This window comes from Amphiprion ocellaris, chromosome 6 (assembly GCF_022539595.1).
Source record: "Amphiprion ocellaris isolate individual 3 ecotype Okinawa chromosome 6, ASM2253959v1, whole genome shotgun sequence".
Lineage (NCBI taxonomy): Eukaryota > Metazoa > Chordata > Actinopteri > Pomacentridae > Amphiprion > Amphiprion ocellaris.
This window is the reverse complement of record NC_072771.1, coordinates 37,676,931-37,965,288: the sequence shown is the minus strand read 5'-3', so window position 1 is coordinate 37,965,288 and position 288,358 is coordinate 37,676,931. Positions and strand designations below refer to the sequence as shown.

Below are 288,358 nucleotides of genomic sequence, written 5' to 3'. Positions count from 1 at the left end.
TTTATTTATTAGATTGATTGTTTACTTGAATTTTTTAACTGTTTGTCTTTCTTGAAAAGGATTATAAGTTGTGTAAATAAAAGTTGCAGATTCCATGAACAACAATGAATTGTGTGGTACAACATATACTCTTAAAAACACTCCTGAGCTGCAGGTTTCAAGTGGAGAAACTTGTGTGCGAGACGTCTAGGTTAAATAACAGCAAATAAAGATAAAGTATAACATCAGCAGTAATAGCTTTATGGTGTTTTCCACCTGGATTCTTCCTGTCAGGCTGCTCAGACCCTCTGAAAGCACTGAAAACTGTATGCTTTCTGTCTGCTAGCAGCTGAGCGTCAACTGTGAATGTGTTATCAGATCTTACTTTTCAAATGACTAATAAGTTTTGGTGAAAATGTCATCCACACGCACAGAAAATTACACAACTGCATCTCTAGAAGCAGAAGATTTTGGTGCTAATGTTCGATTATCAGCTTCTCTCGCTGCAGTGGTAATGTTAGCGCTGGTGCTTCTCATAATTAAGACCACATTTCCCATAAACCCCTTCCCTCCTGTCTCTTCTCTCTCTTTAACAGCATCGCCTTGAGGATAAATTATGGAGAAACGCACTTAGAAGTTGTTTGTGTTTTAATGCATCAAATTCAATTCAATTCAATTCAATTTTATTTATATAGCGCCAATTACAGTCAAATTGTCTCGAGACGCTTTACAGAACCCATATGCCTGACCCCCAGAGCAAGCCAAAAGGCGACAGTGGCAAGGAAAACACCCTTCATGACACCCAATCATGACGATGATGATTGTAGATGCAGCCTCAACATTAATGTGGTTATTATTTACAGTTAAACCTCACAAAAACATCAATGTGTGCTGCATTATGTCGTCATTTTCCTTCATTATCATTAAACTAAACTAAAATGTGTCCAGCAATAGTGAAACTGTACAGAAAAAAAAAACAAAAAGTACAAAACACAAAACTGGAAAAACAACGTTATGAGTGTAGATGTGGTGAAACGTGTCTGTGTGTGTGTGTGTGTGTGTGTGTGTGTGCGTGCGTGCGTGCATGCGTGCGTGTCCAACATGAAGCTGTGGTTTTTGGAGATCCCGCCCATTAGTGTTGGTTGCCAAGGTGACGTCAGTGTTGGAGCTATAAATAACAACCACATGAATTTGATGAAGAATGTGTGTGTTTTAACAGGAATGCTGAAGCCCTGGAAAAACACACACACTCACACACGCACTCACACACACAAAATGCAACATCACACATGGGCCAGACTGTGTGTTTACACTATGAAAAAGAGAGCAAAAACCTGAGATTTCAATTTCAGCAAACTTGAAAGTAAAAGTTTAAGACGAGCAATTTCACTTTGTTTTCTCTGATTTAGAATTTGTATTTGTGTAACAAATTATTTTAAATGATCAGGTTTCTGTACTTTAAGTTGATGTGACTCAAATCTGGATCTGTAATTTGTCCCTCATGTCTGCTTTTGTTGCACTGCCAAAGTGAAAGCCAAGTTCAAGCCAACTTTTAACATGTCTATATGTTTTTTTGGATACTAGAAAATAGACTAAGGGATTTCCATGTTAAAATTGCAGTGTTCTGATGATACAAAACACAGATTCACATTTTCATACATAACAAACCTCACTAACTACCCCTGTCAACTTGCTGGGTCGGGTTTTCCACATCATTAGGCAGTTTTCTGCTGCAGGATCTGTAGGCAGGTGCAAACTTCTGCAAAAACAGCCCCATAATCGTCCCTTTCAGCCTTTCTGCTTTCACTACTTTAGTTTCAGCCACAAAGTTAAATCTCACTGCTCCAAAACAGTGACATATAGTAGTTACTGGATGTAGCTCCAGGTCTATAAACATGTAGGAAACAACAATGGGGCCTTTGTTAGGCTAGATGGCAGATTTTACATTGCTGATAGTGATGTTTGAGGGGAGAAGACTGCAGAAAACTGGCTTTTGTTGTTGCCGTGCTCTTTGGATTTCAGCACTCAACGTTAAAAGCTGCACTGCAGTTTGTCAGGATTGCACAGAAGTGTCTTATACCTGCAGTAGGTACTACTTTCTCCTTCTAAAAACAGTCCTGAGAGAAGTTCAGGTCACCTAAAAATGATCTGCAATGCCCTGCACTGGAAAACATTTTACTATTCTTCAGAATCAGTCTCCAGTATAGCTGAATTACTGATTAGAGTTGGAGGTGAGCTAGTGTGCTTGAGACTTGAGAGAAACACTGTAGTAACTGGTGCACCACGTCCCCTCTTTGACAAAGTTCCCACCATAAAAACCGGAAAGTAAACAGTCCGGCCATCATTCCACTAAATGAACAACTCAGTTTATTCCTCGGACAAACAGGAGTCATGTGACCCGGCGCTGAGGGGCGTCGCTGGCTGAGGAAAGAGGAAAAAAGTGGCATTTGAATTCATGGTGAAGATTTTACAAGGTTTTAACTCTGAATGTCAGACTGGGAGGACTGCTGAATGTTGGGGAGGCGCTTCTCTGTTTCAGGCTCTTGGTCTTGGCAGGAAGTTGGACTTTCCAGGCTTTACTACGCTGCTGACACACTGCAGAGACGACACTGCTGCCACACAGTTAGTCACAGACATGTTTGGAAGTTTAATACGGGCTTTCAAATTACTGCAGAAGTCTTTATTTACTGCCTATAGTACCTCCTGTGCTAGTAGACTGCCTACACCACAGTGGAACCAGGAGAATGTAGATAATAATAATCATGATCTTATGTGATTTTTTAACAAATAACCAACAATTTATCATACTTAAAAATATTATCTGTTGACATAGTAGCTTAGAACACCATTGTCATTCAAAATATTTCGAACCAGAGGTCGTAAATGTATTTAAACACCTTACTAAAGTGAGAAGTAAAATAATACAGTACATATAGTAGATTATATACAGTTAATGATTTCGCTGCAGTAGGTCTCGGGGTTGGACCGCTACAAAAACTCACGCAAAATCTAAAGAAAAAAGTTCAGCAGCACAAATCTAATAATCAATATTAGACTTTTCTGTAATAATAACTGTACTTTAGTGAAATGTTGAACAATTTCAACCTGTTCTGCCTTTAAAAAGCTACTTAAACATCCCCAAACCATAGACTTTCTGCTAATTTTTCTATGTATTTTAAACATAAGGCCAAACCTGGTACTTTGACTCATTGTTTCTGCTCATGTTTTATCTCAAATTTAAAAAAAAAAAATCATTTAGAACTGGAGTTGAACTCATTGTCACTCATCTATGACCTTCCAAGCAGACACGTTACTCTAAGAAACCTAAGACTGTATGATGTCTTCCGTTACTGGAACATCGTACGTGAATTTCACATTTGAAAACGGACCAATTTGATAAGATTTTGGAATCCTATCTGAATTTAGTGGAGTCAGGGATATCATCAGGGACCTTTGAAGTCCATGGGATATATCTTGCATACATTTTTATTAAAAGTAAAAAAAAAACAAAAAAAAACTGACGTTTGTTATGTTCATTGTAATCATGTCTTTACAAATTCCATAATTATTTATTATGGAAACAATCATTTATTAATAAAAAATTACTAGATTTCACTAAAACATCAACTAAATAACCATCCCAATTTAATACCAACCACCTTCTAATGAGCTAAACAATAATAAAATGAGCTGATTCAAAAATTGTTTTGGTTGTGTTCTTTTTAGCAATTTTACTCAATTTTATATATAATATTTAGAAGAATCTTTCTCTAAAATGCCATGTGGTGTTTGGTTATAGGCGGCCATGTTGATTTTAGGCCTGAAAACAGAAAAAATGTCAACTATGATACAAAAAGTCTCACAATTATATATTGAGCAGCTGTCATGCTGCAAGGTTAATAATGAATGCTTAGGATGTATGTATGTACTTATACTTTTTCTTCATAAGACTCTGAGTCGATGTGATTGTTTTTGATTGTTTTTTGTGTTACCTGATATCATTACTGTTGTTATAATGTATTTTGTCATCTGATGTCAAATTAAAACTAGTAAATGTGTGTTTGTTTCAGGTGTGTGTGTGTGTCTGTTTAAAGCTAGCTAAACCACAATTCTGATTTATTGTGATCAGTTTTTTTTTTCCAGTTAATGCAGCTTTTGTGGTTCTTTTGGTCACTTTTCACACCATCCCTGCAGAGATACAGAGGAAACGAGGAGTTGCACAAAACAGTGTGCAAAAGTCGTATGTTCGTATGTTGTATATCCCTGCAGCTATCCAAAAAAATAGATTTTTAAATCATGTTAAACATTTCTTCTTGAATCTGAATGTAAACGTACAAAGTAGTAGTAACTGCATTATCGCGCTGCATAGCCATCTGTGTATGCAGGTTTCCTACTCTATGTTTCTTTACAATGACCACTAAACTTGAAAACTAGCTAATTTTTTCAGTTTGGTTTTAGAAATCAACTTGACGATTCATGAAACTACCTTAAATTGTGTAAGCACTTGCTTTTCCCTCAAGTAAATCATATAAGGTGCAGAAAAGTCTGACTGACAGTCTGTCTGGTTGCTGAATAGTCCAAAATATAGATTTAAAATGCGATTACAAGGTACCATAAATTGGAAAATGGTTAGCTATGATGAGAAATGTAGATTTTGTAGCAAATAGAATACAACAAAACATGCAAAATCTTCAAAATCTTGTAAAATCTCATGTAACATCCAGTCTCTAGGTGGATAAAACTCGGGGTGTTAAATAGGTCAAGAGGTGCAAACAGTTTCACATTTAGCTTTAAAACCACACTGGAAAAAACAGACAAATCAGAATCAGAACACGGTGTGGTTTAAATGAAGCCACCTTCACTGGTGAAAGTCAAGGATGTCCTACTTCTCTGCCTGTTCTTTATTTTTAATCTTTTCCCACCACTAACCGACACACTGTCTTCATGGGAAAACAGGTTTAAACCAATCAGCCTCAACATTAAAAACACTCACAGGTGGAGTGAACGTTACCGATCATCTCACTACAGTCCAACGTTCTGCTGGGAAACCTTTGCTCCTGGTGTTCACTAAACGCTGTTACTTTCTCTGAGGCCGTTTGCTCTTTAAAGCGCAGCGACAAACCCCGTCATTAACGTTATTCCAGACAAACAAAGGTGAGTAACGGGATCTGAGTGCCAGAGTCACCTGTGACTGACTGAACAGGTCAGAGGTTGAACATATGAATGAGCTTCTTGTCCGATCAGTGATCTCTGGTTTCTCAGCTGAACAGTGCTTCATTATCAGAACTGACCACTTGTTTGCAGGTGAAAGAAAGAAACCTTTTCCTCTTTGTGTGTGTGCATTTATAATGTGTGTGTGCATCAAAGACTGAGGAACTCTTTTGTTTTTGTGCGGTTTAACAAAGAACGGTTCTCAAAGTGCTACTTAACTCCAAACAATAGCTGACACAGTAGTCACTTATTTAAATCACAGATACAATCTTCTGTCATGCTAAATTGGATTTTATATTGTGACACAAACATACTTTAAATCATCACATCACATCTTTGATGGGAATTTAGTTGAGTTCATAGTTAAATTAAACGTAAGAAAACTTCACATCGTCCAACATGTTTGACACCACAGTGAATGCATAGTCCTGACAGTGAAGCACGGAGGTGGAGGTGTGATGATATGTGGCTGCTTGAGTGCAAAAGTTACTGAAATAACACATGGAATTATGTAGTGATCAGATGCAAGCAAACCAATACACACTACCGTTCAAAAGTTTATAGTCACCCAGACAACTCCATGTTTTCCATGAAAACTCCCACTTTTCTCCATGTGCTAACATAACTGCACAAGGGTTTTCTAATCATCAATGAGCCTTTCAACACCATTAGCTAACACAATGTAGCATTAGAACACAGGAGTGATGGTTGCTGGAAATGTTCCTCTGTACCTCTATGGAGATATTCCATTAAAAATCAGCTGTTTCCAGCTACAATAGTCATTTACCACATTAACAATGTCTACACTGGATTTATCATTCATTTAATGCTATCTTCATTGAGAAAAATGCTTTTCTTTCAAAAATGAGGACATTTCCATGTGACCCCAAAGTTTTGAACGACAGTGTATGGACAAAAATTGACTGTACTTTAAAAAGTATGAAAACTGAGATCACTGCAACAAAATTAAGAACACCTGTGATTTCCAGTCAGCCTAACTGTGTGAACACTTTTCAGATTCAGATTCAGAAAACTTTATTTGTCCCCAGGGGGCAAATAAAAAGGCACGTAGAGCAGGCAGTGCAACAATGACGTAATAAAGAGAAGGGTAAATATAAGAATAAAAATAAAAAAGAGAGAAATAAGACAAAAAAAAACACAGCTTAGTAACATATTAGTGCAGATATGTCATACATAGTGCAAATATAAATGAAAGTAGGTGCAATATGGCAATGAGGTAGATACAAGAATATACACGGTTATATAACAAGCTGTAAACACCAGAACCTTCTCACTTTAGGACCTATGGACCGTATCTGTCAGCATGTCTGCATCATGGCTCCACATGGAAAAGAAATTTGACTGTGAAGCTCCATAATGATGAAAAAGGATACAGCAAGAGTGGCGACCAACTGTAGACCAGTGGAAACAGTTGCAGCAGTAATCAGGAGGTACAGAAGGAGTTATAATACCACTAATCAGACCTGCAGTGGTCGTCCTACTGCAATGACACACACAGTGCAGTACTTTCACAATCTAGTTCTGACAAACAATCAAGGCCAGTGCTTCAGGCTTGGCACAGGGGCTATCAGTGGAAATGAAAACAGTGGGAAGGACAGTGCTTATGGTCAATCTCTATGTATGATTTCAAGGAAAATGACTCATGCAGTGCAAAAGTATAGGATTAAACTTTCCTAAATAGCATTAAAAGTGAATATAGGGAGTACAATCTTTGGTCAGATGACTGAAGATACATTTGTACAGTCAGACGGAGTCCAACATGTTTGACACCACAGTGAATGCATAGTCCTGACAGTTTTAAGAGCTAAGCTAATTGCCTCCAGGTTCTTACTATATACTTAGTTTGCCAATGTACATAAAGAATTTTTTTCATCTCATTTCATTAAAAAACAACAAAAACCCTCAGAGAGTGCAGTACTCTGCCAAGGCAGAAATCACAGCACCATAGAATGTGTCCATTTAATATAGATGTACCCACCAACAAAATGACCTTGCTCTGAGCACAGGTGTGTGTTCTGCATGTGTACGTTATGTACGGATACCGGATCACGTGACCTAAATATGTAGCAGGTGGCAGGAATTGATGGGACTCAGAAACACCCCCACAATTTAATCAGCTGTTCCTTGGATCATTTCTGATGGATAAGTCCTGATAAGTCCTCAGTGGTGGATTTGTAGTAGGATCACAATCATGTGATCATCAGCAGGCAGCTGATGTAGTGTTCACTTGTTGTCATGGTTACAGTGACGCCATGCCTCTATCTGGCAATGATACAGAAATCTTTAACCAATCCGTGGATCCAGACTATAAGCTGCATCACTGCCAAAATCTAATCACTTGGTCCTTGTGTCATTTCTGACCTTCTCTGGAAATTTCATCCAATCTGTTTTTGTGTAATGTTGATGACAGACAGACAGACAGACAGACGCTGATCATCACATAACTCTGCCATTCCTTTGCGGAGTAAAAAGACAAATCAGCTAAATAGGAAAGTAAATAAAAGTGGCAGTCATTTCTTCCAAATCTCAAAATCTTCATTTAAAAATGTTGAGATAATGTCCAGTCATATCAGGCTGAAAAAGCATTTCATCTCTGTAGAAGCTAAAAACACGAAACACTCTATTCAGGGCTCAAATATGCAATTACATAAACTAGAAGCTGCACATTACAACATATTTGGTCCTTTAGCACATCATTAATGCTGCAGCTCTGTTCTATCTCCTCTGAAACATGCTGCAGTCATATGTATAATCATCCAAACCACCCTCTTATCAACAATAACACCTTGAACCGAAACACACACCACCCCAACAAAGAGACAGAAAAGAGCACTCAGAGGTTTTGAATTATACTGGAACTACTTTTACAAACTGGGGACAGACAGGAGCTGTTGCGTAATACTTTCCGCAGGTCGTCCAATCAGACGATGACCTACAGTAGAAGATAAGGCGGTGAGCTCAGCTGCTGCAGGTTTTCAGAGCCTTCAGTGTGTTTCCTCCATGTTTAGTCTAACAGCAAACAGAGCTGTGGATAAATGAGGCCTGTTTTCAAGGAGGAGGAGAGAAGAAACCTTTCTATCATAAAGCCTTAGTGTCCACAGAGCGTAAACAGTAAAGGTTTCTAGGGCCAATTTTAGGGGCAAACTTTTTCTATCAGAAAGTACTCGTCTTATCAAGCTTCTTGCTAATAATAGCTCCCAAGCAGATTGTGCTTTTTAAACCCCCTCACTCTCTGTGTGGAACTAGAGCTGCAATAATCAACTCATTAATCAATGAAGTGAGCATGAGAAGTTTAATCTGCAGTTATTTTGACAACCAGCTTGTCAAGTTTGACATCTTTTCCTTTTATTTAATTGTAGTAAATTAAAAATATTCTGGATTATTGTGGCAACAAAACATTTCATGATTAATTTTCACTGTTTTCTAAATGTTTTCGTAAATTCAATTAATCAAGGCAGTAATAAGAACAGCTGTTAGTTGCGGAGCGAAGAAAGACTTATTTCAACTTCACTGTTATTGCGTCAGTTCTCTTCTCTCCGTGGATTACACACAACATCCTGTATTGTTACTGAACGCTGCGCATCGACAGCCAGTACAAACAACGTCTCCACACGAATGGGAGGAAACATTTCACAGCGGCAGAGAATAAAAACTCCAGCTGTGCACCGTTGATTACTTTCAGTCCAATCAAAGGAATCTACATGCAGACCTCCCTCTTTTGTGAAAGCTGCACCTGGGACTGTTGATTTTTGCAAACACTTAAAATGGGGCGTCTGTTATTTTGTCTGATTGCCGTCCAGAAATCTGTTACAGTAACTCCACAATTGCAGGAAGTTGTACCGATAGCCAGTTCTCGCTAACTGTCCCTCACAGCAACTTCAGCAGGGAACATTTGCCATTAAAAAGGGGCTGTGAGCCAAAACAGACAAATTTAGAGCAACAACACAAACACACATTAGGGTTTAAATGACGTCACATGAAGCTGCAGTAATCTGCTTCAACTTTAAGGACAGCATTTGTGCATTTCGCGATAGATTTAACCTTTTGCTCATTAAAATCTGTAGACCTGTGAGTACGATTTTATCCCAAAGTAGTGGCAAATCCAAAAATCAGACAGGAAATCTAAACTGCGTGCTGAACAGCAGTAACGGAGTACTTGGTGCTACAAAGCATGAGGAAATTTGGAGTAAATTCAGCTAAAAATTTTCCCGTAAAATGTTTCATCTTGGATTAAAAAATGGGTATCGACCTACAAGAATGAAAAAATCCTTTATCAGATTCTTGTTCTGTAGTAATTTTATTACTCCACCAAGGAACACGGAGTGATGACTGGCGGTGGTTTGTCTGTCTGTCTGTCTGACTGTCTGTTAGCAACATTACTCAAAAATAGATTAACAGATTTGGACGAAATTTTCAGGGAAGGTCAGAAATGACACAAGGACCAAGTGAGTAGATTCTGGCAGTGATGCAGCTTATAGTCTGGATCCACAGATTTGTTAAAGATTTCTGTATCATTGCCAGATAGAGGCATGGCGTCACTGTAACCATGACAACAAGTGAACACTACATCAGCTGCCTGCTGACAATCACATGATTGTGATCCTACTACAAATCCACCTCTGAGGACTTATCAGGACTTATCCATCAGAAATGATCCAAGGAACAACTGATTAAATTGTGGGGGTGTTTCTGAGTCCCATCAATTCTCGCTACATATTTAGGTCACGTGATCTGGTATCTGTACATAACGTACACATGGAGAACACACACCTGTGCTCAGCACAAGGTCATTTTGTTGGTGGGTACATCTATATTAAATGGACACATTCTATGGTGCTGTGATTTCTGATCATCAATAACTAATAAACAAATGCTGTATTTAAAAAAAAGCCGTATTTCCAACAATGCCATATGGGGGAATGAACAGCCTTGGCGAGGTACTGTGCTCTCTGAGTGCTTTTCTAGTTTAAATATGAAATTGTGACATCTTTATTTATTTATTTACACCTTTTACTTTAAATTTAGGATGCTAAAATTTTGTTGTCTACCCATCTGTTAACTTTTTTGTATAAATCGGGTAGCCATTGGTTACATAAAACTGCAGAAAACATCCAAAAAAGTCTAGTTTTGTGACCAAAATTTAAAAAACAGCAAATTTTTTAATTTGCAAAACTTGGGCAGAAGATTTCTTGGCATTTTTAAGGTTTAAAAATGATTTGAAATCCTCAATGAATCGTCACATTACTGAGTAAATTTAAATTAACTGAAATTTTTATCTGTACTTTGTGTTATGACAAGATTCAACACCAATGCACTGAGGACAATTAGCATTTTTGTTGACAAAATGAAACCACATTTCAGCCTGGTGGCTTTTGTTTGGGAGGATGATGTTCAATAAAACACCAAACTGTCACCGCTGTGGTTACAAAGTAGGACCAGCATAAGATGAGCAATATGTTCTCCTTTAGGGATACTTTGCATTTAAATGAGGTACTGTTAATAAATGCCGTATGGTGACAGGAGAGGAAGTCGCTCTGACTCATGTGTTCGCACCTACAGTTTGTCATTTGTGTCCAAAACCTACACATCCTGCACTGCTGGAGCTTTAGTGAATGCTTAAAGCTTAATATGTGACTTATTTACCACATTATACCTGCAGACCTTTTATTTCTGGTCTTTCAAAATGCACTTCCAGCCTCAGGTTGTAATTTAGTGCAAAAACAACATTTCAACAGGTGATTTTTAGTAAAAGTCATAATAAGTGCAGAAATGAGTGTAACTTTCTGTCTGCAGAACGTCTGGATTTCACCTGGCCACACTTCAACCACAGCTCTACTGAAACCAACACCTCCATGCCCTGAGGTCTGTAATCTTTGGCATGTGGTTCAGGTCTGTACATTTGGAGCCGTTATCCAAAACCACCTGTTTTTTTTTTTTGCAGAGTGCATGCAAACTGTTGCAGACTTTCGCCGAGATAATGACGCTCTTTCATTTATCAGTTATCTGCTGGTAAATGAGTCTGAGTTGACGACATGTTAAGATCTTGAGATAGAAATAAGCCAACGATGAGTAACCCTCCACCCACCAGCCAGTGACAGCCAGCGTTCACACACTCTGCATTTGCATGAGAGGAAATAGAGAGGAGCTGGTATTTCTAATCAAAAGACTGTATAAAGTTTTGCTTTAGCCCTGTGTATCCAGAGGTTTTATCTCCAGGGATGCAGGTTTGAAACTTTAATCTAAAGTCTTTGTTATTTGCATTTCGACTCTGGGTTAAATCTACATCTTTTATGGACACTACAACCTTAACAAAATGTCAAGGTAGACTTTGTCATTGCGGATTAAAGCTTCAAATTCCTGCCTTACGTCTTTCTCTTGGTAAATTCTAGGGATCGACCAAAATGGGTTTTTTAGGGCCAACACCAATGCTGATTATTGGTAATCAAGAAAGACTACTAACTGATATTTGGAACCAGTATATGTTAACTGTGAGGTTTTAACAGCATGTGATAGTAGAGAACCTGTCCCTAATAACTAGGTTTCTTCATTAATACGGGTGACTGTAGCTGAATATGTAAAACAGAAATAGGAGTGATAGAAATTATCTCCTCTGTGGCTGAAATCGATCAGTTTGTCTCCTTCAGTTACGCCTGTTGTTCTTCTATGGAATGTAGATGTGATTCCTTGTGAACTAGTCGGGCATAATATCCTCTCAAGACTTATTGTACATCAAATCCAAAGGGGACTAGAAAAAGCAAATCAGCAGCAATAACAACAAGTGGAAGCAACTGATTTCACTTGAAAAATGTAATTTAGTGAAGTTTTTTAACAGTTCTTCTTCTCAAAGAAGAAAAAGCACGGCTGGCAGCCACAGTGCAGTCAGAATGAGGTCTCTGTTATAGTTTATTAATTTCCTTCATATCACATTTCCTTGTTCTTTGTATCTGTCTCCGTCTCACCACCAACTAGGCTGAACAAACAGAATAGCACACTGGGTTATTTGTGGGTTTTTCCTGAGCTACTGATTAACAACATTCAGCCTGTGAGTGAATGAGTGAGTTTGAGATTTAAAAAAAAAACTCTGACTCATGTTTGAAAGGAAAAGAAACTGACTCCTACAGACAACGTTCACTGTGAGAGAATCTGTCTTCCTCTTTCACAAAACTCCTCTGAAACTGAACTGATTTGTGACTGATGTTCGTACGTATAAAACAGATGCAAACTCAAATGCATCGAGCATGTTTCTGCATCGACACATCAGGCAGTGACCTTAAAAGGCCCCCTCTCCCCGATGACAGACATCAACAAAGCAATAAAGGGAAAGTGAGGTGCAGTTATGACATAAGGACACAATACAGTATCTGGGCTCGGAGCGCTGCACCAAAAGACCCAAACAATCAACCTCTGAATTATTCACCTGACCTCTCAGGCCACAGAGCCGCTCCTCCTCTCAGCTTACCCGATAAAACACTGACATTTTGATTGACCTTTTAGGCTTAATAACCTCCTCGGCGTTGCATAAAGGCTCAAACGCTCCGGCGGGTCGAACAATGACTGACTGTCGAGCTGCGACACGAGTTTTGATGCACAACTAATTAATTTGTGTGAGGCTGGAGGTAACCGATAGAGATTCAGTTCAGCAGCTGATTGACCCATCACATGCAGGTTTCTCAGATTTTACTCCCTGTTACACACATACACTACCAGCCACTTAGAAACGTCCTTATTTTTGAAAGAAAAGCAGATTTTTTCCAATGAAGATAAGATTAAATGAACGATAAATCCAGTCTAGACATAGTTAATGTGGTAAATGACTATTGTAGCTGGAAAAGGCTGATGTATCAACATTTATTGTGGGAATGCAGCACAGCATGAAAGTGAAAAGACTGTTCGGGTTATTTGAATGTGAAAGAGCAAAAAATGTTGTCCTTTAAATCTCTGTATGATCCTGATAAATAATGGTGATCTAAATATTAATCAAAATTATTATTTTGGCCACAATCATGCACCACTTTCTCGACAATTTCAACTTTATCCGATACGTTTTATGATCAAATACCTGCAAAACTAAAAGCGCAGCCTCATTTACACTTTGTGTTTATTGCTGCTTTGCAAACTGTAGCATGACGTGACACTAAACCAAGACAATGAGCATAAAAAAAAAAAAACATTATTTCCTGTTAAAACATCAGCATGTAAACATTTTACTGCCACCATGTAAGCATACCACCATTGGCATTTAGCTCAAGCACAACCTCACATAGTCTGTATCTTTTTCAGTCAACCTAAAAGGTGTAATATGCAACATTTATGCATTTAAATGGCAATAAACAGCCAGATGTAATCACATACTGTATGTCTAAGTCAAAATGCTTACTTGTATCAGAATTAATAGAACCAATGCTGATTATTGGGTTACTCTTTCAGTCAAAGCATGGATTTTTATTGAGCCAAAATACAAAAGCATAGCAGACTACAGCTGGAATCTTCAGGCTAATTCATGCATTCCACGTCCACACGTCTGACTTAAATCTTAACTTTTATCTAAGTGCACTACGGTCCACATGGATCAACCCAAAACTAGTGACCTCTCAGACTCTCTGCACTGTAAGCGTCCATGTGCACTAAGAAAACAAAAACCACATGCACAACCACTGTCTGCTCTGTAAGTCTGCAACGGTCATGTGAAGCCATAAATGGGCTTTTATGATGACAGTGTTATGTTTTACTAGTAAAAATAATCATTAATGAGCCTGATTATGGAAATAAAGACACCTATTGTGTTTAAAGATTCTCTAAAGTGTCTCTCAATAGATCCTTGTGCAGAACAAAGGACAATGAACACCGACAAACTGCCAACGGCTTAATGAGTTACTCAACCTCAGCTTCTCACTATGGTCCAGTTCACACCTGGAATCAGCAGGCTTCTTGAATGATTCAACCATGAATGAGCAGCTCTACATACACAGATCAGCCATAACATTATGACCACCATTGGGTGTCTAAGTCTCATCAACACAGATTCCAAAATGCAAGGTTTTCCATCAGATCACCACATAGTACCAATATGATCAGTGTTATTCACTTCAGCTGTCAGTGGTCATAATGACTGATCCGTGTACAGTCAGGTCCATAAATATGTGGACATTAACATAAATATTTTCTGCATTTCAGCTCTGTACACCTGCACATTGGATTTAAAATTAAATACTTGTAAATACCACACTTGAAATTAACTCTACCTTTATTCAGCCCCTTGTGAATGAAATAATGAGTGAATAACAAACATCTGGCCATGGAACAGCTGAGCAGCCAGTTGTCCACTTACTTTTGGAGGGCAAATATAAAGTGTGTTCTAATTCCTACACTGTTCACCCTCAAATTAAAGCTCAAAGTCTCCACTTAAAGCACATCAATTCATATCTCAGACTAGAACGTGTCTCTGCGTCTCTGCTGGTGATCAGATGTCGCTTCACTGCTCAATATGCAAATCAAGAAACACATCATTTTGCAGATAGAAGAATAAATCTGACCAACACTGTTGATCAATCAGTGTGATCATATGAGGTTCAGTCCACCTCTGACTGTGGTCTAAGCCATTGGACCATAAATGCATCCTCAAAGCATCTTGTGCAGCATATTTAACTGTAATTTTTCTAACCAATATTGCACTCGCGGTTTGATTTGTGATAGTGCCCCCCCCTTCACTTCAATATTCACTGTGTGGTAAATCTGAAACACGTGATGGAAAATCACCACATGAGATACCATCACACAAGCAGGACGACATGAATTTGTAAAACCACTGACACGACAGCTTAAACACAAGCTCAGATGTGCTACAGAGCATTCATCCTGAACTCGACAGGGTCCTTCTATTCAAAATCAACCAAATATGAAAAAGTTCCCACCTGACACTCTCAAAACCTGCTATTTTTATGCCTAACAACTGTAGCATATTGACCTTCATGCTATGCATATTTTCTTAGTTGCAGGCCTTCAAATCACCTAGTGGTGGATCAAAACTTCACACTGCTTAATCTGTGTTACTTTATCCAGCATTCTGAGCCCTCATAACTTCAGATAGAGACATGACGCTTTCAGTGCTGAAAAACACATTTGGGTTCTGTTAAATGTCGTTTTTGTTCAACATGATTTTTTTCTATTGCCAACTGTGAGCTTCAATATCATGAGGTACACTATAGTTCAAAACTTTGGTGTCACTCAGGAAATTCCATGTTTTCCATGAAAACTCCCACATTTATTCATGTGCTAACATAACTGCACAAGGGTTTTCTAATCATCAATGAGCCTTTCAACACCATTAGCTAACACAATGTAGCATTAGAACACAGGAGTGATGGTTGCTGGAAATGTTCCTCTGTACCTCTATGGAGATATTCCATTAAAAATCAGCTGTTTCCAGCTGCAATAGTCATTTACTACATTAACAATGTCTACACTGGATTTATCATTCATTTAATGTTATCTTCGTTGAAAAAAACTGCTTTTCTTTCAAAAATAGGAACATTTCTAAGTGACCCCAAACTTTTCAACGGTAGTGTTTATCATAGTTTCAATAGCAAAACTGCACCAATATAATGTCTATTACACAGAGTCATAGAAACAAGCACTGGTACCCTGGACGTTGCATCAGTTTTCTGATAATTCACCAGAGAAAACTTTTAAAAGTGCGTTTCTGGTAGACTTTCACAGGTCGGATCACCATGTGGGACATGCTGTTGGTCACAATGAGTTATACCTACATTTTGATACCAAGCTACTTTTCTAGACATGATTCTTTCTAAGTCAAAACAATTTTCCAATATCAGCATATACTGACTTTCAAAATGTAAAATTTGAAATTCAGTTCACTCAAGCACTTAAACTATATTGATTTTTGCACCATCATTTTCCTGCCTCACAGAAAAGACAAGAGTTCGATACGAAGATCAGACATCATTTCACATCTAAGGATGGAAAAGGTCAAGAGAACAAGAAGTGAACACCATCAGAGAAGCATCTGACAGACTCTCAGACAAGCAGTGAATGCTGCAAACATGTTTGATAAGAGCAATTTGTCCAAACTATGATATAAAACATGTAAACACCACTGTTGTTTCTACATTTCACAGCCACAAGCTACATTCATTAATGCAGAATTCTGAAAACCAGGTTCAATAACATTGACTGATTTGTTGTTATAAATTGTTGAAAATGTCAGATCTTCTCTCTTGGCCTGATAACGAGAATAATCATCATCCAATAATGATCATCCAGACGGCGACAATGTTGGTCACATGTGACCAAATAAATGTCAACCGCGACTGAACATTTTCATTTTTTTTGTACCAGTGCGCCTGACACTTCTTGTCTCGGGGCAACCTCCCCAGTTAGACAAAATCACCTGGTTTCTGTCTAAATCTGACATTAGAACGCCTGATACCACTTTTTTCCAAACAAACACTCACCCAAATGGCTGTTTGAGCTGCAGTACCTAAGTGAAGACTAGAGGCATCTCTGTGCACAAGAGAAAAGAAACTGACTACTACAGGCAACGTTCACTGTGAGAGAATGTGTCTTCCTCTTTCACAGACCTCCTCTAAAACTGAACTGATCTGTGATTGACGTTCGTACGGATAAAAGAGATGCAAATTTGAATGCATCGAGCGACCACGACTGAACATTTTCATTTGTTTGTACCAGACACTTTTTCCCTCTATGCAACCTGGCCAGTTAGATAAAATCACTTGGTTTCAATGTAAATCTGACATTCATCACTCTTTAAAACAAATGCTCGACCAAATGGCTGTTTGAGCTGCAGTAACTGAAGGGAGACTACAGGCTTCTCTGTGCACAACTGCCTTATAGCATCTTGTGAGGCATTTAGGGAACACTGGTAAACTGTTACGTCCACAGAGAGTCTACATATGAGGCTTTTAGGGGATATCTGTACACTTTAGCCTCAGAAAATCAACTTGGTTACACTCTTGCCCCTCTAAACTGCATGAATCTCTGCATGCACATCAGTCATTCAGTTTTTAGCTCGTAGAAAACATAGATATATGATAAAAACAGCCAACATTCTGCATTTACTGCAAAGACTTCAGCCAAAGCATGGCTAGGAACAAAGCTTTTGCTGTCAGAACATCAACATTTTGAATTGAAAAGTTAAAAAAGCAAGAAACTGGTAGCAGAAATGCTAATAAACATGAACACTTCTGATGATATACCCCCAGAACATCCACTAGTATATGAAAAAGAGCAGGTTAAAAGTACGAAACATTCACCTGCACCTTTTGTTCCTGTTTAGAATCATTTACCACGTGTGTTAAAAATGACCAATGTGTACAAAAATAGACAAAACATATTTTTAATGTATTATCCAGCAGCAAAAAGCACCGTGAAATGAAAAAGTTAGGCGTATCAGAGGAAACAACAGTAAATATCAAGCCCTGCCCTGTTGATTATTTTCTCCTTACAGTTATGAGCTGCAACTGACTGACTTTGTGGATGTTTTTTCAGGTGGAAATTTCATAAACTAGCTCTGAGCTGAAGGGGTCAGGAGGTCTCGGAAGCCTTCTTTGCATCGCCCCTGAGTTTACAGTAGGAGTTAAAGTTACAGCTGGTGTCTCATCAAACCACTTCACTGTCTGACGCCAAACAATGTGCAGCACCAATACAGGATATGAATGAGCTCTTCACCGCTTTCCGCTGGAAGAAATTACTCATCACTGACATCACTGCTGAAACAAACCCATCAGTGAGGTGCAGAAAGTGTACAAATAGTTGTGATAGTGTTGGCAGCTCTTCTGGATTTATTTGTAAGCAGCTACACAGTGATCAGACACGGAGGAAGAAATCAGAAGAAGAGTATCTCGAAGAAGCTCAACACCAAACCAAAGCAGGGAAAGCAAGTGACTGAGATGAGTGTTTTTGTTTTCGTTTTGAGAGAACAAAACAAACTTCAGCTGATGTTTTTCCTTCTTCCAAACCCACACTGACCATCTCTCCTCTCCTCGTTCATTCTTTCCGTTACTTTACTCTGTTGCACTTCTCCCCATTCAGTACTCCGCTGTCTGCTCCTTTCTCCTCCATCTCCTCTTCCGTCCTTTTTCTTCCCCAAAATCCATCTCCCACCCGTCGACCCTCCTCCCCGCTCCACCTTCACCCCTCCGAGGTCAGAACTAAAGGCGCGGCGGTGCGTCTTACCGTGCGTCCTGGCTTCGTCCGGTGCGCGTCCGTCTGCGGCTTTTCTTTTTTTGGGGGGAACAAACACGAGAGAATCTCCCGACTACGAGGAGAAACGAGGGAAAATGTTTTCCTCCAGTCTTCCCACCTCCTCCTCCTCCATTCCCCTCCCTCTCTCATGCTCTCCCCTCCTCTTATTTCCTCCTCCCTCCCGGTTTCTCTCCCCCGGAGGGGGAGTGGAGACACTCAACTCAACGTGCGTCAAAACACGGAAAGGAACTTTAACTGGCTGGTCACGTGGTTTGAAGAGTTAATTAAGAAGTTTGGCTCGACTCTGACCTCTAGTTGGCGAAGTTCAAACATGAAAACTTTTAGAAAAGCACCAGCTGATACTTATTTTCTTTTGAAAACCTCATTCTTGCAAAACGGAAAAAGGAATCTCATATTTAAGTGTTTTTTTCATTCTGATAGGACAAAACAAAGGTGGAAGAGATACTCAGATTATTTGTGAATTGAAAATGTTGGTAAAAGTATGTTTGCATTTTCAGGAAAATGCACTTAAAGTATTAACAAAATCCAAGTTGTACTATTATATATTTTTTCGCCGCATAAATATGAAAATTTCAGTTTACTGCAGGATCTGTTGTGGTGGATTATTTTCCTTTTAGGCTGATCTCTTGACTTTCTTTCACTGATTTATTGTTTAATGTGTATAAACAGTTATAAATGCTTATCACATTTACTCGGAAACCAAGCTGACACTTTCACAATGCTTACACTTCACATCTTTACAAATAAATTAAAGGTATTAAACTGATTTCAGTGGGGAATTTCACAGCATTTGAGAAGTTGGAACCAAAATTTGTGAATGAAAAATAATTTAAATGACTAATGGTTGCTGAAGAAAAGGATTTCCTGCTCACATAATATCATTTAAATGTGAAATGATTAAAAACTGTATCATCTCTAGTAATTTGAACAGTTGAGTATTTCCTCTCTTATACAAGCAAAAACAAAAACTTTAGAAACACTAGATTAAGAATACAGGCCCCAAAGTAGAAACTCAGTGCAACAAAGTTAGAGAATCGATGATGATTGAAACCAAACTGAGAACGCCTGTGATTTTCATTTTGGCCTAATTGCGTGAACATGGTTATAAAATGACCCGCTAACAGCTAAACTTTCTGAATTTGTGTCTGCATCATGGCCCTGCATGAAAATAATGTTAGACAAACCTAAAACTCTGATTGTGAGATGTTACAAAGCTGGAAAAGGATTCAGGAAGGTTACTGTCCAACTAGAAATCAGTCTGAACACAACGGCAGCACTGATCAGAAGGTATAGAATGAGTCATATAGTGCCACTAATCAAGGCTGCAGTGGCCGACCGCCTGGAAAGGACAAGGAAAGTGTGTTACTTTAACAATCTAGTGCTAAAAAAACAGATAATTGGATGCTTCAGATGTGACACAGGGGTTATGAATGGAAATCTGACTTTCCATGACACCTTTACAGTTTTCAAGAACTACATCCTTGCTTGCCGTTATTTGTAAAACTGCAAGCTTAAAGTTTGCTAAAAACATAAAAAGACGGCTGATAAAGTTCTGTTCAGCAGTTTAATTTATAGCAACACAGTAAAGATCTTCACATTTCTGTATGTGAAGTACCTGACAGCTGTCTGATAGATGTAGTCCAGTACAATAATTTCTCAAGTGTTGTATTGTAGAAGCAGACAATAGCAGGAAAATGTACTTGACCACAGTTACTCAGTTACTTCCCACTACTGTTCAGCTCTTTACCGTCTACAGCTTCTGTTTCCTTAAATCAGACATTTTTGTCAGTTTCTCACAGAAACGCCTTTTCTCTTCCTCCTTAGACTTTCACTTCCTGTTTTTGTGTCATGTCTCTGAAGTTTCCGTCTTTGTTGTTTTTTCTCACTGCTGATGTTTTCCTCCTGTTCTTAGGTTTCTGTTTTGTTTCTGTTCTGTCTCGCTGAAAGTCAAGTGAGGGCAGAGTTCTTCTCATCTTCCAGCAAAATGCAGCTGAAATGGATGTTTCTTAGTTGAAAAAAAAGGAGACTGGAGCTCCTTGATTAATTCACAGCCTTTAACTGGACAAACAGAGAAATGTTTTAACACACAATTTGTAAGGTAACTCCAGGTTTAACTCTGGGTTTTCAGGTTTCGATGGGAGTTCATGTCTTTAGGGGGGATGCGATTTGGCTGCAAGGTGCAAGCAATTTCATTGGTCTATAGGTGTTGTATAGTGATATAATCCTAAAACAAAGCCTGATAATGCACTAAATTCTTGTTGACCTTTAAAATGTATGTTTTAATGCTTGTCCTTGACTTGTACTCAGAACTGTTGCACCTCCAGATTGGCAGCTGAAAGAAAACAACTGAAACAGTCCTACGTGAGACTGAATGTGAATTTCAGTCTTTTTTTTTGGCCAGATTTCCTTCCTGTTTTGGCTGCTGTAGCTGTATTTCTGTATTAGCCTTCATTATATTTTTAATTTCCTTGTAGTGGTTCAGGATTTGAGTTTCTTTTTCTTGTGTGTGTTATCAGGCCACTCCAGATAAGATATGTAATCCCTCCAGTGAGTTCTGGGTCAACCTCAGTCTCCTCCCTGCTGGATGTGTCTGGAAAATCTCTAAAAACAGAAAGGCACCCAGGAAGCTTCTAATCAGATGCCCTAACCACCTCAGCTTTACATGTGAAGAAGCAGAGACTCTACTCCGACCTCCTCGCCTCATTATTATTATTATTTTAGCCACATGTATCTGCGATCTCATTCTTCGGTCACTATCCAGAGCTCATGACCAAAGTTGAGTTTTGGAAATGTAAATCCAGAGCTATTCCTTCCAGTTCAGCTCCATCTTCACCACAACAGTCCTGTACAACACCAACATTACTGCTGATGCTGCACCATTTTCATCTCATGATCCATATTCAGGGTTAGAGACACTTAAACTTCTTTGCTTAGGGCAACAACTCACCTCTGAACCACAGACCCTTCACAAGACAAGCATAGAACAAGGAACAAACACTGGTCACAGCTGCACCACTGGATTCCAGTAATAACAAGAAAGCACTCGGAGAGCACAGTCCTCCTCCAAGGCTGCTCAGTCGTATCATTTCCGACCGATGAAATCTTGAAAAAATTTGTGGCAGAAATCCCAGCAACATAGAATGCGTCCATTTAATATAGATGCACCCACAAACAAAATGACCTTGTACTGAGTACAGGTGTGTGTTCTGCATGTGTATGTTATGTACGGATACTGGATCACGTGACCTAAATATGTAGCAGGCGGTGGGAAATGATGGATTGAACAGTGTTTTTGAGGAAGGAGGGAAGGACTGAGACTAATTTTGTTGTGAAGAAGTCAGTAAATTGTGACAGAGGCCTTGTAAGGCAATCAGTTCTTCCGATACTTGCCACAATCGGGCAGCAGGGGCGACTGATTAGATTTTGTTTTAGATACTTTGGCAAGACCATAAAAGACAAGACATATATGGTACTCAAACTTATCCAACCTGAAAGCAGAGTGATTATATTCATAAACAGGAATCTTAAACACGTCTGTCGGCTTCACTTTACAGATTTATAGCACTCCACATCAGAGTTGTGCTGATATTCCACAACCACGGCTAAACCTACCTACCTAAAATCCTGCCTTTACACAAAAAAAGCACGGGTGCTCAGAGCATTACTGTTGATTGTGATACTTTGAATACATTTTGCTGATTATACATGCACACTTTGCACGTATAAACAGCAACAGTTAAAACACAGGATTTTTACTTTTAATTGCAGTGCCTTCTCTAGATTAATGTTAACAAAATGCTATGTTATTATTTGCATGTTTATCTCAAACAGTCTTGAATGTCAGATCATTTTGGTTGCTCTGACCTCTGCAGGTTTCAGTTTGCCGACTCTTCCAGCGCTTCACTCAGCAGTCGTGAACATTTCAGCTGCTAGATGGCAGCAGAAACAACATTTTCAGCTTCTACAATCTCTTTTCGCCTCCTGGTGTCACCGTCACACTGGGGTTTTCTCACTAGGATGAGTGAAAATACACAAAAAAAACACTTTCATACTTTGTTTTGGCTTCAGTTTCTGCTCCTATTGTGCTGCTAAATGAAATTTCACATCCTAACATTTGAGATTTTGCTGTATTTTAGTGTCTCTATAAAGCATTTTGCATGCCATGTATCTAAATATATGTAAAGATAAACTTTTTATGCTGAAAGTGTCAAGTATTCCAGTGCAGATTTTGGTTTCACGTTGACACTGATACGGAATATGAACTCGTACATGGTGACAAAGATCTTTAATGATGTGCAGCGACTAAAATTGTAACATAAAACATGTCTTCAATCACCAACGGACTTTGGATGTCTTGACTGAATGTTTATTGACATACTAGTTACCTTCCTTTGGCTTCAAAACAGGAGTAACAGTCCAGAACCTTGACATGAGAATAAGATAAAACAATATTGTGTGCAGTCGATCACAAAAAATTGCAAAGTAACGTATCCTTGGCTGTTTCACTAAAGAAGACACACGTTAGTCTTTTGAGCCAAACTAGAACCAGTTACATAAAATTATTTAGAGTGAAAAGTACATAATAATGAAATTCATTCTAAACATGTACATTATCTCTTTTATATTTCAATATTAAAATAAAGAATTAAAACAAAAGAAACACTATTCATGGTAAAGCTGCAGTAGCCTGTTAAACAGGTCATGTGACCTTAAATAATCAGTACAGGAATAAAATACAGAAAGTGCTGAGCTAAAGCTATGAAAAACATGGTAACAAAAAAATGTGGCTACGAATAAAAAATGTGAGTCCCATCGTTCAGTGTTTTATTTCTATCCTGGGAAACATTCTTATATTCCTTGTCACAAGTTAGATGTGTTTTAAATATGTAGCTGAGGCCTGGAGATAGTTAGCCTAGCTTAGCATAAAGATTTGAAGAAGCAGGGGAGAAGTCACGTTCTGCTGATACCATCATCTGTAAATCTTAGTATTAAACATGATGTATCTAAGTTTTTTAATGTGTATACAACAAAAATTATTTTAAAAAGTTTAGGTGGTGTTACACAGAATTTCATAGAGAAATGGCAGACGTATGCTCGGTCAGGAAATAATTACCTTAACATCACTACGAAACCACAAATTGATTATATTTTATTTGCATTCATACGCAATTTTTCAAAAAATATGATTCATAGTGATAAATATTGAGTTTAAGTGGAGTTATGAAGTGTATTTTGACTTTTTGAGACCAACTTCCATGCTTTATGCTATGCTAAGCTAATCACCTCCTTACTCTACTTTCATACTTTGAACACAAAGGAATCTCTGAGCATTTTTTGCTCCCGTTACATTTTTCCTTACTGTGGGCTCCTTTTTAATTGCAATATAAAGTCCATTACCTCTATGGAAACAGGACATCCATAAACCAAATGTATTTTGTAAACATGAATTATAAAAATGAGAAAAAGCTAAAATTAAAATTATTTTATGATCTACTTTACAAATATCCTGCAATCAACAACATTCTTCCAAGAGTCTACAGGTCTTATCAATACTGGAAAAATGGTGCTCTAAATAGTAATAATAAAAATATTTACTACTTGTATTGTATATGTTTTTTACAGATAGCAGACCTTTAAATCCCCCGATGGGTTTTCAGGCATAAAAACAGAAAAAAATAGGAATAAAAAGCCTTCCAAATGTCTCTCTCTTTCCTTGTTAAAGTTAGTTTGATAAATATTTTGAGGACTCGGGTGTAGATATATAAATGTATCCAGATAAATGACTTGATAATCCTCTTCACTCCTGGTTTGCTTTATAATTGGAGGTTTTAGGAGCTTAACATGTTAGTAGTGGTTGTGCTTGGATTTCCGTTAAGCAAAAGTTGTGTTTGACATCTATTTATAGTAATTTCATTAATTTCTCCCTTTTCATTCAACAAATCAGGTGTTGTGTCTCCATTCTGCCTCCTTATTGCTTCATTTTCCAAATAATTTCACATAATGAGGTCATACAGCTTATTCGCAAACACATCTCTCTCTCAGCAAGACAGTAAATAAGCATACTTCCCAAAATGTTGAACTCTTCCTTTAAAATGTCTTCCTCCCTTTGTAGCAGTTTATGAGGCACCTGATCCTCATCACGCCTGGACAGCTACAGATGAAGATTCTCCTTGCACTGATGGAACCTGGCGGTGGACTCGCTCTCCTGGCTGTTCACTAGTGGAGGGCTGAACAGAGGTGCAGTCACTGACGTGGAATTAGTGACTGAGTTGATGTGAGTGCTGGCACCCGCTGCCATCGAAGCAGTGGACGCTGGGTAAAAGTGGACGTCAACGGCGACCGTCGTCAGGCCCAGGGAGACGTGGTGGGACAGCAGCAGGGGGGGGTTTCCATGGGAGATGCTGAGGCTGTGGTGGATCGGTGCCGCACAGGGTTCGGCACTGTGAAGGGTTAAAGAGGAGTGCAGGCCTTCCTCTCGTCTGGACGGGGGAGATGGGGAAGGAGAACGGGAGGGTAGAGGTGACGGAGGAGGCAAGGCGTCCTGACACGGACTGTGGTTGTCTCCTGTGTTGCTGGTCCAGTCCTCAGCACACTGCAGCTGGATGCTGGGCTGAGACAGACTGCAGCCCTTCTCCTCCTCCAGACACGGCTCCATCTGAAATGTGTATGCTCTTCTTAATGAAAACGTAACGATTCCGTAACCAACTTTAAAAAATAAAACTACAAAATGCTGATTGTAGACCTTAAAATCTATGCAATAGAAACCAAGCCCTAAAGGTCTTTAAACCAGAGTCTGTGGACACAACCAGGACTACAGGACTGAAGGTGGAGCAAATTAGTTTTAAATAATTTGCAATTAAGCGAATTGTATAAACATATTTCATATGGTGAACCAGTTATGCAAGCAAATCACAGATTTGGGTTTGTTATGCTTGTAGCAGTTAATGTAGCTTTGAGACACAAGACTCATTGATAAATGACATGTGGGCTCAAAGGCTTTGGTAAATTCACTTCTGCCTAACTTTGCATCTGCACTGGGGTTTTGTTTGTTTTTTAAATTTTCAAACTTTTAGTCTTCATCATATCACTTGTGGCATTTTCTGAGGTTTCAGGAGTTCAGTAGATAGATAGATAGATCGATAGATAGATAGATAGATAGATACCTTAGTGTTTACGATGGGCTCTGGATGAGTCTCCACAGTGACTGAGTGGTTGTCCACAGTGTTCAGCGTTTCCTCCTGGAGATCCTCAAACGGAGGCTCCATCTGCACCATGACCACACTCGGTCCAGGAGGTCGAGCTCTGGTGTCAGATGTGTTGGGGCTCTGCTCAATCACCGCAACACAGTCATCGTCTTCGAAAGCTCTGCGCAAGATGCACCACACTCAGGTTAAAGATGAAAAAGATCAGTTGTAAGGCTCTCTCTCAATAATTTCTTTGCTCTGTGCAGCAGTGTATGTACCTGTTTTCATATGTGCGTCCTGCAGCTCGACGTTCTGCGTGTCGCACAGGGACTCCGAGGTTCCTCTGAGCTGTCCAAGACATGAAACATGGCTTTAAAGGAATAGTTTGACATTTTGATCAGTGTAGTCATTTCCTGTCTGGTACACTTATAAGAGGAGACTCATTGTTCAATATGAAGCTTAGTTTGGCAGAAAGAAAAAAGCATGTGGAACTTAAAAAACAGGATCCAAACACAGATAGAGAACTGAAACAACTGAGGTAAGCTTGAAGAAAACCTGGATATTCCAGAGTTGTTATGCCGTGAATCCTTCATGCGAGAACCACACTTAAGTCCAAAAATATCCAGGTAACAAACATGAGAAAGGTATCCAAAAAGCTAAAGCAAAGCACTAGGAATATGCAAGGAATCACAGGGAAGGTGAAGAGACAAGCTGACAAAGACAGATCAAGAAACACAAGGCTGAAAAGGCAACAAGTGGAAACAATAATGGAATCAGAGGTGAGAAATAAGACAAAGATAGAAAGTAGTATCAACCAAGAAACCATAGGAAAGATTTACTTTAAATTAAAACCCCCAAACCATAACAGAAAGAGGTAGATAGGCACCATCCAAAGTTAAAATATCAGCACTTCTAAAGCTTAAATTGTCTCTTCTTTGTTTAAACCATATAAGAATGTATGAAATAGAGAATTTTATGGCCATATTTTCAAAAAAAAAATGTCAATATAATCCTCTCCTCAGCTCTTTACATAGTCATGCTGACATCTGGTACTTGAAGGACTTCTGACCTGCTCGACTTGTCGGTGCAGGTTCATTCTTCTGGACCACCGAATAGAAAATAACAGTGATAAAGATGAAGGCCAGAGACACACCGACTCCCACCACAATGGGGATGTCATGTTTCTCCAGGACAGGCAGCCATGATGGCGACCGCTGTGTCACTCTGGAGATTACAAGATAAACAAAAGTGACTTTTTTCTGCACAAACATCGGCCAATATACTATCTTTTCATATTACCTACCTGTGATCGCTGCTGGTCATGGGCGACGGGGAGGTGTTCCTCTTCAGCCAGTCTGTCAGCTCTGTGTCATTGGCCGATTTAGAAGAATGAGTTGAATTTAGCTGATTGGACCTGTTGACCTCATGGACAACTTCAGGGTCCAACGTTGAAAGGGTAGGATCAGGAGGATGGATGGTTGATGGTGGGTTCTGTGTTGGAGAAGATTCAGATTGGGTTTGAGGAAGTTTAGAAGTTGTTGTTGAAGTCTGGGATGGCTGAGGTTTGGTTATTGAAGAAGGTGGAGGTTGTGTGGAAGGCTGGACTGGTGAGAGTTCAAGATGAAACTTTGGTAAAATGTTTCCTGTAAAGGATTGGTGAGGATGAGGGTGAAGTGTTGGTGAAGGCTGCAGATGAGTTTCCTTAGTTTGATAAATCTGCGTTGAGTTTGCCTCCTGGTTGGACTGGGAAAGGGACCTTTCTGTAAATGTGAAATGTGAAATGTGGTTCAGTTGAGTTTGGGGCAATTCAGGTTGTGAAGTGACCATGTAGGTAACTAAACCTGAGTTTCTCATCTCAGTTTGGGTCCCAGGAGTCTGTGCTGGAGTTGATGTAAATGAATCCAACTTGAGGAAGCCAAAGGATGCACCGACTGGAAGCTTTGAAGCAGACGTCTTAGTGATTTGACTCGCCAGAGACACAGCGTTGATGTTCAAGTCCTGAATTTCAGACTTTACAATCAACTGGCCGCTGACTTGATGCTGGAATTGTGATGATGTTCGTCTCAAAGATGGACTTTCAGAGAGCAGAAACTGAAGGGTTGCATCCAAAACTTCACTGGTGGCCGTCAGACTGTTTGAGATAGCAAGCGGGTCACTGGTGACTGGTAGTTTGGTGTGGAGATCAGCTGACTGGAAGTTGGGACGTGGAGGCGGTGGTAATATGGGAGGCTGCATCTGTGTGACCAGTGCAGGCTGGGTTGGATCGGCTGTTGGCTGATTCAGATGTTGCTCTGAAAGATGTTTACGAGACTCCGATGACATCTTTAGCTCAGCGACGGCTTTTCTTGAAAATATCGGAAAGGTAGTTGGACTGTTGGAGCTTGTGCCTGGAAATATTAAAATAAAAAGTTGTTTTACTTCGTATATCCACTACAATTTATTGTATTTTTCAAAGAAAAAAACATGTTTTCCTACAACTTACGTTTCATTTTCATAGCTCCAGTCATCAGTTTTATTTATTAGCATTGTGCTAAGCAAAGTAATGACTTCAACCTTAAATGCATGGGCTGTTTTGAACTATTATTGCATGCTGTTGTACCTATATACAGTTTATTAAGCTGTGTTTTGAAATCATATTTCTTGTAATCTATTCTAGATGTATCATATGCAACATCAGACATACATATAATTTTATAATATATATTACTTTTTTGGCAATCATTTATAGTTGTCAAAATGCACTCCTTAATGGAGACTGATACATTTCGTGTTTATACTGCCATATCTTGTAGTAACTTCTCATAGACATCTGCGAAACCCAAACTTATCTGCACTGAAATCACTAATAAAATTCACATTCTCGTGGTTATTGCAAGGTACCTAGATTAGCTTTCACTTTGTTTGATGCTTTTACAATAACTTTAAAAGCTAACATTGTAATATTAGCTCACCGTAGCTGAGTTACAATCTTAGCTTGCCAATGTCAGTGCTTGCTTGGTTACCTAACATATGCCTTCAGCTGTCTATTGGATCCCACAAGCATCATCTTGTAGGTTGTTACACCTTGATTCATCTACAGTTTTTAGTAATTTTGTCACAAGATCCCAGTAATTACATTGATGAGGTTATTTTTTACGTATAGAACTGATGACTGATGCTACAAAAAGAACAACAACATTATTTTAGGTACATACATGTTGTCTCCTTATGCTGTGCAGGTACATGAGGACCATGTCCTGTTCTGAGATGTTGCTCAGCCACAGAAACACTCAAACGGGAAATTGGAAGTTCCTCATTTGGATTGGTGCTCTTGAAATATTCAAAACAAAGAATGTTAGTAGTTTCAGCACAGGTTCATTTAACACTGTTAGAAATGAAGCAAGCCTCAAAAGCAGTAATGAGCAAAGAACAGGCCACATATCAGAGCAGCGATGGTACCGACAGATGATGGAAAGTCACCGCATGTAGAGCTGTTAAGAGTGCACACAACTAAAATAACTCACAGGTTCTGTCCTGAAGCTACACATGATGACCGAATGACAAATCTGCACACTGATTTGGGGACAAAACGTTTCACAACGTTGTTACTCACAGCAGACAAAACCAGTCTTGTCTGCTTGCCTCTATCAGCTGGAAGTTCTTCAGCTTAGGACAAACGACAGCATGAAAGAGAATCAGCAAGAAACAGAAACTTGTGCATGTGGGGTCAAGGAAGCATCTTGTCATAGAAGTAGCTGTGGACCAGTAATTAAAACACAAAGTGCATGTACTGCTGTACATATACATGACAGCACAACACACATACAAACACCCAGTCAGAATATAGTGTAATAATAAGAGAATATACAGTGTCTGATCAATCTCAAATCATTCTGCAGCATGAAACCTGAGATATTTCCAGCCATAAGAGGAGCAAGGAGTCCTGAAACAGATATTTTGGCCCCACAAGAGCCCTGATCTCAACATCAGTCTGGGATTACATTTAGAGACAGAAAAAACCGAGACAAAAACTATACAAGTGCATCAAGAGGGCAAAGTTAGTTAAGTCAAATAGATTTTTCACAGCTCACCGCACTTTAACTGATAAACATAACTGTCCATGGCATCCTTAATTCCCCATATAGTTTTTTGCACAGTTCTGTACATTCAGGTATGTTTTTAGTGATATAAAATTTGTTTTTCTGCCTTCATAAAGAAGAACTAGCAGTGAAACAGTGAGCAGATGTCGACATACCTGTGAGAATGAGGATCATACGTTTCTGATGCCGTCCAGCTCGGTTCACGGCTGTACAGTAATACTCTCCTGCATCAAAGTGCTGAACACTGGAAATATGTAAGGCTCCATCTTCTGCACAGGCCACAAGATAACAAGTCAAAAATCACTGAAATGTAGTTACTTCGAGATTAAAGTTTTCTCCTCTGTCAAGGAGACTACTGAAAACTAATGAAAACAAATGAAAACTGGGTGAAAAAAACCCAATGAAAACATATGCAGAATGTCTCTGATCAGACTTTGTGCTCACCATCAATACGTCTGTCCTTACTGGGACTGATGGAGGATTGTGTCTCTGCTCCACCTTTGGTCCAGGTGTAGGTGATGGGCAGAATTCCTACAGCTCTGCAGGGCAGAACTACTGAAGCTCCGATCCTGCAGCTCATCTGACCTATGAAGGTCACGATGATGGGGCTCACTGGGAGCAGAAAAGAGGAAAATTGATTAGTTTTATGCAAAAAAAAAAAAAAAAATCCCCATGATGTACCAGTGTATGTGCTAGAATTTTAATACTGTGTCAGTTTATAATAGAATACACCTTTGTGACACTTGCATGGCTGGATTACTAAAGAATAATCTCCTTACCAGTCAGGTAATTACATTAATGGCAGTTTTGTAAGAAATGTGCTGCACTACAACAGTATATTAGCTACGTCAGTTCCTCTCCCAATCTTGTGGTCCTGGTCTTGTAGAAGCACCCTGTGTCAAAAGTTGTTTGTATTATGAGGCAACCTAGCATTATTTCAAATTAGGAATACAGCAAGGTTGCCACCATCAAATATTTTTGCTATCATTGGGTCAAACGATTCAAATTGCTGTTGTTCCATGAATGATCATAGAAGACAGCTAAAGAAATATTCACTCCGCTTCTCGGTAACCATTAATTAAGGTAGCTGCAGTGAATTTATTCTGTATTTACTGACCTATCTATACTATTTATTCATTACTGTTAGCAATCATTAGCATTTCATCATTTATTGGTGTTACAACCCTACGGAAAACACCTAAGACACACAATACGCATTAAATCCTAGCTGCCCTGACTGAGAGTTTGGTTGCACATTTATACACAGGTGTTTTGATGACTAGGGTCTTGTTGGAGGAGGAGTTGTGGTTGTGGACCCATCAGATGGGTCAGGAGGTGGGGAGAACCAATGCTCAGATCTGGTCTGGAGCTCCAGGCCAATCATTACTGATGTCTGCCAGGTGTGATATGGAGCTTGGTCTTCAGCCAGCTGGAAACACAGGCTCCACAAACCATCTCCCTATACAGAGGCCGTACAAAGTCCACTACCAACCACATGACTACCAGAGGATGTAACAATTGGTTGCTTTTAGGCATTCATAGTGCCATCTGTAGATACCATCTCCCAACACCTTCTGCACTCATGAAGCCGATCATCATCATCATCACACTTCCACCTCAGTGCTTCACTATTAGGACTATGCATTCACTGTGGTAGTCCTGGTCAAGTCCACGCTAAACATGCTGGACAACATCAGAGCAAAGCAAACTTATGCTGATCCCATCGAACCAAACAATGTTCTCCCAACACTCATCGAACAACGAAGCAAGTGTTCTTCTTTTTCCTTCAACTTTACCCATACAGGTTGATTTTATACACTGTTTACACCATCTGAGTTGTCACGGAGTCTCAGCTTTTCATTTATCATCCTAGTGTCAAGGCTAAAGCACCACAAAGTTTTCCAGCTCTCTCAATGGACACAGTTATATTTGATACATTAAAATGAATAACATTGCATTGCGCTAAAGTGTAAACACATACCAGCGACTCTCAGCAGTGCAGTGCTGTGGACTTTTCCCAGTGTGTTGGAGGCCTCGCATACATACGTCCCCTCATCAAAGCTCCTGGCTGACTGGATGTGCAGAGTTGCATTTCTCAGCCTGAATGACAAAGATGTAGATGATCAGTTGTACTAAATGTTCAATAAAATCACAAGACTGTCACCTACCCCATTCTAATCTTTCCTCCAGTCTGCTTGGAGTGGCCTCTCTTCACCCAGCTGATGGAGGGTAAAGGGTGACCGGATACTTGACACTCCAGAACCACCTGAGCTCCAAGCGGCACCGTCAGCACCTGGGGCCACAGCTTCACTAACGGAGGAGCTGTAAGGAGGAGAAAACATTGTCATGACTTACTGCATTACATTAAGGAGTGACACAGTGTGTTTGGTCGGTTAATATCATACCCAGCACAGTTAGTGTCGCCTTTCTAGATGTGAGGAATCTCTGCAGGTGGATGTTTGAAGCTCTGCAGAAGAAGCTGCCGCTGTCATCCACCCGAACACTACAGACAGAAATAAAAGAAAAAACACACTTCCAGAAACCTTGAAAGCTTGAATTCTCATTGCAGGTTCATGAAACAGGACACTAATGATCCAAATGTTATATATTGTATTATTAGGATTTGGTTTTTGCAGTTAGGTAACCTCAAGTGATGCTCTAAACATACAGCATCAGCGAAGGCCTATTTAAAACCATGGAAGTTAGTTTACCGACACTTTAACCACCTGAATGCAATGCAGTTTCTGGGCATTTGTACTCCACCAAGGAACACAGCGGAGTTATGTGACAATCGGCATTGGTTTGTCTGTCTGTTAGCAACATGACCCAAAAATGAACAGCAGTACCAGATTATTAGGTGCTACAAAGCATGAGGAAATTTGGTGCAAACGCATTTTTTCATCTGAATAGCGCATCATAGTTGAATACTTTAAAGACTGCTGGAAAGTTGAAAATTTGTCAAATATTTCTGTTTCTACAGTTTCCGGCTCTGATAAATGGTGTAATTGCAGCATTTTTTTTAAAGACAACATGATTTTCAAACCACCTGGTTGAGTTTTGGGGTTGAGACAGTCAAAAATAATTTTAAGCTGTAAATGCTAAACTAATAATTCATACATGTTCCGTGTATATGTCTATGAACTACCATTTATTCATCTCATCATACTGCATGTGCATAAATCCTGTTACTACACACCTGTGGAAGAACAGGTCTCCGCTGGGCACTACAGCTACATGAGCTGAAGGTCTGAGAAGCTGGTCGTTTTTGAACCAGGACACCTCGGCTGCTGGTCGGCTGAATGGAGGTCTGCAGGTCACCGTCACATTTTCTCCTCTCTTCACTGTCAGGTTTGTGGGCTGCTGCACAAAACTCCAGTCCATCTCTGGAAAAAACAACATATCAGTCACCTAAATGCTGGTGCCTTGGGCCTTTTTTATGATTTAAACAACACTTAAACTACTGAAGAGGATGCCACAAGGGGAGAAGGCGTACATTAAGGGGTCCTCTTACTGTGAGTTAAAGAGTTTACTGCAGATGTTGGCATACAGTACCAGCTGGAAGTAGGAAGGCCGTGTAGGACTTTATGGTCTCGTTCTGGTTGGAGGCTTCACAGTGATACGAGCCCTCGTCCTCTTTGGTCACATTTCTGGAGAACAAAAGCAGAAATGGGACTTTAAAGGTGCCACATTGTACCTCTTTTTAGCGAGTTAATGTAAATATTACATGCCCAAATAATGTGTATTTAGAGTTTTGTCTCAATGAAGTGCACAGATCATTCATTCTGCCATGCCTGTGGCACCACTGATTGGACCTCTTCTAGAGAAACATCGTCCTTCTGCACGGCAGCCTCTTAGCTCATGGTGATGGAAAAGCACTGCTGACGCTGACATCTTTGTTCTAGTAGCTTCTAATTCATTGCAGATCTGCTTTTTGGTGGTTCTTGGTTGATTCTTGACCAATTCTCTCTCAGCAGCAGGTGATAGTTTGTGTTTTTTTTCCTGATTGTGGCAGTAACACAACTGTACCATGTACTGTATACTTAAAAACAATCATTTGCACAGATTATTTTAGGATCTATAGCTTCTTTGAAATGGCTAAATTCCTGACAATGATTTGCTTTTTAAGACTTTTACTGAGCTCCTAAGACTGTTGCGTTTGTGGCCGAGTCCAATGACCTATCAAATGGACCCTGTTTAAATTAGCTCAGAGGAGTCAACAGCTGTAGTCAATCTTAATGACAGTAAGAAAGTTTGATTAACACAACTTTCTATGTCACCAAAACTGATAATTTAAGATACTGTATGCATATTTTTGATCCAGCAGATTTCATATATCCAGAACACCTATGAAAGAAACAAATGTGTGATTGTTTTGTGACAAAGACGCATGTGTTTCTTGAAGGAGTCATTGGAATTTCAAGACTACCATGATATAAGTGTCTGTAAGTAGAGTATTTGAATGTGTGCACATCTGTGTACAGTCTATGCAGCCTTCGTAATGGTTAACTAATTTGAACTATTTATCAGAATGACATGAGGATTGGAAAAAGAAGGAGAAATAACTGGTCAGGATTCCCTTTTGGAACATTTACTGCAGTGTTTGTCAGATGCAGATGAGATTTTTTGGTGAACTAAAAGCTGCCATGAACTCCAAAAGTCAGTAAAGTCTCTTGCAGTTACATCTCCTAACTGTGAACAGCATTTTATATTACTTTTATAAATTGTTAGCATCATATTTTCTAAACTCCAGTTTTGTTTCCCAGCACTGTCACCTCTAGCAAATCAGTAGGTAACAACCCTGTATCTGCCTTTATGTACCAATAGAAACCAGTGAGAATCATGTGTACCTGATTCATCAGAGAAACTACACGGTACATCTTGGACTGCGAGCCACATTTGGCCAAAAACAATAAAGAATGAATATTCCTGCTGTCTGGTGCGGCGTCGGACCTGAATGTGAGCAGCTGTCCATTGTTCTGGAGGCTGAACGAGGCCGAGCAGTTCGTCAGGAGGCAGCCGTCTTTGAACCAGTGCACCATGGGAACGGGGAAGCCGCGGACCGCACAGTGCATGGAGACCTCGGTTCCCATAGCAACGGTGATATTGTCAGGGCCCTGGATGATCTGCAGCCTCCTCGGGACCCCTGCTAGACAGACAGACACCAGAGGATGCTAACACAATGCAAAACCACATGCAGCACTAACAAGCATGGATATTTTCAATTAAAGGAGCATAAAAGTACTGAAACTTTCCTGGAAAAGATGTACATTTTCACTTTACTTAATATCTGAGTCAGTTTGCACCAAGTGTAACATCTGAAGAATGATCATACTCACCGTGCACCGTTAGTTTAGCTGATTTGCTCTTCTTGCTGATGTTCAGTAAAGCATTATATGTGACGCAAACGTAAATCCCTCCATCCTCTAATGTTACGTTGGAAAGATGCAGAGTGCCTGAAGTTTTCTTCTGGTGACCTCCTCCATATTCACCCTGAACATAAAAACACAGTATAAAGCATAAAATGTCAGACACATAAGTGAAAAGTTACCCTGATTACAAACAGACTGGATGAGGAGAGTTCAGATTCAGACTCGGCTGGTTCTGCAGCCAGGCTCTCCGAGGAGAGTTCCAGGGCTCTGGATAGTAGTAGTGCAGGACAAAGCAGGCGGAGGGAAGTCCGGAGCTGAGGCAGACCTGGGCAGAGTGGCTGGTGCAGAGCCAGCTGAGTCCAATTGGCCAGGACTGTCTGATCCAGGGTGTAACGCAGAGGAGGGAGGGACTATGACAAGCAGCTACAAAAAGTGGGCACAGTGCTGCTCTGTTTCAACCTGCTTTTTAGAAGTTCCTTGAGGTTTGTGAATTATTTAAACTATTCTGCATTTGTACGCTGATCCAGCTGCTGAGACAGTTTCTTGTTCAGTCTGCAAGCTCTACGATCAGAAGTTTTCCATGTAATCTTTAAAGTAACTGAATATCTAATAAATCTCTTTCACGATTGATATTTGGCAGCAGAAATGTGTCTTTTGTTATTGCAGTTTTTTAACATGCAGAAAAATTCTATCTCCATAGTCCACCACAGAGAAATGTTGGTTGAATAAACTGACATTGCAATATTTTGGGTTTTTTTTGCAGCAAATATTGCGATACGGAGCAAATTGTTACTTCTGGAGCAGGGGTGTCAAACATACGGCAAAATGACTTTGCAAAGTGTAAAAATTCCAAAAGTGAAAATGAATCCTTACTGAGAAAATATTTAAAGACATTAAACATTGTGCAATATAATGTGAGTCAACAGTTTCAGTAGGACACAGTTTGGTTTGGGCACTGACACAACTTTTATGCATTTTTTATGTATACATTTTATACATTTACACAGCAGGGGGACAACTTAACCTTTTCCTTAATAGTTGCCACTTTAGTTTGTGTGGTGTGTCAGTTCAGGTGGTTAGGTTTACTACACAGATGTAGAAATATATGTAAATTAAAAATAATTTCTAGATCTTGACAAGTTGTAAAATACCAGGTTGTTCAGGTGCAGATACCTGTACCTAAATGTTTTGTGCCTTTGGAGATAAACTGTGATCTGTACATTGTAATGTGTAAATGATAAACTGAGACATATTATTATTGAAATTGAACTTATTTTTCTTTAAAACATTCAGGTTGTTCATAATGTTTTGTAAAACGATAGTTCATAAAATGTGAACATTTTCAGAATGTACTTTTTTGCACTAAAACAAAGGAAACAAGAAAAGCACTCAGAGAGTGCAGTACTCTGCCAAGGCTGCTCAGTATTTGTATCATTTCCTACAGATGAAATCTTTAATTAAAAATGACCTTGTGCTGAGGATAGGTGTGTGTTCTCCATGTGTACGTTATCTACTGATACCAAATCGCGTGACCTAAATATGTAGCGGGAATTGATGGGATTCAGAAACACCCCCACAATTTAATCAGTTGTTCCTTGGATCATTTCTGATGGATAAGTCCTGATAAGTCCTCAGAGGTGGATTTGTAGTAGGATCACAATCATGTGATCATCAGCAGGCAGCTGATGTAGTGTTCACTTGTTGTCATGGTTACAGTGACGCCATGCCTCTATCTGGCAATGATACAGAAATCTTAAACCAATCTGTGGATCCAGAGTAAAAGCCGCATCACTGCCAGAATCTAATGAGGTGGTCCTTGTATCATTTCTGACCTTCCCTGAAAATTTCATCCAAATCTGTTCTTCTGCTTTTGAGTAATGTTGCGGACAATCAGATGGACAGACGGACGGACGGATGGACGGACAGACAGACAGACAGACTAACAGACAGACAGACAGACAGATGTACGCCACTCAGCACAGAACTTTGCCGCGTTTCTTGGTGGAGTAAAACTTTGGAATTGCTTTTTCTAAGTTATTATGATTTCACTGGTCCGGCCCACTGGAGATCAAACTGGGCTGAATGTGGCCCCTGACCTAAAATGAATTTGACACCTCTGTTCTAGAGTGACTGGACGAGCAGCTAAAAGGTTGTAGGATGACGTGTTTGAGCAAATTTGTCTTACTTCATGCAGTGTGACTACTGCACTGTGCACATCACAGTAGTTGTTAATGATACACTGTGCAGCTCTGCTGTGAAAAACATCCCAGTGAATAACGGTGGTCTCACTAGTGTTGCAGCATTTTATTACACTCATAAATTGTTAGGATATTTTAGTTGTTGGTTGGTTTTCCCACTTGAGGCAGCAGATGTTTCCAGTGACAGTGAAGAGTCTCAGCTGCCCGATGATAACCTTAACCTTTGTTATTTCATGGATGTGTCTTGCCTGCTTGGGAGAGACGTCACTTCATAGCACCTCTCAGTTTCTCCTGGATGAAACAGGTGTTCAATGCCTTTCTAAGATGCCACACAGGTGACAGAGTTTACCTGAATCTGTCCTCCTCCTGTGACCACGTCTCCATCTTTAATCCAGGTGATGGTTGCAGGAGGTGAACTTTCTCCTGAAACACACTGAAGGAAAACTGCCTCTCCTTCTCTGACTGTCTGGTTCTGAGGACTGAAGAAAACATCCTCCAAACCTGGAGCACACAGAATACAAATCTGATGTATGTTACAAGCATACAGTTAGAAGGCAAAATACATTTTGTTGTCTTTACTTCATAAATATAGAAATCTGATGGCATTTAGCCAGCGGCGGAAGAAGAATTCAGACCATTTACTTCATTGAAAATATTGATGCCACACTGTAAGAAATATTTCAAGTAGTTAATTAAATGTAACTAAAATGCATAAAAACTGACATGCAATTGTATCTAGTATTATCAGTTTGATATTGCTAGCTGATGCATTTATGTTCCAGCAGCATTTTACTGTTGTAGTTTGTTGAGGTGAAGTGAATTTGATAAATTTTATGACTATTTTCAGAATGAATCAATCTGCTGATTATTTCCTCGAACAATCAGTTTCTAGGTGTAGCAATAAAGAAATGTCCTCATATTTACCCAAACTCACAACATTAAAGTGCATTTTTTTTGTTCAACCAAAAGTCCAAACCTCAGAATGATTATCCCAGTCTCCACCAACCAACCAGTCAAGTTACAGTTTATGTGCACGTATATCCAGTGTTACGGCCTCAGAGCCTCTGTCTGCTGCTGCTCTGCTTACAGGTCTGGCTGGGCGGAGCTGGAATCACCTAACCAGCCACACCTGGGAAGTGCAGCAGGCTATATAAGCCAGCTGGCTGAGCCTCTGCCTTCTGCTCTGCCACTGCTGAGCTCCTCTCCACACCTACAGCCAGCCATGCGGTCCTTGGTGTTATTTGGTTTTGTTTCACACTGACAACACGCACTACACATTTTCCACTACCACCACACACCCTCACACGCTACTGATCCCCACTAACACACCTCATTATTATGTTTCTTTATCAATAAATAACCTTTTGATTCACTAAAAACCCTCTGTGCTTTTCCTCCTTTGTTGCAGCATCCAGAGCCGGTCGTAACACCAGACTAATATTAGAAGACTTTGGAAGTGAGATAAACAGAGTCCAGTTCCTTGGATGTGTCCACATGTTTAGTTAATAACGCTGTTTCTGATAGAAAATACGGACGTTAATGTAAAGAAACTACAAATTCTGAATGTGGATGCTTCATATACTTCAGTTTCAAGGTGGTAATCAATGTCAATTCAGGATCAAACCAATATTGGAATATGGTCAAATTGTCCCCTTGTGTTCAAGAGTTATGATGTTAACAACGATGGACAGAAAAGTGTTTTTGAAGACTATTATGTGAAGCTGACCTTTGAGTTTTTGTTCATCTAAACTTTGCTATTTTATCTTGTCAAACATTTCTGTCATATTTGAATCCTTTAGTAACACCCAGTGTGTGTCTGCATTGACCTGTGACCCAACAAATTGTCACTGGTCCATCCCGTGCTGTAAAGTAGACAAACAAGACTAGTGTGGTAAATTTAATTAGCAAGTTTAAATATGAAGATTAAGACCCCACAGTGGCATTTAAAGTACAAATATGCATGACTAAATGTAACTTTAAATTCAGGAAACACTTGAATATGAAGGCTTTGCAGTGGCTTGGTGGGTAGCCCTGTTGCTCTGAAGCTAGAAGATCCTCGATTCACATTCCGCTCTGGGATCTTCCTGCATAGAGTTTGCATGTTCTCCCTGTGTATTTGTGGGTTTCCTCCAGGTTCTCCAGCTTCCTCCCACAGTCCAAAAACATGCTCCGGTTAATTGGTAATTCTAAATTGTCCGTAGGTGTGAATGTAATGTGATTGTTTGTCTCTATATGTAGCCCTGCGATAGACTCCAGCCCCGCGTGATCCGAATGACAATTAAGTGGTGTATATAAGAGATAGACTTCAATATCATACACTGTGATGAATTATCTGACTTGTTTAGATCAATAATTCAAATTAACATTCTTACGCTACAGAACTGTACTTGGAAAACCCACTGAACTCCAATATTCCAAATGTTGGCACAAATGCATAAAAACACTGAAAATTGTCATGTTTGAGAAGCTGAAACTGTGCAATCTGAAGCATTTTTGCATGAAAATGTAATGGTTTCTGCTTGCTGAGTATGTTTAATGAGTGGCAAAACCAGTTATTTCATTTGCAAGAATCTTAATTTTGTAAAGTAACTAAAGCTGTCAGACAAATGTAAAAAGTGAACATAGCAGAAGAATAAAGTGGCATGAAAATAAACAACATAAGTATATATAAAAATTGTATTTAAGCAAAGTACTACTGCATTTACCATAGTTTAAATGAGTTTTTAGTGCATTAATTGCTTCCCCAGTAGTCATGAAGCCTCCTGTTGGCACCATGCAGGATGCTTAGGGACAGCCAGCATCCTAATTAACTAAAGGTGAGAGATATTTGGACTGACCCAGTTGGAATGAGAAGGCCAAGCCGGACAGGATGAGCAGGCAGAGGAGGGAAGTCATCGGTGGGAGCAGACAGATGGAGACACACACTTGCATCCTACTGCAGAGCTCCCAGAGAGCTGGACCAGCGAGCAGCTCCATCCATGGTGTCAGCTGGAAAGTGGAAAAGAGCTCCACTTTATCTCACTTACATGCAGACTTCTTGTTTTCTGACTGCTCTGTAGTGTCTTAATCAGGTGACCGACCTCCTAAAAATATTCTTCAAAACACCAACAGCAGCTCTGTAGTAAAGTGGTTACATGCTGCAGGTGAATTAATCATGTGTAGGGTTAAAACTCACAGGAGGGTGGCAGTTTTTAAAGCACCTCACACTACTGAGACAATCAAAGATCATGAAATAAAAATCACTGGGTACCAGAAATATTATGTTAAAAGACTGTGGAATACTATAAAAACAGGAAAAAACAATGACAACAACAAAAAATATCTGTAAAGTAATTAGACTTTAGCTGTCATTTTATGGTCATGCAATGCAAAAGAATGAATTATTATTTGAATTCTTATTTTTTAAAATCATAAACATGTAAACTTGTCCTTTTTTCTGTGATTTTTTTAGCTATAATATAACAAAACAGGGAAAATCTGTAAATTAACATTTAAAACAAACATTTGCCATTTTTTGGCACTTAACATACACCTTATTTCTTTAAAAAAATAGCAAATATTTGTACAATTCACCATTGATGAAATTGCAATGTATTTAGGTGGACGTTATTGGCAGTTTTAACCTGTTTTTTTATAGTCAATGTGTAAAATAATCCTTGTTTCTACGATTTTATTAGATACAAAACAGGAAAAATCAAAATGACAGTTTTAAGAAAAAGTTATTCACAATTTTTTTAGTCCTTTATATACATATTTTTCTTTCAAATAACATAAATAATCCGTAAGATAACAATATTTTTTGCAGAGAAAAACGTAGCTACATTTTAGTCACTATTTTTAAAAAAAATGTATATTTAATTAATTTTATATATAAAATTATTAAAATGATATTAAATAATTATATTGCAGTTTTTTAAAGTTATTACCTGTAAGTTCAAGTGAAATCTCTTTTATAAAGCACATTTAAAACAACAGGAATTGAACCGAAGTGCTGTAAAGTTATAGCAATAGAAAATATGTAACATAATATTTTTCAAAAGCATTTTTTGCAGTGAACTCATGCAATGTTGAGTAAATTTTATCCTCTAACAGGAACAAAACAGGTATTATTCTTAAAATTAATGTTAGGTTAGGCTGATCCAGCGTTAGACACAAGAAGTTCCAGTTGTAAGTTGAAACTGTCACAAATTTGTTGCTAGAATTGCAAAACGATGTGCATGTGACATTCAAACAGGCAGTTACTATTAAAAATCAGTGACATCTGCATTCAGTGTTTCCAAAACTGCACCATTTACTCACATTTTAACTCAGCGACTGACTGGTTTTAAGTGTTTGTGCAGTGTGAAGGGAAAAAGGTTTCTTCTTACTGAACCTGCTGTTCGCAAAGACCCACTTTTGATCAGTTTCCTGCAAATGGATTCGGCAGATGAATTTAAAATCATCCCTCTCTTACCGCCCTCCCCTCACTTCATTCCTATTTTGGTGGTGAGTCTGTGGCACAGCTCAGCTTTGTCCTCTTTAGTCCCATGAATGGGCCCAACCACTTTATAGAGCTCCACTGTAGCGCTCCACTCAATGAAAGTGACATGAAAAGAGGCTGCGGAGCTTTGTACTGGGAACATCAGTTATTGGTTGCTGCGAGGACAGCGAGCGTCTGATCCTATAGGCTTTCATGATCCTCAGTGTGGCCATATAAGGGCTGGGGCTTTACTGGGTGAAGATCATGTGAAATTTAGTACACATGCAACAGATATAGTTATGATGTCAGGAGGATTATTTATGAATGAAGAGTCAAAGCTGGAAGTGCAGTGACGATGGTTTGACCTTAAGATTTTATGCTTGTTTTTAAACCAAAACTGTACTTTTAACAGAAGAACGGACATTAATTTAACATAAATTGGCAAAAGAAAATTGCAAATTAATCTTCCTGCTGTTAGAATTTTACATAAACACCTGGTGGCCCAAACCATTAAAGTGTAGCGTACTATGGAAACATAGAAAATGATTTAGTTAGATGTCACAATAACCTCATGATCTGTTTTTGTATAATATTAACAACAACTAAACTGTATTAAAATGACATCACATTACCAAGAATTATATCCCAAATAGCATCATTTCAGTAAAAATTGGAATTTTGGTGGCCCAGTGAACTGCCATTAAACTGTGGAGAAACCAACTGCAGAAACATGCACAAATACATGGAAAATGTTGAATTTTGTTACAATATTGTGACTTTTTTTTGGTCAAATTACCTAAATTTAGTAGATACATGTTTGTCATATGCCACAGCCGCTGGAGGGGATCAGCACTGATGGAGAGCAGCTGCTGGTTTGCAGCAACCCACAGTGTTCAGTGTGTGTTTGTGCTGCTGGCCACAGATAGACAACGGTGCGTGACACTTCCTGCTCGGGTCGACCCGGCCCCGCCCCTCAGAGAGAACCTGCCCGTAGTGAGTTTTTGGCCTTAGTTGGCATTGATAGTTTTTGTTGTAATTTTTGTGAATAAAATCCTGTACAATCATCCACTCTGTGCTGTTCTCACTTTGGGTTCTAAACTCCACACGCATCGTGACATCATATTTCAATAAAAATCAAATGGCATCTGTTATTGGGCTCAAATACAATCAGATGTTACAATTTCCTCATGATTTGTTGTTGCAGAATATCAACAGCCGCTAAACTTTATCGACATTGTGCCATACTACCAGGAATATTACCAAAAATAATTCTACAAAAAAAAATTTATTTTGGTCGTGAAATTAAGTGCCATCAAACTGTGGAGAAACAAACTGTGGAAACAGACCGAAATACACTGAAAATATTGAATTTTTTTGCAAAATGTAATCTTTTTTGTCAAATTATCTGTAATATATGGAGATATGTTTGTCATACTTTAATAAAAATCAAATTTTGTCTGTTATTGATGTTTAAATAAAGTCAGATGTTACAATTTCCTCATGATTTGTTCTTGCAGAATATCAACAACCTCAAAATTCTACTAAAATTGTGTCATATTACTGAGAATCAAACCCAAAATAGCATAATTTCAATAAAAATGTGAATTTTGGTGGCTTTATCCAGTGTCATCAAACTGCCTAGAAACAAAACTGTGGAAACAAACAGAAAAACATTCAAAATACTGAAGTGTTTTTTTGCAATATTTTGACTTTTTTTTTGTCAAATGATCTGCAATGTGTGGAGTTGTGTTTGTCATTAAACAAATCAATAAATGAAATGTTATCTGTTATTGCTGCTTAAATACAGTCAGATGCTACAATTTCCTCATGATTTGTTCTTGCAGAATATCAACAAACCCTAAACTATATTAAAATTGTGTCATATTACCAGGAATTATACCCACATCAGCATCATTTCATAAAAACTGAGGTTTCAATTCAAATTTTCATTTCAGAATTGTCGCCCGGTCCTGCTCGAATGCTTTTAGACAACAAAAGAATGAGGATGAGTCATTTGAGCTGATGAAAACCAGACAGAAGAAGCCCCATTAGTCATCGCTGTTGAGCTGAAGGTATGAGTGAGTCGCCCGGCGGGTCCAGCAGAGCTAGCGGCTGCTTACACTCACATAATGCTGAAAGCCTGGGGGTGTGTATTTGTTTGACTCACAACACATCATTTGCACTGTTTAGCATGTGATTAAAATGTTTTTAAGCCCACGCACTCACTTGTACGGCCATTTCTACCGTGCCTATTAACATTATATTCACCGTTTTGTTATTTGCTAACCTGGCTTTTTGACATCTCATTGTGTGATACTATCCTTAAAACTACTTCAAATGCTGTCACGGCATTCAGATAAAACCACTGCTTTGCATAACATTAGGAACTGAAATGGGCTCGAGCTGTAATTTGTTTTTAAGTGCACATAACCTGAGCAACATGATTTCATTTTGGCTTAATTAGAGAGCAGTTGAGTTGAAAAATTGAGGTTTTCTTTCACTTTTAATGTTTTAAAAGCACATTTCAGTTGTTGCTTTGTTTCTTTCAGTGACATTAAAGACATTAACAAAAGATTTTCCTCTTCATTTCTGCTTGTTATTGGTGCATTGCTGATAAAATATTAGTTTACAGTGGATTTATTTGGTTATTTATACAATTATTTGTACTTGTTAACACAATATAAGCTAGAATTGTGCATTTTAGGTGCTTTAATACTTGCACACTTTGCAAGATGATTCTTTTTCTTTGCAACTCAACAATAAATTTTCACATTTGCTCGCATGCACTCAGCTGATATGCAATAGATACACAAATTCAGCATTTGTTGTGCAACATAAAGCAATTTGTCCTCAGAAACTAGATGAAAGTGGCATTTGCATTCAATGGAGTTTAAAGGTAGCAAGTAGTAAAAATAAACACATCTCATCAACATAGATGCCATTTTCACAAGCAGGTCATTAAATGTTCTTTTATGCATCTCAGTGCTGTTTAAAGATCATTAAAAGCAGTGATACTTACTCTACATGAGTCCGAGGTTCGTCTTGTTGCTGGTTTTCAGTCAGCCCATTCGCCTGCAGTCTGTCGGCTCCACTCTCCTCTCCTGATGCATCTGCTGAACTTCCAGCTGCGAGGGAACAACGAGCAACAGCCACTCGCATGTCCTGCAACACCCTCCACCCCCACCTTCAACACAACCACACACACTCACACACACACACACGCTGCATTCTCATTCAAAATCAACCGCTTTAATGAAGCACAAAAACCTTTAATTGTGTGTCCATTATTTAGACGGCAAACAGAAGGAAAACACTGAGTAAAAATACAACGTGAAGGCAAGTGTCCACTGACTGCTAGAATTAGAATAGAGATTTTCATTGACTTCATTTCAGTTGAAGGAAAATTAATGTTTGTCCACTATTATATACCAATAACTGTTCATAAACTGTATGTGTGAAGTTGTCGATGCATTGAAGTCTGTTTAAACCTCTATATATGTACACACTACTGTTCAAAAGTTTGGGGTCACCCAGACAATTTCATGTTTTCCATGAAAACTTCCACTTTTCTCCATGTGCTAACATAACTGCACAAGGGTTTTCTAATCATCAATGAGCCTTTCAACACCATCAGCTAACACAATGTAGCATTAGAACACAGGAGTGATGGTTGCTGGAAATGTTCCTCTGTACCTCTATGGAGAAATTCCATTAAAAATCAGCTGTTTCCAGCTACAATAGTCATTTACCACATTAATAATGTCTAGACTGTTTTACTTATTAATTTAATGTTCTCTTCATTGAAAAGAAACTGCTTTTCTTTCAAAAATAAGGACATTTACAAGTGACCCTAAACAGTGGTGTATTCGGGGTCGACAGATATGTATTTTCAAGTATCAGCACAGATTGTTGGTGATCAAGGGAGCCTATAACTAATATTTAGAACTGGCAGAATTTGCAGCAAAAAATAAAATCTTGGTGTCAAAATGTAGAAGAACTCAAACTCCAACACTAAACATCTTTGAAGTACCTTTACTTTTTATTTATGTTATGTTTATGTTAATCAAAATGTTTGTGTTGATAGATGATTACCTATCGATCAAATAGTGCTGTAGGCACTACAGAATACACTACAGAATTATTTGGTCATACATTTTTTTGTATTTCATAGTCATTCCCAACAGCCATAACAGACAAAAATTCAATGCATCACTCAGTATGTGGTTCAGATACAGCTGCCTGTGATTATACACCTGGCCAGGAGGTGGTTCCTTCATGTTTTGCTCATGAAGCTTCAAGAAATCAACCCTTTCTTGAATCAACCAGTTCAAGTGGTCCAATGCCTCATGAGGCTTCATCTCACCATCACTACTTGTTTTTGTTAATATTATGTCTGAAACACACAGACATTTATTAGCTTCATGTGGTTCAGCTGTTCTGTTCAAACTTACCTTTCTTTGTTCCTTAGTTGTGGCTCACCGTGCAGGACTAGTGTTAGGGAGGAGGCCGCCCAGCACTTCCTGGATTTATGGTGACATCGCTGGGCCAGACCAAGTGGAGGGTTTGGTTTTTTTTTTTCCTTTTTGATGAATGGTTCTTTTGCATCAAAAGGTGTCATTTAGTAGTGACTTCAAATGTTTATCTCTATGAGACTTTTAGAAATGCCAAAAAGTTTTTAGTGTCTATAATGATGTTGTTTGCAGATTTATTTTTTTTTGCATCGAGGTTATAGAGTAGGTCACCGTGATGTTTAATGGAAGGGCTGAAGTGATTCAGGTGTGAGCTGAGTGCCCTTTATAAGGAGTAATCTCCTTGGAGGGAGAAATGAGACTGTGCTGTCAAAATGTGGCATTTTTTTGAGTAGCTATGTCTTAATCTGAAAATTATGTGTTCTTGTAAATTATTTTTTTGTATTGTTTTGTCACTTGAAGTCCCACATGAATGGAGAAGCACTATAAAATAAAATCCTCCCCTCCTTTGCACACCAGAAATCTGCTGAGTCTGCCTGCCTACCGGCTTCCCTGTCCTTTTGACCAGACTACAGGAGGTCCTTGACTCAGAATTCCCTTCCTACCACACAACGTAACTCAATATTCGCCATAAGTCAGATCTCACATACTGTGACATTTATGGCATACAACCATGAATGTAAACAAAACCATTTTCCTTGTATGGCCCCATGTGACGACGTATTCGCCCGTTCTACTCGCCAACTAGTTCCCACACAAAATTTGTTTTAATGCCACAAATGATGGAACAAGACTTTCTTAATAAATTTATGGGAGATTGCGATATAACCACAGAACACCGTAGATCAAGGACATCGCAAACCAAGGACCTGTTGTACTCTACAGTGACGGCTTTGACATAGATGGACTGGTGAATGGAGAGGTTTGCCTTCTGGCTGGTACAACTCCAGCATTACTACAGACTTTGGCAAAGCTGTCTCCATCTCTTGCTCCATTTTATTGTCCCTAGTTAACAAGATCCAACATACTTAGACTCCTTTGCTTGGGGCAGCAACTCACCCCCAACCCAGAGGGAGCAATCCACCATTTTCTGGCTGAGAACCATAATCTCAGATCTGCAGGTACAGACTCTTATTCTGGCTGCTTCATACCTTCAGCTGGATCCTGCTGTATGCTAAAGGTCATGGCCTGGTGAAGCCAACAGAACTACATCATCTGCAAAAAGAAAAGATGCAAACATCGTCCTCACATACGGTCTATGTTTGGTGCTAATAGCTTGCTAACATGGTTAATTGAGATTATGAGGGGAAATTGCATGCTAGAGTGTTTACTGAGCATGCCAGCATTTACTTCAAAGCACACATGTCAAAGAGCTGCTATCATGGTTGCAAACTCTGCACTCTTTCAATATTAAAGGTGAGAATAGATCATCCAAACAGAGCTGCCCATGCAGTGGCTTCTGTCTCACTTGGACGAGGCTGCAGCCGACGTACTACTGGGTCCAGATGAAGTCCTTGCAAATGTAAATTGGCAATCCATTCAGCATAATCAAATGGAAATGAAAGTACAAATGCACCGATTTATAATCTATGCAGGAAGGGTCATTTTAATTAAGCAGACAAAGCCGACGCAGCAGGTGAAATGTAACATTGTTAGATTCAGGACAACATCAAACACACAAATCCACCAAAGGAGGTGCAGAGTCCCAGTTCTCCCCAACAATCTGAGCGAGAGAACAGTTTAATGCAGATACTGACAGACACACTGACTTCTCTGAACACTGCAAGCGATGCAATATGGAAGTAACTGTTGATATTCTGAAATCTATTGATTGTTGTATTTTTTCTTCAGGTAAGAAAGATGATGAATATCTTTTTTGGACATTGCACTTATTATATCATTTAGACACTATAATTCTTACATGTGACTGTAGAACTTTATTCTCATTATTGTGTGTGTGGTTGGGTCAAACATTATCTGGCTTTGTGTTGATCTATAGTCAGCTTTCAGAAAATACACAGGTCCATTTCAGTTCAGGTGTCAAATCCCAGGAAGCAGAGACCGTTTCCACCACATTAGCTAACATTACCCACAAGTTTCAACCATGTTTGAAAGAAAACATTTTAAACCAAGAATGTTTCAAGGAATAAAAATGTCAGAGGAAGATTTCCTGGCTCAAACATCCACAAACAGAAGATACAGCATCTTCTATTATATTAAAATCTGATATTGGACATGAGTGACAACATTAGCTCATCAGTTTAAAACAATATTTTAACTTTCAATACGTTCATTACTGTAAAAAGTTACGTGCATGTTTATTATGAACAGACTTCTGAGCAGGTTCATGTACAATAGTGAGGTCACTGCTTGTAGTACATTAAAGAAGTAGACCATGTTTGGTATTAGTAGTAGTAGTAGTAGTAGCATTCTAAGCAGTATAAACATCTTACATTGTGTCTAAAGCAAACTGGACTAAAAAAAAACCTTCATAGTAAACCTGACAGTTTAGGAAACCAACATTTAGCGAAAAATAAAGCGATAACATCCATTGAAGATAAATTTGAATCACTGGAAAATAATTAATTTCATATTTTTTTCACACAATTGTTAGTGCAGCTTTTTCTTTAAAGTCATGGCCTTCAATCAAGGTATAGTAGTAATTAAATAATGAATATATACATTTTAAAAATATGGGGATTTTAATATCTAGACTAAATTTTTCAAAGCTGAAATTGTTGATTGAGTCACGACTGCAGTGTGAGAATCATTGAAACCAGCGGTGAGAGGAGGAGGAAGCTTGGACTGATGAAGATGAAGCGAGCTGCATCGTGGAGTTCGTTCAGACAAAAGGCCTGCTCCAACATTTGGTGAGTCTCAGCGCTAATGTCTGGAAGATAATAGATATGATTGTTGTTGGGGAAAGAGAAATCAGCATGCTGACATAAAATATGTTGCAGAACAGCTCATTTTGAGATCTTTTACCGTGTTGGGACCACTCCATCCAGGCGTGCAGATATTCAGGGTCATGCTTCCCCCCAAAAGCTGCATTCAGTGTGAAATTCATCCAAACGAGAACATGAAAAAGGCAAAGACTTGTATTTAAAAAAACTAAAATTCTCCCAAAATGTGAATTATGTGCTCCTACATCCACCAAATCAAACACATTAATATAAACATTTCCACCGTTAACTAATGCAGAAAAGGCACAAATTGGTGCATAAAACTGCAAAAAATTAAGTATTTGAAGCTCAGGATTTCTGAATGTCTTACTTGTGGAGTGCTCTGTCAGTAGGTGTTTCAGGTCCCTCAGAGCTCTGGTCAGGTTCTCCAGTCGGTGCTGCAGGTGGAGGTTTTCCTCCTTCAGAGTGTGGATGGTGTCCTGGAGCTCGTAGGCCGAACTGCAGCCTGACAGCAGACAAATCAACCAGAACACTGCAGTGAGTTGTGAGATGGAGAACATGACAGCCAGAGACGTATGACTAGATGTCAGTTGCTGTTCACCGTCCTCCACAGAGATTTAAAGTCAGCTGGAATAGTTAATGCAGTTTGGTTTGTTTCTGTGTCAGGATTGATCCTCTGCTGGGCGGTTAAATGCTCTTCGCCCACGGACCCACTCTAAAGGATCAATTGTTCCTGTTTAGGATCACTGACAGAGTTGATGTAGAGTTATGAAATCTTCATTCACATGACACACGATGAAGAAGAAAAGCCCCTGTAGAGCTAAGGAGTGTACTGGAGAAAATGTCCTTCATGTATAAATAAATATATATTTGATTAATAAGGACTGCAGACAACAGTGAATTCCAGGTTGCATCTTCCAGATAATTTTCTTGAAACTTGTCTTGCATGGTCCCAGTCTGTTGGAAGTCTATTTCAAGTTGTGTTGGTCTCTTAAACTGTATTTTAGTCAAAAAATCAAGTTTAATCTTCCCTTTCCCATATGAGTTGAATCATAACAATTATTCACAACTAAACGTGGAATCCAACAATGTTTCGTTTAAAATTTCATTGAGTTTTTTGTTTGTTTTAAATTCAATAGACCTGTTGAATTCTATCATGTGTCTGTTTTATTTCTTAACCTTCTTTTCTGTCCCTCTCTTTTTGCGAACATATAATTTCAGTAACTTTTTTAAAATCACTTCTTAAAAGCCACTTTTATAGACTATGGTCCATCTTTATTATATCTATGGCTGGGTGCTGGACGTGACGTCACTTTCAAGGCCGCGTTGTCGCGAGTAATTAACGTCGTATTAAACGACACCCCCCCACCCCCTCCACCCCTCCTTAGCCCCCACACACACAAAACAAGAGTAGACACTGAGCAAGATAGTTATCTGTAGTTTGCCTCAGTACTCGTGAGTACCCGACACAGTGCAGGACTGCTGAGAAGGTGGAGACACGCAGTGGTGGAGTATTTGCAACGATTAAAAAAAAAAGAAATTTGAAGGAGCGGCTGGGTGGCTAAATGAATGTAGAGGAAACCCTGTAATAGATGGATGGATGCATGTTCTACCTGTCGAAGCCCTTTGTGAAAGTTCTTCTTAAAGGTGCTATACATATAAAGTTATTATCATTGTTATTATATTAATATTTTTCATATGTTTTGCATGTTATCACATGGATGTCACATTCTTTTGCATATTTTATACCCAGCTTAGCAAAATCTATGTAAAAGTACTTGTTTATGGGGTATCTTTGGACTGATCTGTTTTATTTTCCTATAATATAATGTTGTATTGTATGTGTCTGACTCTGTGAAGTAGATTGAGATGACTTGTGTTTTGAACATGTGCTGTGTAAAAACAAATTATATGAATTCCGTTTATTATTTTTTTAAGCTTTGGAATGTAGATTTCATCATTAGGCTTTGCAGCAGGAGTGAAATTAGTTGTTTTTTTTTTTAAGTATAAAATCCGTCTGTCAGTGGAAGTGTTTCGTCATCATCTTGTTCTTCCGGTTGACTTCCGGTCACAGGCGGTCCAACATGGCGGCTCACATGTCGAGGTGCCGAACCTGGAGTCGTGTTCAAAGGTAACGCTCTCTAAATAAAAGCTCTTAAACTGACACCGGGCTGGACTTCACCACAGAGAACCAGTGTCACCAGTAAACCCAGTACCCTCCGTGTTACTCCGTGCAGCGTCATATCTTTCCCGCGTCCGCCTCACCAGAGATTAGCTCGATGCTAAGCTAAGATAGCCGATAGACAAGTGGAGCTGAAGTTACATCATGATCCGTTACTGGAGGAAACTGGACGCTCGTTTCAATAGTGACAATATTTTACATTGTTTTGGTAACGTTTGAGATAAAGAAGTTAGATTTTTTTAGTGCTGGTTTTGATTTATGTGGGATTTTCCTGTTTATTAGACATCTGTTATGTTAGCTAACAGCTAGCTGCATGTTTATTGACAGTTTAAATATTGAGGTACATATTTAAATAAAGGTTTGAGAAAGGGTTTAAATGTTCCTGGCTGTACTAAGTGTGGTTCACATGAGTGTTGGCAGAGGCTAACATATGCTAACCCTGAAATTGTTTATATGCCATGGCTGTCAGTGTGTAAGGAGATAAACATGAAAACTTGTTTTTGTGTCAAAAGCTGCAGGAACTGCAAATGTAATGACTGAGTTCTGTTGGCTATCAATAGGAAACCTGCTGTCAGCTCACAACTGCTAGCTCCATTTAGCACAGGGTTTCTGCAGGGCATTAAAGAGCATTAATAATTATTAAGTTGATTTTGTGAAAATTAAGGCCTTAAATGGCATTAAAAATCTTTAAATTTGATTCTCAATGGCATTAAAAATTCTTTCTGCAGTTTTCAAGAAAATATTTGACAATAATAATCTATAAATATAGACTGCGATTTTTCAGATGTGCGCATCTGTGTAAACATGCCGAAGCATTGTGATAATTGTTGACCCTAGGAGACATCGTTGCTGATGTTTCCATATGTATTAAGATGGTTCAAAGAAGCGTAACAGAGTGATAAAATGGCTGCTCACTTCATCGGGTCACAGTTCAGGATCTTATAAAGATGTTTTGCACTTCATCTAAAGGAATAAACTCGTCCTATAAAACGGCTCACTCTTTCACTGTTTAATATGTGTAATATGGGTCTGACATGCATTTAGTTTCTACTTTCAGGAACAAAAAAATCAGCTCTTTTTTCTCTATCCTCTGTGGCAGGTCAGTTATGCTGAGTAACTTTGTGTTGACACAGTTTGTCAGCAGTGAGGCTCTGCATGTATTGCATCATTATGTCCCACGTGGCGTATCTCCAGTTTCTGGTATATTCTGAGTTAATGGCTACATTTCATGCAGGCTAAAGATTTAACCTGAATAAGTGTTTTTAACTTGTGCGTAACAGCGTGCTAATTGTGTGAGGTGTCTTCTGTGGTTGTAATCATTGCTGTCAGTTGAGTTACTGCATGTGCATAGTCTCATTTAGCATTATCTTTACTACTAGTTAAATTTCTCAAATGAATATGTCATTTTAGTGAACCAGAGCTGCCAGATGTCTATGAAGTGGCATTTGGTTAAAAAAAACAACATATTTTCACTCTTAAGTCATTCTGCATGTTTCTAATAAGCTGTTTTACTTTTAATACCTGAAAATGTCTTCATGTATGCTATAATTACATAGTTTTTTTTTTTTACCCCTGACACTTCAGGTGCCATATATTTAGAGATGATCTAATGCTGAGAGGTCTTTGAAGAGCTGTTGCTTTGTTGTTCTCAAAGGTTTGGGATTGCAGCTTACAGAAAGTACAGCAGTGGTGGCGGATACCCGAACATCTCCCTCTCCACGCCACTGCCTGGGATCCCCAAACCAGTGTTTGCATCTGTGGATGGTCAGGAAAAATATGAGACCAAGATTACTACCCTAGAAAACGGCCTCAAAGTTGCCTCCCAAAACAAGTTTGGTCAATTCTGCACAGTTGGAAGTAAGTTTCGGCTTTAAGATCTAACTAATGTCCATTTTTTCCCCATTGTCTGTCTGAACTGGATAAAATGTGGATGTTTTCTTTCTTTCCTGCTTAGTTCTAGTAAACTCTGGATCCAGACATGAAGCAAAATACCCAAGTGGAATAGCACACTTCTTAGAGAAACTCGCCTTTTCTGTGAGTAAAACACCATAAAATGAACGATAAAGGAGGCTGAGGTTTGTGAAGTAACACGGAAAGCATTCTTCTCTTCAGTCCACAGCACAGTACGGGAGTAAAGATGAAATCCTCCTCACATTGGAAAAACATGGAGGGATATGTGACTGCCAAACATCGAGGTATTTAACACAGTTACTGACTCAGGATTGAATATCTATATGTGAAAATCTGTGTATTACTTCTGTGTGGATACGGCTGATTGTATGTGTGATACATGGTTTGTTTTGTTGTTCAGAGACACCACCATGTACGCTGTGTCTGCTGAAGTTAAAGGTCTGGACACCGTGGTCAGTCTTCTGTCTGACGCCGTCCTGCAGCCTCGCCTGCTGGGTGAGTCCAGTTCACTTCAGATCAGTCCTTAAGAGCTGTCTGAAGTTTCTCCATCTCTAATATAAACTGTGTTTGTTTACATGCAGATGATGAGATCGAGATGACCAAAATGGCCGTTCGCTTTGAGTTAGAGGATCTGAACATGAGGCCGGACCCTGAGCCGCTGCTCACGGAAATGATCCACGCTGTGAGTTACACCTCATTTGTTGTGACACTGCAGCAACAACTCTCAGCTTAAGTAACATTTAGGGCCTTTATCGGTGCTTTTTCCCCCACGAAAGTATAGATATGTTGGTGTTTGCCACAGCTGACCTATTAGTTGATCATTAATTTTCTTTATTACAATGGTTAATCGGTAATAGGGCTGATTGGTTGGACCCACCTTTAAGATAAGATCATTTTTTATTAAACCCACATTGAGGATATTTGCATTTAGTTGAACAAGTATGACCAAATGGTTAATTTAAAAATTTCTGGATTTTTGCCATGTGTGTCACAGCGGAGTCACCAATGGCTTTATGGTTGCAGAGGAGCTCATGTTTTTTTGATTTTCACAGAATCTGGTTCAAACTGTTTATTTTGTTGAACATTTTTAGATTTAAAAAAAAAAAAGCAGAATTGATGAAATATCACAATTTTAGGCTTAGGTTTGTCAAAGTTTTTCTGAGAGAACAGCATATAATGTCACAGACCATCAGAAAGTTGAAAATCTTATTGTTTCTCTCACTTTTCATATCATTTTATAATAAATATACTACTCAAAAAAATGAAGGGAACACTTAACCATCACAGTATAACTTTAATTCAGCTAAACTTCTGGGATATTGGTCTGTCCTGTTAGGAAGCGTAAATGATTGTGAATGCCGATGTAATTAACATCTGTCTATTCACCTGATGTCTGAACAAAAGAATCCAAAACTAATAATTCTGTTTTCCACTGTCCAATCATTGATATACACTGCATAATTTATTGAGAACAAAATGACGTGAGAATGAAGTGTTCCCTTAAATTTTTTGAGTAGGGGATATTTGCTTGTGGACTGTTGTTTACGCAAAAAATTCCAACATGTAACTTTTCTGAGAATTGGTGATAATCATGACTTTTTTTTGCAATATTCTGTCATTTTTTAGACTCCTCACAGGTACATCACGACAAGACAACAGAACAAAAAGCCTGATTTGTGACGTTGCTCCTGTAATCGCTTTTAATCTTGAATATGTTCATTATTTGTTTCTAGGCTGCATATCGAGGCAACACGGTTGGACTCCCTCGCTTTTGTCCCGTAGACAACGTGGACAAAATTGACAAGACGATGCTTCACAGCTACCTGCGGAGCTACTACTGTCCTGAGCGCATGGTGCTGGCCGGAGTGGGCATTGAGCACGAGCAGCTGGTGGAATGTGCCAGGAAATACCTGCTGGATGCCAAGCCGGTGTGGGGAACGAGTACAGCGGCTAACGTGGACCTTTCTGTGGCTCAGTACACTGGAGGCATCATCAAGGTCATTTGAAAACAGTAAATTCCAGGCTGCAGGTTAAATTCCAGAAACTAGATGTTTCTTCATGTTGTAAAACAGTAAAAAAGACAAAGATTAGTTGGTGCAGTTTCAGAATTAGAGAATCATGGTTTACTCTTAAGCAATGTAACAAACAGAAGCGTTTTTTAATGCTTTTTACCATAAACCAGATGTCGTATGTTGCAAAAAATACTTAAAATAATGCCATCAGATTATGTTGTTTGAGTCTGGAAATTCTTTGACCACCATAACAGCGAGAAAAATATCTTTTTTTGTTTCTTTTAAATTGGATAGTTGACAAATATCTCAACTGAATAGTGATATTTAGATGTAGAGGGGCAGTTTACTGAACAGTTTCTAGAACTTTCTGATTGGAAAAATTTAGAAATGGTCAAACATAAGCATTATTGCAGCTTTTCTTGATGAGTTCTATCTTCTTTTGTTCTGCTAGATGGAGAAGGACATGTCGGACGTGAGCCTCGGCCCCACCCCGATCCCAGAGCTCACCCACATCATGATCGGCTTGGAGAGCTGCTCCTTCCTAGTAGGTGTTCGCATCGTTCTGGAGAGTCTCCCTTCAAATTCTGATACACCTGAAGTAAAAATGATTTCCTTTGCAGGAGGACGACTTCATCCCGTTCGCGGTGCTCAACATGATGATGGGTGGAGGCGGCTCCTTCTCTGCAGGAGGACCTGGGAAAGGCATGTTCACCCGCCTCTACCTGAACGTGCTCAACAGGTGAACATCAGACTGTACTTCACTGATACAGATCCAGGTGATGGGGTTTGTTAGTCGTTGCTGATTGTTGCATTTTTCTGTTTTAGGCATCACTGGATGTACAACGCCACCTCCTACCACCACAGCTACGAGGACAGCGGCCTGCTGTGTATTCATGCTAGTGCCGACCCCAGACAGGTGGGTGCAGATCCAGGACAGCAGCATCGTATCTGTGAGGGACGGATGGTTTAGGGTTGATTCCATAGAAAGACAGAGGAGCATGTCTTATCCTGTTACCACAGTTTGCTATGTGACAAACCACTTCGTCACTGAGTTGCAAAAGAAACAACAAAATGCAGAAAAAAATACAGAGAGGTGTATGAGCAGCTTTCTGATTTGTCATTTATATGTATATATTCTTCCTGTTTGAAAAATATAGAAAACTAGAAAAGCACTCACTTTTTGCAGTCTCACTATATCACAGATTTTTCAATTATATATATCTAATTTTGTATCTCGGATTATTCGATATATCGCAGGATTTTGCAGTATATATGAAGTATTTTTATATATTTATTATATTAATTATTTTTTCAGTAAAATAAGCATTTTCTAGCCTAAAAAAATTGAAACAATATAAAAAAATATAAAAAATAATAATTATAACATATTAACAGAATATTAAATCAAAATAAAATGCCCCAAATTTTCCAAAATAGTCAATAACAAACATACAATATATGACAGAAGATAGCAGTTCTGTTGATACAACTCTGGTGATCTGCAAGATAAAACAATAAAAATACAATACTGTGCCAGCTAAACTCTGAGTTTTGGCTGCTGCAACTGAAGTTTGAAGGGAAAAAAAAAAGCACAGCATAGCAATTCAAAATTATTTGAATTGTAGTTAGTGGCCGTTGTCCCTGTATTTTTTTCTGTGTTTGTGCATGTTGCACGTATGAAAATGACCCTCTCTGTAAATGCTCAGTGTTGTGTTTCCCCTGGTCCTTGTACTTATTATTACATACATTCATCTCCAGGTGCGGGAAATGGTGGAAATAATAACCAGAGAGTTCATTCAGATGGCTGGAAACGCAGGAGAGGTAATAATCGCCACAAGTTAGCTTTTATTAATTATTGTTGCATAATTTAAATTAAGTTCTATTTTCTGACAGATGGAGCTGGAGAGAGCCAAGACTCAGCTCAAGTCCATGCTGATGATGAACCTGGAGTCACGACCGGTTATCTTTGAAGATGTTGGTCGGCAGGTTCTCTCCACGGGAAAGAGGAAGCTGCCACACGAGCTCTGCCATCTAATAAGTGAGTACTGGGAGATTTTTGTTTTTTTGTTTTTCCTCACAGTTGCTCCTATTTCTTGTGGGATAATTGTTAATAATCAAATTAAATTCCCATTAAATTCCCAGGCAACGTGACAGCAGGTGACATTAAGAGGGTGGCCACCAAGATGCTGCGCAGTAAACCCGCTGTCGCCGCTCTGGGAGATCTCACGGAGCTGCCGTCGTACGAACACATCCAGGCCGCCCTGTCCAGCAAGGACGGACGTCTGCCCCGCATGTACCGCCTCTTCCGGTAGACCGCCCGCCGTCACTGGCTGTAACATAAACTGGACTGGACGATTACACTAGTGTTCCCTCCCGACACAGAACTCAGCACAGCTCGCTCTGGGAGGGGACTAATACCTGGGCTCCGACCCCAGAAAACCTCTGAGAAATGTGGGGATTTTTAAGAAACAATACATTCTACTCTATGGTAAACATGGTCTGGAGAATTTGTATTTATTGTTTATGGGCAGGAAGCCATATGTCATTGTGTTTCAAAGATGCACGAGTTTGGTCATAAAGGGACAGTTTATCCCCCAAAAACTATGTTTGCTCACTTCCCCTTAAAAAAAAACAAAAAAAACCCCGAAGGAATGTTGTTACACTGTGAATCGGTGTATAGATAATCCCCAGGAGTGTCTGCACTGTTTCACTTTTTATTCAGGCCTTCCTCAAGTTGCAGACCTTCAGCTCTTTAAAATTCCTGTTTTTCTAGAGCGAATAGATTAAGTAAAACCCTGAAAAATCTTAGTATTTATACAACAGCACTTCGTAACGCCCCTTCACAGCACAGGAGACCTGACCACAGCAAAAACTAACTGATAAAGAATGAAGACATTGGAAACTCTTGGATCAGTGACCAACTTTACTGTTTTACTGTTATCTGAAAGAGGCTTAAATCTGAAAAGTGGTGTGTTTGTGTTTTTTATGGTTGTTTTTGTTGCCAGTGTAAACTACACAAGTTACATGGGTAAATTAAAGCAATAGTTACACATTTTGGAGGAAAGTTGGATGAGAAGATAACCGCTCTTCTTACGTAAAGACCAAATCTTAGCCATTAGCCTGTTAGCTTAGCTCAGCTTAGCTTAGCATAAAGGCTGGAAACAGGGAAGTCATTTGGCCTAACAAAACCAGCAGCTGGGAATCTCACTTAACAGGATACATCATTGTTGTTTAATCTGAGCAAAAAATTAAGTTTAAAAACCAAAATCAGCAGCTTCATGGGGCCACTTCCTGTTAGGTTTCTGGACGAGTCTCGTTCATCAGCCCCTAAAACTGCTAATGGTCTTTTTTTTTTTTACAATTTTTATTTTGCTTGGATTAACCAGCTGAATATAATCTATGAATCACTGAGCTTTAAGAGGTGCTACTAGGTGGATATTTTTGTTATTGATGGGCCGGTCCCGATTGTGTCTTACTAGCGCTATGCTAAGCTAACTGGCTGCTGCTTTGGCGCTGATATGCTGCATTCACTTAATATTGGTTTAATGGGAAAAACACACTTCATTCTCGCAGTGTTTGGTCATTATTTCAGGGTGATTTGTCTTAACAAATGGTGTAGTGAGACAAACAGCCTAAATTAGATCATTTGGTTGACAGCTCCTGTAAAATCGGCTTAATTCACTGAGTTTATTTTGATGCAGCCGCCCAAGTTTGGAGCTCTTTTTACCAAGTAGGAGACAAATAAACAAAAGTGATGTTCTCATCCAACTTTCTGCCAGAAAGGGAATAAAAACTATTATGTTAAGAGACAAATCTACTGTATGTCTTATTGTCGGTGACTTCTGAGGCTTACATCTCAAACATTTCAAAACAGTTTTTTCCAAATATATCCAAATTTATTTTCCTCGTGTTTCTGGCTTCTAACTGCAGTGAATGTGAACTCTGTCAAAAACTGTACACAAGCTGGTAAATAAATGAAATTACATGAATGAAATTACGACTATTCAAGGTCTTGCTTTGCACTTTAATAGGCAAAATGTAGCTGACGAACAAGTACAACGTTTATGATGGGACGTTACGTTGAAAAGATACAGATAATACAGTCCTAATGACGTGAAAACAAGACTCAGGCACTTTTTTAAGAGCCGACTGCTCTTCATGCTGGGAATGCAAGTCATTAATGTGCTACATACAGTACATGAACAGTTTATATGAGGTTACATAGCAGTGAGATGAGAGGTAAGGCATTGATTTAGTGTTTAGCAAAGGATCACTTGGCCTAATAGGAGAAAAAAGTAGTAACATGCTTTTACAGTATAAATAAAATGCTTTATATATTTATATGGGAAGTCAGTTTCTTCAGAAAAATTTAATGAAAGCGTTAAATATAGTTGATCTCCCTGATATTTAACAGCTGTAACCTCATTCATCAGTGCCATGCTCTCGGTATCATCCTCTACAAAACACTGGAGCAAAATTCAAGTCAAACGCCTCAATGTTTACCGCGTTTAGTGCACAATTTGATGGCGAAAATATCACAAGGCATCTGAACACTGATGTAGCATTCAGTAAACTCAACTTTGCGGTTCATGATGCTTCTTAAACACCAATGAAACAAACAGGAATTGCAGAGTCTATAAGGTTAAATCAGCCCATGTCGGAGCGTGACTGAGCGGTAAGCCACGACGGCGGCCCTCCTCCCTCGCTTCTGTCCCGGTCGTATTTGAGTAAAGAGGGCTGAATAAATAAAGGCCAGACCGCTGCCATCTGTCTGACCTCGAGGTCCCCGCCCTCAAGTCCAGCCGGCTTCACCAGCGCTGCTCACAACTCTGCCCTGTGTAGTTAAGACAACTCTGGTTCCCTTTTTTAGTCCTTTCTTTCCCCCTTCACCTGCCTGTTTCTGGCACAGTTTTGATCCAGTCCAGTCTGGTCTGGTTTAGAGTTTAGGAGATGGTGCAGATGGTGCTGCTGCTTTGGTTCTTCATGGCCTCCCGCCTCTTCAGCTCCCTGGTGATCCTCCTCCTGATGCCCTCCAAGTACAAGCCTCGGTCAAACTGTCCAGCACCCAGAGGAATGCTGGCAAACACAAAACAAGAATACAGAACATCAGACAGTAGACCAGACCTGGGCATCCTACGGCCCATGACCCTGACTGGCCCGTACGAGGTCACTGGAAAATATTAAAAGTCAATGTAAATATATTTCATCACAATACATGCAAGCAATACGCCTGCACTGCTTTTATTTTGAAAGATCTGCTAAGTTAACGTTTTTTCGCACGTGCTTTCCATACTTAGCTGATTGGTTTGTTGGTCAGCTTCAGCCCGGGAAGATGTCAGCTAACGACAATGCAGAGTTTTTAACAAGACATGGACTTCCAAGTATGTCTTCACTGAAGTCAGAGGTAAAGCTGTGGGCTGGTTTGTGGAGAACAGATCGTGGTGCTCAAGGATTATGATCTGAATCGACATTACGAGACCAAACATGGCGGAGAAGTACAAACATTTGACTGATGCAGAGCGGGGAGGATATCTGAAGGTTTGCTAGCTAAACTGCTAAAGCAGCAATGACTTTGTTTTACCAAAGCTCACATCAAGGGATGCAGCAGTCAAGACGAGTTTTCTAATATCCTACAAAATCGCCAAAAACAGTAAGCCATTCCCTGACGGAGAGTTTATAAAAGAATGTCTGGTGGACTCTGCAGCGTTTATGTGCCCTGAGAAGAAAGGAGCGTTCGTTAATGTGACCCTTTGGAGGCGAACCGTAACGAGGCGGGCGGAGAGCAGCGCCGAAAATCTGGAGCTTCAGCTGCACAACAAAGTGAACGATTTTGACGTTTTGTCCTTGGCTCTGGACGAGAGCTGTGATGTCCGTGACACAGCCCAGTTACTCATCTTTGTACGTGGACTAACAAAAAAACCTTTGAGATGACGGAGGAGCTGGCAGCTGTTCAGCCAATGAAGGGAACCACGACGGTTCACTGAGGTAAATACACGCATGAACAAGCTGGGACTAAAATGGGAGAATTAGGTTGGTGTTACAACTGATGGCTGTCCAAATTTGACAGGGAAAAATGTTGGATTTTTGAAACGGATGCAAGATAAAGTGACTGAAATAAACCCAGAACAGAAACTGATATTTTTACATTGTATTATACATCAGGAGGTGGTGTGTAAGTCAGTGCTAAAAATCAACCACGTGACTGATGTTGTAGCTAAAGTAGTTAACTTCATCAGGGCAAGAGCATTGAATTACAGACAGTTTGTTGTCATTTTGGAGGAGATGATAGTGAACATGGTGACCTTGGTTACCAGACTGCTGTCAGATGGATCAGCCTGGACAAGGTGCTTAAACGAGTTTGGGATCTGAGAGCAGAGATTCAAGAGTTGGGCATTGTACATCATTGTATTCTTTCATTTACTGTTTTTATTGAGATATATATTGAGCAGAGCTTTTAAGTGTACTGGTCCGGCCCTTAACAACCGTCAAAGTTTCTCATGTGGCCCCATATGAAAATGAATTGCCCACCCCTGCAGTAGAGGATTAGAATGCAGGAAGTGCTTTTGTTTTTTAGGATTTGTACAAGAAAGAAAAGATACAGGGCTACACAGTGGTGGTTAGTACTGTCGCCTCACAGCTAGAAGATCTCTGGTTCATGTCCAGGTCTTCCCGGCATCTTTCTGCATGGAGTTTGCATGTTCTTCTTGTGCATTCATGGGTTTTCTGCGGCTTCCTCCCACAGCCCAAAAACATGCTGAGGTTAAATAATGATTCCAAATTGTCCGTAGGTGTGAATGCAAGTGTGTTTGTCTCTGTGTGTAGCCCTGTGATAGACTGGTTATCTGTCCAGGTGTCCCCTGTCTTCACCCTCAGTCAGCTGGGACAGACTCCAGCCCCCCCACGACCCTCATGAGGATTAATCGCTGTATAAACAATGGATGATGGAGAAAAGATACACAATCACTGCAAAAAAAATGGTTGCTTGTCAACATTTTTGTCTCAAAGAGATCAGCACTCAACACTATATAATTTTCAGCTGTATATAAACAAAATGTTCAAGCGTTCCTGATGCAGTAAGATGTGTCAGCAGTGTAATGAATCAGAAAACAGATGCTGCTATGCACTGTTAAATGTTCAGTTAAAGCAGAAGTCTGTGATTTTGCAGAAAGATTGTTGATATGAAGCTCGGTAGACAGATTTACCATCTCTCTTCCTCCCATTGCCCTCTTTATTCCTGTCCTGCACAAGCTCAAATGTGCACAAGCCACTTTCCATGAATTTCTTGTGTACAGAACCAGAGCTTGGTACAAACACCAGATTTTATTTTGTCAGTGCCCACACAGATCAGACAGCTAAAGGAGGAGGAGATTTTCCCTGAATTTGGAATAAGTGTGCTGGTTTAGAATTGTTGACTTTACCTTAAATGTGACTTACAGCAGCTGTAAAAATGCAGCTTTAGAAACTGCTGAAATTCAATGGACAGCAGAAGTGATACCACAGTAAATACAAGCCTTTCCTCTGATATCAGTGCTCCATGTGCCGTATTATCACTGTTCATGCAATGAAAATTACTACATTAATCTAAAATATAAATACAGTGTACAAATGCATGTCTTTTTTGACTTGGATAAAAAAAATATTTTGTAGTAGAAAAATTTTGACAATTGTGCACAAAATGTGTGACAAATTCTTGACTGTAAGAGTAGTCAGGTGTGATGAGATATCCTGATGAGTACATAAACACTTATTTGACCAGTGACTACAAAATGCCACCTTAAAATGCAGCTTTACTCAAATGACATGATGCCACAGGTGACAAGAGAGACACCGAAACAGTCTGTCAGCTGCTGGAATGTCAGTCAAAGCCATACTTAGGCCTTTGAAAGCCCACAACTCCACCATTTGACCTCTAAGAATTTGTGTCAGACAGCATGGTACGACAGACAATCTGCCACATGAGGCTCTGGTTTGACATGTCTGACAACTTAATTCTGTCCCCCTAAATGCCCACCAGCTTCATTGAGCCCTTCGGGGAAAAGCAGGACGACATTTCACAAGCAGCTTCAACAACCTTGTTAACTTTCAGCGTTGCAAATGATGGACATATTCTTTACTGACTTGTGATTTCCACTCTTGATCTGCCCATTATCATTTCTAATATAGTGTGTACTTCATGATTTCATAGATTTGTTTCATGCTCTTATCCAGATTGTTTTCTCCTGACTAGATCCTTGCTTGTGTTGCATCTACTCTCAGATGTACGTCGCTTTGGATAAAAGTGTAGAATTGTAGATTTCATTGTTGAGATGACGTGTTGGACCGACATACTCTGCTGTGCTTAAAAAAAAGGGTACTATTTAATAAAATAGGACATGCTGTGTTTAAATTTTACTCAGTTTAGGTCTTATGTCATTGAATATAAACTGTAGTTTCATTTTCAGATCACAATGCAGGTACAGACATTGGAAGAACATAACCTGCTGGCTGACATACATGTAAACACTTCTTCAAGCCCCTTCCACATAACAACCAACAACTATTTAAAGGTGTGTTTTGAATGTCAGCAGGACTCACTTGTCTCTCCCTGGCCTCAGTTTGACCTGGAAGACACCGATGACGGGCCGGTGGTCTGACGTCTTGATGTTCGAGCAGCTGGTGTACTTGACCACTTTAATGTCATCAGTCTGCCTGTTTCTGAACAGGATTCTGTCCTGCGAACACAAACGGAGAAGTTTCACCCTGCAGAGATCCACCGATAGGTTTAGAGTTTGATAAAAGAACTGGATGGCTCAGTTTGGTGGCTAAATTAACAGAACATCTGATTATCCTTAGTCATGTGCTGTTTCTTCTTACTGTGTATGAAGGTGTTCTCTGTTTAGACGTGGTGTCGTAGATATCACAGCCGATGTCGAATTTGTACGTGGGGTAGAAGTGTATCGGCGCCTCTTGGAAGCCTTTGAAGATTGAACCTGGAAGGACAAACGATTCACAGGGTGAGAATCGATCAAACGTAAGAGCCAACTTCTACAAAAAACTGCTGAAATGTCCACCTCCTACACACATACCATCCTTCATCTCCTTGGACAGCTGGTCGTGCTCTAACAGAAGACTCTTATCTCCATCTCCTGTTCGGTTCATCATCATCTCCACATCGGCTCGGTCTTTACTCAGCCGGAAGTTAAAGTCTCCGAACCAGAAGACCTGATCGAACCTCGTGGTGACATCGGCTACCATTCAAAGTGCCATCATTTATTATCAAACGTTGCTGGACATCATTTTAATCACAGCTAAGATAATGAAATACTAGTCAATGATGGGACAAAGGTGCTCTAAAAACCTATCCTGGAATAAGGGACAGCAAAAGGGCTACAATATCATCCTTTTTCTATTAGAATGTGGGGAAATTAGCAAATGGTGTGAAGCTTTAACAAATATTGTCAGCAGCAATGAAACCCCTGAAGGAAAGCCTTGTTCTAAAATGCATTTGTCTGTTCAAAATGTCTTCAAGTAAACTAAGTATACAATGCAGCAGGTTAATCTGTTAAAATGTGATCATTTTTAGTTTTTTTTTTTAACCATTCTAATTATTTAGCATTTTCACACTGTTTATGCATGAATGTTTATGACAAGAAAGAAAGAAAAAGAAACCCCCCCAACAGGTGAGATGTACCACACAGAGCTACAAATTTGTCTGTAAAAGTTCATTTTTAGATGAATCAGAAAGACGTGTCTTATTTTTAAACATCCTTAAATGATAGATGTTAGAACCTGGACTCTGTTTGATTTTATTTGCTACAGAAGCATTAATTTAAATCCCGAACAGATGAGATGCTAGTTTCTCTCTATGAAACCCAGCAAGAACAAACCATCAGATGCTGAAATCATACCAGAGAAATGAGAAGTTCTGTTTTAAGAAAAAAAATATTGAACTGAGCCATGATGGTTTTTTTAAAAAGCTGACTTTTCAGATTGAGACGGATCACTTTTTTCACAAAAAGTAACCTAAGAGAGCCTCACATGGTGTGGAGCGGTACGGGTTGGTATCTGGAAGGCCTTTGGGAAGAGCTAGAGCCTCGACGATCTTGTTGTAGTCGAGTATCCTTTCGTAAACTTTGGCATCTCCAGCTGGAAGAAGAACAGAAAGACACCTTGCAGAAGAAGCAGATGTAAGCATAATACTTAAATCACGCCACTGAGAAAGTGCTGATGGTGCTTCATATTGGACATGGCAATATAAAAAAGTAAAATCAATATTTTTATTTCATGTCTTAACTCTCCTGTTGTCCTCATTTACTGCCACCAAAAAATATTGTTTCATTGTCTGAAAAAAATAAAAAAATTCAGCAAAAAAATTCTCCAAATTTCTGAAAATTTGCAAAACCTTCAGGAAGAAAATTCCAATAATTCCTTAAAAGTTTCTCTTGAAAATTGTATTTAAAAAAAAAAAACAACAAAAAAACAAAAACCTAATTTGGCAAGAAAATTCTTGTAAACATTTTAAAAAATGTTTAAAAATCTTCCAAAAAAATCCTAAAAATATCTAAAGTGATTCCATATATATCAGTAAAAGTTGTGATATTTTCTTTAAGAACATTCACATAAAAATCAACCAAAATCCAACAAAATTTGCTGGATTTTGGTTGATTTTTTTTTGTGAATGTTCTTAAAAAAACATTTTTAACATTTCTTTTTTTTCCACGAATAAATGTTCAAAGATTTCCCAAAAAAGTTGAAAATGTGGACATAAGAAGTTTCACTGTGAAAATATTTTTTTTTCTACATTTTCAAACTTTAAAACGGGTCAATTTTGACCCGCAGGACAACACGAGGGTTAAGTGTGACAAGACAAATATCTCTACTGCCGTTATAATTCACTGTGAACCTCCTACTTACAGGTAAAATGGGATGTGATGAAGAGGAACGAAGTGCCAAAGAAGGTGAAGGCGATCCCCACGGCTCCTTTGGTCTTGATCTGAGAGATGATCCTGGTTGTGACGGTGGCGTGTTCCACCTCTGAACAGAACAAATGGTGTCACTGGAGTCCAAATAGTCACATTCAAATACAAAACGAACGTACGTGTGCTGTAAACAGAAAACAAACATGTTTAATTGTCCAACTGCTTTGGCCACTAATGATCCTCCAGCATCTGATTCTTACATATTTATTTTAAAGGTTGCTGCAGATTCACCAAACTAAATTTAAGCATTTTCAAAACCACATAGAATATAATTTAAAACTCGTTTTATGACCAAACTTCCCCAGGTAAGAAATATATTAATAAACAGTTGTGACAATCAAGTATAAGAATTGATCATTTAGGTAACTTGAATTATATTTTTTCAAAAATTCAATACATGATGTTGCAGATTGAGCTGAAATGATGAGCCAGTTACTTCAGTTTTGTCTATTTCAACTATTTTAATAAACCGTTATTTACTGTTGATTACTGACTGATGATTCTAGGTTGTAAAATGTTAGAATTTAGCGCATTTTCTTGCCTCCTCTTATGGTAAACCGAGTCTTTAATGCAATCCAGGGGTGTCAAACATGTGGCCTGTGGACCAAAACTGGCCCACCAGAGGATCCAATCTAGCCCACTGGAGGATTTTGTGAAGTGTCAAAATTCCAGAGAAGACATTAACTGTAAATTATAAATTTGTAAAACTATACATTTAAAACAATTTCTAGACCATGACAAGTTGTTTTGTGTCTTTGCAGACACATCGTGGAAGTTGTAATGTAGAAATGATCAACTGAGGCATAATATTGTTGAAATTCTACTTATTTTTCTTAAGAAATTTCAGGTTGTTCATAATGTTTTGTAAAAAGATAGATATTTTTTGCGCTAAAACAAAGGAAATATTTGGAGTTGTGGTTATTTATAGGTCATTAAGCTGTCATTTTACTGTAGGGGCACAGTTGAGATCAAACTGGGCTGAACATGGCCCCTGAACCAAAATGAGTTTGACACTCCTGCTGTAAGCAATGGGCCGATATTAGAGGAGTTTATTCCTATCCACACGGATTCCTGAATGCGACGTCGGACTGACCTGAGCAGAACCAGATGAGGTCTCTTCTGACAAATACAGTGAGATACAAAACACCATGAGATGCTGCATAGAGCATGACGTAATAAGGTCCCAGAGTCTCCTGCAGACGGGTCTCCCACTCCCTCCTGGACACACAGTCACATACAGCTGATTTTACAGCCCTGATAGAGAAATGAATCATAGCAGCCTCATTTTACTCAAAACATAACCTCCCATACCTGTCAGGACAGCCCTCCTGGACCCCAATTATATAAAAGTCTTGTGCAAATTCAGAGTCAGTTGGAAGGAGGAGATCATCTAAGTTGGTTGGAAGGCCCTGCAAATGACAGAAACCTGGTTACAACTCAGCTGTAGCCTGAATTTGGTGCGTGAGACGCCAGAGAGTCAGGATTTCCTCCCACCTTTTCTCCCTGCATGTTCCAGGTGGCAATGTAGACGCCCACTCTCCTGTCGGGGAAGTAGCGGTCGAGCTCCTCGGCCCCGAGCAAGGCACCGCTTCCCAGCACGCTGCCCTCCAGAAAGCTCCTGGAAGAACAACAACAGTCACGTCAACTTTTATCTGCAACTGACAAAGGAGAAAATCACAGCTGCTGTTAGGTGAACGATTTAAAATGAGCCCTTCCCCTGCTGACAATAGATGGCACTGGCAGACTGTGTTTTCAAACTCCAGACTAAGACCCAGTTTCCCCTCCTGGTGTCAAAAACAGTGCTGAACAAGCATCTCCTGTGATCCAGCTTTAATCCCTCTCCACACTGCTGTGTTCCTCTTTCCCTTAAAGATGTGAACAATCTGCACACACAGAGTAGAAGTCAAGTTTCAGAACAAATTAGCAGTCAGTCGGTGCTGCTGAAACACCCACTCCTGCTTCTGAACCGAGCTCCAGATGTGCTATGCAAATCATTCCCACCCAGAGGGCAGAACCAGCACTATGGTGGAGTTTAGTGGATGAGATAGTATAATTCTTGGGCAGTGCATGTGCATAGAGTGAGTATGAGTTAGTGAAAGCCTGGCAGAGCTCACCCTGCCACGTCATGACAGTATCATTGGTAAAAAGGATTAAAAATACAGAGATCTACATTTAAATTTTTGGTTAGTTTAATGGTGTCACCTGTAGCTGAAAGAGACCAGCTTGTGTCAGACACCAGAGAGAGTAAACCTGACAACAGAGTCCTCATATCCATCTGAGGATGACTTCAGGAGCATCATCTACATGCTCTATTGTCTCTACAGTACCTGTTCCTGACATCTTGGGGTCTGATGGGGCTGAGCACGCTGTAGGTGGACCTCATGGAGTTGACAGAGGCGCTGTCAGACCCCATGTTCTCCAGAAGCCGGCTGTCGCTCAGGTTCCTGTGGAGTCTCTCCCCGAGCTTCTCTCTGGCCAACACGGCGTAATCCAAACAATCCCTGTCAATCCTATTAGCTGCCCTCAAAGTGGCTGACGCAAAGCTCCTCTCCAGAGCAGGCAGCGGCCCCGTGGGCTGCACCGGGGACAGGCGCAGCTTGGCGGACCTCTCCCGATGGTCCGTGGGGTCGCTCTGCTGGCTGCGAGGCCTCCGTTCATACTCGGAGAGGCTGCTGCCTCTGTCCCGGAAGACTGGGGAACCTGTCGTAGCAGCAGAGCGGGGTCTTATACTGGAGTCCTGGCTGTTCTTGACGGTGGCGTCACCGCTAAAAACAAACCTGTCCGGAGGTGGAACCGTTTGGTCCTCTCTAAGTGAGTCTGTGGAGGAACCAGTCTCAGTCGGGTCACTTAGACTCTCCTGGCTGTTCTTCAGCCTCCTGGTTCTCACTGTCTCCTCTATGGAGCCACTTCTGCTGGACAGTCTTGGCAGTAAAGGGGGTCGAGGCTGGTATGGACTGATCTCTCCGCCTGCATTTCTAGCAGCAGCAGCGAGTTTAAGCTCATCATTGTGCTCACTGGCAGATTTGACACCTACTAAGGAGGTCTTGAGTGGCTTGCTGTCATTGCCAACTGAGTTTCCTTTACCAGGAGCCTCGTCGGACTGATGGAGGGGACAGTCCTCTCCATTCTCAGTCATCCTCTCCTCATGTCCCACACCAGCTCTGGTCAGGTGGATAAAACTCTCTCATTGCTAAATTACATGACACCTGGAGATAAATGAGCAGAACATGTTTCAGTGAAATGCTGGCTTTCAAAAATGTTAATTAAATTATCTGGCTAATTTGTTGGATCCTTACAAACCAGTTATGGCAGACACTTTAAAAGCTGTCGTGCAAAAAACTAGATAGCCTGCCAAAAACTAATTACCATCCACTGCATTGCCTGCCACTTGGTAAAGCTGTTACCCAGTTTATACATGTCTCCCACTGCTTTTATCCAGATCAGTGATAACGTGCAAATACACACCTCACATCCACCGTGATCGCAAAGGTATGTCTCTACAAGACTCTTTAATGCTTCTTGTAACTAAATGGATGTAAACCAAGAAACATTTGCAGTTTTAATGTTATCAGAGATGACATTTTTGACCATAGGCAATATTAGACAGGGTGTCCTTAAAGTCTGGACACATAGGAAATCTCATTAACTATAATTTTTTTTTGCATCGAGTTCACGTAAATCTTGCAAAGTGCATCAACCTTTGCATCACAAATGATGGAAATCATATTGAAGATGTTATTTGTTAATAATCTTATTAAATAAAATGTTGTTAAAAATTTTATTTCTTGAAAAATATGTATTTTTGCCTATGTGTCCAGACTTTAGGGACACCTTGTTGTATAATGTTTCAGCTGCATGTGCTTGGTATGTTAAATATCCTTGTTTATATTTGAAAATCAGACTGTATTTAAAAAGGATTTAAAGATTGGCTACATATATAAAGAAATTATCTCTTTTGCAGTTATTCTATTTTTTAAGTATAATCGTTGTGAATTAAATCAAATCATTTCGATGCAATAATCACAGACTGTAACAATTTATCCATTAGTTTACACCTATTAAATTACCTGCTAATATTCAGTTTGAATATTGTAAGAAAATTAGTTAAAATCCTCTAATTCAAGCTTCTGAGATTTGAATATTTTCCGGTTTCTTTACTCATCTATAATAGTAAATTAAATACTTGGGTTGTGGGCAAAACAACACATTTAGGGATACCATCTCAGGCTTTGGGGAACACTGATTGACATTTTTGACTATTTTCTGACATTTTATAGACCGAACAACTAATCAGTTAATTGAGACAACAATCGACAGGTTAATCAACAATAAAAATAATCGCTTACACAATAACGCATCTACAATATTCCAGTGATGTCATATACTGTATACTCTCTATATAAGGTAAAATATTCCTCACAATGAGCACTTTTATTTTGATATTTTACTTGTAATGTCTATTTTGCAGGTAATATCAAAAATCTGAGATTTACTAAGAATCTGAGTACCTCTTTTGCCACTGTCCTTCTGTAAAACTGCTGCTACAAAATCGATTCATTGATTTATTGAGGACTAATAGACTGCCAACTATTTTGATGGTTGATTTATCAGTGCGAGTCATGTTTTTAAGAAAAAAAGGTCCAAATTCTCTGGTTCTAGCTTCTTAAATTTGAATATTTCCTGGTTTCTTTTCTTTTCTATGACAGCCAACTAAATGTTTTAGGATAATAAACAAAGCATGTAATTTAAAGAGATTATCTTGGGCTTTTTGAAACACTCAGTGGTATTTTTCACCGTTTTCTGACATTTAATAGACCAAAGAACTAATCGTTTCTTGGAGAAAATAAATGTCGGGTTCATTAACAATAAAAAAATACTATATTTTAGCCAGAACGTTGGGGATGTATTTACTTTTTGACAGGAAGAAAACTTCATTAAACAAGTTGAAGCGAACCTTTAAAGCTATTTGAACCGATAAAAACACCGGAACTGGTCAAATGAAAGGTGAAATATTGCAGAGACATGAGGATAATCACAACAGAGGACGGTAAATCAGTTTTTGGCAGCTGGCATCAGGTAAACATTTGGATTGACGTTTTGATTTCAAGCAAATAAAAGTTATCAGTTGCTGCTAACAAAGATAAGTCAGCGTCAGTTAACTCAGATAATGTTAGCTTTAGCCGGATGCTTTTGTCACTGAACCAAAAATCCCGTTAGTTCGCAAATAAATGATTTAAAATTAAACTACGTTGGCCTGTAAGTTATGTTTATATTAGCAGCACCATCATCAGCTAACCTATGCTAACAAGCTGCGAGGCTAAAGTGTTAGCAAAACATTAGCAACAGGCTAACACAAGCTAGCTGAGCTAACGGACGTTTAAAGCCGACTTTTATATCAACGTATTAATATAAAACTGAAGCTGTCGGCTTCTGTTTTAAGTAAAAACGAGTTATTTTATTGTTGACAGGCTTAAGTAAAGTTACCTTGTGTAAACTGTTGGTCTTAGAGACTAATTTAACAGCGGACTTCCTTAGCAACGTTTGACAACACAGATTTGTGTTACCAAGAGAGTCACACTGAGAGCAGAGCAGGAGTCACAGCGCCGCTCTGTGGTCAGAAGACAGATCACAGCCTCAGCTGGACATGGAGAGGTGACGCTAAACCCCAACACTGCTCCTGATTTTCAGCTAATCTACCAGAAAAAAATAAATAAATAAAATATTTAAACATATTCAGTTACAATCCGCTTTATTTGTAAGTCCAGTTATGAAGCAGAATAAACTCTGGTCCCATAATCTCTCTCATGACTGCTAGATATACTTAATTTTTCTCTCAGGCCTGTTTTTGGATGATGATGTCTGTGCTAGTCTTTAAATAACACTTTAAATAGCGTTAAGATCATTTTAATAGTCTGAGGAAAACAAAAGAAGAGATTTTATATTGATGTGGCTTTTTTTGGTCACAGTTTTCTTGGTTCACATTAACATTTACAGGCTGTTGTTTGCGAAACTGACAAGGATTTGTAGAAAATACATATCTTTATATATGTATATATATTTATGTGTTGATGTAACATTTTAACAATAAAATATGTCTCTGTTTTTATATAATATTTACAAATGTTTTTGACTGTTTACTGAGAGTCATGTGGAGAATTATCCATTAGTTTGAACAGAAAATAGCACAGTTTTTGTAATATGGGAAAATGTAAGAGACTTCTAGTAAAGATTTAACCTTTGTCCTGTCAATTCTAATTTATTTGGCAATAATTCCCAAAATCCTTTTAATGACGTTCCTTTAATCCACAGTTTTAGTAGCGTATTGTAAATATGAAATACTGTATATAACATTATAGTCTCTAAAGAATATTGGTGTTATTAACATAAGTTTTTTAATATCTGTCTATAAATTATAGCCTGTATCTTAATTAAGTTGTAGATTTTACTGTTTCACCTTCTAGCGACCAGAATAGACCAATCTTTGCTGCCATTTGTTGGCTGCCTGTTAGTTTTCGAACTGATTTTAAGATTTTGTTGCTTGTTTTAAAAGCTTTAAATGGTCTGGCTCACATTTATTTTACAAGCCATTTTATATTGCTGTTGTCTAAAGTGTATTAATACTGAATGCATTTATTTTTCATCCTTGTACGTATTATTATTATTATTATACATATGTATGTTGCTGCTGTAAAAATGTTGCTGCTGTAACAATATAAATTTCCTCTGGCGGGAGGAGCAATAAATGATTATCTTATCTTATCCTGCATTTATCTATGATCCGCTCTCAAAATGACCCTTATTGTTGTTTGAGACCCTCTGACAGGGCCTTACTAATGGTTTTTAATTCTCATTTTGTCAGTAAAGGTGACTTGGGCCTTTTACTGTCTGGGTCTCTCAGCTGTCAAACTCCCTGCATGAGATCTCAGACAGGCAAAGTCAATATAGTATTTTTAAAAGTCTCCTTAAAACTCACTTATATCATCATATCATCATCATATTTATTTAAAATTACTTCATCCGTTTATATCAGTTAAGTAAGTTGTGGTTATTTTTATTTGATGTTTTAACTGTAAGGCTCTGTGTAACTTTGTCCTTGAAAAATGCTGAATAAATTAATTATTATTGTTATTACATTTGTTTGCTTTTCTGAATTAGAATAGAGTTTGGACTCATACATTTTTTCTTCAATTAATGAAAGAGAAACATTTCCGGAGTTTTAGTCTAATATATATTTACATTCGAGATACTGAAGAAAAGTATTTATGACAGCAAAAATAATAAAATCTAAATCACAAAAGCATGTCAACATTCTATTTATCACCATGTTTCACTGTATAAGTTATAATTTTTGTTACTGTCTTATTTAATACCACACATTCCTGTAGTTTTCTCCGTTTGAAGTTTGATAAACTTTACATATGTAGTGATAGTTTAGTCTTTTTTTGGCAAAGAACAAATCTTTGGCCTTTATTTTTTCCTACATGTATCACAACCCTGGGCCATAATTTATAATTCTTCAGACATTTTTATACATTTAAACATCAGTTTGTGTTTCCTAATCATGTTTCTGGGTATTAGAAACCACGTTATTCATAGAAATTGTTTGGTCACACTCTTTTGCCCCATTTTCCTTTTTAGAATATTATTTATTATTATGTTTTACAGTCAAGTCTGCCACTGGGTGTTTTCATGGAACTACAAACGCTTTCCACAGGTGCCACAACCTGCTAAAGATGCAACGCCAGCAACAAAAAAGAAAAAAAAACAACAGAAAAATATGTTGTTGCTCGCATAAATAGAGTCAAGGTGTGACCTCCGATTGTTAACCCTTTCTGTGACCCCGGCGCTGTGCGAGAAGCAGCAGCTGAAAGGATTTCTGAGCTCACTGGCCCCTGAAAATGTGGACGATCCCCCCATATTCTGTGCATTTCTATGAGCCCGCTGCTGGCTCAGGGGGTTTGGACAAAGGGCCGGTCTGTGGGTCAGGTATAAAAGGAAAGGGTTAAACCAGGTAGAGCACAGTTCAGTGCAACAGCAGCAGCTCCTGCAGCAACAGCAGCCCAAAAAGACCGGCAAAATGAGTTCTGGAATGAACATGATGAGCAGGGTGAGTCCGCATTTCCCTCATGTTTGGACACTCCTAACACTATAATCAACGCCAGAATCCTGACATTATTACATGCAGCCGTTATATACTGATATATAACAAGCATACTGATGTAAAATGTGAAAGCTTGTAGTGTTTTTTAGCTCATCTTTTGGTTTTCAAATCAGCGACTGGTGTCAGCTTAGCACCAAACAGTGAGCTGATGAAGTTATCATCTAGCTGGTGACGATAGTCAAACATTAAGAAGCTTAAAAGTCAAATGTTTCCCTCAAAAGTTGATGGAGACCAAAAACAAAGCTAGAACACAAGTGATACTTATTTTATCTTGATTGGCCCTAAATATAATTCCATATCTGCAGCTGGATGTGTAAATATCCATCTATCTGCTAACATGTACAACAATGCTAAATTCAAGAGAGTGCAAGTTTAAAGCTGCAATTTAAATTCAACTTTGACAAAAAAAAAAAATCAAGTTTTCTCCTCAAATAGCAGTGGATTCACCAACACTGGATGTTTTTCAAGTATTCTTTATAAAAATAAAACCAAACACCAAAAAGTGCAGCTTTAAATGTATCAGAAGTTGGTGGAGACCAACAACAGAACTACAACTAAAATGATATCGGATATGATTTTGATTGGCCTGAAACACGAGTCCAAATATACCATATCTGCTGCTGGATGTGTAAACGGGCAATTATCTGCTAAGAGGTGCAATGATCCTGAACCAAAGTGACCAAAAATCACTTATAGTAAGTGTAAAGCTGCATTTTAACGTCAGCTTAGGCAAAAAACAAAACAGCATTTAAAAGCACTGGATTCACCAACACTGAATGCTTTTCCAGTTTTCTTCTTAAAAACACTCAAAACAACACCAGCAAACCAGTGCAGCTTTAAATCTGAGCCATCTGCTAACCAAAGTCTTTCGCCCTCAGATCGTCTTCTACGAGGAGAGGAACTTCCAGGGCCGCTCCTATGAGTGCATGAGCGACTGCCCCGACATGTCCTCCTACCTGAGCAGGTGTCACTCCTGCAGGGTGGAGAGAGGCTGCTTCATGGTCTACGACCGCACCAACTTCATGGGCAACCAGTTCTTCATGAGGAGGGGCGACTACTCCGACTACATGAGCATGCTGGGAATGAGCAGCGGCATCAGGTCCTGCCGTATGATCCCCATGGTAAGACCTCCCTCCTGGTTAGATTTACTGCATGATAACCGTGTGAGATGCTGTGAGTTCAATCCCTGCTCGCCTTCTGCCCACAGCACAGAGGATCCTACAGGATGAAGATCTATGAGAGGGAGAACTTCGGCGGCCAGATGTCTGAGCTGATGGACGACTGTGACAACATCATGGACCGTTACCGCATGTCCAACTGCATGTCCTGCAACGTGATGGACGGCCACTGGCTGATGTACGAGCAGCCCCACTTCAGAGGCAGGATGATGTACATGAGGCCTGGAGAGTACAGGAGCTTCATGAACATGGGCATGAACGGCATGAGGATGATGAGCATGAGGCGCATCACCGACTCCTGCTATTAGACTGTCTTTGCACCAAATAAAACTGTCCTAAACTAAACTGCTGCTGTGTTTGAGTCATTTTCTATCATGCTTCTTTTTATTATTAATATCCATTCACAGTTTGGACGAATCAAACATTGTCTTTTGTAACTCACAGGTCAAAATACACTACCTCAGAAAAAAGAGTCGCCACTTGGATTTAACTAAGCAAATAGGTAAGAGCCTTCCATTTCAGTTGACAACTTATGTAACCCGAGCTGATGCAGTGAGGAGCTTCGCATTTCTGAAACAACCATGTTGGAAGACCTGTGGTTGTGGAGAGGATGTTAATCTGTCTCAGAAGGGTCAAATTATTGGCCTACATCAAGCAAAGAAAACAGCTAAGGAGATTTCTGAAACTGCTAAAATCGGGTCAAGAACCATCCAACACATCATTAGAACCTGAAGGATCGGCAAGAAGCATAATCTTCAGGAACAAACTCTTAGATGACCGTAGGAAACCAACAGTACAACTCATGGCTGTTTAATAGTGAAACTAAGAGCATTTCCACACGCACGATGTGAAGGGAACTCAAAGGATCAGGACTAAACAGCTGCAGCTCTTAGAAAACCAGTGATCAGTGAGGATGATCAGATAAAAAGGTTTCAGTTTGCTGTGGAGCATAAAGATTGGACTCTGGATCAATGGAAGAAGGTCATGAGGTCTGATGAGTCCAGATTTACCCTGTTCTTAAGTGATGGGGGCATCAGGGTAAGAAGAGAGGAGGATGAAGTGATGCCCTCATCATGTCTAGTGCCTACCAGCCTGTGGGGGTTAGAGTTATGATCTGGGGTTGGTCAGGTTCACCAACATTATGTTTCCAAAGAATGAGGTCAGCTGATACTTGAAGATACTGAAGGACCAGGTCTTTCCATCAGTGGAGGTTTTCTTCCCTGATGACATGGACATGTTCCAAGATGATGATGCCAGGATTCATGGGGTCACATTGAGAATGAGTGGTTCAGGGAGCAGGAGATGGATTGTCCTCCACAGAGTCCAGATCTCAGCCCCACTGAGAACCTTTGGGATTCTCTGGAGAAGACTTTGTCTGACTCTCCCATCATCAATATAAGACCTTGGTGAAAAATTAATGCAACTCTGGACAGAAATAAATGCTGTGACATTGCAGAAACTTGTCAAAACAATGCCACAGTGAATGTGTGTCGTACTCACAGCTAAAGGCGGTCCAACAAAATATTAGAATGTGTGACTTCTTTTGGACGGACAGTGTAGCTTTAAACAGACATGCAACGGTTTTAAATTCTCATTTTCAACCCCAGTTCTCTCGGCAATTCTCTTTATTTATTATTAGCAATGAACATTGTTTAGCACAATCTAATGCACATTTTACAGAACTATATCAAGTATAAATCAAATTCAAGTTTAATTTTATTTATCCAAACCTCTCTGGGTTTTCTTCATATCAAACTGTATCTTTGCACATTACAAGTTATGCTTATATTAATTAATATACTAATGTTTTAGCTAATTTTCTTCTGACTTGCCAGGAATTAAATAGCAAAAAAATAACATTTTTAAAGGTGTTTGTCAAATTTTCCTCTAATATACCTAATACTTTCGAAGATTAAGTGTTTTTTTTTTTAAAGCCCACTTTAAGCATGTTTTTTCACACACTGATATTTGAGGCTGTTTTAATGACAATATCTCAGGAAATATTAAAGATAAAGCCTGAAATTTGAATATTTTTTCATGTCATTGAATTAGAGAAAATATTTTCTTATAGAACTGTTTTGAAACTCCAGAACTCTGTTACACTTTGATTAGGCTATCGAGCAATATTTATTGTTTTTGTGGAACAACTTGTCAGACCTGCTTCACCAGTTATGAAAATTCAACAAAAATGTTTTTTTCTTTTTTGTGACTGAGCATTTCATGTTACAAAGTATTCTGTATGTTATATTCTATATTTGTTTTGCATAATTGTGTCATGCAGATACTTCTGATTCAGAAAATATCACTGGTTCACTTCTGCATACTAATTTCTTTTATAAACGTGAGCTTAAAGATGGGACTTTTCAGACAATTTCTTTTCATTTTTCAACTCACCAATCAGCACAAATTATTTGATCTATTTATATTACAGATTTTGAGCAAAAGAAAATAAAAGAAGTTGATACCCTACACTGTAACAAGTTTCTGTAGTTTTTACAGTAATATTAATGTAAAATGACCAAATATCTACTGTAGAACGTGTTTACAGTAAGTTGCTGTAGATCTGCAATGCATCATGGGTAAAATTCTGCTGAGGGAAAACTGATGACCGAGGTGGGCCAGACAAACAACACATTGAAAGGTAAGACTTTAACCCAGTGACAAAATACAGTTATTCTATTTTCAAGTAGAGCATTCTGGTAACACTGCTCTTATGACAGAGAAAGACTTAGTGGACCAAATCTGTTGGGTGTATTACGCTGACATGTGGCAGTAAATAGCACTATGTGGGTATAGTGTATAACTGAGTACAAAATCTGCCAAGAACCAGCTTAATATATTTTTAAAAAGAATCAGATTTTACAAAGATGTATGTAGAAACACACTGGCTGGTTGTGTTTGGGAGGAGCAATAAGTATTTTTCTACAGTGAGAATGCAGTATAAAGGAGGATTTTTACATTTAAAGAGAGTTTCACAAGTGTTAAAGCACATTTCTGCTCACCATCTGTGCAGTTTCTCGTTTTTCAGCTGAGAACATACGAACGTGACACACGGTGCTGAAACTGCTGCCGTCTTGTTATAATCAGACTTTACAACTGTTGCGCTGAGCTGGAGGAAGTTTAGACTCAAGCTGAGTGGAATTGAACTGTTGTGTCTCGAGTCTTTGTAAACGTGGACGTTGTCTTGTAAATATTGGAATAGCCGAGATTCTTCGGTTGTATTAACGTCGTTCCAATCTGGCTTCAGAGTTGTTATGAGATCTAAATATTGCTGTTGGACCACCTACGTTTGTTTCTGCTCCACTGTATGTTTCCCTTCTGAAAAACAAAACAAAAAATGAAGCAGGGGTGCAGGTGAGCACACTGGAATTATAGTGTACATACAGACAGGTGAAAAAGTAAAGGAAAAACCAACATAAACCAGAAAAGCTTCAGCACACATTTGCACTTTTTTGCACATTCTTCCAAAGGATATGAGTCAGCTGGTATTTTGATGATGCTGGTAGAGAGTGCTTGACTGTGACGGCCATAACAGATGAGTCACATTATCTTCATACTCTTCAAATTCTCTCGAAGTGGGCAAATGGACCCAAACTATGTTGAAAAAATACCCTTAAAGCATGAGAGCTACAAGAGGTTGTAATTCTAGGGGCAAAGTGTCTCCGTTTTCCTTTAATTTGTCACTCATCTGTACTTGGTCAGAATATTTAAATGGAAAAGATGTGTAAAGGTTGAATTTGTGTCTGTTTTTAAAGGAACTTTTTAGCCACTAGAGCCATAGATATTTTTAGGATTTTTTTGGAAGATTTTTACTCATTTATTGAAAATATTTACAAGAATTTTCTTGCCAAATTTGGGGGATTTTTTGAAAATAAAATTTTTAAGGGAAATTTTTCAGGAATTATTGGACTTTTCTTCCTGAAGGTTTTGCAAATTTTCAGAAATTTGGGGATTTGGGGATTTTTTTCAGACAAGGAAACAATATTTTTTGGTGCTCATAAATGAAGACAACAGGAGAGTTAAACTGGCAATTTTTCTCAGTAGCAACGGTCTTTAGTTCCTATAACTGTCTTCTCATTGTAACTGCTTTGGCAAAGGCAAATTTTCCATGAAGATTTCTGAATTATCTGCGTATAATTTACTTACTATAGCGAGCACGTCACTCATCCTCGAACATGAAATCTCTGACTTGTACGAAAAACGTAATTATCCTACATCTGGTAGCACTGTGCATGAATCTAACCCCAAAGAGCCGTCAGTTTGTTAATCCTGGTAAAGTTATGTGCCGAAATCCTGCTTGTCGGTTGTATGATGACACACTCCAGTATTAAGGTTCTGTGCAATTGTTTTCTAAAAGTGGCTCCAAGGTTAAAGTAGTAAAATGTAAACCTTAACAGTATATACATGCATAAACTGGAAAAAATGCCCCTTTCAAAACAAGAAAAAAAAATCTTATTTCTAGGAACTTTTACCTTGAAATAAGTGAAAAAAATCTGCCAATAGAACAAGTGAAAAATGGCTTGGTAAGATTTCTTGAAATAAGATATGATATTTAGAATATTGAGATATTTAAATTAGCTGGGAAAACTTATTTTAAGCTATATTTTACCAGGAATGTCAAGCTTAGGTGTCTGAAAATAAGCCAGATATTCTAAAAACTGGAAAACACTTTGGTCACCTTGAGTGTTGTTAAGTGATCGATAAATAAATTTTGATTGATTGATTGATTGAAAAAAAAATAGCAGTTTTTCACTCAAAAATAGATTTTCGCTTTCATGTAACCTCCTAATTTGAGCTGTATTAACCCTCCTGTTGTCTTCATTTACGGGCACCAAAAAATATTCTTTCCTTGTCTGAAAAAAAATCCAAAAATTCACCAAAAAAATTCCCCACATTTCTGAAAATGTGCAAAACCTTCAGTAAGAAAATTCCAATAATTCCTTAAAAGTTTTATTTTTTTAAAAAATCCCCCAAATTTGGAAAAAGAAAATTCTTGTAAATATTTTCAAAAAAATGAACTAAAATGTTCCAAAAAAATCCTAAAAAATATCTAAAGTGATTCCATATATATTAGTAAAACTTGTAATATTTTCTTTAAGAATATTCACAAAAAATCATTTTTATTTGAATGTTCTATAGAAACATTTTTAACATTTCTTTTTTTATCACCAAAAATGTTCAAAGTTTTCCCAAAAATTGTTGAAAATGTGGACATCAGAAGTTTCACTGTGAATTTTTTTTTTTTTCCCCACATTTTCAAACTTTAAAATGGGTCAATTTGACCCGCAGGACGACACGAGGGTTAAACTTATTTTGAGTTTTCTTGTAAAATTCAACTCAAAACAAGATAATTTCAAGATTGTTTGACTTAACAAGATATTTAAGATGCATTGTCTGAAAACAAGTCCCTCTATCTGATGAAATGTTACCTGTTAAGTGAATTTATCTTAAATCAAGTGGGATGAGACATTTTGACTGAAAATAAGACAAATAGACTTGGTAGGATTTAGAATTTTTGCAGTGTACAAAAGACATATGTGTAATTCACCGCCTATCTCATATAGTTTCTGAGTCTCAGAGGAGCACATTATAAGCACGTCTTCCTATCACTCATTCTCACTCTTCTTCTCTTTCCTCTTCCTCCAGAGAGCAGCCAATCCAGCGAGCGAGCGGGGAATCGATGCCCTTATACAAGATTCAGCCTAATGAGGATCAGAAACATCTTAATAAAGACCCATAATCCACCACTTAATCCCTCATTACAGAATCATCTGCATTCTGCGGTCCTGCTCCATACCGCCGCAGTGACGGCACATTCAGGCCCATTGTTCTGCCTCGCCTCATCCTTCACCCAGGGCTACGTCTCCCTTTGTCTCCCCTCGGTGTCAGTTATATTTGATCCGCTCTCATTAGACTTTCAGACGAGATGAGCAGCAGGGCCTGAAAATAGTGCTTTTGTGTGCACTTCTATGCTATCTCTTGTCTGAAATGGAAAATGAGACATATGCCTAATGAGTAGGGGATGGACTGGGACCTGGTGTCCAACGGCGAGATACCGACTGCATTGTGTTTAAGAAAGCGCCGTGACCGATACTGGTAAAGGACACACTTTCCAGGCAATGTCTGTGTCAGTAATTATGACTTCTGAGAGTGTGAAAATTAGTCGGAAGTGGGACAGATGGATTAAAGTTTGATGCTGAGATCTGGAGAGACTCAGAGTCCGTGTTTTCGTTTAGTGCAGCATTGACACAAAAGTTTTTACTCAAGTTTGAGGAAGCTAATGCACTTTTCAGTTTATTTTGTGGACGTAGTGCATATACTATGTCCTTAATGGTTTAGAGATTCATCTGCTAACCTTTTTGTCATGAACGTATTTCTCTACTTTCTGAGCCACTACCAATATATCCATTATCAACTTTATCCATAAAGTAAGCAATGAACAAGAGTTTTACAGAGAAAAATAATAAAAACACAAACGGAAAACACAAATGGAAACAAAGGCATCTAAAAGACATATGATGCTGCCACCACCGTGCTTAACATCATGATGCCGCCACCACCATGCTTCACAATGAGAATGATGTGTTTGTGATGATGTGCAGGTTTTGGTATCTGCCAAACATTTAACAATTTAACTTTGCAATCAAAATGCAGCATTACTTAATACCTTTTCATTTTTTCAGCCTCTACACTGAGTTTTTAATCAGTAAAGCAGCAGTTAGTATGAGTCCTGTTGATACAAAGTTAGAATCAAAATGCTAAGCAAGATTAACCCCATCCAGGATAATAACACGCAGAGAGAGGTACTTCAATTTAGACTAATGAAGGAGGTTAATATAGAATTATGTGTCAGGAGAGGAGGAGAATCTCTTCCTTTAGGTGAACCTGAGAGATGATCCTCAGGAGCTTTGGATAATTAGCCTCTTCAAGGTGTGGAGACGTCTGATTCTCAACCCTCCCTCATCATTACTGTGTGTGCTGAGGTGAGTAGGAGGTGGAGGGGGATAAAACAAAACAAATAAAACTCATTAAAGGCGCCCGTGTGTCTACAAATCCTCCTCTACAGCGAGCTAACGCACCACCGACATCATTAGCTCCAGTCAGAGGAGTCATCGTTATTCTGTCTGGATATGAACACAGATCAAAGCCTGCTATGGTTCATTGTCTTTTAACTTGAGGCAGGATTCCCAAAATCAGAGCCTCCTGTTTGGCAGGTTTCCATTTTTCCCTGCCTGATTTTGGCCTATGGAGACTCAGAAAATCACTCGACACAGCAAGAGCAAATCTGGAGATGAAAAAAATCTAAAAGTTTTCTCCAATGATGCACCCGTGGCTTTTTCTTCATGTGAAGAAGGGAGATGCAAAATAGATGAGGGCTCTTTGTAGTTTCTGAAGAGAAGCTTGTAGGATCCTGAAGGAAAGTTGCTTTTATTTATGATGACAACTTCAGGATCGAGCACCAAGAGGAGTGATGATTCCCACGTTTTTAACCTCAACAGCGGCGTAGCTCCAAGGATGGATGTTGGTCATTTTGTTTGTCACTTTGGTCCAGTTTTAGATGAATAAAGATTGACTGAATTGGCTTTAACTCTTGTACAACCAAGACGATGACATTTGACACCTGTAGCTTTAACCTTTGATAAGAAATAGATGTGCTTAAACACAATTCCTAGTCTTTTGTGCAGAGAATTTAAGCAAATCAGTTTCATGCCCATTGAAGTGGCAGAAATAACATATCTATAAGTAAAAAAGCAAAATAACTTAATGTTTAGTGCTACAAAACACAGTAAAATTATGCGTTTAACGTGTCACCTTGTCAGCATGATCATTGTGTATATTATGCTGAAGTACAGCCTCACAGAGAAACTGTAGACTTTTCTTCTTTATCCATTAATTTGGTGAAACAACTGTAAACTACGACACATTTTCCTGTAAAATTACAGTAAAATACTGGCAGCTGTTGCATTTTCCTATTTACCGTTTAAATTGTAATTTGCATTAACAGTGACTGTATAATTCACTAAAGTATTCTACAGTTGAACATAAAGTTCATTGTTTAACACTATAACTGGACTTTCCAATGATGTACTGTTCATATAGCGTTGCTACTGTAATCAACATTAACCCTAGTTACTCGTAAATTTCAGCATTTTTCTTTGAACATGTACAAACAAAACTATGACTTGCAGGCATATATCCAAAATTGCACACCCCACAAAAACAGGAACCCCTCAGGGAACTGTCAAAGAACGACATATATCATAAAGTGCTGTATCATAAGTTTCTAGAACGTTCCCTCAAGGTTCTGGTTTGCTGGGATGCGTTCTTTTTATCTATGATCCAGAATTGAGATCCACCAATAAGAATAAAGGCAATTCACATTTTATGCATCAGGAACTTTGATTCATAGGGAGAAATGTATGTGGGAAAAATAGTTAAAATAACACTTGTCATGGCATCAGTGTAAAGATAATAATGTTTTCTATATACACTAAATGATACTTGCATTTGCAAAAATGTTTTGTTCAATTCACACCATCAATTTTCACAGTAACCTACTGTCGGTCGTTCTTGTCTTGGAGCCCACAAAAGCTTCAGATTTGACATCTTTTAACCGTATTTGGGGGGAAAAAAACAGTGAACTACTGTTAGAATTTGACTTAATTTTTACATTAATTTATGAATACAGTGAAAGATGGACTGCCACTAGAGATGATGATTCCCCTCAGAGAAACTGCCAGATGATGATTCTCAGTCATTTGGTGCCGTCATTGGGTCTAAATGTCAATTTTTAAGGCTGATCACTGAAAAATAACGACATCACATCAGTCTGAGCTTTGTTTAGCATTAATTAGCTAACAAACATCCATCCATCCATTATCTATACACCGCTTAATCCTCACTAGGGTCGCGGGGGGGCTGGAGTCTATCCCAGCTGACTCAGGTGAAGGCAGGGGACACCCTAGACAGGTCACCAGTCTGTCACAGGGCTACATACAGAGACAAACAATCACTCTCACATTCACACCTACGGGCAATTTAGAATGATCAATTAACCTCAGCATATTTTTGGACTGTGGGAGGAAGCCGGAGTACCCGGAGAAAACCCACGCATGCACAGGGAGAACATGCAAACTCCATGCAGAAAGATCCCGGGAAAGCCGGGACGTGAACCAGGGACCTTCTCACTGCAGGGCGAAAGTGCTAACCACTACGCCACTGTGCAGCCCCCTAGCTAACAAACAATCATGGTAAATATTATTTTTCATCATGTTTGTCAGATAAATGTTGGAAGTTCACATCATTACGGTGTCATTTTTTATTTTAGATCACAGATTACTACATTTCAAACTGATGTAAAGCTAAATATCCAATTTAAATTTAGTTCAGGACGGATAACTGTCATTGGAATGTCCTTTTTCCAGCTGCCAAACATCACAGAAATGTTGTAAAATTTAATTACAGACTTCATGTAACCCTCACTGTCATTAAAACATCTGGACCGGACACATTTTCCATCAGTTTAACATTGAAACAGTGAGTCTGAATCCTCCCCAGGGCTGATGTTTTTGCTCCAACATGTCAGGTGTAATCCGAACCGATCTCCTGCTTCATTTCACACACATTTGCATCAGCAATCCTCTGAGTTTCATCCTAACAAGCCCACCAATCCTGCATGTCTGATAAGGGCCAGCGTACATTTTTCACTGACAACTTGATCTCATTTGTGCAGATCGTTAGTCTCACAACCTGTTTACACGAGGCGGACGGCGAGGCAGGTGCAGCAGCTTCCTCCTCGGGGCGCCTCGCAGCTGTAACTGCTATCAGACGGAGAACATGTGCCAACAAACACGCTGTTCGCTGATCACACATGATAGCGTCAGCAGCCAACAGACAGCAGCCACACGTTAGAGGCCTCAGGCCTCCAGTGGATACAAGTAAAAACACATCCAGGTTACTGCAAGTGTGATTATAGACACAAATAGGGAAATAAACCAAGCAGAACCATGACCGCTCTGATAGTAGAAGACGTTTACATCTGTACACTGCAAAAACTCAAAATCATACCAGTCCATTTGTCTTATTTTTAGTCAAAATCTCTCATCCCACTTGATTTAATATAAATTCACTTAACAGGTGACATTTCATCAGATAGAGGGACTTGTTTAAGACAATGCATGTTAAATATCTTTTTAAGTCAAACAATCTTGAAATCATCTTGTTTTGAGTTGAATTTTACAAGAAAACTCAAAATAAGTTTAACCCTTGTGTCGTCCTGCGGGTCAAAATTAACCCGTTTTAAAGTCTGAAAATGTGGAAAAAATAAATATTTTCACAGTGAAACTTCTGATGTCCACATTTTCAACATTTTTGGGAAATCTTTGAACATTTTTTGGCGGAAAAGATAATGTTAAAAATGTATGGAAGCAAATCAGACTCATCAGATTCTGAATTTTAAAAGCTGCGGAATTTCTTACTTTGAATTTTTTTGCATCAAAATTACGTATGTGAATTTTTTATGCCTGAATTTAGCTCATCAAAATTCTAAAAACCAGTTAAAAATTCAATGTCTTCAAAATTCACCATCAAAAAATTCAATGTTGAAAATTCGCTGTCCAAAAATTCACTGTTCACATCCGGGGGACTCAGGCGTAAACAATCGATCCTGGCCAAACTCGAACCAACGCCCAGCCAATCACGTGACGCTCCTCCGGTCATGTGACGCGGACGGTTGACCTCACAAGACCGGGGTCAACCACGGCTACCAGCATGAACGACAGCTCTTCAGTGAGTGTATTAATCCTTTTTGTCCTGTATGTGGTTTGTTTTTGTGTGAGTCAGTAACCTGTAATGCATGCCGTTAGTCGCGCTAATACGGCGTTAGCCGCGCTAATACAGCGTTAGCCGCGCTAATACAGCGTTAGCCGCGCTAATGCCCCGCTAGCCACGCTAATACAGCGTTAGCCGCGCTAATACAGCGCTAGCCGCGCTATTACAGCGCTAGCCGCGCTAGCACAGTAATAAGGTCACACTAACAGCACGTTCTGCAGCTGGGTAGTTGAGTAACAATTTTATAAACGCACAAATGGGTGGAAGTGTGATTTCTGCGCCCGAAAATACAGTTAAGTGACAGAGGAGTGTAAAGAAACTGGTCACCTAGCAAACTGAATTAGTCTAGGCAACACTTTGTTTATTATGTGTGTTTTCTGCTCAAGTTAATGTCCTGGTTTGATTCATTTTAAATTAGTCCTGATCTTGAAAGGTTTTAAATTGTGCAGTCAAAGTAGTTACAACTGTGAGGGAATAGCTTGAAATGAACTGCCCTCGACTGCTCTGTTCATAGCCCACCATTCTTTCACAGCTGTATCAAGAGTTATTGTGCAATGATAGTGATAAATGCGGCCCATTTTTTCAACTGTTTCCTGTTTACTATGTGTACCCTCCTCTAATTTGTTCTAAAAGAAGTGTCTAATGAGGCAGTCTAGTCTTTCAGTCAGGTTAAGTCATTTATCCCATTGGTGGTTTGCATTATATAACTTTGTTTTTCTCTGTTCTAGGAACTATTGTTAAATCGTCTTTTTGTGAGACTTCGTTCTCGTTTGGAGCATATTCTCGGACGCATGCCTCTGGATCTGGACTTCTTAGAGTTCACTTGCACACAAGAACTTGTGTTTTTAAATGCTTTATCCAACCAAGTAGAAGTTTGCCCAGCTATTTTAAATGCACTAACACAGCTACACCATCTTATCAGCTCAGAAAAAGAAAACAGGAATCAGTACATTGCAACTGTGCACTCAGAGAGATGAGCAGCTGGGCGACAAAGAATGGTCACATCCCCAGAGCTCCTTTGTAACTTACTGGAACTTAATATGTCTGTCCCATGTATAGATAATGGTATCTGTGAAATATTAGCTATGTCAAATACTTTTAGATTTTTTTAAGTGGACCATTGACCTAGTTTCAGTATTTGTTTTTCTCACATTGAAATTTGAGGCTATATATAATATGTATATATATATAATATCTCAAGAATAATTCAAGATAAAAGCCTGAAATTTTCACTTATTTGTCTTGCTAACAAGTATATCAGATTGCTATTAAATACAGCAGTAGAAAAAAGTTTTTGGACACCTCATACATTTGTGAAATATTGCATTAAGAATTCCTCTGAGGTCTTCAAATGCACTTTCTATTAGTTCAGTCACAGCCATAATACGAAACAAATCCTAAAAAAGCCATTAAAAACTTAAAATTGATTGGTTCCTTAAAAAAAAGAAATTTTGAGTATTGGGTCATTTTGGTAGAATTTAGTTTTGTTATTCATGTAAACAATAAACAAAAAAAGCATCATTTGTGTCTGTCTAATACAGCCACACCTTTTGAAACACAAAAGACTTTCCAACAAATATTTCACGCTAATATTTGAGATTGTGGAAAATTTTTTAGAGTGTCTGAAAACTTTTTTCCACCACTGTATCTGTCAAAGCATGAAAATTTGCCATTAGAAAAATGCCACTATCTCTAGACCAATATATGTGGTCATGGTTCCATTATGCCAATGTCATGGTAATGATTGGATGCAGGGCTAATTTACAAAGAAATTACACAAAACAACATGTCAGGTTTCAAAGACTGGACTTTTCATAGACAACTTCATTTTTATTCTTATTTCAATTCACCCATAATCTAAGATTATTTGATCTACTTGTTCAGTATTATAGATTCTTCACCATTGTTCTGAGATAGTGTCATTCAAACAACCTCAAATTTCAATGTGCAAAAAAATGCCTGTCGAAGTAGGTTGATAGTGACAGGCAATTTAAAAATATTTTTTGCTCTGACAGTATTTGGTCTACAGTGTATGTATATATATATATATATATATATATATATATATATATATATATATTTAGGCTGCTGTTTTGTAATATTGCAACAGATTTTCATCCCATTTACCAGTGAGAAAATAAAGTACGTACAGTCCAGTTCATTTTTAACTCCTGCTTTAATGCCGTGATTGCATGTATTGTTCACCAGAAATATTCTTAACTTCAGATACTTTAAATGTATGGCAGAAACACGCATACTTGAGCCAGATAACCTGTCAGGTGAGTTGGGAGAACAGGTAGGGGAGGGAATCCAAAAGTGGACTTAGTTTTGTCAGTCAAGTAAAACTAACTAGAGAACAACACCTAACATATCTTGACTGGCAAGTGCAAATACAGGCCAGGATGTCAGTCTTAAATGATGTGTAGTCCTTGTAATGTCCTGGGAATGTAAGGTCTCATAGCAGGTGGAGGCTGTCAGGTATCTGCCATTCACTACTTCAGCGAAGAGAGTTCTTGGTAGAGTCTCCCATCCAGTCCAGAATTTCAACAGACTGGTCAGTTCAGACGGTGTTGCTATGGAGTGGATTAAAATTGATTAAATAAATGGCTACAACAAATGATCAAAAACAATCTAGAGTACGCATACTAAACAGGAAACAGTTGAAAAAATGTGCTGCATTTATCACTATCATTGCACAATAACTCTTGATATAGCTGTGAAAGAATGGTGGGTTATGAACAGAGCAGTCTAGTGCAGTTCATTTAAAGCTATTCGCTCACAGTTGTAACTACTTTGCACAGTTTAAAATCTTAAAGATCAGGAGTAATTTAAAATGAATCAAACCAGAACATTAACTTGATGGCGAATTTTGAAGACATTGAATTTTTAATTGGTTTTTAGAATTTTGATGAGCTAAATTCAGGCATAAAAAATCACATAAGTAATTTTGATGCAAAAAAATTCAAAGTAAGAAATTCAGCAGCTTTTAAAATTCAGAATCTGATGAGTGATTTGCTTCCATAAAAATGTTTCTTTAAGAACATTCACAAAAAAATCAACCAAAATCCAGCAAATTTCACTGGATTTTGGTAGATTTTTATGTGAATGTTCTTAAAGAAACATTTTTATGGATTAAGTTTTACTGATATATATGGAATCACTTTAGATATTTTTAGGATTTTTTGGAAGATTTTTACTCAATTTTTGAAAATATTTACAAGAATCTTCTTGCCAAATTTGGGGGATTTTTGAAAATAAAACTTTTATTATTGGAATTTTCTTCCTGAAGATTTTGCAAATTTTCAGAAATTTGGGGAATATTTTTGCTCATTTTTTTGGATTTTTTTTCAGACAAGGAAACAATATTTTTTGGTGCCCGTCAATGAAGACAGCAGGAGGGTTAATACATCTCAAATTAGGAGGTTACATTAAAGCTAAAATCTATTTTTGAGTGAAAAACTGCTTCTTTTTTTTTTTTTAGCATGTCTGGCTTATTTTAAGACACCTAAGCTTGACAATCCTGGTAAAATACAGCTTAAAATAAGTTTTCCTAGCTGATTTTAAGATCTCAAATTTCTAAATGCATCTTATTTCAAGAAATCTTACCAAGCCATTTTTCACTTGTTCTATTGGCAGATTTATTTTTTCACTTATTTCAAGGTAAAAGTTCCTTGAAATAAGCTGTTTTTTTCTTGTTTTGAGAAGGACTTTTTTTTCCAGTGTAGGTACTGAATGCACAGAGTTCAGCTTTAAGTTTAACCCTTTGAATGGAAAATGGGTATCTCTTGACCCACGTTGTGCATCAAAGGGTTAAACATCACCCCGCTGACTGGGCAGAACATCGAGAGAGTCTCTGAATATAAATATCAAGGCACTTATCCGGACCAAAACTCACATTTTCAGTTTTGATTCGTATTCCAGTTATTTTCACTTGTAATCAATGAATAATTTTGCCTATAAACTATGAGAAAATCATAAAATAACACATTTTCAACTATAGAATAAATGCATGGAAGTGAAAAGTGCAACTTTGCCCACAGATGTCAATGGAAGTAAAGTAGAAAGATGCAGAAACACATGAAATTTGGATATTTTTTGGCTTTTTTCTTAGATTTGACCGACGTATTTACCACACCAAACCTCCTTGAGCCTCCTCCTCCTCCCGTGTTTCCATCCTCGCTGATAACAGCTCAGCTCTGCAGCAGGAATGTGGGTTCTGACGCTGAACGTTTCCCTCCTCGTGTTTGTCCTCGAAGGCTTCGTCCGCATGTTTGTTGCAGTTGGACGGTTTGAGAGAGAAACAAACGCTGCAGTCGAGGCTGTTCGTAACACCAGATGCTAAGGAAGTGGTGGACGGAGGGTGGATGTGGCAGTAATGTGAGAGAACCAGGACTATTGTGTGCTTTTGTGCAGATCTGCACTGGTTAGCAGTAAAGAGGTCAAACACTGACCTCTGGACTTACTGGAGCTGCAAGTTGATTGTAGTAACAGCAGCAGTCATGGTTGTTCACATACTCTAATGTTTCTGGAGAAAATTCTCTCATTTAGGCTGTTTTTTTCACATGTATAGTTTAATTTCACCCATTTTCTGAACCCTGAAACATCTGAAAAGTGATAATTAAGCTGAACATGAAGATCCTTCATGATAAACATGTAAAGATAAACTTAACTAAAAAGTACTGAGTAACTTGTGTGTTTTTTGTGTCATTAAATATAGTTAATCACATCTTCTTACTGCATTACAACCTGGTCACAAGTAGGTGTAACTATCCTCTACAGACAAATCCTTAAAGTATCAGATTAAAAGCCAAGACATCATCATCACTGTAATATTCTTACAATATTATTCTATATACAGATGGAAATAGCTAACTCTGGTACAATTACTTTTAACTGTGCACGGTCCCTGCAAAATAAAGTGAAACTAAACACAATTTTTACCAATTTATGTTAAATAACGCAGTGACTAACAACAGTGATACATGGCTGAATTTCATTTTCTGACTTTTTCCTTAATGTTTTTTGTACTTTTATGTTCTTTGCACACCCTTTTACTGATCTTTTTGTCCATTTTCCAGAACTTTAAACACAACAATGACATATTATCATCTTTAATCTGAGAGAGGAACTACAGTGTTTAACAGATATCCAGTTAATTGCCATTGGATGAACATAAACTAAATATTCACTCTACTTTTAGTTCCATTTTGGTTTCCACCAGCTCCCTTTTCTGCTCAGCAGTTTCACCAGCTAGTTGCTAACTGACTCTGGCTGCTATTTAATGCTGAGCAGGTCAGTTTTAAGGCATCTTTCAGTAAAAAGCAGCTGTCTTTGACAATAAAGTTGACGTGAATGAAGCAAAAGAGTTAAAAACTTGGACGTAAATCCAAAACATGGATCTGAAAGATGCTAAAATCCAAATTATAGCTGAGTGAAACTGAGTCAGGGGATGATCCTTTGTGAGTTTATTCTTAAAACAAGCAGATTTTAATCAGTTTCTTGAAATACAAATACCGATTATTGCAATTAGCAGCTATTTTCACAATCGCCTCTCCAATTTTCATCTTTTTCTGTGTCCATTATGGAGCTTCTACCACAGACCTATGGGTTTACTAGGTTCTGCTGAAATGAGGAAGCATCTGAGGGAACTCTTTATGACCTGGGAGTCTGCCTCAGTGGATTAACCTCTGGCCTTTGCCACATTAGCCACTAATCTAGTTGGGAAGATAAACACTTCAAACACCAGTAGCTGGTTTTTACTAACTGATAAACAGTTTCAGCTTTAATAGCATTCACACACAATGGAAACAGAAGCAATGTGTATCTTTTTTTCACAACAGTGAGCTCAAATTAAGGGTTTATTGTGTTTTAGCATCTTTATTTTCTCTTTAAGAATATCAGGAGCCTCTGAGGTTGCATTTAGTCAGACATTTAGCTGTACTAGACCTCTGACTTTGGCCAGGTGTTTATTTTCCATGTGAAAAGCTCCACCTTTTTTAATAAATCCACGGTGGAGCTCAGCAGTCAGACGCTGCTGATTTGACCTCAGGGATTTAAGGCCCCTGATGACCCGCAGTGACTTCTGGCCCTCAGTGAAATTACAGACAGCAGCCACTTAATTTAATTATAGCTCCACCTACATCTGGTTAACACACCTACATCCAAACCTTATGAGGCTGATGATGATCAAAAAAGTTATTGACTTTACTTTTACTCTCATTTGGTGATGAAAAATCTCTTCTCCCTCTAAGGTTTGGTAAGAAATCAGTCATGTAGAACGTGCATTTTAAAGCTGGAGAGGGCTTGCTTGCTCACATTAAAACCTTGTTCTGCTCCTTATCTCCTCCCTCTGACAGATTATCGGAGGCCGGCGTGGGCTGTGATGTTGACACAGCTGCAGTCTGGGTGTAAACTAACGTGTTCAGGATGCAGCTCGCTGCCGCCCTGCAGCTTCAACACACAGCCACTGGAAAGATCGTCTTCCACCCAGTGTGTGAAACCAGTCTCTGTCACTGTCTTTGACCTGAGAGGGAAACCGTCAGATGATTTATGATGGATATTTTGTTGGAGATGGAACAGTTTTCAGAAGACTTGAAAAACATATTTTTACTGTAGAGTTTTCAACAACAGATGTGCTTGAGTATTTCCATCTTATTCTACTTTTTGTTGCTGCACGACTGGAAATGCTGAACTTTTTTACCTCAGCTTACAGCTACAGTTAATACTATGCACTGCAAAAAGAAAACTGTAATATTCTGGTTGCGTTGATGCCAAAAAAGTACTGTGAAATAATGGAAAATAACCATTTCATAAAAATACAATAATTTTACAACATAAAAAAACATTATCCAGCTTTAATTTTACATGAGATAATGTGCATTCTTTAGGTTTTTAGTGTTTAAAGATATTTAGATGTGCTACAACAATTAAATTATTTCTAACAGCAGTAATAATGATGTAATCATTTTCTGTTACTTGTCACTGACTTCAAATCATTTTAGAAATATTTTTACAGTATTAGCCTTGGATGTAATACTGTTTTCAGTTTCATCAGTCACAAAAAATTTAAATATTTGTAAATTTTAAAAAAAAGTTAAACTTTATAACATATTTTGACAGTTTTTTGATGCCCCCCAAAAATTGTTTTCCTAAAAAAGAAAGGAAATTTTATACTTTTTAAAAATACTGGTTACATGTTTTAGTTATTTTGGTTATTTTACAATAGACATACATTCAGTGTAATTCTGTAATTTATCTAATGATTTTCTAAGCTTTTTGTGTATGTTAATAACTATGTAAAAAATTGAAGTAAATTATGTTCAATAATTTTATTTATTTATTTATTAATTTACAGTGTAGTCACAAAGTTAGTAGAAAATGATTGGAAATGTTTAAACCAGTGCTTCCCAACATTTTTGCCTTGTGACCTCTTATACAAACCCTGTGTCTAATTAACCCTCGTTTCAGATTTCAGTTCAACCTCACAGATATTTCAAGGATGTAGACACATCCACAAAGTCACAAAATAATCTAATATTAGAGACTCTTGAATTAGAAGACATCAGATATGTAAAACTTTCCCCATTAATCTTCTTATTTTCACATGGATTTCTATTTCTTGAGCGACAAACCCCTACTGAGACACTGATGCATCACTAGTAATCATCTAATAATGTCATATATTAAAATATATCAGTCACTGTAGCAAGTAGTTCTGCTTTTGGTACATTTTTTTCCGATAATACTGAAGCAATAGTAGTTTGAATGCATATATTTTATCAGTATTACAGTGCTTTTACTTTGTTGTACTGGTTCTTTGACTCAAGTAGAGCATCTGAGTACTTCTACAAAAGATGAAACCACTAAAAGAGGTGAAGGGGTTCGTTCTGGGTCTGTCCAATGCCCGTCTTGTCCACAGGGGGGCAGTGGTGCTTTTACTCGCTTTCTTGGATGTGATTCCACTGAGCAAACTCTCCGGATCTTTTTAACAAAGCCAAACATCTGAAACAAAACCTGACAAGTAACTCTGACCTTTTTTTCGACTACAGAGCCGAGACGCTGTCTGGATCTTTCTCGTTGCTCCGGTATCACTGGTAGATTCAGTGACAGGGAAGCCCTGCCCTGTAGGCAGATATAGGCAGAGAGGAAGACACCGTGGAGAAGAAACTACCCTTTGTTCAGCCCTTTTACTTTACCCTCCAGCTGTGCTCATAGATTTATCTGTGTGGGAGCGTTGGTGTTAATGTACCCAGGGACAATGGTATCAGGTGGGCGCTCCGCAGGGACGAGTGCTCTCAGATCTATATTTAACGCTGTGTTGTGTTTCAGAGGAGTGTAGAGTTGTCGGTCAGGAGCTGCTGGATGGGAGGACATCCTCTCTGCAGACTGTGACAGGTGCTGCAGGGACGTTACCTCCCCGAGGACCAATGGGGAAGAGTCGATCTCTATGTATGTTGAACAGTTTACGGGCCTGTGAATAGAAAACCTGAGAGAGGATGCTTCATGACAATACGGAGCAGGCAGTCAAGGAGGTGCAGAAAACATAACTGTTTGAAAACATCCGTCTGGTGCTCCATTGTTCTTCAACAACGTTTTACTTATTGTTCCTATGGATGTACAGTACCATTTACAATGTATAGATGTTGCATAATTGCATATACACTAACTAGTTTATGCAACTACTAGACCTGGACACAATCTACCTATTTTTCACTGGTTGACCAAGAATTTGATGCTTCGCAGATCTCTTGACCTCTACAGTGAGAGGATCCAGTGTTTCCGTTACTCTTTAGGGGACATTTTATTGGCATAGTTTAGGTCTGCTTGCCCCTTCTCAAAGAAGGGTCACTGCAGATCAATTCAGAGTAGTTCTGATTGATCATCTTCATCCTATGATGAAACATTTCTACCCTGATGAGTTTGGTCTCTTCTAATATGACGGTGTCCCGGTCTAAAGGGCACAAGGATCACTGAATGGTCTGATGAGTAAGAAATTGATGTGAATCATAGTCTATGACCTTCACAGTCACCACATCTCAACCCAGCCCAATACACATGGGAGATTTCTGACTGACGTGCCAAATGAGTATCTTTTGCAAAAAATGGTGTTTAATCTCTCCAGTAAAGTCCCAGAAACTGGGAGAGCCAATGCTAGTGCTTTGAAGTTGTTCTGGCAGCATGTGGTAGCCCCACTTTACACTGGTTTTTCCTTTAATTTAAAAAAAAAAGGCAATCTGAAGGTTTTGTTTTGGGTTCTGATAAACTTTAATTGGCATATTTGACTATTTTCTGTTCTTTGATAGGTAAAACTATTACTCAATCCAAACATAGCTGTATGTCATTAGTATAAATTCAACCAATACCTCACTGTATACACAAAATAAAGTAGTGGGTTTGGCAGAATGTTAGGAACCAACATTTAGTATAATGGCAAAAGTGTCAAAGTCAAGGATCAAGGCTGAATTTCCTCCTGTCCCTTTTTCTGTTCATCAAAGATGAGTCCTTCCCTGCACTGATTAATGTGTCTCAGAGTTAATCATTAGTCACCTGCTGGTCGACACATTAACCTGTAGGTCAAAGAGAAACTGACCTCAGTGGTGTGTTCATGTGGGGTCTGACTAAAGAAGATAAAGAACATCTGTGAACTTCAGGTACAACCAGTAGAGGAAACTTCAGCACTTCTCCAATCAGTTATTGTTAACCAAATTTTACGTCAAATATGTATTTTTTTTCTTTACACTGATTTCAGCCTTTTGCAAAGCAACCTCTGCTCAATGTCACTTTTTTTTTTTTATTGTTGAGGAGCTTTTTAATCATATCAGTCTTCATGAGCAGAATAAAGGCCAATTCAGGCTTTTCATTTCGGAAAGGTGCACAAGTCATAAGTTTCACCATCCACCAAGTCTGTAGATGTTTCTGTGCAGATTCTCCAATATCCACAACATAAAACTGACTAAAACTCTGTCACTGACAAAGTTGCTGCCAAACTTTGGTGAAAGCGTGAACTGACCCCAGGTATGATTGATTGTTCATTATTGTGAGCACTTGATAGACTTCTCTAGAGCTTGGAGATTCATTTTTAACCCGATGAAGACTGTGTGATTGGGTCAAAACCTCAGGAACAAGTGAGGAGATTAAGAGGAGAACATTGTGTCAAGACGGTTGCCTCAATAGTACCTATAGTTTCAATAAAATTCCCAATATGAGCAGAATATTCTAACTTTAGGAACTTTATCTCTGTAAATGGTGCGGCAATCTAATAATATGTCCCTGCACATCACATCCATGTCCTAGAAGTATCCGTTTTACAGAAACTCCTTCCCAGAGGATCTGAGGTCATTTCCTGTTTGTTATCCCCGATGCGATCATCCTGAATATCCCGGCACTTGTTTTCCAGCCATCCAGGAAGTCTTCGCTTAATTTGTTATGCCTCCATCGCCTCCTCTCCTTTTTTTTCCTTCTAATTCCCACAGACAACCCGGCACAAAGCGAGCTTGCACTTATCAGCCGTGGGACTTGAAACATGTTTATTTACACATCATCAGAGGCCTCAAAGAGGAGCCGCTTGCTGGTCTTCAAACCCAGAAGATTCGGTCCCTTTGGTGAGGCGTCGGTTCCCGCTGCCATGTTTGATGGGTGTCGACAGCCACTCGCAGGGCTTCAAAGGGTAACGTGGCGGCTACAGATGTGTGACGGCTCACAGGGTCCTAATCTGTTCAGAGGAGGGCGGCAGCCAATCCGGATCTGTTTCATCCAGCCGGGCTTTTTCCGAGAGGCCTGCTGTAATACAGTGCATTAGCGAGATAAAGGCCTCCCCTCACAGCTGTCTCATGCTGACAGCCTCTTGGAAAAACTGATCCTTTCCTTCTCTGCCGCTGTATCTCCTCCACAGGTCTCCGTCTTTGCAGCCTCACACTTCCTTGAGCCTGGACGCCTTTTTTTTAACCCACAAATCTCTTTCATCATCGGTCTCCTCGTGGTTTTGGTTCATAACACGGTTGGCCTCGCTGCAAAGCCTCAGTCATTTTTCCACTCGTTCTCAGACACAAGAATTACCAAACACTATGAAACCTCAATCTCTGCGTTGGGTAGCTAGAGAAGCCTTATTTTGTCTCATGGTTTCAAAAAGGAACCAGTTAACTAGTTCTCCCTGGATTTCTACGCTGTTTTAAAGATTTTTATCCCCTAACTATCATTTGAGGGTCTGATATATAAGAGGTTCAGAACAATTTTAAACACTTTCATGTTAGGTTAAAATGACAAATTACATTGATTTTAACCTTCATTTTTGCGTTAAAAAGGCAACAAGTCCTCCAAGTTTGACAGTCATTCTGATCATCTGTCCCCTCCCCTTCGCCACAGATAAACTGAATAAACAGCTTTATGACATGGAAGTGCAATAATAAAGCTTTGGATAGGTTTTGGCACAAAAACAACTTAGTTATTTTTGGGATAGCCCAAAGTCTGAGGTTAATGTAAGTCCTTCATCGTCATGCTGACAATTAGAAACTCTTGATTTAATGTTTGGGGACTGTCATGGCTAAAAGAAACAATCTTGACTTGACAACCTTGAAATGGGAAACAGCCAAGTGGTCTCTTATGTTACGCACTAAACATCCAACCCCCTATATGACTAAAAAAGACTAAAAGCTTGAAGACACTGAAGAATGTGGTCACCAAAGAAGACAGAAAAGGGAAGGAGCTATAATTTTGCCATGTACACACTCATAACACAAAGTAGGAAACTATTGTTGTTGGGATATTGAGTATATTAAAATAGTTTAAGTGCTTGTATGGTGAAGATTTGTGCTTTCAAATTATTTATCATTTATCAGATGTAATCCTGAATGGGCCGATGCCAATTTAAAATACAGTAGCAGAATTTTCACTTGGCCTGATGACTGTTAAAGAGACGTTCATCCACCTCCTTAGGTTTGCTCTATGGTACAGCTAATGTAGAACACATAGATAGATACTTTATTCATCCCGAGGGAAATTCATATTCATATTCATATCGGTCTTATCAGTTAATATATCTTTAATCGGTTAAATTATAAACTAGAATTATTCAACTAACTGATAATCATTACCATCCCTACTTTGAGATTTATTAAATATATCAACTCACTTTCTATTTTGTCCTCATAATTACTGTGAATACCAGAGCAAATAAAAATTAAACTTATGTCAGTTTGGGGATAATGTTTAAAGTGGGGTTGTTTTTCATGTGATGATCAAAAACATACACTACCATTCAAAAGCCTGGGGTCAGCCAGACAATTTCATGTTTTCCATGAAAAGTCACTTTTATTCATTCATTGTTACGATCCAACCTCTAGGATCAGCTGGATGTAACAAAATAACCAGATGTTATTTGGTTCAGGTAAAGGAATTTATTGCTCAGTAGTAAATTGAACATAAAAGTGATCAAACAAACAAACAACCTCTCAGTGACTACAGATCTGACGGACCACATACAAACAAAGCACAAAGAGGCACCATGGCAAACTGGTAACATCAAACCAGCCATCTGACTGACAGCATGGTTGTAGATTTATTCTCATGTGTGGTGATAGTGGGAGGACGAGTTGTGGTGGTGGATCAATCCGAGGTGTGGAGGACCAGGCCTGGGAAGAGGTCTGGAGCTCCAGGATAATCACTCCTCATGAGTGCCAGGTGGCATCTGGAGCTCAGTGTTGGGCCAGGTGTAATCAATCTACTCCACATGCCATCCAGATACAAAGGATCCACAAAGTCCATTTCCCACACACACGACCACCACAGGCCGTAACGTGTTAACATAACTGCACAAGGGTTTTCTAATCATCAATGAGCCTTTCAACACCATTAGCTAACACAATGTAGCATTAGAACACAGGAGTGATGGTTGCTGGAAATGTTCCTCTGTACCCCTATGGAGATATTCCATTAAACATCAGCTGTTTCCAGCTACAATAGTCATTTACCACATTAACAATGTCTACACTGGATTTATCATTCATTTAATGTTGTCTTCATTGAAAAAATGTGCTTTTCTTTCAAAAGTAAGAACATTTCTAAAACTTTTAAATGGTATGTGGCTTGTAGTGATGAACTCACACCAAGTGTTCAAGATGTAAACATGAACAGTTACAACTGAAGGTAGACATGCAATTCACCTCAAGACTTTACTAGTTTACGCACTTTTAGTGTAAACAGCATCACAGCTCATATCAAGTAGATTTACTGTATTTTTACTGTTGTAATCATCCAGGTTATGACAAGCTAAGGTGCTTAAGTAGAAGGCAGCTGGACTTCTTTTTGTTCTTAAAGACAGTTCACACTCATCCATCTAACTGACAGGTGGGCGGTCAGGTATTTATTTAAGGCCACCTGTACATCATTATTCACCTGGAACTTGTCAGCATCCCAAAACTCACATCAATCAACTCATTATCGACTCGAGGCGTGAACACCTTACCTCCACTTACCATGTATGAAGCATGAGGCAACAGTTTGAGAGCAAGTTCATCATTTCAGCTTAGAATTTGACAGTATGTCTGAGTTCTAACATTGTTTTATTGGTATTGGTTTGAAGAATACATGGCATTCCCTTTAGTTTAGTTAAAATGTTTGACAAATTCCTCAATTATCCATTTAAGGGATGCACCTGAATTTTATTGGCTTTCAAATACATTCAATATATATTAAGGACTGAACGATTTCTCCATTAATTTGCACATTACAAGATCTAATGAACAGTTTCTAAAAGTCTGTCTTATATGAATACTTACATTCCCATGTTATAGGTTTTCTTCATGTAATATTTTATTTTACTCAGTCTTGAAAAACAGTTAAGCCGTCTTTTAATTTTAAAATATCTGACAAATGCCTCAATTTTCAGGTTAAGACGTTATTATGGGTAGAATAAATCTTAAAAAGCAAACAATAGACAAACAAACGGCAACATAATGAGCACATTAAGTAGATGTTGAGAGGTTCGCTGCAATCACTGTTCATTTACACATCTATCTGGTATTTTGTATATGACAAATCCAGTTTTTAAGGGTTTTTAGAGTACCTTACTTCCTCATTAAGTTTTTATTAATTGAGAAATGGTTGTAATTTTAAAATAAAAGATAAAAAATTAAGGGTCAGTCATATTGTGAAGCAGAATGGAAAAATTAGAATAAATGATCAATTCCTCAGAGACGAGTCGACAAAATCTCCTCTGATTGGACAGATAGTGTGTACTTCTGACCAATAAGAAACAGTTTTTGGACCAGTGTGTCAGTATTTATAGAGTAAAGAAGTGATGGATTGAAGCATGCCGTCCTCAGCAGACAAACCAGGACATGAAGTGGAGGACGTCCAGACCGGGGAGGCGGAAGGGAGGCAGAGATGTAGGGAGGGAGGCCCCAGACGTCACATCTGCCACCGCTACTCCCCAGAGGCCTCAGGGGCATGGGAACCTCGCTCATCTCCACCCAGCCCTTCCCCCAGCGACCCACTGGTCCCTCCACCGGCCTCGGACCCACTCAGCGTGGCTGGGACCCCACTTCTCCCACTCGTTTCCCTCACTCTGACACACCGCTACTGTCTTTTTATATGCTTCCTGCCTCCTAACCTTTGTCTTTTTCAGTCTTTCTCTGTGAGTCTCAGTCCTAAGAGCGACTCAACGTCCTCCTTACAGATGTCTGAAAAAAGCTGGTGTATGCTTGTTCGTACATCTATATATACACTGCCTTGTATAAAAATAAAGTGGAGTCCATAAATATCACTTAGAACAGTTATATTCTGACTCTGTTGTCCAGTTTATTAGATTTTAAATAACTTTACTAGGTTGAAATGCTGCCTTTAAGCTATGAACATCTGCTGTACACATAACAGTGACCTTAAATACTCAAGCTACCAAACTTGGAACATTATTAGTATTATTAGCATTATTATTGCCTACAGTATAAACATGCGCCATTGTCTGATAGACAGGCAGAAGCTCAACGAACTAATAATGATATATAAAGTGCAGCTCAAACTTCTTCAAAATGAAGGAATGACATGTATGAAAATACATATAGGGTGAACATAAAAAGGGATAAATTGCCACAATTCATGCAAAACAGAAGCTAAACCTTTTAACGAAAACATGTTAATGAGAATGAATCAAAACAGCACAAAGTGTAAGGTGTTAAAACCAAAACAATGAGCAAAAGGGTGTTAAAATTCTCTCCAGAGCAAGTTAGAGAGACTTTATTTCACATTACACATCATAAATTCAATTGATAATACTGTTTATAAAGTACAGCTTTAATTTAAGAGCAACACATACATGAATTGTTTGCCTTTTAAAAATGAGCTACACCGTCCTACAACTAATGTGGACATAAACACTTGAAAACATCTTGAGGGAGTTATTTTATCACGTAAACATTATCATCAGTTGCACTAAACAAAGTAAACTTAAGGGTAAATTTATATTTTTATCACGAGTAGTCTCAAAACTATCAGAAAATCACACGTTGACATAGTGTTTAGGAGCTTTTAGTTGATTCTTTGTCAGGAGTTTTCACTCTAGAAATGCACTTTAAAGACATCAGACAGTGTATATGTGTTTCAGACGCACCTTTATTGTACAAAGCAACTATCTATCTATCTATAGTCTATCTATCTATCTATCTATCTGTCTGTCTGTCTGTCTGTCTGTCTGTCTGTCTGTCTGTCTGTCTGTCTGTCTGTCTGTCTGTCTGTCTGTCTGTCTGTCTGTCTGTCTGTCTGTCTGTCTATCTATCTATCTATCTATCTATCTATCTATCTATCTGTCTATCTATTAAAACATCATATCATTGTTTCCCAAACGCATTTCAAACATTTTACATGTCCAAACCGATGCGCATAAATCATTGTATATGGATGAGAGACTTAAATGTGGAAAGTGAAAGTGTTTATTTTGCAAACTTTGTTCTTCAGTGCAGACTAGGCCTTAAGTAGAAATGGTTTGCTATTAATTTTGAGTAAGTTAAGACTTTTTTTTAAACTTAAAAACTTGCTTCAAACTGCTCAGCTCCATCATTCACTGCAGCAGAAAAAGTGTCAAAACCAGGAATATTTTTATTAGAAGAAATGGGATTAAAATTCTAATCAAATTACTTAATTGATAAAGGGTTTATCACCATTTAAATAGCAGTAAATGTAGGATGTAAAGAAAAAGATATTCATAAAAAGATTGTAGAAGTTAAAGGTCAGTTAGTTTTAGTAACTTGTGTGTGATCTTTTCTTTAATTTTCTTTCTCCAATGTCCACAGCTGCTAAAACAGATGTAAAACAGTTTATTAACCCTCCTGCTAGTTCACCAAAAATGCACCATATCTTGACTCCAGGTTTGTGTCATGTCTGTACATGCATTAAAAGTTTATTATTTTCATTCTTCTAGTTTATAAAAGGCTCACATTTTACATCATGTTTCTGTAGAAGTTCAAATGACCTTCATCCAACTGCACCCCAAACTAAAAGCTTCACACTCTGCTGCAGCCAGACCTGGTATGAATGCGCTCTAACACTCCTACGGTTACACAGGGATTACGTGGTTACACAAGATTTATATATAGGCTATCAGTTGCAAACAAAATGGGTATTTGTGTCGTATTGTTGCATTTACATCCCAGTTTTGACGGTCAAGGTTACCACGGCGCATTATCTGGCCTCCCTTTGCGTGTCTGGAGTAATGCAGCACTTAAACCCCTGCCAGCTGTTAACAATGGCACGCTGTGTGTGCAGGAGGCCTCGTGTGAGTGTGTGCGTGAGTGTGTGCGTGAGTGTGTGTGTGCATGCATGAGCAGCAGCTGTCGGCAGCATGTTCGTCTTCCAGTCGGTGGCAAAAACACGGCGTCCGGCTGCTCCAAGATCTCACAGCAGCACGACGGCCTTCACACGTTTACAGCTAACTGCAGCCATTCAGTGTCAATATTATCACAACAAAACACGCTGCAGAGTCCAGAACTAGATGCTGGATGGATACGCAGAGGGCAGGGCAAAGTTTTTTAATTTAGTTTCATTTCTTAGAGTGTTCATAGTGGAAAGAAGTTGTGAGAAAGCATAAGTTAGTTTCTGTGACTGCACACTGGAGTTTAAATCAGAGAGCAAAACTTCACAAAACATGAAGTTCAGAAAAAGTAATTTAGGGTTTTCAGGTAGATTAGGTGGACAAGAACTAATGTCTTCATTTTACATACTTTTAAACTTTATATTTCAAAAAGCACCAGCATGAAACTTACAGAAATATGGAGAAAACAAACACAATTCGACCAAAGCTGTGTTTAATCCCCTTTCCATTAAACGTTTAGTTATGTATTTAGTTACTTTCTCAGTAACTTAAATTTTGGCTCAAAATGGGTCTTTTAGAGGGTGACAATGCACAGCAGCGAATTTGTGTTGCCATATTTGACAGAAATCTCTGCTTTTCTTGTAATTTCTGGCCATTTCACAAGCAAAAAAGTCTATCATGTGCGAGTAAGGCAAACTTATTAAAGAGATTTTGATTTTATTTTCTTGAAATATGTGGACAACAAACAAAACATGGCCAAAACGGTGTTTAATCCACTTTCCATTAAATGTTTACTTAGTTGCATGTATTTAGTTACGTTTTAAGTACTTGAAAATGAACATAAAATTTTTAAATTCAAGTGAAGTTTTGATTTAAAACTAACTTATTAATCATGTTTACCATCTTAGGTTAGCGTGTTAACATGCTAACACTTGCTAATTAGCCCCAAACTCAAAGTAAAGCTGAGGCTGATGGACGTCCTAGATAGCAATATCAGACTGAATCAACTCTGAAATGATGGTGGGCAGAAGCAGTCAATATACGCTGACGCCCCACATTGAAAAAAAAATTGAAAGCACTTATAACTGATGTTGAATAACCGTCAGACTTTCAACTGCCATCAATACTGATTCAACCATCACCTAAAAAGGCATTCTGAGCTAGATTTTTTCTGCTACATTTTCAATACAGACATTGCATCTAAATTTTAGCCAACTCAAAACTAAAATATTGAAATTTTCAAACAAGTTTTGCATTGCTCAAGATGTAATAGAAATTGCTGTGGCAAAACCTTTCCAAAAGGTGCCTTTAAAACATGTCTAGTGAGTTGTCAGCTGAAATACATCTGAACCTCGTAATACATTTAAAATCAAGAAATACATCCCTTAAATACTGTACTGTATGTGAAGTGGTACATTCCAGCATTTAGTCTAAAATAAAGCTTTGACCCGGTGATGGTGATACAGGAAGAGCATTAAAAGGTCAAGGATGTGCACAAGACCGAGCTAATGTCACCCAGCAACAGCTTAGTTTTTACCTGAGATGCACCTCTGAGGGGAAATAAAAACTAAGTGTTTGTGCATATCCCTGCAAAGGATGACCAGAATTATAACAATTCAGTGTAAATGTTTGTACTGGATTTGATGGAAGTCCATGCAATCCATTACAGCAGGTTCACTAAAGTCATTATTATGCCTTCTGTCATGTTCTTGGGTTTTGGTTTCTAATTTTGTTTTGTTTCTGACTCATTCCTGTGTCTTTAACTTTTCTGTGTTTCCTGCGTCTCTCTGTTTGTCTTTATGTAGGTTTCACGTCCCTTTTCACTTCCTGTTTTAATTTTGAAATTGCTTTTCGTCGTGTGTCACTTCTGTTGTTGCTTCTGTTCTTTGTCCCTCTTTTCCCTCCCTTCTGATTACCTCATTAGTTCCACCTGTGTCTTGTCTCCCCATTTAGTTCGGAGTGCTTAAATAGTCATGTCCTTTTCAGTTTGCTCTGTTTACTTGCTGAAGCTCTTATCCATTTTTGCCAGCTGACTATGCTTTGACATATCTAGACTGAGGTTTGTTTTGTATCAGCTTTTGTTCTTTAAATAGCATTACTGTTACAGTGGATTGCAATCAGGATTTCACCACAAGTGAAATTTAGTCGTTCTTGTGCAGGTTTTAATCAGATCCAGAGTCTTTTTCAGGCTCAAAATGGGTCTTTAGGGAGGTAATAATGCACAACATTGTGTTTTTGTTGCCTTATTTGATAGAAATCTATGCATTTTCCTGCTATTTCAGCCCATGTGACAAACCAAGAAGTCTATTATGGTCAAGTAAAGGAAACTCCAAACGGCACTACTGGTTAAAAGCAACCTAATTTTTCCATTTGTCATTTTGCCACTGGTGATTTTGCTTTGGGTTGTCGAAAACCTCTTTTGGGGACACCAAAACTTCAGGTGCCTTTTATTTATCGATCCATAACACCTTCTCTAACCCTAAACCTTATGACAATCCATGTGATAGATGCTTAGATATTTTAAAAAGAGGAGAAAAAAGGTGACCTAAATCAGTAGTGTTCATCCTCTGTCTGCTCCTCATCATCCCGTTAAGTAGTTAAGATATTTTATTGGTGCTGGACTTATCGACAGGCTCACACTCGTTCCTGTAAATCTGGAAAATCTCAGTTAATGAAATGCATCAACTGTTTTTCTTGCAAGGGTCATGTGAATGAGGAAAAGGTGAATAAATCTGAGATGTCACCGCCCCAGCAGTGCCGCAGACTCAGACGCCTCGTACAACAACAGCTGATATCACATGATCGGATCCCCTTTCGTTCTTGGACCCACAACAAGTTGACATCAAACACATGAGACATACCCGACATGCGCTCGGGTTTCACAAAGCTCATCCGAGGGAATAAACGGGCAGCGCCTCGCATGCCAAAGTGTGCTTTGTCACAGTCGGTTAACACGAGTCTGGCATCGTTCTGCGTGGCTCACTGTCGAAGCTAAATCAGCTGCAAACAAAACTTCTGTTTGCTTTGGCCTGATGGAGCCTCAGATTCATGACGTTTACAGCTCGAAGACGCAGATTAACGGACAAATACTTTTGCATTTTGTCTAAAAACATTGGCAGATGTTAACTTGTCCCACCCATATAGAAGGAGATATGAGGCTGGTTTCACCCTTAATGGATCCAGTTCAGACGAAGTTCAGATTACCAACCGGTTTGTTGGAAGAACATCAAGGTACATAGTTATTTAGGATTACTTTACCAAATGTAGAAGGAGAGGTTTCTTAATACTAGAAAACTCCCTGTTACAGTCGATTGCATTTAGGATTTCACCATACATCAAATTTAGTAGCTTTTGTGCAACTTTTGATCAAATCCATTGCATTTTTCTGGTTCAAATTGGTCTTTTAGGGGTGAGAATGTACAACAGTGAGTTTGTATTGCCTTGTTTGACAGAAGTCTATGCATTTACTGCAATTTCTGGCCATTTGATAAGCAAAAAAATCTAATATGTTCACGTAAATGAAACCACAGACTGCAAAACTGGTTAAAAGAACATTTTTACATTATTTTGACATTGGTGATTTTTCCTTTGGCACTGTCTAAAACCTCTTTTGGGGACATGGAAAAGGAATTTATGCTGGGGAAAAAAATCCTCATATCAGAAAATCTTCTTAAAGGTCAAGGTATAAGGTTTCTTCTTGACTTTGGTATACTTCCCCAACAACAAAATAAAACATCTCAGGGTATATTTAGTAGCTGTTCTGTAGCTTGTGATCATTTCCAGGGTTATTTTTTGGATCAAAATGTTTTTTGGGGAGAGTTTGTGTTGCAATATTTGACAGAAATCTATGCTTTTCCTGCAACAAAACACTCCATAACGTACAAGTAAGGGATACCCCAAAGAACAAAACTGGTTTTATAAAAAATTATGACATCAAAAATGAATCTATATTGAAAAAAAATCCTCATATCAGACGTTCTTCTTTAAGGTTTCGGGTTTAAACTTCCTTCTTGAGTTTGGAAAGCTTCCCCAACAACAGAATAATACATTTAAAGGTCAATTTAATAGCTTTTTCTTGCTCAAATAGATCTTTATAGGGGTCACAATGCACAGTGGGTTTGTGATGCCTTATGTGGCAGAAATCTATGCATTTCGTGCAATTACTGACCATTTGGAAAACAAAAAACCTAATATGGTCAACTAAATGAAATCCCAAACAGCAAAACAGGTAAAAATAAATATTTATTCATTTGTTTCATTTTGGTGCTGGTGATTGTGTTTTGGCAAGTTGAAAACCTTTTGGGGGGGCATCAAAAATTCATCTACAAAAAACCACAAAAACCAAAAAATCCCTGATATCAAACATTCTTCTTTATGATTGAGGTTTAAAGTTTCTTTTTGGGTTTGAAAAGCTTCCTTAACATCAGAATAATACATCTCAAGGCCTGTTTAGCAGCTGTTTTGTAGCTTTTAGTTGTGTCTCTGAAATAAATCTTCACTGAAGCACCTAGAAGTGTCAAATCTCAACTGATTTTAAATGTAAATTTTGATCCTATTGTTTTTCTGTAAATTCTTAAAACCTTTTCATCTTCAGAAAATACCTTTTAGCAGCCTAAAATCTGTCACGCATGAGTCCACGTTGGTTTTTCTTTTCATGGTACAAACCTCAGCCAGACTAATCCGTCAAACCAGAGCGGTGAGATGTTTTATTTGAAACTGAAATAGCGAAGATGCGTCGCACATGTTCGACTCTGGTCCCTTTACAGTCTGTCGTGGCAGCAGTTTAGCCTCAGACAGACAGATGGAGTGTTGAGAGACGCTAAGCTGAGTCTGAGCTCTTCTGACAGGTCTGAAACATCTGAACTGACATCAGTTATCAGGCGTCTGTCTTTGAGAAACCTTCAACTGCAGCGTTTTCTTACTGTACATTCAGGAGACACTGAAGTCACGTCACCTTTAATCTTCTGGGGGATTTCAGGACTGTCAAATTTAAAAACTGACATCTTTTGGGCACCTCTTTTTACAATATGAGACGAAATACACTATTTATGTTTGACACCTGCTCTATATTGAGTAGTAATGTACACACATTAGCTTTAAACCACTTACTTAATAACCACCAAAACAGCTCTGACTTGTGCGAACATGGAAAGTGGACCTTTGATGATGAATGATGGCAGTGAAGCCTTTAGATCCTTGGGTTACAAACTGGACCTCCATGGCTTGTTCTGGTGCATCCCGAAGATACTTAAAGCCTTAGATCTGAGGAATTTCACACTTTTTATCATGTTTGAGACCAGTTTTTCCAGTGTTTTAGTTTCCATTGGGGGTGTGTGCTTGGTCTGCATGGTTTAGGTGGTTGGTACGAGATGAAATAACATCCAGATGAGTGACAGAACCCAGAACTCTCCAACTACATGCTGCATTTTAACAAGATGATCAGTGTTATTCACTTCACCTGTCCGTGGTTTTAATGTCGTGAGTCAAAAGTTATTTTCCTAACTCTGCTGCTTCAGTGCTACTTTTCCACTAAGTTGTGTTTTTAAGGCTGTTTGCTTGACTATAAACCCAAAACACATGAAAGAAATTCGCATTCTGACATTTTATATCATGTAATTAATTTTTTCCTTTATTTTATTGTACATTTATTCTTTTTAACCCTTTATGTATTAACTTTTCTTCACTATACTATTATTTTATTTTTATCTTTGCCTTTATGGTTTTACCCTGTATTTTCTTTTTTTTATTCAACTTTTTTGTCTGTACTTGGATGGGGCATTTTTGGTTGTTTTATCATTTTATCTTACGTTACTGTGCTGATTTATTTTGAAATTATTTTATAATTTATTTTACCATGTTTGTACAATTTGTAAACTAAATTTATTATTATTATTATTATTATTATTATTATTATTATTATTATTATTATTATTATTATTATTATTATTATTATTATTATTATTATTATTAATACATTTTTTACTTACAAAATATTATTCTAAATTAACAATTAATAATTTCTCCAACACAGTTTTAGTCCTGGTATCATGAAAAAGACTGAACCTTCAACTGGAGTAATAAAATACACTTTATCTGACAAACTAATCACAACACAAGATCCACTCGACATTTTTGCAGCTTTAAACTGCATCTCCTTGTTTATTCTATCTTCCATCATCATCTCACTATTTATTTTTCTACAATTTCCTGATAATTTACAACAAAGTCTACTGTAAAACTGCAGTCAGACCTTCACTTGGAGTGATAAAATGTTCCTTATCTATGACAAAATAATCACAACAGAAAATCCACTTGACTTTTTTGCAGCTTTAAACCCATTCTGCCTGTCGGTTCTATCTTCTCACTGTTTATTTTTCTTCAATTATCTAATAATTTACAAGGAAGGCTACTGGAAAAAAACTGTGTAATTAAGGGAAAAACAGAGTAAGTTTTGAAACAGTTCTTGTAGTTTTGATTTACACTTTCATTTCCTCATAAGAACTGGGCCATTTTTAAAAAACTGATGAAATGTGTAAAAGAAAATCACTTTAGCAGATTTTCACAGTAAATCACAGGGAAAGTCTCCCCCTGACCGGAGCTGTTTGGACTCTCTGTTATTTCTCTGTCGTCCACCGCTTTGCAGTAAAATCAACTTTGGCTTCCTCCTGACAGGCGGGAGCTGAATGGAGGGAACAAACTATATACTTTCCGGAGATTCTTACTCTTGTACACAATCAAGCTTGAATTACACCTTATCACTACAGGAACAATGTCCTCAGTCAGGCCCAGGTCCAGCAACAACAGGCGGGCACACACACAAAACCTGGACTTATGTACTTGTGAGGGGATTCTATTGACTGTAATCGTCTTTTAGAGGTTCGTGCACAGGCATAGACATGAGTTTTCCCATGACTTTCATCATAAAACAAAGTCTTAACCATGGAATGAATAATAAACCTTGTGGGGAACCAAACGTTCGGGTCCCTACATGTCATGTTTAGTGAAAGCAGTTCAGGTGTTACAGGATTTGTTTGGAGGTTTTTGGGATGGAAGATGCCATCGCTCTCCTAGCTTGCACAATGTTTTTAATTTGGGCTCTCAATTAGATCTTTGTCATATGTATTGACAAAATTATGACAGTCAGACAAAGAAATGACTGAAAAGTTCTGCTGTGCCCTTTTGCATACAGTCTGTTCTAGCATGTGTGACTGTATTTAGACTCATCAAGACATAACTCTGAGGTTCTATAAAAACAGCATGATAAATAAATAAATTTAGAGCAGATCTGCCAGCAAACTTGACAAAAACTTTATTAATTTCTACTGCTGATGATACCAACAATACCACAAACCAAGCAGACCTGCTCCACATTACAGCTGCTTATGATGACCTCCAGACTCCCTGTTTAATTCAAAGGCTGATTTAAACTACAAAAACACAACTTATGTGCCTTTCACACAAGCACATAACACTAATTTTCCCAGTATCATTACTCTAAATCAGGGATGTGAAACTCATCTCAGTTCAGGGGCCACATTCAGCCCAATTTGATCTCAAGTGAGCAGTAAAATCACAGCATAATGACCTGTAAATAACCACAACTCCAAATTTTTCCTTTGTTTTAGTGCAAAAAAGTACATTCTGAAAATATTCACATTTAATGAATTATCTTTTTACAAAACATCCTGAACAACCTGAAATTTCTTCAGAAAAATAAGTTCAATTTCAGCAACATGCAGCCTCAATTTATCATTTCCACATTACAACTTCCAGATCACAGTGTTGACAAAGGAACACAACATTTAGTCATCTGGAACTGAATGATATAGTAGTTTCCTTTATGATCAAGATGACAGAGGTCAGACAAAAAACAACAAAAACAAGACAAAATATCACAAAAATGAGACACTATATGACAAAAATTGAGACAAATGACACATAACAGAACAAAAAAGCGACAAAAATTAGACAAAAAAGTCACAAAGTGACAAAAACCTGAGAAAAACAACAAAGGTCAGACAAAAAAAAGACAAAAAAACACAAAAACAAGACAAAATATTACAAAAATGAAACAAAAAAATTTGACAAACGACATAAAACTTGACAGAAAATTAGACAAAAAAGTTACAGAGACAAAAAAATTTAAATGGACAAACGACAACAAAGTAGACAAACAACACGAGCGAGACAAAAAAATATAAAACGACACAAACGATGCACAAAACAATGAACAAAGCAAAACACAAAATGCTAAAAATAAGACCAAAAACACAAGCAAGACAGAAAGGAAACACAAAACGACAAAAAGAGAAACAAAACGACAAAAACATGAGACAAACAACAATAGTCAGACAAATAACAACAAAAACAAGACAAAATATTACAAAAATGAGACACAAAATGACAAAAGAACAATGAAAAATCTAATATTTTACTTCATGATCAAAACAACTTGTCAAAGTTGAGAAATTGTTTTAAATTTACAGTTTTACAAATTTACAATTTGCAGTTAATGTCTTCTCTGTCATTTTTACACTTTACAAAGTCGTCTTGATAGAAAATGAAAACCCAAACAGATTTCAAACTAACCCACCCGAGAAGTTTATCTGACGGAACATATTTTACTCTGATTTAAGGGTTCTCATAGACACTGAGAGTTTCTTTTTAAACATTATTTATAAGACATAAGACATGCAGGTTCCAAACGTACACAGAAAAATGAGCAAGAAACATGACATTAGCACTGAAAAAGGAAGATTTGATTGTAAAAAGAAACACAGTGGAACATTTTTCAGCTACAGAAAGGATTTTATTGACTAAAATCACCACAAAGCCACTACATTTAGAGTTATTCAAGCCATCTGGTAAACATCGTGCAATATATACTGCTGAAAAAACAAATGAAAACAAATAATGTCACTTTTTTTCCTAAAAGCGAGCAACACCTCAGACCAGTGGTATAAACAATAGTTACACAACATGGTGTCCCACAAAACTTACATGGAACATACTTCTCACATATTTAAAAAATGGATTTAAACACAGAAAAGAGCCTGTTTCTCATTTAAAAACACCCAAAAACCTCTTACACGCTCCACCACCCTGTGTACAGTGGATTATGAAGATATCAGTGTCTTCATTTGTGAGACTCTGCTGTATTAGCTGCTGAGATGTTTGACATTCCTCATCGGGTTCAGAGTTAATAACATGACACCAGATCCCAGGAAAGGTCCCTGGAACGACTCTGAACTGGGAAAGATGGATTTCCGGTGCTTCTTCGAACTGGAATGAGCTGCAGCACAACATGGACTTAGAGGCACTTGTTCCTCTGTGAGATTTCACTATCTTACACTTGTAATTACATCTCTGACTAGAAATGGTTGTTTTGAGGGGATTTGTTGCGCTGTTTATGTGTAATTTGTTCTATTTTGCTCAACACATCTTCGTAACACTTGCTTTTCCTGAATGGATTAAGCCTCAGTAACTAAAGCCTTACTAAGAGATGAGGTTTTATTCAGACGTTCGAAGTTCCGACCGCAGCGTAAAATCTTAAAAACCTCCTTAACCACAAATGTCCTCTGGGAATCTGTGGCTTTAATCAACGAGCCGCACAACAGCCAGCTAGTAAACCTCTCATTTGTCGCAAAATGAATCCAACACCTTGTTAACGTGAGGTTCTTTCCTGTGGTTTTGATGCTAGAAACAGCAGCTGAGCATTATATTTCCCATGCTGCCTTATCAAACCTGCTGGGAATCAGCGACAACAACCGGGGAGCTGAGAATTGATCGACTCTGCCTTCAACCCCAACAGGATTTTTAATTGGCATCATGCAGCAGATGGGCTTCATGCTGATGGATGCTACAGGAAGGAGGAAGGAGCTGATCTCGGTCACGTGCTCTTTGCCCACACAGGAGGAAGGGCGAAGCAAATTGATAACGGGGATAAAAACGACAACGGGGGGCATCAAACCAAACAGAGACGATGAAAGAGAGACTTGGAGGGAAAGTGGTAAGAGAGAGAGAGAAACCAGGGCAATGAATGTTCCCAGTCAGTGATCCCAGTGTGGAGCAGAGGCAGCTGGGAGATTGGCAGCTGTTGGGTCTCTAATGAGCGACCGTCTCCGTGACCCTGCCTTCGCTCCTCCGTCCCTCCGCTCAATAAAGCCCTCGGTCCGAAGCACCGCCACCGTCCTGCCCTCGCTCCAGCCGGCGCTCCGCAATTAGGAAGAAGGGCCGAACATAATTGCGATGAAAAGGACAAGAGCCTGTGTGGCCCTCGTCACCGTCGGCTCGACTGTGTCCGAGCCAGATGCCTCGTTGTTCTCAACATTGTCCACGAGTGCACAGTAAGAGGCTTTGTTCCCAGATAGAGACAGAGCCAAGGACTGGTTCACCCTGCAGACGTCCTCTCAGTCACTTAGGCCTCTGTTTGAGACTGAAAACTGGGGCTTATAGAAGAGGGCAACCACACAAAAATCACAATGAAATGTCAGTTTTCTGAGATAATAAACAACAGAACTGTTATGGGGTGAAATGACTAACATTTGAAGGCAAAATTCATGTTCGCAAGGCGATAAAAAGTGAAACTAGAAAAGAACTCAGAACGCAGTACTCCAAGGCTGCTCATTCCTTGTATGATTTCTGATGGATAACTTCCAATAAGTCCATCACGGTGGATTTGTAGCAGGATCACAATCATGATCATCAGCAGGCAGCTGACATAGTGTTCACTTGTTGTCATAGTTACAGTGACGCCGTGCTGCTATCTCACAATGATACAGAAATCTTTAACAAATCCGTGGATCCAGACTATAAGCTGCATCACGACCAAAATCTAATCAGTTGGTCCTTGTGTCATTTCTGACCTTCCCTGAAAATTTCATCTAAATCTGTTAGTCTGTTTTTGAGTAATGTTGTACACGGTCAGACAGACAGACAAACCAACGCTGACTGCCACATGAAAAACGGCTGCCAAAAGCAGGAAGTGCTTTCAAAAGTCTTGACTCGTTAGCTGTCACACAAAATCTACTATAATCTACACTGATCAGACACAACTTTAAGACCATAAAGTACATAAAGTTGATTATTAGCTTCATCACTACAATCAAAGTTAAGTCAGTGTACAGAAATGTAACTGGTGTGATTTTGAACAAAATACTGCAAATATGCTGATTCACACAAAACTGCCAAGAAAGATATTTACAAAGGTTTCAGAGATGGGATACCTCTGACTTTTAAATATTGGAACAGATTTTCATATATGTGTGTGTGTGTGTGTGTGTGTGTGTGTGTGTGTGCGTGTGCGCGCGTGTGTGTGTGTGTGTTTCCTACCATCATTGTGGAAATCGTTGTTAATAATTATTGTAAGGAATAATTAACATAAATGTGATCAGACAGTCTTTTTACATATTATTTTCATTATTATTATTATTGTTTAAAGATGATGGTGCAAGTTTGCTATTGAGGAAGTTTGTATCAAACAAGGTGCCCTTCGTACTACTCAGTACCCTTGAAGTTGCTCAGGTTCAGAAAGGTTGGTGACTCCTGATCTACACTGATCAGCCAACTTTAAGACCATGAAGTGCATCAAACTGTTTATTAGCTTTATGTCAAACTTTACTTAATGACTGCCAGGATAGACACAAGTCTTTACTCAGAAGCATTTAGTTGTTCAGACTACTTTTCTCACATCATTTGAAACTATTTTTTGTGTGGTAGCTATTCAATACCCATAAATATGAACGCAAGGTTTTAGCTTGGTAAAATTTTTTAAAAATTAAGTTGTTTGAACTAATTTTTCTGTCTTATTTAAAAAGAGTTTATATGTGGTGAAAAAAAGGCAGCATGAAGCAAGAAACGCTTTCAAAAGTTTTGACTTGTTAGCCGTCCTTTACACTCCAAAGCTGCAACAATCAGCCACAACTTTAAGACCGTGATGTGCATAACAGTGATTATCTCATCACGTTATGTTCTGCTGGGACAGTTTGAGTCCCGGATGTGGACGTTCCTTTGACACCAACCATCTAAACATTATTTCAAACCACCCTTATTGATGTCTGTTGTTGTAATGACAATGTCTAGTAAATGACAAATGTGAAAAACAATGTGACAACGACATGAAAAGGACAGTTTGTAGAGGTGCCTCTTAGTTTTTCTCAGATTTATAGTCCCTTTCAGCACCTGGTTTAACTGTCACTCCCACTCTTTTAAGTTATAGTTCACATAGTGTAGTTTTTAGCAGCAATGTGCTGTGGTTTTCTGTAAAACTCTCTGCTCCAGACAGCAAAAAGACACAATTAGTGAGTAACTTTTGTGTGATTGAGTGTCCAGCAAAGTGCAAGCCTTATATTTCCAAAAGTAGAGCTTAAAAAACCCAGTTTAACTGAAATTCTTCTCTCTGATCTACATTTAGCTTTGTCACTTTTCATCTGAATGACTCAATGCATCGTTATCCACGTCCTCCTGGAGAGATTATCTGAACAAAGGCACCAGATTTCTACCATAGACACAGAAATCAGACTATTCTGCAGCATAGAATGGTCTGACTGGATGGATTTTATACATTTAGCACATTTACCACACCATCACATAATTAAATCCAGATCAAAAGGGGTGATAATGCTAATGTTCATACGTGAAAATCAAAGTAATCCAATAGATGGTAGAACCAATAAGTCTAATTTAAGGCACAGCTGCATTCATTCAGGTTAAATGGACCAAAACAGGGATTTGAGCCTTCAGCAGTAATCACCACTTGAACTGTCAGCGCTGACAGGACGATGTGTTCCTGTTGGACATTCCAGCTTCAGCTCAGTGGCTCTGAATGGACAGACAGAGAGTAAAAATAGCCTCTTTGTTTAGGAGTTTGTTTGCCTGCAGTTATGAGGCTGACTTACTGTAAATTGGAAGTGATCTGGAAAAGTGGAGCTTCTTTTTGTCCTATTGCTGCACAAACAACCAAAAATATTTACACATCTCAACTTTTTTTTTTAAGTACTGTCGTGCAAAACTCTCTATCTGATGGTTCTGGTTCTATTAGCAGTTTAAAAGATAAACATCTTCATGCAAAATGACACCAGCTGCTCCATGAATCATCAACTGTCTCTTCTTCATGTCACCATCAACCAGGAGCAATATGATCTTTCTTTCTTTTTAAATATCGGTTTGTTGTTTACGCATCACAGAAAAATGCAAATGTATTTCTGGAGGAGAGCAGTTTGACTCAAAACACAGTGAAAGCCAAACCTGTGCAACTGCCGTGTGAACACAAACATCAATATTATTTCCTCATTCGGGAGTTTTTCCCAGGCTCCAGAAGGAATTTTTTTTCCTGCTCGGAGAACAAAAATCTCACCAACGATTGTGTGCAAAAAGATACGGGGTTGGTTGGTAAACAATAGCCAGTAACCCTCAGGCCTTTTTCCTTTTGTGCAGCAGGAATGGAAAAGGGGAAACAAACCGTCAGCTGGGATGAAACAGGATGACACGTGTCAGATGAATTAAGTCCACAAGGGTACCTGAGGAACCAGGATTCCTGACCTTATGCAGAACGCTGCAAAAAACTCTCCATCGCTCAGCGTCAGCGTTTACAAACAACAGTCACAAACACAACGTCATGTGCGGCGGACGCAGTGTGGGAAACTGATGAAAGGCTTGATAAGAGTTTGTGAGGCGGCTGTAGGTGTGAATCTCACCATCGCCTTTTCCTGGACCTGAACTAGGGAAGAAAGCACTTTGAATTTCACACTACTTAATAACTTTCCACTACAGTTTCTGTTATTTAAAGATGTAGAACTAATAGAAATGTCCTCAAATGTGTAAAATTGCTGGCTTTAAGAACACCTAGGAGTGTTTTTGAATATAAAGAAATGAGTGCAATATCACTTAAATGTCAGATGATTAAAAATTAGATCACCTCTCAATAATTCCATTGTTTCTATGTGGAAAAGCAGAATATTTGCTATCATGTAAACATTTAGATCCACTAAATTGAAAATACAGGGTCTGTCAGGAGGAACTCAGTGCAACAAATGTCAATACAGGAGGTCCTCGGTTTACGACGTCCTCAACCTACGGCGTTTTGTCATTACGTCGGAACTGGTTACATGAAACTAGTTGCAGAGCGAACAAATACATTATCGCGCTATGAGACAGCTTTGTTTCTATTCTCTGGTTGTCCACCACCTTGGATTGTGCTGCATTCACTAACTTTTTGCTCTTCATTATGGCTCCCAGCGTAAGTCAGACTCTTCTGATGGCAGTGCTTCGTAGCAAAGGAAAGCCATCTCCATGCAACTGAAATTAGATATAATAGAATGCTCTGAACAGGGGGAAACACCGACAAACATTGGCCTTTTGCGTGACCTAAGTCGATCGATCAATAAAGGCTTTGTTTACATTTTTGCATTCACTGTGGCTGTCCCAGCTAGGTCAGTGCCAAACATGCTGGATCCAATCTGGGCCCAACTCATTTATCTTGGTCTCATTTGACCAAAAATGTGCTGCCAGCATTCATTAGCGAAGTTTAAACTCACAATTTTGTGTCAAAAAGCAAGCAAGAGTTAAAATTTTCTTGGATGCTGTTAGGATTTATTTTGTTAAGGTACTACTGAACACTGAAATTGATATTACATATGAGTGTTACAATATTGATAATAAAAACCATTTAATGTGCAATGAATGCATGACTTGTGCTTGACCTTTAACCATCGTGTCGTCCTGCAGGTCAAACTGACTTGTTTAAAATTTTTGAAAATGTGGGAAAAAATATATTTTCACAGTGAAACTTCCGATGTCCACATTTTCAACATTTTTAGCAAATTGTTCGTGGGGGAAAAAAATGTTAAAAGAAATGTTTCTTAAGAACACTCACAAAATTTATTTTTTTGTGAGTGTTCTTAAGAAAATATTAGAAGTTTTACTTATATATATGTAATCATTTTAGATATTTTTACTCATTGTTTGGAAGATTTTTATTCATTTTTGAAAATATTTACAATAATTTTCTTGCCAAATTTGGGGGATTTATTATTTTTTAAATAAAACTTTTAAGAGAAACTTTTAAGGAATTATTGGAATTTTCTTCCTGAAGGTTTTGCAAAGTGTCAGAAATTTGGGGATTTTTTTAGCAGATTTTTTGGATTTTTTTCAGACAATGAAACTATATTTTTGGTGCCTGTAAATGAAGACAACAGGAGGGTAAAGGTGGTCTAATTTGTAATCATCTGACATTTAAGTGATTTTGCTCTTTTGTTTTTTACTGTATTGTGGATGGAATGTCCTAACCTGACCTTGGCTCTGCTGTATTGTGCTGTATGGATCACAAATCTGTGCTGGGAATAACAGGCCACTTCCTGCTCTGCAGCCCACTCCAGACATCTGATTTCCACCTCCAGCTTTCTGCAGATGTTACACAGTGATGTGAACTCAGCCGCATCAGCTCGGGGACTTGAGGCCATATGTTTTCATGTTATTTAATATAGACATACTAGAGGGAAATTATGCTCTCCAGAGAAAACGTCACTGCTTGTTTTCATGATTGATAGATAGATAGCACAGAACTTTGGAGTTGTTTTTCACCATGAAAGATGTACATCATAATTATTTCTCTCCATCAGTTTTCCTTTTCATTATACATCTGATTTGAAAGTAATGAAAATAATGATTATGATAATGATAATGAATAATGATGCTTTTACTTGTATGCAGTTGAAAGTTACACTATTTTATTTTAGACAAAAATTAAAAGGCTTATTTCTAGACATCTGTTTCAAACTCCCAGCATTAATGACTCTTTTTGAGTTCAGTAACTCAAAAAGAGTCAATGCTCTCCTTTGCATTTGAAATCTGTTTTTTGTCTTTTCATAGCATGACATTTACTGTTGTGCTGAGTTTCAATAGTGTATGGGTAAGTTAGTTGCATGACTTTAGTTAGCAGTTAGTCATTGGAGAACTAATTAGTTTGCAGTTAACCTAAGATCAAAAATGTAAAACAAAGTTCATAACGTCAAAATATGTTCTTGATGCCACACAGGTGCTGTACGTTTGAATATTTTAATAAATATTTCTTTGTTTATGGAAAGCAGACTAATGCACACTTGGTTGGGTGCACTAATACCAAGTCTATTTGTCTTATTTTTAGTCAAAATCTCTCATCCAATTTGATTTAATATAAATTCACTTAACAAGAGACATTTCAGCAAATGGAGGGACTTGTTTTAAGACAATGCATCTTAAAATCTTGTAAAGTCAAACAATCTTGAAATTATCTTGTTTTGAGTTGAATTTTACAAGAAAACTCTAAATAAGTTTAACCTTTGTGTCGTCCTGCAGGTCAAAATTGCGACATTTTAAAGTTTGAAAATGTGGAAAAAATATACATTTCCACAGTGAAACTTCTGATGTCCACATTTTCAACATTTTGGGAAATCTTTGAACATTTTTTGGTGGGAAAAAAGAAATGTTAAAAATGTTTCTTAAGATTATTCACATAAAAATCAACCAAAATCCAGCGAAATTCACTGGATTTTGGTTTATTTTTTGTGAATGTTCTTAAAGAAAATATTAAAAGTTTTACTGATATATATGGGAATCACTTTAGATATTTTTAGGATTTTTTTATTTTTTTATTACTTTATTTTATTTTTAAGAATTTTCTTGCCAAATTTGGGGGATTTCTTGAAAATAAAACTTCTAAGGGAAAATTTTAAGGAGTTATTGGAATTTTCTTCCTGAAAGTTTTGCAAATTTTCAGAAATTTGGGGAATTTTTTTGCAGATTTTTTGGATTTTATACAATAAAAACAATAAAAACAATATTTTTTGATTTCCGTAAATGAAGACAGCAGGAGGGTTAATACAGCTCAAATTAAGAGGTTACATGAATGCAAAAATCTATTTTTGAGTGAAAAACTGCTTCTTCTTTTTTAGCATGTCTGGCTTATTTGAAGACACCTAAGCTTGACAATCCTGGTAAAATAGAACTTAAAATAAGTTTCTCAGCTAATTTTGAGATCTCAGTATTCTAAATATCATATCTTATTTCAAGAAATCTTACCAAGCCATTTTTCACTTGTTCTATTGGCAGATTTTTTCACTTATTTCAAGGTAAAAGTTCCTTGAAATACATTTTTTCACTTGTTTTGAGTGGGGCATTTTTTTCCAGTGTATGTAAGTTTCCTTCAATGTGAGACATTATAAGGAGCACTTGAACTTTGAATTTGACCCCAGTTTAACAAGAAGTTCTTAACTCTTTCAAAGAGAGTTCTGGAGAACATTATGTTGTGTAATGTGGGTATTTTAATATCTATTCAAAGAATAAGGAGCTGCCAACATGTTTGATAAAGTGAGTTTTGGCCCCTAAAAAGACTCCTGAAATGTTTCATGCACCTGCCATAGAATTAGGAATTACAATCCTTCTTTTTCCGTCTTTTTGCCTCCATTCTTGCCTCTTTCATTTCAGGTAATAATTACTGATGTGTTTAAATTCAAAAACAAAGGAAACTTTTCAAAATTGAAGAAGTGAAGGATGGGAAAGTTCAGTGTGACTCGGTGTTGGGAAAATACTCACACCTCTACAATGATGTATTGTTTAGCCTTTTCAGTAGTCCTTGTTTAGATGAAAGTGATAAGCAATTTACAGCTAATAGCAGTCAAAGGGTGTAATAAACTTTTTTCTCCAGAACTTTCTCACAGCTGCAGTTTAAGTCTTAATGCCACTCAATTATGTCGCCCAGCTGGAAAATAAATTTCCCACCTTTGTAAAGTTGTCTTGTCATGAGAGCCAGCCGGAGACGTACAGGTCTATATGAGCACACTGCTGTTTTTATCTCTGTTTAGACAAAAGGGGATACTCGAGTATCCTGTGAACTGCCTGGGAGTCTCAAATAGCTGTTTTCCTTTAAGAGCAGGATTAGATATATAAGCAAACACTTACCGGGGTTGTAATTTATGTCATTTTTTTTTGAAGTGAAAGGGGAATTCTGAACAAAAGTCAGAGATGTCTTTGATCCTGCAGACCTATAGGTGAGACTGGCAACCGAAAGCTTGCAAACAAGGAGCTAAATTGTGGAAAACACAACATTTACTTCCTCTGAATGTATACGTACAGCTGGGAAAAAACAGCACACAGTTGGTGATTCTGTACATGCTCCATGTTGGTACATGCTGTTGCTGCTTATTAGCCATTGTCACAAAAATCAAGCAGTTATGATCAATGCAGTGAGACTTACTGGCCTGCTGTTGAAATAAAGTTTTCATGTTACTGTTTCCACATCACATGTTATATAAAATATATCAGTTATATGATTAAATGCTAATTCCGCATGTATAGAATACAGGATGTGCAGAGTGGGTGTGGATGAAGGAGTTCCCTGACAAGAGCAAGTAACAAAAGTAAAGCAGAAATACTATAATGCTGATGAGTAATCAGGAAAATAATAAGTACTGAGCAACTGATGGCCATTTTTTAAGTTACTTACCCAACCCTCACTGTAATAATGAGGGTGAAATTAAACACAGGACTTTCTTCAAGACAGCTGACGTTCAACAGACCACTGACTCTTACTTCTGATGCAGTTAAGGAGGCACTCTTAGTGTCATCTGCCACTACAAAGATGGATGGATGAAGGATTCCAAGGTATTATCCCACATATACCATGGCTGCTAGCCAACATAATATATATTCGTATGTCCATCCATTTTGTTACACTTATCTGGGGTCAGGTTGTGGTGGAGGCAGACTATGCAGGACATTCCAGACGTTCCTCTCTATGATGTTTCCCAACACCTCCTGTTGGATCCCACGGCGTTCCCAGGCCAGAAGTTCTCAGTCTCACCTGGAAACAAAGGGGTGTAACTCCCATTATGAGGCATAACTAAACTATAAAGCCTTGTATCGCTGTTCACAAAAACTCACATGTTTGAAGTTGCTTGGAGCTGGTGTGTTGTTGCTCCAGGACAATGAGTCCGTCCACACAGCATCAGGAGACAGAAGCAGCCAAAAGTGGCTTTGAACTGTTACTCCATGAACCTTACTGACTCGACCTGCAACGTCTGACTTCTTTCAGTTTCCCAAACTGAATTCCTACTTATGTGGTGTCCATTTTCAAAGCGATGCTGATGTCATGCTTGCTGTTGAGGAGAATCTGGAGGTTCAAGATGTGACCTTGAACATCCGTGGACCAAATGCATTGAAGTAAAGGAGGTTATGTTGACAAATAAAGCAAGAATAAGGTGATAGATACCTACTTTTTGAAGTACCCTCATTTAATCTCTCCAGTGAGTTCTAGGTCTTCTTCTTGGTCTGGAGCTTCCTCTAGTTAGATGTGTCCAGAAAACCTCTGTAGGAAAGTACCTCAGAGGCATCCTAATCAGCTGGTCAAACTACCTTAACTGGTCTCTTTAGATGTCCAAGCTCTTCACCCTATCTCTAAGTCAGGGGGACATTCTATATCTGCATATTCATTCCTTGAGGCCCTACCCAGAACTCACGACCATTAATGAGTGTTGGGACATCGATCAACCAGATTTAAACTTTATAATAATGTTAGAACTTCCAGGTAATACTGGTCAACATTGTGGGAACATTCCCCACTAGCTTGGTTTATGCTGGTATTCTAATTTTTTACTGATTTTAGGCTTACTGCTCCTTTAGTATTGTGCGTCTGATTGTCATGACGTTCGCATTTCTTCAGATTTTACTACTGGAACTCAATTTTTTTGAAGTCAGATTAGAAAGTAAAGAAAAGGAAAGACCAGCAAGACCAATGACAAAGTCAGGTTTTACATTTAATGTTTGGGTAAAGCAAATACTTCAGTTGGGAAAATTGGAAACTTCATAGAATTGCGTGATTTGTGTGCATATAACTTGAAAAGTGGCTTTTAATATGACTTGTTAACCTAATTTGAATAACTTTAACCCAATTGCATGCTGCCAATGAAGCAATTCATTTAAGGTTGTCCAACAATTCAACTGTTTTCAGTGTAAATATGTAAATGTTGGTCCACTAGAAGAGGTTTTAGTGGTTAAATCAGTGACTTTAATCTACACTCTCCAAGTAATCAGAAACCAGAATTTTTGATGGCCGCAATAAAAAAAACTACAACAAAGGCGGCCTTCTCTCATCTAAGAGGTGAGGTCTTATTGTTGTATATACGGTAAATGAGAGGTGTGTGAATTTGTTCTGTCCTGCCACATCCTCCTCCTCAGTGTGAACCTGAAGCCCCTCAGGTGCTTCATTGTCCCACTCGACTCCTGGTTTCCTCGCTCTTTGTGTGGCGCTGTGTCACGAGCTCCCACACTCAGACGTTACAGAGAAGCACTAATCCTCACCCTTCCTTCTCTCACACAAACCACAATTATGTTATTACGCTCACAAACAAGCAGCAGGCCCACTAACACACATCACCGCTGCTTGCTGTTGTGTTGCCCAAACTTTGAGGAACCGAGGAGACATTAAATCTTACAATAATAAACCCGGAGAGCATCAAAGTCTCGTGTAAACAGTTATTTTCAGGAAAATGTTTTCCTTATGAAGACATACAGTGGGAAAAAGAGTGGAAAGAATACAAAGAGTGAATTTGTCCGTGTTTTATAGAGACAGAAAAAGGGGAGGAAATAGTTGCAGAGTCCCTAATGAGGGTCGGACAGAAAGTCCCCCTCAGCCTGAGCGGTGACCTTCCACCGGTTAAGTCCATATCAGTAACCCCGGCTCACAAACTTGACATGCAACTATTTCATTCCCATGACTGAGCTGCAGATATTTACCCACAATCCCATGGGGTCACGGAGCCAGTCTGTCCCAGCTGCACGGTGATACTTTGGCCTCTCTCATCACTGCTGCATCAGAGGAGAGCAGATATCACCATAGACTATCGATGGCAGGTGCTGAGGGAAGATGACATGAAGCAAGTTAGAGAAAATGAGGAAAAACTGAACTTCATAGTCAGACTTCTTAGATAAATCAGACAGTACTGCAGCTGATGTGGATGTTACTCATTTATCTAAGGATGAAACAGCTTTGGACATGTGGTATTTGTGGTAACAACATTTAATCTCCTAAAAATGTCTCTCTTTCTGCTGGTGAAGTCTCTGTGTGGAGCTAAACTGATATTACAAACCAGTTTTAGTACTAAAGATACATACTATAAACTATATGCACAATGTGAGTCGCTTTTTCTGCAGACAAGCAAATAATACATACATTGTCTTGTTCTGACAACTGTAAAAACACCTTAAAACTTTGAAAAAGACATGGATTTCAACGGGAGGCTGTTGCTTTCACACCACATTTGTCCTGGAGTTGCAGCACTGAACCACACCCTGTCTTCCAGGCAGACAGGTTTCACCGGAGGCTCATGTTTTACTTTCACCTCTCTTTGCTCCATTTCCTTTTCTCGGTCTAATGTCTCAGAAATGTGTGCAGCGGAGGGGCTGGGTTCTGTTAATGCCTGAAAAGAAGAGCGGGAATGCCAAGACCGGAGCAAAAACGGGCTGCGACTGGGAAAAGGTGACGCACCTAATTCTAATGTTAGGTGGCGGCCCTCGTTGTGCAGGAAGATATTCAACGTTGGAGAATATGGTGCCCTTCGGTGACATCAAGCTTTGGCATCACTCAATGTGTTTTTGTGTGGCAGATGACTTCTGGGATCTTTTTCTGGCAAATTCCCAAAACCACAATGCCATTAGTCAAGATTATCTATTTTAAAGGGCGTACATATGAGTTAAAGGGGATTTTTTAGGCAACAAAACAGGCTTTTCATTGCATGAGAATTGTATCTAATTGCATCTGCAATTTATTTTTATATTTCACTGGAAGTTTTGTTTTTCATTTGCGAGGGAAAAGTGGTTTGAAGTTGGTAAAAATCACCTTTGGGACTTAAAGAGGTCTGGATCTGTGACACATGGCACAACTGCTGGGCATGTGGGAGTGAAGAACTGCTGGCAGGAAGCCGGAATACAAAAGTAGAAAGGAGAGGAGAGGGAGAAGAAGGAATGACATCAAGATGGCAGAGGCAGAAACAAAAGGTAAAACGGATTATAACACCGACTATGAAACATAGAAGAAGTGGGAAGAAGTGGAATTGCACTCTCTTGGGAAATCCTAATAAGGGAAAGGCCACACAGTTCCCAAACTCACGCCAACAGAGCCTTTTTTTTTCCTGGCTGCACTAATGTTGGGAAGCTAACATTTAAAGTAACACATAATCCCCTTGAGAAGCTGGTGCGTCCTCCAAACACAGCCTCTGATATTACTTTTTCCATTCATCTACATCTTTGTACAAAAATAGCCTTTTTTTTTTCTTTCTTTCTGAGACTTCACACAAACAGTGGAATGTTTTTTTCTCAGCACATGAAGGTAACTTGGGGAGGTATTCACAGGGAGTGAGAGCTCTCTCTGCGGTAATTATCAAATGTTTAAGGAACAAAGGAGTGGTGTTCTCTGCCTGGGAACGCCGGCTCGAAGGTGTGTCACACTGCGTCTTAAGCCACAACAAGATAAATGCATTCCTTTGAGAGGGAAATCTGCAGAGTGGCAGCTGCTTGCAAGAGTTGTGTCTCATTCTGTAGTGACAAATGCAAACTACTGCACCCAGAAAAGCAGTATATCATTTAACTACAGTCTTTGTCTCCACTTATAACTCCACAGTTCAATACGAAATAAGCAATAAAGTCTGTTACACTCAATCTGCAAGGAAAATGTTGCACAAAGCAGCTGATGGAGCACTTTTAAACATGTTGACCTCAAGGATCAGCATCCAATCAAAGTTAGTTTCACTGTGGAGAAGAAATTTTAATCACCAGCAATACTGTATTAAAGAGAGAAACTCAACAAATCCAAAGACTCCCTTTGAGCAGAAGCAAAGTTTTTGAGTTGTCCAACAAGCCTCCAAACACAATAGTCTGTTATCGTTACTGTCAGGCCATGAATGCTTTGCCTGGGGGCCACTTTTGTAAAATTACACAAGGTCGCAATCCATAAACAAGCAATAATACTTGTCAGATCAAATGAATAAAAATTAAATCGCCCATAACTCGTCCTTCTTTGAAATCATTTATTTGTACTTATTTAAATGAACCGACCAAGAGCCAAGGGATGTTTTTGAACATTTCCTCTCTAAACAAAGGAAAATCCCAGAGCTAATCAATTTATTATCATTGTGAATTAGAAAATAGTGGGCGAACCAGACAGCATTTTATCTAAACCTGTGATATCACCTCATCTCATCCGCTGTAAGAAAACAATTAGGTTAAAATTAGAGCTTAGTGAATGGCGGTGATTAGAGTTTGATTTCCCTCATTAAAGCCTGACTTATTGTTGAGGTATTCACTGTGGAGACTTTGTGACTCTATCGTACCATCAACCCAACTTCCTCTGTTGGTCCCAATAGACCAGAGCTGTGCTGTCTATCGCTGCTAGAAAACGTGGCGTCTTTAGGGACTGATGCTGTAGTTGTCCTTGAGGGGACATTTGCATGTGATGGTATTACAGCAGTGGCAGCACTAATTTCACAGTAAAAAGAATGGAGGAAAACTTGCATTTTTTGCATCTTTAAATTTCTATACATACACTGCCATTCAAAAGTTTGGGGTCAGCCAGAAAATCCCATGTTTTCCAGTAAAACTCCCACTTTTATCCATGTGCTAACATAACTGCACAAGGGTTTTCTAATCATCAATGAGCCTTTCAACACCATTAGCTAACACAATGTAGCATTAGAACACAGGAGTGATGGTTGCTGGAAATGTTCCTCTGTACCTCTATGGAGATATTCCATTACAAATCAGCCGTTTCCAGCTAGAATAATCATTTACTACATTAACAATGTCTAGACTGGATTTGTAATTAATTTAACGTTATCTTCATTGAAAAAAATGCGTTTCTTTCAAAAATAAGGACATTTCTAAGTGACCTCCAACTTTAGAATGGCAGTGTACATTATTTTTAGCCATTCTATAGAAATAATTGGTCTGGCTTTGCTGTTATGGGGGGAAAACACTCTGGAATGTTCATATTTCTTTAAGCCAATCACATTCGTCATGGACGGGGTTAAACGAAAGTTGCATCTTCAGTGTTCCTTCAAAATAGTGGCAAGCACTGTGACTGAAATAGATGATCTATTAGCAGCTAGTGGGGCAAACTTAATGCGTGCCCTGTATTCTCTGCAAAATGTAGAAATTACTTACAAATTTGAATTGTGGTGGGTTGTTGTTGTTTTTTCCCCATAGCGAACGGAACTGTAACATGAAAGGAAACGACAAAGCCGCCTGAAATGAGCGGCTAGTGGCAGGTTTACATCCACATTCTGTATCCAGTCTAATTATACAGCGTAAGAGTCCAATTGCAATTCCTGGTGACACAAAATGGGATGATTTAAAATGGCAACTATGCTACAAAAGCAGTCGTGTGCACAAATGGAATATGTAGACGACGTAGATATATTTGGTACAGAGTCCACAGTTGTCCATGTACACACCTGCAGGGCAGCATAATAAAGACGTAATGGTCCACAGGAGCCGTCATTTCAGAGCTTCCTATTCACTGATTATGTAAGAACCTGCGTAATCTATTCTGGTAGCTTCACAATGTGCTCCTAGAAAAAGGACATCACATTGGCCACCCCTCAGAAAAAAACTACGTTCCAACGCAACTAACTTATTCTCAACTCCTTTCTAAGGAAAATGTATTTTCTGTCGGTTTGTTTGTGAAGTACCATACATTTGTTGCTAATCATTGCATATTTCCTGTTTATTTTATTGTTTTACTGTCACTCCTCTTAAACCAACCAGATGGGTAGGGACCATTAAGTGGATTGGAAGCCTCAAACATGTAGAGAAAGAGTCGTATTGCAGCCCAGACCTCGATTTTCTTCTTAAACCCAACCAAGTAATTTTGGTGCCTAACTCAACCGATTATGTACCAAAGCGCAATCTTTCCATAAACCTAGCCACATAGTTTTGTTGCCTAAGCCTAAAAAGAAGCCAGTGAAGACAAAAGCCAACAATGACAGAAAATGAAGACTAATAAACTCTTGTCTGCTGTGAAAATCCAGTCACTAGTTTATATCTCTATTCTTCCTGTCTATCTCCTTATATTGAATTTGTGGCTCCTTCAGATTGGACAACTTTTCTACAATGTCTTACGTAAGAAAGTGAATTAATGTCAAAATGGAATTATGCTTCACTTAAATCATCACTGAGACTGCATTTTAGCTTTACAGGGGTGAAATCAGAGGTGAGTAGAGTAACTTCTGGAAACTCCCAAAAAACTTCTAGAATAGCCACTGTTGATCTAAAATGAAGGTTATTTCTCACCTCAAATCTTTTCAGAGACATATTTTAGTGAACTATTTTCATAAAATGAGCTAAAATTTCGATGTTGGTCTGATTTGAAATCTGGGACCAAAGAGCCAAAGAGTTTGTCCAGTCTTGTGCAGACAGTGGCTGTAGGAGGGGCTATAATGATTACCTGTTAAAGAGCACCTGTCAGTCATCTATTAGGACGCTACTGAGTCGCTCACCTTTCAAAGGAATCATGGGAAGTATCGCAACACCTTGCATCCAAAAAACACTCAAGTTTATTAACTTTAAAAGCTGCCATTTTGAATTGTCATCAAATTCATGAATGGTTTGCGCTTTTAACAAACTACTCTAAATGTTGAGATTGTTTATCTGTTACTTAATTTGTTTTACCTTTGATGACGTATAAAAATAAAACAGTCAAGTTTTCTATTTGAAGAGTTAAAAATGTTCAAAATAGGTCTAAGACAAAGGATGAGTGGAGTTTTTTGGTATCTGAGTTTCTTTTCTTACTTTAATCATAAACTACTGACATAAAAACATCACTGTCTATGTGGCATTGCTGGATGAAACAAGACGACCGAGTAAAGAAAAAACCAGGAAACTAGATGTAGTGTCACAAGCAATCAGGCTGAGAACCAGAAACAAACAGCAATGAGGGCAAAATGCAGCTGAAGCAGCAAACATTGGTGCAACTTTGTCTCTGGGAGTTTAATTCGACCCTCGTTGTAAACAAAGGGAGGAAGTGGCGCTGTGTGACTGGTTTGCAGGGACGTCCTGTTTGTGATTATGTGTCCAAAAACAGAACCAGGGTCTCTGGACCTCCCACGACTCTCCAGTGGAGGCCGGAGAACCACTGACCCACTGCGTCTGGCTGTCCACTCATTGTACTGGCATAGCCAGGGAGCCACAATACTGGGAAGCAGCTGCAGCAGACATAAAAGTGACAAATGTGTGCAGCTAATGGCGTACAGCAGCTACCATTAGCGTAATTAGTTTAATGGGTCGTAGCGGAGGAAAGAGGTCCTAATGGTGTTTTAACTGGTTGGGTCAGAAGCTTTGACAGGTTGAACATAATCCCACTAAAAGGTGTAGAGAATTGCGACTGTATTTCTTTTTATTAGTGGCAAATCCCTCCTCACATAGTAGTAAAAAGTGATGGAAGAAACATTAGGAGTCCTTTAGTTTTTATAACAAGCAGAAGTTTTAGTTTCTAAAATAGGTCGCTAACAAAATGCACTTCAAATTAAAAAAAAAAACTTAATATGCAACAGAATTATCTGTTGATATATGATTTTGGATGCATTTCCAAGCCATAACTGATGACTTAACCAAGTGCCCTATATACGGATTAAAAAATTCAGTCTTGTTTTTCGTAAAAATTACTATTTTTAAAAGGAGAGCCACCGACCGAATTCAATTAAATATTACTTTCCTTGTCTTCATGAGCAACTTCATTTTTATTTAAATTATTTTTAATCCAGGACACATCTATTTACAGGCTTCTTTGGCATTAGCTGGGCTTAACTAGATTGCTTAAAATTAGCCTGTTTGCTGTCATTTCAAGAATTTAACAGCTATCATGACAGTCACACAGTCTGACTGAAATCTACTAACATCACAGGGCGTCACGTTTGCTTGTTTTCAGTGAAAATTTTAAAGGTTCAGTATTTCTAGAAAAAATAACTCCCATGATCACTTCTCAGGTAAGGCTTTTTTGGGGGTGAAAATACAAGAATTCTCGGGTCTGAACACTTCTCAAAACTCTGCCAAAATGTTTTACAGAACTTCCTTTTGGGCCCCAAATAACAAATAGGTAACAAATAGAACTAAAACCAATATGAGATGATGCAAACCACCACTGAAATGATACCAACTGACCCACGTATGTTAACTGTATCCTGTAAAGTTGGGTGAAATTGACAGGTAACTCCATGTTTGTTTTGTTTTCAGGAACTTCTGTAACAGGAGATAAAATAAGATCAAACTTTACCAATCCCAAAGTGCCTTACATTACTGAAAACAAAACAAGTAAACTAAAATAAGGCTATAGAGTAGAATAATACTGATAATGACACTGAGATAATAACTAAGATCACACATGATAGTAATATATTGCACTTTACACTAACATGTTGCACAGGAAAATGCAATATTATTATTAACGACCAAATCAGACATAAAGAAGCTTCCTCAGATAACCTGAAATTAATGCAAATACAACGCACAAGTCACAAATGTGTAAATTTGACACCTTGACAATCATCTACTGAACCTGGTCAGATTATTTTATTAAACTTCTAAAGACTGACCTTAAAACACCTTCGACAAACAACCCAATAACACTTTTGCGACTAGACTCCCAGCTTCCCTTCACCTTTGTACAGCAAGAAAGTAGGAGCCAAAGACCCTCGTCTGCATTTCCTCGCATTGGGCAACATAATCTCCAATTCACCACCAGAGCCAGTGGACCCTCCTCCCTGATAAGAACAATGCAGCAGCACCAGGATACATTAATCCACGTTTGAAACACTTAGGAAATAATAGCGCTGCAATACAATAGCCTATTTTCCTTCCCTCAGGTATGCTTTGGACACTTGTAAGAACCGTCTGTGCTGATGTGAGGCAGGTTTCAGTGTTAGTGTTGAAGGTATGGCCCTGAACACAGCGGCTTTGTTTAGTGGGAAAAAAGGAAACAGAGACAAAAGAGCCGATCAAGCTTTTGTAGACGATTCTTCTCCAACAATGTGATTTTATTAGAAATGAGAACCTGGAGGAAGAGAATTCATAAACTGGTTCATCTTTTAACACGGCATGGTTGTAATGTTTACTATCAAGTATGACATGTGGAAATTTTATATTTCATATTGGATGTTTGATGGAAAGGATGAAAAAGGTTGATAAAAGGACTGATGGTGGCCACTAGTCACATTATTTGACAAATATTTCGAGACAAAAACAATAGAAACAGATAAGGAAAGCCTATTTGTAGCTGAAAAATATGGTTAATATGTGACGAAAAAGTCCTTTAAAAAGGGTCATTTTACGGCCAGGTAGTACAGTTTGTTATTGTGTATTTCACCCTTAAGGCTATTAGTTTTTTAGGATGTTGGATTCTGCTTGGAAAACTCTGTTGCACAGATCTGCAGCAGGTTGTGTCCAGTCAAATGTTGTGCTGCATGTAGATGTACGGGTGGTCCACGCAGACTCATGCAGACTTGGGAAGATGATGAAATTTACAGCAGGCTGATGTTTTATTTTCGAATACTTTCGCAAGTATGTGAGGATCCGCAGGGTTTGGCGTAACATAAATTAAGTCAGCTCACCAGGTCTTCAAGAGTCTGCATGGACAGATGTGCACTCGCAGGCCAAAGTTTGTGTCCATGCAAACTCTTCACAATAAAAGGCAATAGTGAGCCTTTGTGGATTACAGTAATATGACCTGCTGAGCATGTAACTGAAACTGAAACAGACTAGAGAGCAGTATAATGCCCAGAAGTGGGTCTCTGCAGCTATCTGAGTGTTTGTCCTCTCTAGAGGATTGTCAAGACTTCATGCAGACCCTAGCAGATGTGGAAAACCGGCATCTTCAGATACACGAGACTCTGCTAGGATCCATGTGGCGTAAATTTCATTGATTTCTCCTAGTCTTCTGGTGTCTGTATGCAGCCCTTGCAACAACGGCAGGAGTAGTAGCAGTGTGTATGCTCAGCAGTAGTGTGTGTGCATAGAATATGTAGATAGGACCTACTGTACATGATAGCAATGGAGTCCTACAAGCAAACTTCTATGGACGAGAAAGCCATAAGTATGTGTCCGTAGACATCCGGTACTTTCCACACTGAAGTATAACAAAGGCTTCACGTGGACCTTCGTGGACCCTCATAAACAGCAAAAGCTTATGGCCAACATTATACTTTTCAATTCCACTAGGGTCTGCTGGGGTTCATGCAACATAATGAGACATTTTATGGTGTAAGTCCACGTCAGTCTATCAAACTGAGGAGATGACAAAACTTTGCTATGAGGGCAATATACATGCACAGAGTATGACCTACTGTTGGTGTTTAAAATGGATTCCACAAAGCAGACTCATGCGGACTACAAAAGTAGAATAAGGACTTGATTACACTCTAGTGTGGGAGCAAACACAGAAAGCTGTGGCCACCCACCGTAACAGTTGTTGGGATTATGCTTCTTACTGTATCTAGTTTAAGGGTACAGTAGTCTACTTGGAAGACTCCATGTGTAGGTTCTATCTAGATGTCGTATGCATCATCACTCCTACCAAACATGCACATTATTGCCCCTGCAGTGTAGTGGCCGTGTGGACTCAAATTTTGGGCTGATCAGATCGGTTTGCATGAACTTCTACAGTCTTGGGAGATGATGAAATTTCCATAGACCCTAGCGGACCTTTGTGTACTCGTGGATAAGGAAAGTTTAATACAACAGCTACATGTCTGTGGGTGTCAACAGTTGTCCTTGTCCATCCACACTGTCATATAATCAAACCTCACTCTACTTGACAAGCCAATTAGCCGACATGGGAGGTTCTCGGCTAATGCAGCTCACCTGGGACCTCCAGACTATAAAAGCTGGCATATGTCTTCCTCTTCCATCCACCTGCTTTTGTGTCTTCAGCTCCTTCACAGCAAACATAACACACAACCATTGATCAATTACTTGTTTGCTTGATTTTGCAGACATGGTAGTAGTAATGTAGTCTTAAAAAATTCCATCTGATTTAAGTAAATCTCTTGCCTGATGTCCCTGCTTGTCACAGTGACTTTACATATTTATTGTTGGAAGCCAACTTTGGAACAAAATTGCACATTAGGCTGAACTGACGTACACTGACAAAAACATTCTTAAGTGGAACTATACTTATTTGGAAACGTACAATGTGGAAATTTTCCATGTTTTGCTCATAATTATTGTGAAACTTAATAGTTCTTTCCAGGAAACCACCAAGATATGATGTCAAAAGTTGATGTACCAAATATAACATTATTTACACTACCATTCAAAGGTTTGGAGTCACTTAGAAATGTCCTCATTATTGAAAGAAAAGCATTTTTTTCAATGAAGACAACATTAAATGAATGATAAATCCAGTGTAGACACTGTTAATGTGGTAAATGACTATTGTAGCTGGAAACAGCTGATTTTTAATGGAATATCTCCATAGAGGTACAGAGGAACATTTCCAGCAACCATCACTCCTGTGTTCTAATGTTACATTGTGTTAGCTAATGGTGTTGAAAGGCTCATTGATGATTAGAAAACCCTTGTGCAGTTATGTTAGCACATGGATAAAAGTGTGAGTTTTCATGGAAAACATGGAATTTCCTGGGTGACCCCAAACTTTTGAACAGATTTCTCCATTTCAATGTCATAGTAACAACACAACTCCATTCAGCAAAAGACGGATGATGCACAAATCATGAAAAATACACCGTACACCACACTGCTAATGTCCTTTATAAGCCTTTTATAGATCCTTGGCTCAACTGGGCAAATGTAATCCTGTCCGACTAATGAGAATCCCTCAGGGGAAGTGAGGCTACGAAGGTCAGTTGTTCCCCCGTCCATAAAGCTTGTTACAGGCCTGTGAATGTGCAAGTAGTAAACAAGACATTGTAATTAGAACAAGCTTGGTTGTAGTAATTCTCTGGAAAAGAAACACGACCGCAGGACTCCGAAGAAACTATAAATGACTGGTTTGGGACTGCGAGGATCCTTTGGGACGCTCAGTGGACGGGGCCAAGTGTGGGAGTGTTTTAGACATTTGGAACCCATCTTCAGATCCAGATTATAGGAAACAAAACAACATGTATTTCCACCCACAATCAGAGAGGAGAGTCAAGACAAAGAGGGAAAACACTGACATTGAAGTAGGTAGGTCTGTTGATGCGTCAAAGGATTACAGCAGCTCAGCTTTCAGTTGTCGCCTGGAAAAACTATCCTTTAGACATGAAGCGTACAGACAATAAACACGTGTCACTGGGTGGCATTAAGAAGCAAAGATAAAAAGGCTGACAGCTGTTCACACGTCTGCTAATGTGTTTATGATCGGCTTCGGTCATTTGTAATTACAATGATAGGTTTTTATCGCGGCAGACATCTGCTGGTGTTACTACAGCCATAACAAAGACTCCTTTCTGTTCAACTGACCCAATAAGTCAGGACAGTAATACAGTTATCCAGCACCCATTATACCTGATTACAGATAAATGGAATCCAGTGGCCAAAATGTAATTACATTTTTCAACCATCTGAGCAGATTTCAGAGTCAAGGATTGAAGTTTTATTCCACCAGTTTTTACAGAAAAGGCAAACATACCCATCAGCTGTCAATAACTGCATTATTTCTAGGTTGACGATTAGAGTATTTTTTCCTATAAACCAAAAAAAAAAACAAAAGCTTTAGAAAGACTATTTTGAAAATACAGACCCCAAAGCAGATCTCCAATGCAACAAAAGTGAATAAACCTGTGATTAATGAAACAAAATGGATTACATCTGGGATTTTCAATTCATCTGATTGCATGAACATGGTTATAAAATGAGCTATAAACACCGGAGGTTCCTCAGGCGTGGAAATATGATGCACTATGTGTATGTCTGCATCATGGCTCCACATGGAAAAGAATTGTTAGAGAAAAATAAAATTCTGATTGTGAGACTTTACAATGACAGAGAAAAGCATACAGGAAGATCGATGACGAACAAAACTCTGTGGAATCACAGTTGGAGAACAAAGGCTTGTACCTGCATCCTGCATCTAGTGAGTCATACTAAGAATGGATTATACCACTAATCAGAGCTGCAGTGGTCTATGCCTTAAACTTAAACCCTGTGCTCTACTTTCACAATCTAGTTCTGGAAAAAAGCTATGCAAGAGCTTCAGACTTGGCACAGGACTTTCTGTGACAGCTCATACAGTGTAAAAAAGCTTGTATAACACCAGCCTCTATGGACCAGAGAAGCACCATGGCTTGCTTATCAGCGCGAAACTTCAGGATAAAATTTTGCTACAGAACACGAAAAGAAGCCTGATAAATAATGGGGGCAGATTCTTTGGTCAGATGATATAAAAATACATTATTTTGCCTCAAATGGTCAGCCTGTTTGGTGCACTTCTGGCCATGACTACCACAGTGAATGCATAGTCCTGATAGTGAAGAACAGAGATGGGAGTGCGATTATATTGAGTGCAAAAGAAACTTGGCAGAAAAGGAATATTCCAGCATGAAAATGATCCAAAGCACACTGCCAAAATCACACAAGATTTTCTAAAGAAGAGAAAAACGTGACCTTTTGACCTCACGTGAAACCAGTAGAACACCTTTACGTTAAAGTTTTAAAGCTCAGTAAAGACCAACTGGGGAAAAAAAGGTCTTTGAAGAACTGTAGCACATTTCTCTTGGAAATTGGCATCGTCCACGCTGAGGAGGATTGAATCGTCTTCAAAAATAAACATATGCAGTATTGAAAAAAATTAGAAATCTGACTAACAACTGACTGTTGCTGCACTGAGTTCCTGCGGTGGGACATGCATTTTGAATTAACTGCTAGTTTTTAATGTTACATGAGCTCACATGTCCTACTGTTCAACTTGTGAAGTGACACAATTACTTCAAGGTGCTACAATTTTGAGTCATTTGACATTTAAGTGATATTGCACACGGGTGTACTTACTTCCATTGCACGCTGCACTGACGTCTTCCTTCTGCATAATTTTAGATTTAGAATTTCATTAGTGGCAGAGAATTACTGTAGTCCTTCCAACCACGTCATGATAGATCTGCAAGTTCAGGCCAAACGGACTCGTGCTTTACATGAATTGCATTAACAGGCCTGGACTCGTCCCTTTACTCACCACATCTGCCGCTGTGGACCGCTCAGCGCCCACCCACACTCCGCTCTAACAGAAGACCCTTTATGCAAACCAGTATTAACATTTTATACTCTTGGCATCGGGATCATTCATGAGTGAGTTGAACAAGTTTAAGTTATGTCACCAGCAGCTGTAAGGAGTTAAATGGTAAAGCCAACGGAGAATGTCACTGCTGATTGTGTTAAAGTAAAGCATTTATTTAACAGCCATGTATGCAGCTCTGTGAGGCTGAGATAACTGCTACAACCAGCAAGTTTAAAGGCTCACAGTGAACAATCCTATCATGCTGTTGTTGATCAGGTATGATCATCATGTTTTACCAGTTTAATACTTTCATACATTTACATTTGTGATCCATTTTTAAGCAAAAGTCCCAACATTTTATGCTTCCAGCCTCTCCAGTGTGAGAATGTGGCCCTTCTTCCAAAAGCATTTTTGCAATAAACTGAATATTTTAGTGTTTTGTACGACTTTTCGAATGAAGAAAGCTACTTGAAGACATCTTTTTGGGTTGTGGAAATTATTTAAAGCTACTTAAAGACCAAAATAACTAATCTAGCAACTGAAATAATTATAGCTGGAATAACCAATAATGAAAGTAATTGTAAGTTGCAGCGCTAATGCTAAAATTTGTTAATTAGCACTAAATATAAAGTACTGCTGAAGCTAATGGGAAAATCAGAAGTTGTGAAGCTATTGAGCAAAAGAAACTGTGACCTTGATGCTAGACAAAAAGTCAGGGCTTCACCATATTCAGTACAGTAAAACCTTTAGAGAAAATCAATGTTTCGACCGTATGTTACAGGAAGCCATCGGTTGGACTTTAAAGATTTTGCCCAAAACAAAAATGTCAACTACAGGGTGCTGCTAAAGCACTCTGGTACCATTAAAAAGTGCTTAAAGAACACACCGAGTTGCATTTTTTTGTACGTGTCATTGCTTGCGATTTAATTGCAACAAATGACGTCCTCCCCCAACCTTAATTCAACTTTAACCACTTTGCACACCTCTTTTAACCTTGCAAAATGATGCACAAAAAGCTTAAACTGTGTAGATATGTGAAATGTGCCTTAAGTAGCATGCTATTTATATGCAATCCCATAATACCAACTTAACCAAAGCCAGCCTCATTCATCTTCTGGAAACTAAGTACTGTATGTCTGTGCAAAACTTTACAGTAATTCATTCCAATTGTCGATATATTTAAGTGACAATAATGAACTAAATGCATACTGAGCGGCTTTAATAATGTATTTCTGAAGACACTGAACCACTGCATAGTTAGTTTTGTAGTTTGAATCTATTATCAGTTGTCACAGTTTCTATATGCATTAATTGGTCTTTTTGATTGTTTTCTGGCGTATAAAATGATCAACAATATGTGGGTTTCTGGGTATTTTCCTGTCAGGGTCAATGATCTGACACACGATTGAATAATGTGCTGATTTTCGCTATCCGTGCTGTTTAAATGGTTAGAATAAAAACTGTTGTAGCTTTAGGACTACATCCAGCAGCCATCATGTTACATTAAAATATCTTTAAAATTATTCTATTAACCCGGGCATCACTTAAAGGCTCAGGTTCACTGTATGAGCAAACAGATTGTGGCATTGCTTTCTAAATGGACCCGATCCTGAGCAGCTGTCTGGTAAAAAGTAGAACAGGTCTTTCCATCTGTGGGGGCAGACCTCAACCCCCAGGTCAACACAATGAGAAGGAAATCAACACAAATCCTGTTTACTCACCACCTCACAATGTGACACAATAAATACACTCCCCCTTTTCCCGACAATAAACCTGCAGCACAATGATGAGTTGCTCCAATGGAATACAGATTTTAGAAACATAAAAACTGCAAGATTTCTTTTCTCTTTATTAAGGTTTTTTAATTTATTTGCAAACAAAACTGACTAAAGAGCTGTATGTTGATGTGATGCAGCTACATGTGAGTCTCCAGTGTCAATAAGTATAAACAGATATAACAGAATGAAAAATTTACTTTTCCATTGTTACTAGTCCTACTTTTGCTATTTGTTTGATATACAGAAACACTGGATTCATTTGTAATCACGTGTGAATCAAGACAACACCAGATTAAATAACACTATTCCTTTCAAATGCTCATATTAATTGACTGATTGAGATAAAATCTCGGAGGGTTAGTAGCCAAACAACCAAAGCTGATTATGAGCTTAAGGGTGCAAAGACAACCAGACTGATACATTTGCATGACAATACCCAGACAATACAGCTTTAAACTGATTCTAATCATGCAGTCAGTGTGCAGGCAGGTTTAAATGTGGGTTGCACACATATTTCATTCATTCATGGTGACCTCCACCTCCTTTCTCTCTCTTCCAGCCCTCCTACGTTCAGTCTGCCCTCGGGGTTTCAACGTTTCTCTCTCTTAGGCAGATGTTTTTACCTGCAGCTTCCTGGCAGAGGCTCCACATGTCACTCTGCGGTTTATTAAACAAATGAAGTCCCGGCAGTGTTGAAAGAGACAGTTACCACCAACAGTATGCGTCGGTAATAATCCCGGACAAAGACAGCTTATTCATTATCCTGCACTAATCTAAAAGCAGTCTGTGAAACGTTGGTGTCTTCGAGTCAGAACACTTTTTACAACTGAACCATTAAAAACACTAAGAAGTGGAAGTGTGGAAGATTTTCTGTTTTGTTTATTGGATTAGAGTAGATGTAATGTGACATTTTTTGACAAAAATCAACAGAAAAGGGCTCAGTACTAATTTAAACAACAGCCTGCAAAACACATTGTCAACATTTTCAACACAGGCAGAGTGAATTAAATACTCAATACATGGCAGTAGAGAAAGAAAAGGCAAGAAAATCATGAAATTGCATTAAAAGAAACCATAGCTGATGTATGCGTTACACAAAAGTTGGTAAAAGTTGAGCAAATAAATGCATAATCTGTTAAATGTATGACAGTGTGAAAGTTTCCAGTGAAGGAAAAATAAAGTTTGTCTTTTTTTACTGTATGTAACATCATCCAATAAAGTTTGTGAGTCTGAAAAAAGCTGCATTTTACTAGAGTCTGACATTATTTAACAGGACAAAAAGTCTGTTTTTCTTCTGTAACTTCACTTTTAATCCTCTGAATCTCCAAATAATTATCATTATTATAAATCTATAAAGACGTGTTTAACCCTCCTGTTGTCTTCATTTACAGGCACCAAAAAATATTGTTTCCTTGTCTGAAAAAATCCAAAAATTCTGCAAAAAAATTCCCCAAATTTCAGAAAATTTGCAAAACCTTCAGGAAGAAAATTCCAATAATTCCTTAAAAGTTTCCCTTAAAAGTTTTATTTTTTTTAAAAAAAATCCCCCAAATTTGGCAAGAAAATTCTTGTAAATATTTTCAAAAAATGAGTAAAAATCTTCCAAAAAAAATCCTAAAAATATCTAAAGTGATTCCATATATATCAGTAAAACTTCTAATATTTTTTTAAAGAACATTCACATAAAAATCAACCAAAATCCAGTGAAATTCACTGGATTTTGGTTCTAGACAACTTGCTCTAGGCAGATTTACATGTGCTATATTGCTTCCATTTCTTAATGAATGGTTTAATTATAGTCCAAGGAAATTTGACTTGTGTCCATCCCTTTAACTTTTGCTTTTCGAGTGTTATTTTGTGTTTGTGTTGTAGTTCTATCCAGGATGTCATGAAGGTCAGATTCATTCCCTAATGACTGTTGGACGAGTTTAATGAGTGTAGCTTTGGGGCTAACGTGCTGTTTGATGGCTTCTCCTCACAGCTCCGGATGAAAACCCTGGTGAGGCCTACAAGACAAAGAAAACAGTTTTACAGCTCTCTTTTGTCACTTCAGGTGTTCCAGCTAAAACAGTCCCCAGGAACTTAAACACCTGTTAAGGTTCCGGGAGGAACCAACTGTAGGTGAGAAGAGGGTGAGTACAAATCTCTTCAGGTGATAAAATAAATACATTGTTTGATGACGATGTCAGCAGTCCTTATTAGGAAATAGACAATCAGTTTAATGTTTGTTTTTATAGTTAAAAGTAAAGATATATTGCATTTTTGTGAATTTCTGTTTGATTATTTTCGGTTCACCCTGATGTTGGTAGGCCTGAGGGACTGATTAGAGGCTGCCTATAAAAGGCTGGCAGTTGAGGGAAGGAGTGCTACTGACTTCAATTAAAATCAAATCAACCTTTATTGCCATTTAGTTGTACATACTACTGTAGTGCAGGCAAAATGAGAGGGTATTTCTCCAGGTATGAATGAAACAGAAGAAAAAAAGAACATAATTTAAAACACACACACACACACACACACACACACACACACATCTCTGAGATGTATAGCAGCTTAAATGAAATAGAAACTGTATACTGCTTAGAGCGTCCATAGTAGCCACCTGTGGTTAAAGGGTCAGTTAAAGTGACTCTGTGGTTCACTTCTTCTTGTCAAGAAAAGCTAAATTACATCTACATTGTTTCAGTGTTGAAAAGCAATAAAAAGAGGAAACTTCCGAGGAGAGTGAATAGTTCCATAGACACTATATCATTAGCAGTAGCTGAAGCTTTTTATTTATGTTTGTGCCAGCAAATACCTCCTGAGCATATCATTTATTTGCTCCAAAATGGTAAAAAATCTGATTTCAGAATAAAAGGTAAGATTTCACACTTGTCTTAGATATCTCAACAGATGATGGCAGATTCTTTCTAAACTCTCCACGACTGTCCTCAGTTAGAGAAAGTAAAACTACATAAACATGCGTTATCTGTAATCAGCTACCTGTGCATGACAGCCGTTACCTGTGTGAAGCTGCTCACACTCTGTTCTCAGACCTCCTGATAGCAATCTGCTGCTGTTCTCTGCTGTTCTCTGCTGACTCTGCAGACTGGCCAAGTGAAAACTGGCATCAGTCACTGTCAGCGTTTGTTTATCAGCGTTTAAGATCCTAACTGCTAGCAGGCCGGTTCCCAGGATTTGTCAGGTTGTGATGCCCGGATGCAGGACTCCGGGACTGATGTCGATCTTTGAAGACAAGCTATTAGGCTGATGTTTCTGGATTCAAGCCAAACCTGACCTACATTTGTGTCTACTTGTATATATACTATATTCTTCATAGTGACTGCTTTTATCTGAGAAATTTAAAACACCTTACAACGATTTGGTTTCTCTTTAACGTCTTTCCTTGACAACCCTCTTAACAGTGTTTAGACAAGTCTGACAGAGTTTTCTACATTGTTTTACGCCAAACAAGACAGAACACTTGGCTGTCTGCCAAAACAAATGTTTTCTGCATCAACGTTTAAGTGGTTCAACTGTAAGTGCTGACACTCAGATGTCACTTAGCATCAGATTAACTCCAGAGCTGGGAGAAAGTTACACTGTGGCATTACGTTGAAAGATTATAGAGTAAATGTAGTATTTAATACTGGTTTTAAATGTCAGTATCAAGTATATATCGTTCTCCAGAGTTGAATTCAGAGTTAAGATTGTATTTATGTGCAACACAAGAAGCTGAAATCTGTTTTTATGGGGCTTCCCGAAGTTCTGGAGGGGTTTCTTATGAAAATGCACCAATGAAGGCAGTAAGTAGATTTTTTTAGTAAATGCAGCAACTGAAAGAATACGTCCAAAAAGAATTCCTTCATCAAAAATTAGCGTTGTGCTATAATCCATCATATTTACATCTATTGCTGTCTAAATAAACGTTCATTGATGTGCACTGTCCCTCTCAAATAAATAATAAAATAAATATACAGACAAAAAAATATCACACCTACGGACAATTTAGAGTTACCAATTAACCTCAGCATGTTTTTGGACTTCAGGAGGAAGCCAAAGTACCTGGAGAAAACCTACGCATGCACAGGAGAACATTCAAACTCCATGCAAAAAGATCCCAGGAAGGCCGGGAAGCAAACCGGGGATCTTCTAGCTGCAAAGTGACAGTGCTAACCACTATGCCACTGTGCAGCCTCATCAAAAATCCTACTTAAGTAAAAGTTCTCTATGTATTATCTGCAAAAACTGCTCACGTAAGAGCACTCAATGCAGCAAAATGCTCAGAATTTATCCTTGCATTGTTGGAGTACGACTACCAATGCATTCACATATTAGCAGGTTAGTAGCAGGTCAAATCAGGGCTTATATGTGGTAAAAAATTTGGTAGTTTAATCTCTGTAACTGCTTCATATTTTATTATCTCATATGTTTTGAATGTAAAACCTTGATTTGTAAGGTAACAATTAACTCAGTCTATCCAATAAATGTCAAATAGTGGAATAAAAAGTACAATATACCCCTGTAAAATGTGTAAAATGTGTTGGAGAAGAAGTATCAGTGGCAAATAAGTAAGTAAATGAAGTATGCATGGGCAGGGACTGAATTCATACCAACTTTCATCATGGTGAGCATTTTTTCCATGATTATGAACAGAAGCAACCAGTGCTGGATTCAATATGTGTTAAAGACACACTACAAGTTTCCATCATGACTGTTTATGGAGAGTTTTACCTCTTAAACAAAGAATGCTGGGATGTGTGCTCAGATGGTAGCTGTGTCTAAGGAACTTAAAGGTCCAGTGTGTAGGATTTGGTAGAATTTAGCAGTGAGGCTGGAGACTACAACCAACCATGGACTGTATGTAGAAGATGGATGTGATTAGTTTGAGGATTACAGTTTTGAAACCTCAGTTTTTAATTTGACCATCAGCATTTTTGAGGTTTTGAAACCAGACGTGATGAGCGAGGATGATCCGATTGAGAACCCAAGAGCACTACAAGCTACTTATCAATCACACATTAGCCCTGCCCTAAAACAAGCTACAAACAAACTATCATCTATTTTACTTTAAAATGAACCATAATTTATAAAACACACACCATACCGTACTGACAGAAGTTTGAAACAATTAAGATCATAAACTCATTAGGAAAATGCTTATTGAGGTAACAAGTCAAGTGAGAAGCTGGCTCATGTTGTCATAGACTTCTATACATTTAGACTTCTTTTGGCAACCAGAGGAGTCGCCCCCTGCTGGCTGTTACAAAGAATGCAGGTTTAAGACTCTTCTACCAAAGGTAGCATAGTCTCTAAATAAAAGACAGATGTAGCCTAAAAAGTGAAGCCAACATGGAAGTAAATTATACCTGCATTCTTTCTAACAGCCACCAGGGGGCGACTCCTCTGGTTGTAAACAGAAGTCTGATTGTACAGAAGTCTATCACAAAATGGCCCAACTTCTTGATTTATTACCTCAGTCAACATCCATCCATCCATCCATCCATCCATCCATCCATTATCTATACACCGCTTAATCCTCACTAGGGTCGCGGGGGGGCTGGAGTCTATCCCAGCTGACTCAGGTGAAGGCAGGGGACACCCTAGACAGGTCACCAGTCTGTCACAGGGCTACATACAGAGACAAACAAGCACTCTCACATTCACACCTACGGGCAATTTAGAATGATCAATTAACCTCAGCATATTTTTGGACTGTGGGAGGAAGCCGGAGTACCCGGAGAAAACCCACGCATGCACAGGGAGAACATGCAAACTCCATGCAGAAAGATCCCGGGAAAGCCGGGACGCGAACCAGGGATCTTCTAGCTGCAAGGTGAAAGTGCTAACCACTACACCACTGTGCAGCCCCCCCTCAGTCAACATTTTCCTAATAAATTTATGATCTCAATCACAAGTTAAAAGTCTCCTTCAACTTTGCATAATGTTTATTTAGTGAATTATGATCCCATTTAGAGAAAAATAGACGATAAAGCAGGTTTTGTTTTAGGCAGGATGACTTTGTGATTGAGAGATTCTAACTTTGGGTTCTCCACTCAGTTCCAACACTTGCTGCTCTGTCTGGTTTTAAGCAACGATCCAGTTCCAAATTTCCAAATTTTCAAAAGACCCTCTTCAGACCTACAACTTGGTTTGTAGATACTTCTACATTTTCTTCACTTTTCAGACTCGAAGGTTATTTAGAGTAAAACAGACGATAAAATAGGTTTTGTTTTAGGCAGGACGACTTTGTGATTTAGAGATTGTAACCTTATCGTCGTGTACAGTGTCTTCAGATTCAACACTTGCTGGTTATGTCTGGTTTCAAGTGATTACAAAATTCCAAACTTGAGGTTTCACAACATTAATCCACAAATCAGTGGGTGACATCATGGTGGTACATCCATTTTTATATAGTCTGCTAAAAACACAAAAGGCCCTCTTTAGACACAGAATTTGGCAAAAAATATGGTGGTTTAACTCCATAAAAAGGAACCACTGAGGTTGATTACAAGTTAATAAATACAAAACATTCTTAATTTCAGGTGACTGCACACTGACAAAAACCTTATCATGATTAATATATTCCATTCTTGCCACTAGATTCCTTTTAAACCCTCGATACTTGACCTTGAACCTGATGAACTAAAGCCTGCAAGTCAGAACAAGTCACCTGAAAACAAAATGTAGTCATTTTAAGTTGAATTGACCTGAAAACTTACATTAAGTCAACTAAAGATGAGTTAATTCCACTAAATCCTTGTATGAGATAAAACAATACACCCTCTATTGTTATAATTTATTGTGTAATATGTTTATTTAGGCAGCTATAGACTAAATTTTACATGTCATCTGGCTAACATTGTGGTAATTGCTTGATGAAAACCTCCGGAGCGGTGATCCAGAAGTGTTAATTAACCACGGACTGTGTGGGAAAACCCGCTCGGGGAAATAAAAACAAACTTTCCTTTGCTATCTCTCCATCAGCTCGTCCAGCTTGTGCCTGTCAGGGGGACTGACTCTGGGCTTGTTGCAGGAATAACCGCCCCTCGGTGCGCAGCGCGGCGCTGCGGATGGAGACGCGCGTCCCTCAGATCATTTCCAAGCCGGGACCTGAAGTGACAACATCTCATGCTCGGAGTCCAGACGCGCTTTCACTGTTTCACTCTCTGTGGATCTACTCGAGGATGAACTAAACGGGCTTGTTGTTTCTTTTTTTAACTGTCGAGGAGGAAGACACTACATCGGATCTATGAAAAAACCCACGTGGATTTGTACAATCATTTTAAACCAGAAGGAATGCATATTTTGTTTGTGAAACTAACTTTCTTGTTGTCGCTGATAGGACTAACACGAGGTGAGTAGCGCTGACTTCTTCCTACTTTACAAGCAGGTTTATTTCACTTATTTAAACATCTCTTTAAACATCAGATTGATTTTAACTTGTTGCGTTCAAGCTGCTGGATTTAACCCAGAGCGCAGCGTTTTCCCAAACTTTTAAAAATCCTCCTACAGGTTTCCCGAACTTCTCAGCCAGTTTCCATTCACCAACCTAACTTTTTATGATTTCCTTGCACCCGTTGGCTTTATCATAACGTGTCTTTTCTCCTGGACCGAAACTTTATGCCTTTTTTATCCTCTTTTTTTTTTCTTTTTGCGCAGGCAGCAGTTGCGCACTTGCCCAGCAAACACAACTTTTTCTCACTTGCATGTAAACGCATGCCTTTGCAGTTTGGATTCTGGGCTGTTTTTTTTCTTCTTGTTTTTTTATTTTATTACACAGCTGTGTTACTCCACAAATAGCACATTCTTTTTATTCTGGAACAGCTACTGCCAACCTGGTGTCAAGTCTTTTTTTTAACCACAAAAACTGGCATTTTTGAGGTGGCAAGAGTCACACTTAGACTTCACATTTATGGAGTGTGCCATTTCTAATCCTCCTGAGAGAAGCAAATATTTATAAGCTGTGTCATCTGAATTTCTTGTGATATTTGCAAGTAAGATAAACAGTTTGCATTTGCAGGTCTAGGATGCTCCATGCCCACGGAGTCGTGTTTGAACCAGGGGACATGTGAAGCAAGTCCAGATGGCAATCGAGAGTGCAAGTAAGTTCATAACATGTGGATGTGTCGTGTTTTTTACCCAACAAATGCTGCTGAATACCTGCATGGGCAAGGTGGTGGAATGTGAAAGCATGTGGAGGCTCTAGAAGGAGGAACGCTCACACCACTCCTGCTATTTCTGGGAGGCAAATGGTCAGAAATGAGTGGACATTGATGAGGACAGGGGTCACCATGTGAGAGTCTGAGCCGCCACACTCTCCCCTCTGCGGCCAAAAACTCTCGCAGCCCCTGAATCTTGTTTTTCTTTTCTTTCACGGAGCGACAGCTGGGGTTGCCAGAAGCTCGGCGACCATTGTTCTCTGCCGCGATTAATTCTGTGTGACTAATCTGGGTGAGGCTTCCCAGAGAGACCCTCAAACCCTGGTCCTCCTACCACCACCACCGGCCCCCTCCTCTCTGCTCTCTCCTGGGATTTTGTCCTCCTCCTTCTCCTCAATGGCCCTCAGTGCTCCCTCTCTTCTCTCTCATTCCCCCTGGACAGATGGCGGAGGCTAGATGTTCTTGAACCCCCTGGAAAAGTGGAGACAAATAGTGCATTTTGTCCTCGTGTTTTCAGCTCTACTTTCCCAACAACAACAATCCTTCTTTGCTCTTGGCTCCAGAACAGTGTCACCTTACTGTCACAGATTTCGGTGACCGCCGGGTGATTTTTGGGCCTCGCCGGGTCACTAAAAGACCTGTGCAGCCATCTTGGCCCCCCGCCACATCTTAATTTGGTCTTGTTGTGTGTACCCCCCCTTTCCCCCTTCAATCACACACTACTCACCCCCCGCCTCCCCCACCTCCTCACTGGGCTACAAAGCCATCATTGTGCTACCGCGCTGTCCTCCTCCTCAGACTTTCTCCAATTAAACATGGAGATGGGCATCCGTGAGGTTTTTTGAAAAGGTTTGAGCGGGCACCGCGGGGCTTAGTGTGCGATTGTGTGTTTCAGTGTTGCTGTCTCATTGTGTTTAGTTGTCACTGTACAATCAGAAGGCCGGGAAAGTTCAGAGGTCTCCTTAAGATTGGGCAGATTGTCTGAAAACATTTAATTAATGACTTCAATCCATCTGAACGCCTGTTAAAGCTTTTATATTTGCTGGGTTTAGTGTTCTTCTTTGAATATCTCTTCCCATATTTGCTTCTAAATCGCTTTTCTGTTTTCAAATGAGGCATAGTGTCAATTCCAAGTAAGGATTCAGCCTGTATGTCTCTTTAAGCTACATTATGTGCAGAAATGATTGCTTTTGAGTTTGATTTCCAGTTGAAATTATGAACAAAACCTTTTTGAAGCTTGTGGCAGGAAGTTGCATGTACATAAAGTTGAGGAAGACTCACAAAAATGGTCAAACTCAGAAGAGGCCTTTATGTCCAGACTTTTAGTTCTACACTCTGCATGTTGCAACAAGTTGCGGCTGCACAATCTATAATTTCAGCATTTCGTGCTCATGTAAATCAGGCAAGTGAACTCAAACTCATCATTTCTGCAACTTTTTTTCCTGCTTAATACAAAAAAGAAATGCTTGCACGGTTCGCCTTTTCCATGACTAATCTACAAGAGGAGTCTGTTTATAACATCATTTACTCCGGTTTAAGTGTTCTTGGGCACACAGTTTCTTCTTAATACTTCATATTCACAAGACACGGAGTTTGCTGGCATGCAGGTTCCACGTGTGTGCAGCAAAATGAGCGAGGAGTTGGAGAGAAGGGGAAGATTTGGTTGCAAAAAGAAATGCAGCGTCAGATGTGCGGTAATAATTCAGCTGCAAAAAAGATGGCGTTGACCAAAAAAGAGTTCTCTGTCTGCAGCGTCTTGAGATTGTTGCCACCACACAACGCTAGCGACGAATTTGTTTGAACATTTAAGCCATTTTACAGTTTTTCAGCACCACAGAGAAGCTGAAAATAGAGTTATTCAAGTCATCCGGGGCTTTCACATCTCACAGAAAAAGAAAACATCACAAAAACAGTTTCACACCCCATGCTCTTTGTAACACATCATTTTTCTTAAAAAACTCAAGTCTCTAAGTCAGGAGTTGTTTTCTTAAGCTCCTCCAGAACCATAAAACACATTAACAACTCCAGTGGGTTAATTTCCCCGTAAACTGTTCTTCAAACAGTTTAAGAGGTTAACAAACTGCGTGGAGCTTCTCCCTGCAGCTCCTAAACCCACTGAAAGCTCCACTAACGTTGCTCTTTTTTAATAAGAACTTCCTGCAAACACTCTTCAAGATCAATGACTTCCATGCTAAGTGCATCGACGCGGCAAAGTTCTTGTAAAGCAGCACATCTGGCATCACAGGGAACAGTGAGAAACAATCACAGCCAGGTGGATCCTGTTTGAAGCTGAGATGTGCTAAAGGTCTGACACCATCTAGGGTATTATTTGACTTATTTTTCATCAGTTATCTGTTTACAATATCCTGCTTGACCCCTTGATGGATGAATTTCCACAATATTGTAGTGTTTCCTAATGAAAGCAGGCAGTGAGGATTTCCCCCCCCCTTGAGCTTCACTTTATTCTTGACAGAATTACGATTTGGTTTCACCTCAATCCCACAGCCGCCGCTCTTGAACTCAAGTGTTATGCCGAGGTCAAGTAAGTGGCAGCGGATTCCTCGGTTTTATATAGTCTGTCAGAGATGCCTACTTGACGTGCCATACCATAAATACCATCTCCTCTTCATATCTGGCCTGGCCCAGTGACATCCTGCCTGAAGTTTATCTCCAGGAGGCCTCTCATTTACTGTAGAGACTTGGCAGCAGCCGGAGAGCCAGCGAGACGGAGCCGATCCAGTCCAGACCAGGAAGAATAACTCACATATTCCAGTGGCACAATGGCCAGAATCGAAGCAAGCAGAGCCCGGAGAGATGAGAGACGGCGAGGAAGGACGCTGCCGAGAGATCACATACCTTCACCAGTAGTTAGTCGAAGTGATGAAAACAATGCGACAGAGTTCTGACAGGCCGACGAGAGCGGAGTGATCAGATGAGGAGGTTTTGGGGTTTAGGTTTGCGTAGCAGATGAATGACGGGAGTTTGGATGGACAGCGCATAACTAACAAGATCTGCAAACCGAAGCAAATGAGCTGCTTCTGATCCCGCTGCATATAAAACCTTCAGATTCCTGCGTGTCTGTGGTTTTGCTTGACTCTTGATTTTGTTTATAGTAACTCAAGGTCCATTTGCAGCTTTTAGTTTCATCAGATGATCTTTATCCATCAGTTTTAGAGCTGCAGCGATTAACTGAATCAATTAGAGGTCAACTAGTAAACTAATCACCAAAGATTCTGGTAATGGACCAATCAGTTTGAGTAGGTTTTTAAGGAAAAAAGTCTCAATTCTTGCTTTTGTGCTTTGTAAATATGGATATTTTCTGCGTTCATCTGCAGTAGTAAAGTGAATTTCTTTGGGTTGTTGACCAAAGAAGTTGTCACTGTCAGCTGCAACAATGAATTGAATCGATCAGTAGTAAACTATTAAACTAATTGCCAAAGGTTCAGACAATCAGTTTGAGTGGCTTTTTATGCAAAAAAGTCAGAATTCTCATTTTTGAGCTACATAAATTGCACGTTTTCTTGGTGAATTTCTTTGGGTTATGGACCAAAGAAATGGTCATTGTCAGGTTTAGAGCTGCAACAATTAACTGAATCAAGTAGCAGTCGATTACTAACAAATTGCCAATGATTTTGATAATTGACTAATCTGTTTTGAGTATCTTGAAAGGAAAAAAGTTTTCAAGATTTCCAGCCATTTTATTGTCCAAGCAGCTCATCGATCAATCTAAAAATAATCAACGTGCAGTAAATGTAGTTCTGTGCTTAACTTTAATGCTAACATAGATAAGCAGTCCTGAAATCGTCACTAAATTGACCTCTTTGAAGTTTCTCTCCAAGACTCAATGGAAAACTGATTTTTCTCATTCACTTTTGGTTGACAGATCCGTGCTTGCATCCATATCAGCTGATCTTTGCGTTAGAATGTGAAAACTATTTAGTATTTCAGGATGAACTGCTGAAGTTCAGTGCTGCTGATCTGAGAGCTCCAGTGATTGTTGCCTCAGATAACCAGCGCTCATTAATTCCCTGCTGGTATGTGCGACTGCTACAGTATACATCCACCTCGATGAAAGTGAGCCCTTGTCTCTCCGGTTCTGGGCATTCTTCAATGGCACCTCTGTTAGCTCCGGTCAGATGAGTCTATCTTAACCTCCCCTGCACGCTCCCCTCTCCCCCCTGCACCTCTATTCAGAGTCAGGAAACAGCCTCGGAGTGGCCCGAGGGAAGAAAAGGTGCCGTATCTGATCATATCATTGCACAACGAGGAGCACATAGTGCGAGGCTTTTATATGGCCGCCGCCGCCAGTGTTGGGTTCCCTTTGGCGAGAGTCGGCCTGGTGAGAGGAGACTTCTGGCTGAATGAAGCGACTTGGTGGTGGGGAGCCTCAGCGCCGGGGATTAGAGACATTCGAGCCGCCCTGTTTGGCATATGCCAAGACAAATCACATAAACTTTGATCACAGGCTGAGAGGACGGACAGTCAGCATGTGCATGTGTTGAGACAAAGACGCTCTGCTTACTCCAGAACCACACTTCCTCATTTCTTTTATGTTCCTTCAGCCAGACCACCTGTCTGTGGGTTATAGTATAACAACTAAGAGGGACGTGCACTCACCCACACAGCAGCATGCTCCATAATACCCATGATTACTTGTGGCTTTGCCCATTCAGCTCCACACAGGAACAGATCGGCTCTGTCTGCCAGGTGTGCTTTTAGCTCTGTCACTCTCGCTGCCTGACACTCAGAGGATATTTTCTAGAAAGGAGTGTGATGCTTTGTACTGAAACGGAGCAGTTTGTTCAGTTAAACAGCAACGTAGATCATAAGACTGATACCAATCAAGGTGTCTGTTCCACAGCAAGGGAGAAAATGAAAGTTTCTAGAAGGGTTATGAGCTCCGACACGTCTGTACAAGCCAAGATGCAGGGCTGTCAGTGAGTGGTTCAGAGCCTTTCAGGTTCTTTTTCTAAGTGGTCACCGGTCCATTCATGAAGCACAATGAGTCATACTATGTAAACTGTGAGTGCTACGAGTGTATTGAAGCAATAATGCAAGAATTCCACATATTTTAGACATTTATTTAGTGTGGTTTTTGAACAGTTTGGACATAGAAGAGCTGAATAGTTGCTTTTCGAGAAGAGACGTGATGCAAGGATACCTGATGTGAAATCATACTCGTTTTTGTGAGCCACAAGTCAAAGCCATATTCTGCATATGAAAGATGGATGTAACCACGGAGAGTCCTTGAATTTTTGCTATCTTTGTTTTAAAAACTGAGCTGGAACTCAACGTACACAGTAGAACTCAAATAACACTATGCACAATTATGTGGTAGCCCTTTGCTACAGCATCACTTGCTTTACCTTCTATTTTCCTCAAAATGGGTCCAAAATTGACAAAATAAACATGGTGCTGTATTGAAGTAGATTTGAAAGAAGCAGTTGAGACCAAAAACCCATTGGGAGAAGATTTACTGAGGTAGAAAGTCAAGTTAGAAGTAGGTCAATTTTTCTCATAGACATAAACCAAAGGAGTCGCCCCCTACTGATTATGAGAAAAAAATGCAAGTTTCTTTCTACACTGACTTCCAGAGGCTACGTCCATCTTTTATATACATCCTAAGTACCTAAATCTCCTTAGGATCTCATTATCTCTGCAAATATATGTTCATATATTCATTTAGAAATAACAGAAAAAGTAGCTCCTTATCACTACAAAGCAAGCCCGAGAATCATCACAAGTTATTTTCAGCAGTAAATCCACTCAGTGATATGCTTCTGCACATACTTCTAACAGATAAAAGCTTATTTAGTGTCCAAATGCGCCATCGGTAACCAATTCCTGTAATGGAAACAAATAAAATCTAAAAAAAAATGGTTGTAGGCCGCTTGCAAACTTTCAAAACCTGCACTTACGGCCGCCTGTAGTATATTTGAAGTATTTTTGGTGGTGACTCTCGCTCTTAACTTATCCTGTTGACAGCTCTCAGGCTATTAATATAGCCACTGCTTTCTATGAACAACAAGGCCTGAAAATGGTGCCAACAGGAGACTCAGCTGATTTATTTACAGCAGAAACATGCAGAAGGCTTTACTTTTGGAACAACAGCTGCTTAGACAGTGCAGAACAGATCTTTGTTGTTGGTTTCAACTTGTTTTCATGCATGCAGGATGTAATATTTTGACATTTTTCCCCTGCTCTGGCTCAAACCCTGAAGCCGACATGCAGAGTAACAACCTGAGGGTCCGGTTGCACTGTCAGCTGCAGCTTCAGACACCCGTGAAGCCTTTAAGTGGTTCCCAGCCTCCTAAAGTAGGCAGTGGCAGAAGTCATTAGAGCCACCGTGACTCTCGAGACGCACTCAATAAGGGTGAGCTGGTTTCTTTCCCATGGGCTACGTCCGTAAGGTTCCCAAATAAACAGGGTCTCTAATGAAGGCTGCCAGATGTGGGCGAGCAGGTCAGCTCTCCTGTACGATTAGAGAGGAAGCAGCACGGGGATGGATGTAAGGAGAGGGCAAGAGGTGGAGTGTTTCCCCTGTAATTTCTGCAACCCAGTCGGGATTCGGTTTGGTTTTCAGTTCCACAACAAACAACAGCCTTTGGGGTTTCTTTGTGTGCCAGGTTTGGATTTAGCGTTCGGAGCTATTTTCATTTCAATCTGAGCGTGCTTTTTGGTGCTGATTTTTTCCCCACAAGTGGCGGTGGAGTTGTCACTGTGGTTGGCCGCTGGGAAAAAGACAAGAGAGGGCTTGAAAAAAAAGGGAGAGAGAGGGAGGGAAGTGCCAGGTCCCCCCTTGGGCAATGCTTTTAAAACAGATCAGACAAGAATAAAAGGGACTTAGCCCCGGCACAGAACCAAACAGCCAGGAAATGAGACGGGGTGGTGAGAAGGGGGGAGTCGGAGGTACAAACATGCTCCACTAACACAGTTTGACTCCCGTCTGAAAGCTCTTGTAGACACCTGAGAAAAAAGAGTGTCATAAAACCACTAGTTTATTAAATCATGGGCCTTTTATTGCCATCTTCTTTGACATCCTGAAACTTGGCCATGTTTCCGTAACGTATTTTATCCACATGCTGAAATATTGCATTGGGAAAAGTTAATAGAAGTGTCAAAGTTCAAACAAACTTAAGAAATTTTGCGAAAAAATTATTCGAAGAAGAGTTAATGTGTTTTTTATGAGAGGGAAACACCATCCTCAGTGGACACGAAAGAATATTTCCACTTTACCAGCTTAAAAGCAGTTCATGAAGGCTTTGCTCCACTTTTTTTTCTTGCAGTTTGCTAAAGTTTTGCTTCTTTTTTTTTCTTCTTCGTGGTTTCTTCTGCGATTTCAGCCATGCATAACATCACCTATCCCATCACCTTCTGACAAAACTCAGCTTAGTTTGTATGCGCCAAAGAATTTTATGGAAACAAGCCCAATTCACATTTTCTTCATGGTAAATTTTTGGGGATATTGCAAAGGTTTGCTTCATATTTGCTTGACAAACATATGAAATCCAACTTTTGCTGAAGTCTTGAGGCATGATGGACAAGCAATCTGACAGTAAAGTCCAGGTCAGTCAAGCTTATTTGGAGGCTAAATCACAAATAAATAGTAAAAAAAGGTACTCAGATTGTGGTTGTATCTTCTACAGGTGTCCCACTGAGCTACATGTTGCCAGAACTGGTTTTAATTTCACCAGGACCTTTTAATCTCCGTCTCTCAGTCTGTATTTCTTATCGGCCTATTTACTTTTACGATATAAACAATTTATGGATCAATCCAAAATAACTCTTAGTTTCAACTTCTCTCATTTCTCTGCATCTCATGTCATGATAAAATGATAAATCGTGGCATGCATTTTCATTTATCTTTTTAAAAATATTTATAAATCCATTGATCATAGTAATAATAGTTGTGCATGTACGGTTTTGCTGTGCAATAGAGAGTCATCATCAGTATTTAAGTGCTTTTATTTTGACATGCTGACTTGTTTACAACCTTATTTATTAGCTTAAGACTTGTATAACAAAATCAGATGTTGTTGTAGTCATGTTTCCAGGTCATAACAGTTACTATAGGGATGACAGTAATAATCAACACAATTTATGACCCAAACAAAGAGCTAAGGTGGAATTTTCCTCGAGTTAACAGTGTAAAATGGGTCACATTTAGCTGAAACATGATAAAAACAAAGTATTACCCTAAAATATCCCTAATTACGTTGTTTACAGAAATGCAACCAGACACCGACTGTGAGTCTCACAGAGCTTTACACGACACAATAATTGAATAAATGCACAACCTAATTCAATAAGCTCCTTAAACAGCGCCCAAAGTGGGAGCCATCCAGCTGCCAAAATCTGTGCAGCCGCTCTGGCCTTTTTTATTTGTATACAGTGCACATGTGCAGCCTACATATTACACGTCTCCATCTGTGTGTGACCTCAGAAAAAATAAAAGATGGCAGATGGCAGATTGGCTCGACATTGAGGAAAACCCCCTTTAGAGTGACGCCGGGCCGAGGGTCAGATGTCACCACAACATCTGCTGCAGGCTCGAGCTGCCGCCCGGCGCTGTTATGCATCCCATCGGCGGCGCGGACCTGTTGCCACGGGCTACTGCGGCAGCAATTGAAGAAGAGTCGGCCCCTAGAAGTGAGCGCCGAGGAGAACAATGCGAGCTACTGGGGCAGGGATGACAGAAAGGATAATAACAGTATCAGCCTTACCGCTGCAGATAATTCCACTGCTGTCCTGCGGTTATACGATCCCTCCCAAACACCTGATATTTGCTCAGCGTCTGATTTGTGCCCCTCTTTTCATGTCTTCTTTATTTACCTTTCCAGCAGCCCCAATTTACCTGCTGCTGTCGAGATTATCCCGCCCCGCAGACCGGCACATTGCTCTTGTTGGAGCAGCTGCTTGGCCTCTGTTTGCTTTGAACACGGCCAAGACTCCATAAAAGATTCGTTGAATATCTTTTGTCGAGCTCTTATCGAGGCGGTTTGAGGCCTGTAGAAAGCTGCTTTTGTGCCCAGCGTGTATTTGACGGGCTCTCGCCAAGTTAAAGAGCAAACTGTTAGCATTCCTTGCCTAGTGTGTGCTACGGTGGACTCACTTCTAGCACCTCGGCCGGAGTGTGTTTGGATAGTGCATCCACGTGCTCCGAGGTAAGGCTCCGTCTGTTTGCCTTCTGGGCCTCGTGTGAGACGCTGGGATGTTTTTTTGCGAGTTTCACCAGCAGTTTCACCTTGTTTTTTGTTTTTTTTTGCCCCTTACTGAGGTTAACCCTCCTGCTGTCCTGTTGTCTTCATTTACAGGAACCAAAAAAAAATTGTTTCCTTGTCTGAAAAAAAAATCCAAAAATTCAGCAAAAATTCCCCAAATTTCTGAAAATTTGCAAAACCTTCAGGAAGAAAATTCCAATAATTTCTTTAAAGTTTCCCTTAAAAGTTTTATTTTAAAAAATCCCCCAAATGTGGCAAGAAAAATCTTGTAAATATTTTCAAAAAATGAGTAAAAATCTTAAAAAAAAATCCTAAAAATATCTAGTGATTCCATATATATCAGTAAAACTTCTAATATTTTCTTGAAGAACATTCACATAAAAATCAACCAAAATCCAGTGAAATTCGCTGGATTTTGGTTGATTTTTTTTGTGAATATTCTTAAGAAACATTTTTAACACTTCTTTTTTTCCACCAAAAAATGTTCAGAGATTTCCCAAAAATGTTGAAAATGTGGACATCAGAAGTTTCACCTTGAAAAAATATATTTTTTCCCCACATTTTCAAACTTTAAAATGGGTCAATTCTGAGCCGCAGGACGACACGAGGGTTAAACATCAAGACAGGAGACACCAGAATTCCTCCTCATTTGGCAGCCCTCTTTTTCTGCCTTCTTCTCCATGAAAACCGAACCAGTCTCCTTTCTTTCCCCTTTTGTTTGTCCCTCCGCTTTGTGTGTTTTGGATTTGGAGCTTTTCTTTTGGCTCACGCTCGGCCTCCAACATCGCCGACCACTAAAAAGACGCAGCTTGGAGTGATTTGGAGGGACGGCTTTTCGGGTAGCAGCGGGCTGAGATTTATAAATCTAAATGTGGCATCTTGAAAATGAAAAAGAAGGAGGTTTATGGAGGAGGAGAAGTGGGGCAAATGGGGGGTTTTGGAGGGAAGTAGATGCCAGCAACCGAACAGAGGAAGTGAAACCAGGAAAGAAAAAAAGTGGGGACAGTTCAGGAATGAGACGTATATAATGAAGGAAAATGCAGAGAGAGATTTTTCGGGGAGGAAAGAGGAGGTGTAACAGCTGAATACGCCCGGCCTGTGGTCAGCTCTGAATGGGGAGGAAAAACAATGGGCCCACTCATCCTTCGCTCTCTCTCTCCCTAGCCTTTCTCTTCCTCGCTCGCTCCTCAAGTATGTAGAGGAAGGCGGGGGGGCGACCATTCAGATACCAACACTGCAAAAAATATCCAGCTGAGTGTGAAAAAAGACCCATGAGCTTTAAGACTTGAGTTATTTTTACAAAATGCTCCTTTATAGACGTGAAAACGCTCCAAAAATGGGCAATTTGTGAGTTTATAAGTAGTTTTTTTGCAGTGTTGGAACCTCGCCTCCCTCCAGGATGGGGAACAGTGGTAGGATGGGGTGCCATGGAGAGGAAGGAGGCAGGATTGGTGGTGGTGGTGGTGGGGAAATGGGGGAGACGTTGGAGGGGGAGGCGAGGTGAGGGGGTGAGTGGCCCGGGGCAGCAGCTGCCGTCTCCTCATTAACATGCGCACCTGCTCCCTGCGGCCTTTTTCCAGCGAAGCTCGTGTGGCGCCTCACGACCTCAGCAGCCGCCACCACTGGGGCTTAACTGGACTGGCCTTCTAGCAGCCCAGTCTGCTGCTATCTGCTCCCACCCTCCTCCCTGCAGCCCACACATACTCCCACTGTCCTCGGAAGAGATGCTGGGAATTATGTGGAGGAATTTGGGAAGTTATCAAGTGGAATTGCAGCACAGATGATGTCTGAAGCAAGAAAAGTACTGCTTAGGAAGCCTGTTAGGTGGCAAACTTGCAGGGCTTTGACTTAGGAGACATTTTTGGAGCATTTACTTTTTTTCCTCTACAAAAAAACTTGCTGAAGTTTAGCAAAAGATTGTGATTTGAACCCTAAAACTTGCTGCTGGAGTTGACTTTTTTTTTTTTTTGTTTAGCAAAAATCTGCAATATTACACCATTTATCAGAGCCAGAAAGACATAAAGACTTCCCAGATTTTCAGCTTTCAGACGGTCCTTGAACTACTCATTTGTGACACACCTTTACATCCAAATCTAAGCTTAATATTGCATCTTGTCAAAATCATTTTATTTTAAAAAAATAGCCAAAAATAAACCCTTTCTTCCAAACAGATTCTGCAAAATAAATGAATAAATGAAAAAATAAAACTTTGTGTTCCTCTGTGCAGCTGTGGCGTAATTAGTGACTCCAATGTGAACATTTTTGTTGCTGTGTTTATTTATGCAGCAGAAATACTTGATGAAATTTAGGAAAATATTGTGATTTTTCCTCAGAACCCCAAAATTTGGTGGTGTGTTTAAAAGATGTGGTATTTATTAAAAAATCTCCAAAATGACACCATTTATGGGAGTCACAAACTGTAAAAACTGTCCTTGAACTCCTTGTTTGTGGCACTCCAAATTGTATTTCGCAAAAATCACTTTATTTAAAAAAAATGCCAAAAATAAACCCTTTCCTCCAACCAGGTTCTGTAAAAATAATAATAATAATAATTGTGCTCCTCTGTGTAAGTAATTAGTTACTCAAATGTGAAAATTTTTTGTTGCTGTTTTTTTTTTTTTATACAGCAGAAATATTGGGTGAATTTTAGCCACTAAACCTACTTGGTTAAGTTTAGAAAAATATTTAGATTTATTCTCTGAACCTTTTTGGATGGTGTTCATTTTGTCGTTGACTATCATAGGATAACGTTATTTCTTTTACACCGACAAATCAAAGATAAGATGGTTTTACCTTAGCTGACATGTTTCAACTGCAACTGCAGTCTTCTTCAGAGCATCATCTGACGTGTGCTGACGTGTCCTTTTTATCATGTGACCAGTCTGACAGATCTGTCAGAATCTGTCAGATAGGCCACGCCCCCCACCGTCCGGTGGTCTCTGGAGGATGGAGTCCCAGGTATTAGAGGGTGTAGCTCCTCGTGTCCTGGTTCATGGAGCAGCTGACCCTCTTGCATACCTGGGACTTCATCCTCCAGAGACCACCGGACGGTGGGGGGCGTGGCCTATCTGACAGATTCTGACAGATCTGTCAGACTGGTCACATGATAAAAAGGACACGTCAGCACACGTCAGATGATGCTCTGAAGAAGACTGCAGTTGCAGTTGAAACATGTCAGCTAAGGTAAAACCATCTTATCTTTGATTTGTCGGTGTAAAAGAAATAACGTTATCCTATTCTCTGAACCCTTGAACTTGCTGAAAGACATGCTGTTTATTAAAAATCGCCGGTATTAAATTTTTTATCAGAGCAAGGAACTGTAACGACACACTGAATTATTGGATTTTCAACTTTCAGACAGTCCACGAACTACTCACTGTTCCATTGAGAAACAAATATAGACTTAAAATTTGGACATATTGTCAAAATCACTTTATTTTCACAATTAACCCCTAAATAAACATTTCTCTAAACTCTAAACAGATTATTTCCTTCAACTAGATACCCCTAAAGTTACTGTTGAGTTTGAAACGCTTGCTATTATATTTTTAAAATCATGAAAGTTACACTATTTATCAAAGCCAGAAACTGTACAGACATAAAGAATCAACTTTCAGACAGCCCTTGAACTACTAATTTTGTCGGGAAACCTGAACAAACCTAACCTTAAAGCTGTGGTCTTTCGTCAAAATGATTTTGTTTAAAAACTTAGCCAAAAAATAAGCCTTTTTCTCTAATTTGCAAAAGACTCTGCAGCCGTGAAGCCATTCGTGACTCTACTGTGAACAACATTAGATGGCAAAAATCCAGGAACATTTTGGTGTCGCTGGGCTGAACTGCAAGCAGTGTTTACACTGAGAGAATAGGAGATAAATATGGAAAATAATATGAAAACCATTTTTATTAAGTATTGTTCACGCCTCTAGGCACCGAAAAAGTGTTGCACATGTTTTTTCCATGTTTGTCTTTTAATTTTAGTAAAATAAAAATGCAACTTTTATTTTTTGTAAGGATTTATTGAATTCTAACTTTGCCATACAGCACAGAAGACATTTTGGAGCTTTCTCTACTTAAAGTCATGGCTGCACTGTTTCCATAGAGGTGCAGGATTTTATATTGCAGTAAAAAATGAATCCCCAGTGAGTAAAAGTGTCACAGGAGTAAAAAACATCCAGAAACTGCTGGTAGTGGAGGGTTAAAATAGGACCAAACACACCTGTTCAAACTTATTTTAGTTGCTTTTTACATTCATTTTCTTTTGCCACTTTCTGTCATTTTTTTCTTTCTAGTTTACAAAGTTTACACAAAGTTTTCCACCTCCGATGATTGGGAAAACTTTATTTGCAATATTTTGAACTTTTTCCTGTGTTTTTTGTCAGGTGTTTTAACAGATTAAATGAAAACAGGCAGTGGTTGTGAATATCAGTGTCCTCGAGTACCAACAATCGATATCGGTATCGGCCTTGAAAAGAAACCATCGATCGACTCCTAAAACAAAGCAAGAATGGCATTATGAGTTATGACCCACACAATTTCTGCACATTATTATTCTGCCAAGGAATGCAGCCACTATTGTCGTTGGTTTGTCTGTCTGTTTGTCTGTTAGCAGCATTACTCAAAAACGGATTCAGGGATTAACATTAAATTTTCAGGGAAGGTCAGAAATGACACAAGGACCAATTGATTACTTTTTGCCAGTGATGCGACTTATGGTCTGGATCCACGATTTCTGTATCATTGCGAGATAGCAGCACAGCGTCACTGTAACCATGACAACAAGTGAACACTACGTCAGCTGCCTGCTGACGATCACATGATTGCGATTCTTCTACAAATCCACCACTGAGGACTTATTGGGACTTATCCGTCGGAAATGATAAAAGGAATGAGCAGCCTTGGCTGAGTACTGCTCTCTCTGAGCACTTTTCTAGTTATATTCTGTTTCTATTGGATTTAGTCAGATTTCGCCTCTCGCAAACATGAAAATGTTGCAATTAGGACTGGACCCGAATATCCGAATATTCAGTCGCTAATGCTGTGAGGTCAGAAGTCAGGCAGCCGATGTCTCGTCGTGGCCACATGCCACCGCTCGCTGCTACTGTTTATGCAGCAGGCAGCCTAGCATGTGATGTTTTCTTTTGCTTGCCACAGTCCTAAGGCTGCTAATCCCCTGAGAGGGAGACCCTGTCCAAACACCGAGCTGTCCCCTCTAAAGGGGCCACAGCTTGGGCCCCACATCCACACACACATGCATACATGCTGGACGTCCTGGGAATGTTTGGGGACTCGGTGCTGCCAGACCCTCAGGGCCAACAGACTCACTGGCTCTGCTCAGGTATTTCAGAGTGACTTCGGGTTTCAGTGTCGTGGGAAGGCCGCTTTGATGGATGCAGGACGTTTTATGCACAATATTCTAAGTATGTGCAAAAGAAAACACCCAAAATAACAACAAAGCGGAAGATTTCTGAACTCGTAGACATTCAATGTGTAATTTTCCTCTGCGCAGGAATCCAGAAATCTTTCATGTTTCTTGGAGGTTGCTCCACAGCTTCCTCCGTTTCATCCCCTGCCCATCCCTTGTCTGATGCTCGAGCAAATCCTCTCCAGGGAGGAAAGAATAACGAGCGCCGAGGTGGTGGCACGGCGCTTTGAAGTGGCCATAATGTTGGCTCGCAGCTCAAACACCGTGGCATAGATGCCGCCTTGTCCCCGGGATGAATGAGTGCTGACAAAGGGGTCAAAGCGAGCACATTTCAGCCCTGAGAGCTGCTGAAGGGTGCCATGACGGACGCTTTTCTCGTGTCTCAACTTTTGAGAAAAGGAGCGGATTAGGAGCAGGAATTCCAAACACCGCTGATGTCTTTCTTCTGTGTTTTTGTCTCTTTTTGAGGAGATGCTTTGTTTTTGTAATGACCGAGCCTCTCTGACCACCCAGCGTTGTTGACAACAGCAGCGAGTCTCTGAGGGCGATGGATATGTGAATGTGGTCTAATGGAGCAGGTCTGAATGAGATGCTTGGTGTTGGTGTCAAAATGGGCTACAGAAAGGGATGAATATGGTACTGTGTCTGTAGTACACTCACAACTCAATAGCTGGGAATGACGCTGTGCTCAAACATGCCAGAGATCTATCTTTTTTAATCTGGTTCACAGATTTTAAGCATAAATTTAGAAATTGCACCAGGTTTAGTAGGCAGACAAATCCAATAGGTGTCATTCTGGTCAATTTTGCTAAATATTGTACCAGTGCAAGCATGGAAAAAAACTTATAAATTTGTGTTTGGGGTGTTAATTAAACACCAGAGATTCAATTTAAGTCTGCACTGACTTTAAAAATCAGCATATCCTCATATAAAGAAGCTGGGCGAAGGAATTTTTTTTGACATTTTTAAAAATTAACAAAAATAAAGAACTCCAAGCATTTTTTTTTTTGCAATTTTTTCTCACTATGTGCTTATTTTTCAATGCAATATAAAGTCCTGCGCCTCTGTGGAACTCTACGGAAGTAAATTTAACTGAAAAATGTCTTTTGCGCAATATAGTAAAATTTTAATCCTAATAAACGAAAAAAAGTTGAATCTTTTTTAATAATTAATTTTACAAATATTTCATAAACCTTGAATCGACATTTATATTTGTTCCCTCGAGTATTTCCAAAACTGGAAAGAAATAATGGAGGGTCTGTATACTTTATATAATTTACTACTTACATTATTAGTTAGTTTCCATCTCCTGTCTGTTTGGTGAAACACAGCCTGCAGTTCAGCCGAGTTCAGTCAAAAATCATCTGAATTTTTGTTGAGTGACTGTTGGTTGCAGCTGAGTCACTAATGACTTTGTGGTTGCAGTAAGAAATATAGAATTTTGGGATTTTTACAAAATCTTTCCAGCACAACTACTTTTACAGAAATTTTTAAAAGAGACACAACAGAAGAAATTTTATACCAAAAAAATACTTTCAACAATTGCTTTTTAGATTTTTTTCACTTTAAAATGGGTCAATTAGGTCATTAGAAGCAACATAGAATGCTACTGTTCATTTTACTAAACCACGGAATGGCAGAGTTATGTGATGATCGGCATCTGTCTGTCTGTCTGTCTGTCTGTCTGTCTGTCTGTCTGTCTGTGACACAAGGACCAAGTGATTAGATTCTGGCAGTGATGCAGTTTATAGTCTGGATCCACGGATTTGTTAAAAATTTCTGTATCATTGCCAGGTAGCGGCACGGCGTCACTGTAACCATGACAACCAGTGAACACTACATCAGCTGATTGTGATCCTACTACAAATCCACCACTGAGGACTTATCAGGACTTATCCATCAGAAATGATCCAAGGAACAACTGATTAAATTGTGGGGGTGTTTCTGAGTCCCATCAATTCCTGCCGCCTGCTACATATTTAGGTCACGTGATCTGGTATCCGTACATAACGCACACATGCATAACACACGCCTGTGCTCAGCACAAGGTCATTGTGTTTGTGGGTACATCTATATTAAATGGACACATTCTATGGTGCTGTGATTTCTGCCATGAACTTTTTAAAGATTTCATCCGTTGGAAATGATACGACTGAACAGCCTTGGCGGAGGACTGTGCTCTCTGAGTGCCTTTCTTGCCTAAAAAGCATAAAACAGTCACTTTTATAGATTACTGTGGAATGAGGACCAGTCTACTGCCAACAGATGTTAAAGGAGAATTCAGATTAATTCAACCTGGAATACTTCCAATTAATGTGTGTATTTTGGGTCTTTGTGTGATGCCAACTTCCCACTCTTTGCTTCTGCTGTACAGATTGGTGGAAATGGTGTTTAGCAGGAGTTCCAAAGAAAGCTCTTTTATGTGAATCACTGAAAGTTGACTGGAGAGTGGCGAGGATGGGAAAAAAAACAAAACTCACCCATAACTAATTTAATGAGCTGTTCGCAGTTTCTCTGTACCGTAGACTTGCATGGCTTAAGCATTCAGACAAGCATACACTACCATTCAAAAGTTTGGGATCATCCAGGCAATTCCATGTTTTCCATGAAAACTAACACTTTTATTCATGTGCTAACATAACTGCACAAGGGTTTTCTAATCATCAATGATCCTTTCAACACCATTAGCTAACACAATGTAGCATTAGAACACAGGAGTGATGGTTGCTGGAAATGTTCCTCTGTACCTCTATGGAGATATTCCATTAAAAATCAGCTGTTTCCAGCTACAATAGTCATTTACCACATTAACAATGTCTACACTGGATTTATCATTCATTTAATGTTATCTTCACTGGAAAAAAACTGCTTTTCTTTCAAAAATAGAGAAATTTCTAAGTGACCCCAAACTTCTGAATGGTCGTATATACTACTGGCAGGATCAACCAGGCAGCCCACAACATAACAGGAGGGTGAATATTTCAGATCCAGTTGAGAAGCTGTGGAGTCTGACTTGTTTGACCTTCATCTACGTTACTGTGTGGACGTGCACGCTGCTGTGAAAAGCTCCTGAGTGTGATCTTCCTGTCTGGATGTGTGTGTGGCCCCTTGGTCGAGCCGGGTGTGTCCTCAGGGGACAAGCCTTCAGCTCCACTCATTGTAATTGTAAATGTGTGAATGTGTCCCTGTGATCTCTGGGAACTTGTTCGCCGGAGTCCGAGTGGCGTTTATGACTCGGGCTCAACCTGTGAGAAACATCACAGGAGTTTGTCCTCCTCCTCCTCCCACTTTTACAGCTCGAACACATTGTTCACAGGGGGTGACGGTAGAAAGACGAATGTCCCGTTTAAAGCATAGTTTCTCATGGTCGTGTTGCTGTGTTGTAAAAAAAAACACCCAGGCAGGACCCTCTTTTAGGACAAATGGATAGTTAGTGGTATCAGGGAAGGCTGTTACCCAGAAGGCTGATTTATAAGCACAGTAGTGCACAAAAGAGGGACCTTTGCGAGTCCAAAGAGTTGTATTGGTCTCGTGAACTCTTGACTGGATGGATGAAAACAGTGTTTGGAATTTCCCTTTGACTGGTCCCACTCTTTATCATGCTAATGCTAAATGAGGGGAATAAATTGGGAAAAGACATTTATTAGTTGGCCAATACATCTTGAGGACAGAATGTTTTTATTGGGTCATTAGTAAATTGTTGAATCCAGGATATAATGGTGGTTCTTTTTAACCTTCTGCTCTAAATTTTAGTAATTTTCTACCTCTATCTGAGTTGCAATGAATTAAGTTAATCAGATTTTTCTGATCTTTCTGATTGAAATTTGTTCTCTCAGTTTTCCAGGATAAAAAAATAATTAAAAAAAAAAATCCAATCCAAACAAGCTTATGAAAAGAATGTTGATGGTAAAATGCACATTTTTATGATAATTTTAAAAAAAAACAAAAAAAAACCTCTTTTGTTGAACCTCAAACACATGATTTTAAAAGCATTTTATCTTTAAAAATCATGCAAATTACACAATTATTCCAAGCCAGAATCTGGGAAAACTAAAAGAATTGTCAGATTTTCTACTTTCTAAACCCTTGAACTACTCATCTGAAGCTTAAAATTGTGACATTTTATCAACATCACATTATTGTATGCTGCTCATTTGAAAATTTGCCAAAAATAAGCCATTTGCTCAAATGGAATTCAAATATAAACTCAAAATTCTACACTCCTCAACACAACTGTTAAGCCATAACTGACTCAACTGCAACCAACAGCCATGTGATAAAAATTCTGAGACTTTTTGACTGAACTGAGTTGAACTGCAGGCAGTGTTCACACTGCAGATAGGAGGTATAAGTATGGAAACAAATTGAAATGTAAGTAGTAAAATATATGCAGTCTGTAGGGCCATCATTTGTTCTGGTATTCATAACACCTGAGGGAACTTTTAAAAAAATGTTGGACATAAATCAGCGAAAAATAATCACCGAAATTCAGCTTTCCTTCTTCCTTTTATACGATTTGTGCCATTTTAACTTTTCTACACAACATAGAAGACATTTTGAGTTCTGTCTTCTTGTAGTCATGGTTGTTCTGTTTCCATAGAGGTGCAGGACTTTATATTGCAGTGAAAAATGATCCTACAATGAAGAGAAATGTGCCTCCAGACACACAGAAACTGCCTGGAGTTCAGAGTGTTAAACGTACGTCTGTCAAAATGAACATGATAGATTTTCTTGACAAAGACTGCTGCTGACCACTCGCTCTTTCCTTTCTTCCTCCAGGTGCCGGGACGGATTCGTAGGCAGCAGGTGCCAGTTTCATGACCCGTGCACCAACTCGCCATGCATGAACGGCGGCACGTGTCGGGCCGTCTCCAGGGGCAACACTGTGGACTTCAGCTGCACCTGCAGAGCCGGCTACACCGACCGCCGCTGCATGACGCCCGTCATCGGCGCCTGCGTCAGCGCGCCGTGTCGCAACGGAGGCACCTGCGAGCCCGACGGCGTGCTGGCGTACAGATGTCGCTGCCCACCTGGATGGTCAGGTGAGACGACGCTGGCCTGTGAATGTAGAGCAGTTTTTAGTTGGTTGTAAAGTGCATCTGATGGGTTGCAGGGTGATAAGCAGGATATCAACCAGACTTGATTTATGGACTTTTCATACAAATCAAATACAACAGAAATAAAAATGCAGTAAAGCAGTGTAAACAACTCAAAATCATATAATAAATAAAGGAAAATGGGGAAATGCTTTCCTATCATAACACATGCAATGAGGAAACACCAGATGAGTTAAAATGAAATAAAATAAGCTACAAAAATAAATAAAATAAGCTCAAGTATCTACTATTAAAGTAGAGATAGAAATAGGAAGTCAAACATTTTAAAAGCAGAATAAGAGAGGATAAAAATGAAGTAATAAATTGTACATTAACTAGACTAAAATATGTATATAAGTGAATAAAATTAGTTCTAAGAAGAGTAATATATCAATAAAATCTATCTGACGACTTCCAAATAAAAAGGTAGGTCTTGACTTTGCCTATAAAAATATCGACACTGCCAGGAAAGGCAGGAAACGGGTTGTAGCTTGTGCTTTTTTCTTTTGAGTAAAAACTTCACCTCTGTGGAACAACATCTGCTCTGCGTGAGCACTGTCTGCAGTTCAACCTAGTTCAGCCAAAAACTCTGGACATTTTTTGCCATGTGGCTGTTGGTTGAGTTGAGTCAGTCATGGCTTCACGATTATATTGAAGAGTGCAGAATTTTTGGTTTTCTGCACAATTTAGTTTGTCCAAATGATTTCTTTTTGGCACATTTTTAAATGAGGCATATAAAATTCCGTGATTTTGATGAAATACTGTAATTTTTAAGCTTGTGTAGATATATATGCACATATTTTTATTACTACTATTTGACTAAACTGCATATTTCAGATGAATCCAAGGAACATCAAAGAAAAAAAGTCCACGATTCTCTTTGTTTTTACCATTTTTGACTCTGATAAATGGTGAAATTTTGGTTATTTTTGTAAAGACAATACACTTTTCAGACTTATTAGTGGGTTTCAGAGGATAAAAATTTAGGAGTAACATCTAATTATTTTTAATATTTTCTTTAAAAATTCCTGCTTTTTCAGTTCCCATAATGTGGAAACTAAAAGTTTCTTCTATTTTTTTGATTCAGTTCTCTAATTTTCTAAAAATATTTTTGCAGTCTTACAGGATTTGTGCTCAGAAAACATGTTTTTGTTGGATTTTACCATCTTGAGAATTTGTTATTTGAGAGTTGAACCTGTTTTTTTTTTGGTTTTTTTTTACATATACAGTGCTGTTTAAAAGTTTGGGGTCACTTAGAAATGTCCTTATTTTTGAAAGAAAAGCATTTTTTTCAATGAAGACAACATTAAATGAATGATAAATCCAGTGTAGACATTATTAATGTGGTAAATGACTATTGTAGCTGGAAACAGCTGATTTTTAATGGAATATCTCCATAGAGGTACAGAGGAACATTTCCAGCAACCATCACTCCTGTGTTCTAATGCTACATTGTGTTAGCTGATGGTGTTGAAAGGCTCATTGATGATTAGAAAACCTTTGTGTAATTATGTTAGCACATGGAGAAAAGTGTGAGAAAACATGAAATTGTCTGGTTGACCCCGAGTTTTTGACGTACCATATAATTTTTCATCATTTTGAGCCTCATTCTCGTTTGCCTTCAGGTAAAATGTGCCATCAAGCCGACCCCTGTGCCTCAAACCCGTGTGCCAACGGCGGCCAGTGCTCCACCTTTGAGACTCACTACATCTGCAACTGCACGCCCTTCTTCTCCGGAAAGACCTGCAAACAGGACGTCAACGAGTGCGACGCCAACCCGTCGCCCTGCAAAAACGGCGGCGTGTGCATCAACGAGGTGGGCGGCTACAGATGCCAGTGTCCTCAGGAGTTCACGGGGAAACACTGCGAGAGCCGCTACCTGCCCTGCAACCCGTCGCCCTGCCACAACGGAGGAACCTGCATCCAGAAGGGAGACACCAGCTACGAGTGCTCCTGTGTGCCAGGTCAGAGCTCCTCTGCTGGGGTGATGGGCTGCTGTAGTTCATGCTGCTCACATCAGGCTTTAAATCTGGGTAAAGTTCAGTTTAGGTGTCTGCAGCTTCGTGCTGTTGAGGGAATGAAGAGCAGGAGAGTCCAAAGAAGCTGGAAATTAATTTGCATTTCTTAGAAGCAGCTGTTAGAAGTTATAAAACTTATTTTCTCATTAGCAACCAAAAAAACATACTGACTGACTGAGAGTAAACAATTAGCAACTGTGCCGTATATTTAAACAAATGTAGTTTTTAAGTGTTTACATGTTTCAGAGTTTACAAATTTTCCCTGTTTTGTTAAATTACAGAAAAAAAATAAGAAAATTACAGAAAAAAGGTAATACTTTAAAGTTAACATAAAAATTATCTGGCCAAAATTATAAATAATTTTCACATCAAAAATCTGTATTTTTACAAATGGTCATTTTAAAAAATTAAACAGTTTTTACTGTATATATATATCAGCCTGAAATATTGTCTTTTTACTAATATATGTCAAATTTCACATGAAAAATCATGCATGTTAAAGATTAAAATATTGCAATTATTTTTAGGCTGTTATCACAGATTTTGCCTTGTTTTTTTTTTTTTTTAAAAAAAAAAAAAAAAAAAGATATCAGATAATATCCAGGAAATCACAGAAAAAGGATATTCATTTACATGCTAAGTATAAAATAACAGGCCACAGCTGTAAATAATTCCTACACTAAAAGTCTATACTTTTACAAACGGTAATGTTTTTTTTTTTTGTTGTTTGTTTTTTTTTTTAATTAAGCAGTTTTTACTGTATATAAGTCAGACGAAAATATTGGCATTTTACAAATATTTGCCATTTTGCAAAACAAAAGATATTTATGTTAGGGATTAAAATATTGTAATTATTTTTTGAAGCTGTTATTTCACAGAGTTTGCCTGTTCTGTTCAATTTCAGATATCCAGTAAAATTAGTGAAAAAAATATTAATTTAAATATTGACTTTCTTTCTTTCTTTCTTTCTTTCTTTCTTGCTAGTGTTTTACCCTCTAACTTTCCTGTATAAACTGATGTTAGCAAACCTAAGAAGCAAATGCCAGCAGGAAGCACGACATAGAAAAGCAGAAAGAACCTTAAAGAGCTACTGTGACTCATCATCTTATGTAGGAGTAGTTTCTGAGCTCAAATATTTTTAAAATGGGAGAATAACTTTAGTTTCTTAGCTTTTACATAGTTTTTCTATTAAGAAGAAGAAAAGAAAAGTCTTTAGTGATAAAACAGGTGACTTATTGATCAAACTCCATCGTTCTTTAACCAACCTGACTCATGTGAGCTTCTTGAATTGAAGTCAGGTCGCTTTAAATGCCTTTAAATGACTTGAAATATCAGAGCTGCTGCTTAAGCAATGATGTCATGTAAGGCAGGGCTGTTCCTGCTTATGTTGTGTTATGTTGTGTGTGTCTGCTGTGTGCACATCCAGTTTGTGTGTGTTGGTGCTTCGGTGTGTGAACGAGGCAGAGCAGGAAGGCATCGGGGCTTATCGTAAGGAAACGGTCAAAGGACAACATCCTTTTCACATGCTGGAGTGAAGCGAAGCTCGCTGGGACTTTGGTCCCGCCCACAACACCGTCACCTCCACACACACTGACTCCTCATCTGTTTCCACTCACTTGAGAAAACCGTAAAATAAGTTTGTGTCGCAACTTTCCGTGCCATGTCACTCACAGCCTCTTCTAGTTCATGATAAACCTTAAAGGACAATAAATTCTCTCCACTTATTCTACTCGGAACATTTCAGGTAGTTGATTGATGCTCTGAGACCTTAACGTAAGGAGGATTATTATGGAATAAAGTCTTTAAAAATGCAGGGAAATTGAACACTGTAAACTTGAAAACATGGATATAAACACTGCAAGTTTCATTTTTTTTGTAGTTTTTGCAAATATTTTTTGAGGAAGGAAGCATATCTGAGGGCTAACATGTCAAAATGAACATTTAAAACAAAAAAAGATTATATTCAACATTACAAAAGTAGCTTTGTGCACAAAATTCAATGTAAAAATGCATCTTAAAAGAGCATTTCTTATTTCATTGACACAAGTATGACACAAATATTGACCCAACTGTCAAAAATGATTAATGTTTAAGGGGCTTATTCTTCACAGTGTGATTTCATTGGCACCCCAGATTCTTCCTTGTTTGTTATTTGGTTGAAATTCACCTAAATGTATAAAATAAATCAGTCTACCTGGTTTGTTTCATGCATGTAGTGGTCAAATACATCACAAAGAATGAGACGTTGTGATTGTAATGCTGCATTCAGTGGCAACTGGGAAACTGGAAAAATCAAAGCAGAAGCTGTTTTTTCTCCTCTCAGCCTTGACCCAAAAAAGCTTTCTTGCTGATCACAATTGCAAAGAATTCTGTGTATAAAATCTAATTTATCTATATAGCACGTTTAAAAACAACCTGAGTTAACCAAAGTGCTGCACGTGTCAAATAGTGAACGAAAAAAAATTGTGCAAACATCAAGACTATATAAATCAATTAGTAAAACAAAATTCCGGCAAAAGAGTGACTTGTAGTTTCTAAAATAGCAATAAATAGGAAATATTAGGAGGGTCCCATGCAGTTATGTTCATATTTTCTCAGTCAAAACACCATAAAAAAGCAGTAAATTCTGACAGAACACGCAGAATCATCTTCTCCTGTCGAAAAAACAGCCTTGTCATCTTTGAACCAACCATTAAGTGAATCCAAAACATCATAAAATCCCAAACATATGATGTAAGCAACTGCAACATTCCCAATTTCATATTTAAGGAGGGATTCTTGAAGCATTTCACGTCCATGTAACAGTATTGTCTTATAAAACACCACAGGGTTCACATAGAATAGAAAATAAATGTCATCTTAGGGGTGAAGCAGCACAGAATGATGTAATTCAATGTAGTCGAGTGAAGCTGCAATAGTTGATTGGCATTTTAATTTGCAGATATTCACTTAAGCAACATTTCATTGCAAAGTTTAAACTTTATTGGCTGTATGTGTTGTCTTTAGGGTAAAAAAAACTCCTTTTTTGGAAGACACCATGAAGTTTTTCAGAAACTGGCACAAAGCGACTGTATAGAAACGGCCGTTATGATTGGTTTTTGCTTTACATCTTGTGTTGCCCAACATGCCGCTTGTACAGTCCGGTGGTTGCCTCTTGTGTAACCGTACAGCGGAGTGGGTGCTGTTACTCGAGGAGTTCGCCACAAACCTCAGAAGGGCACAGCTGCCTTCGCTCTCGGGAAGGAAAAGACAGTTGACCACATTTAACTGTTACTTCATGTTGTTGTTGTGAATGGGGGGATTGTTGTTTTTTAAATGAGAAACAGAGAATCTCCACCACTGGAAAACGTCACACAAACCCACAGTGAAGCCGTGAGTTAATGCCAGTGTGTTGGTTTTATTTGGTTTTCAGGTTTTACGGGAAAAAACTGCAACCACAACATCGATGACTGTCCGGGTCACGAGTGCCAGAATGGAGGGACGTGTGTGGACGGAGTCAACACCTACAACTGCCAGTGCAAACCGGAATTCACAGGTTCGTAAAGCAAACTTCCTGTATACACTGCAAAAATCTAAATCTTACCAAGTCTATTTGTCTTATTTTTAGTCAAAATGTCTCATCCCCCCATGATTTAAGATAAATTCACTTAACAGGTGACATTTCAGCAGATGGAGGGACTTGTTTTAAGACAGTGCATCTTAAATATCTTGTTAAGTCAAACAATCTGGAAATTATCTTGTTTGAGTTGAATTTTGCAAGAAAACTCAAAATAAGTTTATCCCTCATGTCGTCCTGCAGGTCACATTTGACCCATTTTAAAGTTTGAAAATGTGGAAAAAATAAATATTTTCACAGTGAAACTTCTGATGTCCACATTTTCCACATTTTTGGGAAATCTCTGAACATTTTTTGGTGGAAAAAAAGAAACGTTAAAAATGTTTCTTAAGAACATTCACATAAAATCAACCAAAATCCATTGAATTTCGCTGGATTTTGGTTGATCTGGGGGAGAGATGGAGAGTTAACTAATGGTGTTGAAAGGCTCATTGATGATTAGAAAACCCTTGTGCAGTTATGTTAGCACATGGAGAAAAGTGGGAGTTTAATGGAAAACATGGAATTGTCTGGGTGACTCCAAACTTGTGAACAGTAATGTATGTTGTGAATCTGCACTATGTAAATAAATAAATTAATTGAATTTGAATTGAATATTCTATCAGAGGATACAAGAAGCAGGTTAATGAATTTACACCGACTCGTCTTCTGCAGGTCAGCTCTGCACAGAGGACGTTGACGAATGCCAGCTGATGCCCAACGCCTGCCAAAACGGCGGCACGTGCCACAACACGTTCGGCAGCTACCAGTGCGTCTGCGTCAACGGCTGGACGGGCAACGACTGCAGCGACAACATCGACGACTGCGCCAGCGCCGCCTGCCACCACGGCTCCACCTGCCACGACCGAGTCGCCTCTTTCTACTGCGAGTGTCCTCATGGTCGCACGGGTACGCTTTTTACCTTGTCAAAATGTGAAAATGCACCAGTTACGTAAGCTTTAGCGGTTTGAGCTGTTTTGTGTGGTGTGAAGCATCCACTAAGTAACTAACTAAGCTTGAAACTAACTGGAATTAAAGGCTGTAAAGTCAACACCATCCAGTCATTGTGGCTCTCGTAAATACTGATGTTTGGCTTCTCCTGTGGTTGTGGTGTCCTAAACTTTTTGTTTTTTCTTTTCCTATTTACAAATGACATGCTCAGTTAAACTCTCACTGCCATGAGAAAGACTTCCATTAGCCTATTTTACTGCAGGAAGGTCATTTTAACCTCCATTTTCTGCCCCAAATACCCTTAAATTCTTGATATTAACAGCAACATTTTACTCAAAGTTTACCTGTTTAACATTTTTTAACAATATAGAGGCAATCAGTAAATTAGTTATGACACACTATAATGTAGTTAAAGCAGATTCAAGAACAGTTTCATATATTTACAGCTGTTTTTATGCCAGACATTATCAGCTGAAAAACCAGCCTCCAAGGAGAGCTACAGTAACATACAAATCCTTAAATAAACACTAACACCCTCTTGTAACCACATTATAATGTGTTTATTAATGTTTTTAACTACTTATGAATGCTAAATAGCAGAGTTTAAAGTATTCGCAAGTCAGTTTGCCACAATTTTTCTCTCACATTAACCCTCTGAACCCCAGTTTTTCTTTGCTCCTTCTAAAGTTTTGCTCACTGTGGGACTATTTTTTTTTACTGTAATATAAAGTTCTGCACCCCTATGGAAACAGCACAACCATGGCTAGAAGTAGAGAGAACTCAGAAATCTATTGTGTGCAGTAAAACACAGTTATAATGCCATAAATTACAAAAATGAAGAGAATAAAGTAGTTTTTTTCTTTATTATTTATTTTACACATATTGAAAAAAAAGCCTATAATCTACATGTTCAATACAATATGATGGCTCTACATATTATAGATATTTTACTATTTAGGATTTACTTTGTTTCAGTACTCATCTGCTCTGTGCAAACACAGCCTGCAGTTCAGCTGAAAAGTCCCTGAATTTTTGTCACGTCACTGTTGGTCAAAACTGAGTCACTAATGGCTTTGCAGTTACCCCAAAGAGTACAAGATTTTTTTTTGTTTTTAACACAATCTGTTACTCTTTTGTAAAATTTTAAATGAGACATAGAATAAAATGATTATTCAAGGAGATGAGTAGTTCAAGGACCTGTCAGAAAGTTGAAAATCCAAAGATTCTTGTTATTTTTACAGTTCTTGGCTCAATAAATTGTGGAATTTCTGCATTTTTTTTCAAAATAGCATTCCTTTCAAACCCAACGGCAAGCTCTGAGGTTTAGAGGCATCGTCTGTTAATAAAAACAAACTAGGGCTCACACCAGATTGAAAGAAGTCATCTTTGTGGGTTAAAAACTGTTGTACTTTATGGATAATTGAAACAGATAGAAATGACATGATGATGTTCAGTTTAATATAATAAAGTCAACGTTGTTTCCCCAGGTCTGCTCTGCCAGCTGGACGACGCCTGCATCAGTAACCCTTGTCAGAAGGGCTCCAACTGCGACACCAACCCCGTCACCGGAAACCATTTCTGCACCTGCCCCTCGGGATACTTTGGAGCTTCCTGCGATCAGGACGTTGACGAATGCTCTCTGGGTAAAACTTCCAACTCTCTGATCTGCTTCAGCTTCATCTGTTGTCTAATTTCTTCATCATTTCAACACAGATATTCGGAGTTTAACTGTACGACTGTCAGGGAAGCTTCAATTACCGCACTCATAACGCCTTTAAACAAGCCAAAATACAAGCTCATTCTTTCCTGTTATTATGGGTACTTTGGTGCCCATAATTGTGCCCATAATTGCAGTAAATAACAGCCGCTGGGGTATTACTGCTGTAATCGCACAATTGAGGCTTTGGTTTGGCTTTGTCAAACATCGCTAAACCACCCAAATCATCTCATTGTCATGTCTTTACAGTAAAACTGCTGCTCGTCGGGTCTTTATGTACACGCCGACCTGCTAAAGGAAGTGAAATTAACGCGTTAATCTGCCGAAACAGGTTCCAACCCATGCGAGCACGCAGGGAAGTGCATAAACACCAAAGGTTCGTTCCAGTGCAAGTGCCAGCGGGGTTACGTCGGGCCGCGATGTGAACTCGACATCAATGAGTGCATGTCGAACCCGTGTCTGAACGAGGCCACCTGCCTGGACCAGATCGGAGACTTCCACTGCATCTGCATGCCAGGTAAGGAGCTGGAAGACCGAGATTATACAGAAAATCCCATTAAACCGTGTCACATGGCCTAATCATACCTAATGTTTGTTGCTAGAGCTAGATGGTGCACATATTTTACAGCCTTTAAGGGGAATTTGTGACTGGTGCAGTGATTTACTCAGGGTTTTTCCTGCCTCAGAATGGGCGTTTGGATATGACTGTGCAAAACTTTAATCAGAAACAGTCCACAAACTGTAAAAGCGATGAGTCTTTAACAGATCAGACAGACAAACGTAAACCAATCGTCGCATAACTCGGCCATTCCTTAGTTTAGTAGAAATGGACAGTAGCATTCTATGTTGCTTCTAATGACCTAACTGACCCATTTTAATGTGAAAAAAATCTAAAAACAAATTGTTGAAAGTATTTTTTTGGTATAAAATTTCTTCTGTTTTGTCTCCTTTAAAAATTTCTGTAAAAGTAAAGCGTTTGTGCTAGAAAGATTTTGTAAAAATCCAAAAATTCTATATTTCTTACTGCAACCACAAAGTCATTAATGACTGAGCTGCAACCAACAGTCACTCAACAAAAATTCAGATGATTTTTGACTGAACTCAGCTGAACTGCAGGCTTCATCCAAATCCGTGAGTGTGTTTTCTAGTAACAGACAGACAGACAGACGAACAGACACTGATCGTCACATAACTCCACTGAGACTCCAATTCCTTGGCGGAGTAATAACTTGAAACTAGTAATCTCATAAATTACTGTCTTTTTTCACAGTTACAATGTCTTAACTGGTGAGTTTTGGGGTTCAGAGGGTTAAACTTGGCATAAATCATGGTCCATTTTGCAATATTTTATTAACCAAAAACGTGATCGATTGAGAAAATAATATAATTATAATGAGCATAATTGCTAATCTCATTCATGTAAGCTCTGTGTATGATTTTAAAGCCCGTACGGCAGCGAAAGTGCTTCTCGCCATGTGTCTCTGTCTAACCCATCCGTCTCCCTCCCGTCCCTCCCTCTGCTAATTGGCCAGGCTATGAGGGGGAGTTCTGCGAGATCGATACCGACGAGTGCGCCAGCAGCCCCTGCCTCAACAACGGCAAGTGTATCGACAAGATCAACGCCTTCTACTGCCAGTGCCCCACAGGTGAGGCTGCCGTACAGGAAGGAGGGAGGAGGGAGGAGGGCGCCGGACCAGGGGGCACCGAGGGTCGATCTTCCTCCGTCTCCTCAGCTCACTTTTCCCTTTTTTTCAAACGCACAAACACACACAAACACCTCTCTGGACGGGCACTAATCCCAGCCCTGAGGCAGGCTTACGCAGGCCCGGGTAGCCCAGCAAAAGGAGGAGGAAAAAGAGAAAAAAATCTATAGGGAGAGGCTTGAGGAAGTTTGAACTTTTTGAACACGTTTCTTATCCCTTTTATCAAGTCTGATGATTGAGCAGAAACTTTTGACTGCGACTGGAAACAAGAGGGAGCTGATAATAGGAGGAGAAGCTGCAGCATAGAATGACATTTCTCTTCTGGTGGCGTTTGAGTTGATTGTTTGGGTCTATTTTTAAGGGGCTGCTACACTGCAAAAAATCTAAATCTTACCAAGTCTATTTGTCTTATTTTTAGTCAAAGTGTCTCATCCCACTCGATTTAAGATAAATTCACTTAACAGGTGACATTTCAGCAGATGGAGGGACTTGTTTTAAGACAATGCATCTTAAATATCTTGTTAAGTCAAACAGTCTTGAAATTATGTTGTTTTGAGTTGAATTTTACACAAAAACTCAAAATAAGTTTAACCCTTGTGTCATCCTGTAGGTCAAAATTAACCCGTTTTAAAGTTTGAAAATATGGAAAAAAAAAATAATTTTCACAGTGAAACTTCTGATGTCCACATTTTCAACATTTTTGGGAAATTTTTGAACATTTTTTGGTGGGAAAAAAGAAATGTTAAAAATGTTTTTTTAAGAACATTCACAGAAAAATCAACCAAAATCCAGTGAATTTCGCTGGATTTTGGTTGATTTTTATGTGAATGTTCTTAAAGAAAATATTAGAAGTTTTATATATGTAATCACTTTAGAGATTTTTAGCATTTTTTGGAAGATTTTAACTAATTTTTTGAAACTATTTACAAGAATTTTCTTGCCAAATTTGGGGGATATTTTTTTCAAAAATAAAACTTTTAAGAAATTATTGGAATTTTCTTTTTGAAGGTTTTGCAAGTTGATTTTGGGGATTTTTTTCAGACAAGAAAACAATATTTTTTGGTGTCCGTAAATGAGGACAACAGGAGGGTTAATCTTATTTTGAGTTTTCTTGTAAAATTCTACTCAAAACAAGATAATTTCAAGATTGTTTGACTAAACAACATATTTAAGATGCATTGTCTTAAAACAAGTCGCTCCATCTGATGAATGTCACTTGCTGCCACTCGATTTGAGAATTTATCTTAAATCGAGTGGGATGAGACAGTTTGACTAAAAATCTGACAAATGGACTTGGTGAGATTTCGAGTTTTTGCAGTACATTTCTTCTGGTGGCGTTTGAGTTGGTTATTTGGGTCTATTTTTAAGGGGCTGCTAGTTGTTTTCCTGCAGAAATGTGTTAGGAGTGTTTGGACAAGAGGCACTGATGATTTGTTCGGGAGTGAAGGAATGCAGCTACTATTGGAAGCAGAGAAAAGGAAGGTTCTTCACACTCCCACCGAAATGTGTTTTTTTGTTTTGCATTCTTTCATTGGGAGCACTGAGGTGGAAGTTTTGCAGAAAAGGGAAAATACAGAAGCTCAGAGTCGGGGTGGATCAAAGGCAGGATTCCTCCTGTTGAGAAAGGAAGAAGAGCGAAATAAAAAGAAGGACGGAGCTTCAGAATTAATAGAGAGGGGCTACGAGAGTGAACACAAGAGCTTAACGCCTAAGAAAACTCAGGGTGTGTGACAGCGACCGAGGGTTATGTGAGGAAGCGGCACAAAGTGGTGGTGAAAGTGTTTTTTTTCTGGGAGGGTTGGGGGGCTTTGAGACCGTTAGGCCGGAGCAGGAAGGTTTACCACAGGGGGAGGGGTTTCAACCGCCCTGCTTGAGATGTAAATTTGTCCCTGTTGCGAGCCAGGCCCGAGGCGAGGGTCCCCCCTTTTCATTTCTGTACATGGAATAGCCATGGAAACCCCACTGAGAGCCATTGAAATGTCTGATTCCGGCAGTCTGGGGGATAAATCCCTCTTTGGCCCTCCAGTGCATGTCTTGCATTTCTTGCCTCCACCTTTTGTGTTCGCATGCATATGTGTGCATGTGTGTGTGCATCTGGGGAAGGTAGTTTCTTTCTTTTGAGTCAGGAGAACGTTCTGCTGCGCTGTGATGAAACCCAACGTTTGCATCGCCGTCCTGCCAAATAAACACTCGGTTTGTTCGGCCGAGGTTTCGTCCAAATGGCTGCTAACAGGCTGGTGTTGCTTCTCCCTCTCAGGCCTGCAGACTGCTGATCCTCCACTTTTTGATTATTGAAGGGGTTTTTCTCTCTGATATTGGCCGTTTTGTATATTTGACTTATTTAGCGTTTCATTTCATTTCTAGAACTGTGATACTCGTGCACTGCCAGGAATTTTTACGCCGTCTCATCCTGAGTCCAAATCCCACACACATTTAATATCGTAGCTGCTACACTAAAAACACACACTCTGTCTGTACATTCATATACATACAGACTCAACCAACCAAATAACATCAGAGGAGGTGACAAATATACCAAAAATATTGTGTAAAATTGACCTAGTTTCTTAAAAGGCACCCTTTAAGTTGTTTTAAGTTGTAAATTTAGCTTTAATAGAGGTTATTGTGTACAAGTGGGTTCCAAGCCCTTAAATAAAACAATTTTTGGGTTGCCAGATTGTGAAAAATCACAATTTATTGATAGTCTATTCAGCTTTCATTAGTGATTGCAAACATTATTAAAGATACATGCATAAAATGATTAATAAATACTAGTCTAAGGTTTTTTTTTTTTATACATCAGAGCCTTCCTGAAATGATTTTATTATTGGACTCATCTATAAAAAGTTAGTAAATTATTTGTTAATCAGACTCTACATACTATAGATATTTACCAACACTGCGGGAAAAACAGTTGCTCTGCATATTATAGATATTTTATAACTTACATTTCTAATTTTTTTTTCCATATTTGTCTCCTGTCTCTGTGTAAACACTGCCTGCATTTCAGCCAAAAAGTCCCTTTTTTTTTGCTGAAATCACTAATGACTTCAGAATTGTACCACAGAGTAGACTGTTTATAGTTTTTTACAGAATGTATTTAGAGCTTTTTAGGTATTTTTGGTTAGTTTTTTAAATTGAGACATATAGAGTTTAGAGATTTTTATGACCTATCATGATTTTAAAGCAAACACGAGTGGTTCAAGGACTGCTGACAAGCTAAAAATCCAACATTTCTTTTTGTTTTCACAGCTTCTGGCTCTGATAAATTGTCTAATTGTGGCAACTTCCTCTTTAAGATAAATGTTAAAACTGTCGTTAATCATTTTTCAAAGCCTTGCAGCCCAAAAGCTGCTGTTAATCGAAAGCACAAAGCACAAGTACATGATTTCTAAGCCGCTAATGAAGCCTGTAGTCATGACTTTTAGTCCTTTAATAGAAGGTTTTATCAAAATTTCTACCATTTCTTAGCAACTGCTTCTTAACAATGCAGTCAAATTCTAATCTACTCTTAACATGTCGTTGGACAGACAGAACGTATATTTTTTGATGTCCAAATAGACACATGTAAAGACTATTGCATATCATATACATAACATAAAATTAAAGCTGGTTTTGTCTCATTGCTTGTGATCTCAAATTTAAACTCCCAAAACAACAAAAATTTCACTGTCAGTCTGTTGTTACCATGCATTTGGAGGGTAATGTACGTCTTACTGTCTTTAGATTCATCTGCATTCAAGTCATCACGTCTGTTTGCAGCTGATTCAGAAAACACTGACTGATTCCACTGGGAGAAATCAGCTCTGCTCACAAATACTTCCTCACCGGATTAACTGAGCACGTCTGTTTTTAGCCTCAAACACCTGAGAGCGATGTCGTGGTGAACCGACGGGGGAAGCTGGAGCTGTTATCTCTTCATCAGACAACATCCTGCCTGGACTGTGACAAGAAGAAATTATCTGAGATGAGAATAACTCGTAGGGGAAAAAGAAAAAGAAAGGAGAAAGCCTGCTGGTTGATTCTGAATGAACAGGAGTTTGAATAGCGGAGGGTTAGAGGTCAAGCTGGAGCTTTTTTGTGGAGGCGGGAGGGAAAAAAGCAAGACGGGGAGAATGTGCATTGTGATGGAAAAGTTTTAGGGGGACAAAGGAAGCAACAGGCTCAGTTTGGCGCTGCGTCGAGCAGACAGGCCTTCCTTTGTCTCTCAGGAGGCCTTGCAACTTTCTTTCTCCCCCCCATTCTGCTTCAACCGACTCCCCCACTTGAAAAGACGTAAAAGGGAGGGAGAGAGCTCGCGGTGTTGTTTAATTAACATGCAGATTTCTGATTCGTTGGGAGCTCGTACAGCTCCGGATTATGAGCGTTTGAAACGGTGAGAACACTGTAGCCATGTCTGAAAACACACATACACACTCCGTCACACACACAATAACGGCCTCTTGTTGTGTTTCCAGGCTTCACTGGGCACCTCTGCCAGATAGACATCGATGAGTGTGCCAGCACACCCTGCAAAAACGGCGCCAAGTGCACCGACGGGCCCAACAAGTACACCTGCGAGTGCACGGAAGGTACACTTTTATTCTTCACGTGAAATGCAAAGGGACTGTTTCTCCTCAAGGCTGTGCAACAACAGAAAAACAATAGAAAAATAGAAAATAATAAGTCATAAATAACAAGAGGGTAGTGATTGTGATGCTAAAGTGCAGTCCTGTGTGCACATACACTTACATGTTATTACCATGATCCAGTGTGCAGCAGCCCACAGATGACGTGATTTAGACATATACATGCTCATCTATTTTACTTGTTCATTTTATTCTGTTTTGCCCTTTATTTATTTACTTTTTTGTTTTATTTGCTATTACTATTACTATTATTTTTACCCTTGTGTTAATGGTTTTACCCTCTGTTTGCTTGTACTCCACTTGTTCTTTTTCCTTAATTAGATATGGCATTTTTGGTGCTTTTCTCTTAGCAAATTTATAATAATAGTATTAATAATAACTTTGTAAAGCACTGTTTAAAATCAGAGCTGACAAAGTGCTTTACAGAAAGGACAAAAAAAAGAAGAATACTCAGGAAGACTTTTATTTTAACTTCTTCTTCTTATTATTATTACTATTATTAAGAAAGAATAAAAAAGGGTACAAGTTCAGCCGTGAGTGCATTGAAGGTATACATGCTCATCTATTTATTCCATTTTCTTTGTTAATTTTATTCTCCAAATAATCACTTTTTATTTCTGTACGTTATTATTATTATTATTATTATTATTATTATTATTATTATTATTATTATTATTATTATTATTATTATTATTATTATTATTATTGTCACATATTACATATTTATAGTTTTATCTTTATGGTTTCAACTTTTATTTTGTTCTACGTGTTTTTTTCCGTAATGGGATATGGAATTTTTGGTGCTTTTATTTTGTAAATCTTTAACCACATTTAACTCGATTTCTCCACTTTTACCTTATACCTGGTTGTTCTTTCTTTCTGCTTGGACATTATTGGCCTTCTGTTGACCAATGATAGAACAAAAGCTGAAATTATTAGGTCTAAACTTGGTGGCAGTTTTCCCAGGTCAAAATGAGTTAAGAGTTGTAAAAGAAGGCTAAATATTTAAGAAAGAAATGTTCTAAATTTCCAGAAATTGCCATTAAACAACTGTTTTTTCCCCCAGGCTACAGTGGACGACACTGTGAGACGGATATCAATGAGTGTTACTCTGACCCCTGCCACTACGGTACCTGCATCGACGGCCTGGCCTCCTTCAGCTGCCACTGTAAGCCCGGATTCACAGGCCGCCTCTGTGAGACCAACATCAACGAGTGTCTGAGTCAGCCGTGCAGGAACGGAGGAACCTGCCAGGACCGAGAGAACGCCTACATCTGCAGCTGCCCCAAAGGAACCACAGGTAGGGACCGGACATAGGGGCTGCAAGGGTTACAGGTTCAGTTTATGTGATATCTGAGGTCACTGAAAGCATTTTTCTTCCAGGAATCAACTGTGAAATCAACATCGATGACTGCAAAAGCAACCCCTGTGACTACGGGACGTGCATCGATAAGATTAACGGCTACGAATGCACCTGTGAACCCGGCTACACTGGTGAGTCGTGTTATCGCTCCGTCTTTAAACGTGCTACACAACAGATTCAGCCTCTTTGTCATCCAAAATTAAAGACTACAAACATTTAAAAGTAAATTGTTTGAAAAAACTGTTTAAAAAAAATAAATAAATAAATAAAATAAAATAAATGCATATTTTTAACAGTGTGCAGCAGAGACGGATACCAACACACCAGAAACGATCCCAAATATGAATCAAGAATAACCTAGAAGCACATTATTGACAAACATTTCAGACCCTCAGTCTTCAGAAAACCATAAAAGTTAATTGTGGACAGGAGAAACATCTGTGTCAGGTAACTAGCAGTCAGAATGAGTATTTCTGGTGTAGTTCTGAGGCCTGAACGGAGGAGTGTGGTCCTGCCGGGGAGGGTGACAGATGGCGAGCGAGTGAACATGCTCCTCTGGGGCTCGACCGGTGTCACTTTGCGGCTCCACCCCGTTTCCAACCTGCTGCTGTTCGGACACGAAGCTGAACTCCTCACAACGCGAGGACACACACACACCGAGCCACCGGGGATCCGAGCCGGAGAAAAGATTCCCTGAAAGATTCCTGAAAGTTGAGCTCTTAAAAGCTCGGAAGCCGGTCCCTGCTTTAAAGCCAAATGGGCCGCCTTTATGCCATGCGTGGCACCGACCTGAATGAGAGCGTCAACGCTTCAAGTGGCCGACAAAAGGCCGACTTTAAACCCCTTATGTTTCTGGAAAGTGATCCATTTGCCGCTCTGATGTATAGACTCTGTTGTGTGGAGGCTTTGTGTGCTGCTGTATGAGGTGCTGTTGTGTATTTTATGATAATACATCAAAAACTGGCCTGTTGAAGATCGTTTTACCCCCCGTTCCTTCACTGTTTATACACTAATCAGCCCCTCCAGGATTTCGCGGGTGTTTTTCCAGATTGTTGAGGCCTAAAATGCCTGAATTCGTGGCAGCTTTTCTGAAAAATTGCGATGTAAGTTGCGATGTTTTAAGCTTATTTGTTGCGATGAAATTGCGGGAGACGGTGATAATTGCTAAAAAGTTGCATTTTTTTCAGCTTTTAGAACATCTTTCAACATTGTAATTGACAATATTTATTCTGAAATTAATTCTTTAACGCTTGTTGGAAATCAGCCTATTCTGAAATTAATCATAAAAGAATAAAACAATGTGTTAGGCTGTTTCCTCCAGTTCTTTTGATGGAGTAGTCAGGAGAATTCAATTCAGGTTAAAAAAGAGTCTTTATTACACCAAGATTGAATGTACAATACAGAGCTCTGGGTCTGAATGCCTTTCCCTAACAGACAACAAGTGTTCAGTCAGTTGGAGCAGAATTAGACTGGCTATTTCTCCCTGACCCAGTGTTTTATAATCTAACAGAGTTGTGTGACTATGTAAGTGTTGAGATGCAGGCCGCTGGGCGAGTTCCGGTTCCTCCCTTCGCTGATGTGCTGCTGACTCGCTCCTGTGGCCTTGGTTCTTCTTCTGTTTTCCTGTAAAACAAGGATACTCTGCACAGCAACAAAAGCTACTTTTCTACTGCTGTTTGAAAAAATGACAAGGGCACTCTATGTTTAGAAATGAATCAGTGTCACTCAGTATAATAAGCATTGTATATCTGTTTAGCAAATACATCTTTCTGATTAACTATTATAAGCAATTTAGCAGTAAGCATCCAATATTATCAAACATTAATGAGTATATATTCCCACACGCTCCAACCCATTTCCACCAGCTGGTACATCACGGTGGGAAATTAGCAGCAGCCAGATACTGGTTTAACAGGAAGTGGTTGGTAGATTTAAGGCACTAAATGATCATTTACTATTGAATGAATCACATTTGGACGCATCTGTCAGTGGCTTAAAAAGTGAATTTCCTGGCACACACGTGTTCACACGCACACGGTCACGGCTCGTCACGTCATTTAACAAGACAAGCACTCAGAGAGCAGTACTCCACCAAGACTGTTCATGACCTGACCTTGCACAGAACACAGACGTGTGTTCTGCATGTGTACATTATGCACAGATACCGAATCACATGACCTAAATATGTAGCAGGTGGCGGGAATTGATGGGACTCAGAAACACCCCCACAATTTAATCAGTTGTTCCTTGGATCAGTTCCGATACGTCCACAGCGGTGGATTTGTAGTAGGATCGTAATGATGTGATCATCAGCAGGCCACTGAAGTAGTGTTCACTTGTTGCCATGGTTACCGTGCCGCTATCTGGCAATGATACAGAAATCTTTAACAAATCCGTGGATCCAGACTATAAGCCACATCACTGCCAGAATCTAATCACTTGGTCCTCATGTCATTTCTGAAGTTCCCTGGAAATTTCATCCCTTTGTCTCTTTTTGAGTGATGTTGCTGACAGAGGAGTGATTCACATACGCCGATCGTCACATAACTCCTCCGTGTTCCTTGGCGGAATAATTAATCTAACTTCCCTTCATTCTTTCAGAGCTCCAACAGATCTGAATGCAGCAGCTTCCATCATGGTGATTTGTCTGGTCTGTGGTCCACTCGTTTCAGCTGTTCTCCTGATATGTTTTGTGATAGAAAAGTGTTTATCAATCGACTATTTATTTATTTATTTTGTATTCTACCACAATATTGCACGGGTGTAGAACAGTTTACTTCCGCTTTGGTGAAGAACATCAGGGAATTGATTGTTTGTCACGGTCTTCAGCAGTAATTTATGTTGGTAAATGAGAGACATTAGAATGGGACATGTTTGCATCTTCAGACCAGAAACAAGGAAGTGAATTGGGTGACGTACGTGCATAACGTTTGTGCTGGGGACTGCTATGATTGGTGGAACTCACGGGAGGTGGGAAAAGATTGCGAAAATGTTGCGGTGATTGGACAAAATTGCAAGGTCACACAGAATTCGCGGAGATTGGTTGAATTCGTGTGAATTTGTGCAATTGCAACATCGCGAATTCCTGGAGGGACTGACTAATGAACACTGATTGTAGTTTGACTGCTTATTATAAGACAAATATCCGCTGTTTCCTTTAGGTACCATGTGCAACATCAACATCGACGAGTGCGCCATTAATCCCTGCCACAATGGCGGCACCTGCATCGATGGCATCAACAGCTTCACCTGCGTGTGTCCCGATGGTTACCATGACGGCACCTGCTTCTCCCAGGTCAATGAGTGCCTCAGCAACCCCTGCATCCACGGCCACTGCGAGGACAAGATCAATGGGTAAGGCGGTCGACAAACTGCACCAAGACGGAATGAATCAACCCTCTGAACCCCAAAGCCTGCCTCCAGATTTGACAGGAATGTTATTTTTTAGGAATCGCTGATATTATCTTCTGTATCAGAGTCATAAGCTGTAAAAACGGAGAGAATTTTCAACTTTGCAGTAGTCCTTGAACTCATCATGTGTCAGATTTGTCATAAATGTGAACCAAATCGAAGCTTAAAATCACTGAATTCTAAAATTTCGCCAAAAATAAACTGTTTGTAATATCCAGGTTCTGTAAAAAACAAAAAATTCTGCGCTCTTCCGTGCATCCATAAATACATAGCTGATACTGCTGCAACCAGCAGTCATGTGACAAAAATTCAGGAAATTTCAGTCAAATCCAGACTGTATTTACATTGAATGGCTAGAAACGTAACCTTTTTTTTTCTTTTTTTTAATGATTTACAACATTATAACTTTATTGTACTGCACAAATTACATGCAATGGTTGTGCTGTTTCCATAGAGGTGCAGGACTTTATATTACAGTGAAAAATGAGGCCACAGTGAGTAAAAATGTGACAGGAGTTAGCTAAAAAATGCCCATAACCGGCTTGTAGTTCAGGGGGTTGAACTGGAATGATGATTTCTATTGATTATTTTAAATTAAATCATATGAATTCAGAGATAAAAGATAATACTAACCAGCTAGATCTTTTTAAAGCCAGTCACATGTTGTTTTTTTCACACAGAATTTGTTACTTTTGGAAAAAATGTGAAGAAATGTCCAGAAACTGCTCCTTGTGGCTCAAAGGGAAAATCCATTGAGGGTATTTCCCCACATTTCTAACTCGCAAATCACACAATCAGACTGACTTAATCGCCTTTGTTTTCTCCCTGTCAGCTATAAATGTCTGTGTGACTCCGGGTGGAGCGGCAAAAACTGCGACATCAACAACAACGAGTGTGAGTCCAACCCGTGCATGAATGGAGGCACCTGCAAGGACATGACCAGCGGATACGTTTGCACCTGTCGCATGGGCTTCACTGGTCAGCATCTGCTTTTTAAAACCACATTTTCCCCCAACGCCACTTGACTGCTGACCTTCACCTTAACTGAGGTGTTTCATTTCTGATCTGACCTCAGGTCCGAACTGCCAGACCAACATCAACGAATGCGCCTCCAACCCCTGCCTCAACCAGGGCACCTGCATTGACGACGTCGCCGGCTACAAGTGCAACTGCGTCCTTCCTTACACGGGTATGAAAATATTATGGAAAATATCCGATACACCCTCATGTTGGCCCGGTGTTCTGGCATTTCCTTCCACAGTTTCCACAAGCTGCAGACTTTAACTTATTGGGCAACAGAGGGAAAAAAAAAGTGCTGCGGATGAAATAGCTGTCGAGTAAAGTTCAGCAGCAAGGCTTCCTCAGGGCACGACAACACCGAACCTCTGACTCACCGCGCTCCTCCGCGAGCTGGGAAATATTTTTATGCCATCTCGTTTATTATTTGACCAAACAGATAATGGCGGAAAGGCGAAGGGCAACATTTTCTTGCATTGGTCTTGTATGTTTTTTGGAAAAATCCACAGAGCTCTGAATAATAAAAGGCTCTTGCTTGTGTCGGGGTGGGAACGGGGCACTTGACACATTTCCTGTTTGCCTGCTTCCTGTCTCACAGAACAGCAAATGGCTTCACAATGGGCGGAAACTGGAGCCGGCTTCCTGTACGAGCCGAGTGTTGTGGAAACAGATAGGGGAATGTCTCCGCAGGCCTCTGATACTGACAGAACCTGGCTAAAATCCTCTGATAGCACTGATTGAAAGATGATTCTGTGTCCATTTGGGTTGGGTTATCTCCAAGTTCATGACTCCTGCCTGGTATCACACAGTGGAAGTTAAACACGTTGCTCCTTTTAAAGGTGTGTTTCTTGTGTTTCAGGAGAGAACTGTGAAACCATAATGGCCCCCTGTAGCTCCAAACCCTGCAAACATGGAGGAGTTTGTCAGGAGTCGGAGGATTATCTCAGCTTCTCTTGCGTCTGTCCTGAAGGATGGCAAGGTATCCATTAATGTCTGCATGAACAATGGTTCACAGTAAAAGTTTCTGAAGATGTAAGACTTTGAAAGAATGTGAAGGACTTCATATAATCCCAGAACAGAAACTTTGCACCGTTTCCGTTGCATAAAACAGCAGCTGTAATCCAACACCTAAAGAGAAAACACACAGAAGCTACTCTTTCGCTTGTCTCCTGCTCTCTGTGCTCACGTTCTGCTTTTTAATACAGCCAAATTCCTAATAAAGCTGTCCTCATTTACATATTTTTATGTTTTTGTTGTCAGATAATGGAACGAGTATGAAATAGTGACTGTAACGCATCTCATTAAGACAACATACACTGCTAAAATCCTGATTTTATAACCTTTAAGTCATTGCTTGACAAGCTTGTGACTCAAAGATGAAAGCTGTGCCGTGACTTTAGCTGTATTTTCATAAAATTTGAAGCTGCTAGCAAAGTCAGAGAGCAGAAAAAAGAATAAGATGAGCTGCTTTTGCTGCTACGTTCTTGTAGAATATCCACTGTTGCACCTCTTTTTTCACTTTGTTAAAGGTTTAATGGATTTTTGTATGTTGGAGTTTCTGGGTTTAACTCTACAGTTTTGCACTTAAATATCTCAACCTTTGATTCCTTTTTGTATTGTTCTGAAATATGCAATGACCTACAGTTCGTCAAAGCATAATAAACATAAATAAAATTCATTTTCAGAATCAGAAAAGCCTTTATTGTCGAGTGAGTACACACAAGGAATTAGACGTGGCGTATAGAGTTGCAGTAATAGACAGTAAAAGAATAAATATACAAATCTAAATCTGAGAAATTCTAAATAAAAATGCTAAAAGGAGTATAAGAAGTACTGTGTAAAAGTACTGTATAAAAATGACATAAATGTGCACAAACCAGAGTAATAAATTAGAATACAGCTTAAACTGCTAATTTCTTTTTGTTCTTTAGGTCGAAAATGAACCATTTAGATTAATTGACTAATTGTTAAAATAGTCGATATATTAATCGATAGAAAAGTTGTTTTTAATGGCAACCCTATTGTGTGCCTTCCAGGAACTGTTTAGTTGTCACCAGAGAGGTAATCCAAAGCAGAAACAGTCTTTTACAGTACAGCACTACAATCTTTCAATGTTAAATTTAAAACCACAGTTTGTTTCAGATCCGTGTGCTTGTGTCCATAATACCAACTGAATGTGCTGCATGCTAAAACTCTACACCCAGGCTCTCTATTTCCTTTTTTATTTCAGTATATTTTCTGTCTAATTCTGTTACCCACGTGTACTAGTTTGATGCCACCTTTGCAAGAAAAGCTCAGATTTACTTTCTGTTCCTCTTTCCACCCCTCCCAGGCCAAACATGTGAGGTGGACATTAAAGAGTGCGTGAAGAATCCGTGTCGCAACGGAGCGACCTGCCTGAACACTCTGGGCAGCTACCGGTGCGGCTGCAAACCGGGCTTCACCGGGCGCAACTGCGAAACCAACATCGACGACTGCAAGCCCAGTAAGTCCATCGCTCCGTCTCCCTCCACCTCTTTTTTCTGTCCGTCGATGAAGGCGCCCAGAGCTTCAGTGTAACGCCTCGTCCTCCCCACAGACCCCTGCAGCAACGGAGGCCTCTGCAAGGACGAGGTGAACGGCTTCCTGTGCACCTGCCTGCCCGGCTTCAGGGGCACTAAATGCGAGGAGGACATCAACGAGTGCGAGAGCAACCCCTGCAAGAACGGAGCGAACTGCACCGACTGCGTCAACAGCTACACCTGCACCTGCCCACCCGGCTTCAGCGGCATCCACTGTGAAAACAACACTCCAGACTGCACCGAGAGGTACAGACGTCAGGTTTAAAGCTCACAGCTTCATATTTAAAGACATTACACTGACAGGTTACACAGACTGGTTTGTGAGGACATCTCTGCACGTCAATGGGTTCATTTCCAGCCACATGTTAATGCAGGGGGGCTGCACAGTGGTGTAATGGTTAGCACTTTCGCCTTGCAGCTAGAAGATCCCTGGTTCGCGTCCCGGCTTTCCCGGGATCTTTCTGCATGGAGTTTGCATGTTCTCCCTGTGCATGCGTGGGTTTTCTCCGGGTACTCCGGCTTCCTCCCACAGTCCAAAAATATGCTGAGGTTAATTGATCATTCTAAATTGCCCGTAGGTGTGAATGTGAGAGTGATTGTTTGTCTCTGTATGTAGCCCTGTGACAGACTGGTGACCTGTCTAGGGTGTCCCCTGCCTTCACCTGAGTCAGCTGGGATAGACTCCAGCACCCCATGACCCTAGTGAGGGTTAAGCGGTGTATAGATAATGGATGGATGGATGTTAATGCAGGGCCTATTTTGTTGTCCACTACTGCCCCCTCTGGTGGAGTATTGATTTACAGCTGCTGGATCCTACACCTGCTGAATTACATCCATCCCAGACACAGTTAACCCTCCTGTTGTCCTCATTTACGGGCACCAAAAAATATTGTTTCCTTGTCTGAAAAAAATCCAAAAATTGTGCAGAAAAATTCCCCAAATTTCTGAAAATGTGCAAAGCCAATAATACCTCAAAAGTTCCCCTTAAAAGTTTTATTTTTTTTTAAAAATCCCCCAAATTTGGCATGAAAATTCTTGTAAATATTTTCAAAAAATTTGTAAAAATCTTCCAAAAAAATCCTAAAAATATCTAAAGTGAGTACATATATATCATTAACACTTCTAATATTTTCTTTAAGAACATTCACATAAAATTCAACCAAACCCACAGGAAAGCACGAGAGTTAAGAAGTTAGACTGACTTTTATATTAACTTCTCTGAACCCCAACCATTTTTTTTTTACCTCTGTCATATTTTTCTTCACAGCAGGCTCATTTTTTACTGCAATATAAAGTCTTGCGTCTCTATGAAAACAGTGCAACCATAAATAGAGGTAGAAAAAACTCAGAAATGTATCCTGTTCAGTATGACACAGTTATAATGCCACAAATCATAAAAAAATAGCAAAAATTAAGAAATATAATCATAATTTATATTTTTCTCTCTGGTGGTTCTACATACTATACATAAAAAAGTTTTATTTCAGTTTTAGTTTGATAAAAACTGTCTTCCTACTACCTGTCAAGTCACTTTAAATCACTTAAATGCACTTTAAATTACCATGCCTTGAAATGTGTAAGTATTGAATATTGAATTTTAATTGCATTTAGTATTTCAATAGATTTCAAAATTGGAAGTCTATCTATCTATCTATCTATCTATCTATCTATCTATCTATCTATCTATCTATAGTCTATCTATCTATCTATCTATCTATCTATCTGTCTGTCTGTCTGTCTGTCTGTCTGTCTGTCTGTCTGTCTGTCTGTCTGTCTGTCTGTCTGTCTGTCTGTCTGTCTGTCTGTCTGTCTGTCTGTCTGTCTGTCTGTCTATCTGTCTATCTATAAAAGTTTTACTTCTTACAGTTTGAATCAGTTTCCACTCTTGTCTTCTATCTGTTTTGCGTAAACACAGCCTACAGTTTTTCGCAAATCAGACAAAAAGTCTCAGAATTTTTTGATACATGTCTGTTCATCACAGCTAAGGCAGTCATAGATTCTCATTTTTGCTCAGGATCGCAGAAGTTTTTGTTTTTTTAAAGGGTCTGTTTAGTGCAAATGGTTTATTTTTGGCAAAAAAAATAAAGGACAATGGAGTGATTTGGACAAAATATCACAATTTTAAGCTTAGATTTGGTTCATTTGCTTGATGGAATGACACCTCACAGATGAGTAGATGTCATAACTTAATCTGACAGTTCTTTCTGTTTCTGACAAATCATCTCTGATAAATGCTGTAATTTTGGCAATTTTTACAAAGCTAATCAGGCATTTCAATCCTGGCAGCCAGTTTTGGGGTTCAGAGCAGTAAATTAATGTGTGGCTGTAGTCTGTTTGCAAAAATTACAAGAGCAGTTTACCTCAATTCAGGCTGCGATGCTTCCATGTGGGAAAAATGTAAACATGAAATAGGGCATTGAACAAAAAGTGTTTGTTCTTGTTAACTTCCTGTGGATAAATCAGATGTGAATTTGCCTGCAGTTCAGAAAATGACGAGTTTTATCGATGTGCTCTCTTTTTCCTGAAAAGCTGCAGTATATTTTTTGATCTTGGTATGTTTTCTAACTGTTCATATCTTCTTTCTTCTTTTTTTCGCAGCTCCTGCTTCAATGGCGGCACATGTGTGGATGGCATCAACACCTTCACGTGTTTATGCCCTCCAGGCTTCACTGGAAGCTACTGTCAGCATGATATCAACGAATGTGACTCCAAACCCTGTCTGAATGGAGGGACCTGCCAGGACAGTTACGGCACCTACAAGTGCACCTGTCCTCATGGTTACACTGGTCTGAACTGCCAGGTAGGAGGAGGATAGTGTCTATTATCAGGTGTTAGAAAGTATTAACCCTCCTGTTGTCCTCATTTACGGGCACCAAAAAATACTGTGTCTGAAAAAAATCCAAAAATTCAGCAAAAAAATTCCCCAGATTTCTGAAAATTTGCAAAACCTTCAGGAAGAAAACTCCAATAATTCCTTAAAAGTTTCCCTTAAAAGTTTTATTTTAAAAAATCCCCCAAATTTGGCAAGAAAATTCTTGTAAATATTTTCAAAAAATTTGTAAAAATCTTCCAAAAAAAACCCCCATCCAATGAGACGAAGACCCCAAACGCTCATAAATAATGGTTTTAAAAAAAAAGGTTTAATCAGGCTAGAATTAAGGTTTTAGATTGACCTTCCCGAAGTCCTGACTTAAACTCCATCAAGATCGTCTGTGGATTGTGACAAAGAGATAAATCTCAGTGAGAAAGTTAAGAAGTTTAGTTGAACTGCACCAATTCTGTCAAGATTAGGGCCAAAGATACAAACCAGAAGATGGTCAAAGGACATTAAACCAGATATTAGTATAGCATAGTAAAACATTTATAGAAGAACCCAAATGCGTGATTGTTTTCTGTGACAAAGACACGTTTCAGTGATTCCATCCTAAAAAATGAGTCATACATGGTCTTTACAAGTGTATGCAAGCATTTGTTTACAACTATAGCACCTGTTGGGACACTGAAATATCATTATTTAAATGCAAAAATGAAGTTTTGCTGCATTTTAACATCAACTTTTATTCATCTTTTGACCTGAAAACCATCAAATCCAAGCTTACAGGAATAAATAAAGTGGTAAAAGTGAATATCAGGTCAAAGCATCTAGTCAGTGTTGGTGATGTCTGACATGTGTTTCAGAACCTGGTTCGTTGGTGCGACTCGTCACCCTGTAAAAATGGGGGAACTTGCTGGCAGAGAGGAACCACCTACAGCTGCGAGTGTGAGACTGGATGGACGGGTCTTTATTGTGACGTACCGAGTGTTTCCTGTGAGGTGGCGGCCAAACAAAGAGGTGAAATCCTTTAAAATCCTGTCTGTGCAGGTGTTTTTTCCAATTAAAATCACGTTATCATATATAGTGAATGTGTCCAAATGTGCAGTATATACTTTCCAAAGCTTCACTAACAGTTTTCTTCGTTTACATCTCTGATTAGGGGTCGATGTTGCCCATCTGTGTCGTAACTCTGGTCAGTGTCTGGACGCCGGAAACGTTCACTACTGCCACTGTCAGGTTGGATACACCGGCAGCTACTGTGAGGAGCAGGTGGACGAATGTACCCCCAACCCCTGCCAGAACGGAGCCACCTGCACCGACTTCCTGGGTGGATACACCTGCAAGGTAGCAACTCTAGAGACACCTGCAGCAACATTTAGAGATTCATGTCATTACAAGCTATGATCAGGCTCTTTTTGTGTTTATTTGTTTGTAAAAATGGTTCAAACTTAAGGTGTTTTAAGCCTCCGAACCTCAAAGCTCAACAGTAGGTTTGAAAGGTTTAATGAAATTGTCAAATTACACAGTTTATCATAGATATTATTCTACTCACGAACTGTAAAAACACTAAGAATAATCATATTTTCAACTTTTCGTCGAGCTACTAATCTGTGATGTGCTGTTCCGTAGGAAAATTTAACCCAATCTAAGCTTTAAATTTTGATATTTCATCAAAATTGCTTTATTCTATATGTCTCATTTAAAAATTTACACAAAATTAACCATTTAAACTAAACACAATCTTTAAGAAAATAAAATTCTGTGCTCCTCGGTGCAACCTAGAAACCATTAGTGACTCAGCTGTGACCAACAGTCAGGTAACAAAAAGTCAGGGACTATTGGCTGACGTGGGCTGAACTGCAGTCAAATGTGGAGAAAAAGAAGTAGTAAAAATATGTAGATTTACATTCTGGACATTTGGAAACATCGTGTACATGTTTATTCAATTTTTTTTCATTTTTTTAATATATTGAGAAATCAAAGAAGTTCAATTTTTGCTTTTCTTTCTTTCTGATTTATGACATTTTCACATTGGTATCTTGCAGAAAAGATACTCAGGGGTTCTTTCTACTTCTAGCCATGGTTTTACAGTTTCCTTACAGATGAAAGACTTTATATTGCAGTGAAAAATGAGCTCTCAGTGAAAGAAATGTGACGAAAACACCCAGAAACTGCTTGGGGTTCAGAGAGTTATGTTCACATTTACATTTTTATGTTTATAGCCCAGTTTTATTATAAATTGAGGCAGATTTTAATTCCAAGTTGAGCCTTAAATGCTGTGTTTCTCTGCATTTTAAAGATCTTTTTACTTTACTAACAAAACTTTACTTTAAGACCAGTTTCTGTATCTTGAATTAAAGCACCCAGCAGGCGTTCTTTCAGCCGCGGTGTTAATGAAGAGGCAGGTTTATAAATAGAAAACAAACAGCTCGGTAGTCTTAATCCACCTTGGAGTAAAGGATCTGCTGGCCTTGGCAGGATGGAGGCCAGAAAAACCGCCAGGTAAACAAAAACCATCTTTGTTTCATGTCAGACATTGATTAAAGTTTCTCCTCTCTTCTCCCGCTGTCTTCTTCCTCCTTCTTTCTTCCTGGTTTTTCTTCTTCTTCTTCTCTTTCCTGCTCCTTCTCTCCCTCAGTGCATGCCAGGCTTCTTGGGGACCAACTGCTCTGTGGAGATCAATGAATGTTTCTCCCAGCCGTGCCAGAACGGAGGCACCTGCATCGACCTGATCAATACCTACAAATGCTCCTGTCCCCGGGGAACCCAAGGTCAGCAGACCCCACGCACTCTCCTCCACCCTCTCCATCCTCTCCATCCTCGTCTCCACGCTTCATTAATTGGGGCTTAACAGCACCCAGGGCAGGAATAAACTCCTCCTGCCGTCTTACCGTCCGTCTCTTCCTCCGACATCGATTTTTCCTCTCAGACGTGAAGGCAGTTTGTGTTGTAGGTCCGTCGAATGCGGCGGCAGAGACGAGAGTAGCCCCAAAAACAGCCGGCATGATGTTGGAGATCAAGAAGCTAAAACATTTCAGATGGTTTTTCCAAACATTTCCGAACCTTTTTGACTGTGCTTCTGTTTTAGGTTGCTCTACGAAAGCAGGAGACGTTTAATATTGTTATTTACAACATTTGCAACTAGGCCTGTAAGATGCAAACGATCTAAAATAGTGACGTTCCTCTAACTTTATTGATACCCTTGATTTTTTTTCAACAAATTATGCTGACATATTCATAATTATTAAATTTTTTATTGTTATTTTTGCATAGAGCAGATCAGACTTCATATTATTTTATCAAAAATTGCTCCTGCAACAAAGAAGAAAAAACACAGGGAGAAAAAAACTAATATGTTAAAATGCTTTAAGGAATACTAGAAGTATTTCATTGGTATTCTGTTAGTGGTGCCTATGCAGATGTCACTCTTTTTTTTTTTTTTTTTTTAAGTAGGAGGTTTGTATTATTAAAAAATGAACATTTACACATTTTTTAATATGCAAACATATATTTTGGGGGAAAATAAAAAGCGTGATGTTTTAATGCTCAGCAGTAAGACATTGACAAGTAGGAAAAAAATCTAGGTCGAAAACAATAGCAAAAGAATAATCCATTCAGGGTAAATAAACAGAAAAAAAACATTTATCTGCCTCTTGTATAGCTGACTTGCTCCCTTTATGTCTGCAGACTAATGGTGTAAAAATGGAAAACAATTAGTTTAGCTTTTCATTTTTAATTTGCTCATATATTTCAGTGTTTCTGTATTGCAAATGTTGTAATACTCATTTTTAATAACTCATAAATCCCACCTTTAATGAGCAAAATGCCATTTGCAGTGTTAATTCTCACTCTCTAGCTACTTAGACATTACTGATTAATCTGAGAATTACCCTAAATTACATTGTTGTAGTAATTACATTACTGAAAAAATGTTAACACTGGAACAAAACTAAATTAAAGGATCTTTTTTATTTTATTTTTGAATATTTTATCCTTCTTAATAGATCTTACTATTTGTCACTGTCTTACTGTTATACACCAAAACACCACATCAAATTCCTCTTATGTGCAAACCTACTTTGCACTAAAATGATTCAAATTCTGATTATTCCATGCAGCCATGGGACATTTAACATCTTTTGGGTATTTTCCTCACACTATTGTGCTTCTTCTGCAGGTATTGATTGTTCCTTTTCTGTATAAAACTTAGCTGAATCTCAGGTTGTTTAATATTTTCCTGGGAAACTGACACAGAAGCACATGAGGGAAAACTGCTCTTGCAGCAAAACACATCACTTTAAAACACAAAAATGCTTCTCCAATGCAACAAAATAGACACATAAACATGACAACTCATGTAGAAGCAATATTTCTGCTGTTTTGAACTAACTGAGCTGACGCTACTCTTCCGCCTCCATCCCCAGGTGTCCACTGCGAGATCAACATCGACGACTGCAACCCGTTCACCGACCCCGTCACCAAGGAGCCCAAGTGCTTCAACAAAGGGGAGTGTGTGGACGGAGTCGGCGGCTACCACTGCATCTGTTCTGCAGGATACGTGGGCGAACGCTGCGAGGGCGACGTCAATGAGTGTCTGTCCAACCCCTGCGATCCACGAGGGACGCACAGCTGCATCCAGCTCACCAACAACTACCGCTGCGAGTGTCGCACCGGATACACCGGTAAGAGATCAGCGAAGGAGGTGGGAGCATGCTAGCAGGTGATAGGATTATGAAATGGGAAACCAGTTTTTTACTCACTGTGGGTTAATTTTTTAGTGCAGTATAAAGTCCTGCACCCGTATGGAAACAGTACAGCCATGACAAGAAATAGACGGAACTCCAAAATGTCTCTGCAAACCATAAAAATGAAAAAACTGAGAATTTCTTTGGAAAAAAACAGAATCCACATGCACTTCGCCTTGTATATATATATATTACCTTGCACTATTTGGCACTTTTTATATTTATTTTGCTTATTTCTATCTATCGATCTATAAATTTTTACTTCTTACAGTTTGAATCAGTTTCCACTCTTCTCTTCTCTCTGTTTTACATAAACACAGCCTGCAGATTAGACCAAGTCAGACAAAAATTCTCAGAATTCTCAATTGTCAGAATTGATCTGGAACAGGTGCACAATACATTTCACTGCGCATTATGCTATATATAATTATGTTAGTGATAAATAAAAGTCTTGAATCTTGAATCACAACAAGTCCCCACGGTTGTTGTCTATACTAACAGATTTTGATTTTGTTTCCATACTTGTCTGTTTTCTGCTCTGTGTAAACACTGCCTGCAGTTCACCCCACTATAGCTGAAAAATCCCTACATTTTTGTTGTGACACATATTTCACATAAATTCCATGATTCTCTCTGTTTTTGCACTTTTTAACTCTGATGAATGACATGAGTTTGCAATTTTGTAAAAGCTGAAAATGCCTTTCAAATCTTTTGGTGGGTTTTGGAGTTGAAAGTGTTAAACTTTTCTGATTATTTTTCATTTTTTATTTTAAAGTTCCCCCTTTTTCGTGTTTCTTGTAATGAAGTTTCTTTCAGTTTTTTTTGTTTGGGTCTCGATTTTTTTTCTGATCTTTTTCCTATCTTACAGATTTTGTGCTCAACTAGGAAACAAATGCTTTAGTTTTTTAATTTTTAAAAGTTTTTTTTAAAGTTTTTAATTTTCCTTTTTTCCTTTCTTTCTTTTACACATAACATTTTTCACCATTTTTAATTTATTTTATATTAACTTCTTTAAAAATGAGACTTTCTGTAATCACTTATTTGTGATTTCTGGTAGCAGTTTCAATCTTTTTAAATGTGTTTTTGGCATTTATATTATGCTGACGTTTCTTGTTACCTATCTGTCACTGCAGTCGCTTCTACTAATTTTAGAAAAACTTAAGAAATGTGAAGATGGTTTTCCAGCTGTAAACATTCTGATGAACCTTCTCGTGTGTGACGCTGCAGGTCAGCGCTGTGATACGATCTTTGACGGCTGTAAAGGGAAACCTTGTCGTAATGGAGGAACCTGCGCTGTGGCCAGCAACACGCCTCATGGCTTCATTTGCAAATGTCCTCCTGTGAGTAAAACGCCTGCTTCCACATTCACACAGATCTTTAAACTACAAACTATAAAGTACAATAATTCTACATCCCAAACCTTTATTCTAACCTCACCCTGATATAAAAGGTTAAACGAGTGCACAGTGATGTTTTATTGGAGGTGACGTTGTGAGTGTGTCAGCAGCTTTCAGTCTCCTTTAATGTCAAAACAAAGTCACAGCTGCTGCATCTTTTTATGATCTGACTGTGGAATTTACACAAATGGATCAGACTTTTATCTTTAATATCTCCTAAGATATTGTTCAAACAGCCTCAATTTTTTATTTAAATGATTTTTGAAAAGTATTTGATATATTTTTTTTTTAAAAAATCCATATTTTATGCTGTAAATTTCAAATCAAACGATGATTGAGCAGAAATTGTTAAATTTTTTAAAATAAAAACAGGCACAAGAACATTTACATCTCTAAGTAGCATATTAGAGTTTGTAGTGATGCCCATACAGATGCTATTTTTAATATTTGAATTATTAAAAATGAACATTTACGCATTTTTAAATTTGCAAACACACATTTTTGGGGATAAATGAAAAGCTGAAATACGATTTCGCACAGAGTAGTGACACAGTGACAAGGAGATTTTTTTTAAAAAAAATAAGAAGAAAAGAGAAGAATGAAAACAAATATAACTAGAAAAACACTCAGAGAGTGCAGTACTCCGCCAAGGCTGCTCATTCCCCATATGGCATTGTGAGAATTGCAGAATTTTATATATGTTTTTTTTTTTTTTTTTAGAAATGCAGCATTTGTTTATTTATTTGTTATTGGTGATCAGAAATCACGGCACTATAGAATGCTACCATTTAATACAGATGTTCCCACAAACAAAATGATCTTGTGCTGAGTACAGGTGTGTGTTCTGCATGTGTACGTTATGTACGGATACTGGATCACGTGACCTAAATATGTAGCGGGAATTGATGGGACTCAGAAACACCCCCACAATTTAATCAGTTGTTCCTTGGATCATTTCCAACAGATAAGTCCTGATAAGTCTGCAGCAGATGACTTGTAGCAGCATCGCAATCATGCGATCATCAGCAGGCAGCTGATGTAGTGTTCACTTGTTGTCATAGTTACAGTGACGCCGTGCCGCTGTCTGGCAATGATACAGAAATCTTTAACTAATCCATGGATCCAGACTATAAGCTGCATCACTGCTAGAATCTAATCACTTGGTCCTTGTGTCATTTCTGACCTTCTCTGAAAATTTCATCCAAATCTGTTTTTGAGAAATGTTGCTAACAGACGGTCAGACAGACAGACAGACAGACAGACAGACAGACAGACAGACAGACAGACAGACAGACAGACAGACAGACAGACGCCGATTGCGTTCCTTGGCGGAGTGATGATAACAATGAGTCCACAGAAGAAAAAAAATCGTATATCTACTTCCTGTATATCTGACTTTTCCTTGAATGACTGCAGACTGATGTTGAAAAATGTCAAGCAACTGTGTTAGTTTTTACTTTTCATTTCACCCAAAAATGTGTGTTTGCATATTACAAATGTGTCAATACTCCTTTTAAATAATACATAAATCCAACATTTTAAAATGACATTTGCAGTGTGAAATCTCACTCGAGCTCCTTAGACATCACTGACTATTTTGAGAATTACTGTAAATTTCATTCAACTATTACTTAAAGGGTCTCTGTTTCCTGGTTTCTTCATCTTTTGTCCTACTTTAAAAGCGATCTACTTGCCACTGTGTTACTGTTACGGCACCAAAACACCTCATTAAATCCCTAAAAGCATTCATGTCTATGGGTAGCATAATGGAAGCATAATGTTGCAGATTTTTGGTGCTTTTGAACTATTGGCTAAAATAAGGTTATAATTATACATGTTTTTCTTGTTTGTTGTCCTCTTCTTGTAGGGTTTTACTGGCTCCACATGTGAGTACGACTCTCAGGCCTGCGGCAGCCTTCACTGTCGTAACGGAGGAACCTGCATCTCCGGCCACAAGAGTCCCAAGTGTCTGTGCACGCCGTCGTTCACCGGTCCCGAGTGCCAGTATCCCACCGACAGCCCCTGTAACTCCAACCCCTGCTACAACGGCGGGACATGCGAGTACACCTCCGAGGCGCCCTTCTACCGCTGCGTCTGCCCCGCCAACTTCAACGGCCTCCGCTGCCACATCCTGGACTACAGCTTCCAGGGAGGGCTGGGCGAGGAGATCGCGCCGCCGACCGAGGTGGAGAAGGCCTGCGAGATCCCGCAGTGCGAGGAGCGCAGCCACAACAAGTACTGCGACGTGCTGTGCAACAACCACGCCTGCGGCTGGGACAACGGCGACTGCTCGCTCAACTTCAACGACCCCTGGAAGAACTGCTCGGCCGCGCTGCAGTGCTGGAGATACTTCAACGACGGGAAATGCGACTCGCAGTGCGACAATGCCGGATGTCTGTACGATGGCTTCGATTGCCAGAACCTGGAGGGACAGTGCAAGTAGGTGGCTTCACTATTTAGAGGATGCAAGCTCAGTTTAAACTTAGACGTACACCACTGTTCAAAAGTTTGGGGTCACCCAGAGAATTCCATGTTTTCCATGAAAACTCCCACTTTTATTCATGTGCTAACATAACTGCACAAGGGTTTTCTAACCATCAATGAGCCTTTCAACACCATTAGCTAACACAATGTAGCATTAGAACACAGGAGTGATGGTTGCTGGAAATGTTCCTCTGTACCTCTATGGAGATATTCCATTAAAAATCAGCTGTTTCCAGCTAGAATAGTCATTTACCACATTAACAATGTCTACACTGGATTTATCATTCATTTAATGTGATCTTCATTGAAAAATAGAGTTTTTCTTTCAAAAATGAGGACATTTCTAAGTGACCCCTAAGTGTCCACTGAGGACAATTTAAGGCACATAGAGCAGCTGGAAGAGCAAATTTGTAATTAATAATAAATAATTTAAGTGTGCAGGTGGATTGAATATTTTAAAAAATACTATTTATAATTATATAAGTATTTTTTAATGTTTTATTTATTTATAACTATATTAATAAATTAAATTCATTAATTTGATCTTGCCTGGAATTCTGCTGGTTAAAAGAAGTACAGACAGGCTCTAAGGAGATGAAAAATCACAAAACCGGCAGGTCAGTTTAAAAGATATCTGAAAAAATTGTACCATTTTACTGGAGTCAAAAACTGTAAAAAATATAAAGAATCTGAAAGAATTTTTAATCTTCTAGCAGTCCTTGAGCTTTGGTTGTGAAAATTCACCTAATCTCAACTTAAAATCATTACATTTTATTAAAATCATTTCATTTGACATGTCTCATTTAAACATTTGCAAAAAATAAAACATTTGCAATTGACATATTCTGTAAAAAACTAAATATTCTGTGCTCCTTCCCGCAATCAAAAAGCCATGTCTGACTTAGCAGTTATTATTATTATTATTATTATTATTATTATTATTATTATTATTATTATTATTATTATTATTATTATTATTATTATTATTATTATTAATAACTATTTGGCTAAACTCGACTGAACTGCAGGCGGTGTTTACAGAGCAGATTCAAGACAAGTATGGAAACTAATTAAAAACGCATATAGTAAAATATTTATAGTATCAGCACCATTTTTCCAATATTGTTAACATTTTTGGGCCAAACATCATACATGATGATTCCAGGTTTTTATCATTTTTTAAAGAAATAATCATCAAAAAAATTTCACCTTTTCCATTTTATTTTCTATTGAATATGGCATTAAAACTGTGTCATACAGCATAGAAGATTTGCAAGTTCTTTCTACCGCCAGTCATGGTTTTGCTGTTTCCATAGAGATGCAGGACTTTTTATTGTAGTGAAAATGAGCCTACAGTGAGAAAAAAAATGTGACTGGAGCAAAAAACGCTCCGAAAGTGCTTGAAGTTTATTAATTGGGTTAATTTAATTTTGAAAATGCCAAACAGTTCCTTAGTTTTAATCAGTGTAGATTTAAGTTAAATCCCTGGTATTTGACTCTAAACAAGAAAAAACATTGGACATTTTTCCATACTTGCATGACTTTATATTGGAGTGAAAAATGAACCCTCACTGAGTAAAAGTGTGACCGGAACCAACCAAAAAAGAAAGAAAATAAACAAAAAACGGCCAGAAACTGCTTGAGGTTTAGAGAGTTAATTCAGAATTTTGGTATATTTAGAGTAAACCCCCTGAAATTCTCCTTTTTTTTCTGTCATCAGGGTCATTCAAGCATTTTTCATTAGAAATAAGCAGGTTGAAGCCTTCAGATTGAGTTTTTTGATTATTCCACTTGTGTTCATCTCATCCTGTGTCATGTCCTGCTTCTTCTAAGGTTTATAGTTGCATATATATGTTTATTTTTTTGCCGTCTAACATGCCTCACTTATGATTTTTGCGTCCAGCCCTCTGTATGACCAGTACTGCAAGGACCACTACGCTGACGGCCACTGCGACCAGGGCTGCAACAACGCCGAGTGCGAGTGGGACGGCCTGGACTGCGCCAACAACATGCCGGAGAAGCTGGCGGTGGGTCAGCTGGTCCTGGTGGTCCACATCACCCCCGAGCAGCTCCTCAACAACTCCTTCGGCTTCCTGCGCGAGCTGAGCCGCGTCCTCCGAACCAACGTGATCTTCAGCAAGGACGCCAAGGGGGAGATGATGGTCTACCCATACTACGGCAACGAACACGAGCTGAAGAAGTACAACGTGAAACGCTCGGTGGACTCGTGGTCGGAGGTACCTGGGAAGGTGCTGAACGTGGTGAGGAGGAGCCTGTACGATGGGGCAGGCGGCAGAACCAAGAGGGAGCTGGATCATTTGCAGATCAAAGGGTGAGGAAGCATCTTCAAAAATACTCATCAGTGTTTTTCTTAAGGAAATGGTGCACAAAATAGATTTTCCCATGAAACAAACTCGCTGTAAGCTTCAATTTTCCATCTTTTCATACCCATTTCACTTATTTATGTTCTTCCACAGACTGCTTTGTGGAAGACGGATCCAAAAACATAAATAAATTCTGACCTCTGCATGTGTCTTCTCTTCTCTCTTTAGTTCAATTGTCCACTTGGAGGTGGACAACCGTCAGTGCTTCCAGCAGTCCACCGAGTGTTTCCAGAGCACCAATGACGCTGCAGCTTTCCTCGGAGCTTTGGAGTCCAGCGGCAAACTGGACCTTCCGTTCCCCGTTGAAGCTGTTTTCAGTGAGTATATCTCATACAAATCTGCATGAATCAAGACAGAAAGTCTGTGTTGTTTGTTAATTTGTCAGATGAAAGAATCCCTATTGAAATCTAGGGAAATTAATGGACGTTTTGGCTCCATATCACAAAATCTGAAGACTTTTTGACTTAATTTTCAAAAGCAACATTTTTCAATTTTTGTATGCATTTCTTTTCTACTGTTAGAGGCATTCTTTATGTTTATTTATTTTCATTTCTATAGGCCTGAAATTTACGGGAGTTGAGTAATCCGTTACAGTGAAGTCATAGTGTGATGACGAAAAGCAGACTTTTAAATCAATGTGCACTTAAAGGATTAGTCTGTTGATATTCTGTATTTTCCAAAGAAAAAATCCAAATTTATGGCTTCAAAACCACAAACCAATCATTGAAGTCGCTATATTTGTCTTTTATTTGCAGTTGATGCGATGGACTTACTTTTTAAACTGCATTTCCACATTAAAATGATGTAAATTTGATGCTTTTGGGGAACTCTGACAAATTCCAAAGTCCTGTAATAGATTTTCCTTGCAGTGCAAACCAAAGGTTGCCTTTAATAGTAGGAAAATACGCCTCTTCAGTAGTAATTAGTGGCATTAGAGGAGCCACAAAGATGTGAAATAACTAATTGTTGGCAACCGCAAAAGCATAGAACTGCACTTAAGCTGTATATAAAGGATGAACGTAGCCTCTGACTCTGAAATGTGACACCAATATAAGGAAGTGCCTTAAACCTGCATTCTTTCCAACAGCCAGCAGGGGGCGACTCTTCTGGTTGCAAAAAGAAATCCAGTCGTATAGAAGTGTATGAGAAAATTACCCTACTTCTCACTTGATTTGCTAGTATTTTGAACATTTTTCTGATGATTTTATGAGCTTATTTACTAGTTTCAACCCTACTTCAATAGAGCTCAAGGTTCAATTAGCAAATTATGTTCCCATTAAGAGCAAAATGGACAATAAATCAGGGCATTTTTTACTGATCCTCTTCATGCTCATTGCATCTAGTTTCCAAACATCAAAATGTTGATGGTAAAAATCCAAATTTAAGGCTTCAAAACTACAAAACAATAGATGAAGTCACTACATTCATCTTTTGTTTGCAATCTGTGCACTAGACTTACTGTTTAAACTGCATTTCCACATTACAATCATGTAAATTTGATGTTTTTGGGCATGGTTTCACAACTCCAGCAAGTTCCAAGGTACTGTAATTGATTTTCATTGCAGTGCAAACCAAAGGTTGCCTTTTAATAGTAGGAAAATACACTGCACATTACTTTAATTAGTTCTGATGTGAAATAAACTCAGCTAAAACATGTTAAACCAGCAGCAGGGTCCTTTAAGGCCTTGTTGCAGCGTCCACGCATATGTATTCGGATTAGACGCGTGCTCGTTCACACTCCAACGGAAAGTATCCGTCGTGGCCCCTGGCCAGGTCCTAACCCTCACACTCTTTGATTGTGCATTTGTTATGCAGCGGTGAACAAATGCAATTGTGAATCTCATGGCCTAAACAATCAATCCTTCCCTCTGTGTGTAAATCCGATGGCTCCAGGCACCAAAATGGTTAATTGTTGCAAATCAACTCATCCAGCCCCCTACTCACATCATATAACAGTATCTTTCTCAGATGTGTACACATATACGTTCCCGGGTAACACACTCGCACACATGCACGCACACACACTTCATCCCACAGTGCGAGGGGCTGCTGCAACCTTCACCTCGCTGAATGTAATACCAGGACTTAATGTATCTCTGAGGGTTTAGGTTGGGGGAGTTTATCATTTCAAAATCGTTAGTGGAAAAAAAGAGAAGGGGAAAAATTGATCGGGAGTGTGCTAGAAGTTGGGAGTCTTTGTTATCTCGAAAATCCTAATAAATCCTTCGTCTTTACAGCTTAAAGCGCGTGCAGTAATTTGAAGTTCATTAATCCCCCTCCTTTTTTTCTCTTAAAGAAGAAATGGTAAAGTTGTCTCTTGATACCCTGAGTTGAAAAGGGAGAGAGGAGGTGGTGGTGGTGTTCTTTTTTCCCCTTTTTCTTTTTTTTTCTTTTTTTTATCACGCCCCATCCCTTTTTTTTCCTTTTTTGATGAAAAGTGGTTAGCAATTCCGATTATTACTGAATAGATAGTAGAAGCTAGCTTTACAAACGGTGAGGATCATCAGTCGGTTCCTGGCGCCGGCTGCTGTTCGCGGTGTTGATCCCGGGGCGTCCTGGTCTGTCCATGTCTGGTCCTCTGCCCGGCGTCACCGTGTTGTCCCTTTTCCCACCAGGCGGCATGGACCCCCAACCCTCGCAGGAACTCTACCCGATCTACTTGGTGCTGGGCAGCGTTGGGATACTGGCCTTCCTTGGGGTGGGGATGGTGGCTGCCCGAAAGCGCCGCCATGAGCACGGGCGCCTCTGGCTCCCCGAGGGCTTCAAGACCACCGAGACCAGCAAGAAGAAGAGACGCGAGCCTGTCGGAGAGGATTCGGTGGGATTAAAGTAAGTTTCTTGGCGCTGGTTGTCGTCGGGTACCTGTGTTTGTTTGCGGGTCGGGTGAAGGGCTACTTCTGAAGGACAAAAATGGGTGTAACTCAGTCAAATTTGGGGAAAAGGGGGGGTTTTGCCCGGATCATTAATGATAATGATATAGCAGGTTTAGGTGCGCATTAATTGACTTGTTGGGGGGCAGAGGGGTGGGGTATGGATTTGATCAATGCGTTTGTTTTTCGGCATCGCTGCACCACTAATGGTGAGCGTCTTGGATGGGATGGAGGCAGTGGAGGATTTTCACTGAGGTTTCTGCTTCATCACAGGCCACTGAAAAACACCTCAGACATTTCACTGATGGATGACGCCCAGAATGAATGGGGAGACGACGAACCTTCGGACGCAAAACGCTTCAGGGTGAGCAAACAGCCGTGATATTTAGGGATTTAGATTTATTTTATATTACAATTATACCTTAAAAAACAAACTGTGAAACTGCTGATATGTGATGTGTAAATAACTTTACTGTGCATGAATTATTCCATCATCAATTTCAGCGTAAAGGCTTTTTTAATGTTGTAATTTGATTTAAATTCAGCCTCTCCTGCTGTTTTTGTCTAACCTCTGGCTGCCTCTGTTCCAACAGTTTGATGAACAGGCTATCTTGGAGGTGGACGACCAGACGGATCACCGCCAGTGGACCCAGCAGCACCTGGACGCCGCCGACCTACGCATCCCCTCCATCGCTCCCACACCCCCCCAGGGCGAGATCGAGAATGACTGCATGGATGTCAACGTCCGGGGACCAGGTGGGTCACTGAACATACATATGGAAGGAATTAAAGGGACTTTTCCTGTCTGTGGATGACCTTTTTCTGGTTATTTTTAATCTGAATGACTTGGTTGTCATTCATGAGACACAGAAAAATCAAGTTTAAACTCTAATTGTGTGGGAAATTCTGAATGGGATCATCTTTTTAGAAGAAATCATGACCTAGATGAAATGTTTAAAGCCATAAAAACGGGAATTCTGTGTTTCTTTTGCACAGAATTTGCTTTTTTAAAATATTTTTTCCTTTTAATTCTTGCTTTTTTTGTGAAATATAGACCTTAAGTGTAAAGATTCTTTCTGTTTGTGTCTAAATAAGAGAATCTGAAAATCCTTCGCTGAAAGATGTAAATGATGTGCCACAACTTGTGAAAAGGGTTGCAGCAGATATTGATATTTTCTAGGGGCCACAAGCTAAAAATGTTACTTTCTGAGTGAACATTGCTAGTAGTCAAACATTTTCTGTGCATGTGTGGATGAATGTTTGTGTCTGGATTGATTCCTGCCTCCTCTGAGTGAACATTTCACATTTCCTGTGTGTGTGTGTGTGTGTGTGTGTGTGTGTGTGTGTGTGTGTGTGTGTGTGTGTGTGTGTGTGTGTGTGATTGTGCATGTAGGAGTTGCTAAAGCTCCATGTCCTCGGGGTAAAGGATCTTCTTCAAAGCAGCTGGCTGGAAGCCAGGCGCCTGGGGGAAAACACTGATTCCTGATCAGATTAATCATTTGACCAGTAATGGGCCTCTTGTTTCGTTTTTCATATGTATTCTACATTACAAAAGCCATCGAGGACATCAAATGCAAAAACCCAGTTTTGTACTAAGTGCCAAATTCCCTAAAGAAAAGCTACAAAAAAATCAAAGTAACTGATTTAACAACTTGAGAGCTCACATTTTTTTCCCCAGTCATGGATTGATGCACTTGAATCGACCAAATCTGCGAGATCTGGGGCTTGCTATCCTTTTGAAGAGGAGAAAACCTATCCAAGTCGACTGACTGAGCTGCCTCTCACAGTTAGATATTAATGCTTGGTTTTTTTGTGGCAGTGTAGCTTTAGCGAGCCCTGGCCTCTATCCCCCCTAGCTTCTCTTTCCCTCTGAAGCTTCTCCTGTGCCGCGGCCTTGATCAGAATCCATTATCGAAAACAGAGAGCCGTGATGATTCAACTCAGGCAAAAGTGTCAAATCCACATTCGATTTGTTTATTGCTCTGTTTTGATCTGCAGGATACTTTGAAGTGCAGCCTCCTGTCTTTTTGCTTCAGCTGCTGAGTCTGTGCTGTGCTGACCACGCAGTCCGCTACCTACAAGTTCCTTCTTTTTATACGCCTCTTCTTTTCCTCGCCTCTTTCTGTGCAGATGGATTCACGCCGCTGATGATCGCATCCTGCAGCGGCGGAGGCTTAGAAACGGGCAACAGCGAGGAGGAGGAGGACGCCTCTGCCAACGTGATCAATGACTTTATTTATCAAGGAGCGAACCTCCACAACCAGACCGACCGCACAGGTGAAACCGCTCTCCACCTGGCCGCCCGCTACGCCCGATCCGACGCCGCCAAACGCCTGCTGGAGGCCAGTGCTGACGCCAACATCCAGGACAACATGGGGAGGACGCCTCTGCACGCTGCTGTGGCTGCCGACGCCCAGGGAGTCTTCCAGGTACATTAATTTATGCAAAAAGTATTCATCTTGAAATTGAAAAAGTCAGCATTAGTCACTAAGAGCTGCTAAAGTCACTGCTAAATATATTTAGTTTAAGGTCGCTGGTCAGACAAGACATATATCACAAAATCTGGATGGTCATTTTTCAGTATTTTCTGCAATTTTCTGACTTAAATGAGATAAAAATTATCTTTAGTTGTAGCCTGATAAAGAATAGCTGTTATATAAACTATCTACTATTACAGAACAGAATTATCAGACGTTATTATTACATAAAGCCACCCAAAAAGGAACTAGTTGTAGCCTAAAAGACTAACTTACTGTAATCCTTTATAGATTCTGATAAGGAACCGTGCCACAGACTTGGATGCTCGTATGCACGATGGCACTACCCCCCTGATCTTGGCTGCCAGGCTGGCAGTGGAGGGCATGGTGGAGGAGCTCATCAACTGCCACGCTGACGTCAATGCAATCGATGATTTCGGTAAATTTTGTGCAACTTGCATGAGCCTGAAAATCATTACAGTTTAGCGTTCTTCTCAGATGAATCACATTATAGGATCTAATGACCGTGTTCTTGTCCCTTCAGGTAAATCTGCCCTACACTGGGCTGCAGCTGTGAATAACATCGAGGCTGCCATCGTGCTACTAAAGAACGGTGCCAACAAGGACATGCAAAACAACAAGGTACGGAAACAATCGCTGTCTTCTTCCTGTATAGGCTGGTAAACCTCTGAACTCCAGGCAATGTCAGATTTTTTGCTCCTCTCACATTTTTCCTCATTTTTCACAGCAATATAAAGTCCTACACCTCTATGGAAACAGTAAAATCATGGTTAGAAGTAGACAGAACTGAAAAATGTCTTCTGTGCATTATAGGGCATGCCATGAATTGTAAAACAAAGAAAAAAGTTAGATTTCTTTGATTATTTATTTTTACAAATATAAAAAAAGTCCTGGAATCAGCGTGACATTGTTCCAAACAACCACAGGTGTTGCCAATACTAGAAAAAAATAGTGAGTCAACATATTATAGACATTTTCTTGCTTACGTTTTAATTTTTTAGACTTGTCTCTGATCTGCTCTGTGTTAACACAACCTGCAGTTCAATCCAAATCAGACAAGTCGCACAGTTTTTGCCGTGGGACTGTTGGTCACAGCAGAGTCACTAGTGGCGTCTTGATCACAATGAGGAATGCAGAAGTTTTTGTGTTTTGCAGAATCTGTTAAATGCAAACAATTAACTTTTGTCAGATATTTAAATGAGACATGTAGAAAAAAAATGTAATAAATATCATGATTTTAAGTTTCGACATGGTTATTTTCCAGACAAAACTGGAAGTCACACGAGTAGTTCAGAAACCACCAAAAAGTTGAAAATGTGACAATTCTTCCAGTTTTTATTGTTTCTTTTGGTGATTTAAAAAAAAAAAAGATTTCTTTCAAACCCACCCTCAGATCTCTCTGAAGATCAGAGAGTTAAACAAAATTCCTTGAACATCTGTAAAAGTTTTTAACACCTTGTCTCTTCTCTGCATACGTCAGGAGGAAACCCCTCTGTTCTTGGCTGCCAGGGAAGGAAGCTATGAGACTGCCAAGGTCTTACTGGACCACTTTGCCAACAGAGAAATCACTGACCACATGGACCGGCTGCCCAGAGACATTGCACAGGAGAGGATGCATCACGACATCGTGCGGCTGATGGACGAGTACAACCTGGTACGAAGTCCTCCCATGCATGGAGGGTCTCTGAGCACCACACTGTCACCACCTCTTTGTTCGCCCAACGGCTTCCTGGGCAGCATGAAGCAGCCTCAGCCTCAAGGTCAAGGCCAGGGCAAGAAGGCTCGCAAGCCCAGCACCAAGGGCATCGGGTGCAAGGACGGCAAAGACATGAAGGTGAAGAAGAAGAACTCGCAGGACGGGAAGTCTGGGAACCTCCTGGATAGCTCCGCTGTACTGTCTCCAGTCGACTCTTTGGAGTCTCCCCACGGCTACGTCTCCGATGTGGCTTCACCTCCCATGATGACGTCTCCTTTCCAGCAGTCGCCGTCTGTCTCCCTGAACCATCTGCAGGGGATGTCCGACCCTCACCTGGCTGTCAACCACATGGTGATGCCCAACAAGCAGGAGCTGGCGCGAATGCAGTTTGACCCGCTGCCTCCACGTCTCACCCATCTACCAGTGTCTGGCTCCGGTGGCCAAGGCGCCATGAACGGCCAGTGCGATTGGCTGTCCAGGATGCATGGCAGCATGAGCCAGGCAGGTCAGTTCAACCCCCTGAGAGGAGCTCCAGGTGGCCAAGGAGGTCTGCACCAGGGCGGGCAGCACGGGATGATGGCCACGTCGCTCCACAACGGCCACCCGACCGCCGGCCTGTCCCAGATGATGACGTACCCCCGACTGGGTCCTCAGCCGCACATCATGCAGCAGCAGGCACAGCAGATGCAACAGATTCAGAACCTCCAGCAGCTTCAACAGCAGCAGCAGCAGCAGCAGAGCATCCAGCTGCAGCACCAGAACTCAAACTCAACCAACAGCCAGAACTTCATCAGCGGGGAGCTCAGTTCCCCGGAGCTCCAGCAGGGCACAGGCAGCTCCAGCATGCCCATCCACACCGTCCTGCCCCAGGAGACCCAGATCATGTCCTCCTCCATCAGCCAGTCCATGCCCAGCACCCAGTTCCTCACCCCGCCCTCCCAGCACAGCTATTCAGGCCCCATGGACAACACCCCGAACCACCAGGTCCAGGTGCCCGACCACCCCTTTCTGACCCCCTCACCCGGCTCCCCCGACCAGTGGTCCAGTTCGTCTCCTCATTCCAACATGTCCGACTGGTCAGAGGGCATCTCGAGTCCACCGACGAGCATGCAGTCTCAGATCGGACACATACCTGAACAGTTCAAGTAGAAAGCTTGTATCTTCACACCCAGACGAGCTGCTGTATATATATATATATATTTTTTTTTATAAGAAAGCACTCTTGGTGGAAAAAAGGAAAAAGGGGCAAAGCTGTAAACAAGATTTAATAGGACTTTTATATGCTTTTGTACTAACAGCAGCATCTGTGTTTCATCCATTCTTTTTTATTTATTAATGTCTTATTTATACGCATTGCCTGCTTACAGAAATTTGGGGGGTCCGTGGTGTTAGTTCACAGAAAGTCCTTTAGAGAAACTTACTTTTAGTACTTCTTTTCTGCAGTGAAGTCGCAGCATACACACTGGGTATTTATTTCCTCGAGGACATTTACTTTGCCTTTTTTAAAAAAATATGATTTCTCGGCCTTTGTTTATATATATTTTTTTTGAATAATCATGTTTATAATGAAAATCGTGATTAAGGGGCATTTTATAGAGCACATTTTTTTTAAGTTTCAGTGTTATTTCAATTTGTCGTGGGAATTATCAGATAATACATGTATTTCATGTGCAGGTCCTGTTTTAACAGGAGCTGTTTTCCCCCCTTTTTTAAAAAAGATATGTGATTCTTAGTTACACTCTCTAGAGTTGTGTACATTTCTTGAATCGGCGGAGCAGCGCTACGTTGTTCCACTAGATTTGATTTGCGTTCTTGTGTCGAGACGTGGTGGAGATGTGAAATGTTGTACAGTATACGCCCATCTTGCAGATTGGCAGTTAAGGCAGGCTCTGTTAGTCCTGTGCTGTTGGAGAACTGGCCCGTCGGCCACAGTGTATGTTGTTGTCCAGGGGGAAGAGGAAACTTTACTTTCTCTCTCCCCTCCTATTAGTTTGAGCCTATGGCTGTGTTTCTTCCTTTTGTAAATATGTCCTGCATTTCCTTTGTAAGCAAGATTTTGTTTAAGAAATCTTATGTCTTAAGCATGCAATTTTGAAAGGTCTCGCACCAGTCAACAGCCTCGAAAATGTCAAACAGAACAGAATATATATTTTGTATCCTATCGTCCCTTATGCACACATAAATTTGAACTATATACAAATAGATACAATATATTACTAGGTGACATTTTTCTCTTAAAAAAAGAAGAAAATTAAATAAATATTGAGGTTTTCTAAATTCATATTTATTTACTGTTCTGTCGAAAATCCACCGAGGCAACCATTTGTGTATGTTAGGAAATGGTTTTTTTTATACTCTGGTAAAATGAAAACATGTTGGCTAAGTTCTCAGTTGTGTTCATGTCCATGTTTTGTGCGACACACCCTGGTAATAGTTTTTTTAAAAAATGTCATAATTTAAAAAAAAAAAAAAACATATTAGGTTGTAGTGAAATTGTAATATCTGCAATATGTTTCCTTCCTCTTATACAGTTATAATTTGCAAGAAATGTATTTTCCCTTTTCATTTTCAATCTGTAAAAATGTTTCTTGTTATAATAAAGGGCACTTGAGTGTCTTGAACCTATGAGAACTCTTTTTTTTCATTGAAATATGGTACATAACCTCAAAAGATCACTATTTTCCAGATGTTTTCTGTTAAATCTGAAGGAAACTAGCTCATCAATCAAAATCATATGCTATAATCACTGTTTAAACATGTGTATCTGGACTGATTATGCAAAACTGAACGTGTCCTCTTTCTTCATGCACTGCAGAGCTGCATTTGATTACATTTGCTTACTAGCATTCCATTTAGTATGTCTCCATCTAGTGGTGCAAATGATGAACTATAAATAACCATTTATCCATCATGTGCACATTGTAGAACTAAATAAGGTTAAAAAATACTGTTTTTTTGGCATGATTTATTGCTATGGCTGGGATAACCCACCCTCAGGATACACTGTTATTGGGCAGTGCTGGGCGCCAAATTATCCCTATTTGGATGTAATATCATATACATACATGTCGTGTCCTATATGTTATATCATATATGCAATATTATATTCATGTGAGGTGTTTTTTTTTAAACTCATAAAATGAATTTGCAACATGAAGGCACAAAACTGACATAATAAGTGCCCCTTAAGGCCTTTAATTGTGTTGTTTTTACCAACAAAATGCCAAAAGTCTCTAATTTCAGCGTTTCATTTTTAGATGGCCCTCTTATTTTCTGTTTTATATAACTTTAAACTTAATATGTTTGGGGTTTGGACAGTTAAAAAATACATTTTAGGAATTTTTTTTCAACATTTTACTATTTAATTGATGAAATAATTGCTGGATTAATCAACCGTGTTCCTAAATGTGTTACTTGATATGGGGGTTTAGTGGTTGTACATTGCATTCTCAATTTTTAGTCGACAAACGGTAACAGGATACTTGTTAGTAAATGGAGCTCATGGGTCCACTGGAGGTACAGACCGACCCCCTGGCAGCTGCAGACAGAAGAAACAAACACAAGCAAAGTTGATTCAGATTTGGAAGTTTTATTTTATACAGTAATATCACTTATTTGATATATATGTTTAGCGTGTTTTAGTGTGTATGCGTTTTCTGAGCCAGTGTGATTCGTTTGACAGTTTGTTTTAATACATGGAACAGCCTGTCACTCAAAAGAACTACAACTCCCATGATGCACCGCTGCCTCCGTAGCCCAGTTGAAGTTCAAAGTTCAAACATCACAGTAAAAATAGGGTATTCGCTGGCTGCTGCCCGTGTGCTAACAGGGAAAAACAAACAACTTGGCGAGCACAGGGCGCGCTGCTCGGTCTCCACCGCACCGAAGACCGGCCGAGGACCCCGAAAATGGCCCTCAGCTAACCGGCGCCCGGTCTCGGTCTGTTGTCGGCGGATTTACTGAGCGACTGCTAGCTGGGTGCTAACGTTAGCACGCTAGCTTCGCCAGGAGCACATAGCGGCTACTGCTAGCTAACGTCACTGGACTGGTACTGTTTACTCCCGAGACTGCAGCGATGTTTGTGCAGGAGGAGAAGATATTCGCCGGGAAAATGTTGAAAATACACATCTGCACCATGGACGGCACGGAGTGGCTGGAGGAGGTCACGGAAGACACCACTGTGGAGAAGCTAAAGGAGAGGTGCTTGAAACATGTAGGTTTTCTGGAGGCTTGTTTGTGTTTCCTTTGATGCTGTTTTTGTCCTGTCACTTGTGTGCTCGGGGTGTTTGTAGCCTGCAATGCCCTCTCTGTAAACTGTCAGGTCGGTGTCACTGGCTTTGTATTTATAGTAACTGGGTAGACTTTGCTATTTATAATTTAGCAGGTTGGCTGCCCCTCTCCATCTACTGTAACTAGCTAACTGTCCGACTCTACCCCTTTTCTGTTCCCAGAGAGAAGAATAGAATAGCCACTTTATTGTCAACCAGAACATACACTAGTTGGTGCACATTATGACTGAAATTCCGATGCAAAAAGCGCGCCATCTGACTGATAAATACAAAAACAAACCAAAAAAAATTTCTAAATTAAAACAATTCCAATATATATATGTAAACAACTATATATATATATATATATATATATATACACACACACACACACACACACACCTGTAAACATACACATTCGCACATATCTATTTTACATGAAGATGTAGCATCAGTATAGCACGTACATTGTAAAAAGTAGCAGCAGTTGTATTTCACAGTGACTATGGGTGCCCAGAAGGATTATTTGAGTTCAAGAGTCTGATGGCTTGGGGGATGAAACTGTTCTAGAACCTGGCTGTTTTCGTTCTGATGCTGCAGAACCTCCTCCCAGAGAGGAGCAGGAGAACAGTCCATGGTGGGGGTGAGTGGAGTCTTTGATGATGTTGCTCTGCTGAGACAGCGCTTGTGTGCAACATCCTGGATGGATGGAAGAGAGGTCCCGATGATCTTCTCTGCCGTCCTCACCACCCTCTGCAGCGACTTCATGTCTGAGGCCCTGGAGCTGCCAAACCAGATGGAGATGCAGCTGATCAGCAGCTCTCTATGGTGCCTCTGTAGAAGGTGGTCAGGATGGGAGGGGACAGCTGTGCTCTCTTCATCCATCGCAGGAAGTGCAGACGTTGCTGAGCCTGTTTGACCAGAGATGATGTGTGTAATGACCAGTCCAGACTGTCCATGATGTGCACCCCCAGAAATCTGGTGCTGCTGACCACCTCCACAGCTTTATTGTCAATGATGAGAGGTGAATGGCTGGGCTGCTTCCTCCTGAAGTCAGTGATCAACTCCTTGGTCTTCTCGACGTTCAGGAGCAGATTGTTCACGCTGCACCAGTCCACCAGTCGCTTCACCTCCTCTCTGTAGGACAGATGGTTGTTGTCCAGAATGAGACCCACTACTGTTGTGTCATCCACATATTTGATGATGTGGTTCGAGGCGGATGCAGAGCAGCAGTCTACCCCTCAGCCTGTCTGTTATTGTACAGCTCACCTTACTGCTCCTTCTACGGTCTATAGCATCAGCTCAAGTGGTAGTTTAATGTGTGTAATTCAGCACAGACAGACCAGAATATTCATCAAATCAGCAGTTTACTTTATAAGACTTCACAAAGTAACAGCTTGGTTGAGGATTTTAAAATTCAGGGTTTTTTTTCAATGAAAAATAGAAAAACAGCTACATATGTGCTGAGTCAGTTATCACAGCTGCTGCAGGTGATAAATTACTTGATTGCCAGAAAATTAATTCGCAACTGATGAATAGTTTTGAGTAATTTGAAAGCAAAACTTCCAATAAAATGCATTTTTCTCCATCTCAGAAGTGTTTTATTTTTGTTTCTCTCTGTTTTATGTAATTGCAAACTGAATATTTTCAAGTTTTAGACTCTTAAGAAGACATTTGAAGATATACGTCTCAATCAATCAGAGAAAATAAATTGCATTTGCAGATATACCAGCTGCTTAATCAACATTGTTTCTGCTTTTGTCAATCAATCAGCATTAAATTTAGTTTTTTTGATGAATCGTAGAAGTATTGCAGTTTCTTTAACATGTGTATTTGTTGTTTGTCAGTCTTATATCATTGTTAGTTGAATATTTTGTTTGGATTTTGACTGTCAGTCTCACTAAAAGCACATTTTGAAAATGTCCCGTGGCCTCTCAGAAGTTTTTAAAACATTTGTCTCACACTTTCTACTGCAAAACTGGACTAAATGCTAATTATAAGTAGATGCAATCCTGTTGTTTGCAATTTGTGTCTAAGCTTCTTCACTTTTTTGCAGTATGTACATGGAAGTCTAGAAGACCCCAAAACACTTACCCACCACAAACTTATACATGCTGCTACAGAAAGAGTCCTCACCGACACTAAAACTGTTGCTGATGAAAATCTCAAAGATAAAGGTACGTAGCGTCTTATTTGACAACTTGTGACTAAAAGACCTTCACTGTTTTCCTTGAATTTATTTAATGTTTCATATGTGTTATAGATGTATTGCTGCTCATAAAGAAAAGACCGCCACCGACCCCTCCAAAGATGGCAGAAGTTAGTTCAGACGAAAAGGTGAGCTTAATCAACCTTTTTGTACAGAAATTAAAGTATTTCTTCCATGATTTTTTTTTTGTTCAAACCTGCAGCAAAAATGTGACATCTTATCATCTACGTTTTTCCATAATTCTTGTTGGTTTTTCCACTTGTCCCAGAAGAAACAAGATAACAAAGCTCCAGACAAAGACGCAATCCTGAAAGCTACCGCCAGCCTGTCCACACGCCACACTGACCGCACTGTTGCGCAACACAACATCAGAGATGTAAGGATTTCAAATGTCCTTTGTAATGCAGATTTTTTTTAAACTAGTAAACCAGAATTTTACCTGCAGTTTGAACTGTCAAGTCTGGTAGTAATTTTTGCTTGTTTTGTTCCAGTTTCAAACAGAGCTCAGAAAAATCTTGGTTTCTCTTATTGAAGTTGCTCAGAAGCTTCTTGCGTTGAACCCTGATGCTGTTGAACTCTTCAAAAAGGCAAACGGTAAAGTTGACAATCCCTTACAACCTTTTTTTACGTCTGCCAATTATCCTACTGTCAAGAAACTTATCCTTATTAGAATATATTTTGTTTCGCATGTTCAGGACACATTTAAATTCAATACAATCTCAGTACAAGACAGGGCGGAAATACAATAATACATGCATCCGTTTGTACTCTCATTGTCTTCAGGATGTAAGACACACATTTGGTAAGATGTGCGGTACACAGTGTATTATTAGGCCACGACTTTCACATCTAAAGCTTCGCTGTTAACCTATAGGTAGAAACTGGAGCTCTCAGCAATGAACAAAACAAGCTACGTCACATAGAAAGCCCACAGCTCCTTATGTCAAGGTCACACTCAGGTCCTTTTTGCTGTCAGTCAACAGCACTAACCACTGAGCCAGACTGATAACAGTGCATTTAAAAAAAAAAAAAACATCGACAAGCTAAAGTACGAGATCTCATTTACGGTCTTTGTTCTACATTTCTGTGTTATGTTTAACTTTGTGCTGTTACTGGAGAACGTTCCTGATGCTTATTGTTGTCGACATTTCACTCGTATCACCCAGTTTTTGTTTCAAGCATCTAATCTCTTTGTGTTTGGGTGTCTTGTAGCAATGTTGGACGAAGATGAAGAGGATCGGGTGGATGAAACGGCCCTTCAGCAGCTCACTGAGATGGGCTTTCCTGAGAGCAGAGCAATCAAAGCTCTTAGACTGAACCAGTAAGGCTGTGTTTTTTTATACACATCCTCAATCACAGCCTTGAAGTATTTGGAATACATTCACAGCTTTACTATCTGAATTTGTATTGTTAAAAACTCAGAAATGATTGATTTTGATGTAGATTTATACCCGAGGTCCACTAAACAGTGATCCTGGTTGTGCAGCAGAAGTATAGTTTCATTTGTTCCAGAAAATACTCCATACTCCAGACATGGTTTTTCCTGCAGCATGTCAGTGACCCAGGCTATGGAGTGGCTGATCGAGCACGTAGACGACCCGTCCGTAGACTCGCCGCTACCAGGCCAGGACTCCTCGGGGGCAGCAGGAGCCACGGCGGCCCCCACACCGGGTCCCTCTGCTTCGGCCTCGGCTTCGGCCTCCGGTCCCAACCTTCTCCGCAGCCTCTCCAGCCAGTCGAGCACAGACGAGAGCAGCAGGCAGGACGAACTCACAGAGATCTTCAAGAGGATCCGCAGGAAAAGGGAGTTCAGACCAGATTCAAGGGTGCGTTGTTTCATCCAGTCTGAGCTTTACAAGACTTTGGTTATTACTTGCTTTTATAAAAGGATGGGATCTTTGTATGTCATTATAATGAGACTGGATCTTTTCTTTTTGTTTCTGTAGGCTGTCATTGCTTTGATGGAGATGGGTTTTGATGAAAAGGAAGTGATTGATGCTCTGAGAGTCAATAACAACCAACAGGATGCTGCGGTAAGTTTAAACATCCACAAATCAGTGATTAGAGAGAGAAAAAAGTCAGTACGCGCCAACTATGGTACCTCATTAGACCAACACACACTTCCTGAGGTTAGAAAGGAGCCTGGGAATTAAGCTGTCTCCCTCTTTTTTTTTTTGATGCAACAATTTGGTTTCACTTCGCAAGAGGCTCTGAAAAGTTGCTCTGACACACAGTATTTTACTCCCTCATTGAATTAAAACATGTTAATAACTTTTTTCTAGCATAAACCAAGCTTACATGTGATGAAAGTTTATTTTTTGTTAAGATATTTAAATGAAAAGCCTGGATTCAAATCTTACATGCTTGTTTGTCTGACCCCTTTGAAGACCTCAACCCCCTGAACTCCAAGCAATTTCTAGGTGTTTTATGTACTGTCACATTTTTACTCACTCTAGGTTAATTTTTTTACTGCAATATCAAGTCCTGCGCCTCTATGAAAACAGTACAATCAAAGTTAGAAGTCGAGGGAACTCAAGAATCTCTTCTGTGCAGTATGACTCTCTTATAACATTGTAAATCATAAAAAATGAAAGTTGAATATCTTTAATTATTTCAAAAATTGAAAGAAAAACCTGGAATCAGCATGGGCCACATTTTTGCAAGTGTCCAGAGGTGGTCCCTCATACATAAATACACACTACAGATATTTTACGACTTACATTTTGAGTTTGTTTCCATTCTTGTCTCCTTTCTGCTGTGTGCAAACACTGCAGTTCAGCCAAAATGTCCCCGAATTTTTGTTACATGACTGTTGTTCACAGCTGAGTCAGTCATGGCTTCTCAGATGTGCAGAAAAGCTCAGAATTTTTTGTTTTTTTACAACATCTAGTTGGTGCAACTGGTTCATCCTTGGGAAAAATTGCAGATAAGACATGTAGAATAAAGTGGTTCAATGAAATATCACGATTTTAATCTTAGATTCAGTGAAGTTTTCCGATGTAGCGGCACGTCACAGATGAATAGTTTAAGGACAGTTAAAGCGTTTTAAATCTGACGATTCTTTCAGTTTTTATCGTTTCTGGCTCTGATGTATGATGTCATTTTGGCAATTTTTGCATTTTGTTGGAAGACATCGTGCTAGTTGCTTTTGTGATTCAGATTTGTTTAAAAACAGACATGAAAATTCATTTCTCATTATGTTTTTCCATCCTGCAGTGCGAGTGGCTGCTGGGAGACAGGAAACCTTCGCCAGAAGATCTGGACAAAGGCATCGACACCAACAGCCCGCTGTTCCAAGCCATCCTGGAAAATCCAGTGGTCCAGCTGGGTCTAACCAACCCCAAGACTCTGCTAGGTACAGTCTAATCACAGTTAGTGGAAAACTCAGGATAGTAGCTAATTTTGAATAGCTTTTTAAACCAAGTAACATCAGAAATGGTTTGTCCTTTTTGCTGTGTTGTTCTAAAAGCTCCACCACATCACAGTGTTGTTCTAACTGAGGCTCTTGAAAAGTGCACAAATAGACGAATGAGAAAACTAATTCAGTAAATGCACTGCTTTTTACAGACTGAATATACTGAATAATGCGGCATCTTAGGGCCCTTTTATACCTGAAGTACAGTTTGTTATGTCTGAATGGAGGAAAAGATACATAGTCTGATTTGTGTTCACTCTGGATTTTTGCTATCAGTCCTTGTTTCACTCACTTTTTACTGTGAAACGCCTTGAATAGAGTACGTTAGAAGTTTACCGCTCCTGTGTTGTCACTCTTCATTCCTGTCTGATACATCAGGGGAAATCCCATCACTCACATGCTGGTACACACGTGTTACATTGCAATGATCTTTGCTTAAATATAGGCTGGACAGAAGTTTGCTTTTTCTGTAGCAGTTAGTAATCAGTGCATGGATTTTGGAGTAATTTAGCTTTTTAGTTCAAGGAATCTGTTGATCTGTTTTGCTTTAATGCCACAAATGAAATGAGTCCACTTGAAAGCATTTACACAAACCCAAACAGAATTTATTGGAATCCACGCAAACAGGTTTAATGAAAGCACTAACATGAGTACTTTAAATGTACCATCATCATTAACTAAAAATGTGCCAAGAATATAAAAGACTGTGATTTCACATTTACAGGCTGCTGGTTTGGTTTAGTTACATTTTTTTTTTATACGCTGATCAAAAAGTTCAGAGACTGGTGTGAGTACATGCAGCGTGTCGTGTTTACAGGTGTGCAACATGTGCAAGCAGCAACTAAATGTTTTTAGTCAGCTAGTTGTGTTACACCTGAACATTTCAACAGTGAGACCTGTGTTACAGATGTTTTTGTGACCACAAGTAGGTGCACATTTTAGATTTCTTCATAGACTTCTGTTTCAAGCAGAGAATAAACACTGCATTCTGTGGAGGATGTTCACTGATGGGGCTCTGCTGCTACCACAAGAGAAGAAACTGTAGTTTGTACAATGGACGAAGTATTAGATTCTTAAAACCGGACAAGGCGCATCAGGTCGAGGAAGGATTTAAGGTAATCTTAATTATCCCTGAAGGGCGATTTCTCCTACAGTCAGCAGTACACTCTAAAACCACACACTAGACAAAAACAATGACAATACAATAAAATAACTCCAAAAAATCACATGGTGCTGCTTAAAAAACAATGGTAGCAAGGACAAATTAGTTTTTTAGTCTGGTAGTCCTGCACATACACAGACTGAATCGACAACCAGAAAGGAGCAACTAATTCTTGCTAAACAGTGGATGATGAACTCTGTGCAGTACAGAAGACTTCTCAGGTCAGTCCTTGCAACTTTACTGTTGACTTTTACTGTTAAATTTCTTTCCAACCTGTTCTGGTTTTTCAGGATATGTTGCCCAAACCAGCATATAAAAACTAGAATAGAGCATTTCATTAAAGAGGTGTCGACACTGAACCTTCTAAGTTTGCGATAAAAGTGCATGTGGTGATGAGCCTTTCCATAAACAGCCTTAGTGTTTGATTCAAGGAGCGCACCAGGAGCATGTTCGTTCTTTTCTTCAACATTCAGATAGTTGTACACTGAGAATTCATTCTCCAGGGTCAGACTGTGAAGGCATAGCTTTATCATGATGTATCTGAGGGAAAACATTCAAAACAAACGACCTGAACTGTGGTGCAGTGACATTGTGGGTGTTCCAATGCACTGTGATTTTTATTTTTTGCCACAGCAACACAGTCGGTGTTCCTGCTCGCCAGATTCGCCTCCCTGCGACGTCTTCCTTTCCGCCAAAATGACATTCAAGTTGAAGAGTCGCTGTTTTGACACAGTTCAGGATACTCAGCGCTCATCGCAGATGGTGTTTGACATGTTTACACAACGAGACCTTCAGGGAACGTCACAGATGATGCAGATGCACTGGGAGCTCTGTATCGCTGTACAAGATGACTGCTTGGATAGGGGTGACGGCCAAATATATATTATGCGCAGTTTTTGATTTTTATAGTCTCAGAGCTGTTTGATCGAGCCTTGTATAGCGCCCAGTTAGGGACTGACCAATATGGGCTTTCCAAGGCCAAATATTGGTAATAAAGAAAGACTGATAACTGTTTTAATGATAGCAGGATCCTGTCATCCATAACTAGGCTTCTTCATTAATAAGGGTAACTGAATATGTAAAATAGAAACAGGAGTGATTAAATTATCTCCTCTGTTTATGTGAAATTGATCAGTTTGTCTCCTTCAGTTACATCTGCTGTTCTTCTCTGTTTACTTAATATTTCACTGTTCTATCAATTTTATTGTCCACTTAAGATCCACATCTTTAAACATTATTAATTATTGATTTCCAGACTCTGTTTCAGGTTAATCTGTGGCTGCCTTCTAATTTAGCTGCTAGCTGTTAGCATAGCCGTAGCCACTGTGGTTTGTGGCAACAGCTTGAGTTTCTTACTCAGTTTTTGCTGCTTGCGAGGCATTTCTGAGACCACAGAAGTGACGACAGACAGAGAAAGGAGGCTGCATCACACCTGAAGTAGCGTCTTTAATTTGTTGATAATCGTCCTGTGAAGATTACAATATCAAGAATTGGAAAAATGCCAGGCCAATAATCTGTCTACCCTAACACCAGATGATAACATATGCCATCTAGAGGCACATTTAAGGCAAGGCAAGTTTATTTGTAGAGCACAGTTCATACACTAGTCAATTCAAGGTGGTTACAGTGGCAAAGAAATAAACTCACAAAAATGATTTAAAGGTAGACACGCATTGAAATCGTAGAAATAAAACATATAAGTAGACATTAAGATCATAAAAGTGCATTAAAGACAAGAAAATAGATTGATTTACCAGTGAGGTCAGTAGGACTTGGTCATAGCGAGGAGGGAAAAAGTCACTTTTAACAGGAATAAACAGTCGGATGGCTGTTTGTCTCAACTACTTGGTGTAAAAGGAGACAAATGGGATGTTAAATTAATTTGTATATCTTTGTGTTTGTGTGCAGCGTTTGAAGACATGCTGGAGAATCCGCTGAACAGCACCCAGTGGATGAATGACCCCGAAACCGGCCCGGTCATGCTCCAAATATCCAGAATCTTCCAGACCCTCAATCGCACATAGAGCCTCCTGGTGACCCCTGTATGTGTGTGTGAATGCGGCAGCTTGTGTGTGTGTGTGTGTGTGTGTGTGTGTGTGTGTGTGTGTGTGTGTGTGTGTGTGGCAGAGACACAAGTATTGTTTTTAGCCTTGTACAGACAAAGCCAGAGGAGTCAAAAGTATGAACTAAGACATATAACTATTTATAACAGTACAGTAAAAACACTTATACTAAACAAATGTTAACATAAACATTATTATTACAGTAATAATATAAAATTTGAGATTTAGTATGTTGTTTTTACATTTTAATGATAACAATTTATAGGTATGACAGACATGATTTATTTTATATAATTTCCTCCATGTGCAAAAACATCAGACATCAATTTAATGTTTACACTTCAAAGAAAAAGAAAACCAGTTTTTGTATGTTTTGCAATATTTAAATATCAATCACAGTTTTGTCTGTCTCTTTAAATTGTTACATTTCATCAGTGGTGAACGTGTGGAAGACTACCAGGTTTTGTTTTTCCATCCCTCCTCGTCTCGGTTTCATCGGAATAACTTCTTCTAACAGAGTTGAGTGTCAGTTAGGCTCGTTGAAAATGAGCTTTCAGACTCTATCCATTCATGCTCGCAAGGTCACTGTAAGTCTAAAGACATTTGTCCTTGAGCTTCTTCAGACATATTTATTTGACTTTCTTGCCTTTTCAGATGAAAGCTGTACACTAATCTGTGTGTCTCAGTCATGTTTTTACAGAAAAAAAGACGTTATATTAGGCCTGTGTGTTTATTGTCAATGTGCTCTTGAATGTCATATTATCTCGTTGCGCTCATTTAGCACTTGTTCACCTCTATGAATATCGCTCACTGCAGCATCGAGGAAGTTAAAAAAGAAGTGTTTGGGTCTGAAAAGGCTGTAGTGGGATGTTAAACGAAGCTGAGCCTAATCAAAAAGGGGGGTTTGCCTTTTTTTTTTTTAACCTTTAATTTGAATGACGATGCACTCGTCTTCACAACCACAAAGAAATAATAGAAGCTGAGATGCAGCCGATGTAGGGTGTTTTTAGTTTACTTTTTTGTCTTTCTTTTCGAGAGCAACATACATTTATGCTGTCAAACCAAACCAAAATGTCACTGTATAACCTGCCTTGTCATTAGATGTATCCAGTGGGAAAAAAAAGAAATTCCCTGTTTTTTTCTGTGCAATAGCAAAAACTTCTGTTGACCTGTAAAGACATATATTTGACTTGCGTGTTAGAGACGTGTGAACTGCAATGGGTAGCGTGTTATACAATATTAGCCTTTGCATCGAGTACTTAAAGTCTCCAGCTACAAGAAGGGGGAACTTCGCCTCTCCTGGTTGTACCGAGAGTTAAAAAAAAAACTAAAAAAAAAACAATATGGAGGGTGGTGTGTTTTGCCAAGCTTTTGAGTGTTTTTATTCAATATTTAAAATGTGGTATTGATGTGACTTTCTGCTCAGGGAGGCTGAGATTGTTTTTCTAAAAACCTGTCGTCATGGCAAACCTCTGCTCAACCCCTTCTAGTTTGGCATTTGAAAATGGCTTTAACTAATCTGTCTAGAACTTTGCTTACGAATAAGAGCACCACAGGACATGGTTTCGTAAATGCAATATTTGAAAATATATAAATGTTTTTAGAGAGAAAGTATCTGTTTGAACTATGTATTATTACATTATTTATATCAAAGCCAAACTAGTAACTTGTTCTTATTTATAACATTTTTAGCGAAAAAACCTTGAAGCTAATCTACAAATGTGAAAAATTAAATGCTTCAAATGTTGTTTTTACAAACCATTATAGAATTGTGCTTACGGACTGGTAAGTCACGGTGTGATTTCAAAAGTGGTGCGACGTGTTTGAATCAAGGAGGATTTCTACTCACATCTCCCGGAAGCCTCTTTTTGCACACTTTCTGCACTGCGGTGGATGTTTATCATGGCCACACCGACCAGCTGTCTCACCACCTCCATGCTTTCCACTGGCATGCATACGACTCTCCATCTCTCCCCCGTAGTATTTGTGAAGCAAACATTGGGAGATTGTACGTTTTTAAGGGAAAAAGCTCCTCAAGAAATGCCGCCATCTTTCAAAAAAAGAAGGAAAAAAAAACGGTCAGCAGGAACAGAAACGAGCAAAGTGAACTTTATTGCGAAGGGACACTGACGAGAGGGTTGTTGGAGTCTCAGATTGTTGTTTTCACTCCGCTTTCATGCAGGACTGTCCCAGATCAACAACCTATGCAATATATTCACAGTCTGTTCGTTCAAATAGCCTCGTGGCTACTGGCATCTAAATCACCTTTGCATTAAAGTTATTTTTTGTGGCTGTATTCTCTGGATTCTGTGTTTTATTCTTTGTTTTTTAGCACAAGGTCCAATGTTGAAGTGTAGAGCACTGACCAGATTTAAAAAGATGCTATTAAAATGATCTCAAAATGAATTAATAATCAATTCTATGAAGTACACTACCGTTCAGAAGTTTGCGGTCACTACAGGCAATTCCATGTTTTCCATGAAAACTCCCACTTTTCTCCACGTGCTAACATAACTGCACAAGGGTTTTCTAATCATCAATGAGCCTTTCAACACCATTAGCTAACACAATGTAGCATTAGAACACAGGAGTGATGGTTGCTGGAAACGTTCCTCTGTACCTCTATGGAGATATTCCATTAAAAATCAGCTGTTTCCAGCTACAATAGTCATTTACCACATTAACAATGTCTACACTGGATTTATCATTCATTTCATGTTATCTTCATTGAAAAAAAAGATTTTCTTTCAAAAATAAGGACACTTCTAAGTGACTCCAAACTTTTGAACAGTAGTGTATATGCTAATTATGACAATATTTAATTAAATATCAAATTGCACTTATGACATTTTATATCTAAAAGGTTTAAGGTCAGTTTCACCTTTTTTCTTCCCATTTTTCAGATCTATAATTCTTCACTTTTTTTTCCGCTGCTGATTTATTGACACCAATCGTAAGTGCCCAACCATTAATTTCCTTTAAATGCTTTGCTATATGCACTCACTCACCACTCTATTAGGCACACCTGAGAAATCTAATGTAATACAATACAACAGCTCTGCCATGAATTCTTTTACTGAGATTCTACATTTTCATTTCTTTTGATGCAGCCAAAGGAGTCATTCTGTAAGGAGAGAACAGTGAATTCTGTGATTTCAGCCTTTTAAATGTGCATATTTTCTGGTTTCTTTCCTCCTTTAAGACAGAAAACTGAATTTCTTGTCACCCTTATGTTTATTTTAAAGTAATAGTGAGTGGTTGTGGTGGACTGCAAGTATTTTGTCAAGTCAAATTACTGTTTTTTGTACAGCAGGTTTAAAACAACAGAAAAAGTCCCTCAATACTTTCCTGTACAGAAAAAAAGGTTTACGTGCAAAATTACCAAACAACTATAAATATTAAGATTCAAGATCCTACAGTATTATTAATTATTGAAATGTTCTTGACTCAATTAAATATGAAGGCTAAGACCCTGTGATATTACATATAGGACAAATTAGCCTGAATGACTTCAATATTAAGGTTAACACCCTACAATAATATATTCTCTAGCAAATTACCAGAGTAATTAATAAAAATGAATGTTAAACAAATTATACATGGAAAACCCATGCATTGGGGGAATAATATCAGCTGAGGCCCTTTATTTCTTTATTATTCAACACTCTGCCTGATCATATTTAAATTTTTATTCCCAATTTTGTTGTCTTATTCCAGTGTCTTCTCCACTTTACAAAATGCTTCAAATTAGTGTACCACTTTCCACCATTAGATGTCATTATTGGTCAGTATCACAAGGACAACACTGGACTACAGTATTATGATAAAAAAAAATGTACATATATTGTGAGATAAGTGCATACTGAAATGAAAAACAAATATTAGAATGAAGTGGGCATTCTTGTAGCTTTGGTGAACTTATCAGACAAATAATTGATTTATGTTATGTTCAGGAGATATTTAATATAAATTTAGGTTATAATACCTAATTGTGAGTTAATAATAAATGTTTATGTGTTTCAAAAAACAAAAATGAATGAAATGTTTCTAGGAGAGTGAGCTCGTGTTGCTGTAATTTGGCAGTTACTACCAGTATTACTAGTCACAGTCTGGAAGCTAATCACGCATGCGCAGTGGTCTCCTAGAGGAAGGCTGGGATGATAATTTCATTTCGATGGGCAGAGCGCGAACACACCGCCCGCCGTCTTTTATCTAACATGAGGCATTTCATTCAGAGATAAGCTTTTATTTTTACTTTCAGAGGACGTCGTGCTTCTTCACCGGAGAGACCCCCGTTCTCCCTCCCTCCCCCTCTCCGCTCCAGGTGTCCGTGTGTGCCGTGGATCGGTGGTCGTACAGGCCGCGAATCAGGTCTTGTTGCTGGGAGGACACCACACAGACTCGCCTCCCCTCTTTAGCATTATTAGCTGGCTACAATGCGACGCTGCTGCCGCCGCTTGTGTCTTTTCCTGACGGCAGCAGGCTCCTGTGCGACGAGGCGGGTCCTTGATTAGTTGTTCGTCCCCGACGGAACCGCAGGGTGACTTGGAGACACACCACACCTTTCAAGGTAACGTCTTTCCAGCCAGCTATCTAACGTCATTCACGGTGGACCTTCCACGCTAAGCGAGCTAACGGTTAGCCGGCGTTAGTTAGCCGCTTTGCATTTGAACGCATGGCCCGCTTAGCAAACCTAACGTTGGGGAAATATGTACCGTGTCACGTAACGGTAGTTCCCCCGTTAGTATATCTAACCTGGCATCAGCAAACCAACGTTTAAATATAGTTAAATCAGCTAACTTGTCCATCAGTGCCAGTGTTGGGCCGTTAGATAATGCTACAGGTAACAAACAATAACTTAAGCTCACAATAACTTCAGTTTAAAAAAAAAACAAAAACCTTTAATGAGCTTTGTGTGATAGTCTGTCTAAACAGGTTTACGCATTTGATTTCCCTTAAAATTGCCACAGTATAATTAGTGTAATTAAAAAAGCTGCTCTCCTATTGTTTAGGTAATTATACGTTTTAGTAAGATTGCCAGACGTCTCTGTAAACGGTGGTTCAAGTAATAGCAAGACATCAGCCTAGAGGAGGAATTAAAAGTGAAAGTGCAGTGATTTTTATGCAGGCAATTACCAACTTAAGTCTGGTTAGAATCGCCAGGCTGCATGGCTAATTGCAGATTGTCTTTATTTGTAACAATAACATTGTTTTCTAGTTTTTAAAGCAAAGCTGCAAAACTCTTCAAATCACAATCAAGAGTTAGGACACAGGGATTTTAAAGAAGCCACTGAGATTGCAAATAGGGAGTCTACACTAGTATCAGAGTTTTATTGCGCCATCTGAGGTTGTTTATGAGTGTGAAAGTGTGTATAGGCTGTTTTATCTACTGTCAATAAGATCGGTCACCATAAAGTAGCTTGTGCTCACAACGTAGACCAATATCAGATATCTTTTGCTTTGCACTTGTGTACAGTACATAATGTTTTTGCCTGAAAGTTTCCTTGATGTAATCAGGACCTCACTGTAGGCACATTTAAGTATCAGGTACTGCAGAGACACCATCTCCACTCTGTAATCATGTCTGCAGAGATGCCACTTTGATACTTATGTCTGAACACCACATATACAGCTAATGACCACTAAAACTGGGATAAATAGCAGCACACAAAACAACTTTTTCCCTAATAATCAACAAACACCAGATGCAATGAGATTTTATTTATTTATTGGATAATCACTCTAATAGAGCACCTAGCCACTCACAAGCCATTCCAAGGGGATTTGCAACTTGGCAGAGTGTTGATGTCTGATATCCTGTTATTTGGCCGTGTCTCTTACTCAGCAATATGTCCTGTATAATTCTGACTTTAACTGTGTGTTTATTTTTTTGTTTGCTTTTTTTTTAAGGATGGATATTGACTTGTGTGCTGGCGGGGACAGTACCAGGAGAAAAGTAGAACTGGCAGGGGTTGCAGAAGGCACAACGGACATTGTACCTTTGGAGATGTATGACTCCGCCAGAGCAAAAATAGCTGCCAACCTGCGGTGGCTGTTTGCCAAAGCCTATGGCATTGGTAAGTAAATTAATTTCCATTTTCTGTTGGCTTGCTTGTCAGTAATATCTGTATATGTAGCGTGACATGTTTCAAAGGTAGCATTCTTCTGAGTTCAACAGAACTGGGGCTGGTTCCTGAGAATCTGCAGAATGTATTCCTCATATTCTCTAAAGTATTTCACATGTTATTGCTGGAACAATGTGTTTACCATCCTCAACATACTGATGGTCAGCAGATTGTGCAGTGCTTCAGCAGAGAAACCTTGACAGCGAAAGCCCAAGAGAAAGAAATATTTGTGTATGTGTGCAATCGAGCCAACACTTAATTCCCCCGTGACACTTGGCAACTGAAGCCTTCCTCACTGACTCACCAGATCCTTCCAGTCTGGTAGGGTGGCCAGTGTAGTTGAGCCCAAATCAGACTGAGTGACAAGCACTGAGGATTATTCTATATTTGTTAGCCTGCACTCAGAACATGGAAAATACTGATCTGCACTGACAGTCACTCACACTCCCTGTTAAGATTATATCAGCATCAGTAGGTGGGCCTTTAGGCCAGATTTTCCTGTCTTGTCTTTGGTTGTAAAAGCTAAAACTTGGATGAATTTCAGGCATGAGAAAAGTTGTGTGAAATTCAAGACAGCCTTTTAGGGATCTGTTTTGGCATGGCTGTAGAACTAGGCACCTTCAACACCAGAGTTTCCTCAGATTTCATGCTCATTTTGGAAGCTTTAGTTTTCTTGTGGAAATGCTCTAGGCTGTATTGAGAGACATTTCTAATATGTAATCTACCTCCAATGATGTAATCGGAATGGAAAGAATATTAGAAATATTTGCATAATAATGAAAATTCATTGTATAAATATAAATGTTTATATGTGCAGCCACTGTAGCCAGCTGTGTGTTGTTCGGACCTAAATGCAGAACATATCTAGGTGTTGAAATCAGTAATGTTTGACTGTTATGTTTACTTAGTCCCTGAGTGTGCAGAGAAGTTTACCAAAGGGTGGTTGATGGCAATAAGCAGTCATATATGTGTGTTTTTGTTTCTTCTTGCTAGTTAGTTTGCTTGCTCTGCTAACAGGCACCCACCATCATTAGGAGTTAAGTATTTTGTGAAATAATGAGCATTGCATTCTTGTTAAAACAAACTGAGATCGTCAGATGACATAAGTATTAATTATTACATACCTTGAAGTTCAGTTTTTCCTTGTGCTTACCTATATATTATCCATGAGGCAAAAATCGTGTGAACATTGGCCTAATTTTTCTCTGAGAGCCTTCACTCACTTAATACATTTTTAACCTCCAAGCTCAGACATGCCAACAGAGGCCATCTTGACTGTTTGGCAGGTGATTAATCATTAGCGACTGAAAATATAGCAGGATTAACATCAGAGAATACAGCCATTGTTTTACTCAGGGGCTCCTAGTTACCTTTTTGATGTGCTACTGGGCGTCCCCTTATCCTAGCGTTGGCGCTTAGTCAGTGTAAACCTCAGTTATCTGATGCATAAGGACCAAAATTCACTGCTTTGCATGTCTGTTGCATCAGTGCAGCCTCTCGTCAAATCATCTGCCATTATTCCAGTGGCTCATACAAGCTTTGCTTTGTATTCTGCGGTCTCGTACATATCTGTGGTCATTAAACAGATTTCCTGATGTTACTGTGGCTTTCATTCAAAACAAATGACAGTAAGACTAGGGCTTTAATGGTAATCCAAGTTATAGATGGAAGCTATTGTCTCCTTTGCTTATTTGTTATAGCAGAGTATCTTACTTTAAGCCCCCCTTTGCTCTAAGGTTAATTCCCTCATGTTTTCATCTGAGCTCATACCAAGGCCTGTAGGCATTTGCTTGGTCATTTCCTCATCTGTTATCCTACTCTGTGGCTAACAATGCAGGCCGAAAGATGAAGCATAAGAGCATGTCCATACAGACGATGCACCACAGATCAACCTGGGGGGAGATGCTGTTCTGAACAAAAACATACAGTGTCCCCAGAGGTGGCCCTGAAGGAGGCAGCTCTCAGGTGCAGATGCAATTATCTTCCTCCCGTGGGGACTGAATATATTAGGCCCATTTTATTTTCACCCTATGGCTCATATGGTGTCTGCTACGATGCTAATGCTGCACAGTTGTTTGCTCGGCTTGTGCAGTGACTGACAGGCAGGAACGGTGTGTAAACAGTGGATGTGACGTAGCTCCATTATAAATAAGTCCAACCATCTCGTGATGTGGGAGTCGTCAGGGATTCAGATGCTGTGTCTTCCTCTGCGTGATTCCCCTCTTACCTGGCTTTGATCGTGCAAGTCTGTGTTTGTGTACATGCTCTCCTGTCCCACTGCCCTCTGCTTGTGCCACAGCTGCTCCCAGCCTGAGCGACAGACAGCCAGACACAACACTAGCGCGAGTGACAACCTGTCATGGTTGCAGGCACAATGCTGGTGCTTGCTCTGCCCTGCTTGTGCTGATCATAGTATCGTACTGTCATGGTTGGCTGCGTCTGCTGTAGGACATCCTGCGTCTTGTTGCCAGGCCTTGGCCTAATGCTCCACCCCATCCTAGTTAGTACATTTTTCAGCCTGGCTCTGGGTGGCAGGAAGGTGGGGGGCAGCTGCCAAAGGACATCAGTGTCTGTGGAATGAAGTCAGACGTGAAGACTCGCCCCGGCCAGACCCCTTTGTTTTCATACACAATTACTCCCACTGTTCCGATGTGTTTATATACTCAGACAAAGCTCTCCAGGAATTGTCCAAACTGCAGGGTGTTATGCACAATAGATTAATGTTGTTGTACAACAACATCCTTATTTACAACATGTGTGTGGGGGCAGACAGCATATGGTGAGGCCTGTGTTGCACTGATGCATGTGAAATACAGAATACAGGGTGGATGGTATGAGAGCATTAGCAGCTACTGAAATAAGGGCTGCATCTTATTGAAATTGCCATTTACATTCAAATCTATTTACAGTTTCATTCTCACATGCCAACACATCTTTAGTTATACACCAGCAGAGAGATTTGATGCAGCAAAACAGAAGCTCATAATTGCTTCCTAAGTGGCATCAGCTAATGACAGGACTGTGATGACTGTACACAAGAATGGGCAGAGGCAAATGAAGAAAGTAGCCCCATTAAGCTTAAGATGAGCCACCAGACCAGTCAACGAATATCTAAAAGTTAACCCCACTGTGATGTTAAGTCAGTAAACTTAACCAATTGTAGTTCTGACAAAAGTGTTCTCATGAAGATGGAATTGTCACATTCTTTCCTATCTTAAGGTGTAAATAATGAACAGCATGTTATACAGACAACATCATAGTGAAATTTAATGATTGAGGCCACAGAATCAAATAGAATAGCCTCGTCTGACCATATAAACATCTGCAGAGATGATATTTTCTTTACACATGCAGGTGGAATCTGAATCTCATTTTTCCTTGCAGCCTTAAGTAACAGTGCGGTATATCTCTGTTAGGTCATGGTTTTCTATATTTTCTTATTCTTACATGTGCAGTTCAGCTTTTGTGCTCGGTAGATTATCATCCACAAAACCAGCTGGAAGAAACTGTCTCTCTGCCTTCCTGTTTTTGTGAACAGAAGATTGCTGACGAGTGGCTCCCTTTATACAGACAGCCAGTGCAGACATAAAGAACACATAATATACACAAATACAGCTTGTGCTGAATTACTGGGGCTAAGGCAGAGTTCAAAGCAGATTTCACAGAACAGGGCCATGTCTTTTGCCACACCGTTTTGTGTAGTGCAGGACAGGACAGGTTTGGTGCGTGATTTTAGACCTGTTTTAATCCTCGATGTGTGGTTTACCTTTCAGTGTGAATTTAGTTTGGGCATGCCCCAAGTGAGCTGCTCCATCTCATGCCCTTATATGGTTGCGGTTTCTGGTTTTAAAGAATGACTTAACATCCAAAGCAACAGAATCGCCTCTGCAGATCACCGGTTTTTCTGTTTTGTTTTCGTGGCTCCAGCATTGTTACATTAGTGCTGGCAAAGTCCACAGTGTCACCTGAGAAGCCTGCTCTCACTGAGGACTTGCCTTAGCAGGGATCTGTTTTCCAGTGTACTCCTCAGGCAATAGGCTATGACTTAAAATCACAAATGGTCCTATTTGCTCCAAGTAAACTGAAGCCGGCATTGAACAAATATTACATGGAAAGAGATATGCTTTGTTACATTCCTTTAGCGTGTTGACGCCATAAAAGTTTTGTTAAATGTAGGCTGAGCAAAGATGTTGTTCCTGCTCCATTCACAGTATGTTTTGTATTTTTACCATAGCAGCTAACCTCTAAATCTGTCTTTAATCAAGGCCACAATTTAACCAAGCTAAAGTTAAACTGCACATACAACTTTAGGACAACATGCCAACTCATCTGCTACTCTCTCTCCATTGCAGACCATATTCCAGAGGACTTAAGGGACCCGTTCTACACAGACCAGTATGACCAGGAACACATCAAGCCACCGGTAATTCGTCTGCTGCTGTCCTGCGAGCTTTACTGTCGTGTCTGTGCCCTCATCCTGAAGACGGAGCAGGCGGCGTCTCTTCAGTCCCACCTGTCCGTCATCCAGGCTCTGTCCAGGAAGGGGATTTACGTTGTAGAGAGTGACGACACACCCGTAACAGAAGGGGACCTGGCCTGCATGCCCATCAAAATGGTGAGTGGAAGTGCTGAAAGTTGGGTTAACCTTGGAGGTAGTTTCCTGATAAAATGACTTCAAGTCCTCTTTGATAACTGAGTTGTGATAGTTGACTTTTTTCACATTTAGCTGCTGCTTTGGGTGAAATCAAATTGCACAAATATTGATATAAAATTAATGCTTTTACTGATCAGTGCACACATGGAGCACCACACATGCCATGACACTGCATTAGCTTTTATGGAACATAACTTGTAGTACGAATTGCCTGTCAGAGGAGAAGGAAACCCAGCCAGAAGCCACAACAACTTTTCGTTATACCTGCAATGAGACCTGTAATATCTTCCTGGCTCTGATGCATTTTCTAACCAAGGTGAAATCTGTTGAATTAGCTACTGCTTTTTTCTTTATCTAGCAGTGCCAACAATCTCATTGACAGGCTTTTGAGACACTCATAGCCCTCAACTGTATTGACGGTGTAACAAACTTTTAAACAGACTTGACATTTTAGTTAGTTTTGCATATTATGCTGTGTATGGATGAGTTTTGCACATGTTTTGCTGCTCGGCTTAGTGGAACAGTATGATTTGGCTGCGCCCTTATCATTTCTATTCAAATTAACATTCGGAATTTGCCTGTTGTGCTAGCTGTGTGAGGACTAACACTGCAAGGTGGGGCTGTGATTAGGACGTAGGTGTGATTGTAACTCTGCAATGGCAATGGCGTTATCTAGCATGGATTGGAAGTGTTTATTCAGCCTTATTTTCATTCTGTTTCTCCACAACAGTTTTTTCTTGTAATGTCCATAAACCAACATTAGGACCAGTTCTCATTTTGTGCAAAATCTGGTATTTTTCCAGTATTAGCACATAGTTGTAGTGTCTCATAATGACCGAGTGCACCAGTGTTTGTATATAACATAAACGCAGCAAGAGATTGGGGTTGACCGTTATTCATTATTACTGATTATTTAATTAATCTTAAAACCCACCTCTTTTCATTGGCATTTCACGCCACCTAGGTTTGTTGTTCTCATGTGCACGTATATTTTATCTGGGATGGGCACTCCAATCAGTTTAGTCTATTTATTCTTCATGTTTTTATTGTGTATTTTGCTTTTAGTTCTATTATTTTGATCTAATGTTTTTATCTTTGTTTTATTATTTTTATCTTTTGATCATGTTTTTACGCTTCTGTACAGCACCTTGGTCAACTCTGGTTGTTTTAAAGTGCTTTATAAATAAATTTGATTTGGTTTTGATTTGAATTACATTTATGGTCACAACTGACATTTTTTTTTTGTTTTTGTTGATTAAGCTGCAGTTATTATGCTCATTGGTTGTTTAATCTGTGTGTTAGTAAATAATGCACAATATTCTTCATAATTCTCCAAACACCATGTAAGAATATTCAGACCGTTTGCTGAGAACAGTTTGGTTCTGTATGAAAGTTCTGTTCGGTACACCTTGTGCTCAAAACGCTGTTGGAAGTCTATTTACGTCTGTGCGCTTGCACTCTCAGAAGGGAAATTTTAGACAGTGAGTTACATCTGGAACTTTTTGGCAGTGCACCAGGTGTTGTCTGTCAGCTACAACATGCCAGTAGCATTAGCTGTTAAAGCTGGGTGGATGCTGCGTGATTTTAATCTTGTACAACGTGTTACCTCACACCACACATTTTAATTGACCTTCCTGCACAGCTACATCCTGCGACTTCTTTGTTCACACTGTATGGGTCAGTCGACTGCACTCAGTGTAAACGTAAATCCCCTGCGCACTTTGGTTTCAGTAAACTTTATTCAAACAGCATGGCTGCATCCAGAGCTAGGCTGTGCAGTATCACAGTTGAAATTGCACTGCTGGCATTGTTGGTTACTTTAATAATGATTTATTGCATTTGTTGCACTGCCTAAAAGGTAGTTTATTTATTAGACTAGACAGTGTAGAGTTTACTGGGTTCTGGACTTTGTAAATTGAATCGGGTGATCAGTCGTAATTTCCAACTCTGACTGGTGTAATTAGACTGTTTTAAGTGTTAATTAAAAAAATGTCATACTACCTTTCTAGTCTGCAGGAGTCCCCTTGGAAGACACTGTCCCATACATGTGCAGTAGGTCGCATGTACATAATCTGTGCATGTGCACGACTACCAGACATGCATATTTTTACTTTTGTAGTATAGTTGCAATTCACTGACATTACTTTAACTCCTGTATCTATGAGCATTCTCTCTTGTACACTTAATAGCATGTAAAACTCCTACTTTTTCAAAGATGTCATCAGATATGTTAGATGCCTGGGTAGTTCATAACAAAAAATCCATAAATCCTACTGAATAACGGAAGCCTGTGTCCTCATGGAACTGGCAGATTAATCAGCAGCATCAATGGTAAGAGGGTTACCCTTGTGCTAATACTTCTCAGAATGGATTTTATTGTATGCAAAATCTTTTTCGCCTTTTATCAATCTGTTAAGAGCATTTGCAGAATGTTGGCACTTGAAAACCTTCTGTCCTTTAATGCGCTCTTTAAATGCCTGTAATCCAGCACAGCTACTCTGCCTTTCATTAGCTTGCTTCTCAGAAAAATGCTAAATATGTTGACAGGAACAATATCTGCCTGTGCAGGACACCGGTGACCTGCCCTGCTGACCTTTTGTGATGTGTAATGCTTATGAGATTTCCACAGATCCGCTCTCAGAGGTTTAATATCCTCAGTGTGTAGCCCACATCCGCATACCCCGAATCAAGAGCTCCACGTCACAGCATAATGAATCAAGTACACAACAGCCCCCACCTACTCACGGAAATGAGATCCTGTGTCTCACAATTTCACCGAGAGCACTTCACGCAGGATGGGGATGAACACCAACCAGCTCACTCGCTCTCAGCCATCTTCCTACCCCTTTGTTACTATGGAAACCAGCAATGGTGTTGAGCAGGCCTGCTCTCTGCAGGCCGGCTAGTAAGGGATGTGCGTCTGCTTTTTCCGCTCGCAGTCTGACAGAATAATCCACACAGGCCTGTGTGTAAGCAGCCAGACACAAAGCTCAGTGAGGGGATAGAAAATCCTTAGCAGGACACCGCTTATCTCTGATAGACTGTTGGAACCCCCCCTCTCCCTCCCAGTTTGCTGACTTGACAAGGCGTTTCCATAGCAACCCACATTTTTCTACTTTGTGTGCATGTCTGTGCGAATGAAAGAGATCGTATACTTGCAGACACCTCCTTTGCACCTCGTCTGACTCTTGTTGGGGCAACAACTGGGCCTCGTAAAACCTTGAGAAGCTGTCCATTGGTTTGGGTCAGTCTGAACTTTTGTATGTGCGTGCACGGTGTCTATCAACGTGCACTCACAGAGCTCTGGGCAACAGCAGCTCCAGCTTCCCATGGGGGGCTGCATGCTGTGCTGATGAAGGGCAGAGTGTTGGAGGGGAACAAAAGATTGAACAGCACTTCATGCTGTTATACTTACCCTTGTATGATTTTACTGAGACTCTTATTGACACTTAGGTGTTAAAGGCAGTACTTCTGATGCTGAGCTCTTTGTTATTTTCTGTTGCTGCATTATTAATGTTCACATGGATTATTTTCTCCATACTGTATCGTAGGGCTGGACAATTTGGGATAAAGATCTGATTGTGATTTTCCTGATAGCTATTGCAATTTGGTTTGTGACACAATATGTCAAAGTCAAATTTCATTTCAGTAGCTGCTGGATCATTAATTTAAACAATAAGGCACTGCTACATGAGATGCCTTCAGAAGCCTGATGTGACACATGAAAGATGGCTTGAATTTGTAAAACAACTGACACAACAGTTTTAACCAACGGTCAGATGTTGTGCATAAACTATATCCTAAATTGCTGCCTTTGCGACTTGCTAATTGAATTGTTTCTAATTTTGATTTAAAATTGATTAGTCATTCAGACCTGCTGTATGTCATGTTTAACCTAAAATCCTTACACATTTGTTCCCTGTCCTGCTTTTCATTACCTGATATAGAGCAGTGAAAGTAAAGAAGTAGGGCTTTTTACAACATATTGATCTTTATATTCTGGAAATTTTGTATTATATTTGTCAGTTGCTGAGACTCTAGAACGTTGTATAATTGTCAAGAAGCATGAACGATCAGATGCTCGTGTGTTTTACGTAAAAATCCATGTTTTCTGACCTTATTGAAAGGAGTTATTTGGGGCAAAAAGCTCCTTCCACTCACATTAGGTCAATTTTGTTTCCCTTAGATGTTTGAGCTCCACTGTACTAAATGTTAAATGCACAAACTTTGACACTAAAAGGTTGTTTTCAGATTTCATATCACAGCTACTTTGGAAGTGAACCCTGGTCAAATATTTACCTTGCAAAAGTCTGATGTGGGAATTTGGAGCTTAAATTGTTCATAAATTGGGACTGAATTTTCACTCTATAGTTAAGCGTTTAAAGTGGAACATGTTTGCATATTGATGGCCTTGGAATTTTCCACTGAAGGAGGAGATGTGGGTGTCAGCTGAAGAATTTATGACCAGGAAGTTGGATAAAGAAATATCTGTTGCAAAATATTAGTCAAATCAGTACATGAGTGGAGTTTCTTACCTTTTTGGGCAAAAAATGTCCTAATTTGACAAGATTGTGCACAGAGTGTCAAACAATGACCTAACTGTTCTATACAAGGTCAGAGTTTGAGTAACCCTGATTTAACCCAGTTGTTGGCAGAGATCAGCCAGTCTAAAATAAACATGTATTTATCTGACTTGGTCTGTCTGCTTAAATTGCCATTAAAAAGAGGGGAAAAAAGCAAGCAGCTCTGCAGAACAGTAGCTACTCTATAAGTGAGTGAAATGACCAGCAAAACTTGAGCAGTCTTTAGCTTCTTGTACGCTCAGCTTTCATCTGCTCGTGTACTGACTTGCCCTGGCCTCGAATATTACAGTGTTGGTGTAAGTCTCTTCTGAGTGTGTATTTTCATTGTTGTTTGTGTCCATGTAGGTCATGCTGCGGAGAAAGCTCTGAATAGCCCTCATTCGTTATGTTAACGAGCCTAATCTCTGTGCACTTCCATCACCAATTGGATTAGCCTAGCAGCATGTTACACAAAACACTGACTGAAACAATGGTGTGTATTGTTATATGTTTGTTTGGTAAAAGTTTCAGGTGGTGTATTATTGGCTGTAATGTGGAATAAGAATAACGCTTAACTGCAGACTTTTATATAAAGTGAGATTTACAAGTACAGGTTGATTTTACTTGGTAGGGGAGAAGGATTTTTATTTGGTTGGTTCTAATTCCCATCCTGGCTGTCAAGGACTGATGTTTTGATGGGTAGATACCAGGTGTTAGGCCACTTAGAGTAGTGATGCCCCTGCTGGGCCTCTTGATTGCATTAGAATGTAGAAAGTGGGCTTAACGATGAACGCCTGCTGTGCTGAATGAGAGATTTCATCTTTGATTAAGCCTTTGTGGTTATTTAAAGCTTCAAAAATTGTTTAGGATCCACAGGATTGTCCGACTGGAGCTCTGAATGAGTCAGTACTCTTATCCAATAATTCTTATCCATTTATCCACGTCCCATGGTGGCTTTAAGTACCAAAACCCACTAGTTACTAGCTAGATTTTTATAACAGAATGTAACCTTCACATGATGGAAGGGAAGTTGTGGATTAATCCTGCTTATGTTGAAAAACTGTGGGACAAATTTCAAGTCTCCAAAGGCCTTGGCATTGGTTGGGATTAAAGACTACAAATTAGCACATTTAAAAAACGTTGAGGTGTAGATTCAGAAAGAAGTTAGGTTTCCACACCTCTGTAGCTCTCTCTGTACCTCAGATTGAGGCTAGCAGCCTGAGGTGCATTGTGGGCAATGTAGGCTGCATGTTTTGACAAGGACTGGACAGAGCTGCATTGATTTTGCAAATTTCTTTTTTTCATCATCATAAGTCCCAACAGTGTTATAAGAATGCAGTGCTAAATCGGTGGAATATGGGTCAAAAAGCCAGCTGTTCAAGAGTATGACACAGTGAGATTTAGTAGGAAGGTTGTAACTGTGTAATGCTATTTCAGAGTTTCATTGTTTCTTGCAGTTGCAACATAAACAATCACATTAGATTATATTCTGCACTAATAAGCTCCATAGTGTTTCACGTTGTTTGTGTAAATCTTCATTACATAGCAATTTCTGCTTGTTTGCCTCCAGCTTTGATCTTAATTGCACTGGAAACTGGGGAAAAAAATCCAATAAAATTGAATTGTCCTCTGTTCTGTTTCTCTTTCCCTCTTGTCCAGAGTGCTCACATGCCCATGATCGATGCCCTGATGATGGCTTACACGGTGGAGATGATAAGCATCGAGAAAGTGGTGGCTTCTGTCAAGCGCTTCTCTACCTTCAGTGCCTCTAAGGAGCTTCCCTTCGACCTGGAGGACGCCATGATCTTCTGGATCAACAAGGTTCAAACACACAGACGCACACAACCCAGATATAAAAAAAACTCGCCAGCGCATGGATTAAAATCTCTGCCTGGCTTTTTAACTTTCTAAAATCCAGCCAGTTGTGATCATGAGCTGAAACTCAGCACTATGTGAGATGAATAATCTCTTCCACCCTGACATCATAAGTGACAGTAGCCCACTTGTCTTTTTGCGGCTTGTATGCCACTGCCAACAGATCGGAGTGTGGCTCTGCTGCACACACAAGAGGCTCAGGCTCATGTTGCTGTCATCTTTCAATGGCTTGAAGGCTCAAGGCAGCCAGAGCCATGACGTAATGTGTTCATGAATCATCGTGATGCCCCACATAATCACTGTAAGGGAAAAGAAAAGTGTCTGTGTGATGGACAGTGTACATTCCTAAGGGAATTTAATCTGTCTCTGACTAGCAACTTGAGCAATTTATTGATTGTTTGGCCCATAACATGTCAGAAAACTTTCAAATGAAGCGTGATCACAATTTTCCAGATTCCACAGTATGTGTTTTTATTGGCCCAAAACTCAAAATATTATAAATCTGAGACAAATGGCATGTGGTCGCACTCGCAGGCAAAAATCACCAAATAAATTACGTAACTGAATAATCGGTTTTTAAGATTGTTTAGTTTTCATTTGCATGTAGTATCCAGGTAACAGTTTGCTTTGCTGATCTGAAAAAATACTGAATTACCAAAAATCAAGGTAGCAGTTCCCCAGGAAGATTTCTCTAGAGAATGCAGCTTTCTCAGTCATTCACAGAGGTAACTGGGTTTCTAATTGTTTATTATGAGCGCGTGCATATGCATAACAAAAGACAGAAACAAACAGAGAAAGTAACAGGAGTGGGAAGATACAACACTAAACTGTTACCTGTGGCAATGTGCAGTCAAATTCAAAATGATTGTGTCCAAAGTGAGACAAAAAGTGACATTAACCAAGTAGTTTCGATACACTTGTGCTGTGAGGAGAACCTGTGCTCTTCCTGTCCTCTCGAAGGGCTGTCAGGCTGCTCTAACACAGACATGTGAACTAAAGAGGGAAATGGTTCTCAGAAGTGAGCCAGTCTTCTACAGTGAGGCTTATAGTAGGGGAGAAATCTGATTCCTGACCTGCTGCATGTATACACAGATGTGAAGTGACCTGAGGGGTGTACCATGAGGCTTTCTTTGTGTATCCAACAACTCTAGTCAGAGATGATGAGTATCATGATGGTGGTTAGCAGTTTTGTTTGTTAACACAGTTTTCTGCTTTAGACTCAGTGCATATTCAGACAGAAGAGGGCCGTTTGGCACATCATGTGACTCTTCCTCTGCTCAAAATTGACCAGTCACACACCATCTAATTAAGTCAAGTTGAAACAGGTTGTTATAATGGAGACCTATGAAGAATATAGTCATTTATTACGCTAAAAAGCACTGTTATTGCAAATGATACAAGAGAGGTAGAAAACTGTTAATCATGCGGTCATATATGTATTTTACTGATCAATACAGGCGCAGTGCATCACAACTGTTCAGTTTTAAGCATCATACATCTAAATATGATTTTCAAGAAGTGCGTCTAGGTCTGACACAGTCTCCTAATGAAGGATGTCACTTTAGTTTTTGGCTAAATCAAAATTAAACTGTTTTTGATTGAATATTCTCTGTAATAAATGAACTGATAAATTTTCCAATCTGTGGTCTGTGAGCTTCAATACCAGTAGTGTAAAACAGACTCGGAAGCTAATTAGGATGTATAAAAGCATATTTATGTGATTTCTGAATGCATGTAGGATCCTTTGGCAGTGCAGTGCAATGCATACAGTGTCCAGTACTGTAGCTGCACTGCTTTATTCAGTCATATTAGTAATGCACAGGTTTGCAGGTAGAGTGTCTTTCCTTGGCTGAGAATCTGTAACACCCAGAGAAATGTCAAGAAACAAATTGGTGAATCTTACAGCTGATTTGAGTCTGAAGCTCTGAACATAACCTTCTTTCAGAGCTGGTTAGCAGTGCAGCATCAGTTACCGTGGTGATTTAGCAAATTAAAACGCAGCCACCTTTATGACTTTCATGACTTTAAGCTCAGCATACTTTGCTAACTTACTAATCTTGCTTAGAAACAACTACTGTGAATGAAACATTGATAGTCTGCACAGCCTGTTTTCTTGAGTGCATTGAAAGTTGAGAACGTACTGAATATGTCGTCATTTCTCCTGCAGGTGAACATGAAGATGAGGGAGATTACAGAAAGGGAACACAAAGTCAAACACCACCCTCTGGAGTCCCCCAGCCACCAAAAGGTAAAGCCACACACTGCAACTTCCAGCTGCTTTTTTTTTTTAAGCTACAGAAATCCCAAAACCTAAAATACCAGAGCTTCTTTATTACCAGCCTTCTCCTTATTTCTATACTTAGGTGGGTCAAGCAAAAACAGACAACAGCATCCTTATTTTTTTTCTAGGGAATATTTCTCCCAAATGTAATTTTAAAGTTGTTCTGACCCTTTTTCTCTGTTTAAACCGGAAGCAGATCCGATCCTTTTGTGTGTGACCTCTGACCTGTTGATCTCTCTGCTCCTGTTCCTCATCTGTCCCTCCCTTCCCTCTCTTGTCCCTGCAAACTGGATAGTCTCCCTCCAAATGGTATTGGAAGCTAGTCCCTGTAAGTTGGATGCCAGCCCCCCCATAACCCCATTTTCTTCCCTCGTTCTCCCCCTTGCACGCATAGTTCTGTGTTGATGTGGGCGCACACTCCACCATGGCTCATTCAAGCTCATTCTGCGCTGCTTGTAGCCAGTGTGTCAGCAAGGGGGAGGGAGCTGACAGTTATTTTTAGTTTTTTAGTTTAGTTTTTGTTTAATTTTTCCCCTTGTGGTAGATATGTCACACAGGTGTTAGGTTATTCTGACCTTTTGTGAAAGATTTTCTATTAGCTACGCAATGTGCTACCTCATTTCAAGCTCAAGTAGGCCATGTGGACTCTCTGTGCGTAACTGTGTGTGGTATTTGCTTGCCCAGTGAGAATAAGAGCAAATCCATGCCTACACCTCTCCTTTTGCTTTGCAGACCCATCCCTGGCCACCTCTTCTCACTGATCTGCTTTCTCATTCTCCCTCCAGTCTCTTCTCTTCTGCTCTCACACACTGTTTCCTATGTGCCCATGATCGCCTCTGACAGTATCTCTGCTCTGTGTGTGTCAGCCTGACGTCGTGCACGAGCTGGCCCACTGCATGCTGGAGCCAGAGGAGCTCTCTGAAGCGGTACAGTGTTTCCAGGGGAAGATTCACTTATGTAGAACTTGTCCTATAGCATATAGACTGTCTTCTCTGGTTGTTAGTTTCCCCATGACTTGTCACACGATACAGTTGGTGTAGTTTTGTATCCCGACGCATCAGATGGTTTGTTCCACAGAACCATCTGAGAAGTCGTCCTTAGGAAGTGTTTTGGTAGGTGATTATAAAAACCAAGGGATGCAAAAATTTTTTTGTTTTCCTTACCAATAATCGGCAGCCTGACCAATGAATATTCCATCAGTCAATAACACGAGCAGACATCATTTTGTGACCTTATGTAGCTGCTTTGAACGCAATCATTACACGTGACGTGCTGATCTCACAGTGTAAACAATCAGCCACTAGACGTCACATGACACTGTCTTAGCACACTTTAGGTCATCTACATGAGAACTCTTTCCAGCAGGCGTTAAACATCACAGGAGTCTTTATTATGGTGGCTAAACTCCCACAATGCTCTCTGCTTGGAACACAGAACTGCCAATAGTCCAAATGATGTCTGCTGCCTGTTAATTTATTTTTAATCAATTAAATTTCATTAAATTCATGTATATCCCTTGTATTAACCATCTGTCTGTCACCATATGTCACGGGCTAACTCACGCCTGTAACATACCTGTAGCTGTCAGTAGGTTGTAGAAGGGTTGTGATTGGTCCGGTCAGTTGTGAATCGGTCACAAGTGCATAAAACGAAGCTCATGAACGCTAGCAGGGTTAGCAGCTTACATTCACACAGCTCCCGACCTGCTAGTGTTTGAAAATCCTAGTTTGGACAGACTTCAGCAACCTTCTGTAAAACCTGGCTCTGCAGATTTCATCAACACAACTGGTACAGTTAACAGTTAGACAGAAAGGCAGACTGCTGTTTTTTATACAACCCTTATGGGCAGTCAGCAAACACACCTGTAGCTCCATCTCACTAAACAGCTAGAGGCTCCACCTAGTGGAACAACCAGATAAAGCACATCGACAATACATTTTCTGACAGGCGTAATGTCCTTTTGTCTTCTGCCTTTATTAGTATTATTTTTAGTTTTATTTAATTGAAATTTTAACACAAATAATTGATCAATTAATCCCTAACAGCCCTACTCCAGAATTATTTAATTAAATTAAAATTATATTATATTATATTATATTATATTATATTATATTATATTATATTATATTATATTATATTATATTATATTATATTATATTATATTTAGAGAAATGTTTCTTTTGCTGCTTTGTCATTTTGTGCTGCATGTGTAGTAGTGGTGCATAGTTCCTGGATTTGGGATTGGCATGCTATATCAGTCACCAAATGAACTTTTAATGTATGATACACTCTAATGCAATCCAATGCAACAGCTCTGACAGACACTGTTATAAAGTTTATATGTTTACATACATTTCTGAGTGGTATGAATGTAACAATGTTTATTATTGAGGTTGTAGTTAGTTTGTTGGTACACTGAAGTGTGTTATATTGAAATGTATAAATATTCTTCTCTCCTCATGTTTGTAAATGAGGTTTACACGCTACAACTTCAAGAATAAACGTGGAGTTAGATTAATGCCTCAGACTGTGTCATTCTAACCTGGATATTATTATCTTTGTAAAGACAGAATTTGCGGCAGGGCTGTTATATTGAATTGCATGTGTACCTGATAAAGTGTCCGTGAGTGAGTTTGTATTCAGATCTTGATTAGGTTTCTTGTTCGTCTTGGAGTCATTCCTGCTTTTCTATCACATAATGCAATCATCTTGCACATTACTGTGCAAGGCTGCAAAAGTAATTTTGATTAATTTTATCAGTGTCTCTTTAACTAGTAGAGAATGTCAGATTGATTTGTCATTACAGAGGGAGGGCTGTTCAGATAAAGTGGACGTTTGTGAGTCATGCAGAAGAATTTAGAGTCTGAAGTCTGTATTTATGTCACTCCAAATCATATGTAGGTCTGATTTTCCATTTTTAGTGTCTGTAATGGGTGTACATGCTTGTGAAATTAAGGTTTGGATATATCATTTCAGTTCATTGAATTTAGTTCATTCATGCTTGTTCAGTTTGATCAGTGAATTCTGGAAGCTGAAACAGATTCTGGGAATGTCCATCCACACCAACTGAATACAGTATGTATTCCAAACTAATGAATCTGAGGCGAGAAAGTTTCTGGACTAACTATACACTTATTTCCCATAAGTGGGCCAGTGATTACCCCAGTTTCCGTCCCGGTCGGCAGGTTCACGTTGGCTGGTTCGACTGCGGTTTCACCACTGGCCGCTTAACAGCAGAGGAAGGCTGACCCTCCACTCTGTTCTTCATGCCACTTCTCTAACACCTTCACCTCCATCTCCTCACAGTTAACCAGGCCGTCAGGGTTCTCCCTAAACTTGGTGATTATGAGGCTACTGGGCCTTTTTATTCAGCAGTAGCATCTCTTGAAAATGACTTGAATCCTGCTGCTGATCAGATTAAGTGGAGTTTCAGCTTTTACACTGAAGCTCCTGGGGAGAACCTTGATGTGACACTGAAATTAAATGGCTAGATTATTAACCAAAAGAGAAACAGCCGTTGATATTATATGCTTTGACTAGTTCAGATGTGAATCTCAGCACAAGAGATTTGTTCTTGTGACACTAGTCATTGCATTTAGGATGTTTTGGGGTTGTTTCATTCGCTGGTAGTGCCATCGTTTGTGTTCTTACTATGGATCCTCCTCTCATAAAACCCTCTCCCTCTGGTGGTTAGGTTCGGTATCGTCGGGAGCATGCTTCAGGCCGGCAGTTGCCCTTCTTCCCTTTGCTGGAAGATCTGATGAGGGATGTTTGTGATGGAGCTGCACTGCTCACCGTGGTCCATTACTACTGCCCAGACCTCATGAAGCTGGAGGGTATGATGCACACTAATACGCCCAAATTCAATCGCAACATCCGAATAATTATCAGCTGCCGTCGAAGAATTATTCCAGTCCATGCATCAGCGTTGCTCTGCTAACACAGTGAATTTAATATCCATGTGTGATACTATTTTTGTCTCTGGCACATGGCTTACTGTCCCAGTACAGTCAGTGTGACATTTACAGCCAACAGGTCATTGAGTTGTATCCTTATCTAACCCACTCTGTGCCTGTCTGATCAGATATTTGCCTGAAGGAAGTACCTTCCATCGCTGATAGTCTGTACAACATCCAGCTGCTCAGAGAGTTTGCCAACGAGTACCTGAATAAAAGTTTCTATCTGACGACGGAGGACATGCTCTACTCCCCGCTTGTGCTCAAGGTACAGAATGTGACACAGATTTGTGAAGTTTTACTCAGACTTGCTCATCATGCATCAGTGCCCTTAACCACCACTGTTCATCCGCATTCAGGTTGTTGTAACGTGTTGCTTGTTCTCTGTGCAGCACAATGTGATGGTGTTTATCGCTGAGCTTTTCTGGTGGTTTGAGACCGTCAAGCCGGAGTTTGTTCAGCCCAGAGATCTCCAAGAGTTCAAAGATGGTAAGCAGCACAACAGAAATGATACTTAAGCAGCTTTTTTATGACACATTATGTAGTATTATTAAACTACATACATGTTTTTTTGAATCACAGAGAGATAAAGAACAGAAAGTCCCCATGCAGTCTCAGCAATACATCCAAACATGACCGTTAAGATTTAACAGTTTTCACCTTTTTTTTCATGCTTTAGTCAACGATTAAATGAATTGCCAACTATTTTGATAATTGATTCATACCCCTGTACCTTAAAACCTTGAAAAAGCAGCTTATCTTAAAAAAAATGACAAAGTACAGCTATAGAAACAAGATGAATACTTTAATTTTCAACTTTCTGTCAACTAATCTGCAGCAAACCCTTTCATTTGGAAAATTATCTAAATTTAAAATATTTTATTAAAATCACTTTATTTGTCTCATATAAACATTGACCAATAATAAACAGTTTGCACTACCCAGATTCTGTGAAAAACATGCATCCTGCTGTCATCAATGTATCCAGGAAGCCACGAGTCATTCTGCTGCAATTAGCAGTCATGTGGGAAAAATTCAGGGACTTTTTGGCTGAAGTAGGCTGAACTACAGGCTGTGTTTACACAGACCAGATATGTGATAAATATGGAAAATTATTTAATACAGTATGTAAGTTGTAAAATAGCTATAATATGTAGAATTTTACTTTTTTTCCCAGTATTGGCCGTGTGGAAAAATTTGGTAGCCTACATGTTGATTCCATTATTTTTAAGATAAATTGGAGAAATTCAACTTTCTTTCCTTCTTTTTACATGATAATTACATTATAATGTCGTTGTACTCCACGGTCGATCATTTACTTCTCTCCATAATTGTGCTGTTTTTTGTATAGGTGACAAATGAGCCCACAGAGAGTAATGTGATGGGAGCAAAAAATACCTTGAAACTGCTTAGGTTTATTGGTTTGATTAAAAATAAGTCAAAATTCTCTGATGCAAGACTCTTAAATTTGAATATTTACTGGGGTTTTTTTGACTGATTTTTGACTGTTAACTGAAAAACTCTGGACTGTGGAGAAAGTACATCGAGGTAACACTGGCACTTGCCTGAATATGGCTGGTCAATGTGGTATTGAGCTGTTGTGACCCTGCATTGGTATTCTGGAGTCTCTGCATTGGCACCCCTGCTGTTCAGCTTGAAAAGGTTTTTTTCCACTCAGGGCTACAGTTGGTCTTAGAACTAAAGCTTAGTCATCATCCAGGCTCAGCTACCATCAGCCAACCTAGTCATTACTTGGAGTTTATGCTCAACACGTCTGTCTTCCTCTCTACTTAGCTCGAGCCATGGCTCATCCCAAGAGTTCCCGTCCATCAGTGCCCATCTCCAACGCCACCAAGCGCAGCTTCCTGGTTAGTCCGGGTGCGGCCGATAACCAGAGCAGCCCTGAAGTCTGTAACAGGTACTTCCTGCACCCTGAAGACTCTGACCCCCTGTAAGTCTTCTCTCACTTTCCTTCGCATTCCACTTCATCATAATCCTGTCCTCTAACCAGTTACAGTAGCCCTCCGAGGGTGGGTAGATACGCAGCGGTGTCTGGTTTTCATTCTCGTGTGCCCTTCACCTCTAACCCTCTGTCTTCATTTGCACTGTGTGAAGCTGAATGCTGCAGTGAGTCTTTGTGCGTTTGTCTGAAAATTTAGGAAGCACAGAATTAGTGCTGTTTGGATGTTGCCATTCCACTTGCTTGTCTGTTGTGTGTTGAAATATCTGACTTGTACAGTGACTGAAGGCATCAGACTGGATTCTGATATGTTTTGGGTCGTCTTGTCTTTGCTGTAACCTTGACTGAGTGACAAATTTTCTGCCTATCTCTTCTAGGAAGTGCCTGAATGAAGTTGTGATTTTATGTTTTCTTCTCTTTTATTTCCTTTTAGTAAAGGGGGTCCGACTTTCAGTCCATCTCACCCACTTCTGCCCCTGCGACAGAGACAACAAAAGCAGCAAGGGGAGGATAGTACAGGTAAAGATAAGTCTTAAAATCTTCTACATATATGAGCAAAGTATCATGTTGTCTTGATACTCACTGAATGCTCATAAATTTTTCTGTGCAGGTCTAAGAAACCGTTCGAACTCCCTGACTCAGATGGACGGGCAACAACCCAGAGGCTCTGTCGTAGCATGGCCTGACAAGAGGCAGAGGTGCCTGAAAATATATTGAAAAAATACATGCATTTTCAATCTAAAACATGTGTTTGTTTATGTACCAAGACCTTTCTTACACTACAGTTACAGTTCTCCATATGGATGGATTAAAAAGTCTAATTGAGTGCAGCTGAGGCAAAAAGTGTTACTTGTTTCAAACTGTGACACAGGAAAACTTTGGAAATTATAAAATTAGAATGTCGAGTAAGGAAGGCCCAAGTGTGCAGATATGAAATGTAAACAAACTAAGGATGTCACGAGAACTTTCTATGTTATTTTGGTACCAAGTTGCTACCAAAATTAGTGTACTGGAGATTGTGAGTTCTCTAGAATGGCATTGCAAGTGCAGATGGATCAGCAGGTCCACTGATACTTGTGGAAAAAGTCATATTTCAAGATGAGAATGCTAAAAAAGGTTGCTTTATATTAACAACACGTCACAGTGTGAGCTGATAATGTTAGTAGGCTACCAACGTTACCAGTCTGTCAAGTTGTAGTGATGTGTGCAGTAGTTTCTTGGTATTTCCCCGACATCAGCAGAAGAGAAAGCTGCACAGTAGACAAATGCACACAGAAAATGGGACAAAAACTCATGCGAAAGTCCCATGGAAACCAATAACACAGTGCTGTTTGTTTTAAATACTTGATGGCTCCTCTCTGCTGTCTGCAAAGTCAGTATTTTTTTCCATATGTTCATTAACCTAAGCTATTTATGCCCTCTTTTTCATATAGCAGGCAGCTGAGCACTGCAGTAGAGATGCCACAGGAAAAAAGCTGATGGTTTTATATTGTTTGGCACAATATTGCTTTGACTAGAGTAATGTTTAATTTTGTTGTTGCTTTAAAGTTCCATCTCAGGTTGTTTAAATACAAATTGATCCTAAATTACATCAATTTCAACGGTTTCTTTTTTTTTGTGTGGCATCGAAATTAGTCAGTGGTACCAACTACCAAATTTCTAGTATTGTGCCATACCAACCATGAATTCTGAATATTGTAACATCTGTGTATTAAACTGACTTTTTTTGCCCATATATGTTCTTTCTGCAGACCTCTGTCCACACTGAGCCCCTACCTGTTGCATTCAGCCACAGACAGTGATGCAGACATGGCTTCTGGTGACAGCGTGAGTCTTGCTCGTTCCATCAGTAAGGACAGCCTGGCATCCAACGTCATGAACGCCACTCCCAAACACCAGGCGTCCGCCCTCCAGCCATCACATGCTGCGATGCGCAGAGTTAATGGCCACAGCCTGCTGGGGAATGTCAACATTGAGGATGAGGAAGAAACTCTGGTGGCAGTTGCCAGGACTGATAGTCCCGTCATCCCCAAACGGGTTGATGGGACACAAGCAGCTGCCCCAGTTGGACCCAAACCTTCCGCTGACTCCAAACCTGCACCAGATAGCTTTTATCTAGAACCACTAATGCCTGCCGTGCTCAAAACGGCAAAAGAGAAGTCTGTATGCCTAAACAAGGAGGAGGAGAGTGGTGAGGTTTCTCGGTCTGCAGGGAGGGGCTCTTTACGCAGAGGAGATGGATCTGCATCAGCCGTTCGTAGGAAAGCTCCCTGCAATCTGAACCAAACATTTACTCCTCCAGGTGAGGAAATGGACTCTACAGAGGAGCCTTCCCAGGATGAGGCAGGTTTCAGGCCAGCTGTCACCAGCAGTGTGGATCCTTCGTCCAGGGAGCCAGCTGAGGGTTTCTACCTGCATTCAGATTCTGAAGAACCAAAGTCTAGCCAGGGCCTGGACGCTGAGCTAGAAGACCTGGACGAGGAGGAAGAGGATTTGGATGAAGCTGTTACCACTAAAGACACAAACTGGCCCCGGAAGGCCCTCAATGAGGAAGATGAGGAAGAAGAATCAGCCAAACTCCAAGAAGACATGAATGTGAAAGAGCACGAGGACAAAGATATGAACGGGGGCAGCGGGCGTTCCAGCCCTTGTCTCAGCACACACTCCCAGGCCAGCAGCATGGCCAGTGGCAGCGTGCGCATGACCTCCTTTGCTGAGCGTAAAGCACAGCAGCAACGCTTTGGCAGCAACCATGACTTACGCTCCAGTGCCTCCAGCTCCCAGAGGACCACTCCAGATGGATCGGAGAGCAGCGGCCCTCTGCCTTCCTCTTGGAGGCTTAAGAGAGACCAGAGCCCTTCATCCCCCTTGGGAGGATGTAATCGTACAGGGGATGGTAGCGGCGGTGCGAATGTACTGGCTTCTGAAATCGTCCAGCTCCGTATGCAACTGGAAGAGAAGCGACGTGCCATTGAGCACCAGAAGAAGAAGATGGAGGTGCTGTCAGCGAGGCAGAGGCAGAAGCTGGGAAAAGCTGCCTTTCTGCACATTGTAAAGAAAGGCGGAGGAAAGAGCGACACATTACCCAACCCGCTAAAAGCTGACATCTCTAAAGATGACCTCAATGGGGAGAAGGGACCATCAAGTAAAGATGATATGTGTGTTGAAACTCTGAGAGGGGAGAAAGAGATGGAGGGGACCACTTCTCCTGGTGCCTTAGGAGCCGACAAGAAAGGGAACAGCGGAAGCTTTTATCTAGAAGAAGAGTTGGACCTGAATGAGTGCAGCCGCTCCATTGAGCTGTTGAACGAAGCCATCGGCAGCATCCAGCAGCAGATGATGCAGCTTTCCCTGCAGCAGGAGATGCTCATGAAACAGAATGTACAGTCCCCTCCTGGTGCAGCTCCTTCCCCTCCCACCAGCAACAAAAATGGTGAATCTAAGGCGGGGGCAATCTTTCACTATGTGGAGCACCTCTCTGGCAGTAGCACTGCCCCCACCAGGAAACCCCCCAAACTGAGCTCAGGCCGGAGCTCCAGGTCCAAACCATCAGAACTAAAGATAGCCAAGGAGCAGAGCCGGCAGGCCGCCAGGACCCTCACCCCAACTCAGATCGGCTCAGAGACATTACCACACCCGAGGCAGTTAGCTGGGGGCAGGTCCCCCAGGGCCGAGCAGCCCGACAGCCCCAGAAACCCCACAGCGGGAGAGACAATCGACAGGCCAGGAGCTGGCCACATTCGGAGCAACACCTTCAGACTTCACGATGAAGCCAACGTGCGCCTGCCGACCCGAGTGGACCTGACGTCAGTGACTGCCCCAGAAGTGTCCTTTGACGAGTGCCTGTCCAGCACCCTGAGAGAGTCAGAGCTCAGCTCTTCAGACGGTTCAGGGAAAGAGAACATACCATCAGAAGACGTGCAGCGCAGCAAAGCCCACCTGATTGAGGTCGATCTGTCAGATCTGAAGGCTCCTGAAGAGGCGGAGGGTGCCCAGGACGGAACAACGGAAGGGGGCGACGGAGAGCAGAAGTCAGTCATGGGCTTCTTCTTCAAGGTACCACCTTTACATAAATAATTTAAATATTTTGTTCATGTAGTTGTTTCCACAGTATTGATGATTTTATACCATACAGTGGGCTGTAATTGTCTATTAATTCTCAGATGACATACTAGTTGAACCTTTCAACCTCAAAGCCTGCCAGTGGGATTGAAATGCGGCTGATTTTCCTAAAAATTGCTAAAATTTCACCATTTATCGGAGAAAGAAATTGGAAAAACAAAACAGTTGTTGGATTTTATACTACCTGATGGTCCATGGACTCATCATATGGGATTTTTAGTTTTGTCGAAAGTTGGGATATTTTATCAAAATCACCTACTTTTCTGTGCCTCATGAAAAAAATTCTTCCAAAATGAAGGGTTTCCAATAACCGGATTCTGTAAAAGAACAAAAAATTCTATGCTACTCAATGTGACCGTGAAGCCACAAGTGATTCTGCTGCAATCAGTGGTCACATGACAAAAAATTCAGGACTTTTTTTACTGAAATGGGCTGAACTGCTGGCTGTATTTACAAAGCACAGATAAGACACAAGGATGAAAAAATAATAAAACTCTAGTTAGTAAAATATCTATAGGATGTGGAGTCATTTTTCCCCCATAGTATCACTAGAAAAAAATCTTAAATTGGCTGAAAATATGATAAATGTTGAAAATGACCGACCACTTATTTGTTGATTTCAGCACTACATTACAGATGTATTAAATTCTTTCTTTCATGTTCTAGGATGAGCAGAAAGCGGAGGACGAGCTTGCTAAGAAAAGAGCAGCGTTCTTGTTGAAACAGCAGAAGAAAGCCGAGGAGGCTCGGCTCCGTAAACAACAACTAGAAGCAGAATCTGAGCTCAAGCGAGATGAAGCCAGGTATGTTAATTTCACAATATTAACCTTAAATTCAGGTGTTATTATTCCAGTAAAATGCTAAAATATTTGAACGGCAGACGGAAGGCCGAGGAGGACCGTTTGCGTAAAGAAGAGGAGAAGACACGACGGGAGCTGATAAAGCAGGAATATCTGCGGAGGAAGCAGCAGGAGATGTTTGAGGAACAAGGCCTGGTGAAGCCCAAAACCCCCAAACCGAAGCAGAAACACAAACCCAAGTCCGTCTTCAGAGAGGAATCCTCCAGTGACAATTTCTCCAAGTGCTCTTCCATACGTAAGACGGTTACATCACCAGTTTGACATTTAGATAAAGCTCTCCATTCATGAGTCAGTACGGTGCATGTCATCTGGTATTTCCATCTGAGCTGTGGGGCAAACGGGCTGACTGACATTAGTTCCATTTTACCCTTTAGTGATACTTACGTCCCCTACAATTATTAATGCAACTGATTTAATTGAAACAAACTGTATTAAAGTTACAGCATTTTCTGACATTGATGGCATCTTGGAACTGTTTGGGTAATGTCTTTGAATTCATGGGTCAAAGATAAAAAATTGAGGTTGTGTTTTCTGAAGAGTTTCTTCTTTTCCTAAAGCAAAGATCACCACTGCTTACATCAAAGAAATATACTTGTATAAAGCTCAAAAGTGATCTAGAGAAACTTCAAGCTCTGAGTTACATTGAACAAATGCAGAATTTGAATAATTAGCTTTGACTTATTTCATGCTTTTTACTTAAAACATTTAAGTTGCAGGAATTAGATTGATATGCAATGCTTATTTATGTATTTAATGAAATTATGGTGCTTTCCAGGCATCTTACTTAAGAGTATTTTCCATCCAGCTGCCAAGAAGTTGGATTTAAATGACACTAATATTTATAACATCTTTCAAACGGTCTTCTCTGTGTCTTCCAGCTGACAACCTGAGCAACGCCCAGTCAGGCTCCAGTCTGTCTCTGGCCTCTGCAGCGACCAATGAGGCCGACAGTGTCAACTCTGGAGGGGCCGGCTCCCAGCGGTACACTGATTGTGTTTTCTTTGTGTTGTTGTACAGCTTGTGCTTAGGAATATTCAGTGCAAGGTGTCATGTATAAGACTGAACGAACTTATAGTAATTTTAAAAAATGCCATCATGTTAAACCTGTTGTCTGTTTCTTTGTGTGCAGCTGCGACTCCGTGGAGTCGTTTCCAGGGAGTCGTAACAACAGTCGAACTGCAGAAAGAGACTGGGACAACGGCTCCACTGCATCTTCCATCACTTCCATGGCTGAATATACAGGTAAGTGCACAGATTTCATTATATTTGTTTTTTTTCATCTATCAACAGATATTGCTATGATAATCACCTGTGGTTGTGTTTTTTAGTCAGTTTCACTGTTTTCCTTGAACTGTAGTTACCTGCCACACCTGACTGACTACTAAAGAGTAAACTTCTTAGCCAGAGTTAATTTGTAGTCTTTTGGCAGATAGGACTATTTTCTTTCTTTTTATGTGTTAGATAACATGAATGCTGTCTAACTGGCTTTTCTCCTGCAGGTCCCAAACTTTTCAAGGAGCCCAGCGCCAAGTCAAACAAGCCAATCATCCATAATGCAATCTCTCACTGCTGCCTAGCCGGCAAAGTCAACGAACCCCAGAAGAACCAGATCCTAGAGGTCAGTTTTCTGCCTCACATGGACCCACTTTATGTCTCTCTAGTGAACTGTATACCTAATGTGCAACATATGCATCAGACATTTGCCTCACCATTGATCATTTTCTTTTCAGACTGAAATCTTTCTTCTAAATGCTGAGTTTCTTTTTCATTAGGAGCATTAGAAACTGTTGTTGCCTCCTAAGGTTTTTGCACTGTAGGGTCTTCCTACTGATAGTTGCTGGGCCTTCCTCAATTGCCACAGTTGCTCCCCTTCTCAGCTCCAGAAGACCAATCATTGCTGGTTAATTCAAAAGGTAGCGCTAACGGTGCACCAAACATAAGGTGTAAAACTCCAGTATGCTGTGAAATTCAGAGATTTACCTTTTGCTGAAGCAGCTAGTCAGCATTGTGTGAGTTTTATATGTAAAAGTACCGCATTGCAGCTTTGAGGAACTGTTTGGTCACTGTAGTCAAAATAATCTTAAAAATAGTTTGTCAAAATTTGCCTTTCCAAATTAAACAGTTTAATAATATGCAATCAGAATCAGAAAAACGTTATTGATCCTTCAAGGGAAATTGCTTACGTTAAAGTTGCTCCCATTCACACTCTTAGAAATAAAAGCAACACAAAAAAATATAAACATAAGTAGAAACATGTCCAAAAAATATAAGTGTAAATAGAAAAATAAAAGCAGAAAATGTAAAATGTGCATTGCTTTAAGAAAAATAATATACAGCGTTTATATCTTAATGCAATTTTGCTTCACACTGACTGTATTTTTAAAACTGTTGATTCATTTTTGCCTTTAACATCTAAACATAAACTTCTGTGGCACTGCTATCTTAGCAACATGAGCTATGACTCCTCTCAGCTTACTGGGAATTTATTTCTTCCTCTTCTGTGACAGCACAATTTGTAAACCAGAGTGGGTTAAACTCTGGTTCTCTTGGGGCTAAATAACATCAACACACAGATGAAAAGAGAGAAACTTAATAGCCATGCAACACCAATGCTAAAAATACCAAGCAATATACAGCACCAGGTGTTTTTTTCAAGATATGATAAGACTTTATTAATCCCACAGTGGTGAAATTTGAGTGGTAGAGCAGCAAAGATGGTGGAAACATTTAAGGAATGTAGTACAAAAACTTTAAAAAAGTATACAGAAATACTAGTTCTAGAAATAACAGTATTGCACATCTTTCTTGAATAGAAGTACTGAGGATAGTATTAATATTGCACAAATTTGTTAGTAAGTAGAAGAATAACGATATAGTTAATATTTTAGTATATGTAGAAAATAGATGCTGCACAAAATAGTCACAATTCACACAGAATGTGTTGATGCTGATAAGACACTTTAGTTTTTCTGTCTTTTTATAATTTAAACTAGCAGTCTCAATGCTTTATGTACCTCAGTGTTTTATTTATGCCTAAAGTAGCATTATTATTACTAGTTTTTACCTCCTTCCTTGCCAGGAGCTGGAGAAGTGCGAGTCCAACCACCTGATGATCCTGTTTCGCGACGGTGGCTGTCAGTTCCGGGCGCTCTACTCGTACTTCCCCGACACCGAGGAGATCCAGAAGCTGACGGGCACCGGACCCAAGAGCATCAGCAAGAAGATGATCGACAAGCTGTACAAGTACAGCTCGGACCGGAAGCAGTTCACCGTCATCCCTGCCAAGACTGTGTCGGTCAGCGTGGACGCCCTGACCATCCACAACCACCTGTGGCAGGCCAAGAGAAGCGCTGTGCCAAAGAAAAGTGGGAAATAGTGGGTGGGATTATCCAAACCCCCCCCCCGACCCTCATCTGAATCATCTTAGCCCCCCTTCGTGCTTGTTTTCCTGAATAGACTGCATCGATGCCCACAGCCAAGCTTGGTCCGGAAACCTACTTGTCCACATCTACGGACATGTGGTCGTCTGTAGGCAGACTAAGACACAAACAAGGGAAAAGGTGTGTGTGTGAATGTATGAATGTGTGTGTGGTTCACGGGTGGACTGGTGCTTGCAACAAAAAGAGGAAATGCCGGCTGAATTCTCGCTTCTTCTCCCTGTGATCTCAGTGCGATCTGTTCAGGTTTATTTTAGGCTACTTTTTATAGTTTTCTTTTTTTACTTTTTACAACCACAACTCGAGCATGTGGCGTTGTTTTTTTTTTCTTCCTGTCATATGTGATGGATGTTCTTTTCTACATGAAGTATTTATTAGTTCGGCACTGTCGTGGTTGAGAGCTCAGCTGCAGGACTAAAAATCCTTCCCTTTCTCTCCGGGAACGCCTCTCTCTTTTTGGACAAAATTTGGGAGACATCGGAGGGGGGGAGTTTCCATCGCTCTTTTCAGAAAGAATCTGAACCAAGGGACCTTTGTTACAACCCTTTAGGACTGTCGGGGGCTTAGCTCTGCCGCCCTCAGCAACAACAATCTCTTCCTGCGTGAACTGTCGAATCTGTCGAATCAGGCTGGCATTGCCGATTTTTGCCTCACCAGGGATCTCCAAAAAATCAACAAAAAAAGCCCTGCTGCTCTGAACTGTCTTCTTCTTTTGTCTCGGGGGAGCTCCTCATCCTCAGGTCTCCCTCGGACATCTGTTGGCCTTTTCACGCATCGTGGTACTATCGTCTATTTATTCAACCCGCTTTTTAAAACTAGACGCTGATCGTGTAGCACTGGATATGTGTATTGCAAAAACAAAAAAAATAAGAAAAACAAAAAAAAAACATTAATGATGGTCATTTTAAATACTTTTATTTGTCAAAACATCCTTTTTTTCGTTTCACAAGGGTGTCGAAAGAGGGTGAATGATAGGCTTTGGTACAGAAATGATGCTTTTTTTGTTTTGTTTCAGCTTTTTTTATTATTATTAAAGCAATGTGGTATAAAGTTAAAGCTGATGTTATGTTTTCATCATAACGGGGATTTCTCTGATGTTTAGAGCTTAGTTGTGTTTTCTCCACTGGGCACTCTTGAATTGTCCTGTATAAAGGTGCACTCATGAACACTTGTCAGCGGCTTCTTTCATGCAATGTGGCTTCTCTCTCCCCCTCCTCCCCTCGTAACCTCCCCCCACTCCTTCCCTGAGTGTTGTCGTCGGCCATCTCTAAGAGCCGGCCCACGCGCTCTTATTGTGAAGAGCCTGTTCGAATGACAGTATTTGATATATTCACAAAGGGGAGGGTTTGTGTTTGCGGGCAGGCAGGGGGACTGTGGTTCAGCTATGACATTAAAGAACATTCCTCCAAGGTGTTGACCAACACTGCCACGTCGTCTCTCTTCTCTTCTGTTGTTTTTTTTTCCCCCCAAAATCAAAGTGCTTTTTTTTTTTAACCATCTGTTGGCCTCGAGAACAACCAGAAGTGTTGCACGAGCACTTTACTTTCTGTTTGTTGGAAGATTATTTGTACCTTTTTAAGAACGGGCATAAAAAGAAAAACTAATTATTAACACTGCTGTTGTGTGCTCCGGAAAGTAAATGTGGAAACTAAAACCAAACACTAAAATTTTAATAGAATAAAACTGAAGGGGCCTCCACTGATATGATACTACTGCTGTCTCCAAAAACAATACTTGATTTCTCGTTTTGCTGCATTTTAGGGGAGGGAGGGAGGGTGGTAGATCTTTAATTGTATGAGAGTGTATTTTTATGTTAACTAAAAGATTGTATTGGCATTTGGTCACCTTTTTGGTTTTCTTTTTTTGTTACACTAGTGTACTTTTCATCCTTGTTGATTTTATCTTTGATCCCATGCCATCTATTTATTTTAAAATGGAAGCACTGAAACAATAAATTTTCAAGTAAATAAAAGTCACATTTTTCATTTTCTGAATTTCTCATGGCTTGATTTGTCCATTTGTGAGACTCACTGTTTGTTTTCCTTTTGCCAGCTGCACTGATTTTAATCTTTACACGACAGCACGTCCTCTATCACGCATTTTATTTATTTGTTTTGGTTTATTGGATTGTCATGATGCTGCATCTTTGCACTGGAATGTTAAGTTTTCTCTGAGAAAAGAAGAAAATGCATCACCCAGCATGACTTGTTGGTTTCTAATTTAAGCAACTTAAGTTGTGAAAACATCTCGAGGCCTCCTCTGGTTCAAACCGCCTCACGCTCCACCAACCAACTGGAACAGCGGCTTCGACGGCATCGCATCACAACCGCGGCTAACCTCCGTCTGTCATGGCAACCGTGTTTCTGGTAGTTCAGGTGATCACAAGACCATCAAACTTTATAAACCGTCACTCGACAATAGAGTTGTGGACCTGCATCCTTCGTTTTTCACCATGAGGGGTAAGTGTACTTGTGTTTTCTTGCTCATGCTGTAGGTAGAAAATGATGAAGCTGAAGCTAATATTCCTGATCTGCCTCTCCACAGGTGTAGCTGGTCTTGTTTTACTGCTGTCAGGTCTGCGTCTGAGTCGACCTTGTTACAGAGAGGCAACGATTCTGATCTGCCAGGAGATCCCATCACGTGAGGACTTTTAATTTTCAAGCTTCTAGTGGAGAAGTTTCAGTAGACTTTACTAGCATAAAGATGTAGAGTACTGGGCAAAAGTTCTGGGCACTAAAAGTAGCTTCATACAAAATGCAACTAACAGAAAAAATCTAAATCAACCCTTTAAGACCTACCATTATCTATATTCTTACATTTTTTTTTACATTTTTTTTACACGTGGCTACATAGTACAGAGAATTTACTATTTGCATTTTTTAATTCTTTCCACAGTTGTGTCCTGTCTGCTAAATGTAAACACAGTCTGCAGTTCAGCGGAAAAGTCTCTACATTATTGTCACGTGACTGTTGGTTGCAGCTGAGTCAATAATACATTCACTGTTGGTTGTGCGAGGAGTGCAGCATTTTTAGAGTAAATGATTTGTTTTTCCTGAGTTTTAAAATGAGACATGTAGATAAAGAAATGATAAACACTTGTAAGCTTATATATTTTTATGATTTTTTTAAAAAAGCATACCTTTCAAAGCTGTTTGTGGGTTTTGGGGTTCAAATGGTTTAATCAAAACTTGCTGTGACCTTTAGTTTACAGTTTTACGGTACTTAGCAGGTAGGATGTTCCGTGTCTTCGAGAACTTGTTGCTGTTCTTCTCACCTAGTTTGGTCATCTAATCCCAGACTAACTCCATGATGCTGAGATCAGACCATCTGCTACAGGACTGACAGATGTGGTTTCAGATTTATTTAGAAACGGACACGAAACTTGTTCTTCTGTCCATTAGATTTTGACCCCGGTTGTTCCACTCTGGTGATGTTCCCTAAAAATGTTGGAGAGATCAACTCCACGGTGTTCCACAGCGACAGCCTCATGTCCATCACCAAGCTCACCTTCAACAACGCCGGTATCACAGGAATCGACGAATCGGCCTTCAGCTCGCTTCCTAATCTCAGAAATCTCAGTTTAGATGGGAACATGTTGTCACAGATGAGTCCAGGGTGGTTTGGAGATCCTTCTGTCCTCACTGAGATCAGTCTAACACAAAATTTATTTGAAGTTGTCGACAAGTTCATGCTTCACGGACTCGTTAGCCTGAAATCTCTGCGGCTGAATGAGAACAGAATCAGTGCAATTGGTGTGATGAGTTTCAGCTCCCTGACCACGCTGGCTGAGTTGGACTTGTCTGAGAACAGGTTGACTCGAGTCTCACCACAAGTCTTCAGGTCTCTAAACTCCACCAGGATCAGACTGGACGGGAACCCCTGGGACTGTTCCTGCGGAGTCCAAGACTTTGTCGACTTCCTGAAAGGTTTGTGTAACATCACTCAATTAGTGAGTTTGCAGAACATTTGTAAACCTGAAGCTGCTTCTGTCCTCAGATCTACAGAGCAGATCTCTGCTGGACAGACAGATGGACGTGACCTGTGAGACTCCACCGTCTCTGAAGGGACGACCTGTTTGGAACGTGTCGGTCTGTATGACGACATCTTCACCTGAATCACCTCGAAGCGACCACTCTGATGGACCAACACTCCCTGCATCCACTGGTACATCTGCCAATCAGCTTCCTTCACCTTTACATTGACGATGTTTTTACATCAACAGTTCGTGCTTCATACAGTCGTGAACAAAAGTTTACTTACCCTCGAAAAGACCATGTACATCATCCTGAGTTTCCAATGACGCCTTTAACTCCTAATTTTCTATGATGGACTCATTGAAACTCATGTATCTTTGTCACAAAAAATAATCTTTCAATTTCTCATTTTGTTTCTTTCATAGATTTATTATAGGTCTTCTGGAAATATTTAAATATCCGCTGGGTCAAAAATATACAAACATCAATGCTCATGTCTGAGTCTTTTGGCCATTTTCACATCAACTAGATGCTGTTCAGAGCCGTCTACAAGGTTCTGGTTGTATCTTTTTACGCTCTTTCAGACAGAATTGTTGCAGTTCAACTAAATGTGTTGGCTTTCTGACACAGACTTGTTTCTTCGTCACAGCCCACACAGTATATGTCAGGAAAACCTTAATTCCATCCTAATTTAACCATTTCTTTATCCTTTTACATGTGTGTTTGGAGTCACTGTCTTGTTGAAACACCCAACTGCATCCAAGACTCAACCTTCTGGCTGATGAATTTAGGTTTTCCTGAACAATATGAAGGTAATCTTCCTTCATTATTCCATTTACTTTATGTAAAGCACCAGTTCCACTGGCAGCGACAGAGCCCCAGAGCATAATACTACCACCACCATGCTTGATGGTCAATCTGGTATTCTTGGATTTAAAGGCCTCATCTTATCTCCTCCAACATATTTCTGGTCATTGGGACCAAATAGCTCAATTTTAGTTTTATCTGACCACAGAACTTTAAGAAAATATGATGAACACAAGTTTCTACATCACTAAAACTGATCATTTAAGTTGCTGTATGTATGTTTTTGACCCGTCAGATTTCGTTATATTACCAGAAGACCTATAATAAATCAATGAAGGATTTTTCCAAGTGTATTTTAACTTTTGTTCACAACTATACATCTGTTTCTTGCAGCAGAAGTTGTGACAACTCCTTCACCAAGACCAACATTAAAAACTGAATCCTCAGTCCAACCTAAACCCACTGAAGCACCAATACTCTCTACTCGCAGCGGTACATGAGGCTCTTCTCGTCTCAATCAAATTTTCTATTTGATATTTGACATTTTTTACATTTTTAATTTGTGTTTTGTGTATCTGTTGTTCTCTTCAGCAACACTTTCATCATTAGAAACTTCTGTCCAACCCAAACCCACTGATAGTCTCACATCAGTCACTACGTCTGCTTCAAACTCCGGTACATTTGGTTCTTCTCATCTTGGTTTTGTTCATTTTTAGGATGTCATTACTAATATAATGAGAAATATTAGGTACTAAAATCCTAGTCAGCCAAAACCATGAATTTAAACTTGGCTTTCAAGAGGATGGTTTCTGTTTCTTCATAACTTATCCAGCTGTCGACTCCTGCATCATGAAATTGATTTAGTTTATTTCTAGTCTCATACAACTCCTGATAATAACACGGTTGTTAGTAAGACCTTCAATTTAAGGTCATCCACATCCCTCATTTGGCATAAAAACTCACAAAATAACTCCCTCTTTATTCCTAAATGTATTTTTCTTCATTTATTTTTCCCAACTTTGGCCTTAAAAACTAAATCTGATGACATAAATATAGTTTTGTGGTGTCTTTTTATTGCAAAAATGAACCAAAGCATTTATATACTCTAAAATGCATTGGAACCAATATTTTTTTTTGTGAACAGCACCACCATGTGGTCATTTGTAGAACAGCTTATATTCTAGATCTCCAGTTTTAAACAGGGTAATGTTCAGTTTTTATTTGGAATACCTTAATTCAGGACAGGTTTGTCAGTATATCCCCCATCAGTTTCTGCTTGAACAATCTCTCCACTTTTTTCATGTTTACTTATACGAGAAACATTTTATTTTATGAACTTAATCTACGTTTCATCTGATTAAATATGTAGCATAAATTTTCACTTGTTGGCCACCAAAATTTAAATATTTTCCAAAGTTTTTTTCCACCATTTAATGTGAACTATAACATTATTTTGTATCATCTCAGTAATATTAGTTTCCTTCTAATATTATACCCAACTCCACTTCATATTAGGACTTTTTCTTGTTAAATTAGGACATTATTTATGTAAATACTGACTTTGCAAATAGTTAGGCAAAAAAGAACTGTGGAACAAGATCTACATACTGGAGGTTTAACTCCATGTGGCAAAAAGTACAAATATTTTATGTTTTTAAAAATATTTGATTAAAAGTACTTGTTTTTCTGGAAATTACGTCTTTTCTTCTTAAGCCCTCACTCAGAAAGAAAGAGTCCTTTTAATAAGATACAATTATTAGCGGGGAAAATTATAGCATGACGGCAGCAAAGTGCAAAAATGGAGGGACATCAGTCAAATAAAACATACAAATAAACAAGAATTATACATAAATGTTGTTGATATTGTGCAAATGCTCTCATATGTAAAAATGCTCGACTGTTTAACTATAATTTTTGTCATGTTCTTGTGCAGGGGATGCAGCATGTTAGATTTAAACAACCATAAGTCTAAAATGCATTAAAAAACAAACAGCACACGCCTCGTGAAAATTTTGATGGTATTTGACCTTCAGGTGGCGCCACAGAAGCATGAAAAATGCACAATGTCATGAGTATATACACCACCGTTCAAAAGTTTGGGGTCACCCAGACAATTCCATGTTCTCCATGAAAACTCCCACTTTTCTCCATGTGCTAACATAACTGCACAAATGTTTTCTAATCATCAATGAGCCTTTCAACACCATTAGCTAACACAATGTAGCATTAGAACACAGGAGTGATGGTTGCTGGAAATGTTCCTCTGTACTCCTATGGAGATATTCCATTAAAAACCAGCTGTTTTTCCATTTTAACAATGTCTAGACTGTATTTCTGATTAATTTAATGTTATCTTCATTGAAAAAAACTGCTTTTGTTTCAAAAACAATGACATTTCTTAGTGACCCCAAGCTTTTGAAGGGTAGTGTATAGTCTAGGTTTAAATGTAACCAGAACGCACTCTTCATCCGTTTCACGTCTTTGAAATTTTGCTCAATTTATCCGCCTGGGAAGCCCCAAAATTCTCAGATGGTGCTTAGATATTACATTTAGTCATTTTTAGAAGATTATCTGAACTTTTGTGGCTTAGTTTGTCCATTTTCCTTCTCAGGACCTCATGTGACGTCACCTCCGTCAGGTACAAACTCCTCCATCCACCCTAAACCAACCAAGTTTCCCTCTAAACCTACAGATCTGGCTGGTATATTTGATTCTTCTCCTCTTTCTCTTTGATATTTCAATTCCAAAATAAGCTACTAAGCCGTGCTTCATCTTTTCCTTCTAGTTCCTACATCATCTTCATCACAACCACCTCAAGATACAAATATCATCTGCATACTCTCTGCTGTAATCGGTGAGGGTTTTTTAAACTTTTTTTTTGCAAATTTCGCACAAGTAGAACCTTTAATTGAAAATCTCTCGCTCCTCTGCAGTGGTCCTATGTGTGCTGCTGTTTGTGGTGTGTTTCCTGGCTTTGCTACGCAGACGAAAATGCAAAAACAAAACCGTGACGCCCGGATGTCCAACAGAAGAGAAGAAGAAGAAGCTGGAGGAAGAAGAACACGGTTCGAGCAGAGACCTGGAGGAGCCTTGGAGGAAATCTTTCACCGGAGTCAGAGCAAAGTCAGCAAATGCAATAATCCTCACGTCTCATTTTTGTGCATCTGGGAAAGATCAGGTGACTTTACAAAGTGAGAAAACAGAAAACCACGAGGAGAGGAAGCAGAAAGTGGTGGATGAAAATGTAGCAGAAGAAAGTCAGACAGAAAATCTCACAAACACCACAGACATAATGCAGAAAAGTGAGAAAACAGTGGATGTTGGTAGGAATCTAGAAGATCTTTGTGTGGTTCCTTATCTGAGCATCGGAACCAACCAGAACAAACAAAGTCCTGATGAAAAATCCACTGAAGGTCAAAGAACAAAGTTAGAAAAAGTCATGGGGAGGATCTCAACCTGGCCTCCGACTGCAGCTCAGTGGCAGGAAAGATGCAAAATGAAAGAAAATGAAGAGGAGGGGGAGGAGGAAGGTGGTGGCTTCACTTTCGGGAAGCAAAACATAACCGAGAAGTTCCCAGATGAAGAGAAGAAAATGGAGATGGAGCAGAAAATGGAAGCAAATATCAGCTCCCATGATGACTCAGAGCAGCTAAAGAAGGAACCAGAGCTCCAGGATGCCACTAATAAAACCCAGAAGAGTCAAACCCAAGACCTGAAACCTGCAGAAGATCCTCCACAGGAGAGCAGCAGCAAATCTGACGTGAGGAAGGAGCCGAGTCGAGCTGCTACTGGCAGACGTAGAGCTGAAACCAGAGCTGCTGCAGGATCCAAGGCTCCGTCCGGTGGAGCTTCGCCCGACGACGAAACGCTGTTGTCAGGCAACGAGTACGCCTTCATGGACCTGCTGCACGAGGTTTCTCACAACAACGGCCGCTGGACCAGAGAGAGGTGGAGGCAGATGCAGGCCAACAAGCAGAGGAGATAAAACAGGAAATTAGAAAAGGGTTTTTTGTAGAGAAAGTGAATTAAATGAAAGGTTTATTCTCAGTCTTTATGTTAAAGTAAAATGATTTCAAAGTCAGTTCTTTAAAGGTTTAACCCTCCTGTTGTCCTCATTTACGGGCACCAAAAATATTGTTTCCTTGTCTGAAAAAAATCCAAAAATTCAGCAGAAAAATTCCCCAAATTTCTGAAAATTTGCAAAACCTTTAGGAAGAAAATTCCAATAATTCTTTAAAAGTTTCCCTTAAAAGCTTTATTTAAAAAAAAAAAAAAAATCTCCCAAATTTGGCAAGAAAATTCTTCTAAATGTTTATCAAAAAATGAGTAAAAATCTTCCAAAAAAAATCCTAAAAATATCTAAAGTGATCCCATATATACCAGTAAAACTTCTATTTTCTTTAAGAACATTCACATAAAAATCAACCAAAATCTGGTGAAATTCACTGGATTTTGGTTGATTTTATGTGAATGTTCTTAAGAAACATTTTTAACATTTCTTTTTTCCACCAAAAAATGTTCAAAGATTTCCCAAAAATGTTGAAAATGTAGACATCAGAAGTTTCACTGTGATTTTTTTTTCTCCACATTTTCAAACTTTAAAACGGGTCAGTTTTGACCCGCAGGACGACACGAGGGTTAAAGAACATCGATATCACATTCACTGCATCTCTGGCTGTTTAAAGGACTCTTGTGGTTTTTCTTCACAATGTTTAAAGGTTCACAGGAGGCAGATTAAAACAAAATGTCACAATAAAAGCACCAGAGGAAGAGAGCTCTGGACTTTTTGTCTCTCATAAATTAGAAATCTGGGTAGTTTCCTTTGTGTAATGCCTCTGGTAAATTAAAAGTCTTTGCCAGTTTAACAGCCTAAAACAAGAACACTGTAATGCTGTTCAGATGTCTGTCTTAATGTGAAATTAGCTGAATTTTAGGATTTTCTAATAATGACATGGTTTTTGGTGAATTTTTTTTCTTAAGATTATCTATATCCCTCATATAACCTGCTCAGAGTCTATTTCTTGACTTATTTTTCCCACCTGTGGCCCTAAAACTCAGACACAATGTTTTTCATCATGTTAATATAGTTTTAATTGTTTGTCTCTTAGCAGGATATTTGAAAAATGAACCATTAGATTTAAATAAAAAACTCTTGGGAACAAAGTTTTTCTGCACAATGTGGTCATTCTTAAAGCTTATTTTGTTCTCATGTATAATTTCTTAAAAAGTGATTTTATTTTTAGTTCTAATACCTTTATTTGGGTCAAGTTTGTCCCCTCCAGATTCTGCTTGAATGAATTTCCCATCATTTTTAATGAAATGCAAATTCTGCAGGCAGTTTCCTTCCAGCTTCCATTAAAGTGGACGACTTCTCCACCACTAACCGGACTGTTAGAGGCTCCCTGCATCCACCGGTACGTCTGATTCTTGTCTCACTTTATGTTTAATTGAACCTTTTCCCAATCATACTGATGTAAATAACTGATTACTTATCTGTGTTTATTTCCTGCAGCGACTCCTCCATCACAACCAACATCAACAACACAAACTTCTGTCCAACCCTCACCCTGACACACATAAAGAGTCTCCAGGTAATGCATTTCTCATTATTTTCTGTTGTTGAGACTCTTTATTTTGGTGTTTCCATCGTCTGTCTAATGCAGGGGTGTCCAAACTTTTTTCAAAGAGGACCAGATTTGATGAGGTCAACATGCGTGAGGGCCGACCATTCTGCCTGACATTCTTTGAACCATTAAAATCAAATGCAACTTGGCTATTTCATGGAAATTTCATTGCAAACGACGCACTTTTTATTTTGTACATGTACAAAATGAAATGTTTCCATAAACTTTAAAAGGAGGGATCAGAGAGTCCAGTGGACAGATTAGCACTTCTCTCTGTGTGAAGAGACATCCCATAATTAAGGGAGACCAAAGCCCCGGGAGTGTAAGGTCAAAGCATGTTGATGAAGGGAGGGTTTTTCCTGAAAAGTTTTTGACTTCTGATTAATAAATGCAGTTTGTTACGTATTGCAAATCTAAACAGGTCTTACCAAAATCACTCTGTTTTTAATATCTAAAGGTCAAATAAAATGAAATGAGCTAAACTGAGGGAAAAAAATCAGGATTCAGCTTCATTTTTAACATTAAATATTACTGGTAATTGATGTTGCCTAAGACATATGAACAGGAACAAAACACCAACATTCAGCTTATAATGAAGTGAAATTCCATGTGTTCAGATATATTTATAACTGGTTTTAACCAACACAAACAAATTAACTGCAATTTTACAATATATTCTTCTCAGATTACCAAAACAAATAATTTTTTTGCATTAATGTTTTGTCTGTGAAAAAAATGTAATTCAGTCAGGAGAACAGGGAGTGCAGAGAAAAGGAGCAGAAGGAGAGCAGAGGAACAACTATACATCATCCCCACACAGTAAACACATGGCAGCTCCATACAACACCATCCACACTACTGAGCTCTGAAGTGGAATAAACACAGTCAGAATAAAGAGTGAGATGGAGGGCTTTACTCAGCTGGGATAGACCAGGATAGGATGGGATATGAGGGGTTTAGAACCCAATCACTGCTTCAATGTGAAGGCTGATGCTGAGCTCTGGACTGCATCACATGGTCTGGTCTGGTTCAATGGCTGTGGTTTGGATGTGCAAAATGTCACGCAAGTGAGAGTCAGTTACTCTTGTCCTAACTCGGTTCTTATTAAAGTTTGTCACAGAGAATGTTTTCTCGGACAGATATGTTGAGCCAAATAAGCTCAGCATTTTCTTCGCAAATATTCAAATACCTTGAAACCTGCCTTTTTCAAGTTGACGGTAAAAGTTGACAAGTGAGAGCTGTTGGTTACCACTGCGTAACTCGCTGTCACACTTCCTAGCTTTAATATATTAATAAACACTGCAGCTCAATAAGCTGCAGGTGATCCAGAGCATCATCAGGGTCAGTGGAGAATGGAGAGGAGAAAAGCCTGATCTCCTTTTCAATACCTGCAAAACCTTGAGAGCACAGTTGAAACTCTCCAGCCAGAGATGTCTGCTGCATACCTCCTCGTTTGCGCACTGATACTGTCCCGAGGAAAACTGTTCATTATTTCCCGCAACGCTGAAAAATGTGCAATATTAGGCTGTGTTTGTGACAAGTGCCTTTGGAAAAGCTGCAGCTTTGTTTCAGATGCATTGATGTGTGAATACAGCAGGTTCACCATGAAGACTCGTGTTCAATATATTCAGATGCTTTGTTATATCAACTAAAAATCCCAAATCAGCCAAATAGGATCAGATAGTTCTGACGTGGATTGTTCCACATGTGCCAAAAAATTGTCCGATTTTCCTCCAGACAGAGAAGAAACGCTGCAGCGCAGACCCCTGACTGAGCCACCTGATATCGGTGTGATATAAAACATCCCCGGACTCAGCCTGGATGTCCAGTAGAAGCTGTTCAAACTGGCGGTGGGACAGGGCTTTCCAGCAAATAAAATTAATAGTCTTCATCACCGAATTCATGACATGGTCATATTTGAAATGTTTAGCACAGAGAACTTGTTGATGAATGATACAATGAAGCTTAATGACCTCCTTCTTCACTCACCTTGTTGCAGATTAGGGTTGATGGTCCTCTTCATTCTCCAGCCATGGCAGGAGCCATCACTAATAATCCCAGCGACTTTATTCCAGGGCAGTTTCATATCATCCACAGCAGAACTAACAGAAACAAATAATTCCATTCCTCTTGTTCTGTCCATAAGGCTCTGGAGGTCAAGAAGCTCGTTGGTCACGTTCATCTCATCATCCACCCTCTCAGTAAAATTAGCAGCTGAGCAGTATCCGATGAATCTGTGCTTTCATCACACTATTGAAAAGAAGTCAAAATTCGCTAATTTGCCCTTCAACTGTGTTTTAATGTCTGCTGAAACATCTTCAAATCGCTGCGCTACAGTGTTTCGAGCAAACTTTGGCAAATTCTTGTTTCTTCTCAGGGCAGATATTCTCAACCATTTTCATAACACGGTCTTTCATGAATTCACCAAGTACTGTGTATATATATTCAAGTTTATAAGATTGTTATACATCTTCTGCCTGTCAGGTAATAAAACAGAAACCTTTTCAAACATCAGCAGATGATAATTTACTGATCGGTGCCAGTTTTAATGAACTTCATGTTCAACTTCAGAGTCAGATATAATGTGAGCAGTGAACCCCAGGAGTTGGTGTTTATTTGTGTGTGTTGACCAGAGAAGAGAGTTAGCATCCAGTGAGTATTAGCTTTAATGTGAATTAGCGATGCTAACCGAGCTAGCTGACCAGTCCTGATTAGCAGCTAAATGTAGCATAAAGCTAACGACGCTTGTGTTGTTTCCTGTCAGCAGCTGAAGTGTGTTCTGTTCCTGTAATGTGGTTCAATAAGTTCATAAAACTGTGGCTGGTTGACGTTAATGTAACGTTCAGGAAACTTAAATGTGATTAAAACAGTAACGTTAATGTTCTAGTTGTCAGTAATCAGCTTTAATTTGACACTAAAACAGACTCTGATAGTTTTAAATGACATCAGTTTCATGAATTTGTCGAAAATTGTCTCATTTGTTGTTGTGATGTTGCTGCTGATTGATTAAAACCAGATGATCCGTGTTGAAGATACGTTTAGTTCAAGTATCAGAAGTACAAGAAGGAAAATGGAAGTTTAGTTCTGCTACGTCAAAGATTTCAGGAATAAAATAACTAAATGAGTCTTTATGCCTCAAACTTTATTTTACAATAATGAAATAATCACAGATCATAAAAATATAAATAGCAGAGAAAACCTGAGAGAATAATTTCCTGAAAAGTCTGTGAAGGAAAAGCAGCTTTTTATCCTGAAAGATCAGAATCAGCTCCAACATCTGCATTTGACAGCATCAAGTCAACCAGAAAGAAAAGAAAAAAAGAAAATGACTTCTTTCTGATCATATCTGTTCCGCTGCTCACAGGCTGCTGTTGCTCACATTCTTCACATTTATAGTCCACTTTTAAAAGTTCAGCAGACAGGTGTTCTGCTTTGGAGTGTGACGATGTCATCGGTGATGTGGAGAGTGAAGTTTCCGTTTCACCCACAGCGTGCTTTAGGGCAGCCGGGTTGGACTTGATGTTTGAAATACTGACCAACAGCTCAGATTTAACTGTCTGGAGTTCCGTTTTGATGGCTGTTAAATTTTTACTCCAAGCCGCCAGGAGCTGGGTGTTTAAAATAACCGCCATCTCGTTACAGAGTGAAAGTAGCAGTTCCTCCTGAAGGTCAGAGATTGCAGCATCTGAGGGCCTCTTCAAAAGAAGATGTAGTTGATGAAGGCGTTCTGGAGCAGGACCAGAAAGACCACGACCAAGCAGCCTTGAGATCTTAGGCAGCGTCTCCCTCAGGTGGGTGTCAACAGTGTTCACGGTCAGGTCTGTGGTAATCTTGTCAAAAAACAAAACAGAAAAAAATCTAGATTATAAATCAACATGTAACCAAAGCACTCTGTGTATAATGCCATAGTATAGGATGTAGTTCAGAAAATGTCAAAGTATAGTATACTTTTCAAGAATAACATAGTATGGCCTGTAGTTCATAGTACAGCATGTTGGCAAAAAACCCCCCCATAGTTTATTATGTGGTTCAAAAAGCACAAAATGATAGGATGTTGCCTAAAATTGTCATCTATGATATGTGGTTCAAAAAATGTCATAGTGTATTATATTGTCAAAATAGTATGTAATTAAAGAAAACATGAGTATAATATGTCATCTAAAAAATGCCATAGAATAATATTTCATTGCACAAGTAAAAGTATAGTAATTTGTAAAACTGTTCAAATTCTTATATGTTGCTAAAAAAAACAACCAAAAAAACTAAAACAAAAAAAAAAATGTCACAGTAATATGTCAATTAAAAAGTCTATAGTATACCATGTCACTCTAAAAACGTCATAGTATAGCCTTTCATCCACAAAACGTTGTTATGTCCTGGCTGTCTGAAGTAGGTGAGGAGCAACACAAAAACAGTCCAAATGCTGGTTTCCAGAGGGTTAGACAAGTATTTATTTGAAAGAGTAAGTTTACAACAACACAACATGTGAGGGGGTTAAAAGCAAATGGGTGTTAGTAAAATAAAAATAAATAAACAGAACTAAAAGTGAACTTCACGCTGACATTGATGGGCATTCCAACCAGGAACAAAGTAAAAGATAATCAATAGGAAAAAAACTCTTCCTGTTCACCTCTTAAAACCCAAAAACAAACTGCAGTAGCAGCCTAAACTAAAACTACTAATGGGTTCCTTGTTTTCCTTTGTGAACAATTCAAAGGTCCCTCTCTATCTCCCCACACATCCACCAACCACTGGAACACATCTCCAAAGTTCTGCTGGACCAGCTCAGCTTCCCCTCAGAAGAAGTGCTGCCACCTGACAGATGAAGGAGCCTTTTGAGAGGCAGCTGGCATCGTGATTGGACTGTACTTTGGTCTGTTCCAATCCAGCTTCAGCTCCAGAGACGGCAGGCGGGACGAGTCAACGGAGGCCGGATGGACGAAGGCATGAAGCTGAGTACAATCCAGAAAACAACAGAGGAGGAGTGCAGCAGCCCAGGACCAGAACAACCAGAGTAGCATCGTATGTCTCTTAGAAAACATCATAGTATAACCTTTGGTATGAAAAAACACCATCATATACATCGTAGATTGTACAAATAACGAGTCAAAGGAAAGAGACATACATTGTAGAATTGTAGTAATTGTGGGCTGACTGATTTACTGATTATCAGTATTTTATTTTTTACTGGTTTATGGTAATAAATCAGTTTAAGAATGGTGCTACTTTGGCTCTGAACCTTTATCTACCTGTGGTCACTCTGTCTTCTGGAGTGATTTGATTGGTTATACATCACGAATAAAACTGCTTTAACTTAACATCTGTAAACAAAACAAAAACGACAAAGTTTTCTGTTAGAGTTTGGGTTCTTCTAAGTTTAACTCCAAGATTTTAAATACTTTCATTTTCTGCAAATGAATATCTACTCCAAACGCCTCACTAATAATCATTATCAGCCTTAAAAACCCACAAAACACCCCTCTACACTCAACCACACTTAGTACAGTCCGGTTCCCCCTTCTATAAATCTGCTTGGAATCTTCCACTTCCTGTTTGTCGAAGTGGCCTTCTACCTGGACAGGTTTTGTTGGAGCTCATGCAACAAACATTTTGGGTAACTGCACTTTAATATGGATGGATGACACTGAATTAGAGTCTGTTTTAATGAGACTGAGTTAAGATGTGTAGCTCTGTCATTAAATAGGAAATTATTTCTCAGAATTCACAGAGAAAAGTCTGAAATGTTTTTTAGGTTAGCGTCCCACATGTTCTTTGGCTAAGCTAAAGCTAACTCTCTCCAACTTCTGGATCTCTTGAGTTGCTTGTTGTTAAAATATCTTGCTAGAGGTGCTGAAGCTCAGAAAGTCTGAGATGTTTGTTCAAAATAAGCTCATTCTAAAGTCTGATCTGAACTGTCCTCTTTTGTTTGAACTTTCCCTAAACTTAGCAGTTAATGACAGAGCAGCACATCCAGACTCAGTCTCATTTATGTAGAGATTAAACTTCAGTGTCATTCATTGATGTTAAAGTGCAGTTTTTCAAATGTTTGTTGCATATGCTCCCGACCAAACCAGTCCAGGTGGAAGACGATGTGAAGAGAAAGCTCCAGAGGATGAATATCACACATTTCCGTTGGAAATAAATGTCCTTTAATGAGACATTGTCATGCAAAAGTTGGATTTCCCTTTAATGATGTTCAAATCTTTGTTGAGTGTTTTGTTGATGTTGGTTTCTAAATGTTTTCTGACACTCGGCCCCAAAGATTAAAACCTTCTACGGCTCACAAGCTGCAACAATTCACACATTATCAACTATCTTTCTGACTAAACTAAGATAAAAAAGTGAAAAACAGCCTGATTCCTGCATCATGAATGTAAATCTTTTTGGTTTTTATGACAGTAAACTGAATATATTTGGGTTTGACATTTTATAAACCAAAAGAAGAAATGAATTAGTGCAGAAAACAATCAACAGATTAATGGACAAAGAAAATGTGTTTTCCAACATATATGGCTGAATTACTCCAACATTACAAGATACACACAATTTTAATTCAATTTTATTTATATAACGCCAATTACAGGTCAAATTGTCTCAAGACACTTTATTTTTATATTTTTTTGTCATATTTAAAATATGACAAAGTAAGAAATTTAAAGCTCTTGACTAATCCAATTTATTATTTGGTTTTTAAGAGACTAATGGACAATTAAAATAACTTTCTCCACTAAAACTAATAAGCATGAGGTAAATAGAAGGAACAGTTTAAAATACTGCAGTCCCACGACGACAAGAATAAAGTTTGTCAACAAAAACTAAATCTGCTGGTGGATTCCATTAAAGTCCTAATAAATGATAATAAAGTGTGATACTAAAGGTTTGTGGTGCTAAAAATCTCCAAGTAAAGATATGAAGTTGAACATCTGGATGGAGGTTGATAAAAGTTGAACTCCTTTCATTTCTCTGGAGCGACTCCATGGATTTTATGGATGGTGGTTAAAGACCTGCTCTACTAGTGGTCTTCCTTCTAGTCTCTGTAAAAAGTCAGTCCATCCTGGCCGACTTCAACACCTCTTCATGACAACTTGTTCTGCCTCCGACCTGGTGGAAACTCCAGAAACTGGGGAAAACCTGTGGAGACTCGAAGAACTCGTGGCGACTTGAAGAACTCGTGGAGACTCGACAAACTTTTTGGGCGGGGGAAGGTGTGGTGGGTGGTGGGGGGGAAGCGGGGGAGTAGAGGGGGGAGGCCGCCACCCACCTCCCCGCCTACTCTCCGCCTTGACTCCACCCAGACTCCGCCTTGGCTCTGCCCATGTGGTCACTTCAGGAACTACGATGTCAAAGGGACGACGAATTTATTTCTTTTTATCTGATCTGTAGCTCAGTGAGTTAAGGATTTGCCTATGGAGCTGCAGGTTGCTGGTTCAAGACCAGACACTTCTTAAATTTTATCAAAATCCTGACAAAGACAAAGAAAGAAAACTGCCGGTGGTGGGTCTTGAACCTGCGACCCTCCGCTTGGTAGTCTGTCTTCTTATCCTCCTGAGCTACTCGCTCAGATACTAATTCTTCTTTTTTTTGCGCATTTATCATCTATTTTTTGTCGTTTTCGATTTTTTTTTTAACTCGAGTCTTGACTTGACCGTTTTTCTCAGGAGGTTGGGCTTCAGCCTTGGTGCTGGAGGGTGGAACCCTCAGTTCCAAGACTTTCCAAGCCCCCAGACCTCCCGAGTCCTCAGGACCTGAGCTTTCACACAGTCTGAGGGCTGAAATTTTCTAAGTTCCACAGTAGATCCCTGTTAGATTGAACTTTCACACAGTCCAAGGACTGATATCTTCGAAGTTCCTGAGTAGTTCTCTGTTAGTTTGAACCTTCAGACAGTCTGAGGGTTGAAATTTTCTAAGTCCCACAGTAGATCTCTGTTAGATTGAACTTTCAGACAGTCCAAGGACTGATATCTTCAAAGTTCCTGAGTAGTTCTCTGTTAGTTTGAGCCTTTAGTCAGTTCGAGGACTGAAATCTTAAAAGCTCTTGAGTAGTTCTCTGTTAGTTTGAACCTTCAGACAGTCTGAGGACTGAAATATTCAAAGTTTCTCAGTACTTCTCTGTTAGTTTCAACTTTCTGGTTAACAGAAGCCTTAAAACTTGTGACCATGAGTCTTGATTTCACATTTAGATCATCCATCTGAGTTCTTCTCAGACCTTCATCTGTGGGATTTTTAGAAATCCTCAACAAACTTTGATTCTCTTCACTGAACAGTAAAGTTTGTGATCAGAAGGTAACATTAGTTTGATAAATGCCTTCAACTACTAGTAGACTTTATCTGGAAAGCTGTTTTCTGAAATGAGTTCTTTGTAAATCTGTCCACAATCAAACCAAGAACATAGAAAGAGGAAATGTTTGAAGAAACAACTTGATGTTTTCATTTCAGACTAGAAAATGCTTTAAGATTTTTATCTGTTTTTGCTCTTTTTGATCGTTTTATTGTTTCTTCTGTTTAATTTAATCTTCTAAAGTTTAACTGGTGTCTTTTCAAATGTTTTGTCTTTAGTTTGATTCTTCTTAAATGTTTAGTTTTGCTCTTTTCTCACCTTTTATTCTTTTCTAATGTCTGATTTGATTTCCAAATGTTTTGTCTTTTTAAAGTTTAATTGTTTCTTCAAATGTTTTATCGGCTTGTTTGAAAAATGTCCTTTTCTTTCCCAATGTTTAATTTTTCGATTAAATCTTTAAGGTTTTTCTTTTTAAATGTTTTACCACCTTTTAATGTTTAATTTTCTTTTTAAATGATTCATTGTATTTTCTGTTTAATTCCTATTTGAAGTTTTATTGTCTTTAAGATTTAATTTTCTAATTAAACATTGAATTTTTTAGTTAAATGTTTTTTTAAAGGTTCAATAATCTATTTTAATGGTTTGTATTTTTTTTAAAAAAAGTTTAACATGATTCTTGTTTAAAAAGTATTTTTTAAATGTGTAATTATGTAAAATATTTTCTCTGTAATATTTAATAATGTTATTTAAAAAAATTGTTTAATTTCAGACTTACATGTTTTGTATCGTGTTTAATTATCTAATTCAATATTTTGTCAGTTTAATTAAATTAAATATTAACTAAAATAAAATGATATTAAACTGACAAAATATTGAATTAGATAATTAAACACGATACAAAACATGTAAGTCCGAAATTAAACAAAATTTTTTAAATAACATTATTAAATATTACAGAGAAAATATTTCACATAATTAAACATTTAAAAAATACTTGTTAAACAATTTTTTTAAAAAAAGTTTTATTGTATTACATTTTTTCCTTTGATTTAATTGCTTTTTGTTATGTAGTTTATTTCTTTAATCTTCTTTTTCTGTCAAGATTTTAACCCCAACCTTAAAAATGAAATAAACCCTTAAATCACAATGAAAATACTTCTGTTGTCACAATCATGAGTTAGTCAATTATTCAGTTTATCAATTCAACTTTATTTGTTTAGCACCTTTCACACAGATGACAAAACTAAACAAGCAAAGAGAAAAAACTATGCTAAAACTATGATTAAAACTCAAAAACATTAAAAAAAATAAAAAATTTAACATGGTAATAAAATAATAAATTGTGTTGTGTTCAGGGGATGGAGGGAGTTTATTGAAGTCTTCTTGGGCTCACATGGTAAATCATTTAAAATATAAACTTGATATTCAGTCTAAGGAAACTGCAGAGCGACAGAAGAAGCAACAATATCTCCTGTTTTCTCCTTTAATGAGTCGACTCTTCTTGTGCTTTCAGACCAAAGAACTACAGACTCTTCACAACCTGCTCAAACTCTTGGTACAGGACCTCACCACACGGATCAAGAAGGTTCCTGTCTCATTTCTACTCTGAAGCTCACCTTCTCCTGCTCAAACTGCTGATAAATGTTTCTGCTGCTCTAAAGTCTGGTCTCCAGAACTTCCTAAAAACTCTCAAAGTCTCTTCTGCTGCAGGTTGCTTTGTAGAACTGTTCCAGAAAACCTCACTAAACCACATGGAGGGGCCTCAAGATAGTCGTCCAAATGAAACCGTACAAAAACCAAACTAGCACAACCCAAACGCTAAAGTCTCCTGCAGCCTACCAGAGAACCTCTGAGAACAGAGAATCAGGACAGGAACTCTTACCTTCTGGACAACCAACGCTGGTTCTCAAACAAGAATACAGAATGTGTCTGACCAAAAACCTCTGAAGACTCACTACAGCCAAGCTAAAGACACAACTCAGCTGTACCAAATCCACTAATCACTGCACACATTAGAACCATGTGCTAACTGTGTCTAAAGAACCACATTTACCAAGACAACTATCCAGTACAAAGCCCTAAAACACACCAAGAAACACATTAAAGATGATTTTACTGCTGGAAGCTGCAAGCTAACGCCTAAAGAACTAACTAAAGCAACAGAGCCAAACCCGGTTCACTGGTGAAGAGAAGCAGAGGAAATGTTTGTCTGCAGCTAAATAAAGCAGGAAGACACTGAGCTGCTCAGGTGTTCGTGATAACACCAAGCAGCCACCTGGACAGCCAATAGGAACACAGCTACCTGGAAGTCCAGAGGGCTGGCTTAGTCAAGGAAATTTAGTTTAAAGTTGAAGCAGAAAGTTAACAAAGAAAGTTGAAAATCACCTTCTGATCCCTGAAATCTCTGAGTTTTCACACAAAGAACACCTGAACATGTCAAACTGGTTCCATAGTAGAACCATCATTGTAAAAACGTCATAGTATGGTGTGTTGCTCAAAAAACATTAGGACCCGGCTGTCTAGGGTCACCGAGGAGCAACACAAAAACAGGACAAACGCTGGTTTCCAGGGGGTTAGGAGGATATTTATTTGAAAGAGGATGTTTACAACAACACAACATGTGAGCAGAAAAATCACGAAGTCTGTCTTTAGTTCAGCTGAAAATATTAGTTTTTGTCATTTTTTTTATTGACCAAACTTTTCAGGAAGTAGATGAAGAATAATTAAAGCTCTCATGTAGAAATCCAACTTATTTTGGATCCTTGTGGAGAGTTTAATCAGGGTTCCCACTCTTTCCCTGAAATTATTTTCCAGGACATTTCCAGGACATTTCCAGCCCATACAGACACGTTGTCACGTCATACACTAATACATTCCCGTCCGCCTCATTCTTTGGAAGTGTTCTTTACTACAGCTGTAACTTGCATTTACCCAGATTGCTTCTATATTTATTACTCAGACATTTGATGTGCAGTCTATGGCTATAATTTATCTATGAAAAATAATTATAACAAATGTATCACAGAATAATGCAAACACACCCACAGATTACAGCGTAGCACTTCACTAGCATGACAAACTGGAGTTACAGTGTTCAACTGGACAATTCCCAACTCAACTTTCTCTTCACTCTTACTTTCTCTGGTCCAATTCATTTAAAAATATTTGTACAGAGTCGTGCAGGAGTCTTTAGAGCTAACAAACCCATGTTGCCAACATCTAACGACTTTCTGCTAAACTTGCAGTATGCCCTTTGTATATCTCCTGACACCTCTCCCAGCCAATCCCTGAACTGGGGGTCTTCCATCCACTCACTTTTGAATATGGACTGTCTTCCTGACATTTCTTCTCTCCATCTATCTGTGCACATAGTCATACAACAGAATTCCTAATGTTGTTTTCATTCACTTATTTCTGTCAGACAATAAAACAGGTGTGAACTACTGAGTGAAACGTGGTCCATTCAGATTACCTGTTAAACTCCCGCTGTGCTGAAATCAGAGATGTTGGATCTCGCAGCTCACAGCCAATCAGGAAGCGACACGCCCACTAGAACTCTCCTCTGCTGTCACTCCACGGAGGACAGAGAGGATCCTGTGGCCACCCACGGGACAGAAAACCCTCACACTTGTGGACCAGCACTAGCCACACTTTTCAGCTTACAGTCCCTAGTTTTATCTCTAGGCGATCAGTCCTTAACGGGGTCTGAAAAGTCGTTAAACGTAGCATCAGATAAACCTTTTAGGTCTACATTGGAAGATTTTAGAGTAGAATATTACTCCAAACCATCCTTTAGGTCTACATTTAAGGTGGAATACTCCTTTACAACCAATACTTTTTGGTCTACATTGAAGGATTTTAGATGGAATATTCCTTGAATGAACCTTTTAAGTTTATGTTCAAGGATGTTGGGTGGAATATACCATCAGACCAACCTCCAAGGTCTACAGTAGTGAATTTTAGGTGGAATATACCATTAAACTCACCTTTTAGGTCTACATTGGAAGATTTTAGGTGGAATTTTCTTCAAAACCGTCTTTCAGTCTACATTTAAGGATGTTTAGGATGGTATATTCTTCCAAACCAGCTTCTCAGGTCTACAGTTCAGGTGGAATATTCCTCCATACTAACTTTTTTGGTCTACATTGAAGGATTTTTTCTAAACCACCCTTTCAGGTCTATATTTGAGGTTTTAGGTGGAATATTCCTTTTAACCAGCCCCTCAGGTCTCTGAGGATTTTGGATGGAATACTCGGTTAAAGCAACATTTTAGGTGCATGTCTAAGGATTTTTCGTGGAATGTTCCTTTAAGGTGGATGTGTGAGGACCTTGTAGGTGGAATACTTCCTGAAACCAACCTTTTAGGTCAACATTCAAAGATTTAAGGTGGAATATTCCTTTAAACCAACCTAAATTTCATGTTTTGATCATTATCAAGTGAGAAACCTCAATCCAGACTCCTCATAATGACATTTGAGATTTATGCTGCTGTTATTTGTTTAGTCCAGACTAAATGACAGAAATCCACAACTGTAATTTTATTTCAGGACTCGTTTATTAAATGTCAAAACAATTCATGTGACTCTAAAAACTCAACAGCTTTACAAACTCTGAGATTAAACTCTCCACAAGGATCCAAAATAAGTTGGACTTCTACATGAGAGCTTTAATTATTCTTCATCTACTTCCTGAAAAGTTTGGTCAATAAAAAAGACAAAAACTAATATTTTCAGCTGAACTAAAGACAGACTTTGTGATTTTTCTGCTCACGTGTGTGTTGTTGTAAACTTCCTCTTTCAAATAAATATCCTCCTAACCCCCTGGAAACCAGCGTTTGTCCTGTTTTTGTGTTGCTCCTCAGTGACCCTAGACAGCCGGGTCCTAATATTTTTTGAGCAACACACCATACTATGATGTATTTACAATGATGGTTCTACTATGGAACCAGTTTGACATGTTCAGGCGTTCTTTGTGTGAAAACTCAGAGATTTCAGGGATCAGAAGGTGGTTTTCAACTTTCTTTGTTAACTTTCTGCTTCAACTTTAAACTAAATTTCCTTGACTAAGCCAGCCCTCTGGACTTCCAGGTAGCTGTGTTCCTATTGGCTGTCCAGGTGGCTGCTTGGTGTTATCACGAACACCTGAGCAGCTCAGTGTCTTCCTGCTTTATTTAGCTGCAGACAAACATTTCCTCTGCTTCTCTTCACCAGTGAACCGGGTTTGGCTCCGTTGCTTCAGTTTGTTCTTTAGGCGTTGGCTTGCAGCTTCCAGCAGTAAAATCATCTTTAATGTGTTTCTTGGTGTGTTTTAGGGCTTTGTACTGGATAGTTGTCTTGGTAAATGTGGTTCTTTAGACACAGTTAGCACATGGTTCTAATGTGTGCAGTGATTAGTGGATTTGGTGCAGCTGAGTTGTGTCTTTAGCTTGGCTGTAGTGAGTCTTCAGAGGTTTTTGGTCAGACACATTCTGTATTCTTGTTTGAGAACCAGCGTTGGTTGTCCAGAAGGTAAGAGTTCCTGTCCTGATTCTCTGTTCTCAGAGGTTCTCTGGTAGGCTGCAGGAGACTTTAGCGTTTGGGTTGTGCTAGTTTGGTTTTAGTATGGTTTCATTTGGACGACTATCTTGAGGCCCCTCCATGTGGTTTAGTGAGGTTTTCTGGAACAGTTCTACAAAGCAACCTGCAGCAGAAGAGACTTTGAGAGTTTTTAGGAAGTTCTGGAGACCAGACTTTAGAGCAGCAGAAACATTTGTCAGCAGTTTGAGCAGGAGAAGGTGAGCTTCAGAGTAGAAATGAGACAGAAACCTTCTTGACCCGTGTGGTGAGGTCCTGTACCAAGAGTTTGAGCAGGTTGTGAAGAGTCTGTAGTTCTTTGGTCTGGAAGCACGAGAAGAGTCGACTCATTAAAGGAGAAAACAGGAGATATTGTTGCTTCTTCTGTAGCTCTGCAGTTTCCTTAGACTGAATATCAAGTTTATATTTTAAATGATTTCCCATGTGAGCCCAAGAAGACTTCAATAAACTCAATAAACTCCCTCCATCCCCTGGAGTTTTAATCATAATTTTAGCATAGTTTTTTCTCTTTGCTTGTTTAGTTTTGTCATCTGTGTGAAAGGTGCTAAACAAATAAAGTTGAATTGATAAACTGAATAATTGACTAACTCATGATTGTGACCAAAGAAGTATTTTCATTGTGATTTAAGGGTTTATTTCATTTTTAAGGTTGGGGTTAAAATCTTGACAGAAAAAGAAGATTAAAGAAATAAACTACATAACAAAAAGCAATTAAATCAAAGGAAAAAATGTAATACAATAAAACTTTTTTTAAAAAGTTGTTTAACAAGTATTTTCTAAATGTTTAATTATGTGAAATATTTTCTCTGTAATATTTAATAATGTTATTTAAAAAATTTTGTTTAATTTCGGACTTACATGTTTTGTATCGTGTTTAATTATGTAATTCAATATTTTGTCAGTTTAATATCATTTTATTTTAGTTAATATTTAATTTAATTAAACTGACAAAATATTGAATTAGATAATTAAACATGATACAAAACATGTAAGTCTGAAATTAAACAAATTTTTTAAAATAACATTATTAAATATTACAGAGAAAATATTTTACATAATTACACATTTAAAAAATACTTTTTAAACAAGAATCATGTTAAACTTTTAAAAAAATACAAACCATTAAAACAGATTATTGAACCTTTAAAAAAACATTTAACTAAAAAATTCAATGTTTAATTAGAAAATTAAATCTTAAAGACAATAAAACTTCAAATAGGAATTAAACAGAAAATACAATGAATCATTTAAAAAGAAAACTAAACATTAAAAGGTGGTAAAACATTTAAAAAGAAAAACCTTAAAGATTTAATCGAAAAATTAAACATTGGGAAAGAAAAGGACATTTTTCAAACAAGCCGATAAAACATTTGAAGAAACAATTAAACTTTAAAAAGACAAAACATTTGGAAATCAAATCAGACATTAGAAAAGAATAAAAGGTGAGAAAAGAGCAAAACTAAACATTTAAGAAGAATCAAACTAAAGACAAAACATTTGAAAAGACACCAGTTAAACTTTAGAAGATCAAATTAAACAGAAGAAACAATAAAACGATCAAAAAGAGCAAAAACAGATAAAAATCTTAAAGCGTTTTCTAGTCTGAAATGAAAACATCAAGTTGTTTCTTCAAACATTTCCTCTTTCTATGTTCTTGGTTTGATTGTGGACAGATTTACAAAGAACTCATTTCAGAAAACTGCTTTCCAGATAAAGTCTACTAGTAGTTGAAGGCATGGATAAACCTAATGTTACCTTCTGATCACAAACTTTACTGTTCAGTGAAGAGAATCAAAGTTTGTTGAGGATTTCTAAAAATCCCACAGGTGAAGGTCTGAGAAGAACTCAGATGGATGATCTAAATGTGAAATCAAGACTCATGGTCACAAGTTTTAAGGCTTCTGTTAACCAGAAAGTTGAAACTAACAGAGAAGTACTGAGAAACTTTGAATATTTCAGTCCTCAGACTGTCTGAAGGTTCAAACTAACAGAGAACTACTCAAGAACTTTTAAGATTTCAGTCCTCGAACTGACTAAAGGCTCAAACTAACAGAGAACTACTCAGGAACTTTGAAGATATCAGTACTTGGACTGTCTGAAAGTTCAATCTAACAGAGATCTACTGTGGGACTTAGAAAATTTCAACCCTCAGACTGTCTGAAGGTTCAAACTAACAGAGAACTACTCAGGAACTTAGAAGATATCAGTCCTTGGACTGTGTGAAAGTTCAATCTAACAGGGATCTACTGTGGACCTTAGAAAATTTCAGCCCTCAGACTGTGTGAAAGCTCAGGTCCTGAGGACTCGGGAGGTCTGGGGGCTTGGAAAGTCTTGGAACTGAGGGTTCCACCCTCCAGCACAAAGGGTGAAGTCCAACCTCCTGAGAAAAACGGTCAAGTCGAGACTCGAGTTAAAAAAAAAATCTCGAAAACGACAAAAAATAGATGATAAATGCGCAAAAAAAAGAAGAATTAGTATCTGAGCGAGTAGCTCAGGAGGATAAGAAGACAGACTACCAAGCGGAGGGTCGCAGGTTCAAGACCCACCACCGGCAGTTTTCTTTCTTTGTCTTTGTCAGGATTTTGATAAAATTTAAGAAGTGTCTGGTCTTGAACCAGCGACCTGCAGCTCCATAGGCAAATCCTTAACTCACTGAGCTACAGATCAGATAAAAAGAAATAAATTCGTCGTCCCTTTGACATCGTAGTTCCTGAAGTGACCACATGGGTGGAGCCAAGGCGGAGTCTGGGTGGAGTCAGGGCGGAGAGTAGGCGGGGAGGTGGGTGGCGGCCTCCCCCCTCTACTCCCCCACCTCCCCCCACCGCCCACCACACCTTCCCCCGCCCGACGAGTTCTTCGAGTCGCCACGAGTTCTTCGAGTCTCCACAGGTTTTCCCCAGTTTCTGGAGTTTCCACCAGGTCGGAGGCAGAACAAGTTGTCATGAAGAGGTGTTGAAGTCGGCCAGGATGGACTGACTTTTTACAGCGACTAGAAGGAAGACCACTAGAAGAGCAGGTCTTTAACCACCATCCATAAAATCCATGGAGTCCACTCCAGAGAAATGAAGGGACATCAACTTTGATTAACCTCCATCCAGATGTTCAACTTCATATCTTTACTTGGAGATTTTTAGCACCACAAACCTTTAGTATCACACTTTATTATCATTTATTAGGACTTTAATGGAATCCACCAGCAGATTTAGTTTTTGTTGACAAACTTTATTCTTGTCGTCGTGGGACTGCAGTATTTAAAACTGTTCCTTCTATTTACCTCATGTTTATTAGTTTTAGTGGAGAAAGTTATTTTAATTGTCCATTAGTCTCTTAAAAACCAAATAATAAATTGGATTAGTCAAGAGCTTTAAATTTCTTACTTTGTCATATTTTAAATATGACAAAAAAATATAAAAATAAAGTGTCTTGAGACAATTTGACCTGTAATTGGCGTTATATAAATAAAATTGAATTAAAAGTGTATGTATCTTGTAATGTTGGAGTAATTCAGCCATATATGTTGGAAAACACATTTTCTTTGTCCATTAATCTGTTGATTGTTTTCTGCACTAATTCATTTCTTCTTTTGGTTTATAAAATGTCAAACCCAAATATATTCAGTTTACTGTCATAAAAACCAAAAAGATTTACATTCATGATGCAGGAATCAGGCTGTTTTTCACTTTTTTATCTTAGTTTAGTCAGAAAGATAGTTGATAATGTGTGAATTGTTGCAGCTTGTGAGCCGTAGAAGGTTTTAATCTTTGGGGCCGAGTGTCAGAAAACATTTAGAAACCAACATCAACAAAACACTCAACAAAGATTTGAACATCATTAAAGGGAAATCCAACTTTTGCATGACAATGTCTAATTAAAGGACATTTATTTCCAACGGAAATGTGTGATATTCATCCTCTGGAGCTTTCTCTTCACATCGTCTTCCACCTGGACTGGTTTGGTCGGGAGCATATGCAACAAACATTTGAAAAACTGCACTTTAACATCAATGAATGACACTGAAGTTTAATCTCTACATAAATGAGACTGAGTCTGGATGTGCTGCTCTGTCATTAACTCCTAAGTTTAGGGAAAGTTCAAACAAAAGAGGACAGTTCAGATAAGACTTGAGAATGAGCTTATTCTGAACAAACATCTCAGACTTTCTGAGCTTCAGCACCTCTAGCAAGATATTTTAACAACAAGCAACTCAAGAGATCCAGAAGTTGGAGAGAGTTAGCTTTAGCTGAGCCAAAGAACATGTGGGACGCTAACCTAGCAAACATTTCAGACTTTTCTCTGTGAATTCTGAGAAATAATTTCCTATTTAATGACAGAGCTACACATCTTAACTCAGTCTCATTAAAACAGACTCTAATTCAGTGTCATCCATCCATATTAAAGTGCACTTACCCAAAATGTTTGTTGCATGAGCTCCAACAAAACCTGTCCAGGTGGAAGGCCACTTCGACAAACAGGAAGTGGAAGATTCCAAGCAGATTTATAGAAGGGGGAACCGGACTGTACTAAGTGTGGTCCAGTATAGAGGGGTGTTTTGTGGGTTTTTAAGGCTGATAATGATTATTAGTGAGGCGTTTGGAGTAGATATTCATTTGCAGTAAATGAAAGCATTTAAAATCTTGGAGTTAAACTTAGAAGAACACAAACTCTAACAGAAAACTTTGTCGTTTTTGTTTTGTTTACAGATGTTAAGTTAAAGCAGTTTTATTCGTGACGTATAACCAATCAAATCACTCCAGAAGACAGAGCGACCACAGGTAGATAAAGGTTCAGAGCCAAAGTAGCACCATTCTTAAACTGATTTATTACCATAAACCAGTAAAAAATAAAATACTGATAATCAGTCAATCAGTCAGCCCACAATTACTACAATTCTACAATGTATGTCTCTTTCCTTTGACTTGTTATTTGTACAATCTACGATGTATATGATGGTGTTTTTTCATACCAAAGGTTATACTATGATGTTTTCTAAGAGACATACGATGCTACTCTGGTTGTTCTGGTCCTGGGCTGCTGCACTCCTCCTCTGTTGTTTTCTGGATTGTACTCAGCTGCATGTCTTCATCCACCAGGCCTCCGTTGACTCGTCCCGCCTGCCGTCTCTGGAGCTGAAGCTGGATTGGAACAGACCAAAGTACAGTCCAATCACGATGCCAGCTGCCTCTCAAAAGGCTCCTTCATCTGGCAGGTGGCAGCACTTCTTCTGAGGGGAAGCTGAGCTGGTCCAGCAGAACTTTGGAGATGTGTTCCAGTGGTTGGTGGATGTGTGGGGAGATAGAGAGGGACCTTTGAATTGTTCACAAAGGAAAACAGGGAACACATTGGTAGTTTTAGTTTAGGGTGCTACTGAGGTGTGTTTTGGGGTTTAAAGAGGTGAACAGGAAGAGTTTTTTTTCCTATTGATTGTCTTTTACTTTGTTCCTGGTTGGAATGCCCATCAATGTCAACATGAAGTTCACTTTTAGTTCTGTTTATTTATTTTTATTTTACTAACACCCATTTGCTTTTAACCCCCTCACATGGTGTGTTGTTGTAAACTTCCTCTTTCAAATAAATACTCGTCTAACCCTCTGGAAACCAGCGTTTGGACTGTTGTGTTGCTCCTCACCTACTTTAGACAGCCGGGACATAACAACGTTTTGTGGACTAAAGGCTATACTATGAAAATTGTTGAGGGACATGTTATACTACGACGTTTTCAGAGCGACATACTAAACTATGACGTTTTTGTCATATTTTGGACGACATACTAAACTATGATGTTTTTGTCACGTTTTAGACGACATACTAAACTATGATGTTTTTGTCACGTTTTAGACGACATACTAAACTATGATGTTTTTGTCACGTTTTAGACGGCATACTAAACTATGATGTTTTTGTCACGTTTTAGACGACATACTAAACTATGATGTTTTTGTCACGTTTTAGACGACATACTAAACTATGATGTTTTTGTCACGTTTTAGACGACATACTAAACTATGATGTTTTTGTCACGTTTTAGACGGCATACTAAACTATGATGTTTTTGTCACATTTTAGACGACATACTAAATCAGGGGTATTCAACTAAAATTCAAAGAGGTCCAGTCAGAGAAAATGGATTAAAGCAAAGGTCTGGAACATCAGAAAGTCTGCCTTCAATTAGTGCGATATATGATGATGTAACCTAGAAGTTTTATTAGCGTGTGCATGTAATCAATAACTGACCATAAAATCAAATAAATTCAGTACGGTTCAAAAACATTTTGACAACATTTTTTAACAAATAACTTTTGATATAACTGTACTTCTTAAAATTAAGTGCAGAACTTGAAAAAATAATGACTAAACAACCCGAACCAGCTTATATACATCTTTAACAATACCTAAATCTCAAAAAATGTAAACTATTGCACACTTTTTCATTTTTTTCCTGTCTTGTTACTCCCCTTATATCCCTGCTGCTTAATGGGAGAACTGAGCTGCAGTTTGCCCTGCCAGTATTTTTTGAATTGTGTATTTTGAATTGTGGTCTGAATGGTGTCAGGGTCGTTCTCAAACACATTTGGAGCTCACTGGTCAGTCTGGAACCATATTCAGTTTTGTCATGTTTGTTATGTTCATAGTTGAGAAAGGTGCCTCCAGCTGTATGTTGAGCCAAACATGGTCAGCATGTGCAGGACTATTTCCCTCTCGGTGTCGCTTTATTCATTTTCCTTTTTGTCTGTCGCTCACCTCTCAACTGTTTTCTGAACAGAGCTGTGATGTTTAGCAGCTACAATGCAGAGACTTCATTGGCTGAGTAGCGTCATGTGGGATGGCTGAACTCGTACGTAATTGGTCTGTGTGTTTCCTGAGCTGATAACTAATGCCGTAAACACTGGGAAAGCTGTGCCGGTAAAACAGAAGCGACCGGTCAAATTTAAAATCCTGTTACAATTTACTGATTACAGGTCCGGTCCGTATAAGACGGCATCTGTGTCCGGATCCGGACCGCGGTCCACCAGTTAGTGACCCCTGTACTAAACTATGACGTTTTTGTCACATTTTGGACGACATACTAAACTATGATATTTTAGTCACATTTTGGATGACATACTAAACTATGATGTTTTTGTCAGATTTTGGACAACATACTAAACTATGACGTTTTAGTCACATTTTGGACAACGTACAAAACTATGACGTTTTTGTGACATTTTGGACAACATACTAAACTATGACTTTTTGGTCACATTTTGAACGACATATGAAACTATGACATTTTGG

At 39.2% G+C, this 288,358-nt stretch overlaps 9 protein-coding genes across 17 annotated transcripts in view; 6 read left to right on the top strand and 3 right to left on the bottom strand.

Moving 5' to 3' along the window:
- The window catches only part of LOC111584142 (phospholipid-transporting ATPase ID-like), a 72,701-nt gene extending 54,103 nt beyond the window's left edge, over positions 1 to 18,598 (bottom strand). For 2 of the 3 annotated variants that reach the window (XM_055011608.1, XM_055011607.1), the window contains exon 1: positions 18,424 to 18,598. The gene's annotated coding sequence lies outside the window, so the exon portion shown is untranslated. Of the gene's footprint in view, positions 1 to 18,216; positions 18,235 to 18,423 lie in introns of those variants that run through there. The other variant, XM_055011609.1, reaches the window with a different exon arrangement.
- Positions 18,599 to 22,721: 4,123 nt separating this feature from the next.
- On the bottom strand, positions 22,722 to 45,003 carry LOC111574696 (mucin-2). The gene is made up of 19 exons (XM_055011151.1): positions 44,762 to 45,003; positions 40,121 to 40,271; positions 37,633 to 37,784; positions 35,053 to 35,206; positions 34,667 to 34,859; positions 33,269 to 33,363; positions 32,913 to 33,099; positions 32,122 to 32,219; positions 31,885 to 32,038; positions 31,698 to 31,816; positions 30,161 to 30,328; positions 29,872 to 29,985; positions 29,230 to 29,282; positions 28,832 to 28,946; positions 26,941 to 28,024; positions 26,707 to 26,861; positions 25,916 to 25,985; positions 25,617 to 25,818; positions 22,722 to 25,108 (listed from the first exon to the last, which is right to left on the bottom strand). Exons 2-19 carry the CDS (start codon positions 40,257 to 40,259, stop codon positions 24,605 to 24,607), a joined length of 3,756 nt encoding a protein of 1,251 aa, XP_054867126.1. The 5' UTR covers positions 40,260 to 40,271; positions 44,762 to 45,003; the 3' UTR covers positions 22,722 to 24,604.
- Positions 45,004 to 51,153: 6,150 nt separating this feature from the next.
- pmpca (peptidase, mitochondrial processing subunit alpha) lies at positions 51,154 to 59,213 on the top strand. The gene is made up of 13 exons (XM_023279417.3): positions 51,154 to 51,245; positions 52,951 to 53,153; positions 53,251 to 53,330; positions 53,409 to 53,491; positions 53,608 to 53,702; positions 53,789 to 53,889; positions 54,941 to 55,204; positions 55,671 to 55,763; positions 55,840 to 55,958; positions 56,045 to 56,135; positions 56,978 to 57,040; positions 57,113 to 57,257; positions 57,362 to 59,213. The coding sequence occupies exons 1-13, from the start codon at positions 51,199 to 51,201 to the stop codon at positions 57,529 to 57,531; spliced, it is 1,554 nt and encodes a 517-aa protein (XP_023135185.1). The 5' UTR covers positions 51,154 to 51,198; the 3' UTR covers positions 57,532 to 59,213.
- A 9-nt stretch (positions 59,214 to 59,222) lies between these two features.
- On the bottom strand, positions 59,223 to 71,745 carry inpp5e (inositol polyphosphate-5-phosphatase E). Its single transcript, XM_023279418.3, has 11 exons — positions 71,662 to 71,745; positions 68,505 to 69,383; positions 67,672 to 67,795; positions 67,489 to 67,586; positions 67,271 to 67,395; positions 66,113 to 66,232; positions 65,237 to 65,344; positions 64,285 to 64,446; positions 64,073 to 64,188; positions 63,794 to 63,930; positions 59,223 to 60,295 (listed from the first exon to the last, which is right to left on the bottom strand). Exons 2-11 carry the CDS (start codon positions 69,311 to 69,313, stop codon positions 60,163 to 60,165), a joined length of 1,932 nt encoding a protein of 643 aa, XP_023135186.1. The 5' UTR covers positions 69,314 to 69,383; positions 71,662 to 71,745; the 3' UTR covers positions 59,223 to 60,162.
- A 2,381-nt stretch (positions 71,746 to 74,126) lies between these two features.
- Positions 74,127 to 75,861, top strand: LOC111574699 (gamma-crystallin M3-like). The gene is made up of 3 exons (XM_023279421.3): positions 74,127 to 74,284; positions 75,217 to 75,459; positions 75,546 to 75,861. The coding sequence occupies exons 1-3, from the start codon at positions 74,255 to 74,257 to the stop codon at positions 75,822 to 75,824; spliced, it is 552 nt and encodes a 183-aa protein (XP_023135189.2). The 5' UTR covers positions 74,127 to 74,254; the 3' UTR covers positions 75,825 to 75,861.
- A 69,361-nt stretch (positions 75,862 to 145,222) lies between these two features.
- LOC111574700 (notch receptor 1) lies at positions 145,223 to 212,506 on the top strand. The gene is made up of 34 exons (XM_023279422.3): positions 145,223 to 145,484; positions 146,151 to 146,232; positions 165,712 to 165,974; positions 167,654 to 167,992; positions 171,459 to 171,581; positions 172,317 to 172,550; positions 174,080 to 174,235; positions 174,641 to 174,826; positions 175,842 to 175,955; positions 180,470 to 180,583; positions 181,707 to 181,940; positions 182,024 to 182,134; positions 185,165 to 185,357; positions 186,247 to 186,392; positions 186,490 to 186,603; positions 187,291 to 187,410; positions 188,764 to 188,916; positions 189,010 to 189,238; positions 191,591 to 191,792; positions 192,671 to 192,824; positions 192,967 to 193,151; positions 194,446 to 194,578; positions 196,232 to 196,489; positions 197,780 to 197,892; positions 199,817 to 200,388; positions 202,337 to 202,765; positions 202,986 to 203,134; positions 205,433 to 205,646; positions 205,961 to 206,051; positions 206,281 to 206,443; positions 207,818 to 208,116; positions 208,456 to 208,603; positions 208,709 to 208,806; positions 209,666 to 212,506. Exons 1-34 carry the CDS (start codon positions 145,427 to 145,429, stop codon positions 211,028 to 211,030), a joined length of 7,542 nt encoding a protein of 2,513 aa, XP_023135190.2. The 5' UTR covers positions 145,223 to 145,426; the 3' UTR covers positions 211,031 to 212,506.
- Positions 212,507 to 213,649: 1,143 nt separating this feature from the next.
- Positions 213,650 to 225,294, top strand: ubac1 (UBA domain containing 1). 2 transcript variants are annotated; one of them, XM_023279424.3, is made up of 10 exons: positions 213,650 to 214,094; positions 216,206 to 216,326; positions 216,413 to 216,486; positions 216,630 to 216,734; positions 216,850 to 216,952; positions 217,571 to 217,679; positions 217,908 to 218,184; positions 218,305 to 218,391; positions 219,575 to 219,713; positions 222,844 to 225,294. In XM_023279424.3, the coding sequence occupies exons 1-10, from the start codon at positions 213,957 to 213,959 to the stop codon at positions 222,957 to 222,959; spliced, it is 1,269 nt and encodes a 422-aa protein (XP_023135192.1). In that variant the 5' UTR covers positions 213,650 to 213,956; the 3' UTR covers positions 222,960 to 225,294. The 2 variants fall into 2 exon arrangements, with proteins under 2 accessions (XP_023135192.1, XP_035808372.1); XM_035952479.2 differs by having other exon boundaries at positions 216,627 to 216,734.
- A 1,848-nt stretch (positions 225,295 to 227,142) lies between these two features.
- On the top strand, positions 227,143 to 258,824 carry camsap1b (calmodulin regulated spectrin-associated protein 1b). Of its 6 annotated transcripts, none has more exons than XM_055011492.1 (20): positions 227,143 to 227,568; positions 228,909 to 229,075; positions 233,476 to 233,738; positions 239,999 to 240,160; positions 242,382 to 242,462; positions 242,791 to 242,823; positions 243,362 to 243,421; positions 246,190 to 246,331; positions 246,580 to 246,719; positions 246,844 to 246,940; positions 248,246 to 248,369; positions 248,845 to 248,930; positions 249,022 to 249,109; positions 250,163 to 252,467; positions 253,200 to 253,336; positions 253,414 to 253,628; positions 254,272 to 254,374; positions 254,523 to 254,635; positions 254,893 to 255,011; positions 256,473 to 258,824. In XM_055011492.1, the coding sequence occupies exons 2-20, from the start codon at positions 228,910 to 228,912 to the stop codon at positions 256,767 to 256,769; spliced, it is 4,731 nt and encodes a 1,576-aa protein (XP_054867467.1). In that variant the 5' UTR covers positions 227,143 to 227,568; position 228,909; the 3' UTR covers positions 256,770 to 258,824. The 6 variants fall into 6 exon arrangements, with proteins under 6 accessions (XP_054867467.1, XP_054867466.1, XP_023135179.1 ...); XM_055011491.1 differs by having other exon boundaries at positions 248,246 to 248,402; XM_023279411.3 differs by lacking the exon at positions 242,791 to 242,823 and having other exon boundaries at positions 248,246 to 248,402.
- A 458-nt stretch (positions 258,825 to 259,282) lies between these two features.
- LOC118470943 (leucine-rich repeat-containing protein 24-like) lies at positions 259,283 to 266,004 on the top strand. The gene is made up of 9 exons (XM_035952481.2): positions 259,283 to 259,289; positions 259,375 to 259,470; positions 260,232 to 260,756; positions 260,827 to 260,994; positions 262,005 to 262,103; positions 262,203 to 262,286; positions 264,223 to 264,312; positions 264,397 to 264,465; positions 264,545 to 266,004. Exons 1-9 carry the CDS (start codon positions 259,283 to 259,285, stop codon positions 265,594 to 265,596), a joined length of 2,190 nt encoding a protein of 729 aa, XP_035808374.1. The 3' UTR covers positions 265,597 to 266,004.
- The last annotated feature ends 22,354 nt before the right edge of the window (positions 266,005 to 288,358 follow it).

Bases quoted from the DNA above. Each gene is read 5' to 3' on its own strand.
- LOC111574699 (XM_023279421.3), top strand. From the start codon at position 74,255: ATGAGTTCTGGAATGAACATGATGAGCAGG. The intron at 74,285-75,216 runs GTGAGTCCGCAT...TTTCGCCCTCAG, and splicing joins GAATGAACATGATGAGCAGG to ATCGTCTTCTACGAGGAGAG. The intron at 75,460-75,545 runs GTAAGACCTCCC...TTCTGCCCACAG, and splicing joins CCTGCCGTATGATCCCCATG to CACAGAGGATCCTACAGGAT.
- LOC111574700 (XM_023279422.3), top strand. From the start codon at position 145,427: ATGCATATTTTGTTTGTGAAACTAACTTTCTTGTTGTCGCTGATAGGA. The intron at 186,604-187,290 runs GTATGAAAATAT...CTTGTGTTTCAG, and splicing joins CTGCGTCCTTCCTTACACGG to GAGAGAACTGTGAAACCATA. The intron at 203,135-205,432 runs GTGAGTATATCT...TTTTCCCACCAG, and splicing joins CCCCGTTGAAGCTGTTTTCA to GCGGCATGGACCCCCAACCC.
- camsap1b (XM_055011491.1), top strand. From the start codon at position 228,910: ATGGATATTGACTTGTGTGCTGGCGGGGACAGTACCAGGAGAAAAGTA. The intron at 248,931-249,021 runs GTAAAGATAAGT...TTTTCTGTGCAG, and splicing joins GCAAGGGGAGGATAGTACAG to GTCTAAGAAACCGTTCGAAC. The intron at 249,110-250,162 runs GTGCCTGAAAAT...TTCTTTCTGCAG, and splicing joins TGGCCTGACAAGAGGCAGAG to ACCTCTGTCCACACTGAGCC.
- pmpca (XM_023279417.3), top strand. From the start codon at position 51,199: ATGGCGGCTCACATGTCGAGGTGCCGAACCTGGAGTCGTGTTCAAAG. The intron at 53,890-54,940 runs GTGAGTTACACC...ATTTGTTTCTAG, and splicing joins TCACGGAAATGATCCACGCT to GCTGCATATCGAGGCAACAC. The intron at 55,764-55,839 runs GTAGGTGTTCGC...TTTCCTTTGCAG, and splicing joins TGGAGAGCTGCTCCTTCCTA to GAGGACGACTTCATCCCGTT.
- inpp5e (XM_023279418.3), bottom strand. From the start codon at position 69,313: ATGACTGAGAATGGAGAGGACTGTCCCCTCCATCAGTCCGACGAGGCT. The intron at 67,796-68,504 runs GTACTGTAGAGA...TTGTTCTTCCAG, and splicing joins CCCCAAGATGTCAGGAACAG to GAGCTTTCTGGAGGGCAGCG. The intron at 60,296-63,793 runs GTGAGTCCTGCT...TGTGTTTGCCAG, and splicing joins CTGAGGCCAGGGAGAGACAA to CATTCCTCTGGGTGCTGGAC.
- LOC111574696 (XM_055011151.1), bottom strand. From the start codon at position 40,259: ATGGAGCTGCTCGCTGGTCCAGCTCTCTGGGAGCTCTGCAGTAGGATG. The intron at 33,364-34,666 runs GTCCGACGCCGC...TTTGTTCTCCAG, and splicing joins GGACAGCTGCTCACATTCAG to AAATGTGACCAAAGAGGACG. The intron at 25,109-25,616 runs GTATCTATCTAT...TACACATTTCAG, and splicing joins AGCCCATCGTAAACACTAAG to ATGGAGCCGTGTCTGGAGGA.
- LOC118470943 (XM_035952481.2), top strand. The intron at 259,471-260,231 runs GTGAGGACTTTT...TCTGTCCATTAG, and splicing joins CTGCCAGGAGATCCCATCAC to ATTTTGACCCCGGTTGTTCC. The intron at 264,466-264,544 runs GTGAGGGTTTTT...GCTCCTCTGCAG, and splicing joins CATACTCTCTGCTGTAATCG to TGGTCCTATGTGTGCTGCTG.
- ubac1 (XM_035952479.2), top strand. From the start codon at position 213,957: ATGTTTGTGCAGGAGGAGAAGATATTCGCCGGGAAAATGTTGAAAATA. The intron at 216,735-216,849 runs GTAAGGATTTCA...GTTTTGTTCCAG, and splicing joins CGCAACACAACATCAGAGAT to TTTCAAACAGAGCTCAGAAA. The intron at 219,714-222,843 runs GTACAGTCTAAT...GTTTGTGTGCAG, and splicing joins CAACCCCAAGACTCTGCTAG to CGTTTGAAGACATGCTGGAG.